The following is a 288,358-nucleotide window of genomic DNA, read 5'->3' as shown; positions in this document are numbered from 1 at the left end:
ACTGAGAAAGGAAGACAAAGGCAGGCTTTTGGAGGGTCTTGACTGCCAGACGAAGGAGATTGGAATTCAAAGAGGAGTCACGGAGATTTCTGAGTGGAACAACTGCATCATAAAAGCAGCGTTTGAGAAATACTAGCTAGTGGTAGTGAGTAGAATGCATTGATTGTGTTGTAAAGGAGCCAGTCCCCGTATATAAGGACGCCCTTGATTTTCTGGGTCAGAATAGTAATACAGTTGAGCATTCTGTTCATGTCTTCCATGAAGAGCACTCACAAGGCAAATAATGTCCCTTTATTCAACAAATGTGTGCAGACTGCCTGCTATCAAGAGGTACTGGGTGTCAAGTGTCCTCAGTGACCAGCCGGACATGGTCCCTGCCCTCTAAACTCTTTCTCACCCACATCTGTATAGACTGCTGGGAGTGATGACATGAGGCTGAGCTCACAGAGAGCAGGAAGGTGGTGCACCCTGGGGAGGGGGTTTACAATTACAAGCAAATCCAAACAGGCTCCAGAAAGTCTGCGGTCAGACTCGAAGCAGTAAGTGGGATTCTGTGTTTGAGGGTACTAGATAGGACAGTGCTGGACCACAGTGGAGGCAGTGGAGCTGACAAAGGTAGAGATGGATTGTGTCCAAGGAATTCTGTCTGAGAGGAGATGAGGAAGACTGGGCAATTGGACCAGCTCCTGGTAATGGGACTGGCTCAAGAGAAGAAAGCAAACTCCAGCCCTCCATTGGATGGCAGGACAATGTGGTGGCACTGGAGACATTGGGGAAGGGGGACATGGTCCCTAGAGACACCAGTGGAAGAGGGGGCAAGTCAAGCACAATGTGTCCTCTGCTCCTGTTCCCCTCTTCACATTCTCAGGGTAGACTGGGGAGCTGGATGTCCCAAGCCACTCATGGGCCCTCCCTACACCTCACCACTATGAATGAAGCAGCTCAAAGTGTTCCCCAAGTTTCCCTCTCCAACAGAAAGAAATTGGCTGGTATTTTGCCTGCCTGAGAAGGGGCAGCCTAAGGATGGCCAGATGAGCATTGTCCTTTCCAGCATCTGGCTTGGTCAGGACCAACCTATCAGGGAAACCCCACCCCCAATATTCATCATGGGTTCTTTTCTATTTTCCTAAGTGTCGGCTGGTCTGAGAAATAAAGGGAAAGAGTACAAAAGAGATCAATTTTAAAACTGGGTGTCCGGGGGAGACATCACATGTCGGCAGGTTCCCTGATGCTCCCTGAGCCGTAAAACCTGCAAGTTTTTATTAGCGATTTTCAAAAGGGGAGGGAGTGTACAAATAGGTGTGGGTCACAGAGATCACATGCTTCACAAGGTAATAAAATATCACAAAGCAAATGGAGGCAGGGCAAGATCACAGGACCACAGAATGGGGCGAAATTAAAATTGCTAATGAAACTTTGGGCACACATTGTCACTGACAACATCTTATCAGCAGACAGGGTTTGAGAGCAGGCAACCTGCCTGACCAAAATTTACTAGGCAGGCATTTCCTTGTCCTAATAAGCCTGGGAGTGCTACAGGAGACTGGGGCTTATTTCATCACTTTGGCGTTGACTGTAAAAGACAGCCTTCTCCAAGGCGGCTGTTCATAGACCTACCCTCAGGGGCGCATTCTCTTTCTCAGGGATGTTCCTTGCTGAGAAAAATAATTCAGCAATGTTTCTCCGATTTGCTTTTGAAAGAAGAGAAATATGGCTCTGTTCCGCCCGGCTCACCGGAAGTCAGAGTTTAAGGTTAGCTCCCTTGTTCCCTGAACATTGCTGTTATCCTGTTCGTTTTTCAAGGTGCCCAGATTTCATATTGTTCAAACATACATGCTCTACAAACAATTTGTGCAGTTAACGCAATCATCACAGGGTCCTGAGGCGACATACATCCTCCTCAGCTTACGAAGATGATGGGATTAAGAGATTAAAGACAGGCATAGGAAATCACAAGGGTATTGACTGGGGAAGTGATAAGTGTCCATGAAATCTTCACAATTTGTGTTCAGAGATGGCAGTAAAGACAGGCATAAGAAATAATAAAAGTATTAATTTGGGGAACTAATAAATGTGCATGAAATATTCACAATTTATGTTCTTCTGCCATGGCTTCAGCCGGTTCCTCCGTTTGGGGTCCCTGACTTCCCGCAACACCAACCAAGAATTGAGTTTTAGGAGGGTGTTTGTGAGGGTGTTGTGCTGCTTCAGCATCACGTCACACTATCAGCATCCTTCCCTTCCCACCTGCAGGCAATGGCGTGAAATCCCTCTAAACCCTTCTTGAGTTTGAATCTTCTTTAGTCACACAAACTTGTGCCATAACCTGTGCCACACTTGCTACCCACATACCCCCTGGCCCCCTCCCAGTGCCCTGTGCTGGTTCTCCCACTAAGAACCCGTCTCTCCCTCTCCTGTGAGCAGCCACACTCCTCAAAGGCCTTGTGCAGACCTCAGTGGGTTCTGTTCCCCACGCCCGCCGGGGTTGTAGTCTGTGTTCTGGAACAAGGTCCACAGCCATGCTCTCAAGGGCAGAGGCTAGGATGATAGCCAAGCTTGACGTGGTGAACAGAAGCAAGAAGTAAAGAAGGAATAAATCATTTTAAACTGGCAGGTGAGGGGTCAAGACCATTTCTATAGCCAAAAAGATCCATTGATTTGTATCGTTAGTGAAACAACCAAGCTGTTCCGTTTTTTAAAAGCTGGTTATTTTATTAAACAGACAAAGCCATTCATATTCTCAGTACCGATACCTGTGAAGACACAGCCTGAACTCCAGCCAGTTGGCAAGGCAGCCCGAAAGGACTCCATCACAGGGACAGACAGGAAGTTTGCAAAACCGCCTGCATCCATCATTGGCAGGGAGGCTGAGCTGCCCTTCATTTCCCCTGGATAGAGGCCAGCTATTTCAGTCCCAGTGCTTTTTATATTTTGTCTTATTTTAGGAAGTGGGGAGGCCATTCGGAAGCTACCTGAAGTGTGCACTTTCTTCACGGTCATGTAACTTCAATCACCTGGAACAGGATAGGGAAATGGAGTTCCATTCATTTCCTTTTTGGAAAGTAGCTATGATGTTTAGCAAGTGAGAAATCTCATTTAGAAACAGCACTCAGGGGTCAAGCAGGTGCCTTCCCTTGGAGTGTTTGCATTTTCTAGCAGTATCTTCATTCAGTGGCACTCACTGAGCCCTTAGGTACACAGAGAGCAAATGTGAGCATAGTCTCTTCTCTCAAGGACCCTGTAATACAAAATGAAACACCATGACAGGGAAATGGATGGAAAACAGCAGCAAGACTCAGGTGCGGGCCAGGTGCTGTGGCTCACGTCTGTAATCCCAGCACTCCAAGAGGCTGAGGCAAGAGGATTCCTTCAGCCCAGACACTCAAAAACAGCCTGGGCAATGCAGTGAGACCCCATCTCTACAAAAACTAAACTATTAGCCAGGCATGGTGGCATATAGCTGTAGCCCCAGCTAGTCCAGGGTAGTTTGAGTGACATGATCACTTGAGCCTGGGAGGTCAAGGTTGCAGTGAGGCAAGATCATACCACTGCACTCCAGCCTGGGAAACAGAGTGAGACCCTGTCTGTTAAAAAAAAAGTTCCAGGTGTGTTGATTTTGACAATCTTGTGTTGTGCTGATGAACCACGTCCATTCATTTTGGCACCTGGATAGCAGATGTACCCTGGGTGATATTGTTGGGCTCTAGGTCCCCACCCAAATCTCATCTCGAACTATACTCCCATCGCCACTGCACTCCAGCCTGGGTGACAGAGAGAGATGCCATCTCAAGAACAAAACAAAACAAAACAAAACAAACAAACAAACAAAAAACAAAACAAAAAAAGAAAAAGAAAAAGAAAAAAAAAAAGAAAAGAATTATACTCCTATAATTCTCACATGCTGTGGGAGGAACCCAGTAAGAAATAATTTAAATCATGGGAATGGTTTCACCCATACTGTTCTCGTGGTAGTGAATGAGTCTCATGAGATCTGATGGGTTTATCAGGGGTTTCTGCTTTTGCATCTTCCTCATTTTCTCTTGTTGTCACCATGTAAGAAGTGTCTTTCACCTCCTGCCATGATTCTGAGTTCCAGCCATGTGGAACTGTAAGTCCAATTAAACCTCTTTTTCTTCCCAGTCTGGGGTATGTCTTTATCAGCAGCATGAAAACGGGGTATATCTGGGTATATCTGTAGTGCTCAGCTCAGGACCCCTGACAGGAGGGGACACCTGCTGAGGACCCCTCAGTCTCTTTTGCCACCTCAGTGGGTCAGACTGCACCACCCTGAAGCCCAAGGTTCCTTCCTTCCCCAGGAGATGGGCCCTCCACCTCAGCTAGTAGTACTGTTGTCAACACCAGACATCTCCTTTTCCCCATGGATGATTGAGAGATGATTGATGTCAGTAGAGGTAAAATTCCCTTTATATGGATGAAAAATAGGACAAAGCAGATGCTAAAGAAACTGGGAACCTACAAGAATTTTCTATCAAAATTCTTAGAATTTTGGCATTATGGAGCTGGAACATATTTTTAAAAATTATTCGATCCAACAGCTTCATTTTACAGATAAGAAAACCAAGCTCAGAGAAATAAAGGCCTTGTCTGTGGTCCCACATCCACAATGTGACAGAGCCAGGCTCCAAAACCGGCTCCTACTCCCAGCTTCATCCTTTTATCTCCATATGAGGCTGGTTTCCCAAAGAAGTAAATACAAGAAAAACTGGAAATTTGCCTCTTTCTCTGAACAAACTCCAATGGGTAGGATAATCCACAGAAGGCTAACCTGAGATTGGAGACCACAAACCCAGCTCCACGGTTGGGTGATTTCCCTCAAAGCACAGCACTGAGAATATGAGCAGAAAATATGAAGATGGACTAATGGGAAAGTCAATAGGTTGCCAGGGTGTGGTGGGGGGCACTGGGAGAAGGATGGACTTGGGGACATCCTTGACCTGGAGAGCTAAGAACATTGGCACAAGAGCATTCGGAGTGACCAACCCCAACCAAGGGCTGGCTGAGCAAGGACATGTAGATAAGAGGAATGTGCTGGTGGGGTGGGCCTTGGGGTCAGGGTAGGAGTCCTCAGGGGCTGAAATGGGCCAGGGCTAGGGACTTCCCATGAAGGGACTCAAGGTTCAGGAGTGACAGAACTGGAACCTGGGATTCTGTGGTCAATTCCATGACCACATGCAGAGGGTGGCAAAGAGTTGGGTGACTGAGGAGGAGTCGAGAACAGAAATGAAAAGCCATGAGTTCCTCCGGCATGACTTTAGGTGGAGGTAAGAACTAGGAGTCACACAGCCCATCATTGGTGAGCAAGAGCATCTTCAGGGGACGCCAGAGGGCCAGGCCAGAGGGTGAGGTCACCAGACGCCTGGCATCCAAAGCCCAGAACAGCCCAGCATCCTGTCTTCCTGGGAGGATGGCTGGGGAAACCATGTTGATATGGTTTGACTGTGTCCCCACCCAAATCTCATCTTGAATTGTAGCTCCCATAATTCCCACTTGTTGTGGGAGGGTTCTGGTGGGAGACAATTGAATCAAGGAGGTGGTTTTTCCCATACTGTTCTCATGGTAGTGAATAAGTCTCATGAGATCTGATGATTTTATAAGGGATTTCCCCTTTCATTTGGCTCTCATTCTTTCTTGTCTGCCATCATATAGGATGTGCCTTTTGCTTTCCACCATGATTGTGAGGCCTCCCCAGTCACGTGGAACTGTGAGCCCATTAAACCTCTTTTTCTTCATAAATTACCCAGTCTCAGGTATGTCTTTATCAGCACTGTGAAAATGGACTAATACACATGTCCTTGGGGAAAGCCAGGGCAAGGCAGCTGTGTGGAGGAAGCTGTCCGTGGCAGAGTGAGGAAGGGGAATTCCGCTTACTGTGACCAGGGCTTGGAGAGGATATGGAGGAACAGTGTGGAGACATTGGGAAATAGAGGATCCAATGATGAAACACTAACCCCATTTTTAAGGACCGATGGTGCATCAGGCCCTGTGTTGGGGGAGCTTTCTATACAACATCTCACCACCATGAGGAAAGTATTATTATCCCGATTCACAGCTTGACAAACTGAGAGACAGAGAAGTTAAATAAAGAGTAAAGGTAATGTGTGTGGAAATGCTTTGCAAACCCATACAGTGGCGTGTATATATTGGGTATTCTTTTTTCTGCTAACTGGTGTTCACAAAACACCCTCTAATACAGCATACTACCCAATTATGGGTACCCCCACATGTACCCAGTGCACACGCTTGAATTGATTGCCCATCAAACAAAGGAAGAAAAATTAGAAAGCTCCTAGCTACTCCATTAAAATCTATTTTAGTTCCCTTTCTGTGTGTGTATGAGGATAAATTAATGACAGTGATTTGACCTAAATAAATGTTTAATAGGCTTTTCTGGGGTTCTCTCCGGATGCTATTATGCAGGATGGAGGCCTGCCCTCCTCATATCCAGCCATCCAGGCATGGAGTGGGTAGTTCCAGTCACAAACTGCCAGATATCTGGTGACAAGCGGTGAGAAGCCTCTCCAAAGGCATGTGAGTGGATTGCAGTGAATTATTTGGTCTCCAGAAGACAACTAGGTTTTTATAGACTAGAGGGGCCCTGCTCCAGCTCCATTTTCTGAGTTGCCTTAAATATTTATTCTTTTTATAAGTACAGTGTAAATTAGATATAGCAGTGCTGAGGTGGGAACAAACAATTTCAGTGGATCCAGTTTAGAATGTCTATCCAAAGGACAGAAATAAGCAAGGAGGGTGCAATTGCTAAGTAAGGAACATGATCTGCACTACCAAGAAACTTGCAATAGGAGGGCATGGAGAGTCCAAGTCCACAGAGCGTGGTTTCTCAGGACGAGGAGCAACAGGAGGTGCTTGTGGAGCAACAAGCGGAACTCAGCCCTTGCCTCTCTACCCCCTGCCTCCATGTAAGGGGAGATGGTGAAGGAAGGCTCCCTGGCTCCTCTATTTCAAAGTTGGCCCTCTGATGAAGAGCAGCTGTGCCAGCCCTCCACAGAGGGTCCCATTTTAGAGTTCCAGCTCAGCTTCCAGGACCCTGGGGATGGTGGTTATTCCTTCCCAAGGCCAGGAGTGCCTTATCTGACCCCAGATTGGACTACATGGCTTAGAAGTGGCAGATGTATTTTTCCGAGAGTGATAGCTAAAGTTCCCCTTCTATACTATGATTATATATTTTGGAGGTTTGCTGATGAGAGGTCATCAATAACCAATAAAACTTTACTTCTAAGTAAAAAGATATCATGAAGATTTCATGGTTTGAATGGAGAGCTTTACATGTGCAAACTGGCTTTTCAATATCTTCTGAGAGTGGGATGTGGCTTGAGAGAAGCCCCGATGACAAATTTCAGTTTTTACTGGCTAGCAGATTGTATCAGAAAGGAGTTCAGCTGCATTCATTTAATGTGCAGTAAAGTATTCCTAAGGCATAAGATATAGCCATGAATGAACAAGTTGATGCCTTTGTGGAATTACATTTTAGAGAAGAGAGATAAATGAACAAATGAATGCATGTATGTAATTGAAGGCCAAATCAGAATGACTTAGACCACATCGGGATTTATTTTTTTAATCAAAATGAAAAGGTCTGCCTTTAGCAGGGGCTGGTGTTGGTTTCCTGGTTTAAGAATGTCAACATGGAATGATACAATGGCCTTTGGAGACTTTGGGGGGAAACGGTGGGAAGAGGGTGAGAGAAAAAAGACTACAGATCGGGTTCAGTATATACTTCTTGGGTGTTAGGTGCACCAACAATCTCACAAATCACCACTAAAGAACTTACTCATGTAACCAAATACCAACTGTTCCACCAAAACTTATGGAAATAAAAAAATTTTTTTTTTTATAAAGAATGTCAACATGGAAGTCTCCGCTATTCTCTTGGCGCTTCCCTCATGGTGGTTGTAAGGCTGCTTCAGCTCTGGTAAACAAGTTCTTTTTCTAGGAAGAAAGAAGGAAGTACCAAGTCAAACCTCCAGCTGACTGGGGAGTGTGAGTCCACCCTTTCTATGAGAAGCTTTTGCCAGAGTCCCACCAGACAACATCCACCTACATCTCATTGGCCAGTCTTTGTCATGTGACCATTCCTATCTGCAAGGGAGCCTAGTTCTGTAGGTAGGTGTCTTGTCACCTGCAATATTATCAGACCATATTGGATATTGTATACGCAACTAACAGCCTCTTTCTCTCAGATACATAATATTACTAGCTGTAGTACATACTTCTGAGCAAATCTTGTTCATTTTCCTTTCGGGTCTTTAGGTGCAAAGCAGTGATTAAAATATTTGATCAATATTGATTGATTTACTGCTGTCAGCCTAGAAAAAAAAAGCCTCAAACATTCTATACCTAAAAAAGCTTTTTCTTGGACTAATCTACCAGTTCTTTGAGTCAATAAAATATCATTGCTCAAAAGAAATGTAGAATTAAGTGAATATGACTACCTTTCCTTGTTTCACTCAACCAATTTTGAAAATAGGAAATGCTTTCCTTTTACAGCTAAATATCATGCTGCCAGAAGAAGCTTAATTATAGAATGATAAAATTAGACTATTAGAATTAGTCCAATGAATTATAATTAGTCTGAGGCAATGGCTATCGAATGTGGAGCAGAAAGCCTGAGAACAGCACTTGGTCCTGGAATAATGGAGCCTCTAAAAACTGGTGAGATTGAATTTCAATCTGTAGCTCAATCATCGTTTCTCCTTTTCAGTGCCCTGTATAATCAAAACTGCTATCACAGTATAATAAAATGGCATTTTATCCTATGAAGAATGACGGGGTAAAAATGAACTTAACTGTAATCACGTGCTCTCCCTGTAGGAAGGACTCTACAGACTGAAAGCTCTCTATGTGTGGTTTACGCAGAATGAAGGTAGGCAATGCTGCCAGGGAATGGAACTCAATTTTTATTAAACAAAGATTGACTCTTGTACTAAACACAGAGCAGGCATTCTGTCTGTCACTACCCAACGTCCTTAGCAGCCTCTCTCTAGGATGAATGGTTTTATTTCAGTCCCAGGATCGTACTGAAGAACATGTTGAACCTGGGAGCCTGGGGAACCTACTGGGGACCCAGAGAACTTTTAGAAACTGGAAACTTCGGCCGGGCGTGGTGGCTCACGCCTGTAATCTCAGCACTTTGTGAGGCCAAGGTGGGCGGATCACAAGGTGAGGAGATCGAGACCACAGTGAAACCCCATCTCTACTAAAAATACAAAAGTTAGCCTTGCGCAGTGGCGGGCGCCTGTAGTCCCAGCTACTCGGGAGGCTGAGGCAGGAGGATGGCGTGAACCCGGGAGGCGGAGCTTGCAGTGAGTGGAGATGGTGCCACTGCACTCCAGCCTGGGTGACAGAGCAAGACTCCGTCTCAAAAAAAAAAAAAAAAAAAAAAAAAACCCGAAACTTCATTGTGGGTTCCCTACACCAGACAGTTCTAGGAGGACAATCAGGAATGTGTTTGGGGAATGAGTTGTGCATTTTGTATGTGTGTTGAAAAGGAGAAGCAGACATTTTTGCTGTCTGTTATTGTGTCTAGAGATTAGGGGTTGGAATTGTGACAAACGTCCACCACTCACTGGTGAGGGTAGTCTAGCCCGAGGAACAATGGGGATTTGAAGCTGGAGGGGTCTCAGAATAGCTAGTTCAGCACCCTCATTCTATACACAAGGAAACAGATGCCCACGGACTCTCCCAGTGCTTGGCATCACACAGAGCAGAGGCTATGGCCTGGGGGAAGGTGAAAGAACCTCTCCAGGCTTGGGTGTTGGGAGAGCCCGTTGCTTGTATCAGGCTCCTAGCCCCCCCAGGACTGCCAAGGAACAAGGAATCAACAGGGAGGTATCATAACCCAGAAAACAAACAAACAACACAATTCCTCTAGCCTATTTTTACAAATGACATTTGACTCAGGATGATCTGAGAGTTTTTCACGGATGAGGTGGCATTTGAAAGGACCCTGGAAGAACCAGGTTTTCAGTCCATGAGTGAAGGGAGGACAGCATTCTAGGCTGGAACTGCCAATCACAGAGAACCACAGAGCATGTGACAGGCAGCCTGTATGTCAGGGGAGGGTGGAGCAGGGTGGGCAGGGACACTGAGGCGACCAGACAAGAGAAGTCAGATCCATCCCTGCTGTGGGCTGTCCTGCAAATGTGCATTATTGGGATTCAGAGAATCTAGATATGTGGGAGAAATTCATTCTTAATGTACTCCATTTTGTTGTTTTATTTTTATTTACTACTTAATGAATCCATTTATTCAACAAATCTTTATTGAGGCCCCAAGGGAACCTCGTAATAACAAATAGTGCTGGTGTCTGTATAGATTCCTATAAACCAAGCACTGTGCTGTGTGCACTGTCCTATGAGGTGGCTACCATTAGCATTACCATGTTGGAAACCAGGAATGAATGAGACCCCACACCATTAGGTGTCTCGCCCAAAGCCACCAGAATACAAACCCAGAAAATATGACTTTCCACTCTTCTTTCGAACTCCTTTCACCCTTCCTCCCACCTCTTATTTCCTTTTAGGAACAAAGAAAGAAAGAATCATTAAATGCAATTCTTTCAAATCATCGTATTAAGAGAAGGGAGCCAAAGTGTCACATATCAAACCCTAGACCTTCAGGAAAACACGCCCCAAATTGCAAGGAGTAGTAACTGAATGGGAAGTCAAAGCACACTGTGGTTATGGAGGCCCTGACCACGTGTCATCTTGATTCATCCTCTTACCACTCTGGGAGGGGATTCTACCCACTGCAGATGGCAGTGCTGAGGCCTGGAGAGATTTCAGTGATTTGTTCAAGTTCACACAAGGGTGAGGCCAAGTCAGATCAGCCCCCAGACCCCAGATTGCACCTGCCCAGGGTGTCCCCATTACCAGATAGGAATCATCTGGGCTGGGTAAAGACTGAGGACAGAACTAATTTCCTGTATGGAAAAGTCAAGAAGATACAATCTTCTGTGGGTGGCGTTTAGTCTTGGAATTCTGTTCATTTTGCCCAAACTGACTCCTTCCCATAATGATCCTTTAAGGAAAACATATTTTTTATTTTCTTCTTGAGTTCTGAGTGAGAAAGTGTAAGAGATACATTTTCTGGATTTTTTACAATTTTAAAACGTAATGGACTTGCTCCACGATTTCCTTGTTCCAAAACGACATCAAATCTCTCAGTGGCTTTACAATAATTTTTACCAGCTCCTCCCCAGAGATTCAAGCCTCACTAATCAGCTGCTGTGAACTGTGACTAACGTGGGGGCTTTTCATCTCTCCTTCTGGATTCCAGAAATCCCTTTCTGCTTCTCCAGGCAGGGTTTGTCAACAGCCCTTTCTTCCCACTAACAATTCCTCATTGCACAAAGATGCTCCCCTGATTGCTCTTGGTGAAAACACAGCATAGTCAAAGCAAAAAGACCAACTATTTTTGGGGCCATGTGTCAGGAGGAATCAAATGAGTGGATGAATTACGGAGGCTGTTCATGGAGTCGAGGGCAGCCTGCCTAAAATAGAAGAGAGAAAATACATCTTTAACAGATTCTATCATTCGGATATAATTTTTTATGTATCAGCTCATTTCATTCCTCCATCTAAAAAAATGAACATAAATGATCTTGTCTATATGCATCACTGCCAGACCAACACAGACTCGGCTGCAAAAACCTGATGACAGCTCAGCACAAGAGCTCCTCTCCACAAATTTTCTCTGAGCAATAAAGATAAATGACAAATGGGCAGGAGGGACTGGTTTATTTCATGAGTTTTTCACTGCTCTGTGGATGGTGTTGTCATAAAGAGGGGAGCAGACTTCAGTTCTGGTCTGTCTCTGAAATCCATAACCCAGCACCGACAGAGACCTGGAATCATAAAGCACAAGATGTTTAAGGGGAATGAGCTGGCAAGAAAAGCAGGGCTGTCCCAGACACCGTAATAAATTATCCATCTGGAGGGAATGAGGAACGACTTGCTTAAAGGAGAAGGCAGGCTGCCTGAAGATAGGATTCTGTTCAAAGTCAGATACCTGTCCTGGAAAAACACAGAACTGCACAAAACAGGGAAAAAACAGTTTTAACATGAAGCCTCTCGTGACCTGCAGCTGGCTGCTTCCTGGTGCAGTTCCTCGGGCCTGCCCTGCCACCATGGGAAAGGCGTGCCGGTGTCATTGATCACCAGAAAGAACATCCATTGTGAAATATCCAGAGAATAATGCAAAAACACCTTTATCTAGTTTTACTGTCAAGTCACCTACGAGTTCACCCAGAGCAAGTCTCAGATAGGCTTCCAGGAACCTCTGGTCTCCTTTCATTCTCTCCTCCATCCCCGCCCCTTACCCCGTAGGCCGCTGAGCTTGGACAGAGCCCTCCTGCAGGGACCTGGCCCCAACCTGGGGGGCTGCAGTAGGTCTCCTCAGTTCTGGTAAAAGCCTATACCCAGTCCTTCCAGACTCTTTAGCACAGAGCATCTCTAAGACAAGCCAGCCTTTCTCTTTAGCTTGTGCATCTTAAAATGCAGTCTTCAGGCCCCAGAGGCGTGATACTGTGGGCTGAGGCGAGAACTACAAGTTGAATCCTACACATCAGAGAAACATGAGCTTGAAGATTGCACTGGGCAGGATGGCATGTTTTTGTTAAGATAGGGTTTATTACGTAGATGAATGCGAAATTAGATAAAAATAGAGACCACAAAGAAAATAATAGTCCTAACCTCCAATCCCTGAGAGGTAGTCCAAGCCAGGCCACACTGGTTCATGTGAAACAGGGGCTGGCAATGGACAAGGGAGACCTTTCCTCAGAAGGGGGCTGCTGACCCATGCAACTTTGCAGCCCACTTGGTACCATCCTGGGCAAATTGTTTCCAGTGGCCCCTGGGACACTCAGCTCTTCATGGGTGCAGCAAGACCACAGCAAAGGCAGGGTCAGGGGCCAGGTAGTGATGTCCTGCAAGGGAGACAGGACACAAAGACACTCCAGGGTGCAGGCAGTGCAGTCCTGGCCACAGGGAAGGATGAATCACAGCTGGAAGTATAAGCAGACAAGGGAGGGTCTCCAGGGACTATAAAAATTTAATCCACTTGAGCAATCAGCCTGTTTGGCAGCCTCTTGCCCTGCAGCCTGTTCTTCCCCAAACCCTGCGGGCACCTTGTTGGTTTAAGCCAGCTCCTGAAAGATGCCCGGAAACTTGCAGATGAACCCAAGTGATCTTCCCTCATTACCGTGCTAAATAAAGTCTTCATCCTGGGAGAAGCTATACCTTCATCATCAAAACATGCAACCTGTGTGTTGGCATGATAACTCACTGCGTCTGCGCAGCTGGCCCCTCCTCTACATACCATGACATATCTTCTCTGCTCTCCATTACCCCAGAAAACCCTCTGTCACTTTCGCTCAGGGAGAAAGCGCTTTGGAGAATACGCCCGGTGTCCTCCTTACTTGAGCTAAGTAATAAAACTCCTATTTTCAAAACCCATGTTCTCATGGAGAGTGGTTCATTACTTGCCAGGAGAATGAACCTATTTTTTTCAGGTAATAGAAGGCATCTGAAGCTCACCCGGAAGGCCTTTGGGATAAGACGCTTCCACAAGGCGGGGCGACGAGGAAAGCCTCCCTGAACTTGCTGCAGTCAGGGCCCCTGGGAAGGGCTGACCAAACTCCAGATTCTGGGGCCCATGGTAGAAGTGTCCAACTAGACTCTCCAAGAGGAGGCCCAGAAATCTGTTTCTGGAAACCTCTCCGGATTGTTGACGAAAAGAGTCAAACTCTGTAAAATATTTTTAGAGATTTATTCTGAGCAAAATATGAGTGATCATGGCCCGTGACACAGCCCTCAGGAAGTCCTGAGAACACGTGCCCAAGGTGGTTGGGGTACTGCTTGGTTTTATATATTTTAGAGAGTCATGAGACATCAATCAAATACATCGAAGTAATACATTAGTTTGGTCCAGAAAGGTGGGATAACTCAAGGAGGGGGCTTTCAGGCTATAGGTAAATTTAAACATTTTCTGGTTGACAACTGGTTGAGTTTATCTGAAGACCTGGAATCAATAGAGAGGAAAGTTCAGGTTAAGACAAAGGATTGTGGAGACCAAGTTTTATTGTGGAGACCAAGTTTTACTGTGCGGAGGAAGCTCTCAGATAGCAGACTTCAGAGAGAGCAGATCGTAAAATGTTTCTTATTGGACTTAAAAAGGTGTCTGACTCTTAGTTGATTATCACCTGGATCTGGAAAGGAAGGAAGTGAAACAAAGGGGAAAGGGAATTCTTTATAGAATGTGGATTTTTCCCACAAGAGACTTTGCAGGGCAATTTCAAGGTATGGCAAGGAAATATATTTTGGGGTTAAATATTGTTATTTTATTTCTTGTTAAGGCAGAGTCAGATTGGAAAGTAAGTTATGATATACAGGGTTAAATAAAACCCATCTGATGGGAATTTGTGATTTGTAGGGCATGACTCCCCAGACTCCTTAGATAGGAATTTGGGCACGATAAAAAAAAAAAATCAGAGCTTAGTCCTCAAGGTGATTCTCAGGTGATGTAGCTCCAGTCCCCAGGCACTGAACTGAGTAGATAATAGAGGGAAACTACATTTGTGCTTTTGTGTAAACTGTTGGTTCTTAAGCTGGAGCACTGAAGTATTCCGCAGTCTCTGAGCTGTGAGTGCTAAAGATTATTTTCTGGGCCAAAAGATCCTAATCAACAAACATGAGAATTTGAATAGGCCAGAGCTCTTGATCTGTAACTGCCTATTCCACCTTTTCAGTTCAAGAAATCCCCTAAGTGGATGCTGTCTGCACAAACTGATTTCAGAAGACGGTGCATCTGCTAACATGGAGCAACCATTTCTGCCACGGTGCCTGGGGGCCTCACGTCCTCACGGCCAGGGGCACTGCTAGATTGTGAGGGAATGAACTTGAGCACATCCAAGGGGAGCAAGTAGATGGGTTTGTGTGCTGGGAGGCCCTTCAGAACCTGTAGCTCCAGTCAAAGAAGATTGGGGACCCCCTCTCAGCCCAGACTCCTCCAATACCCCAAGCTTTGCTTTGGGGATACAGCCACACTCCCATTCACTTTGACAACTTTTCTCCAGCAAATCATTTCCAACTTCAATTTTGTTTCCTTGGCAAGTGTTGGTGGATATTATCGACTTTCCCTTAAACAAGAACATGCCATTTTCCCCAGGGCTGTTAGTGCAAAGGGTTTTTTTAAAAAAACAAAACAAAACAAAAGAGAAAAAAAGAAAGAGAAAGTAATACTTTGAGAAACACAATCATCCCTTACCAGCAACCATGAGAAGGACTCCTCCCTCCTCTAAAAAGCTCAGACCCTACCTTGTTATTAGGTTAGTGGCAATCCACAAGAAAGAACAGGTTCACTGCTGCTCGTTGCTCCAGCGATGCCCTGTTTACTTGGCAATTACTTGACCGATTGTTATTTCTGGAACACCAGCCAACTATGTCCCCGTAGAAGAATCCCAACCAAGAAAAAGCAACAATAAAAAGCAAACAGTTGCATAAAGTAAGATTGACAAGGATTACATGCTGGAGGAAGTCTCCCCATCAACATGAATTTTGTAAATATTTATGATGGATGGAATGTCTCCCTATGTGGACCAATTAAAATTTCCATCTCTGCTTAAAAGAAAAGGCACCACAGTTTCAGGGGTGTATTCTAGAAGAGTTTTTCTGAATGTGCTCCACAGAACACTAGCCTTATGAAATGCTCCACCAAAAAGACTTTTGTGTCCAAATTTGGCAAATGTGGCATACTTGATGCCCTCTCTAGGACTCACATAATGCACTTTAACTTGTGAATTATCTAGCAACTATATTATTTAATTTCAAGATATCAGGAGTTTCCCTAGATATTATATTATTACTGATTTCAAATTTAATCTCATTGTGGTCAGAGAGTAAACTTTGTATGATTTCAGTTTTCTTAAATTTATTGCAACTTGTTTTATGGTAAATAAATTATGTGTATTTGAAAATAATGTTTATTCTGTAGTTATTAGATGCAGCATACTACAAACATTAACAAGATTAAGGTGGTTAATAGTGGCGTTCATATATTCTATGTCAATACCGATTTTCTGGCTGGGCGCGGGTGGCTCAAGCCTGTAATCCCAGCACTTTGGGAGGCCCATGCGGGTGGATCACGAGGTCAGGAGATCGAGACTATCCTGGCTAACATGGTGAAACCCCGTCTCTAGTAAAAACACAAAAAATTAGCTGGGTGTGGTGGCGGGCACCTGTAGTCCCAGCTACTCGGGAGGCTGAGGCAGGAGAATGGGGGGAACCCGGGAGGCGGAGCTTGCAGTGAGCCGAGATCGCGCCACTGCACTCCAGCCTGGGCGACAGAGCAAGACTCCATCTCAAAAAAAAAAACAAAAAACAAAAAAGCAAATTGATTTTTTTGGTTCATTGTTCTATCAATTGCTTAGAAAATTTTGGAATTAGACAATTTCTCACTTTACTTTTCTCCATTTTTGCTTCATGTATTTTAGGGCTCTCTTGTTAGTTGCATACACATTTATAATTATGCATTTCTGATGAAACTCCCCTTTTATTGTTAGGAAATATCTATCTTTCTTTTTGGTAATACTCTTTGTTTTGGAGTCTATTTTACTTGATGCTGAAACAGCTCCTCTTGCTTTTTTATGCCTACTGTTTGGGTGGTACGTATTTTATTTTCAACATATTTGTGTCTTTATACTTAAAGTGTGTCACTTGTAGGCAGTGTTTAGTAAAGTCTTGCCTTTTAATCTACAATGTTAACCTATGTTTTTAATTGAAGTGTTCAGATAATTTAACATTTATTATACTTACTAATATGGTTGGAATTAGGCCTACTATTTCATCATTTGTTTTCATTTTGGACCCTCTGTTTTGTTCCTCTCTTAATGTTTTCCTGCTCTTTTTTGGATGATTTTTTAGTATTCCATTGAAACTTATTGGTTTGATTTTAGAGAAAGATGGAGGAGTGGAAAGCACTGGGAATCTGTTCCCCCACCTAGACCACAATTGCACTGGCAAAATCTGTCTGATGTAACTATTTTGGAATTCTGGAGTCTATTAAATACCTGAAAATTCCAGGAAAGGCTTAGATGGTAAGTTTCAGTTAGTTTTAGTCCATTTTATATCTTAGCACAGTAGCAACTACCCATTTTCCATCCCTATTCCTGTGGCAGTCAGGTGTGCACATGTTCCAGGAACAGCTTGCGGGAGTTAGCATGGGCCAAAAGGACAATGTTCTCCAAATGTCAAGGATCTCCTCTCTGACCTCCAATTGCTGCTTCTGATGGCAGAGCTACAGACAAAGAGGCAGGGACCATTGTTTTTGCGCCTACCGCCATGGTTGCAAGCCCCTCCCCCTCGAGCTGAGGTGACTTCCAGGAGATTTAAAGAGCTGAAATCTTTTGTTCCCTTCTCCACTTCATTTTTCTCTTTTTCTCCTTTTGGGAGATAGATACTAAAGACTAAAATATTCAAAAGCAGCTACATATGTGGGGGAAATTAGACAGTGATCTTGCATGTCCAGGGAAAGGTACAGGCTCAGAAAAGACCTGAGAAGACCTTAAGTTGACACCTCAGATTCATCCTTAGCACAAATACAGCATACATCAGTCAAAAAACAAAACAAAACAAAAGAACAAAACATCAAATAGCAAACTCTGGCAACAGGGAAATTTTTTATTTCCAGAATTACTCTACTTTGTTAGATGCAAATGTTCAGTTTTTTTCAACAAAAAAATCGCAAGGCATGCAACAAAACAGAAAAGTATGGTCTATTCGAAGAAGAAAACAACAGAAACTGTTACTGAGAAAGACCTGATGATGGCTCTACTGGACAAAGACTTTAACACAACTGAATTAAACATGCTCGAAGAACTAAGATGGGGGAAAAGTCAAGAAACTGATGTATGAACAAAATGGAAATATTCACAAAAAGATAGAAAACCTAAAAAGACACCACGAATAAATTTGGGAGAGAAAATAGCTGTAGAATATACACAAAAAGAAATGAGAAAGGAATTTAAATATTTCACTACAAAAAATCAACTAAAAAAAAAAACAAAACAGTGATGCAGACAATGAGGTGCAAAAAGATGTAAGGTATACAGAAGACAAATCATGACTAAGTGTGAATAGATTGAACTATCCAACCAAAGACAGAAATTGACAGAATGAATATAAAAACATGATCCAACTACATGCTGCTTACAAGATACTTATTTTAGCACCAAAGGCACAAACAGGTTGAAAGTGAAATAATGGAAAAAGATATTCCATGTAACAGTAATCAAAAGAGAGCAGAAGCAGCTATACTAATATCAGAAAAATACACTTTAAATTAAAAAAATAAGTTATAAGAGACAAGAACATTATGCTAAATATAATAAGCCAATCATGGCTGGGCACGGTGGCTCACACCTGCAATCCCAGCACTTTGGGAGGCCGAGGTGGGTGGATCATGAGGTCAGGCGATCAAGACCATCCTGGCTAACACGGTGAAACTCTGTCTCTACTAAAAATACAAAAAATTAGCTGGGCATGGTGGCAGGCACCTGTAGTCCCAGCTACTCGGGAGACTGAGGCAGGAGAAAGGCATGAACCTGGGAGGCAGAGCTTGCAGTGAACCTAGAGTGCGCCACTGCACTCCAGCCTGGGTGACAGAGCAAGACTCCATCCCTCCCGTACCGCCCCCCCGCAAAAAAAAACCCAGTCACAAAAGGACAAGTGCTATGTAATTCCACTTATATGAGCTACTCAGCATAGAGACAGAAAGTAGAATGGTGGTTGCCAGGGGTTGGATAAGGAAAGAATGAAGAGTTACTGCTTAATGGATAAAGAGTTTCAGATTTTCAAGAGGAAAATGTTCTGAAGATGGACATACAACAAAATGAATGTATTTAATACCACTGAACTGAGCTGCATGCAGAAGCTCACGCCTACAATCCCAATACTTTGGGAGACTGAAACAGGAGGATTGCTTGAGGCTAGGAGTTCAAGACCAGCCTAGGCAACATAGTGTGAAACCCCATATCTACCCAAAAAAATTAGCCAGGCATTGTGGCACATGCCTGTAGTCTTAGCTACTGGGGAGGCTGACATGGGAGGATCACTTGAGCCCAGGAGTTTGAGGTTACAGTAAGCTATAACTGTGCCACTGCACTCCAGCCTGGGTGACAGAGTGAGACCGTGTTCCAAATAAATAAATAAATAAACAAACAAAATACCACTGAACTCTATGTGTAAAATGGTTAAGATGGTAAATTTTATATTATATATATTTTACTACAATTTAAAAGTTGAAAAAATACATATATCTAATTTTCAAAGTCTGCTTAGAGTTGATATCTAAAACTAAGTTACAAACCTTGCAACCTTTAATTTTCCCACACTAACCTTTTTATTATGTCCTCATATGCATTATATCTGCGTACATTGAAAACTACAAAGATAATGTTGTAATTTTTCCTTTCATCAGTCATACATATTTTGAAGAACTCAAGAGGGGAAAATAGTCTTTTATATTTGCTTAGATAGTCATCATTTTTGTTGTTCTTCATTCATTCCCAAAGATTCAAGCCTCTGTCTCGCATCATGTCTTTGGCCTAAAGAACTTCTGTTAATAATTCTTTTGATGATGGATTATCTTAGTTTTCTTTTCTTTTTTTTTTCATCTGAGAATCTTTTTCTTTCTTTTTTTTTTTCTTTCTTTTTTTTTATTTTTTGGGAGACAGAGTCTCACTCCATCACCCAGGCTGGAGTGCAGTGGCACAACCTCAGCTCACTGCAACCTCTGCCTTTCGGGTTTAAGTAATTCTCCTGCCTTAGCCTCCCAAGTAGCTGGGATTAGAGGTACACACCACCAGACCTGGCTAATTTTTATATTTTTTAGTTGAGATGGGATTTCACCATTTGCCCAGGCTGGTCTCGAACTCCTGACCTCAAGAGATCCGCCTGCCTCGGCCTCCCAAAGTGCTGGGATTACAAGCGTGAGCCACTGTGCCTGGCCCTGAGAATCCTTTTCTTTTGCCTTCATTCCTGAGGGGTATTTTTGCTGGATTTAGAATTCTGAGTTGGCAGTTCTTTTCTTTAACTATTTTGAAGATGGCATCCCATTGGCCTCTATGGTTTTTGAAGAGAGATCAGCAGTTATTTGAATTATTGTTCTCTGTACATAATGTGTCATTTTTATCTGCCTGCTTTCAAGAATTTTTTCTTTATATTTGGTTTTCAGCATTTTGATTATGATGTGTCTAAGCATTTTAAAATAGTTTATCTTATTTAGAGTTTGCTGAGCTTCTGAAATCTGTAAATTTGTCTTTCACCAATTTTGGGACATTTAAGGCCATCATTTTTTCAAGTATATATATATATATATATATATATATATATATATATATATATATATATATATATATATATATATATATTTTGTCTCAGTCATTCTTTTCTCTGTTTCTTAGGCTTCAGTAAAATGTCTGTTAGCCCTTCTGATATTGTCTCATAGAACCCTGGGTCTCTGCTCATTTATTTTCAGTATTTTCTGTCTTTTTCATATTGGAGAAGATTTCCTTGACTCTCTTTCATCATCTCTAGTCCATTATTGAGCCTACATCGTGAATTTTTATTTTATATATTGTATTTTTCAATTATAATATTTTCCCCTTGTTTCTTTTTTTATAATTTCTATTTCTATGATGAGAACACCTGTATTTTCATTCGTTTCAAGTATATTTTTCTTTACCTCATGGGGTATAGTTTTCATAGATGCTTTAACATCTCTGTCTAATCATCAAAACACCTGGTTCATCTTGGGGTTGACATGTTAGCTGTCCTTTCCTTTGAGAATTGCTCACGTTTTCTTGTGTATGTCAGGTAATTTGGGGTTGTATCCTGGGCACTGTGAATGGGTTATGTGGTGCAGACAGTGAGTCCTAGTATAATGCTGTGGAGGATGTTCATGTTGTTGGTTTAGCAGGCAATCAGCTCAGTTAGATTTGGAACCACAAGTTTTGTCTACCTTTTGTGAGTATCACTCAGGGGTAATGCTGAGACTGATGAAAGTTACATGTAGGATCAGAGCAGGGAACACTTTTTTTCTTGTTTTCTTTGTGCTATTTTCCCCTTGTTCTCCAGCCCTCAAAAGATATTGGTTCCTGATTCTTCTGACCAGAAAGATGTCATTTGTATGGGAGTTTTAGCTACCTACATGGCTACCCCCTGCCACATTGCTCAATGACGAGGGGCCACCCTTAAGACAAAGCCCTGAAGAGAGAGAGATAAACTCACCCGTGGGTTGTCCTCTCCAAGTTTTGACTCCCCTCCACAGTCCACCTGCTTTTATTTACATTCCAGAAACAGAGGCCTCGGTATTATTTTTTGTATTTTTTCCATCCGGAGCTTTCTGTTGTGATCAGACAACAGGATGGACTATAGTGGGCTTATGTCACATTAGTGAAATGGGAACCCCGCAGAGCACTTTAGAATACAGTGAAGTGCCAAGTAACAACATTTCGGTCAACAATAAACTGCATATGAGATTATAATGAAGTTGAAAAATTCCTATTGCATAGCTATTGTAGTATTTTTGTGCAATGTATTACTCAAAAAGGGAGTGTGACGACTCTCAGTAGTGTTAGTAGTGTTTGTAGTGATGCCTGTATAAACAAAGTTATAGGGCCGCCAGTCATATAAAAGTGTACAGTAATGTCCTAGGCCTTCACATTCACTCATCACCCACTCACTGATTCGCCCAGAGCAAATTCCATTTCTGGCATGTGCCCTATATAAGTGTACCATGTTTTTAATGTTTTGTGCTGTATTTGTTAATGCACCTTTTCTATATTTAGGTATGTTCAGATACACAAATACTCACCATTGCATTACAATTGCCTACACTATTCAGTACACCCACATGCTGTATACAGGTGTGCAGACTAGGGACAACAGGCTGTACCATATGGCCTAGGTGTGTAGTAGGTTATGGCATCTAAGTTTGTGTGAGTACATTTTACCATGTTTGCACAATGATAACGTCACTTAACAATGCATTTCTCAGAATATATTCCCACTGTTAAGGAATGCAGGACTATATTAAAGGTTTGGGAAGTCTAGTGATGATTACCTCGGCATAACATCATCTTTTCCAGATTTAAATGAAGCTTTGCCACAATGTCTTTCATACAGTAACTATTCAATACGATGAACTCCGCCATGGTATCTTACAGCAAATTAGTATTCAATACAGGTGTGTTGAACTGAATTTTATAAATTCACTGCTTTTGGAACCACATCCTAAAGTAAGTAAAGAGAAAAATATCTCAAGTCAATCAATAGCCAATAAAGGGAACCATTCTCTTTTCCCTCATAGTCCTGCCCTTCTCCATAACATGAAAATGTCCTCATAGTCCTTGTTTCAGAGGGGTGAATTGGGGAATAAACTTTTGTACTTCTGTTTGTTATCCTTTCCACTCCCCATTTTCTCGTTCTCAGGAGAGAACGGTGAGAACCTGACATCCTTTGTTCTGTTTCCGCCATGGTTGCCTGTAGTGTGTTAAATGTATCTGCTCATACTTGGCCCCATGGCTTGGTTCTCTGAATTTTAATTACTCAAGCTCCTTGGGGTATGAGCCAGACAAGTCCGCCATGTCTGGGTGAGTGTATGTGGACCCCACTCTTCAACATGCAGTCCCCCAGGTCTGACTGCAAGGGGAAGAGCAGACAGAAAGGGCACGCCCCATAGCGGCAGGTGCCTATGGCATTCTCCAATATCACCAGAACGGCAATTAAGTGAATATTGTATGTTAATTTCCTCTGGGATCTGTGTCTTGTTCTCAATTAGCTTGAAATCTAGAAGCAATGAGAAGGAGTGGTTAGGCTCACACAGAACCCCCAACAGCCAATGTATTCTTAGTGGAGAAATCTTAGAGGTTGTTAAAAGGACACCAGAATAGAGAGGTATATGACAATCATCAGGAAGATAACAGTGATAGTTGCCATTTACTCATCCCCTAGTGCATGCCAGATACTGCATCTACATCTCAGAAAAATCTATAAGGAAGGCATTATCACCTCCACTTTGGAGGAGTCAGAGGCTCTGAGTGGCTATGTGACTTAGGGAGGCTGAGAGATGGGACCTGAACTCGATCTAGGGACTCAAAATACTGAACTGTGTCTCCATGTTCTCCTGATACCACTTCTATTTAACTTTAGCTGCTCAATGCTGCATACCACGAAATAATACAGCTAAATATTAGAAAAGCAGAAAAAATATTTGTTAGCAATTTCTATATATAATAGCAAACCCAAAATAATTAAGTGAAAAAGGTGAAAACTGGTCATCTTTTGTTCTTCATCATGTTAGGCAAAAAGGCAAGAAGCAATAGATGTTATTATAAGGCTTCCCTTAGTTTGCCCAGACCCGATCAGAGGTATACACAGCTCATCACACTCCTCGCAAATTTAACTGATGTCCCCAGAGAATTCTTTACATTCTGTCTCTTTAAGAGAAGTTTGCAGCCATATATATTGATAGATAGATACAAATAATTTTTTTAAAGTTTCATTTACTCTATTTTTTTTTTTTTTTTTTTTTGAGACGGAGTCTTGCTATGTCACCCAGGCTGGAGTGCAGTGGCGCGATCTCGGCTCACTGCAAGCTCCGCCTCCCGGGTTCACGCCATTTTCCCACCTCAGCCTCCTAGTAGCTGGGACTACAGGCGCCCGCCACCACGCTCGGCTAGTTTTTTGTATTTTTAGTAGAGATGGGGTTTCACCATGTTAGCCAGGATGGTCTTGATCTCCTGACCTCGTGATCCACCCGCCTCGGCCTCCCAAAGTGCTGGGATTACAGGCTTGAGCCACCGCGCCCGGCCTACTCTATATTCTTTATGGGGAAGGAAGAGCATAGCATTTCATCTTGGATATCTATATTCATAGTATAACCTTGTTGTATCTGGTATCATGCTCAGGAAATCTTTGAATAATAAGAGTTGAGTGAATTACATTGCTGGAATCATATTTCACTTAACAAATCTCTGCAAGAAATAAAAGGATCATTTCCAGAACACTTTGGCTCATGTTTTAATGAGAGAGTGGGTCTCTGCACAGGTGCCTGGCTCATTATGATTCTGGCAGAATAAGGAAGGATGCCGCTTTATATTTGCAAATGTTGGTTTTCCATTTCAGTTTTTATTACCTCCTTATGTTTGTGGCTCCAGAAAGCAGGTCCAGGACCTCTGGGTCTGAAAAAAGGCTGATAATAGGAAAGCGGTAGGACAGATTCTTGCTCAGAAGAGTGCTGTAGTGGGAGCTGATCATTCTAGCAAACTCTGTTGTGTTCCCAGGGATTTCACCACCCAGTCTCACTAACTCTCCATAATGTGTCATCTGTGCAGATTTTTTTCCAACTCAGATGCTGAAGAATTGGGATGGGGCTCTTATATTACCTTGATAGAGTCACCTCTTCCTTCATAAAGTTGGAAAAAAACAAGAAAATCTGCATACAAGCTTGCAGGAAGCTCAAGGTTGGATGTGGGTATTTGGACTGTTTGCAGCCACACAACGAGACTGTGAGCTTTTCTGATCTGTGGATTTCAGGGGACAGCTGTAATAATTGTGTTACAAATCATTTAAATCCCTATGTTCCTTATTTTGCCCCTGAAAAAATGAAATTCTAGCCTGGCAGTAGGTTTGAAACACAGGAAGCAGTGATCTGGGTTTTCACTCTAATCAAACTAAAAGAACTCAGAGTTTCTTAGTAAACAGAGCAGAAAAGCAACTCAGCCTTCTCTAAGGCATTTCATTTAGTCACTCACTTATTTATTGATTAATAACTATGTGACCAACACTATGACATGCGCTGGGGACTCAGTGGGATGGCCAGGACACTGCCTGAACCTAGTGGGAGAGAGAGGTGAGTAAATAGGTGACTAAGTGGCAATGTGCCAAGTGTTGGCATGGAACGAGGCACACTGCTGTGGTCACACATTGCCAGGAGAATCAAGCAGGTTCTCAAATGGGAGTCTTCTTCTTCTTCTTGTTTAGACAGAATCTCACTCTATTGCCCAGGCTGGAGTGCAGTGGCACGATCGTAGCTCACCGCAGCCTGAACCTCCCAGGCTCAAGTGATTCTCTTGCCTCAGCCTCCTGAGTAGCTGGGACTACCAGTGCAACCCACTGCACCCAATTAATTATAAAACTTTTCTTTTTTCAAGAGTTGAAGGTCTTGCTATGTTGCCCAAGCTGGTCTCGAACTCCTGGGCTCAAGTAATCCTCCCACCTTGGTTCTACTGCTGGGATTACAGTAGAACTTGGATCACAGGTGTGATCAAAGGGCTGGGATTACAGGCGTGACCCTCTGTGCCTGATGAGTGGGGGCCTTAAAGCAGAGATTTTCCAGCTGGAGCCAAAACATCAAGTCTGTCTTCAAGGCTACTCTTTCAGAAGGTTCTCCACGTGCTAGCCACTTTATTTAAAGGGTCTCTTCTCTTTTCACTAGCCCAGTACCTCCAGTCAGCGCTGGTGATAGGAAACTTCTCCGTCCATTCTTCGCAGGCCAACCTCATCTGTCCTACCCACCCCCATTGCTGCACTGCTATTTTATCGAAGTGATTTGGCTTTGCATCTTTCTCTCTCCCTAAACTGTAAGCTGCTGAGGGCTTTGGGCCCCTAATCGCAGACATACATAATGTTGGCATAATAAGGAATGTAATAAATTTTTGCAGAAATGCTCATTGAAATGATACATTAATAATAGCATAATATTAATGTAGTATTTATTATTTCATTTAATACGTTTTAAACCATATATTATATAATTAATGTATTAGGATATTATTATATTCATATATTTTTATGATTCTTCTTTTTCTTCAGAGATCTGACTTATCAGAGCCCTTACAGACCTTCGGGCATCCACCATACTTGGCTCTCTGAGTAGCATTGGACTCTTCATGACGATCTCCGTCTGGATGGGACAGAGCAAAGTGGATTTGCTTGAGCTAGAGCAGGGCAGGAAACGCCACCAGCTCTCTCTGGGAACACAGCAAGCAGGGAAACTCTGGGGGAGAGTACATGGTGCCACACCAGCAATAGGACCTACACTTCCGCCTGGCAGGGACTGGGAGGGAATCTTCCCATCTTCAGAGGTCTCCTGATCCCCCTGAGGCCTTCGGGGTGGAGAAGGAACATGTTTCATGAGGACAGTCCTTCTCAAGACAGGGTGACTGGTTGCTCCCCTCCCCCCCGAGCATGTCACAGCTGGTCCCTCTGTTTCCCTTGGCTGAGAGGAGAAATAGCCAACATCTGTCATTTGCATAATGTGTGTGCTTTTGCCACTTAGAATTCTCTGTTTCTATAAACAAATGCTTTTACAATAAAACTGAAATGCCAGAAAAAGAGACAACCTACTTTAAGGTCACCACTGCCTCCCAGCAAGGACGTTCAAAAATAACCCCCAATCTGCCATGTGCTCATAACTCTCATTGCGCCAGCTCAATGGCCCGCCCAGTGCCACCAGGACAGCTATGTGGAAGGTTCCGGGTGGGGCAGGGGTGTGCGTTATGGAGGAGGTGAGGGAGGCTGTTCTCACAACAATGCTGGCATCTGGTCTGTGGGTCCACCCTGCTGTCTGCGAAAGGGCATGTGGTTGGCCCCTGTTAGACCAGTTCTGGTGCCAGTTTCCAGCTAAAGTGAAACTGCTCCAGACCTGAGTGGGAAGTGCACTGTGAGAAGGAAAGTTCACCTGGAAGGTATGGACGCCAGGGTGTGGCACTGGGTAGACATCAAGCACATCCCTCAGAGAGTCCTGGGGCTGAGGGAGCTGCTCCAGCAACACTGCCAGACAGAATCATACATTTTTGCAGCTGAATCTTGGAAATGAACTTTTTGAGTAATTGTCAAGCTGTGCCCCACAGATTGCTGGTGATTCTGGGGCAGTGATATGGTTTGGCTCTGTGTCCCCACCCGAATCTCATGTTGAATTGTAATTCCCAATGTTGTGGGCTGGTGTGGGGGTGGGGCCTGGTGGGAGGTCATGGATGGTGCGGACAGATCTCCCCCTTTGCTGTTCTTGTGATAATGAGTGGGTTATCACAAGATCTGATGATTTAAAAGTGTGTAGTGTTTCCCCTTCTGCTCTCTCTCTTTCTCCTGTTGCCATGTGAATACGTGCTTGCTTCCCCTTTGGCTTCCACCATGATTGTAAGTTTTCTGAGACCTCCCAGCCATGCTTCCTGTACAGCCTGTGGAACTGTCAGTCAATGAAACCTCTTTTCTTCATAAATTACCCAGTCTCAGGTAGTTCTTTATAGCAGTGTGAGAACAAATTAATACAGGCAGCTATTCTGTCCTTTACTTACAATAATCATGTCTGTTGCACCAAATGTGGCCCCTCCCAGGGACTGTTGCCTATGACTAGGGATCATATTCTGAAATAGAAGACTGGAGTTCTGCTGAGGGCTCTCTGCAAGCCAGGAGGCAAGGGCAGACTAGCACAGTACTGAGGGACTGCCTTGGGACAAATGTCCCGCATGCTTGTGGGCAAAACTCACCCTGTTGGCAGCACTGTCTGATCTACCAGGCAGAGCCTGTGGGCAACATTAGATATAAATCCATCTCTGCTTCCCAAAATTGTCCGGAAAGGCACCAGGGGTTTATGTCTGAAATCTCCCCAAGCAGAGACGTTTAATTCCTGTTCTCCATCCTTCTGAAGGGCTAGTCCAAGGACCAGAGTGAAGTATCTTTCTTATCTAGCACACCCGCAACCCACCCTTTGCCAGTCACAGCAAAAACAGAACATGAGTCCCACTCCATTCAGGATCATGCCAAGGTACCTCCGTCTACAAGGCAAGGGAGAGGATGGATGCAGCCAGGGATGAAGGAGAGGTCTCTCTCCAGCTTTCGCTCCATTATTGTTCTTTTTTTTGTTTTTTTAGATGGGGTCTTGCTCTGTGGCCCAGGCTGGAGTGCAGTGGCGTGATCTTGGCTCACTGCAAGCTCTGCTTCCTGGGTTCACGCCATTCTCCTGCCTCAGCCTCCCGAGTAGCTGGGACTACAGGCGCCCGCCACCACGCCTGGCTAATTTTTTGTATTTTTAGTAGAGACGGGGTTTCACTGTGTTAGCCAGGATGGTCTCGATCTCCTGACCTCGTGATCCGCCTGCCTCGGCCTCCCAACGTGCTGGGATTCCAGGCATGAGCACCGCGCCCGGCCTGCTCCACTGTTCTTTACTGCCTTTGTCATTTTCCAGGTCTGCCTAGACTAGATCATGGGAGCAGTTAAATCCATAAAAGGTTGAAAGACTTATGATAATTTCCACTTGCTGAGTATGCACGTTGTGCCAGGGAGCATGCTAGTGCTTTGTGTACAACAGCTCACTTACTCTCACAACAATGGGGCAAACATTTCATCTTCATTTTAGAAATAAGAAAGCTAAGGTTCAGAAAGTTTGGGATCTTACCCCCAGTCTGGGCTTTAACACAAGCCTGTGTAACTTCAAAATCTGTCCTCTTAACTCCGAGGACAGGGACCAGAATGAGGAGCAAAATTGCAAAGCAAGTTGTATTTGTCCTCAGCAGTCTTCCCATAGCCCTGTTGTGTCACGTTTCTCTTGACCCTGGTGGTGATTCCTGATCCAACCCCCTGCAGCACACATGTATCCATGTGCACACACCCTCTACTCCCTCCCTCAATGTGTGCATGCCCACACATACAAATACCTCGGTTTCCTCCAATTTCACTTTAAAATCTCCTCATGAGAATGGATTAGTGAAATTCATTCAACCTCAAGTTTTAGTAGATGAAAGCATTTCAGTGGGTACTGTTCCCCCTGATACCTGATTTTGAGCAGTGATCAAAAACTAAACAGTTTTAGAGTTGGAGGTTAAAACAGTAGATCATGTGTTTGCTTGGAAGCAATCAATCCACTTCCAGGAGATTTTCTGTAACATTTTCCATTTGTAAGTACAATTCTACTAAAACCATGTTTGGAGGTGAGGGGATTCAGCACCCTGTGACTGGTGAGATCCCAGAAAACACTTCATATGCTATGGTATGTAACCAGAAGAGAAATTAGAAGGTCGTTTAGAAAAGACTTCCCCAACAATAAAGAAGAACAAGTCAAAACATTCTCCGTCAAGGCATGGTTCCTGTGGTGCAACTGATTGCCAAAGTGGACGCAATTGTTCCTTCCTTGTATCTGTGCTCTTTTCATAGACCTGGTGGCCACCAGAAAGGGGCAGAATTGGTGTGCTAGCACCCAGCCTAGCTCTCAAGAGGTCTTGCTCGTCCTCTTTCTCTTTCTTAGACCCTTGCCTAGCTGCAATAACAAGCCCAGGACAACCTGCTGGGTGAAATACTCAGGACACATTTATATCCCAGTGCCCCAGCCAGCAGCCAAGCAATCACCGTCATGCAAGTGAGCTCATCCTAGACCAAATGGCCTGCCCCATCCCACCTGCCTGCCAACCGAAGAAGCCTGGGGGAGCCCGGCCAAGGTCAGCAAAGTTTGGCTTAGATCAGCAGAACTGCCCAGCTGACTTGCAGACTCATGAATAAGAATAAATGTTTGTGTTTTTTAAGCCACTGAGTTTTGGGGTTGCTTATTACGCAGCAGTAGTGAGCTGTTACAGTTATCTACACAGTAAGTGCCCTCTACCCCAAAGGTATTACATAAAGCTCATTTCCTCTAATATCAGCCCTATTACAAAAAAAAAAAAAAAAAAAAAAAGGATTATCTCAGCATATCAAATCAGGCCAGGCATTAACTAGATTTTTAACTTACCTTTTCACTCTATAATAAAATAATACTTGGATTTTGTAACAGCTAGTGAGCATCATATTTCACATACTTTAGCTCTATTTAACCTGCATTTTATACACTAAAAAGAAGAAGAAACTAAAACCAAGAAACAATCTGATGTGTCTGGCAACACAAATACTCACTAAAAATTGATTTTACTTTAAAAATAACCATTTTACAGTGTCAGAGTCAAATTATAAAAAGCAGTTTCTTGAAAATCTTGGTTGCATTCGAGGAAAGACTGTGCTCCCAATGATTTGGAGAAGGTAATATTCTACATCTCAACTGGCTTTGGCAAATCAGGGCTTGGGCTTTCACTCTGGTGTCTGTGGCTCTTAGTGTGAGTCTTGGAAACGGAATTTTCCTGCAAGGAACCAACAAGATGTGCTGTAAAATGTCACACTTCGTGCCGCTTTTAGCTTCCAATCCCAGTTCTACTGCTGGCTCTACGATGTTATGCACGGAACCACCCTCATTTCCAATTTTAAAACATGGTTCAAACTGTGATGATCCATCACAAAAGATTCAGCACTGTTCAGGGAGCAGTTTCAACTGAGAGTAATTTAGGCGGGCTGCAGGCTGTTTCCAAGGGAAAAGTCATTGTTGAAAGAAAAACCAGCCACTGGTGGGAAGTGAGCATTCTCCACCTAAATATGCTGCCGTATTTCCTCGGGATTATTTAAATAATAACACATTGAAGATATAAACAAAGCCCCCTCTGTACTTGGTCTTAATTGCTTCCCCACTCTTCCTCCCTGAGACAACTAATCACCATCTAGAATTCCCACCACAAACATAAGGACGGTGGCTTGTGGCGTAAGGATGATTTTTGTCAGAACTCTGCTAAAATCCTGATACATCATGGGTATAGCTATAAAACTACCCAAATTGAAATTAAAATTAAATTAGTATAATATTCTAAGGGAAACAAATTGATTCCTACTCATCACACTGTATTATAAATAAAAATCATACAGTTATTGAATATTTACCCTGTGCTAGACACTGTGCAAAGCACTTTTCACATTTTCATCGAATTCTCACAATGACCCCTTGAGATAAATATTTTTATTTCCGGTCTACAGACAATAGGACTGAGCTTGAGTAAGTTGCTCAAGGACTTAGAACTAAAAAGATTTACATACACCCAGGGTCCATCTGACTTTAAAGACTGTATATTCAATCCCAAGGCATCTCTTCAACATTTTCTAGGTTTTTTTTTTTTTTTTGAGACAGGGTCTTGCTTTGTCACCCAGGCTGGGGTGCAGGGGCATAATCACAGCTCACTACCACCTCTACCTCCCAGCCTCAGGTGATCCTCCTGCCTCAGCCTCCCAAGTAGCTGGGACTACAAGCATGCTCCACTATGCCCGGCTATTATTTTTATTTTTTGAAGAGACGGGGTTTTGCTGTGTTGGCCAGAGTGGTCCTGAACTCCTGGGCTCAAGCAATCTGCCTGCCTCAGCCTCCCGAAGTGCTGGGATGACAGGTATGAGCCACCAGGCCCGGCCCATTTTCTAGATTTCTAAAATAAAGCTCAGTATTAGAGCAATGGTATGCAGTTTTGAAACATGTTCTTTTCATCTTTTTAAAATTGGAGTAATAGCCCTTGCTTTTTGGAATTCCTAACTTCTAGGTGTCCTTTCCTTCCTCGTGACTTTAGAGGGTGGTTCTGAGATCCCATCTAGACTCTATAACTAAAACGAAACAAACTAAAAACCTGCTTAATTTTAAAAATTCAGCTTAAATGTCAGCGTGTCTCTGGGAAACCCCCCAGCCCCCACTCCCTGTCTGCCCCGCCTCAGCCCAGCCCTCCCTGGCTGCTGCCCGGCTTCCCAGGCTGACCTCCAGCACAGCCTTTCCCATGTGTCGCCATCTCCTAGTCTCCCCGAGTCTCTCTCCCAGGACGCTGCAGTCCCCTGAACGGTGGCCACTGCCCTCTGTAACCATCAGCTTGCCCGATGCTACCATAGGCATCCCATAGTTCATGTTTTTAAACCTGATGAATTAATGAACAAATGAATCACAATTGGCTCATCTGAAGCAGAGAGGTAAGTTGAAGAGGAATCATTTTGTGGAAAGGCATTTTAAAAATGGCATTAAAGGCTGGGCACGGTGGCTTATGCCTGTAATCCCAGCACTTTGGGAGGCCGAGGCAGGCAGATCACCTGAGGTCGGGAGTTCAAGACCAGCCCGACCAATGTGGAGAAACCCCATCTCTACTAAAAGTTCAAAATTAGGCAAGTGTGGTGGCACATGCCTGTAATCCCAGCTACTCAGGAGGCTGAGGCAGGAGAATTGCTTGAGCCCGCGAGGCGGAGGTTACGGTGAGCCAAGATCGCGCCTTTGCACGCCAGTCTGGGCAACAAGAGCTAAACTCCATTTCAAAAAATAAAATAAAATAAAATAAAATAAAATAAAATAAAATAAAATAAAATAAAATAAAATAAAATAAATGGCATTAAAGGAAACCTGTCCTGCATTTCAGGAAGTAGTTTGGAGTAAGTTCAGCCTCAGTTTCCTCATCTGCAGAGGTGATGAGAAATTTGTAAAGATCCCATGTAGCTCCACTATTCCGATTCTTAGTCAACAGTATACTAATTGAGTTTAGTGGCCAGAGTAGTTTCAGAACCACTTTGAAACAATAGGGCTGCAGTTAGAGTCTCACTTGGTGAAGTGTGTGGAGGAGGCCAGAGGCTGGAGGTGTGGCCCCGTCTGGTGCCGGGCATGTCTGTGGTCCTGCCTAGCTAATAAGAGTGGCTCCGTTTCACTCTCAACGTGCCGTGGCTTGGGCCACAAGCCATGTGCTCACCCTAGTTATGAAGCTCTGAAGAGCAGGGGGTGAGGCACAGGGGCCCTCTAACCACAGGCTCCTTTGCCACCTCTGTGGCATGTCAGCCCTCTCGTGCCCATCTGTGTTCAGAGACGCATAGAAACATCGAGGTCACAGCACATCCTCTTGGGCTGAGCACCGAATCTTCTAAAACCCTTGTCGGAAACCCTTGGGGAATGAAGTTTTTTGCATGTCCAAAAGTCTGCAGTGTGTCTTGGGGAGAAGCACAGAGCTGGGCCTGTGAGTGATGCAAAGATGAACAGAAAGTCTGTAGTCTCAAGGAGGTGCAAGTAGCAGACCGTATAATAGTGAATATTTTGAAAGCATAAAAATAACCAAAATATAAATTAAAAAGTGCCATCCATGAGGTGCCGCGGACAAGCCAGGCATCCTTACAGAGGAGCGGTAAGGTCAGAGAACATGTACAGGTTCTCTGGGAACTCAGGGCAACCTGCCTGGAGGAGGCGGCATCATGCAAACCACACAGTCAGAGTGTGGTGCCCACTTCTACTGTGAGAGGTGGGCAGCAGTCCCTCTGCAGGGGCCAAGGCCAGGCCCCTGATTGTGTCTGGGGGCTACTTTTGTTTCTGCTTGCTCTATGCTTTGGTCCCTTTCCTGCAGCAAAATGCAGGAACACTAGAGACCCTTGGCTGGGAGCCCAGAAACACAGCGCACTTGCTTGGTTAGCGTTAGGAAATGCTCGCAGGCGCCCTTTGTTGAGCACTCACTCTGTGCCAGGTCTTATGTATGCAGCTGGCTCTCAGTTGCCCCTCGTCCTTTAGATCCACAGGCACGAAATTTGATTTTTCTTCTATGGCAACCTGAGCACAGAACTCAGCTTCTCTTCGAGGTCCCCCCAGCAAATTCCATCCACACACAGCAAAGACAGTAGGAAATATTTACAGAAGATTTAGGGAAGTCAGAGGAAGGAGTGGTCTCAGACTCCCCAAAGACATGTCCAGCCCCCAGAGGCCTCTCTTGGTTGTACCAAGGTGAGGGGGAATGGGGAGCATCTTGGGCTCTCTCACTGCCAGATTTTTGTCCCAATGGAAGCAATGCCTTGTGTACTGATGCTCCTCTCACGGGGAAAAAGATTCAAGTCTAAATTGGATGGAGCTCAGGTCTGGCCTCCTGAGTACATCCTAAGGACACAGAAGGCCCTGCAGTGGTCCAGGGCCCCTGGCCTGAGGGGTCCATGGCAAACGCAGGTTTATCCTGTGACCTTCTGAGAGGGATACGAAGGTGATGCACTAATTTCCCATCCACATTGATAGATCATTTGTTGATCTTTATTGAGCATCTAATATGGATCTCGGGAGACCCTCCAAAAGTGTTCCAGAGTTCCCCAGGGCAAATCAGGAGAGTCACATGGATGGATGGAAGTGAGGTTGCTGCACTGAGGCTGTCTGTTGCCAACGTCCCCCAATCACATTCTCTAGCACTAGGGTCAGATGTTGAAGGTGTGTTCTGGCATTGACATTGAGGTATGATCAGGGCTGTGGAAAGGCTCCTGCCCTCTCACCCAAGCAATCAATGGTTCAGGCTTGGAAAAGAAAAAGTCCAGGCCAGAAATTGCCAGGGGAAAAGCAGTGTTGGCCACTTGTTTCCCTGCTTTCTCTTTTACATCTTTCCTCCAGGCCTGCCCACACTCACCCCTCCCGGGAAGCCTTGGCCAGGATCCCTTGATTTCATGGCTCAATCCTGATAATACCTAGGAGGCAATCCCAGACTCCTAGATGTCCCAAGGCTGCCCTCAGTATTATCTTCTTATTGTCAGTGGTAGGAATATTATAGCCTTGATGACCACTATTTATGTTAATGACAGTTGTTATAGCCTTCTTCACCCTGCTGCCTTTTATCTTTGCTTCCCTGCTTCCCAAGGTCTAAAAATGCTTGACTTTAAAAATATGACCCTGTGTTTTAGTATTTTCAAGACTTTTTGGCTGTATCCCCACCACCATAATAAACGTAAGAGAAAATGCTATAAAAGGCAGAAGAAAAATAACACTATTGCCTTCCTTTGGGATTGTTTGTGGGCCAGTTTGCCCCACAACACGGGCTCCTGGGTTTGACTTCTTCATTCATTGATTCATTTGCAGAAGGAGATGACAGAGTCTACTTCCCAGGGAGAAGGAACGGGACACACGGGCTCTGGTCCAGCCTCCATTCAACCGCAAGGCTTATTATTCACCTACCCCTCAGCAAGCTTGCTTATCACCATCTTCCAACTCCTCAACACTGGGCTTGAATGTGATCCTACAGCAGGCCCCCCATCTCCCCCCTAATTCCACATCCCAAGAGGCTGGCATGCCCTGCCATCTCCCCTCCCCAGCCCAACTGTGTGCTGGTGCATTTGCTTTGATGATGGTAATATTCCCTCACTTGGTGACCCCATTCCTGAGGCTGAGCTCCTGAGGGCATCTCAGCCCCAAATCCCCAAGGTCTAGGCCACGTTGAGGGCATCCTAATGTCAGTGCTCCGTGATCCCACCTAATAGATCCTCCTCCAATTCTTATCTAGATCTAAACACACCCTCCACCATCTGCCTGCAGGAAAAACAAAATATCTTGAATTCTGCTATTTGCCCAGAATTTTCATCTGCTGACCTCTCTTGGATGGTTGCACAGTGCAAGGTAGAAACTTTTACCTCTTCCCCTTGAAACGTAAGCCAAGGCTGAACCAAGTCAGCCCCAAAGGTTATTTTCTTCTGAACCCTTCCTGGTCCTGCTTGGTCCCCCAGGGCTGAGAACACCATCCTGTCGGGCAGAAGCTTTCCAACCCAGGTCTCCCTGACCAAGGTAAGAGGAGACAAGACAAGGAGGACTCTCTATCTGGTGAGATCAGGCTTTGAGCCTGTTTGCTCCTCTTACCTGCAGACCCCTTGAAATGCAGAGCAGAGCTCCTCTCTGAGGGCTGATGATTGAAGCGGTGGGGTGATGGGGTGGGGAGGGAGCCTGGGAGGGTTCAGCCTCACTCAGTACACATTCTGAGTTTAGCTAAAATAGTCATGAAGTTTTCACAAGGCTCAGAAACAATGCAATGGAAATTGCCCCCAGCCTCATCCTTGGTGGTCCCAAGTATCCATGGTGATAAGACAGCTTGAACCCTCCTCCTGCTCTCCAGGGTGATCTGATAGTGGATATTCTTAGAACAGGGGTCTGAATATTTTTGACTTTCTGTCTGCATGAGCGTGGGGAGATCAGTGAGTGTCTCTGAGCCTCAGTTTCTTCATATGTTGAATGAGGTTGATGACAGCTGCCTTATCTACCTCCAGGATTGTTATGAAGTTCAAAGGCAATAATATATACAAGAGCACTTTCTAAAATTTGAGGAATAGAGAGAGAGAAAAACAACAACAACAACACTGGGAAATGAACCAGGTTTTGCTTCCTATTGTTCCCCTAAAACCCCCAAAACAAGATTACTAAAGAATATGTAGCCTGGGCTGGGTGCAGTGGTTCACGCCTGTGATCTCAGCACTTTGGGAGGCCAAGGAGGGTAGATCACCTGAGGTAAGGAGTTCAAGACCAGCCTGGCCAACATGGTGAAACCCTGTCTCTATTAAAAATACAAAAATTAGCCAGGCATGGTGGCACACGCCTGTAATCCCAACTATTTGGGAGACTGAGGCAGGAGAATTGTTTGCACCAGGGAGGCAAAGGTTGCAGTGAGCCAAGATCGCGCCACTGCACTCCAGCATGTGTGAGAGAGCAAGCGAGACTCCATTTCAAAAAAAAAAAAAGAATACATACTCTGGAAGCAAGGACCAAAGGATAATTAACAAGTCTTTTTTTTTTTTTTTTAAATTGAGGTGAAATTTATATAAGATGGAATTAACCATTTCAAAGTGTGCGATTCTATGACATTTAGTACAGTCATGATGCTGTGCAACAAACACTTCTATCAAATCCCAAACCATTTCATCACCCCAGAAAGAGAACTCCCTACCTATTAAGCAGTCACTTCCGGTTCCCCGCCCCCTACAGGCTCTGGCAACCACCATTCCACTTTCTGTCTCTATGAATTTGGCTACTATCTCATAAAAATATAATCATATAATGTTTGTCTTTTTGTGACTTGCATATTTAACTTAGTATAATGTCCTCAAAGTTCATCTGGGATGTAGCTGTGCAGGACTTCCCTTTTTTTTTTTGTTTTGAGACGGAATCTCACTCTGTCGCCCAGGCTGGAGCGCAGTGGCGTGATCTCGGCTCACTGCAACCTCCGCCTCCCGGGTTCAAGCGATTCTCCTGCCTCAGCCTCCTGATTAGCTGGGATTATAGGAGCCCACCACCACGCCCAGCTAATTTTTGTATCTTTAGTAGAGATGGGGCTTCACCATGTTGCCCAGGCTGGTCTCGGACTCCTGACCTCAAGTGATACGCCCGCCTCGGCCTCCCAAAGTGCTGGGATTAGAGATGTGAGCCATCTCGCCCAGCCAATCAATTCTCTGTTTAATTTTGTTGCATAATTGCCATATTGTTTTTTGTAGTAGCTGCACCATTTTACATTCCTGACCAGCAATGCACAAGGGTTCCAGTTTCTCTACATTCTTGTCAATACTTATTTTTGTTTTGTTTTGTTTGGTTTTTGAGATGGAGTCTCGCTCTATTGCGAGGCTGGAGTGCAGTGACGTGATCTTGGCTCACTGCAACCTCCGCCTCCCGGGTTCAAGTGATTCCCCGGCCTCAGTCTCCCGAGTAGCTGGGATCACAGGCATGCATCACCATGCCCAGCTAATTTTTGTATTTTTAGTAGAGACAGGGTTTCACCATGTTGGCCAGGATGGTCTTGATCTCTTGACCTCGTGATCCACCTACCTCAGCCTCCCAAAGTGCTGGGATTACAGGCGTGAACCACTGTGCCCGGCCTTGTTTTTGTTTGTTTGTTTGTTTTCATTTTTTGTTTTTAATGATTATAGCCATCCTAATGGTTGTGAAGTGGTATCTTGTGTAGCTTTGATTTGCATTTCTCTGATGACTAATAATGTTTAGCACCTTCGTATGTGCTCTCTGGCCATTTGCATATCTTCTTTGGGGAAATGTCCATTCAAGTCCTTTGCCCATTTTTAAGTTGGGTTGTTTGCCTTTTTGCTGGTGAGTGTAAGAATTGTTTAAATATTCTGGATACTAGATTCTTACAAGATACATGATTTGCAAATGTTTTTCCCATTCCATAATTTGTCTTTCCACTTTCCTGAGACTGTCCTTTGATATACAAATATTTCTAATTTTGATAAAGTCCAATTTATCTGTTTTTTATTTTGTTTCTCAAGCTTTTAGTGTCCTATTTGAGAATCTATTCTCAAATCCAAAGTCCTGAAGATTTACCCCTATGTCTTCTCCTAAGTTTCATAGGCTTAGTCCTTACACTGAAGTCACTGATCCATTTTGAGTTAACTTTTGTTTATGATGTGAGGTAGAGGTCCAACTTCATTCTTTTGCATGTGGATATGGGGCCTTTGTGTTTAAAAGTTTAGCTTTATAATACCCAGGGCTGGGTTACCCCAGAGGAGGGAGGCTCTGTGTGTGGGCAGGGAGGTGCACCCGTCCATGGGGCAGTAGGATTTCCCAAGCTGGGGAAGATGAAGAGCAGCAGGGCCTGCACCCACTTGCAGGAAATGCCTTGGGTGGTGGGACCATGATGCAGTGTAATCATATAATGTTTGTCTTTTTGTGACGTGCATATTTAACTCAGCATAATGTTAAAGGATATGCAGTGTAATGCTGTGGGGAGTGACTGACTGGCACAAAGGCTGCACAACTCTTGACCCCACAAGGATCCTGAGGTCATGAGCTAGGGGAATGGAACAGGGGCAGGGACTTCCCTGAAGGACAGTGGAACCCCCAGAGCCTCTTGTTCAAGGGATAGGTCACTCTCAAAGTGGAGAGGTGATTGACCACCACCCCACTGGTGGTGGGGCCAGGTCAGGTATGAAATGACTGAGAAGAATGAAGGAGTGTAATATTCCCTGCACCTCGTTTGTCTCAGAACAAATTTATGGCCATGATATTACTTACTAAACACAAGACACGATTACCAGAAAGTCATCAGCCTTCTCAATTGAGACTCTGTGCTTTCATTCATGCTTTTAACTTTTTAAAAAGATTGACTTGCTTATTTCTGAATTATCAAGACACAGGCCTGTGCTCTTGTATGTGGCTGTAACAGTGAGCCTTGGGGAAACAGACCAATAAAATAAAAAGGTCTCAAAGTCACTGGACTACTCTAGGAATGTGCAAGATGTTCTCTGAAGGAGGTGACAAGATTTGGCTGTGTCCCCACCCAAATCTCATCTTGAATTGTAGCTCCCGCAATTCCCATGTGTCATGGGAGGAACCCAAATGGGAGGTAATTGAATCATAAAGGCAGGTCTCATGCTGAAAAAGTCTCATGACATCTGATGGTCTTATAAAGAGGAGTTCCCCTGCACAAGTTTTCTCTTCCCTGCTGCCACGCAAGGCATGCCTTTGCTCCTCCTTCGCCTTCTGCCATGATTGTGAGGCCTCCCCAGCCATGTGGAACTGTGAGCCCATTAAACCTCTTTATTTATACATTTTATTTATTTATTTATTTATTTATTTATTTATTTATTTGAGGTGGAGTCTTGCTGTGTCACCCAGGTTGGAGTGCAGTGGCGTGATCTCGGCTCACTGCAATCTACAACCTCCATCTCCTGGGTTCAAGCAATTCTCTTGCCTCAGCATCCCGAGTAGCTGGAACCACAAGCGTATGCCACTGTGCCTGGCTAATTTTTTTTTTTTTTTTTTTTTTTTTTTTGAGAAGGAGTCTCACTCTGTCACCCAGGCTGGAGTGCAGTGGCCAGATCTCAGCTCACTGCAAACTCCGCCTCCCGGGTTTACGCCATTCTCCTGCCTCAGCCTCCCGAGTAGCTGGGACTACAGGCGCCCGCCACCTCGCCCGGCTAGTTTTTTTTTTTTTTTTGTATTTTTTAGTAGAGACGGGGTTTCACCGTGTTAGCCAGGATGGTCTCGATCTCCTGACCTCGTGATCCGCCCGCCTCGGCCTCCCAAAGTGCTGGGATTACAGGCTTGAGCCACCGCGCCCGGCCTAATTTTTTTTTTTTTTTTTAAGTAGAGATGGGGTTTCACTATGTTGGTCAGGCTGGTCTCAAACTCCTGACCTCAGGTGATCCGACCACCTCGCCAATGAAAGTGCTGGGATTACAGGCGTGAGCCAACGCACCCAACCACGTTAAACCTCTTTTCTTTATAAATTACCCAGGTTGGGTATGTTTTTATTAGCAGTGTGAAAACGGACTAATACAGGAGGAATCTAAAAATTTTGCCCAGACAGGTACAAACAACACGCAGGGTCAAGGTCAAAGCCCCAGCTGGCCGAGGAGGTCAAATAGGCAACCGTAGCGGTCTAGCCTGCAGGTGTGTGAACTCCTGAGAAGAGGCCATAGCCATGGTTACTGAAGCGCAGAGCTAGAATTGAGTCTTTGGAACCTGAATACATGATGGATTTCTCAAAACAGAAATTGAATCAAGCAATGGGAAACATAGATAGTAAATCAACTCCATATTCCTGATTATTTTTAAACCAAGTTAATTTTAAATGCTCTATTTCTATAGGAATCAGTGAGACTTCCACTCATCTACAGCTCCAGCTTCTTATTTTTTTCTAATTCTGGGCCCTCTCACAAGCCTGTGTTTTTTCTTTTTTAACACCACCAACTGAATCTGGGGAAACCACATTTACATCCCAGATGCCTCAGGCAGCCAGCTCTCCAACTCCAGCACAAGCTTATTTCTCTGAGGATGAGGACATTCATCACGACTTAAAAAAAAGCCCTGTGCTTCAGTAATGCAGCCTCCCTTCTCTGAATTTCCATTCATTTGAATACTGCCTCTCCCTAATAAGACTCCCAGGTTTTATGGTTTTATCCCACACAAACCCACAGGGGCTGGTTACTTACAAAAGGGAGGAAGAGAAGAAGGCAGACAGGGAGGGACACCGTGATTAGGAGCAGCCAAGGAGAGAACTCTCAAGAAGGCCACAGGTAGGCAGGGAGCAGGGGACCATGGGGCTATTCCTTCTTTCAACCAGTTCTCCCTGAGACATGTGCCTCTGTGATAAGCGATAATGTTTCCTTGCAGGCTGCCCCGAGTGTTTCTTTGAAGCACATCTGCCTTCCCACAGGGTCAGGGTCCCTGCCTCACTCCTAGTTCTTCTTGATGCCTGCCACAATGCTGATACTCAATATATATTTGTTTAAAGAATAGATAACCTATCTCTGCCCTTTGGGAGGCTGAGGCAGGAGGATTGCTTGAGCACAGGTGTTCGAGACCAACCTGAGCAACATAAAGAGACCCCTCTGTCTCTACAAAATATTAAAAAAATAGCCAGGTGTGGTGGCTGTGTGCACCTGTGGTCCCAGCTACTGGGAGGCCAAGGTGGGAGGATCGCTTGAGCCTGGGAGGTCAAGGCTGTGGTGAGCCACAATCATGCCACTGCACTCCAGCCTGACAGTGAGAATTTGTCTAAAACAAAACAAACAAATAAACAAAATCCTCCTGCACAGGGGAGTGCAAACTTGTTGACGATTTTCAATTAAAATCTAAAAGCATTACGAAAGCCTATTTTCTTGCTGTTGCTGTGCTAGAAATGTTGAGATTATGTATGAGGCCTTGTTCTTACCAGAATATGCTATTGGCCAACTGACTCTGCCTCTGCCTGTCTCGAATTGAAATTTTCCAGAAGAAAGGCTCTGATGCAGTGAGTGGTGGCCCTGGGGCCTGGTGGCAGGGGGCCTGGTGGCAGAGTTCCGGGTTCAGAGGATGGGAATCTATGCCCACCGTCCCCAGCAGGGCCGGTTTGCTGATGAGAACCCAGAAAGCCCGGGACTCCCCCAAACACTCCCGGGCCCGAACCAAGCAGAATCAAAGGCCCACTTACATTCTCATTGTTCTGATTAGTAACTAAATCCTCAGACAGTAACACATACGGAGTTTCAGGGGTCTTATTTGGCCTGTTCAAATTGCCGATTTTATTAGGATAGTTTTCTTGCTGATTAGTCATTAAATCTCCATTAAAAAATTGGTTACATCCTGTCTGTAAATTTTAAGTGGGTTATGCTCACCAGACTGTGCTAAATTTCACCCTCTCAAGTGTTTAAAAATGTAAGCAGACTGTCCCCTCGAAGATTTTCTGTTTGCCTTTTTTCACCTTTTTCTCTTTTTTGAGCTCCATTTCTCACATCCTGTCCTGTCACAACCTGAACTGCACCCAAGCCCAATGATTCAGAGAATTGAACACACAGAGAACTGTATTTAAAGTGTACAAAATTTGAAAATATTTTCATCAGAAATGCAAATTAAAATGAGTGTGTGTTTTCAAAAGTTACTTTTGGCTTAAAATATACAAAATCGTCTATGAAAATTTAAAAACTATGAATTGTCTGAAGTATAACTCAAATTTATTTAAATAAAGCTGCAGTGTTTATTTACATTTTTTGAAAAAGTGATTACATCTTATTAAATATTTTTCGTTTGTTTGAGACAGAGTCTCGCTCTGTGTTGCCCAGGCTAGAGTGCAATGGCGCGATCTCGGCTCACCCCAGCCTCTGCTTCCCGAGTTCAAGCGATTCTCCTGCCTCAGCCTCCCGAGTAGCTGGGACTACAGGTGAGCGCCACCACACCCGGCTAATTTTTGTAATTTTGGTAGAGACTGTTGCACTATGTTGGCCAGGCTGGTCTCGAACTCCTGACCTCAGGTGATCCATCTGCCTTGGCCTCCCAAAGTGCTGGGATTACAGGCCTTGAGCCACCACACCCGGCCTTATTAAATATTTTTATAAAATTAAAACTATTTTACAGTTCTGGCATTTGGCACCCATCTAGTTGCCAAGGGTCTAGTGTCGTTATTGTCTTGTACTTGTTAAGTTTCAACCTACACATTTATTTACCAATTTGTGAGTACTAAGAGAGTCTGAGCCCAGCCTCTACCATGAACTGCTGCTAGCCAGCACATGCCCTAGAACCAGGGATTGGAGATGAGAGGGAGGAAAGGGAAAATGAGATTAGCTATGCAAGAATCATTGCATTTATGCCAAGAGGGAGGATTTATCAAGTTAAATAATTAGCATTACCTCAAAGCTTCCACAGCTCATATCCTGCCTGTATCTGAAGGGGTGACCTTCTGTGATGTCACAGATGTTTATATCGGTGAGACACAGCAGCTTTTTATCTGTGGCCATAAGGCAAGAGCGTGGAGAAGGGTCTCCCTGGGCCCCAAATGGTGTTAGTCTTGAGAGCAGATGTTTAGGGTTAGGGCAAGCTCAGCCAGCACAGAACACTGGGGTTAGAGGGGCAGAGATGCTGTGTTCCTTACTGAGTTTATATAGTGTCTGTTTGTGACTTGCAGGACCCACTGAAGCATGGCTCCTCTCACCCGGGCCTAAGAGGATGATTGCACTGGCGTGTCCTGTAGAAATGCAGATAACATGATTCTTGCTCTGAAGAGCTAGACTGTGGGAGGTTTCCAAGTCTGGAAAATCACATCTGCCACACTTGCAGGACTATAAACCTGAGCTGTTTGCATCTATATTGGTAGCAGGCAAGTTCTGCTCAGGCCCTACCCAGCCAACTTCAGCACAGTGATATCTATCAGGGCCAGGTAGAAAGGTTCTCAGAAAGCCCACCATCCTGGACTCAGATGTTCCACAAGACCTCAGAGAGGGCTGCCTACGCGCACCTAGGTTGCAAGCAGCAGTCCTGCGAGGCATGGGATGCTTTCTGAAGGACTTAAGAAACACTTTAGATCTTAGGGAAGGTGGTGGATAAAGGAAATTACATTACCTGTTTGACTTGAGTGTCTGGTGGCCAAGCAGGCTCATTTCATTAAAGCCATCCTTCAGTGGGTGCTTTGTTTATTGATTTGCTTAGCTATTTGTAGTTTTCCTCCTCCCGTCTCTCCAGACACTGCTGGACTCTGGGGGAGAGGCCAGAGTGCAGGCATGATCTGTCCATCCCAGGATCCTCTACCTGCCTATGGAGCCTTCTAGGGAAGTGCCTGGGCTTTGCAACCTTGATACTCACAGCCCTTCAGACATGGTGATGCAGCATAATAAATGTTGCAGAATACGCAACTGATAGCATGAAAACCTTCCCTCTGTGTCAGAAAACACTTGTGGATCTTGGCAAATCTCTCCTATCCCGTTACTGACTCCTGCAGTTAATAACGGCGGTTGCAAGACTCCCTTGCATAGATTGATCTCAGGTCCTCACTAAAACCTTGCGAGGGAGGTACTTTTATTCTCTATTTAGAGAGAAGAAATGGAGGCTCAGGGAAGATGAGCTACTTGCCCTGGTGACAGCTGCTGAGTGGTAGAACTGGGATTGGAGTCGGTCCATGTGACTGCAAAGCCATTTTCTTCACACACAACCCTTTCACTCCTGCCCCACCCTTTCCAGTTTTGTCTGGTGCCAGTTACACCACACCCTGCCGTCAGACATCGGGTCTCCACAGGAAGCTGCAGCACAGCAGAGACACTGTGTACAAGGGCCCCAGGTCCTGCGGGGCACCCCCACTCTGCAGCACTTCCATGGATCCTGACCACAGACACCCACGCCTCAGCTCTTGCATTTGCCTCACCTTAGGTTAGCCAGGCTCTACAGATGTGGGAGACAGAGCTTGCCCTATCGTGACTGTTCTGTGACTGGGGCACCCTCCCTGCCCTGGACTCAGTGGTGTGAGGCCCTGACCTTCCCTCCAGCTCCCCACCCTCTCCCTGCACCAGCTACTGGAAGGGAGCCCGTTCTGCTGCCTGTTAGAGCTCCCAAGATAAGACATGCTTGCTTCTCCTTCCTTCACTTCCCAGCTCTGCTCCCCAAATTTCTTACGCAAAGCTGCTCTTCCACAGGCCATATTTTGAATGAAAAGCCAAAGTCGGAACAGGATACCCAACATTTACGTGATCTGGGCCAATTCCCCTGGGTAGCCACAGCTTCTTAGGGTCCTAGAGTAACAAACCAGAGGCAGAAACTTTCTCGCTCAAATACATTTTACAGTTTCCATCCTAAACATGCCACGTACCCACTGTCTTAGTCCATTTGGGCTGTGCTGCGGTATAAATATGTCCCCAAAGTTTATGTGTTGGAAACTTAATCCCTTGTCAGCAACAGTGTTGAAAGGTGGGACTTGTAAGAGATGATGAGGTCATGTGGGCTTTGCCCTCCTGAGTAAATTAACAACGCTCTTTTAAGATAGCTTGGATAGTAAGGAGTAAGTTTGTTAGGAAAGCAAGTTCGCTTCCCTCTCTCATGCATTCTCCCTCTCTCTCTCTCTCTCTCTCTCTCTCTCTCTCTGTTTCTCTCTCTCTCTCTCTCTCTGTCTCTCTGTCTCTCTCTCTGTCTCTGTCTCTCTCTCTCTGTGTCTCTGTCTCTCTCTCTTTCTCTCTCTCTCTTTCTCTATTTCTCTCTCTCTCTCTCTGTCTCTTTCTCTCTGTCTCTCTCTGTCTCTCTCTCTCTTTCTCTCTCTCTCTGTCTCTCTTTCTCTCTCTCTCTCTTTCTCTTTCTGTCTCTCTCTCTCTCTCTGTCTCTCTCTCTGTCTCGCTCTCTCTCTGTCTCTCTTTCTCTCTCTGTCTCTCTCTCTGTCTCTCTCTCTCTGTCTCTCTCTCTCTCTGTCTCTCTCTCTGTCTGTCTCTCTCTCTCTCTGTCTCTCTCTCTCTGTCTCATGCTCTCTTACTCTTCTGCTTTCCACTATGGGATAGCACAGCAAGAAGCCCCTCACCAGATGCAGCCTCTCAACCTTGGACTCCCCAGCCTCTAAAATTTTAAGAAAGCAATCTCTGTTCTTTATAAATCATCCAGTCCCAGACATTCTGTTATAGTAGCATGAAATGGACTAAGACAGGCTGCTATAACAAGATACTACAGAATGGGTGGTTTGTAAACAATAGAAATGTATTTCTCACAGTTCTGGAGGCTGGAAAGTTCAAGACTAAGGTACCAGTAGATCAAATGTCTGGTGAGGGCTCGATTCCTGGTTTGCAGATGGCACCTTCTTTTTGTGTCCTCATATGGTGAAGAGATCGTCTCTCTTGTGTTTCTTCTTACAGGGTCACTAATTCCATCATAAGACCTCCACCCTCCTGACCTCATTACCCCCAAAGGCCCCACCTCCTAATGCCATCATGGAGATTAAGGCTTCAATATATGAATCTGGAGCAGGGGGACACATACATTCAGTCCACAGGACCCACACACCACATATGTGTTTCCAAGCTAAGGGAGCTGTAATCAGCCAGCCGCAAGCAAAGGTATTTGCAGTTTCCTGAAGTAGGTCCCAAACAAAGCAGACCCACAGTCACACAAATATATGGCTGAATTCCCTAAAGGAGAGAACTTTGAGCTTGGGTGGAGAATAAAGCAGGTGACAGATGCAAAATTCTTCGGTTTTGGCTCTGCTTTTTTCTGTTTGAATATTAGGTTTTCTTTTGATTGAACAAGACCTGGGCAGCATCAGGCTCCTGCAACCTTAACTTGTTAGCACTCTGAGCTAACACACTAGCCCCTAAATACAGACAAAAGCAGATGGTGTTGCAAGCGCTTAGTACACAGAGGGAGCCTCTGCGTGCTGTCTCGCTCCTGCATTGTCCGAGCACACTGGGGCTCAGCAGACAGGAGGCTATTTAGGGATTCACAAGTTAAGAAGTATGTGTCTGTTGGAACAGGAAGAGTCCCAACTCCCTATTGACACCTTCCAAATGGCAGCAGTGTAACCCTCAAAATTGCAAGCTGTCTCTAGGCTCAGCATCCAATTTCCAGGACTCATTGACAGACAGAGGACCCTGTCACATTTATCCCAGTTGAAATGTTCCTGCCTCAGTGAGGGATGCCTCTTGGTACAGATGGAAGGCCCTTGCTCAGACCTCAGCGTATTTGGCAGTGGACAAATTCATCTGCAGACTGAAAGTTGAGTTGTGTTCAAGTTCAGGACAAATCTCAAGGCAGATTTGTAAAGCTTAAATTAACATTTAAAAGCTACAGACAAAACACTGAGTCCAAATCAACTAAGTTTAAAAAGTCTTAATCTTTTCAACTCAGTGATATATATATATATGTATATGTATATACCTGATATTGTGTGCATATATATATATATATATATAAAGACAGAGAGAGAGAGAGGAGACAGAGACAGAGAGAGAGAGAGAGAGAGAGAGAGACAGAATCTCACTCTGCTGCCCAGGCTGGAGTGCAGTGGTACCATCATGGTTCATTGCAGCCTCCACCTCCCAGGCTCAGGTGATCCTCCTGCCTGAGGCTCTTGAGTAGCTGGGACCACAGATGTGTGCCACTATGCCCAGCTAATTTTTGTATTTTTTGTAGAAATGGGTTTTCACCATGTTGCCCAGGCTGGTCTTGAACTCCTGGGCTCAAGCAATTTACCAGCCTCGGCCTCCCAAAATGCTAGAATTACAGGCATGAGCTACTGCACCCAGCTGACAATATATTTTAAAAATCATTTCTATGTCTTTTCTATTCAATCGGCAGGTCAGCAATGTAGAGACATCAACATCAACCAGCAGAATCCAGCCCCTGTACTAGTGTAGGACGGGTGCACTGGATATCCTGTCTTTAAGCCTAGGAGGATGCTATTGGATTGCATCTCTAAGCATCTTTCTTGCTGCAGAAAGGGAAGTGGATGGGTGAAATGCAGGGGAGGCAGGGAGATTAAGTAGGCGGCCCTTAAAGGAGCCCAGATGTTCTGATCTCAGGCAATGGTGGTGGGGTTGAGAGAAGTGGTTGGATTCAAAGGTATTTGGGAAGTAGACACGTCTGCCCATCACAGCCTCCCTGGTTTCTCAGCCTTGCCCTGATTGTGGTTCTGATATTCCCTGGCACTGAGCTGCTCACCTGGAGGGTTCTTATGCCTCTGGTTCCCTGAGTTTGCCCCGTTTGGCAGTTTCTTGCCCTGAGCCCCCAGCCCTGCCTCCCCAATCTGCAAAGTCACAACAGGAACAGATGCATTTGTTTGTGCAAGTCCAAGACACCTTTTTAAAAAGTGCTTGCTTTGCTCCAGGATTGGGATAGCCTCTTGAATGTGTTTTCTTGTCGAATCCTCCCAATAATTGTAGAAAATCTTTATTATTCCCATTTTACCAACTAGAAACAGGAGGCTCAACTTCCTGAATAAGGTCACACGTTACAGAGTGACGTTAGACAGGAGACAGATGTGTCTAACTTGAAAATCCATGCTTTTCCCAACACACGGCCAGGTATTAAATTTAACTCTATTATTAAGAGACTATATTATATCATTGCCTGCCAGTGAATGATTATAAATTTGGGTAACGTTGAGTAGACAGGCAATGTCTTAATTCTCAAGCAAGACTTAAACCTTGCTACAACCTGGCATCAGCAAACCTAATAATGAAGACATTTCTTTAAATGGAAAACAACATGCTGAGAGAGATACTAGGATCTGTCTCTATGTCACCCCCCGCAAGTCCCCACTATTTTTTTTTCCTATTAGCTCATTACTGCTTATTTTGAAACCAACAGAAAGCTGACACAGCACCAATTTTGTTCTGCAATTTTAACATGTGGTTGATTGTTTCACTGCATTTTAACTTTCTGTCTAGCTCAAGAAAAACGTGGTTAAAAAAATACTAGAACTGTTTTTGGACACTATAAAAATGTTGCCGTTTAATCATAAAACTGTGAGCTCCTTGGGGACAGCAATGGATGTTTTCATTCACCATTGTGTACCCAGCTCGTGGCACATGGCTCGGGCTCCAGCCCGCGTGTCAGATGACACTGAACTGAAGGAATTCTTCACGATCACCCAGCACAGCCCAGGCCTACAGCAAGACTGCATTTGATCCTTCACTGCCTTTAAAAAATCTCACTGTGCCCTGCAGCCAGCATCATGGAGAAGCAGCCCCAAGACCTACCTGAAGAGTTAGTTCACCTTTCTCCTGAACCGTTTATCCTGACCCATGTCGCTCACTGACCTGCGATTTGCTGTTGGGTCTCCCACCTTTTGACTGATCCCCAATTAGCCTCCCAAGAAATGGACTTTGTTAAGGTTTGAATTGTGCCCCCCTGCAACTTCATATGATGAAGTCCTGACCCCAGTGCCTCAGCATGGGACCTTATTTGAAAGTAGGGTCATTAGATGTAATTAGTCAAGATGACGTCACACCAGAGTAGGGTGGTCCCCAATCCAGAATGACTGTGTCCTTGTAAAAAGAGCACCAGGTGAAGAACAGACACACAGACAGAATGCTGCTGCATGAAGATTGGGGTTCTGCTGCCACAAACCAAGGAATTCCTGAAAGCCAAGAGAAAAGCCTGGAACGGGTCCTTCGCCAGTGCCTTCAGAGGTTGCATAACCCTGTGGACACCTCGATCGTGGACTTGGCTGCCAGAACAGTGAGACAGGACATTTCTGCTGTTTTAGCTGTTCCATTTGTGGTATTTTGTTACAGCCTCCCCAGTCAACTAGCACAGCCTGCAGACCGGGCCTTGCACTTCGCTCCCATCTTGCTGGCCACCCTGGCTTTTCTCGCAGCCCCTCTGCCTCTGGTTACTCTGAGTGATTGGCTCACCTGGCCAGGCTGCCACACCTGGATGGTGTCCTGTCCCAGCAGCACTGACATATAAACATAACAGAGCTGTTGTCCAGTTGCCACTTCTGTGTTTGATACCCAAGTGACTAGTCCCCTCAGAGGTAACCTAGGGTGAGCAGGGGCGTGGGGTGTGGCTCCTCAGGGGGCATCTAGGGACCCCCTCTCCTGTGCTCCGCCACTTGGAGCCCACGGGCTTTAACAGGGGATCCCAGGGGCTGAAGAACTCAGAGAAAAATGATCAGACCTCAGTAGAAGCCTACAGCTTGTGGCTGTGTTTATGGATCCACCTGGCATCCACACCTTCCCTTCCTTTTCTGACTCAGATTAGACTATACAGCCCTGGACAGGCAGGAGCTGAGAGGAGATGCAGGAAGACCCTTTCTCCTGGGACACTCTGCTGCCCGACAGGTTCACCAGGATGGATTGATGTGCTCTTCCCCAGGCCTGTGATGACGAATTCTGCAGCCAAGAAAAGTAGACATGCTGCAAGCATTCAGAAAATGGAGTGTCTCATTCTCTTCCAGCTCTGTGTTGCTGTTATTGTTGTTTAATCAATTACCACAGGTGTAAATCTGTGCCCCTGCAGCCCTGCAGTGCCCTCTCGGAGAAAGTCTCAAGACCTTGCTCCCAGTGGGAGTGCAAGACACCAACCACATGCTCATGAATTCTTGATGAAAGACCAAAGGTCATGACCTAGTGGTCATCTCCTTAGGAGGCTAAGAAAGAGGAGTAGCTGGTAAAGATGTACCTGTCTTGTTAGCAGATTGTTTTTTGAAAGTGAAGAATTATTAGTTAGATAAGAAAGCACCAGAGCCAGACTCAATGCTGATTTTCATTCTGTGAGTGCTCCCGACACTCCCATCTGCAGGGTTCCACTTGGATGGTGCTGAAGGTACCCCATGTGCCCTGCCCAGCCAGTGGACAGAGGAAAGCATGCATCTGACCCTTCACTAGGACACCTCCACATCATCTCCAGGAAGAGAACACAAAACTCCAGGAAGCAGCCAAAGCGACTTGGAGAATACAAGGATAAGAATGTAAGTAAAGATTGAAATTCACCTGAGAGGTGTGCAGCTGTGCTGAAATCAGTTACAGTGAATGAAAGCACAAGCAGGTGGGTGCCCGTGGGCCTGACCACCAACCACCCAGCATATGCCCAGAGTTCTTGGACACAAAGGGTCTCTGCCTTCAGGAAACTTCAAATGGAGCTGAGAAGATGGGCGTGTACATAGAGAGCAACTGGAGGGCAGGAGAAGACCAAGGGAAAGCGAGAGTCCCAGCTGGATCTTCTGTTTGGGTTGGAATTTTAGGAGGCAATGGGACAGGGAGAAAGGAAACTCCCATGGGGGCAGGGCCCTGGCCTCACGAACCCCAAGAGCAGAGAGAAGCAGCCAGCAGGGTGCCTGGGTGTGGAGGTGAAAAGACGTGCACTTTGGCATCAACTAGACTTGCATGACCCTGGGCAGGTAACTTCACCTCACTATGCCCCACAGTTTTCTGCCGTAAAAAGCAGGATAGTATCTACCTTTGGAAGCCTGATCTAATAACTAAAACAAAATCATACATGAACAAGGCCTAGAACATAATAGGCCCTCAATCAAGAATAGCTATTTATTTTTAGTAGAGACAGCATTTCACCATGATGGCCAGGATAGTCTCGAACTCCTGACCTCAAGTGATCCACCTGCCTCAGCCTCCCAAAGTGCTGCGATAACAGGCATGAGCCACCGCACCTGGCATACTAAAAGTACAAAAATTAGTCAGGTATGGTGGCGTGCGCCTGTAATCCCAGCTACTAGGGAGGCTGAGACACAAGAATCGTTCGAACCTGGGAGGTGGAGGTTGCAGTGAGTCAAGATTGTGCCACTGCACTCTAGCCTGGGCGACAAGAGCAAAACTCTGCTTCAAAAAAAAAAAAAAAAAAAAGCTATTTATAAGAGAAGCTTAAACTCTGCTTATCTGACAAAGACAATATGGGGGTGGTCTGTGTCTAAATGCCCCGCCCCATCCCCCTGAACTTGCACACCACCTGTGCTTTCTAGAAGTGTGACTTCAAGGAAATTCACCAGACAGAGGCCTGAACATCCCCACAAGGATTAGATCACAGATGACACAGAGCAGGGCTTTCTGGGGCCCAATGCCTGCATCACACACTACAGAATAAAAGTTATTGCAGCGAGGGAGAGTGATGAATGGTCAAATCTCCTACCTGATTATTATGTAAAGTGAAATTTAGAGAGGAAAGAGTTTGTAATCAGACGAAGCAGAGAAACTAACAAAGAAAACTGATTATGTCGCAAAATGTTTAACCTTACTGACACAGAGCTGGTTCTCTGCAGAGGCTATAAATCAATACGGACGTGTCCCGGCTGAGCCGGTGTTGGCAACCTGGATTTGCCCAAGTAAGAGGCAGAACTGGCTCTTGTGCAAGAAGAAACCTGCTCTTACTGGAGGAGACAGAAGAATATAATTCTTTTCCTCAACAGAATGCCAAAGCCCTGCACATGTTCTATAAGAAAGAAAATCCACAACTTCAAGTAACTTCTTAATTCTACTTTAAAAAATATATCCTTTATTTGTGAATATAATACAATAAGCAAAAATTCTACAGTTTCTTTGGAAATAAAAACCATTTATTAGCCATGACTTTTCCTGACCTGAAATTGGTGATAGCTCTTTGTTGGAAAGTGACATTTCTTAAGATGCTGAGTGTGAAAGCATAACAGATGGTAAACAGGTTTCCTTCCAGTCCCAAGGCATGACTATTATAAAAGGAATTGTGGAGTTTAATACTGTATTTAAAGCCAATTTCGAAAACTGACTAACAGGTTCTGTTTCTTCCATTATTAGTTAGACTTTTTCCTCTCAAAAATACACTTTTTTGTGGGCTTATTTCTAATCTTGACATTTGTCAAACTTGCAAATATAGATAAGAAAATAGATAGGTAGCATTTCTAGATGAAGAAATACAATACCGTTAGAAATAAAATCTAAACTGGACCAGGTGTGGTGGCTCACACCTTAATCCCAGTACTTTGGGAGGCTGAGGCAGGAGGATCACTTGAGGTCAGGAGTTCAAAACCAGCTTGGGCAACACAGCAAGACTCCCATCTCTACAAAAAATTTTAAAGTAGTAATTAGCTAGGCATGGTGATGTGAACCTGTAATCCCAGCTACTCAGGAGGCTGAGGCGGGAGGAGTGCTTGAGCCCAGGAGTTCAAGGCTGTAGTGAGCCATGATCATACTACTGCAATCTAGCCTGGACAACAGAGTGAGACTCTGTCTCTAATAAATAAGTAAATAAATAAAATAAACAAAAACAAAAAACTGACAGTTACTATAGACAATGAGCACCATGGGCCATTAGCAGGTCTCAGGAATGGGTCCATTTGGCCCCATCATCAAACTTTGGGCCTGTGGATGAGTCACTCAGCTTCATAGGTAAAGCCTCACCTGTAAATGGAGATTGAAACGGTAACACTTACCTAGTATAACATGTGATCTACAACGTATTATAAACTCCCTACATTTGCATTTGTGGTTAGATGTTGTCTAAGAAGACAACTTACCAAGGCCTCACTGACCACAGGGCAAGGTTGGTTTCAGCTTCAGACCAGAAACTGGGTTTTAGTCAGTCTCTTAGGGCCACCTCCCACCAACCACGCTGAGAAGAAACTGGAAGGGAGATCCTTAGAGAAATCGCCTCCATGGGGCCCAAGAACCTGACACCTCCATTTTATTTTTCTTCTCGTAGTATGTCACTCAATCAGGATTTAGTTGCAGAAGACAGATACCACCCTGGCTATTTTCAGCATATAAGGATTTAATACAAGGATTTACATTCTTACAAAACCTTCGGAAGGTCAGAGAGTCACCACAATACCTCACCATGGACTCCTAGTTTCTGTTCTTAGAAGATCAACAGAAAGGACTCAGAATGTCTCTCTTTCTTTGGCACCTGCTCATGCTTGCTAAGACTTGGCTGTAAGTCTCAGGCCACCCCTTGACGGTCCCCTGAATGGTCCTCCCAGTGAACAACCCTTGCTTTGGGACCCAGGACCATGCAGAGATCAAGTACCAGGCATCAAGCAGGAGGAGTGGGGTAATATCTGCACATTATTGCCACTGTATTTGGTCAATATAAGGGTGGGTAAAACCCTTTCTTCATCTTGACTTTATCTATTGGAGGTTTGCAATGTTCACCCACTTGCAACCAAAGAGAAACAAAGTCAGTGTTTGAGAGTGAAGGCAATCTCCACTTAGCAGCCCCTAGAACACCATACAGCAACCAAAATGACAAATTCATGACTTACTATGAGAAGTCTGCCAGCCAAATGGACTGGAGTATGCAGCCTGGGAGGAGGGGCTATGGTATTCTTTCCATCAGAGAGTCAGGCGCCTCCCCTCAGACAGCACTGGAGACACAGCCTCATTCTTGTCTTCCTACTCCCCCCATCAAAAGGTCCCATCGACCATCTGCTCCTAGTCTTTCTTCACTATGGCACCATGCCATCAATTAGAATGAGGTTGGCTTCCTCCATTCACTGGAAATCACTTAAGATAATCATTCTTTTTTGAAACACCTCCCAACCCACCAGCTGCCAAAACCATTTCTTGGGATGTGACATTTCTATAAAAGTCTGGTTCCGTCCCTTTGATATGGATTCTTCCTAATTTGCTCCCAAAGGGAAACCCCATTTGATGTTGGGAGGACGTCTTCTCAGTCCTTCCACCATGCAGCGGACATTCACTGAGAACTGCCTCCAGCTTTCCCAGCATTCTGTGGTCGATACATGAGAAGGGTAAAGGGCTCAAAGCACACACTTCCTCACAGGCAGTCAGAGGCTGCCCTTATGGGCAAAGGTAAAAATGAAGAGTAGAAAATTATGGTAGGAGGAAGGAGTCTCACCAGACTGGGCGAAGGATGCCTGGGGTGTTGGACCAGGGAGAGGAATGGAGGACACCTCTTTTTGGATGCTGAGGAAGTTTGCAGGAAAGTTGGTTTAAAGACAAGCAGGAATTGAGATGGAACTAAAGCTGCATTTGGCTTTCCTCTTTTATTTATGTCTTATCTCTCTTCTTTGCTTACCTTCTTTATTCCAAGGATTCATTGTTTTGCTTTAGATCCTGAAACAGAGCTTATTTTTTGTCTTTGACTTCAGATATTTGTTACCCCAATATTCTACAGGTAAATACTTACTGTACAGGTATTCTACAATACCTGTAGAATATTGGGGTAACAAATGTTAAATGGTTACTTGTCTTTAAATGGTTAAACAGTTCCGAAATTTATTTTCTATTCTACTTATCTGTGGAATATTGGGGTAATAAATTTCTGAACTGTTTTTACTCTTACTCCATTAAAACAATTTTAAATGTACTTCTTTATGTGTGTTTCAACTTTTAAAATTGTCTCAAACTTATTTTGCAAGACAGTAAGACAGCAAGGTGTGAAAGAAAAAAAAAAAAAAAAAAACAAGTTCCAGATGGTTATGTTAGAAGTATCTAGAAGGAGTCAGAGAGGCATGGGAGTTTGACCCCAGCTGTAACCAAAATGTAGGTTGGTTGTTTGCTACCTGCAGAGTCCAGTTTTCAAGAGCGAGGTCTGGTATAAACAAGGTGATTTATTCCAAGGCTAGCTTAGGGGAGGAAATACAGGCGTCCTCCCTTAAGTGTATTGCTTCACTTTTGGAGCTGAAAGCAGGTACTTTTAAAAGGCAGGAAAGGAAGCAATCAAGTGCGGGGTCTTTGTGTTAGCTCTGGTGACTTACCTACCAGGCGGTTGAGCTAGTGACTGCTGGCACCTTTGTGGGCAGGACTAGGCCAAAAACTCCCCAAGTAGGAGGGAGTTCCAAGGCAACCTCCTGGGGGGTGAGAATTCTGCGCTTTAGTCTGTAAATCAACTGCTAACCCTCCAGGAGAGTTCTGCCCTGGTGCACATAATCAGGCGAACTTGTCCTGTAGGGAGTAACTGGGAAAGGGGAGGTAAAAGGCCACATTTGCATTTCTAAAGGGCTAAGTAGGAAGTAGGGGACAGTGGGAAAGAAGAAAGGAGAAGAGAAGAGAACATTTAAAAAATAATAGTAACTCATTCCCTTTTCTTAGAAAAAATGAGAGTACTCAGTTACACAGCCACATACACACCCGGTGAAATCTGACCTGTTAGGCTGGGCCAGATACCATAAAAGCAGCCACATTTGACTTTAACTGCTTATGCTAGGCTTGACCATCAACCTCGTTGGGAGAAAACTACATGAAACTAAACTGATCCACCAAAGACATCCTAAACTGTGAATCAGCCATTATCAATCATGAACTGTGCTAAAACCATCCAGTGTATAAACTCACTCTAGCCCCTTTACCAGCCCTTACAGGATCCTTAACTATTTGCTAGATCTGTGTCTCCCAAACTGCAATTTCTAAGTCGCTGATTAAAATGCGTTTTCTGTTATTTGCTGCTCTGCAGAGTTTTATTTCTTATTATGTGACAAAGGTATAAATGGCAAATAGCTAAATATTTCTTTGATGGCTTTTCACACATATACCCTCTTCTGCAGTATGGCATTGGTAAAGAAGCTGCAGTGATTTCTACAAGGGGTGCTAGCAGGCTATCTTATTTTATATCATTCTATCACATAATGTATCACATTTATGCTTTAATCAATTCATGCATTTATCCATTCACTCTACAGAAATGTGTATTAAGCATCTACTCTGTGCTAGCACCATGCTAGGTGTGAGGGATACAAACATGAACATTAACATCTGTGATGTTGTGATTTATTTTATATATTTCTATATTTGTATTATATATATTTATATATTTATTGTGTATGTGTGTGTTCATATATATATGGTCTCCATCTCTACTTGGCTCCTAGAACACTTGGAATCTCCAAAGGGATACGTATCTCTCTTAACGATTAACCTTTGGCAGGGGGCTCCTGGATGGCCTCAGGATGGGGTTGATTGCCAGGGGAACCAACCATGCTACTAGAGGGTTGGGACTTTCAGTCTTACCCCCAGCCTCTGGGAAGCAAGAAGGGCTGAAGGCTGAGTTGATCACCCATGGGCAATGATGTAATCAATCATGCCTACATAATGAACCTCCATAAAAGCCCAAAAGGACAGGGTTCCAGGAGCTTCTGAATATCTGAACATGGAGGTGACACACCCAGAGAGGAAGAGGAAACCTCTGTGCCTTTCCCACATGCCTTGCCCCATGTATCTCTTTCATCTGGCTGTTCATCCGTATCCTTTGTAATATATTTTGTAATAAACCAGTACATGTAGGTAAAGTATTTCCCTGAGTTCTGTGAACTGCTCTAGCAAATTAATCGAACCTAAGGAGGGGGTCATGCAAACCTGCAATTTATAGTCAGTCCGTCAGAAGCACAGAACACAACCTGGGGCTCGCAAGTGACATCTGAAATGGGGGGTCTTCTGGGACTGAGCCCTCAACCTGCGGAATCCGACGCTGTATCCTAGTAGATAGTGTCAGAATTGAATTGAATTGAATTGAATTGAATTGCATTGAATTGAATTGAACTGAATTAGAGGATGCCCAGCTGCTGTGCACGGACAAATTGACTGCATGGTGCATGGGGAAATGCCCCACATATCTGGGGTCAGCAGTGTTGTGTTGAGAGTAGGAAGAACACTTTAGTTTGGCTTTTACCTATATCTCTTACAACATTTTTCATGTTTTTAAGAATTCACTGTTTTGATTAATGTTTCTTGGAATGTAGTCCCTGGATGCATCAGCATCCCTTGAAAACTTGTTAGAAATGCAAATTCTTGGTCCTTACCTCAGACCCACTGAATCAAAAACTCTGTAGGTAGAAAGGAGATGGCAGGAATGTGTTTTTAACAAACACTCCAGGTGATTCTAATGCATGATGAAGTTTTAGAACTACTGTTCTAGGAGAAAATAAAAAGGGAAAACACAATTATCTGTGATAAATGCCAAACTAGAGCTGTACTCCAGGTGCTATGGGGACCCAGTAGAAATCACCAGGGAAAGGCAGGGAATGCATCACAGAAGAGATGACATATTAACTGGTTTGGGAGATGACAGGGACTTCGTCAGGGAAACAAGATAGGGAAGGGTATTGTAGGCAGAAGAAAGGCAAGAATATGGGAAACAGTCTAAGTGCAGTGGGTGGCTCACACCAGTAATCCCAGCACTTTGGGAGACTGAACTGGGCAGATCACCTATGGTCAGGAGTTCGAGACCAGACTGGCCAACATGGTGAAACCTCATCTCTACTAAAAATGCAAAAATTAGCCAGTCATGGTGGCACACGCCTGTAGTCCCAGCTGCTCAGGAGGCTGAGGCAGGAGAGTCGCTTGAACCTGGGAAGCGGAGGTTGCAGTGAGCCGAGATTGTGCCACTGCATGATCTGGGCGACAGAGCAAGACTCTGCCTAAAAATGAAAAATAATAAAAAAGGAATATGTGAAAGAGGAGCATGTGGATTTCGATAACTATTGGTGGTTTGTGTAGCGAGGGTTTAAAAAACAGGATACTCAACATGGAATTGGGTTGATTGAGATCGAGTTCTCAGTTCAAGGGGAAAAATGGATTCCATATCGTAGACTCATCTCACTGATTTGACCTGAATTTCTCTTCCTCTTTGTTTCCTTGATAGTGTCTTCTGAAGGTTGATATCACTGTTGTCAACAAAAAGAGTCAAACTCGGCTGGGCGCGGTGGCTCAAGCCTGTAATTCCAGCACTTTGGGAGGCCGAGACGGGTGGATCACGAGGTCAGGAGATCGAGACCATCCTGGCTAACATGGTGAAACCCCGTCTCTACTAAAAAAATACAACAAAAAAAAAAAAAAAAAAAAAAAAAACTAGCCAGGCGATGTGGCAGGCGCCTGTAGTCCCAGTTACTTGGGAGGCTGAGGCAGGAGAATGGCGTAAACCCGGGAGGCGGAGCTTGCAGTGAGCTGAGATCCGGCCACTGCACTCCAGCCCGGGCTACAGAGCCAGACTCCGTCTCAAAAAAAAAAAAAAAAAAAAAGAGTCAAACTCTGAAAAATATTTGAAGAGATGTATTCTGAGCCAAATATGAGTGACACTAGCCTGTTACTAATATGAGTGACTCAGCCCTTGGGAGGCCCTGAGAACATGTGCCCAAGTGGTTGGGGCACAGCTTTGTTTTATACATTTTAGGGAAACATAAGACATTAATCAAATATATTTCAGATATACATTGGTTCAGTCCAGACAGGTGGGACAACTCAAGGGGCAAGGTTGGTGGGCTTCCAGGTTGTAGGTAGATTTTAAAATTTTCTGATTGATTGGGAGTTCGTTGAAAGAGTTGTTATCTATAGAAAGGAAACTCTGGGTAACAATAAGAGGTTGTAGAAACCAAAGTTTTATCATGTGGATGAAGCCTCCAGAAAGAATAGATTGTACATGTTTCATATCAGTTTTAAGGTCTGTATTGATGTTAATGCTGGTCGGCTTTTCCTGAATTCCAAAAGGGAGGAAGGCATGATGAGGCATGTCCAACACCTCCCTTCCTGTCATGGCCCAAACCAGTCTTTCATTTTAAATTTGGAGAGCACTGACCTAGAAGAGGAAGTCCATTCAGATGGCTGTGGCAGGGTGGGGGGCTTCAACTTTTATTTTTGGTTTGCCCTCTCTAACAACATACATATCTTTATCTAAGGTTGGTGGTGCCAGTGATATCCTACATTACCTTTTCTCTTAGACTGCCTTGATATGCACCTTAGGAATGCACCTTGTAGGAGTATGTCATGACTAGGCTGGTAGGTACATGGGTCCTTTCTAGCTTCCCCATATTTGCAGTAATTTTGTGTTTGTTTCATTTTGATATATGAATGTTGGGTATTAATTAATGACCCTGAGCATGTCTGTATTCTAATCAATTCATCTCAGTTTATTGGCTAGAACTCTTTGTTTTGTTTCAGTGGCTGCTCTAGGGCTTGCAGTAAATATCTTCCATTTATCACAGTCTGCCTTCAAATAATGTTATACCATTTTTTGTATAGTTGAAGAACCTTACAACAGTATGCTTCCATTTCCCTCTCCTGGCCTTTATGCTATGATTGACATACACTTTAATTCTATGTATGTTATATATCCCTGAATACATAATTATTACTTTGCTTGAAACAGTCAACTATTTTTTAATCAATTAAAAAGATATTTGAAAAAGGGAGGGGAAAATGTATCTTCACATGCCCACACGTTTATCATTTCCACTGCCTGACATTCTTTTGTGCAATACCCAGTTCCCATCCAGTGGCATTTCCTTTCTACCCAAAAAAAAAACACCAAAAACTTCCTTTAACATTCTTCATAATGCTAGTCTTCTGGTAATGAATCTCAACTTCTAGTTATCTGAAAAAGTCTTTATTTTGCCTTCATTTTTTGAAGATTTTTTTGACTACAGATTTTATATTGACAGTTTTCTCTTCCATTATTTTAATAATACAATGGAATGGTCTTCTGATTTGCATGGTTTCTTATGAGAAATTTGCAGTCCTTATTTCCCTTTGTGTTAATATGTCTTTTTTCTGCTGCTTTAAAAACATTCACTCTATCATTTGTTTTGAGCGACTTGACTATGGTGTGCCTTGGCGTAATTTGTAAAATACTTTTTGTGCTTGGGGTGTGTTGAGGTTTTTGTATCTATGGGTTTATAGTTTCCATCAAATCTGGAGTTCTTTTGGCCATTTCTTCAAATATATTTTTCTGTCTCCCTTGCTTTGCTTTTTCCCCCATCAGAGCTCTAATTATACACCTGTTGGATTGCTTGTTTGATATTAGCTCACAGCTCACTGGTGCTTTTTGCAGTTTCTTACAATCTTTTCAATTTCTGTTTCCTTTTAAATGTTTCCTTTGTTGTATCTTCAAGTCAGTTCATTCATCTTTTCTTTTGCAATGTTTAATCTGCTGTTATTCTTTAAGATATAATATTTTTTATCCATCAGAATTTGATTGGGGACTTTCATGTTCCATGTTGTTTATCATGTTTATGCTTTCCTTTATCTTCTTGAAGATAAGGAGTATGTTTATAATAGCTGCTTTAACATCCCTGTGTGCTACTTCTACCATCTGTATCTTTTTAAAAGTCTATTTAGGCCAGGTGCTGTGGCTCACACCTATAATCCCAGCACTTTGGGAGGTCGAGGTGGGTGGATCACCTGAGGTAAGGAGTTCGAGACCAGCCTGACCAACATGGAGAAATCCGGTCTCCACTAAAAATACAAAATTAACTGGGCGTGGTGGCATTTGCCTGTAATCCCAGCTACTCAGGAGGCTGAGGCAGGAGAATCACTTGAACCCGGGAGGCAGAGGTTGCAGTGAGCCAAGATTGCACCATTGCATTCCAGCCTGGGCAACAAGAGTGAAACTCCACCTCAAAAAAAAATAAATCTACTTCGATTATTAATTTTTTTTCTCCTAGTGATAGGTCATATTGCCTGCTTCTTTACATTCCTGGTAATTTTTAACTGGATGCTGAGCAGCGTAAATTTTATGCTTTCGGTTGCTGGATTCTGTTGTATTCCTTTGTATATTGTTAGGTTTTGTTCTGAGCAGCAATTTAATCCTTTCAAGACTTGCTTTTATTTGAGGCAGATCTAGGGCTAATGTGGTCCCATTACTGAGGCTACCACCTCTGAAATCTCTACTCAATACCGCTTGTGTTATGATGTCTTTCCACCCGAGTAGGTGGCAGCACAAATCATTCCCAGCCCTATGTGATCTCCAGGGACTGTTCTGCCTGCTCCTCTCTGGTTGCTCTTTTCCTGGCCTCAGGGAGTTTCCTTTTACACACACACAGATTTGTTCTCATCCTCAATCTCAAGAGGACCCCTCTGCAGATCTCTGGAGCTCTCTCTTTCTCTCTGTGAAGCTCCCTCCTCCCCAGTATTTTACCCTGGAAATTCCAACCACTCTGACATCCCTGGATTCTGAATTCTTTCTCCTCAACTCAGCCAAACTGCCAGCCCTATCTGGACTCCCTGTCCCTGAGCTTCAGTCTGGGAACTATCTCCATGCAGTAAACTGAGGCAATTGTAGAGTTTGCCTCATTTACTTCCCTCCTGTTGTCCGATGAATGAATGAAAGCTCTTTTGTCATACATATTGCCCAGTTTTCTAGTTGTTTAAGGCTGGAGGGAATCCTGTAACTCTGTTGTGGTCAGATGATATGGAAGTTTCCATGCCTTTATTCAGATGTGGCTTCCAAGAACCACAGATCAAGAGGCCGAGGGGAGAAGAATGAGACAACTACACAAGAATCTAGGAACAAACACCGACATGTAATGCCTTCACTTTCTTGTAGAGGGTACTCTCAGTTTATTATTAGGCCTAGGCTGCTGTGGTAATAGAAGGGGGCTGAGCAACAAGGAGACTGTGGACGATTTTGAACTGTGCATTGGGTTTGGTGCCTGCGGCACTCATCAGTGTTTAGCACAATGAGCTGGGCTGGAGAAATCACATCACATTGTATTTTCCCACAGGTATCAGAACGTCCACACAGTCACTTGGGATTCTACCAGATAATTGGGTGTCTGTCTCTAGAGGTTTTTCTTGTGATCCTGAAAAAGCCAGAGCTCCTGGTGTGTTCATCATTTTCAGTGTAGGTAAGGTATCAAGTGCATGGGAGTGACTCTTGAAGAGAATGATGAAAAAGAAGGTGTGGCTTGATCATGAATGGCCTGAATATCAAGCCAGATAATTCTGACTTCTATCATGTGGGTATTGGAAGCCACCAGAGGGGGATGAACATTGAGAGGTATAAGAGCTGCTGTTCATTTTACAGACATGCTTTCAGAATCTACTGGTTCCGGAGATGCAGAAAAATGTATCAAATTAATATATACTTGTATAAAATAAAATATTCAATGGCTTCATTAACTGGAAATTTGAGTAAACTCTTTTATATATACCTAATAAATGAGCTGAGAAAAAAGAATAAAGAGATGACTTTAAGAATGCACTGCCCTTAACTGTAAACTAGTTCAACCATTGTGGTGATTCCTCAAGGATCTAGAACTAGAAGTACCATTTGACCCAGCCATCTCATTACTGGGTATGTACCCAAAGGATTGTAAATCATGCTGCTATAAAGACACATGCACACGTATGTTTATTGTGGCACTATTCACAATAGCAAAGACTTGGAACCAACCCAAATGTCTATCAATGATAGACTGGATTAAAAAAATATGGCACATATACACCATGGAATACTATGCAGCCATAAAAAAAGATGAGTTCATGTCCTTTGTAGGGACATAGATGAAACTGGAAACCATCATTCTGAGCAAACTATCGCAAGGACAGAAAACCAAACACCACACGTTCTCATTCATAGGTGAGGATTGAACAATGAGAACACTTGGACACAGGGTGGAGAACATCACACACCAGGGCCTGTTGTGTGGTGGGAGGAGGGGGGAGAGGGGAGGGATAGCATTAGGAGATATACCTAATGTAAATGGGTATGTAAATGTTAATGGGTGCAGCACACCAACATGGCACATGTATACATATGTAACAAATCTGCACATTGTGCACATGTACTCTACAATGTAAAGTATATATATGTAAAAAAGAATGCACTGCCCTTAAAAGGAGTAAGTTTGTTCCTCAACCAAAAACTGAGTAAAAGGCTATGGACTGGGAAATCTGTAAGCAGGATTAAATGCATAGAAAATAAACCAGAAAGCACTTTCTGGATGACAGGGTAGAAATGCTCCCAGAGCTATATTCCAGGGTGGGCTAGCCAGGCAGCCAGATTCAACGGGACTGTACTAAATGTAATGAGATACACAAATTTTTATTTTCTACAACCTCTCAAGTTAAGTGTGTATTAGATGTGGTTGATAGTAGAATTTTGATAAGTCAATTTGGGGTACTACAACCCCCAAAAAGCATGCCCCAATGTCCTCAGACATTTGAGAAGATTCTTTCTAAGAGGGAGGTCTGGCTGTCAGCAAAGGCCCTGTTCACCCAGTGATGTAGGCGAGTGTGGGGCCAGTTCTCAGCAAGGGGATCTTGCCTCCCCAGGGGGTTTTGGAAGCATGAGATGAAGGGAGCTACTAGCATGTGGTGGGCAGTGGGCAGGGATGCTGGACACCTGCAATGTGCAGGAAAGTCAGCTTGAAGAATAACTGTCCCCTCCAACACCAACAGCTTGGTCTCTCACAGATAGATATTGAACATATGCTTGAAGGATATTGGCTGGAAGGGATGATGAATGACCCTGCCTAAGTATGCTAAATTATTGCCTTATGCAGGGCATCTGCATGTCTTATTCTTACCCTAATTATTGTGGTAGGGGTTGCCAAGGGAGATTTCATAGGCCCCTTGTAGCTCCATGTTGTAGGGTTTCTGCTCCTGCTTGGAGCCAGGGGAGAAAAGAACGAATGTTCCTTCAGCCTGTGGATTTAGACCCAACTCTGGGGTATAACAGAATATCATACCTTGGCTTCTCTCTCCACCCTTCACCCATTATTTTTCTCCTCTCATAGGGAAGGTCCCTGAAGCTGAGACCCCTGATGTCAAACATGCACCAGAAAGCCAACAAAAGCCCCCACTAAGTCACAGAAAACCATCTCCCATCACAGCCCAAACTGCTGCTGCCTACTCTGGCTCTTGTCCATGCCCACCAGGTCAACTCTGTGCTGCCCACTGAGCCCATGAGCCCAAACCCTCTGGCATTGCTATTTCACAGATGAGGAAACTGAGATACCAGAAAATAAAAAACCGGCAATGTGCTAAATGAACACAGCATGTCATACAAGCGCTATAGGAGAAAAAGCCACAGCATTTCTAGATAGTCCCTCGCCTCTCTTAGGAAGTACTTTCTTTTTTGTTTTAGACAGTCTCACTCTGTCACCCAGGCTGGAGTGCAGTGGCGTGATCTCGACTCACTGCAACCTCCACCTCCCGGGTTCAAGCGATTCTCCTGCCTCAGCCTCCCAAGTAGCTGGGACTACAGGTGTGTACCACCACGCCTGGCTAAGTTTCGTATTTTTAGTAGAGATGGGGTTTCACCATATTGGCCAGGCTGGTCTCCAATTCCTGACATCGTGATCCACCTGCCTCAGCCTCCCAAAGTGCTGGGATTACAGGCGTGAGCACTGTGCCCGGCCAAAAAATGCTATCTTAATATATGGCTATATGAGTCAAATGGATATGATATTTTATAGCTAAATGGTTTCTGTCTTTTCTTCATTAACTTTCTTGTTATTTTTATTATGAGTAATGCGAATAAGCACTTAGACAGTCATTAAGGTATACAACAAAATAAAAAAAATTGTTATAAAAGGGGTTTCTAATGACATGATAAACAGGACGTAATCTCAAGAAATGACAAATGTCTGTAATTACCCAGCACTTCGGGAGATCAAGGCTGGTGGATCACCTGAGGTCAGAAGTTCAAGACCAGCCTGACCAACATGATGAAACCCCATCTCTACTAAAAATACAAAAATTAGCCAGGCGTGGTGGTGGGTGTCTGTAATCCCAGCTACTCGGGTGGCTGAGGCAGGAGAATTGTTTGAATCTGGGAGGCGGGGGTTGCAGTGAGCCAACATCGTCCCTTTGCACTCTAGCCTGGGTAACAGAGTGAGACTCCATTTCAAATAAACAAACAAAAATTTTTTTTTTTTAAAAGCTCACTTGTAACCTAACTCACTGTGCACATGCAGGGAGAGCTGGCCCTCAGCCCCAAGTTAGTCCTAAACCTCTGATACGCAGGGAAAAGCCCAGCTCTGTCAGTCCCCCTGTATCTCAGGCAGTCTTATTCCCAGGCACAGTGAAATGAGAGGACTCCTGGACCTGTTCATCTGGCAGCCAACAAATATTTAAGTCTCTACCACGTGCCAGGCATTATTTTAGGTCCTTGGAAATTGGCTAGAGCTAAGACACAGGCTCACTCAGCTTTAGGTGCAATGGGAAATAGAAATAAGTAAATATGGTGTGTTGGAAGCTGTTCCAGGGAACCGCAGGGTGCCGGGAGCTCTGAGGAGCAGTCCCTTGCCCAGGGTTACAGGGGCCAAGGAGGTTTCCAGAGGGAAGTGCAGTCTAAGCTGAGAACTCAAGGATGAGCTGAATTTAGCGAGGCAACGAGGGCCAGAGAGAGGGTGTTCTAAGCAGGAGGAATAGCATGAGCAAAGGCCTGGAGATACAGCTCCTTTAGGGAAGGGAAAGTTAGCAGACAAACCCTGGCAACTGCCCAAGTCCAACCAAATATCCACTCTACGTGTTTGTAATTTCAGACCCCCTGCTTTGGGTCTCAGGGTAACAAGTTGGTTGCATGAGCTCTACTGAAACTCTTTTTAAGAACCATCCAGGAAGTAGTGACAGACATATTTCTGAACAAAATGGGTCAAACTGAATTGAGGTAAACTCTGAGGTTAAATAAATACATTTTTACAGAAACAGAGCTGGTAGCTTCCAAAGCTATGTGTTTCTATCCTACAGTGGTTGCTGCATTCATTACCAAAGACAGGACAGGAGCAGAGATGAGGGAGGGACTAGTGACTAGAACCAGGAGGAGCAGACAGGGCAGGTGGTGCAAGAGATCAACTGCCCAGGGGTGTGCAAACCAGGCTATCTGCCAAAACAGGAGATAGGTTGAGGGCATGCAACTTTCCCAGTCCTGTGATTACAGACCCTTTCAAGCCACCCATTGAGTTACATGAAACAGGCCAGGAGGTGAATACAGTACACAGATTCCCGAACAGCTAATGAAATCACAGTGAAATAATCCAATGACCACAATCAATTATTACTATAAAATCTGATTTAATATTGGAGAATAATGTTATTGTGTTCATACTTTTTTTAAGTGGTATATTGATCTTTCTATTCAGCAAGCATTTGTTGAGTACCTCCTATTTGCTGCTCATTCTGAATTATCAGAACATTCGGCATATACAGAGAAAGAAAACACAGCCCCTGAGTAAGGCAGAAACGAGTGAGCAGAAGTCACTACGTGAGAAGCAACAAATAAGGCAAAATCACTATAAAAGCATAGGAAGGAGAAAAAGTCTTTTAGCCATGTTTTCTGTTTTCTTTCTTTCTATTAGCTCATTTCCAGTCTGTTCCTTTCCATCCATCATTTGCCTAAAAATCCTCTCTCATTGTCATACAACTAGACCATTTTATGACCTAACAGGTCCTTTGAGATCACACAGCCTCGATGCTTTCAGACTGTTTGGATCCTAGAGTTTTCAGACTGCCTAAAGTTCCTTGGCAGTCCTTATGGGCCATCTGTTGATAAATGCTTGATGGTTCTATGGTCATTCATTCACTCATGTGGCAACAGTACGGAAGATCTACTTATGCTGGCCACAGCATGAGGCATTGAAGATATGGCAGTGACCAAATAATTGAGGAGTGAATGCTCACAGAGGATCCTGCCCACGTGGCATCTGCAGACTGTGGGGAAGGGCATTGGTAAAATTCGTATTACAAATGTAAGCCCACAACTGTGACACCTGCATGACAAAGATCTATACTGCAAAGAGCTATATAGCTATATTTATTTAATCATGTCAAATAAATACACGATCTGACCCATCAGAAGGTTCTGGAAAAACTGCCCCGGAGAGTCAGAGCTGACAAGAGGCCTAAGGACGGGTGTGCATTAGATGGAAGGGGAAGGCAGTCCATGGGAAGGAAGGTGCATGCAAATGCTCAAGATGGGAGGGATTTGGATGTTTTTGGAGAAAGAAGGTAGTGGGATAGAGCTCCGAGAGCGAGATGGAGTGTGGAGCAAAATGCAGCTAATGTGTCCTGTGAATCCTATTCTGGATTCCAGTATCTACGCTCAGAGCAATGGCAGCCACAGAAGAGGTTTTGAATAGGAAGGAGCACAGGGCTGGTGAAATTAGCATGTTTGCCTTCACAAGCTCTCCCTGGATGCAGAGTGGAGAATGTTCTGGAGGACACCGCGTGAACACAGGCCCTGAGAGGCAGCTACGGGAAGTGGTTCAGGGAAGACATGAAGTGAATTGGACTCAGGAGCTGGTGGTGGAGGAGCAGCTGGAACAGGCACGAATTGCCGTGTGACTCCCAACACACAGAGCAGGAAGTGCTCCATTTCTTTTTATTCCAAACCAAACCAGATTTGGCTCCAACTGGCTACTCATCATTGGGTGCAAGTGACAACTTGGAGCTGGATTTTATTAGACAGTGTGGCTCCCCAGCCCTCCCCTATTCCTTGGACCACTCCAGTGCTTAACCCAGTCAGGAATAATTGGGGATTGATGTCAGAGAATTTTTCGTCTGCTTTCAGGCTATTTTCATCTAGAGAAGATTTAGTATGAACTGTGTCTTCTCCCTGATTCCAAAATGAATTTGGATCTGCATAACCCAAAATACCAGCCATCTGTTCTGGTCTAAAAGTCAAAGCTATAACATCAGGTGCTGACACCTGGAAACATTTATTTGAACTTTTTTTGACCACAAAAAATAGATTGCTTGTAAATCGCACCTTTCAAAGATTCTAGCTTTTCAGTTGCTATAAAATTTTACAATTGCCACCAAAAGAAGGCATTCTGTTATCTGTTTAAAACAACCCGAAACAACCTACCTACAAATGTGAATGCAGTCTCTTTTCTGTAGCAGGGGCCGCTGGTCAGCAGTTCACTGAGACCTGGGCTTTTTGTCTTGCCCTTCATCGACTATTTGAAAGTGGAAATCTCTACTACTTGGACCAACTTCCTATCACTTCTAGGGCAAGGGAGCCCACAACTCTAGAACCCAAAGGCCTGGTTGTCCATGCCACCAGGAGAAGATGAAAGAATGCCTGTTTCCATTGGTCAGGCAATTCCTGTAGCGACAGTGCCCATAGATCAGTCTGGGAAGCCTCGGGTGTCCACTCCAGCCTCAGCTTTCTTCTGAATGGCTTCTTACCCAGAGGGCATGTTAGTACCCCCCGACCCCACCTCCATGAGTCAATTGCTGGGATCTAGAATTCACACCTGCAGGGCTACGACATGTGCATGCTGTGCCTTGAAGAAGACACTTAGCCCAGAGGGCAGTGAGGTCTAAAATCCAGGCAATGCTCAGCTGCCAAAAAGCATGTACTTGCTTGGGGTGCCACAGCCTGGGGAAAGGGCTCCTCTTTGAATTCGTCCACCCAGAGACGAGCCCTTTTAGAATCATCCCCTCTGGAGGGGAATCTCTTCTCCAATTTGTCTGCAGGTGATAGGGAAATGCTGGGAAGGGAAGAGCTGGTCCCTTTAAATGACACTAAAGTGGGGAAAGGAAGCGCTGGGTAGAGGAGGGCGTGGTCCCTGGCTAGGGCTCCACCACCACTGACCTGGTTGAGGACAGGCATTTCCTGCCCAAATGCCATGCCCCCATCCTGTGCCTATAAAAACCCCTGATACCCTGATAGGCAGACACACAGACAGCTGGACCTCGCGTGCCTGCATGCTGGCAGGCTACCGGCAGAAGCAGAACGATGCAGAGTTTGGCTGAGGCGGTCTGAGGAGAGCCCAGGCTGCTGAGCCGCTGAGTGGCCCGACTCCAGGGAAAAATCTTCCTGCTTCATCCCCTTCTGACTTCCCTCATCTGCTGAGAGCTACCTCAACTCAATGAACCCTTGCACTCATTCTCCAAGCCCAGGTATGATCCGATTCTTCTGGTACTCCAAGGCAAGAACCCGGGATACAGAGAACCCTCTGTCCTTGAGACAAGGTAGAGGGTCTAATGGAGCTAACACAAGCGCCTATAGACAGCAAACTAAGAAAGCACCTGTAACACATGCCCACTGGGCTTCAGGAGCTGTAAACATTCATCTCGACACTGCTGTGGGGTCGCAGCCCACAGCCTACCCGCCTGTAGGCTCTCCTAGAGATCTGAGCAGCAGGGCACTGAAGAAGCAAGTGACTCCCCCATCGCTCGCCCTGCGAGGGGAACAAGGGAACTTCCGCTTTCACAGGCACTGCAGGTGGTAGCACCGGGCCTTGGGCACCCGACCCAGAGGATTGAACAGTTGCTCCAAAGTTCTGTCCGTCCGTTACAAATCATCTATACAAAACAAGGACCAGTCCAGCCAGGTAGAAGATATCAGAGTGAGAACATAAGATATAGGGAGACTGAGGTTGACCAAGGGACAGGGCACAAGGAGTGCTGTAGTGAGTGGGTGTGTGAGGTTGCAGCAGCAGTGGTGTGGCTGAATCACACTGGAGATAGAGCCTGGGCCAGGGGCAGTGGGGACCTCCTGCTTGGGGACTATGACTGGGTTGCCTGCACACCCCTGAGCTGCAGCACCACCAGGCAACTGCCAAATCAAGGCACTGCATAGGGGTTGCCATTTCCTTTGTCATCTCCTGTATCATAATAATAAAAGTTATCATGTGGGGCAACCTAAGTGTTTTCTTGGTCCTGGAACCCGAGAGTACAGTAGCCAGTGGAAAGTCTAGGAGCTAAATGGTGAGAAGCACAGAGTGTTCTGGGAACTTCCATGGTAACATGATAGGAGGCAGGTCCATGACTAGGAGTGGAGTGGGCTTCCTTTTCCTGTCTCGCTTCCTCATCCAGCGCACAGCACCTCAATTGCAGCTTCCTGGCTCTACTGCACTTACCAGCCTGTCCTGCCACCAGATCACCCCTCCTGACTGGGACAGACAGTGGGCATGTGGCACCCACAGAGGAGACACGAATCTTTATCAAGCTCCTGTTCTAACAGAATTTCTCATCTAACAAAAATTGCCTTCACAAAACTTACTGCAATCACCATTGTTGTGTTTGTTGATTTGCTTTTTGTCCGCCTCCCCTACGAGGTGATGAGTTTTCAGGGATGGAGGCCTTTTCATTGTGCTCACTGTTGCATTTCTCATGTCCAGAGTGCTCAGTGTTTACTTACCGAGTCAAGTTAAACATGCCTTGATACACCTCAAAAGGAGTATGGCTTTCTGCAGAATATCACCTTGGTAGACATTTTTCCCTAAACGTTTTGAAACGAGGCTTCTAGAATTGTCTTCAGGAAATTAATTTAGGGTATTCATAAGAAAAAGAAGCCTTGATGCTTTATGCATCCAAGAGTAAATAAAACACAGGGCTATATTAATATTTACTAAATCAGCTGAAATCCAACTGCTTAGAGAAATGCTTTTCAGTGGCTGACTCGTGTTTTTAATTACCATGATCCTACTCTTCTGGCCTCTGCACATCCGAGTTTTTAAAGGCAGAAAGCTGATGCCCTGTTGTAAGAGCTAAGGTTCCGACCTTATTCAAATGGTCATATCCATCTGTCCTGATGTAAGAAAACTATATTTACAAATATGCTCATGTTTTCCTTCTTATGAGAAAAAAAATCACTAGCAATGCATAACATTCATATTATGCTTTTATGCTCACTTTCATCATCAACATTCAGATTTAATTCCATAGCCAAGCTTGCACATATTTGGTGCGGACATGCTTCAGGTAGCAAAGAGAATCCATCAGCCCTAAGGTCTCAAGTCCTGGCTCCTCCCGTAAGGCACCTGTGTGACTCTGACAATGACTTCTGCCCTAGTTCTATGGAAATGTATGTTCCACAGTAAGATTGAGTCACAGCCAACTGAAGACCACTGAGGTCACCTCTCAGCTCAGCCCAGGCTTTGTATGGGCTCCTGTGGGACCCTCACTCAACACACAGCTGTGGGAACCCCAACACTGGAGGGGATCCTTGGCTTCCCCCCAAGGAATTAATTAAATGAATTTCAGGTAAGACTACATTTTACCATTGAACCGAAGGCCTCAGAGCCCTCTGGGGCAACCTGACACTCTTTTCCCAGCACAAATTTTGCTGAGTGTCAGAGGAGCTCCATCTGACATGGCACAGAAGCTCTTCTCAGCTCCACAGCACATTTCACGGGATTGCACACACCTGTGAGGCCAGCGTACTGGGGGCTCCTGGAGTGAGGTTGTGTAGGGCTGGTCCTGGAGAAGCAGTAATCATGCGCCCAGCCTTCCTGCACCTTTGCTGTGGCAGGAGCTGCATCCGCAGAGGTCTGCATGACCCTCCTGGTCATGGTCACAGGGCCAGCCCCACCACAGGACACACATACAGAAGTACAGAGAACATGGGCCTGAAAATCAGATGCTCTGGGATCTCTGCCCTGAGCTTCTGACCTTTGCTCCTGACCATCTTGACTTTTGGCATTTCTGGTTCTTCAAGCCTATCTGACTCCCAAAATGTAACGTATCCCCCTTATGCCAGGGACCTCCCTGTTTCCCATGCTCTGTCTGCTCTTGGTCCTGGCTCCTGACCCTGCCCTGCAAACACCCACTTGCTGGGCAAGGGATCAGGCCAGGGTGGCAGGAAGCTAGGAGGAAGGAGAAGGATTCACTCTCAACAATACCTGATAGCAGCAGTCCTATGGGAGATAAGTCAGAAAAGGGCTGTGAAGGGGAGTCAGGGACTCAAACTGAGCCTAAATTCACAACATGGCCTAAACAAATCTTCAGCTGATGATTGCACTCAGGCTTCTGGCAAAAGTCAAAGCAAATACTCTGCAGGAGAGCTTCTGGAAACCCCAGTTTAGACCCACAATACTCACAGGGATTAAGATCAATGCACTTACAATCCAGGAGAACAAGATACTGTAACTGAGAGAGTTAGCAAAAACAACAGACAACAGATTTAGATGGCCAAATGCTATAGACATTGGAATCATCAGATAGAAGATATAGAATAGCCATGTATTAGGGATAAAAGAAATTAGAAATGCAACCACAAAGGTTATCAAACAGCAACAGCAAGAAATGATTAGAAATAATCAGATGGATTTTTTAAAATCTAAATTCTTGAAGCAACACAAAACTTATCATAATTGAAATAAAAACTCAGTGAATGGGTCAAATGGCAGATTAGATACAGTTGAAGAGACAATTGTGAACTAGGAATTGCAACCAAAGAAATCATCCAGAATATAGCCAAGAATTAAAGATGTAGAAACTATTAAAGAGATGATAACAGATGTGGAATATTGAATGAAACTATCTAAGCCACATCTAATCAGAGTTCTAGGAGGAAAGAATTGAGAGATTGGAGGAGAGGCAGTATATAAAGAGATAATTTTCCAGAATGGATGAACAATGTGAATCCATGGATCTAGGAAGCACAGTGTATCCCAATCAGGAAAGATAATTAAGTTGGTAGCCAACTACTCAACAACAGGAATAATCAGCAACCTCTTCTCTTTCCTGTTCATACCCAACCACAGTTCAGGAGAACAGCAGTTAGGAAAATGAGGCGTATGCTTGGTTTGACTTATAACATTCTTTGATCCACCTTCATCCCCTTCCTATAACTTCTGTCTCCTTCAAAGTTGACATGAGATGGGGGAGGAATACAGAGGTTATAGTGACAAAGGGTCTTCATGCTTAGCCAGTGCTGTTTCTATTCCCCCTTGTCTGCCATTGCCTTCTGCATTGGTAGACTTTCAAACCCGTTTCTTCTTCCTTGCTTTTTCTTTTGGGGCTCTTTTGTGAGTTATATTCTTGGGCTTCTCCATTGTGGCCACTCCTGTAGCACGTACACCTCAGCAATACACCTTTAGCCTCTTTAGGCTAAAATCCTTTGTCCCAGCAGTTAGTGCCCTTGGGTGGGGTCCTCCAAGAGGATGTGAGCCTGATTTCCCTCCATGGGACCCCTAATGTGTGAGACCAGCCTGTCCCACAGTAACTTCTCATTCTGCCATAACTAGCCCCAGCCACATCCCCCATCAGAAAGATGCAGGAGAGAGACAGATACCAGACGCCTTCCTCATGTGTGCCCCCAAACTCCAAAGGATGCATAGCATACCCTTTCCAGCATGGGCCAGGCCTGTGAGTTGTTCTCACAGCTCAGCAAGCTGGTGGTGAAGTGAGGCACTTACAGCAACTCCATGTCTGTGGAGTGCTCTCCTGGGGCTCCTCTGCCCAGCTTGAGGTCAGCGGGGAGATGCATCCTCCCTGCCCTGCCATGGAGCAGAACTGCCACTGCATTCTGTGTCCACAAATCCCTGTCAATGAGTTCTCTAGAGTAAAACTCTAGCCTCCTCATCAAGCCTGAGGGAGAAGTTACTGGGCTGACCTAGCTATATTTTAACAACTTCAGCATGGATGAGTCCAGAATCTTCTTTTAGACTAAAGAGTTCTTGTCACTCAGCTTTGAGACTTTAGCCAAGGTTCTGAGAGAACAGATGCATCCGTTTTGTTGTTGGAGACTGATGTAGACAGCAAAAGGGCTGGTCTTAAAATCCCTGTGTGTGAAGCATATATAGGATTGCTGTCTAGTTTTACTTGGGATGCTGACTCTGTGCTTGCAGGCTGAGCATAAAAAGCAACCAACACACACACATTCTCACACACACGCACTTACACACTCACGCACTCTTACTCCACATTTGCCTTTTATAGACTGGTCTTCATTACTTTGTATCCCACCAAATGTCTGATTCACGTTCCCTGTCTTGCTTCTCCCTGCCACCCTCCAATTCCACACTCCCACTTCCTCTCTCCACCCCAAGGAAAAGACTCTGCTGGTCGTGAGTCGTCAGCACTGTGTGCATGTGTGTGTGCACACACACAGGTGTGTTGTGACTGGTGCGGGGCACATCTTGTCCCTGTTGGTCACACACAGAACTCCAGCCCAACTCAGTTTCCTTCATTATTCACTTCATCCAACACTTTGCTCAGAACTCAGTGCCATAGGAAAATAACACACATTTGAAGCCTTTCATCCAGAAAACAAGAGCAGAAGCGTATCTAATTATCACGATGTTATTTCATTTCCCAGGGAGGGAACCGCACAGATAAAACAGTCTGCTGAAAGCAACCAGACTTCCCCCTGTACTTGCCATTTTTGGAAGCTCTTTTCTCTGCCTCCTGGGTAAGCTTAGCAGATCCACAATTCCTTATCCAAAACCTTCGAGGCCATGTATGTTCCTCATTTCAGAAATTTTCAGATTTCAGGAAGGCAATAAAATACAAACTTCATATTTTATATAACTCCCTTTGGGGCCAGTCTGAGACTAGTACCCCATAATTAAACTCATTAGCATTTCTACAGCAAGGGGTATGAATAGTGTAATGAATTAAGATCTTAATTTACCTCACATGATTTTGGGTCAGGTTTTTCTACAAAATGAGAGAAAAAAAAAGCCTCTCAGGTTTTGAATGTTGAAATTGTAAATAATGGATTGTGGGTATGTATTTCCCATATCTTTAACTCACGTACACGCTACAAATCAGTTATTACATCTTTCTTCCTTCTGCATGTATCTTCCTTCCTTTTTTGATGGTATTGGTCTGACATGGGAGTCTTATCTCTTTTCTTCCCTGATCTTACCATTCTTTTTTTTTTTTTGAGACAGAGACTTGCCCTGTTGCCCAGGCTGGAGTGCAGTGGTGCAATTTGGCTGACTACAGCCTCTGCCTCCCAGGCTCAAGCGATTCGCCTGCCTCAGCCTCCTGAGTTGCTGCGACCACAGGCGTGCACCATCACACCCGGCTAATTTTTGTATTTTCAGTAGAGTTGGGGTTTCACTATGTTGGCCAGGCTGATCTCAAACTCCTGACCTCAAGTGATCCACCTGCCTTGCCCGCCCAAAGTGCTGGAATTGTAGGCATGAGCCCCCTCTCAGGTATAACTGACACACTAGTTTTTACTCTCAGACCTGTAGCTGCAATCCCTTTCCTGCAGAGGAGCATGCAGGCACAGAGAAAAGTTGTCTAGATGAATTTTAGGCTTCTTAAAACAGTTTTGTGTCTTACACAGCTCTGAAGACTCCACAACCTGAGAGATTTACAAAAAGTATAAAGCCTCCAGCATTTGATGGAGGAACACTAAAAAGGACATTCCAGACAGAGAGCAGCTCCCTCTTCCTTTATCCGTTGGTTCAGTGAATGAGGATTATCAAATGGTTCCCAAGCAACCAATCTCACAAGACTTCACAAGAAATGCTTTCTAGTTGCAAATGAGTTTCTGAAGTGGCCCAGGGTTATATATGACTGTTTATGCCAGGAAATAAAATATTCAAAACACAGTCTAGCAGAATGTAATCAGACATTTCAAACAGGGATATGAAGTCATTGTACCCATCCTGCATATGCTGACTTCATGTCTCTCGGGTGGCCTTGGCTGTGGGTCGATGCTCCAGGTCTCATGCAACTCACTCAAGAATTGCCAAGGTTATCTGCATACCTACGCCCATAATGGCATTATTCACAATAGCCAAAAGGTGGAAGCAACCCAAGTGGCCATTGAAGAATGGATAAGCAAAATGCGGTATACACAGGCAATGGAATATTATTCAGCTTTATAAAGGAAAGAAATTCTGACACATGTGACAACATGGATGAACCTTGAGGATATATGCCAAGTGAAGTAAACCAGTCACAAAAAAGCAAATACTGTATGATCTTACTTATACGAGGTGCCTAGAGTACTCAAACCCATAGAGATAGAAAGTAGCATGGTGTTTGCCAGGGACTGGGGCAAGGAGGAAGAGGGAGTTGTTTAATGAGTAGAGTTTTAGTTTTGTAAGATGAAAAGAGTTCTGGAAATGGATAGCAACGATGGTTGCAAAACAACGTGAATGTACTTAACATACAATGTGAATGTACAGACCAAGTAGGGACCCATCATGGTGCACCAAGTTATTTTCCACATGCATCTCTACCGAGTCCAATTCATTCATTTAAATATGGTTAAGGTGGTAAATGTTGTTACATGCATTTCACCACAACTGAAAATAAAAGCTAAAAAACAACTGCCACAAAAAAGGGGAAAAAAGGAAGAAAATTCTGACACATGCTACAGCATGGATGAAGCTTGAGGGCATTATGCTGAGTAAAATAAACCAGTCACACGCAAAAAGACAAATACATTATGATTCCACTCACATGAAGTATTTAGTCAAATTCCTAGAGGCAGAAAGTATTAAATAGAATGGTGGTTGCCAGGGGCTGGTGGGAGGAGGAATGGGGAGTTGTTGTTTAATGGATATAGAGTTTCAGTCTTGCGAGATGAAGAGTTCTGGGGATGGATGGTGGAGATGGTTGTACAACAATATGGGCAGAGTTATGCCACTGAGCTGCACTTTTAACAACTGTTAACATGGCAAATTTTATGTTATATGTATTTTTCCACAATCCAAAAAAAAAAAAAAAAAAACCGCTAATGTTACAAGGATAGCTCTTGTTTTGCAAAAATGCTTTGTGCTTCAAGTACTAACATAAGCCAAAAATAATAGAATAAGTCATTAACATACACCTAAGACTGAAAAGCAAGAGAAAATAATGAAATCAATGACCTCAGCTAAGAAAATCTTCAATTTGGTCTTGTGCAATTTGTTTTCGTCTGTGCACATTTTAAATTTGTAGCAGTAATGACTTTGAAAAAGGGGAACCAAGTGAGTCTCAGCTTGGAGAAAACTAGGGCACTGCATCATTTATAGAAACAGGTGCAACTGGTTTTATTTGGACTTTTTTCTCAACTGTCTGGTTGATAAATAAAAGCAGACACTATGTCAAATGAACCGGGGAACTTTGCTCACAGCTGTTGGCAAATTGCTAAATTCCATGAAGATTAAATTTACCTCAAGTGTCCCGATGGTCTGACTTCTTGGCCCTCTTGGTGGTGCCTGCAACAGCATCTGCGTCTGCTATGCAGGTAAGCCGAGGAATGACACATCACCGTGTGCAAAGTTGTTTTCCAGATGTATCTCTGCTGAGTCTGATTCAGTTGTCATACCCTTCTCACCTTTTACAGAAGTGGTTCTAAACCTTGGCCACACGTGGAGTCACCTGGGAGATTTCTAAAAATCCCAAGGCCCAGTTTGGGCTTCAGCCCCACAAAATCAAAATCTGTGAGGCTGGGACCCATGGTTGGGAATCATCGTTTTAAGGCAACTCTATAATCCCCTTTATGATATCTGCAAGAGTAACAAAAGCTATATAAATGTTGTCCTCAAAAATATATTCTATTATATATTTTGGGTGTTTGTCTCCCCCACATCTCATGCTAACATGTGATCCCCAGTGTTGGAGATGGGGCCTGGTGGGAGGTGTTTGAGTCACGGGGGTAGATCCCTCATGAGTGGCTTGGTGCTGTCCTCGTGAGAGTTAGTGAGTTCTCGCGATATATGGTTGTTTAAAAGTGTGTAGCACCCCCAACCCCACTCGCTTGCTCCCACTCTTGCCATGTGATATGCTGGCTTCCCTCTTTCCCCATGATTGGAAGCTCCCTGAGGCCCTCTCTGAAGGAGATACCAGCACTACGCTTCCTATACAGCCTGCAGAACCATGAGCCAAATAAATTTCCTTTCTTTATAAATTATCCAGTCTCGGATAAAGAAAACGTGGCACATATACACCATGAAGTACTATGCAGTCATAAAAAAGGATGAGTTCATGTCCTTTGCAGGATCATGGAAGAAGCCGGAAACCATCATTCTCAGGAAACTAACACAAGAACAGAAAACCAAACACCGTGTGTTCTTACTCATAAGTGGGAGTTGAAGGATAAGGACACAGGGACACAGGGAGGGAAACATCACACACCATGGCCTGTCGAGGGGTGGGGGGCTAGGGGAGGGATAGCATTAGGAAAAATACCTGATGTAGATGATGAGTTGATGGGGGCAGCAAACCACCATGACACGTGTATACCTATGTAACAAACCTGCACGTTCTGCACTTGTATCCCAGAACTTAGAGTGTAATAAAAAAAAATTACCCAGTCTCAGATATTCCTTTATAGCAATGGAAAAAAATGGCTCAATATACTCTATTTTCTGTTCTCTCCTGTGCTTTTTATTTTAAAAATTCCACCAATAATCCTATGAGAATTCCATGTCCCACTCCCATCCTTCCTCTCTTCTCAAACAATTGGTTGAATCATAACCTAAAAATTGGCTTCCAGTGAACACAAATGTATTAAGCGCCTACTCTTCTAGACACTGGGAATAGATGGCGAACAAGACAGTGTCCCAGCCCTCCTGGAAGCCCACAAGAGGAGGCAGACAGATCCCCTTTGGGGCCTTCATCCTTCCAGCCACTGGAACTGTTGGCTGCCAGTGACTTAATTGCTGAGTCCCTCTTGGGGAGCTGGGGAGTGGGTGCAAAGGCCTGGTCTCTTCATCTTGATTTGGGGGCAATGTAGAGCTGTTCAGACCTCCCCATGGGATTAGCAGAGGCTTCTGTTACAACTAAGCTTCAGTTCTCTTCCTCCCTCTGCTCAGTCCTGCCTCCTTGCACCCTCACATATATTGACCTCAATGAACTTCCTGAGCATGAATCCTCATCTTATACAGTTTTCCCGGGAACTTGCCCTGAGACAGTGACAAACACTAGAGTGCTTTCGATGGGGCAGGTGGACAGATTCAAGACATATGTTGGAGGCAGAGCATATAGGACCCACTGATGGATTACAAATGAGCTGTGAGGGGGGAAAAAAAAAGGTTGTCTTTAAATGCAGAAAGCCTGAGAAAGGGTGGCTGATAAATTCTGAGATTCTGTGGGGAGAACCAAAAGCCACAGAAATTTTGGTCTGTTCCGGGAGAATACCTTGTAACTATAGCTTATAAATTATTAAGTGCCCTCCTAATAATAGCTATTAGTTTTTGTGTTTTTTAAACCCTGTTGGTACATTAGATACCTTAACTCATTTGATTTTCACAATACACCTGTAGGGTAGGTCTTACTATTTTCCCATTCCCGAGATCCTTTGGTCTCCTCATCACTCACCATTCTCTTCCTCTGGCCCTGGTCAAACACGCTGCATTGGCCTTCTCTCCCTTATTTGCAAGCACTAAACACCCTGTGACCTCAGGCCCTTTGCACGTGCCTAAAGGACTCTTTGCACTCTGCCTGAAGGACTCTTCCTCAGCTGCAGCCCCACCTCCACTCTTTCTCTGGCTATCACCTTCTTTATGGATCACCTCCAAAATACCCTCCTCAGAGTGGCTTCTCTTGTTCTCCCAAGGTTAATCAGGTTAGGTTCTCCTGGTCTCACACTCTACAATATTCCTTTATTAAATAACCCTATTATATTTAATATGTATTTGCTTTTTGATTAATCCTATAGCATTTTCTTGTTGGTTTACTAACATTGTAATTAAAGGATTGTGTGACAAATCACTTCCTTGCATATTTTAAGCTCCATGAAAGCAGGTACTACCTTATTCTGCTCATTCTCTAGCACAGTGCCTGGCACACAGTAGGTACTCAAGAAATATTTGTTAAATGAATGATGGAAATATTGGGGCTTAATGAAATTATAGAATTTTCTCCAGATTGCAAGTCCGTTTGTTGTAGAGCTGGGATGTGAACCCAGCTCTGTTTGAATCCAAAAGTCAAAACACGTCATGGTTTGCTGACTGTAGTTGAATGGGCTGCCCCATGCAGGTGGTCAATAATATCTGCACTAAACCAAAATGTGCCAGAGCTCAAGAACATATCCCCAAAACTGGGTTAGAATCCCACAGGTTCCTGTAAGACTCCCCCTTTTCATTGGTTCCCCTCCCATAACAGTGGGAAAATAATTTTTCTCCCACTTAGGCAATTTTAAAATAGATTCAAGTTGCCATGTGTGCCCAGCACAATGGTGGTAGGATGAGGTGAGAAATGAAGGCAGGAGGCTATGAAGATCTATAGTCATCTAAAATTCACAGATTAGGTTACTCAGTGAATTTCTTTAAACTGATGAAGCATTCAATAAAAAACTCCTTTGATTTCAACCCTCACAATAAATTTTTCTAAAATAGTGTCTTAGTCTTAGTCCATTTCATGCCACTATAACATGATACCATAGACTGGGTAATTTGTAAAGAACAGAAATTTATTTCCCACAGTTTGGGAGGCTGGGAGATCCAAGATCAAGGAGTCAGCATCTAGTGAGGACCTTCTTGCTGCATCATCCTGTGGTGGGAGGCAGAAGGACAAGAGGGAGCAAGAAGAAGGCAGCCTATTGCTCCTAGGCTACAAACCTGTCCAGCATGGTACTATACTGAGTACTTCAGGCAATTGTGACACAGTGGTAATTTGCATATCTAAATGTATCTAAACATAGAAAAGGTAATGTATTGGTTACAATGGCTACAGCACCAGGCTGTAGGAATTTGTGAGTTTCATTATAATCTCATGGAACTAGGCTTCTTTTTTTTTGAGACGAAGTCTCGCTCTTGTCCCCCAGACTGGAGTGCAATGGCATGATCTCGGCTCGCTGTACCCTCTGCCTCCTGGGTTCAAGTGATTCTCCTGCCTCAGTCTCTGGAGTAGCTGGGATTACAGGCACCTGCCACCACGCCTGGCTAATTTTTGTATTTTTAGTAGAGATGGGGATTCACCATGTTGGCCAGGCTGGTCTCCAATTCCTGACTTCAGGTGATCTGCCCACCTTGGCCTCCAAAAGTGCTGGGATTACAGGCATGAGCCACTGTGCCCAGCCAGAACTACCTTCTATATGCAGTTCATTGTTGACCAAACATTGTTGTGTGTATGACTGATTTTTGTCTACACCCCGAATTTGAGTGGCCTGCTCCTCAGGGCATTCATACATATAGTTGTATGTTTATGTAGAATTGAAACAAAAGTTTCATGAAAAATGCTTTCTCCTTTGTGATGCATTCTTTCATTTTTAGTTTAATTTTATTTTCTAATAAATTTGCTTACTGATTTTATGATCCATGAATGGGGGTCCCAATAGCAGTTTGAAAACACTCATTAGGTAGCTTCTAAGTACCACCCACACCTCAGATTCATCCTCATGTTAGTGCAGGGTGACCATAAACAGGCTGTGGCTAAGGAACCTGTGGCTGAGCCACTAAAAGACAATACAGAGCCCTGGTCTTCGAGACATCCAAGCTATTCAGTGATATACAAACCTGCCAACTCATTTTGCTTATATACTTGGAGTTTAATCTATATCAAACAAGCTTGAAAATGCTGGGGTTGGAAAACCAAGGAGCTCAGCCTGGCTCACATCACAGTAGGCAGCATGACCACATCAATTCACTCTCAGCCACACATGGTGCTTCTTCCAACCTGGAAAGATATTGCTGCTTCTATGGATCAGAAACTTGAGACCCAGAAAGAAGGTCATAGCCTAGGTCACCGAGACAAAGCTAGAACCTAAATCCAAAGCTGGGTCTCTTGGTTCCCCATCCAGTTCTCTAGTATTTATTCTTGTGCCTGAATAGATTGAGACTTTTAGGAGTGACATGACTAATAATGTCTTGCTATTGTGCACTTGACGGACACCTATTCTGTGCCAGGCTTTGCTCCAAGGGTTTCAAATGCATTGATTAATTCAAACCCTAAGAAAAAGCAAACCCTAAGAAACTAGCACCATTTTTATTATTAAGCAGACTAAAGGTGGGAGACAGGGAGTTTTTACTTCCTCCAGGCCTGGACTACTTTTAAAGTCCACAATAGGGAGTGCAGAGCTGAGTGTGTCTTATTGAATGAAACCAAGATGGCCTTTCACCAGACTCCTCTGAGTAATGGATAAATACATTAGCGAAGGATATGAATTCAATTGAGCTAATTCAAATTTCATGCCACTTAATTTTAATAGGAAGAATATTGGCCTATAAATAACCCTTTAAAATAGTTGGAATATGAATATGTGCAATTCAGTGTTGAACTGAAGATATTATTTCAACATCATTTAATCTGATTCATCTCAGGGGAAATGAAGGAGACATTTTTAGTGTCCACAGAGGTGGTTGACTGAAATACGAACAAATCTGAAAATGGAAAAATAAAACAGCATCCCACGGCCTAGCTTAAGCATCTCTGCAGTATCTGGAGGCTCAACCTACGGTGGGACATGACCCCTTTTGTTTTCCATCATTAATGACCCAGGAGCCAGCAGCAGATCACGTATGACACTGGTCACAGCCTGGGCTACTCTACTGAAATTGCTGCTATTCCTTTTTCTCTCTGACTATCCCAAGAGCCCCAAGAGGGCAGGAATCAAGTCCTTTGAGGCTTTATGTCAGGAGCATCTAGCCCACTGTGTCTGGATGAATGACAAATGCTGGTGCCCAGGATTGCAAAGTGCAGATCCTAGCAGCCCTGGAACCTCTGTTCTTACACACATTCCTCCAACCTAAGAATTCAGCAGCCTCCAGGTTCAGCAGCCTCATCCAGCAATAATTATAAGACAAATCAATTATATGCATTGCTGACTTCCACCAACCCCTATATCAGCATTTCCAAATAAATTCTGGGAGATATTAAAGACTATCCCAAGGGGAGAGTAAGAAAGGTCTCCGTGGCTAAGAAGGTTTGTGAAGGTCTGGGTTAAAGTCAATGAAATACTTCTTTCAGCCAGGCGCGGTGGCTCATGCCTGTAATCCCAGCACTTTGGGAGGCTGAGATGGGTGGATCACAAGGTCAGGAGATCAAGACCATCCTGGCTAACACCGTGAAACCCCATCTCTACTAAAAATACAAAAATTAGCTGGGCGTGGTGGTGGGCGCCTGTAGTCCCAGCTACTCAGGAGGCTGAGGCAGGAGAATCACTTGAACCGGGAAGTGGAGGTTGCAGTGAGCCAAGATCATGCCATTGCACTCCAGCCTGGGTGACAGAGTAAGACGCAATCTCAAACAAAACAAAACAAACTTCTTTCTGGAGGACTTCTTGGAACCTATAGTACGCTAGAATGTGCTACCATTTTTCTAGGAGGACATGCAATATCCAACTTTTCTTCATTTGGGTTCCCAGAGAAGCAGACCCTGAGCAACAAAGATCCAACAGAAGTAATTTACTTTGGAGGTCATCCCAGGAAACATTTGTAGAGGGTGGAGAAGTGAGAGAGGAAACAGAAAGCACCAATTAGCAAGGGTTCGTAAAACAAGTTACCTGTTATAGACTAGACATTTGTATCCCCTTGAAATTCATCTTGAAGCCCTAATCCTCAGTATGGCTGTATTTGGAGATAGGTCCCTTATGGCAGTAATTAAATGAGGTCAAATGAGTGTACTCCTGGTCCCATAGGATTAGTGTTCTTACAAGACAAGACATAGAGAGCTCACTCTCTCTGCACTCAGGCACTGATGTAAGCCCATGTGAGGATTTGGGGAGAAGACAGCCACCTGCAAGCCAGGAAAAGAGTCCTTGCCATAAACTGAACCCTGCAAGGACCTTAACATTGGACTTCCAGCCTCCAGAGCTGTGAGAAGACACATTTCTGTTCTTTAAGCCACCCAGTTCGTGGTGTTTTGTTATGGCGGCCTGAGCTGCCTAGTACATTCCCTCTGTGGGTAACTGGGGCTGAAGCCTGCCAGGAGTCAGAGGAAAGCATGCACCAGGGACTTGGTTAAACCACCAGGAAATAAACTGGAGGCCTTGAGTTTGAAACCTTCAAACAATAATAGGCTATAAATGTAACGTGCTAGGATGCTTGGCTGTAACTGCGTGGGCAGCACAACCATAGCAATTGACATGTCCTCCAGACGGCAGTGATTTCTTCACTCTGAAAAGATGATGGCAACTTGTTAGTCCATGTCACTGAGACCCAGAAAGGAGAGAGGAAGCTGGGGTGTTTATATACCAATTCCACTGCTCCCAGGAGTATAACTTTCCTGGTACTTCCAACCTGCAGTGCAGGTGGCAAAGCAGGCTCTACACCAGAAAGTCCTTGGGCAAAGAGGTGCAGGGGCTGGCTGCTAGGAATCGGCCACGATGTCCTGGGAGGGAAGGGAAATGCTAGGCATAGATGCCAAGCAGGTACACTTTCCCCACAAGTGCTGGCAAACTCTGGAGCAGCAGAGCCTCCTTGAAACACAATTTGGGGAGCCATCTGAGCCCCTCCAAGAAGAACTTGACATCCTGCCACAATTCTATCCGCCACTCACAACAGAATACCCCTGGAAGTCCAGGACCAAGATATCAGCAGGGGTGGTTCCCTCTGAGGCCACTCTCTTCGACTTGTGGGTAACTGTCTTCTCCCTGCATGCTCACCTCATCTTCCCTGTGTGTGTTTGTGACCTGATCTCATCTTACAAGGACACCAGTCATACTGGATTAAGGCCCAGCCCTGATGGCCTCATTTTAACTTAATCATCTCTTTAAAGAAGCTGTCTCCAAATCAAGTCCCATTCTGAGGTACTGGGGATTAGAATTTCAGCATACAAATTTTGAGGGGACACAATGTAGCTCTTAACATGATCTGTGCCTTTGTTGGCACTAAGGCAAGTCACTTAAAAAAGACAAAAGACGCAAGCAGGACTTGCCTCAAACCTGACCCTATAGATGAGCACGTCCAACTCTGACATGACTCCCCCAGGCATGGCGGATGCCCCAACAGAGGCCCATCCAGCTGGTCTAGGGAGAGGCTCTCACGGCCACCAGATGCGCAGCATCCCAAGCCCCGGGAAGGGCATGCCCTGCCACCAGGCTCGTGCTGCCGCTGGCTCAGGCCAACCTCTCAACAGTCGATTCTCCTAGCTCCCTGTTCCAATTTCATTGACCCATTCATCAAAAATAAGGCCCTTCTATCTGCCAGGCAGTGTTCTAGGGCCCTAGAGTTATAGCCACATACCAAATAGACAAACATCGCAGCCTTTGTCAAGCTTGTATCCTGGTGGAGAAGTGGAGAGGAGATAACAAGAGAAGGAAATAAAACAGTGCATACATCAATGGTGATAAGTGCTAAAGAGAAAAATAAAGCTGGAAAGAGAACTCGTGTGTGGGGTATGCAGGTTAGACAAGGTGGCTGAGGCAGGACCCACTGAAAGTGGGATGTTTGAGGAAAGACCCGGGGGAGGCAGGAGCCAGTCGTGAGACACGCAGGGGAAGAGCCTTCCGGGTGGCGCGACAACCAGGGTGCTGAGAGGAAAACGGACAGGAGGGGTGGAGGTGGAGGAGCAGGAGGCCCAGGTGGCCAGGAATGGCCGGGGATTTCAGCTTCACTTTCGGGGAGATGGGATCTCATTGGGAAGTTTTGGCCAGGAAAAACATAATCTGACTTAGGAGCATTAAGCAGCTGGAAGAAGCCAGCAGGAGAGGGGAGTTTTTGGGGTAATCCAGGTGAGCAGTGACACTCATTTGGACCAAGGTGGTTGCAGTGGATGAGGTGGCATTCTGGAGCTATTTTTTTCATTTTAAATATTTTTTATTTGATCACTTTATGGTTGATTCATTATTTGAATTTATTTTCTACAGTGTTCCTCTACTAGTTATTTTAAAAAATGACTTTTTTTTTTTTAGAGCAGTTTTAGGTTCATAGAAAAATCGAGCAGGAAGTACAGAGAGTTCCCATATAATCCCCCACTACACACACACACACACACACACACTCCCCCATTATCCACGTCCTCCACAGAGTGGTGCGTTTGTTACAACTGGTGAACCTACGTTGACACATCGTCATCACCCAAAGTTCATAGTTGACATTAGGGTGTACTCTTGGTTTGGTACATTCTGTGGGTTTGGACTAATGTATGATCACATGGACTTGCCATTGGAATACCATACAGAACAGTGTCACTGCCCTGAAATCCCCTGTGCTCCACCTGTTCTTCCCTCCCTCCACCCTAACCCCAGGCAACCACTGATCTTCACCTTAGAGGAACTGTCTCCTCTGCCTTTGCCAGAATGTTCATAGGGTTGGAATTGTACAGGATGTAGCCTGTTCAGGTTGGTTTATTTTACTCAGCAACGTGCATTTAAGTTTCTTCCATGTCTTTTCATGGCTTGACAGTCTATTTCGTTTTAATGTTGAATAATATTCCACTGTCTGAATGGACCACAGTTCATCCAGTCACCTACTGACGGACATCTTGGTTGCTCCCACGTTTTGCGAATTTGGATTCTGGATGTATTTTGAGGGAAGAGTTGACAGGATTTCCTGACAACTTGGATGTTTTGTGAGCAGTGACTCCAAGGAAAATGCCAAGTACTTGGCCAGGACAACAGAAAGAAAGGGATTCACGTGGGTCTCCACTTGCACAGGGAGACAAGAGATAATGCACTAGAGATAGTGACAGCAACAGTCATCACAATTGTTTACTGAGCCTTAGCTTTGTGCCAGGCTGGGATGAGTATACTGTGTGCCTTAGCCCATATAATGCAATGCTAGCCCTAGGCAGTAAATGCTGTTAATATTCTCATTTTACAAATGAGAAAACTGAAGCGAGTTGTTTACTTGCTCAAGGCCACGTAGATCTGCTCATATCTGGCTCCCAAGACAGTAAATATTTATTATATAATAATTGGGTTAATGTGAATCTTCCCTTCAAACATAAGCCACTCATAATGTGCTGACATAAATGACGTCTTTGAGTGTGTAATGTTGAAGGTGAGGGCCTAAACCAAGAGAAATGAATGTCACCTCCTGAGGCTTCTTGGGAGGCCGTCGGCCAGCCATTTCCCCCAGCACCAACATCCCAACATGCTTTTGGCAGCATGAGTATTTTCTAATTCCCATAAAGGGTTGAGTTTGTTGCACACGGCTCAGCACACATTAGGTGCTCCATAAACACTGGCTATCAATTCAGAGAGGTGAGGAATGCCCATGAGTTCATAAGAAAACAACTGCTTATAATCTGCAATTTTGCCTGTGCATTTTCCCTATTGATTTGACAAAAAGTATTAAATCTTTTCTATGATCCGTTTGAGTGATACAAAAGGTGCATCATCACAGCCATCAGTGGTTCTCAAGAGCCATTCCCCGGACTAATCTGAGCCATGGCAGTTTCCACCCATTTGGGGGTAATGAGAATAATCAGAACAATACAGTGAGTTTTCACAAAACCAGTTGTATTTAACTTAAGCACTCGCCTTTTGTGTGAGATATACCTCTGTGTGTGTGTGTGTGTGTGTGTGTGTGTGTGTGTGTGTACTAAAAAGTTCTTCTTTACTGTGAAATGATAATGAAAGTAGCTAGAAGTATGCTCACCTAAGTGAGTGTGTTTAGCAAAATATAAGTTTGGCAACTCCATGTTGGTCTCTCCTTTTTGTACTTGCTGCTGGTGGTGAAATTTACCAATGCATGAAATCCCAACATCAAGGTACCGCTGGTCATGATCATTGTCAACTCAGTTACGTGCAAGCCTCAAGTGTAGCATGCAGAATCAAATGTAAAATGATGAAGGGTTAGGATAGATGGCCCATCTTCATTACCAACCAAAATATGTGCTAATCACTTAACCACATATGACCCTGGCCTGGGTAGGCAACATCTAGAGACAAAACAGAGAACTAACAATTCTTCGCTGTGGGCAGGACCATGGCAGAGCTCTTCTCGCCACACATTATCACACTCTGGGTACATATCCCGCAGAACTTTGGGTGTAAATGTAGTGCCCCCGACCTCTGAGTGTGGCTAAAGGAGCTGAGTAGAAGTGAAGAGGAAGCGCGTCCTTCACAGGCCAGGGCAGGGCCCTGCACCTGCGCCATGGGACCCTGCTATTCCTTCCACTCCCATTTCATTCAGCAACAATTCAAGCCAGTACTTCAAGAGCTACAGAATGTGGACATGCGGAATCATCATGTTTTGGTTAAAATTTATTGATTATAATTGGCTGCCTAAGTCTCCTAATATAGTAAAAGAAAATTTAGAAGCAAAGTAGCACATCAGCAAAATACTCCACTTCCCTGCTTCTGGCCACCCTCGGACTATCCTTCCGTTTTCTCTTTTCAAGAAAGCATGTCCAGCAGGAGGGCACTAGAATCTAAAAATCCCATCAGAAGAAAAGGCTGTGGCTTTGCTCACAGTACACTTTCCTTCAAACCACACAGCACAGTGCATCAGGTACAATTAAATGTAGGTCACAAGGAAAGAGAGAGATTGCAAACACATGATTCACAGTGCATTAAGTGATAGATCCCCCAGGATTGCTCCTTTGCAGAGAAAGCATGTGTTGTCAAGCTGGCCTGCAGACATTTAACTCTTCAACTCAAATATAAAGCATTTTGGTTGCACAAACAGTGCTCCTAACTCATTAGTGATTCACAAAATCAATACCATGCCTGATCACCGGCTTCTCTCCTCTAGTTCTTGCCCAGACACAGCAAGGGTGTCAAGGCCTGAGAAGATAACTTCCCAGCATCCCTGGCCACGGTGCATTCCAACCCTGAGCTGACAGCGCACTACTGATCTGAGTGACACTGCCCGAATCAGGGTTAATAGTCTTTATTATAAGGCCAGGCAAGAACAATCTCTTCTTTTTACAACCTGATTGAAACTCCAGATGAACACTCCCTTTTTACTCCCAAACTGTAGAGGCCCAGGCTGCTATTGTTGGAAGAAATGTGTACTGTGAGCAAAGCTCCAGCCTTTTCTTTAGATGAGATTTTTAAATTCTGGTGCCCTCCTGCTGATGTGCCTTCTTGAAAAGAGAAAATAGAAGAATAGTCCGAGGGTAGCTAGAAGCAGGGAAGCAAAGTATTTTGCTGATGCCCTTGCTACTTTGCTTCTAAGTTTTCTTTTACTGTATTGGCCAATTATTCATAACTGTCCCAACTTGGAAACAACCAAGGTATCCTTCAGGAAGCAAAAGGATAAAGAAACTCCACAGACTTGATTGGTTAAAATTAGATGCCTTTAAAGTGTCTTCCAGTTCTTTCAAGAAGTCCCCAAACAGTTATCTCCAGACGCCCAGAAACCAGTCTGTGAGTTCAGCCTCTCCTCTCATTGCACCTTTGGAAATGCTGGTCAACACCTCCCTACTGGCCTTGCACTTCAGGGCACTGGGGCCCATCTCCTGGTGCTCTGATGCATCTGATATTCAGGCTAAGAGAGGGTCTCAGAATTCCACCAAAGGCAGAGTCAACAGCTTCTCCCCATGCTGTTGCAAATGCCTGTGTCCAGCCTCACCTGAGCATCCCTGAATGGTCCAGCTGGCTTTCAGCTGTTATCCTATGCCCATGCCCTCGATGAATCTGCCATGACAGCTGTCAGTCAAAGTTGGTGCAAGGAATTAGCCAGGGAACAGTCACCCTCTCCTTTGGATGTAGGGTCCAGGCCTAGAGCAGCCAGCAAAAGGCCTTTGAGAATATTTGCAATGACATCAACAGTAAATAACTCCAGAAGCAGATTCCTGAGGCTTTGCTGAGGCCCTATTAGATTATAAATAGGTTTCAAATTGAAATGAAAGTGGAGTCCTAGGGTAGACTTGTGTAGGACAAACTCCTGTCTTTCTAAAAGAGATGCAAACCTGGGTCTTCAACCTCTTACCTGAGAAGAGACATGGGATGGATGTAGGATTTCCATTAGCCCATTTTAAATTTTGCTGTAAGTGATACTTGCTCTCTAGGTGGTGCAGTGCAGTGGCTCAGGAAGCAGATCCTGGCACCTGACTGTCTGGCTTTGAGGGCAGGTATAGAACCTCACTGTGTGTCACCTCCCTCAACCATACATGGGGTAATAGAGGTACTCTACCTTGTAGGGTTGTTGGGAGGATTAAACTAGAATGTACTTGGAAGGCTCCTAGCACAGTGCCTGGCACACAGTGAGTATTAATAAATACTGGATATCCCGTCATTGGCAACTAGAGGCCTGGCCCTGCAGGGCATGAGTGAGGCGGTTAAAGTTTGCAAGGACCTGTGGGCAGCCCAGGTCTCCTGGGCTCATGACGGAGGCCTGCATTACTTTCCCATTGCTGCCTTCACACATTACCTCAAACTGTGTGGCTTAAAACAGCACAAATTATCCAGCAACAATGCACTTTTGTATTTACCCAAATGAGTTGAAAACTTACATCCACACAAAAACCTGCACACAGATGTGGATAGCACTTTCTTCATAATTGGCCAAATCTGGAAACAACCAAGATGTCCTTCAGTAGGTGAATGGTTAAAGAAATCCAGACATTGGAATATTACTCAGCAATAAAAATATATGAGCTATTGAGCCACGAAAAGACATGGAAGACCCTTAAATGCATGTTTCTATATTCAAGAAGCCAATATGAAAAGGCTACATACTGTATCATTCCAATTCTATGACATTCTGGAAAAGGCAAATCTATGGAGACAGTAAAAAGTTTAGTTGTTGCCGGGGATTAGGGGGAGGGAGGGATGAATAGGCAGAGCACAGAGGATTTTAGGGCAGGGAAACTATTCCATATGACACCATGATGGTGGACACATATCACTGCAGATTTGTCAAAACCCATAGAATAGACAACACCGGGGTGAACTCTTATACAAACTACGGACTTTAGTTAATAATAATGTGTCAGTTTAAAAAACCCAAACATTTGTTCTGGAGGTCAGAAGTCTAAGGTGGGCCCACCGACCAGCATTCCTTCTTGAAGTCCAGGGAGGAGTTCCCTTGATCTTCCCAGTTTCCAGAGGCTGCCAACATCCTGTGGCTCCTGACCCCTGCTCTGTCTTCACAGCAGGCAGTGTAGCATCTTCACATCTCTGTCTTTGTCCCTCTGCTTCTGTCCTCACGTCTCTTACTACTGACGCGAATCCTCCTGCCTCCCTCTTGGAGAGACCTTCGTGATTATACTCAGGGCCCACCCAGATGATCCAGAATGTCCTCCCATCTCAAGACGTCTAATCACTTCTGCAAAGCCCATTCTAACAAAGGTAACAGTCCCAGGTTCCTGGATTTAGGCCCTGGATATCTTCGGGGGTCATTGTCCAGCCCACACAAGGACCAAGAGACAGTTGGAGGAGTTGGAGAAAGGGTTGGGGTGGGGAGAAGAGGCTAGGAGAAGAGAAAGGGTTGGATGAACATCTGAGAGGGAGCAGAACGGTCCCTGTCTCCTGTCCACACCACAAAGCACAGACAGCAGCCTGATGGGTAGCTCAAAATTCAAAGCAAAAGAAAAACTATGGCTCCATGCAATTGTATGAATAAAACATTTCAGAAAGTAACACCTCATTACTCTGCCTCCTCCTCTCAAAAATTTCCCAACTAAATTTATTAAAATATATATTAACAAAAAGTTTACAGTAGCTTTCTCTGTGAGAGGACATGTCATATTACACTTTAATTTTACTTGTAGGCTTCAAAATTTCTGCAATAAGTATGTATTACTTTATAGTCAGACAAAATATATTTCTTAAAGAAACACAATAATATATGTAGAAATGAAGCGATGTGAGTGTTGACAATGGAGCTCTCTTTTCGCACACAGAACCGCAGACTAAATATTATCTTTATGTCGTATGTCCCTTCCTTCTTTCTTTCTTTGATAGTTCCACGAACCATCTTCATCCTCTATTAAAATGGAAGCTTAGAGTGAATTTGAAAAGGGGAAAGGAGAGATGTGTTGTGATTTTTCATGGTCTCCTCCCTCTCCTTAAATAGCAACATGGTATTATTTTAATTGATAACTAATTATTAAAATGTACTTTTGAGCCAGCATGCATCACATGGCATGTACGGGAATGTTTGTCATGGTTTTATTCACAATAGCCAAAACCAGAGAACAATCCAATGTGGATCAATAAGAAATAGATGAAAAAATAGTAGCATATTTGCTGTGGTCTGAATGTTTCCCCCCAAAATTTCTATGTTGAAACTTAATCGCCAGTGTAATAGCATTGAGAACCGGGGTTTGGGGAAGTGATTGGGTCTTGAGAGCTCTGCCCTCTTGAATAGGATGAGTGCCTGTGGGAGCTTGTTTGCCCCTTCTGCCAGCAAGCATACAGGAAGAAGGTGCCACAGTAAGGAATGGACCCACACCAGACACTGAATCTGCTGGCACCGTAATCTTGAACTTCCCAGTCTCCAGAACGGTGAGCAGTAAATTTCTATGGTTTACAAATCACCCAGTCTGATGTATTTTGTTATAGCAGCCTGAACGAACTAAGACAATAGTCCTACAATAGAATTCTATACAGCAATGAAAAAGATTAAACTACTGCTCCTTGCAACAAATGAATATATCTCACTAACATAATGTTAAGCAAAAGAAGCCAGACATAAAAGTGTAGATACTATATGATTCCATTCATATAGAGTTCCAAAACAGATAAACCTAATCTGGGATATTAGAATTCAGAATAGTGGTTTCTTTTCAGAGGATAATTACTGGGAGTGGGCAAGAGGAAGTCTTTGGGGTACTGGTAATGTTCTATTTCTCAAGATGGATACTGGTTACATAGATATATCTATTTAATATATCTTCATGGTACTGTATACTTGTGAAATATACACTTGTCTGTATGTAGGTTATACAATTATAAAATTTATTGTCAGATGAAGAGATCAATAAAATCAAACTTTAATTTGGGATTATATTGTATTCTCAGGTGTGATATAGACCCTTGACTGGACAGACTAAAGCATGGTCAGTCTACGGTTCAGATTACTGCACCAATTAATCAGATCTATGGAAATTGGCTAATAATCATTAACATAAGCAAGAAAGAAGCTGACTAGCAACATTTCAATACACACATCATGTGCTGTGCAGTACTGGCTCAGTTTATGACTTGCTCCAGCCAGTAATCTGGGACAGTCTCATGATTTACAAATTCAGTTACAAGAAGGGGCTAATAAATGTGCCCTCAGGGTTTCAGCTGGCAAAGATGTCATGTGTGATTAAGACAGGCACCGAGCCTTTCTCACGTAAAACAGTCATCATTACTCTAGGTTGTGAAAATGCCAGATCATGCTTGAAGGTTTACAACTTCTTGCTGAAGTTATAAAAAAAAAAAAGTGACAAAAAAGGTAAGTGATGAAAAGGCAATAAATGTCACACTTCTGAGGGCATCTGTGGCAGTGTCCTGTCACGGGTGGTGAACACATCGAGAAGACAGCTTTGCAGACAGCTACTTTATGGCCCTTGTTACTGAGGCTGTGCAAAACCTCCCCACTGGCCCACCCAGTTCCAAGCAGTGGCGAATCCTGACCTCCAGACTGGAGTTGGTGTGCCTGGTGTCCCAACTCACTTCTCCTCTCAGAGATGCCCATTTGGTGAAGTTCAGAGGGGATGCCCATCACAGGACACCCCATGAGACCCAGGCCTGGCTGCTTGACCCACTCTTTCCCTTTAGCTGCCATGGCTGGTTGTGAGCAGGGCGCACAGCCCAGGCTGGGCCAGAGTTCTCCGCGGGAACTCCACTCACAAGTTAAGAAGATAGTCTCAGAATGCAAGCCCAGGGCTGCCTGAGGCCACTTTCCATGACTGCCTGGAAGAAACTTGTCTGGGGTAGGGAAGTTTGAGGTACACAGACACAGAGAAGCAAAGACAAGCAGAAATAAATCAAGGCAGGGCTGACTGCCAGCCACCTGCTTCCTGTAGCTTCTCCTTCTTTTATGTGAACCACTCCAGATCTTTCCTAGTCATGCCAGACAACAAAACGCCTTTTTTTTCTTAAACTAGTTTGAATTGGATTTCTGCTCCCTGGCAACAAAAGTCCTAACAAATAAACCAATAAACGTAGAATCCAGAGTACGGGAAGTTACAAGTAATCATTCCAAGAGAGAGTGGGGACAGAACTGTGAACACACAGTTCATCTTACCATCAGGGAGGCTGAGTGTCCACATCACTGTTAGCTGCTGACTCCTGGGCTCTCCCCAGTGGCGGTATCCGAGCCCCAGGTATAACTTGCCTCAGTTTCCTCCTTTGACTCTTCCCAGGTTTTACAATTTTTTTTTTACAAAAATCCATATACCTCTGCCATTCACCTCAATACTTTTTTCTCTCCTCCAACACTCAGCTCTTTTTTTTTTTAATTTCTCAAACACGTTAATGACTGAATTAAAAAGTCCCACCCCTTTAAGCTCCATGAGGTCAGGGCCATGTCAGTGTTATTGGCTGGAATAGTGTCTGACCCGCCCTATGCATTCGCTTTCCCTAAACTGCATTGCCAACGTGAGATGCCTAAAATTTTGCCACATAGCTTGAGCTATATTATGCCAAAACTACTACATGTTTGTTAAACGACTGTTCATTTTTCATCGCTTCATTCTAAAATTCTTTAATGCTTCACACAGAAATTGAGAAGAAGATTACATCCCTTCATGACAGCATTTGCCGCCTGGCATTATTGATTCGTGAGTGTGTCACTACCAGAGTGCGCACTTGCGTGCAGAGACCATGTCTTACTGAATTTCTGTGTCCAGCCCTTAGCCCTGTTCTTGGGACACACACGTGTCTGACGCCTCCCCACCATGAACAAGCCACTCGGAAAACTCCATAAAACCTTGCTTCTCAAAGTGTGACCTGTGAACCAGCAGCAGCAGCAGCAGCAGCAGCAGCAGCATGGAGAAGGGGCTTACAAATGCAGAAGCTAAACCCACCCCCAGAACTACTGAGCAGAATCTGTCGAGGTAAAAAGTTCAGACTATTCTGGAGGTAGCAGAAGGTCTTGGACATCATGGAATAGATGTGCCAAATCGAGGAGGTTGGGAAAGGGAGAAGCAGGTGGGTACCAGAAATGCAGGTGGGAGGGGATGAGGGCCTCAACCAGGGAGCTGAGGATGATGAGAAGTGGCATGCAGGGAGAGCTGGAGCGACCTTGCAGAGCCAGAAACTGATTGATGGAAGAAGGGGAGGAGAAGCAGGAAGAAAGTCAAGGGTGACTGAGGCTCCGAATCTGTCGGGCTGGGATAGAGAAGACGTGGGCACCAGGGGAGGCAGGCTGGCCGGCTGATGAGGCTCCTATGGGGCCCTTTGCCTGCCGACCATTTCCATTTGGACAAAAGCCCCTGGGGAAGTGGAAGAAAAGTAATGGGAAAACCTTCACCTCTGACAGGGCAAGACAAGACTATAACACTTTTTCCTTCTCCCATCTTTAAACTGGAGGATCATCTTGGAACTTAAGATCTACGAGGTGCTCGGGTTTTTATATTCAGAGGAGGCATGGGCTCATAAAAACAGACAGCTATCAGGTTCTTCATCTTAGAATCCATCGATGTGGCAAAATGAAAAAATAAATTAATAGTGCCACTTCAGTATCTAAATGAATTGGGGTTTGGCCAATGTCTGCAGGAAGCTTCTACAAGAACTCAGTAAATGATTTCCATTTGAAAACACAGCTCAAAGAGCACTTAATAAGTGCAAGTTGGTGATGATAATGATGATCCACAGAGCAGCAGCATCTATTCAGTTAAGCAAATGTTCCTGGGAAACAGTGATAATGAACCAGGTCCAAGACCGTGGGCAATTCTAAAAAAGCGTGCGGGGCATTTTGTTGTTTTACAGATCTGCTTCCCCAACCTGTCCACTCTGCCTCCCTGCTGCTGATCGTGAATATCATCCTAAGCAATCCTTTTGGCCCTGAATGTAGCGGTTTAGGTGAAGGCGTGGAAAAGCCAGGACTGTAGAGACTGGAGCTCCCCAGGAAAACCACAGGAACGAAATAGGTCACAGGGCTCCCAGGCAGCGCTCCCCTGCCCCGCCCGGTGCAAGCCCGGGGCCGCCGGCTGGGGTGGGGCGCGCGGCGCGGCAGGCAGGCAGGGCGACCGTGCAGTTCTCAGCCTCCCGGCTCTTTCGCCCCGCGCTCCGGGGCCGCCCTCGCCTGCCCGCACCCTAGAGCAGCCCTGACCCGTGGAGGCGCGCGCGGCCTCCCGGGGATCCCGCCGGCTGGCGGGCGGCCGGGCGCGCGCGGGGCGGGGGCGGCGCGCGCGCGGGGAGCGTGTGGGCCGGGCGGGCGCGGCGGGGAAAGCTGCGCGCGCGAGCCAAGCCTGCGGCTCACCTGCAGCCGCGTCGCTCACCTGCAGCGGAGCGCGCGCCCCGCGCCCTCCCGGCCCGCTCCGGAGCCCCGCCGCCGCCCTTTGCCACAGCGGGCGCCTGCGCCGACATGCGACACGAGTAGCCCGCGCGCTTCGGAAGCACCGGAGGAGCCCCCTCGGCCTGGGCGCGCCAAGGTGACCCCCTCGATGACTCCCCCCGCCCCCGCGGGCCCCCTGTCCCCGCACCCTGTCTGTCCCTCTCGCGTCCGACTCCGGTCCCCGCTGCCAGGGGAGCGGAGGCAGTGCATGGGCATCTGTCTGTCTGTCTGTCTCGGTACTTCCATTACACACACCTCCCTCTCGTGGCCCTCCCGACTGCCCCGTGCGCACGGCGGGGAATCTGGGAGCCCCTCTTTGTTCCGGTCGGGGGTGCGTTTGAGGGTGTGCACGCGCGTGGGGGATGCGTTTGGAGGGTGGGAGTTCGATGGAAATAGGCGATTTAAATATTCCATCGAGGATGGCGGCCCCTGACTCAAGACCTGCCGCTGCCGCGTGGTTTTCTCGGCAGCAGCCCAGATGTCAAACAGTTGTTCGTTTTCAGCATGCAAGATGTGATTTTCCAATGTGCATTCCCAGCGCTTTTGCAAACAGACCGCCGCGAGTCCGTGTGTGCCTGCCTCGCTCACGCTGGTGTTTTGAAGTCCTACCCTGTGTTTTCCCCAATGCCAAACGGCATTTTTGTTGTGGGGTTTAAACCACAGAGACTTTGGCTTTTGTTTCATTTCCCAACAGTTCCTCATTCCCGAAGCTTGTGGCATTTGGTACTGGTGTCTGAGCAGGGGCTGGCTTTCTGTTTGTGTGTCTTTTGCATGATCTTGGATCGTCACCCTGCTGTATCTAAACATTAAAAAGCCTGTCTTTTCGTTGAAGAGGACAGGGGTTAAAATGAATGAAGACCTGAAGGTCAATTTAAGCGGGCTGCCTCGGGATTATTTAGATGCCGCTGCTGCGGAGAACATCTCGGCTGCTGTCTCCTCCCGGGTTCCTGCCGTAAAGCCAGAGCCTGAGCTCGTAGTCAACCCCTGGGACATTGTCTTGTGTACCTCGGGAACCCTCATCTCCTGTGAAAATGCCATTGTGGTCCTTATCATCTTCCACAACCCCAGCCTGCGAGCGCCCATGTTCCTGCTAATAGGCAGCCTGGCTCTTGCAGACCTGCTGGCCGGCATTGGACTCATCATCAATTTTGTTTTTGCCTACCTGCTTCAGTCAGAAGCCACCAAGCTGGTCACCATCGGCCTCATTGTCGCCTCTTTCTCTGCCTCTGTCTGCAGCTTGCTGGCTATCACTGTTGACCGCTACCTCTCACTGTACTACGCTCTGACGTACCATTCGGAGAGGACGGTCACGTTTACCTATGTCATGCTCGTCATGCTCTGGGGGACCTCCATCTGCCTGGGGCTGCTGCCCGTCCTGGGCTGGAACTGCCTCCGAGACGAGTCCACCTGCAGCGTGGTCAGACCGCTCACCAAGAACAACGCGGCCATCCTCTCGGTGTCCTTCCTCTTCATGTTTGCGCTCATGCTTCAGCTCTACATCCAGATCTGTAAGATTGTGATGAGGCACGCCCATCAGATAGCCCTGCAGCACCACTTCCTGGCCACGTCGCACTATGTGACCACCCGGAAAGGGGTCTCCACCCTGGCTATCATCCTGGGGACCTTTGCTGCTTGCTGGATGCCTTTCACCCTCTATTCCTTGATAGCAGATTACACCTACCCCTCCATCTATACCTACGCCACCCTCCTGCCCGCCACCTACAATTCCATCATCAACCCTGTCATATATGCTTTCAGAAACCAAGAGATCCAGAAAGCGCTCTGTCTCATTTGCTGCGGCTGCATCCCGTCCAGTCTCGCCCAGAGAGCGCGCTCGCCCAGTGATGTGTAGCACCCTTGCACCCAGGAGGACTCTGCATTTACCAAGCACTTCCACTGCCTGGCCAAGGTTTGAGATGCTTGCCTTGAATTCCTTGCATTGGATTCCCTCTCAAGCCACAGGAGCACTTAGCACTCGTGAAGCAATGACATCGTTTAGATGAGTTAAGTAATTGAAGTGAAAATAATGTTACCGGTGTTTTCACCATTAAAAAATATTGTTGAGATCTTCACTCACTATTATTTTGTTTTGCTTGGGGGCAGGGGTTTCCTTTTATATTTTGTTTGGAGGGCTGATTGGGGGTAGGAAAGGAAGGGATATGATATGCCCATGATGTTGTAAGAAGTCAATGAGTTTCAGAGTTTTTACCTGGACTTTAAAATAAATTTGAGTGATTGAGGAAAACTGAGAAAGACTTACTTTTTCCAGACGATTTTTTTTTACATGATGGTAGATTTTTTAACGCTGCATGTATGTAACAGAATATGACCCCTCCCTTTCAATCCAAGGCAAATAGTTTACATAATTGTGTTTGGAAGGGACCTGATTTTGCTAACATGAACTCAGTAATGTCACCGACATTGAAACCCTGAATCCATTCTTATTCATTCTTTCTTTCCTTTCGGCAATCACTGTTCACAAGAATTCCTTCGGTATTTCTATAAATGTTGCAACTCCTTCTGCATGGTTGACTGTGTTAGCTAGGCCACTGGTTTCAAATGTTGCCATGTCAATCTAGATTCCAATGGGTCATTTTTCAATATAGTTTTTCAATATGTACTTTCTAAAATGAATCCTGAAATAGGTTTTGATTTTCATATGAAGTAGGATTGATTAGATCTACCACTGTAGTTTCCTAAGCTATTGTCTCATTGTTTTCAGAAAACAAAAGGAAAAAATATTAATTATAGCAATTGAAAGTAGATTAAATTTATTTTAATATATTCTGGAAAAAACTAATGTGACATTATCATGAAATAAAAAAAATCACCTTTCCTCTCTCTAAGAATATGTTAATAGTTATTCTTGATTGAGACAATTAGAATAAATATTATAGGTCAAGTTTTTTCTGGTTCATACTGTCTGTGGTGTATAATGCATTTGAAACAGGCAGTCCCCTATTTTAATGATTAGGTTTGTTTGTGAGTGCACAGCGTCCATCTACGACTGTGATATATATCACCTATATCCTGTAAGGTCATAAACAGAATGACCATTGGCTGTTGATGAAAAGTTAAGTTTGAAATCTTTTAACTCCTTTTCACCAAAAACCAATTTATACACAATAAAAATCATATTGCCTGTTTTCTGAGAGCAAGAATGTAGTCAGGAAATTGCAAAGAAGAATTCACTTCAAACACATTGTAAAATCAATGTGTCTCTGTTTTCTTTTCTGTTCATGCAGACAAATGTAGACACAGGTATCTTCCCTCCATTTGCAATGGATTTATAGTTATGTCTATATAATCAGTGGAAAAAATTCTTGGCTGCATATCAACTTAGCCCATTCAGATGGCAGCAAAAGCAGTATTTCAGGGTCGCTGGGGAATCATTTGTAAGAAATTAACCTCATTGGTGTGTACCAGATGTGATGCCCAGGGTGGTCTCAGGACCATTCTGGGGGTCCTGCATGCTGATGCCTTCTCTCCAGAGCTTCTCTTAATGTAGCACAAGTGTGAATAAATCCTCTACTTGAATCTGTGTCTCCTCCCTGAGGTTACTTATGGAAGCAGGAGAGGGACTGAAATACTTAAGAAGTGGGAAAGAATTTTCAATACGTATCACTGTATGATCAATCTAATAAAATTGATGCCTTTAAAACATTTCTTTTGAACATTTGATGGAGTTAGTAGGTTGAACATGATGAGTCTGTTTTTAATTAATTAAAATTGAATAGCATCACCACAGGAGACTTGACAAAGGTAAGTTGGTTTTGACAGGGGCTGGGAAATATCCATAATGAGGTTTAAAAGGAATAAATGATGATTTTATAAAAAACAGTGGCTCCATTTGCATATCTCCAATAGTCCGAATTATAATGAGAGTAACATGTACTTGTTGTGACCACATGTGTGCCAGGCCCCATGCGGGGTGTTTTACTATAATCACAAAACTACTACTTTTATAGGTGAGAAAACTAAGACTAAGAGAGGAGCGGATCAAAAATGTGCCTGAGGCCACAAAGCACAAGGATAGAGTCAGAATTTGAAGCCAGGTTTTCCAAAGTCTAAGTCTTGCTCCTTCCCTGTACCTTGCAAGCTTTCATCCCTCAGTGGACACCAGGGCTGAGGAAACTGATTTGTAACATGTTCCTGTTGCAGAGTTTTGGCTCTACATTTAAGACATAAAACTTGGCCTGGCGCAGTGGCTCTCGCCGGTAATCCCAGCACTTTGGGGGGTCAAGGCAGGTGGATCACTTGAGGTCAGGAGTTCGAAACCAGCCTGACCAATATGGTGAAACCCTGTGTCTACTAAAAAATAAAAAAATTAGCCGGGCGTGGTAGCAGGTGCCTGTAATCCCAGCTACTCAGGAGGCTGAGGCAGGAAAACTGCTTGAAGTCACGAGGAGGAGGTAGCAGTGAACCAAGATCGCACCACTGCACTCCAGCCTGGGTGACAGAGCAAGCAAGACTCTGTCTCAAAAAAAAAAAGGCATACAATTTCCTATTTAAAATTACACTAGTTAAGTGGTTGCTTTTGGCCCGTGTTTTTAAAACATCTAGTTTCAGCTAAGAGATTTTTCAATTCAACTAATAACATGCCCCTACTGTTTAAATTGTGAAAAATGTTGGACATTTATGTGGTTTTCTACAAGGTTTCTTTTTTCTTATGGAGCTAACTATTTTTAAATGTGCAGAAATCTCAATGTACATGTGTGTATGTATGTATTTATGCATACGTATACCCAATAATATTTGCAACAGGACCAAAGACCTCATGGAAAACTGTCTTGTTTCCAAGTCCTGAGGTAGCAGGCAATCTTTTACTCCACATAATTAAAATTTCTAGCTACCAAGGAGTTGATATTTTTCCAGTAGAAACAGTTATCCTTGTAACTAGGACAATTCCATTACTTTACCAGAATCCTGAATTAGTCAAAACTAGTCATCCAAGTTATGACTACCTAGGGTGTTGTTTCTTTTTATTCCTTTAACTCTTTATTTATTTCTCTCAATGAAGTTTGTTTTTAAAGGTTAAGGGGATCGCCTCCCTCCTAGTACCTGGGGTGGGGAAGCAGGGTGGAGATAGAGACCCTCCTTGCCTGGGAGCCTACATTAAGGAGCCAGGTTCAGGAGGGGTGGATTCCTTGGTTGACTTGACCATGCAGAAATAGTCTTAGACTCCCCCAGGATTTAAAATAGGATTGAAACAAGAGGTTTAAAAGAGCAGATGAAGAATAGAGATACTTAGTGCCAATAAAAATATCGTGGAGACTTCTTAGGCTTTTTTTTTTTTTAAATGCTTAATCCATTATTAAAATAATGATTGACTTTATTTTATAGTAATATATGATAATATGACGTTAGGATGACTTGCCATTTCAGATTTAAAATACATATTAATTAAGTGACTACTATGTTGTGATTTTGAATACTGTTTAAGTTTCTTTGTTGATTGTATGCCTGGTATAATAAAGGAAAAGACTGCCTTATTGACCCCTTTAAAATTTGTCATAATTATTGAATGTTTCGATATAAGGTTAGGACCTCTATGTCTGTTTAGAATTTTAAGAATCACAAACTAATAGATTTATACATCATGGTTTGAATTCACAGACAAATCTGTCTTCTAAAAAAGTTACAGGCCGGGCGCGGTGGCTCACGCCTGTAATCCCAACACTTTGGGAGGCCAAGGCGGGCGGATCACGAGGTCAGGAGATCGAGACCATCCTGGCGAACACGGTGAAACCCCGTCTTTACTAAAAATACAAAAAAATTAGCCGGTCTGGGTGGTGGGCGCCTGTAGTCCCAGCTACTCGGGAGGCTGAGGCGGGAGAATGGCGTGAACCCGGGAGGCGGAGCTTGCAGTGAGCTGAGATCCGGCCACTGCACTCCAGCCTGGGCGGCAGAGCGAGACTCCGTCAAAAAATAAATAAATAAATAAATAAATATTGGTAATTTTGGCTAGAGCTCCTCAAACTTTAACTATTTGAAGAGTATACAAATCACCTGAGAATGTTGTTAAAATGCAAATTCTGCTTCAGTCAGTCTGGGGCATGGCTGAATTTCCAACAAGCTCCCGTGATGCTGATGCTGACGGTCTATAGACAACACTGATTCACGGTGATAAGTGTCACACTTTTAATATAACATATAAATACATATATATAACCTATAAATACAACATATAAATAGTATATATTTGAATATATATAACATGTAACTATAACATATAAATAATATATATTTGAAGTGTTTATTTTTGTCAGAGGTTAATAACTAGTCTGTATTCAATGGAGATGAACTTTGAACTTTTCCTACAGCTTCTCAGGGTCTAATAAAGACCCATAAATATATTTTTTCCATGTTAATGAACTAACTTTTTAAAATCCTAATGATCATTATCTTAATTTAGTTCTTTCAGAAGCTTTATGTAGATGCGATGCGTTTCTCTAGGTGTGCGTGTGCGTACCTGGCAACAAAGGTTTTCACCTCCATTTCTTCAAGGACAGTTTTCTTTAGGACCTGAGTGGTTTGTGTTTGGGGGCTGCATGTGTCTGCATGAATTTATCTTGAGATGATTGAGATGAAAACCTTTGTTCTCTGAGTTCTAAAATTCAACTGAACTTATTCCAAAGCAACATTTTCTAGACAGGTACATCAGAGAAATTTAAAAATAGCTCACCTTCATTTGACACTTATCTGTAGCCTTTTATTTTTCAGCATCAAAAATACTATTAATGTTAGTAGTTACCCTGGTCACAGGTACTTTGCTTCCTTTCTGCCCAAGGAGATGAGAACATTTTTTTAAATCTAATAGAAGCACATTAAAGTACATAGTTAAAGTGGATTTTAATATAAGGCTTATATATGTCCACTGTATGAGATACTTACAGGAGACATCTAAGAATTTTTTAATCATAAAAAACTCAAATACTAGCATCAGGCGCAAGTGAACACATTTCAATTGAAAATAAGTTTGGGACATAAATAAAATCATTTACCAGGGCACGGTAATTCCCTTGGTAGTTGACTGTTTGAACAAACAGTTACAAATAGAATATTTTAAAAGGCAAAAGAACATCTTATGGAATTCTCTGTATGGCTTGGATTTGCATTCCTCACCAAACAACATATTTTGAATCTACGGGATTCTTATTTGGGTTGATGAAAATACAAACCTTCCACATAAGGAGAAATGAAGGCCTGTCTTTTACAGATATATGTGGTTACTGGGATAAAACCTAAGGGAAAATTTGTTCTGATCCAACTATATCCTTACTCCTTCCTAGATCCTTTTGAAGCATGAACAAATTTACTCTGGGATTCTATAGAATCTAATAATGGGAAGAAAACATATGGAGTAGAATTTTCTATATCAAATCTAAATCACCTAGTCAAGATCTCTTTGAAAACTGAAATTGTACATGTTTTTTCTCAACACCTTGCAGTGTTTTGATATTCCAAATCTTGATCTTTCTTATCATATTGTGATTCTATTTTTGTCTTGGCCAAGTCCCTGGAGGTACAGAGAACCCCCTAATCCCAGTCAACATTGATATACTGAAAACATTCATTCAACAATATTGTTTTCTTCTTCTTCTTCTTCAAATAAAACACTCAATTATTCATGTAATGTGTTTCTGATTTTATTTTATATCCTTTTGATCATTTTCCTAATCCCTTTTTCCGTATCATTTACCATTTCTCTGCACGCCTTTTCAAATCTAGTCATCGGAATGAGGATACAATAATCTACTAAATGGAGCAGAATGATGGATGATTCTCTGCTTCTGGGTACTGGATGGCCGTGGTTCTTTAAGTATGGGCCCCCACCAGCAGCACCAGCATCTCTTGGGAACATGTTAAAAATGCAGTCACCCGAGATTTACTGCTCAAAACTCAGGGTACGAGGCACAGCAATATGAGTTGTAATAAGCCCTCCAAGTGATTCTGATGCACACTAGAGTTTGAGAACCATGCCACGGAGCTTTGACTGAATCCTAAAGTCTTCCTGACATTACTAATGACATTAATATCTCAGCAGTACTAGGACCTCTCAGCTTTTTCTGCTATGTCTATGCAAGGCAGTCCTCATACTGTACTGCAGCAAATTATAGATGATTTTTGTTTGTAGATATGCTGCCTTGCACTGATTTCACTGGAACTTCTTTCTGTTTTCAAGGTTATTTTCTAATTCATCAAGTTCAATTAAACTTCTGCCCCTTCCATTAAAGCCATATCACTGTCATGTGCCTCAGACAGAAAGACAATTCAGTGAGAAGGAAAAAACCCAATCAGACTTCTTTCTTGGCATCGTGAAGATAAGTCTTCCTGTTCCTATTTGTTACTGTCTGTAAATTGACCCAAATATTCCACAGTTGCAGCCTCAACAGTCCAGCAGTGCGTTGACTGTCCATCCATTCCCCCATCTCTGGTCTGTAGTTATGCACAGACACATACACATACACACACACACACACACACACACACACACGTGTGCATGTGCACAATCACACCCTTTACCTTCCTTTCTCATATTTCCACACCCTTCCACTGTCCTTCTACTATCCCAGACCAGAAATCTTCAGTGAGGAGTCCAGAGAACTACGATAGTTGTTCTCACTTCAAACACGGAAGTGATATGGAGGGTCTCACTTTCAGGCTAGTTTTGTGGTGTTGACAGGCACAGCTTTGGCAAGCCTGTGTCAGGATAAAAACACTTCCGTAATTCCAGACCGAGGACAGTTTCTACGATACAGGTTGGTTTACATCTCACCCTACTTCTGCACTAACCTCATGATGCTGTGGTTCATAGTCCAGAAAGTTCAATAAATAAGAGCAATAAACACATTTTACATAGGAGTTTTCTTAATTCTAGGGATTGACTTGAGGTTGGGACTATGAAATAGTTGCATCTACTGACACTTTTCTTTTTTTTTCTTTTTATCTTTTTTAGACAAAGTCTTGCTCTGTTTCCCTGGCTGGAGTGCAGTGGCGCAATCTTGGCTCACTGCAACCTCCTTCTCCCAGGTTCAAACGATTCTCCCGCCTCAGCTTCCCGATTAGCTGGGACTACAGGTGTGTGCCACCACATCCAGCTAGTTTTGATTTTGTTTTTGTTTGTTGTTTGTTTGTTTGTTTGTATTTTTAGTAGAGATGAGGTTTCACCTTGTTGGCCAGCTGGTCTCAAACTCCTGACCTCAAATGATCTGCCCGCCTTGGCCTCCCAAAGTGCTGGAATTACAGGCACGAGCCACCATGCCCAGCCTAGGATGTCATTTTCATGAGTGCTCTTTAACCTTTCAAATTACTAAATCAATTCCATCAATTTTCTTTAGGAATATTTGACGCTAAGAGAACATAGTTTAAGTGCCCAAAAATGTTTGTTATTAAACACACTCTCTTTTTTAAGTTCAAGATCCAGTTTAAGCAGCAGCAAATCCCATAATACAGGCTACAGAGAGGTTTTTCACCTCTGAGTGGACTTTGGGACAGAAGTGGCTACTCTTTCAGTCCAACGACCCAGTGTTTTTCAGATGTAGATGTATTTTCACTTGAGACTTTTGAGATGTCTCAAGTGAAGATCTAGTTGTTTCTGAAACACCTAAATCCAGAGGTGATGATAACTAAAGTAACTAAAAAGACTGAGGTTTTGTTCTCCTAAGCCCTAACCCAGGAGCTAAAAGCCATGAGTCGTGCCCAGTGGGCCTTGTGCCTCCTCCTGTTTGCATTCCTCACAAAGTTTGTCACAGGGATGAAGGTTTCCTCCCCACCCTCACACTCCAGAGAACTGAACACAAAAAACCGTACCCAGAGGGTGAAAAAGCAGAGCTGCCCAGGGCTGTGGGCAGAGCCTATTTCAAGCTGTTCTTACAGAAAAGTCTTCACTCTGCATGAGGTAATTGTTTCAGTCCAGGAACACTTGATAAACCCTGACAGTGCTTCCCACATAGTATGCTTTCACGCTTATCCATTATAACCAGCTTACTGTTCATGTGAAGGCAGTTTCTTCCACTTTTAGACATTTTTCCCCCTCTAGTTACTAGCTGGCTCTCAGGGACTCATTCCAGGAAGTCTGGAGAGGTTGAAGAGGTTTGGAAAAGAAAACCTGATGGCTTCAGGGTGCCTCCCTCAACCTGCGGACCTTGATGGAGTGATATGGCTTGAACAAGCAATGTTGATGACGGATGCCATTGCGATGTAAACTGACAGTTCCATAGTCTTTTTATTTATTTACTTATTTAATGTTTTTAGAGACGGGGTCTTGCTCCGTCACCCAGGCTGGAGTGGAGTAATGTGATCATAGCTGACTGCAGCCTCATGCTCCCAGGCTCAAGCAATTCTCCTGCCTCAGCCTCCCAAGTAGCTAAGACTACAGGTACACACCACCATGCCTGGCTAATTTTTTTTTATTTTTTGTAGAGATGGGGTCTTGCTATGTTGCCCAGTCTGTTCTTGAACTCCTGGCCTCAAGCTGTCCTCCCATCTTGGCCTCCAAAAATGCTGGAATTAGAGGCATGTGCCACCATATCTGATCGACAGTCTTCATTAATAAAAAGATTAAGAACACTCGCTCTAGACTTAGGCTGCCTGGGTTCATTTCCCTTCTCTGTCACTTTCTACTTGACTGGCTTTGGGCAACTTACTTAACTTCTCTGAGCCTCCATGTGTTGGTTCGCTAACATGAGCATGCTGCAAGAACTTTCCTCATGGTGTTGGTTGAGATAAGACATATGGACGGTTTAATATAGCACTTGGCACGTATCTACTTGGATGCTACTTTCCAGTAGTATTATTACCACTACTGTTGCTGCATTGGTATTATTATTACTGCTACTTACCCAAAACCTGTCAATTGCTAATATTGCTTCCACTAGTTAGTGAGGTAGAAACCCAGATAAAAGCTTTACATACAGAATCTCATGTAATATTTTCATCAGTGCTATGAGGTCTGCATTGATATTCTCCATTACATTACAAATAAGGAAATTGATACACAGAGAGGTTGAGTGGCTTGCCTAAAACCACACAGCCTTTATGTAGCTCACCATGAACACTTAGAAACAAGCAATGTCTGCTAAAAAAACCCCAGTCAAACCAGCCTGTGCATAAAAAGGTAAGAGGACGCTTCAAAGATAGCCCCAGCTCAGCTTGAGAGGAGTGGCCCAGAAACACCCAGGCACTTGGGGGGCCTGCCTCGTGGGCTCTGGAAGGCAGACTCCCTGGAGACACACAACTGGGATGCTGATGGATCTCAAAGGGCAGACCTGACCTAGGTAAGTGTAAAGAAGACCAAAGAGTTTTCTGGGAGGAGTAACTGTGATGGGATTCAAAGGAGTGAAGAGGAAGTGACTTTTGCTTATTTGAAATGGGGCACAATTGACATTTTTTTAAATGACATTTTAATTTGAACCAAATCTCAAAAAATCCTGCAAACTATATTTATATGAATTTCAGTGTAATCACTAAAAGCTCACATTTAGGTGCTTTGTAAAATTTATAAGTGTAAGATTTTTAAAAATTTATTCATGTTTATTGAAATCCATCAAAGTGTGTGTTCCAAAAAAGAACTTAGTGATCAAAAGTCTGCAATCGTATAGACATGGATTTACCTAAATAAAAAATATTTATTTAAAAAAATCAGCTATTTTATGTGTACTTTTCAAACATAAAACATAACGTACTCAGATTTTTTCATTTTAAATAAACCTGTTAGATGTACTGGGAGGAAAGGACTTTGCAAGCATTCACTTCACTGACCAGGAAGCCCAGGCCCCAGACAAGCTCTGATCTGGCAAAGTCATTAGCCAGGGAGCAGCAGACCCAGAACATGAACCTGGAGTTGTGATTCCTTGTCCAGAACTTTGTTCTCCGGCAGATTTTCCTTGACAAGGAAAAGCTTGAAAAGTAAAAGGCTTTGTCTAGTGTTTGCTTTCTAGATTTGAATAATTTTTTTCTTTTTTCTTTTCTTTTTTTTTTTTTTTGATGGAGTCTCGCTCTGTCACCCGGGCTGGAGTGCAGTGGCGCAATCTTGGCTCACTGCAACCTCTGCCTCCTGGGTTCAAGCAATTTTCCTGCTTCAGCTTCCTGAGTAGCTGGGACTACAGGTGCCCGTCACCACATCCAGCCTTAAGTTTGAATACTTTGTAATTACTACTGGCTATAAGAAATCCCAGTTATAGTTGAATAGTAACTATCACTATAAGGGCTAACACTCTCTGCACTCACTTTGTTCCAGGGGCCATGCTAACGACTTTACGTGTATTGACTTACTTATTCTTCACATCCACAAAGGTGATATTTGGTAGCATTAATTCTACTTTTTAAAAGGGGAGTGTTCACACATGCAAATTGAGAGTGATTCTTATAACCCTTCTTTTGTGTCTCCTAATCCTGTGTTGTACACATCCCTGGAGCTTAACACACTTTCACTATGTCTGGGCCAAAACCACTTCAACAATTTATTGGCTTAATAATCAAGGTTGCATTTCAGAAGACATTGCATTTCAATACAGATTGTATTCTGTTTTTGTGCCTAACGTATCAGTACAAAATTTGACAGACATAGTAGTCATTGTGATTCTTTGTCATACCTGGCAAGCTATGAAGAGGGGTAGGCAAAATTCCAGAACCCATCTCTATCCTGCCAGAGTATGTATCCCTTGCCAGACCTCACCAGTGTATCTTTCTCGCATTTTTGAGAAGGGGCAGGGAAACCTCACACGTGACAGAGTGATGAGTTTGTGGAAATAATAATGACACAACTAGATTAATGTGTGCCAATATAGCAGTTAGATGGAAGAAATGAAATCTGGTGTTCAGATCAGTAAGATGCCACAGTTAACATTAATCAGTTGTACATTTCAGAATAACTGGAAGAGAATACTTGAAGTGTTCCTAGCATAAAAAAAAAGATAAATGTTTAGGTGATGGATATGTCAGGTACCATGATTTGATTATATGAATGTATAAAATTATCACCTGCACCCCTAAAATATGTACATGTATTTTTATCAATAAATAATTAAAAAATAAAATGAATGACAAAAGCTAATGACACTATTATTAAAAGTCACAGCAAACAGCACAATGTATTGAGTATTTGTTGTTCCAGGCACTGGCGTAGGTGTTTTACATAAGTGAATTCTTTTCATCTTTACAATGACACAGTGACATTTAGGCACTTTTATTATCTCCCTCTTACAGATGAGGAAATTAAGAATTGAAAGACTAAGTAACATGCCAAGATATCCCACCTGTTAAGTGGCAGGTCCATCTAAGCCTACAACGGCCCTCTTTACTGCTAGACACACGTGCTTTCTGTCTGTCCTCGAGGATTGACCTGGTGTTTGTCTCTGAGGCCCCACTACATGATATTCACACCAACTGCAACTGCTGGAACACATGGACCCTCAGAATTTCTTCGTTGTATTGCCTCTAAATAGAAGGCTATTTTCCACCAATATTAGGGCAAGATTCCTTGCTTCTGCTAATAAACACCTGAACACAACTTAAGTCAACTGCATTAAAGGTGGGACAGGCTGGGCGCGGTGGCTCACACCTGTAATCCCAGCACTTAGGGAGGCCAAGGTGGGCGGATCATGAGGTCAGGAGATCGAGACCATCGTGGCTAACACGGTGAAACCCCCGACTCTACTAAAAATACAAAAAATGAGACAGGTGTGGTGGCGGGCGCCTGTAGTCCCAGCTACTTGGGAGGCTAAGGCAGAAGAATGGTGTGAACCCAGGAGGCAGAGCTTACAGTGAGCCAAGATCACACCACTGCACTCCAGCCTGGGCGATAGAGCCAGACTGTCTCAAAAAAAAAAAAAAAAAAAAAAACGTGTGGGCAGAGCATGGCTCCACCTCCACTTCCACGTCACTCCCCCTCCCCTGGGCCAGTGGGGCACTGGTCCTCTTGATGTAAGATTATTTCATGAGTCTCAAACAATATTTTTTTTTCAAAGAAAGTATAGAAGATATCTGAAATTACAAAATTATAGATAATCTGAAGAAATTCTCAAAGTCAGTTATTCAGTAAAAATAGGATTTTTTTTTAACGGAAGGTGGTTCCTTAGCTCTCTTAGTTCCACTGAGTGAGAAAAGACATAGATTGGCTCTTTTCCAGTCTGCCAAGTTTGCAAGATTTTTTAAGAAGATGACCTACACTTTGTATTTGATGACAGATTTCACTGAAAGTGATGGATTTGGAGAGTCCATTTCAATAGAGCAATCAGCTGACTCATTGACCTTGAAGTCCAAGAACAATAATCCTTACAGCAAGCGACATCAGTAATGTGTGTGTGGTTTTGTGTGTGTGTACACACATTAGAGCAGACATCTAATCTATGCGTTCACATTTAGATTTTGGCAGTGAGAAACTATTGAAGATATGTAAAATCAAGCTTGTTTTTTTCTGTAAGAGATATGAAACAAAATAACGAGAATCACGCCAAACAAACACCTACTGAGGCATTCCAAAAGTGTATTTTTATATACTTTTAAAAGTACACAATTCAGTAAGTAGGGGGTTTTAAAAATTTCAATGTTACTATACATATTTTGGAATATATAATGTTAGTTGGCAAATATTTAGTATAGAACTGTCTAGTTTAGATGGTAATTTATTTTAAAACCTCTATCAACTGTATTATTATTTATTATTATTTGATCACTGTGGCAATTGAGCATTTTAACTGTGACTAGTGCAACTGAGGAACTGAATTTTGAGTATTATTTAGTTTTAAGCAACTTCAATTTAAGAAGGCACACATGACTGGTAGACACTGTAGTAGGCAGTAAAGATCTAGATATAAATGAATTTTCTCATGGAGACTAGTATAACTACAGGTCCTATTTTCAGAGCTCAGGTCCCTGCCTCATGGTCCTCCTTACTGGTCTACCAGCTTGAAATTAGTCACCACAACACAACTGAAGAAAATCCAATGTTAGAGATTTCAAACTGATTAAGCTAAAAAAATCAGGAGTGATTATCACTTTGGGCAAGAATTATTACTTCAGAAGATTCACCACTATCCTTTGAAAATAATATGCTTTTCTTCCTTCTGCCTTTAAAATAAAAATTATTTTCAGAAAGTAACAACTCACAGAACCCCATGGAGAGTTCCAGTGACAAACACCAGGCTGTGTGGAACTCCAGGTCTGCGTGTGCCTGTTTTCACCTGGGTCACGGGTCTAGACTGGGATTCCGCGTCTGTGCACTGCTTATCACAGTAGTGTGAGCCGAGGAGACGCTCGTCAAGGTGTGTAAGGTTGGGACCAGGACAGGTCCTGTCTCTCCAACAAACACACACTGAAGGGACTTCCTTCCCATATCAATCTCTCTCCAAAAGACAGTTTTAGTTGGAGCTTTTGATTTTCATTCTTCCTTTTCGAAAATTTTAAAAGGCTCCTGTCAATGTTTGCCACAAAAAGACTCCATCATCATCTCTGTCCACATTCTTGTGTTGATTAAGCCTCTGTCACCTGCAGCCATTGTGCTAGGCAGACTCGCTTCTCATCTACCAAGTAAGTTCCTGGAGACAGCGGTGGCCTCGGGCTCAGATCAGGTGGTGGGTGACCGCTCACGGGGCAGGGCAGGGGGGAGTGGAGGGAGGTTAGAATTAGAAACTGTGCCATCGGTCATGAAGCATCAGTGTCCAGGACTGGGGGGCGAGCTGGCACCAGAGAGGGAGGACTGCAATAAAAGTGGGAACAGTCAGGTTTCTACATCCAGGAGCAGTGGACATGGAAGCAGATGAAAGGGTGATGGTCACTACAAACACAGCTGCCTTCAGGCTCACTCGCCAGGTCACCTGCACTGAGGACATATTTTTGATTCTAATAAAGCACTTTTATCTTGGAAATTGTGCATGTTCTACATTTCCCTCCCTCACCCCCATGGACTTAAAAAAATATAGGTTTTTGTTTTGTTTTGTTTTGTTTTGTTTTTGAGATGGAGTAGGGCTCTATCACCCAGGCTGGAATGCAGTAGCGTGATCTCAGCTTACTGAAACCTCCGCTTCCCAGGTTCAAGTAATTCTCCTGCCTCAGCCTCCCAAGTAGGTGGGATTATAGATGTGCAGCACCATGCCTGGCTAATTTTTGCATGTTTTGTAGAGACGAGGTTTCACCATGTTGGCCAGGCTGGTCTCAAACTCCTGACCTCAGGCAATCTGTCCACCTTAGCCTCTCAAAGTGCCGGGATCACAGGCATGAGCCACCTCACCCAGCTCCCCATGGACTTTTGAGTGAGAGAAGTAGGAAAATGCACACCAATTTACAGTAGTCTTCCTTCTATACAATTTTTCAAAAATCCCTTTTCCCAGTGAATTTAATTTGCTTTCATCTCAGCAGGTGATTTCAGCACGAGATGCTCACAACATGAGCCCCAATGCCTCCAATGAAGGCAGACCGCATTAACTCCACGGTGTGACTGTGTGTGAGCTCTGAGAGGCCACTGCTCACGGTAATGTTAACAACTGAATGATTATGTGAAGATTCTGTAATTAACTTTCATACAGCCTCTTAAAAAATTATTGTGACACTTAGAAATCTGATCTTTAAAAAGTTGAAGACTGAAAATATATTAAATTCTGTCCTCAATGTCAAGATTTCAATTGTGGATTAAAATCAAATTCATGTGATTTGCATGATAATGCACTTTAATTTTTAATTATTTGTCAAATATCATAATTGCACTGTGTTGTAACTCTTGCTGAATTGAAAATACACAGCTTTCTAGCTCACGTAATAACAGCTTAGTTAAAAGCAAAATAGTTGTCTGAGTTTCGTGATATTTCATATGTGGTATATACGACAAATAGTGCTTTGTAAAAAGATTGTGCATTTCTTAATGTTCAATAGATACATTGTCGTTGTTTTCAATTTACCTAAATAGGCCATTTAGAAACGGGATTACCTATGTCTCAAATGCAGAGTGTGAGTCAGTAAGTTTAGATCTGAGAAAAACAAAACATTGTAAATGTAACAAAATTTAATTACATTTCTACAGGATCCCGGTTACACTGATTTTTGCATAAACTAAACAATTTTAGAATGTATAAATGTGCAAAGATGATATGGGTTGAGCCATAGGTTAAGCAGCAAATACATATTTACATATACCCAAAATAATGAATTCTGAATTTGCTTTGAGGACTTACTTTGTTTTAAGAATATTTCTACAGCAGATTTGCATTGCACTCTTCTTCTGGGCTGGAGAGAGCCCGTGAAGTCTGACTCCGGCAGGCGAACCTGTGGCCTGCCCATGGGCTCTGGGAGGGAGGTCACCAGGCCCCCTCCCCATCTCTCTGCCAGGCCACCGCAGCCTGTGCTAGGGACATGTGGTTTTAACCGGAGCATGGCCCAGAAAGGGTGGGTGCGGAGAAAGACCGAACCCAGGGAGCGCACCTCTCCTGTAGGTGGGAATTTGCCGCCCCGCCCCGCCCCTCCCCCAATGTCTGTGCTTTACAGAGCAGTCTGTACCAGGAGCTCCCTTGTGGCCCCGCCGGCTCTCCTGCATGGGACGGGTGTCAAATGAAGAAGGCCAGCACTGGGTTCCAAACAGGCCCGAGGCGAGGATGCCGCCAGCTGCCAGCACACCGCCCCCCCAACACGTCACAGAGGTTTTCCTTGACCTGTGAGTTTTAGAGTCAGATTTAGAGCGGTCAGGCCACACCTCCTTCTTCCAGACAGGGACAGACTGCGAAGGATGGAGGAGGAGCGGGGCTAGGATCCCCTCTCCTGTGTCTGGGCTCAGTAATCGCTCAGCGACAGCGCGTCCTTTTCTCTCTGTGAGTTTAGGGGAGACGCACAGGCGTGGTCTGGACAAAGGCTCTCTCTCCTGTTGGTCAGGACCTACTCGCGAGTGGTGCCCCCTTTCTGAGCAGGGCTCGGGGTGTCGTCTTCCTTGCACGTCTAGGGTGGCCGCTGGGGCTGCTGAGGAGCAGGGAGGGCCCACTCAGCCCCACCTCAAAAAGACACCAACTGTCTCCTACCGAAGGGGTGCCGAGGGGAAAGGAAACAGAGCAGAGACCTGTTTCTCTCTGTTTTGAAAACTTTGGCACAAGCTTAGGGTGGAAGCACTGGGGCTGTCCTAAGCTTGCAATCCAAAGGAAGTCTGCCAGAACTGGTAGCTAGATGGGGCTCCCGTGCTACTGTCCAGCTGGGACACAGCAGTGAGGCCTTTCCCCAAAACGGACCTTGCTCCTGAGCGCAGACTCCCCGCAGCAGGGGCTTCGGCTCCCTTTGTGTATTATGGTCTAGAATTAAGCGAGGTGAGGTGATACCGGTTGGATTTAGAGAATGGTGACCCAGGCAATTTTCTGGGACGAGGCTTTCCGGGGCATGGGTTAGCTTTACCTAGAACACATCTGCATGAACCTGTCCCCTGGGCTTGGCAGCAACTCACAGAGCGCATGGAAAGAACCTAGATGTATACCACACCCTCCCCAGACACTGACTCAGTGCCCTCAGCTTCCCAGCCCCCAGGGTCAAGGGGCTTTCATAAGAATGCTTCCTCACCAAAGGCCAGCAGTGAGGACCTCTCCCTCTGAGGCGGAAATCTCACCCAGGACCAGTCCTCAGCTGCTCCTCTATCCCATGTGAAGGCGCTGAGGTCTGGGGTTGATTGGGGACACTAGATCCACTTGGGGCCTCACTCTCTCAGGCTTCCCATAGCTATAACCCCAAACTCCTACCCTACCCCGTCACACACTTTTCTTTTTAGCCCATCCTGGATAGAAGTCACATGCTTGAGCCAGATTGCAAGAAAAATCCCCCGGGGCCAGGTTCCTATGCTAAGGCAGTCGACTGGTCCTGGGGTTGGATAGACCTGTCCAAGTCCTGGGGTGGTCACCTTCTATCTGTGTCACCTTGGGTAAGTCATTTCATATCTCCACACCTAAGTGTCCTCACCCATCAGATGCTGTGAGGGTGTCGTGGGTATACAGCAGTGTCCACTAGGGCTCATGATGTGGAACTATCTGTGTTATTGTGAGTGAAAATTCTCCTGAATGTCAGCATAAGCAAGTATCCCCTAACCTTAAAAAGTCAGCTATTATCCCCAAAAGGGTACACAAAGCCTAGAGAGCTGAAGGGAAATATCTAAAGTCAGAGATCAGAGGTACAGGGAAGCGGTGGTGCATCTCCCGCTTCCCAGCACAAGGCTTTGTCTAAGACCTTGATGGTGGTAGGGCAAGTTAGCAGCTTTCAGCAAGATTCTTTTGTCACTCTAGAGTAAAAGTACTAGTTCATGACAGACAATTCACAAAATTCGAAAAAGCACAAAGAAGGACACACAAATCCATGATCCTTCTACTCACTGATAACCACTTGAAATTGTCATGTATTCTTTTCTTTCATTAATTATAACTGCTTCTCTCAAACCTGAGATTATGCTTTTAAAAATGATGATAACTAACACTTCCAGAGCCAGGCAGGGTGCTAAGTGCTTTACCAGCATTCCGTTATATAACATAATTTTTCAAACATGCTGTGTTCTCACTTTATGTACAATGAATGCATTTCTATTAGCATGACATGGTCTTCTACCACGTAATTTGAATGATTCCCTAGAACGATACAAAATGAAAATACCATTGCTTATTTAACCAACTCTCTTTTTGTCAGCAATCCAGACCGTTTCCAGTTTTACTACTGGAAACACGATTCAAGGGATAGCCCCACGTATGTTTGCCCATGTGTACGATTTTGCCCTAGAAACATCCCAGAAGAGGAATAATTGCATCAGAATTTGAAACTGCCCTCTACTGACTCTTTACAACTATACCAGCCAAACATGTAAATGTCCTCAGTAGACTTGATTACATTCTGGTGTCCATTGCACAGATAAGGGAAAAGGCAGAACAATTTTGATGACTGTGTTGAGTGAGTAGTTTCACTTGCAGGTCATACCCCAGTGGTGGCTTTTTGGGGGCTTGGTCTGATACTAGAGGGAGAAGAGACACTGCTGAGGTAGAAAGGCTCCAAGCAGACTTGGAAGGAAGGCTGAGAACTACCTTCTCTCTCACTTCCTAGTCCATGTGGGAGCACCGTATTGGAAAACGGTTACAGACATACTTGAATGAGATTTCTGCTTAAGGCCAGGCACGGTGGCTCATGCCTGTAATCCCAGCACTTTGGGAGGTTAAGGCAGGTGGATCACCTAAGGTAGGGAGTTCGAGACCAGCCTGACCAACATGGAGGACCCCATCTCTACTAAAAATACAAAATTAGCCAGGCATGGTGGCTCATGCCTGTAATCTCAGCTACTCAGGAGGCTGAGGCAGGAGAATTGCTTGAACCCGGGAAGCAGAGGTTGCAGTGAGCCAAGATGGCGGCATTGCACTCCAGCCTGGGCAACAAGAGGGAAACTCTGTCTCCAAATAAATAAATAAATAAAATAATAATAAAATTAAAATTGCTCCAGATCCCATGACAAGATTTTGTTCCCCTAACATGAGTTCTTCCCTCCCATTAGTATTAGACCTCACATTTTAGCTGAGTACATAACCACTCAAAATAAACACGATGCTTCTCCACATCCCTTGCAGTTAGTGTGGCCAATGGAGCATAAGCAGAGATGGCTTCTAGAGCTACTTAGAAATGTAGTTTACTTGGAAACACACCCCATTTCCTCTTCTTTATTCTACCTGGCTGGAATGTATATGTGATATGGAGCTACAGCAACCATCTTAGCCGTCAAATCCCCATGCTGAGAACTGTCAGAAATCCCAGATCCTTCTCCCTTGAGTCAAGGATAAGTACAAGAAGCGTGCTTTACAGAGTAGACAACCATGTGAAGTGTTGCTGAGAATGGGCAGAGTGAGGCAAGTGAAAAATCAGAGGCTAACTCCCCTGAGGGAAAGGCCTCACTGACCTCCTCCCCCAGGCTGAACAATCCTGAGAGGTTCCAAACACATCAGCCCTACTACGTCAAGCCACACCCGCCCCAATTTTGAAAGGTGTGAATCACAGTTAAACTTGAACCTGGACTTGGCTCCGTACTCATCCACAACTGTTAAGTGTGGACCTAAACTACAGCCCCAAACAGGGAGGCTGGAATTCAGGGCCAAGATGTAACCAGACTCCAAAACACCACGTCAGTGAAAGACACATGCAACAGACAATGTTGCCCCTTTTGACGACCAATTCCTGAATGTCTCTTCACTATTTGGATGAGTTTCCACCTCTCAGTATAAAACCAAGGATGCCAGAATATCACTCTCCTGCTGTGGTGCTGAGAAGCAAGGATCCTGTTGAACCAGATTTGGCAGAAGTTGTGGGGGCCAGGACAGCCTCACTCAGTTTCCAGCACAGCAGGTGGACCAGCAGGGCTCGTGACACCATGGGGCTCCTGCAGCGTCGTGTGCTCAGGCACAGAGTTCTGCAGAGCAATCAAGGGCATTTTCCTGCTACCCAAACCCTGAGCCTGCCTCTCCGGCTCTTTATCTGCCTGCTCCTAGTTCTTGAAGTCCCAGAATTGGGCTCTGTGATGGTTTTTATGTGTCCGTGCCACAGAATATCCAGACATCTGGTCAAACATTATTCTAGATGTTTCTGTGAGGGTATTTTTTGGTGAGGTTGACATTTAAACCAGTAGGCAGAGTAAGGCAACTTTTTTCACCCATTGTGGGTGGGCCCCTGGGCGGGTCCCATCTAGTCAACTGAAGATCTGAAGAGAACAAAAAGGCTGACCCTCCCACCATCGGTTCGTAGGGAGTTCCTCCTGCCTGATGTTCCTGAAAAAACACGTGTTTCTTTCCTGCCTTTGGACCTGAATTGAAACATCAGCTCTCCTGGGCCTCAAAACTGTTGGCATTGAGACTAGAACTGTACCATTGGCTCTCTTGGGTCTCCAGTGTGCCAACTACACACCTTGGGACTTCTCACCCTCCATAATTTCATGAGTCAATTCCTTAAAATAAATCTCCCCCCTCACCTTGAACTAACACATGACCAACCAGACTGGTTTCTGTTGCTTGTGACTAACTACCTTGCTTAATGGACAGAGATAGGCACCAGGAATGGTTGCTGGTATCAGGCTCTCAGGGAAACCAAAAAAGTCTGGAACTATAAGAAAAAGGCAAGTTATTAAAAAATAGGCAAAAGTCTTTGCATAAAGGATATCCAAATGGACAATAAGCATATTTTGAAAGTGTTCAACCTAGAAAAATGGAAATCAAAGTGAAATGCAAATTAAAGCCATAATGAAAAAGCACCATACACCCAACAAAACTGGTCCACTGGAAAGGATGGAAAATCCTGGTGAGAGTGTGGAGCAACCAGAATGTTCAGGTGCTGCCTGCGAGAGTGTTACAGTTTTGGAAAACTGCTTGGAATACCTACTAAAGGTGGAATACGCACATTCTGTGACCCAGGAATCCCAGCCCAAGTAATACAGCCAATACACACAAGACATGCAACAGAATGTTTATAGCAGCTCTACTCACAGTAGCCCCAAAGGGGAAGCTACCCAGATTCACACCAAGAGTACAGTGGATAAATACACCATATTTGCAGGATGGAATACTCCAGGGATTAGCAAGCTACAGCTCATTGCTTGTTTTTGTACAGCTTGAGAGTTAAGAACCATTTTTGTATCTTCAAAGTGTTGTAACTAATCTCTGAACCTCATAAAAAAGAACAAGAAGAGGAGGAGGAGGAGGAGGAGGAGGAAGAAAATGTGACAAAGATCACATGTGGCTTACAAAACCTAAAGTATTCATCATTTGGCCCTTTATAAAGTTTTCTGACTCCTACAATACTCTACAGCAAGCTTGTCCAGGCCGCATGAGGCCCAGGACGGCTTTGAATGTGGCCCAACACAAATTCGTCAACTTTCTTAAAACATTATGAGAATTTTTTTCCAATTTATTTTTAGCTCATCAGCTATTGTTAGTGTCAGTGTATTTTACATGTGGCCCATGACAATTCTTCTTCTTCCAGTGTGGCCCACTGGAAGCCAAAAGATTGGACACCCTGCTCTATAGCAATAAAAATAAGCAACACACATAATGTTGAGTGAGAAAAGCTAGACAAAAGAATACACACTGTATAATTATATTTATAAAAACTGCAAACCCAGGTAGAACTAGTCTGAACTGTTGGAAATTAGGATCGTGGCTGCCCTGAGGGCAGGAGGCGGTGGCTGGAAGGGAGGTGAAGGGGTTTCAGGCGCCTTGGCACTATGCCTTTCCTTCATGTCAGTGCTAGTTACACAAACGTGTTGTTTGAGAAAAACATGTACTTTCAATTTCTGCAATTTTCTCTATGTTCACTGGGCTTCATTAAAAGGTTCAAAACAAAAAAGCACACCACCTTTTCCTACCACACTCAAAATCACTACACAGGCGTAGCCTCTATGGTGGGAGGAGAAAGGAGGGGCTTCAAAACAATAAACAAACAAGAACAGGGTTAAATATCTACTGAAGTGAGGCTGTCTTAAAGAGCAAAGTGGAATCTAAATTGTCATTTCCCTGCATGTCAGGAAACGGGCGTTCAACATAGCCCAGAAATAGGTCCACACAGACAGAGTCAACTGACATTTGACAAAGGAGCAAAGGCAGTTCCATGGAGCAAAAACAGTCTTTTCAACAAATGGCGCTGGAACAACTAGACACCCACGTGCAAAAGAATGAGTCTAGATACAGAACCTCACAAAAAGTAACTCAAAGAGAATCATAGACCTAAATGTAAAACACAAAACATTCGCGGGATACCAAAGGAGAAAATCTAGGTTATCTTAAACTTGGTGGTAAGCTTTTAGATACACCACCAAAAGCATAATCCATGAAAGAAAAAAATTGTTAAGTTTGGACTTCATAAAATTAAAAATTTCTGGCCAGAAGCAGTGGCTTGCACCTGTAATCTCAGCAATTTGGGAGGCTGGGGAGGCCGGATCACTTGAGGTCAGGAGTTTTGAGACCAGCCTGGCTAACATGGTGAGACCCCATCTCTACTAAAAATACAAAAATTAGTCAGGTGTTGTGGTGCATGCCTGTAGTCCCACCTACTTGGGAGGCTGAGGCAGGAGAATCGCTTGAACCCAGGAGGCAGAGGCTGCAGTGAGCCGAGATCGTGCCACCGCACCCTAGCCTGGCTGATGGAGTGAGACTTCGTCTCAACAACAACAACAACAACAAAAATTAAAAACTTCTGTTCTGCAAGAGACACTATATGTGACTGAGAAGACAAGCCACATGTGTCCAAAATATGCAAGGAACTATCAAAACTTAACAACAGGAAACAAACAACTCAGTTCAAAGATGGGCAAAGGACATGAACAGACATCTCACCAAAGAAGATACACAGATGGCAAATAAGCATATGAAAAGATGTTCAACATCACACCATAAGAGAATTGCAAATTAAAATAAGATACCACTACACATCTATTAGAATGGCCTTAATCCAGAACGCTGACATCGCCAAATGCTAGTGAGGATATGGGGCAACAGGAATTATCACTCACAGCTGGTAAGTATGCAAAATGGGACAACCACTTTAGAAGACAGTTTGGAAGTTTCTCGCAATGTTAAACATAATCTTAACATACGATCCAGCAATTGTGCTTCTAGATATTTACCCAATTCAGTTGAAAACCTATGTCCTTACAGAAACCTGCACACAAATATTTGTAGCAGCTTTATTAATAATTGCACTGGAATAAACTGGAAGCAACCAAGATGTTTTTCAGTAGGTGAATGACAAGCAAATGGTGGCACAATCAGACAATTAAATAGTATTCATCAATTTAAAAAATGAGCGATCAAACCACCAAAAGACACAGTGGCTTTCTCTTTTCCCGAGGAACCTGAAAAGCATATTGCTAAGTGAAAGAAGCCCACCTGAATGATTCCAACTATAACACATTCTAGAAAAGGCAAAACTATGGAGACAGTAAAAAAGTTCAGTGGTGGCCAGGCGCAGTGGCTCACGCCTGTAATCCCAGCACTTTGGGAGGCCGAGGCGGGCAGATCACAAGGTCAGGAGATCAAGACCATCCCGGCTAACACGGTGAAACCCCGACTCTACTAAAAATACAAAAAAATTAGCTGGTCTTGGTGACAGCGCCTGTAGTCCCAGCTACTGGGGAGGCTGAGGCAGGAGAATGGCGTGAACCCGGGAGGCGGAGCTTGCAGTGAGCCGAGATTGCGCCACTGCACTCCAGCCTGGGCGACAGCGCGAGACTCCATCTCAAAAAAAAAAAAAAAAAAAGGTTCAGTGGTTACCAGGGGTTGGTGGGAGGGAGGAATGAATAAGGGGAGAACGGGATTTTTAGGGCAGTGAGACTGTTCTGTATACTGTGATGGTGGCTACTTGTCATTATGTGTTTGCCACAACCCATACAATGTAAAACCCCAAGAGTGAAACCTATGAAAACTCTTAACTCTGGTTAATAATAATTCGTCAATATTGGCTCCTCAATTGTAACAAACGTATCACACTAGATGTTAATCGCAGGGAGACTGTGTGGGTGCAGAGAGTGTATATGGGAATTCTTTGTACTTTCTGTGCAATTTTTCTGAAAACCTAAAATTACTCTTTTCAAAATTCTATTAAGAATTTAAAAAAAGAAGGTTGGTGAAGTGATATGGAATCTGGCCAAGCTGTCGTTTCTTGAAGCAGTAGAAAACGGAGGTTCACAAAGCACAGTTAGAAGGGCAAATAAGGAAAGCAAGACCTTCTTGTTTAGAGCTCAACCAAGATTGTAACTAAAGCAGTTACCTCCATCCATTGCAGACGGGCAAAGTGGATTTCAGAGCCTTCGGTGATGCACCCAAGACCCCACAATCAGGAGGGGGCAGAGGCTGGATTTCAGTGCAGCTCTTCTTACTGCAAAGATCTGTATCATGCACCACTCTGAACCCACCAGCTTCCACTGAGGAGGAGGCGCCCCTGGATGAGGAGATAAAAATCAGGTACTTTGATATGACTTGCACATAGCAGGTGTTCCCATATTATTGTTTTACATGAATTGGAAAGAAAAAAAAGAAAAGAAAAAAAGAAAGTTTCATAGTAGAGTGAGCGTTTGGGAAAGAATCAATATCCCTCACTCACTATGGAGATGAAAATAAAAAGTAGAGGGCTGCAAAAGCAGACCAACTATGACTACGGGTGGTTTAAATACCGTATTTATGGGAAAATGAAGCATAGTCTAAAAATAGTCCCCTCCACGGGTGAGGTGCCTGGCAGCAAGGACCACCCACCCCTCCTGACTGCCAGACCACAGTAGCCCATGAGTGAGGGTCCCATTGTTCAGCACTAATTTTTACTGTTAAGAGCAGACGTGGTTAAAAGGCTCAGTAAGGCTGTTAGGGAATGGTCCGCTGTTTTTCTGAAAACATCCGGTACAAAGAGTTGCGACTTGAGGCTGAATGTGGAGCCGGGGCCAGCAGCTCTGCAGAGTGGCTCCTCCCACCGGCACCAATGCGCCCTGGTCGTCCTGTGCGAGGAGGAGAATCGGCTCTTGGTCGCCACGCTGAGCCCGCAGGGACTGCTTTGAATGTTTGCTTTTTGCTGAACAGCAAGAGGCCGCTGTCCGGGCCTGCACTGCTCTTTGGAGAAACACAGTGCCCCGGTGGCTTCCAGTTCTGCACTCTGCAAGCTGGCACTGCGCGGGGGCCTACTCTCTGACAACCAATTCCGGAAATGTCTGAGGCCACCGCGAAGGAGACTGTGCAGAGGCTCTGTGTTAACACAATCTGGAGGCACGTGACATTAAACTGCGTGAAGGTGGGCAAAAACCCTTGTCACTAGGTTACCAGCCTTATTCTAGGCAGTTTCCCTTGTTCCGTAAACTCTGAGTTTAGATACTGATGTGAAAAGAGTATAAGGACGTATCATGCTCCCAGGTACCCCCGACCCCATCCAGGGAGCGGTGGATGCAGCCACGAGGCCACAGGGAAGAGGCAGATGCCCTCTCCGCCTCTAAGCCTCCAGAGGATCTTGTCAGATGGTGACCACATCCTTCCCCCACTCTGAACTTTGCACTAAGCTTCTCTCTCTCATGCACATCAGTCTGGTGTTTCCAAGACCAAGTTCCAGAGGATAGCAAGGGATGAGCAATACAGGGTCTAATCTGTTTAAGTATCAATCGTAATAAACATTGCAGAACCCCTGCTATGAGTCTAGGACTTTGTCCACTTCCCCTACATTTTCAAACCTTTTAGCATAATTCACTTATCTTTCTAATGATGGTGAAGTCGTTAGCAAAAATTTACTTCATAGTGCCTGACCACTGGTTATTATCTAAGTTTTTTTAGTTCCCTTTTTCCTGTAACAGGCTTGCCAGGGAGTTGCGTTTCATTCACCTCCTAGAAGAACCACTCTTCGGTCCTCTTGATCTGCCTTCATATGTTAATTTTTCTAAGTCATTATTTTTGGCTTGTATCCTTGCGTGTCCTTACTTCTACTTTCTTTGCTTTATTTTCCTGTTCTTCTCCCCCAAGACTTTATGATAGATTGTTAGCACATTGATTTTTAGCCTTCATTCTGTTCTAATATAAACTTTAAGGCTATAATTTTTTGCCAAGCATGGTTTTAACTGTATCCCACGAGTTTTTATATATAATATTTAATAATAATGTATTTTAAACTATTTTCTAATTTCCATTATGATTTCTTCTTTGTCCCATAGGTTCTTTAGAAAGGTACTGTTCAATTTCCAAACACAAAATAATTTTCTGGTTATCTTTTTGTTATTGATTTTTAGCTTAATTGCATTGAAGAGAAAAAAAAACATCTAATTTTTATCCTTTGAAAATTTTCCAGACTTGTTTAACAGCACAACATATGGTCAGCATGTCACAGCGTCCTTAAAAAGATGTGTGTTCTACAGCTCTTAAATGCGGTCTTCTACATATGCTCATTAGTTCAAGTTTGCTGATTACAGAATATTATTCATTCTGTATTCCTCTATATTCTTAATAAATTTTTATCCATTAATCAATATCCGATAAAAGATACTAAAATATCTCACAATGATTGTGAATTTGTCTTTTTATCCTTTTTATTCCAAAACATTTTGCTTTATATATTTTGAAGCTACATTATTCTGTGTACATAAATCATAAGAATGTATCTTTCTGGAAAATTAAACCTTTTATTATTATGAATTGTCTCTCTTTATCTAGGATAATACCAATCATGCTTTTTATCCTAAGGAAAAGATGTCTAATATTAATAGAACAATATGAGTTTTCATTTGGTTAGGGTTTGTATGCTGCATCTTTTTAAATTCCTTTCTTTCAGCCTTTCTGTATCTTCCTTATATTTCAGTTGCTCTCATAAAAAGTATATAATCTGACAAACTTTGTATTAATGAGAGCATTTCATTTATAGTTAATGAAATTGTACATTTTAGATTATTTTTATTATTTCATTTCCATCTCTATTAGCTTAGAAATTGCACATTTTTCATATTCACCTTGTGGTTACCATGGTGATTATAATAACAGTCTAAAGGTGTGAAAGTCTGATATTAATTGGCTCATCTGCTGACTGCTGCTGTGGCCTGTTTCCTGTTCCTTTTTTGTCTAGAGCCCTGGACTGTTGAGTGTGTTTAACCAGATGTCCTGGCTGGGCCAGAGCTGAGGCTCCAATTGTCCAGCAGGTGGAGTGTCTGCTTTCTTGAGGATCTATCTGTACCCACGATTTTCTGTTGGTGAGTCTGCTCAATCTTCATCTGCGACTTGCAACCAGATACCCACAGATCATCACCATGATCTGATACTCATGATGCGGATGGCAGAACAGTCAGATTTCAGGAGAGAGCTCAAGGCTCCTCAGAAAAAAATGCACCACCCAGGGGAAGGGGCTGGACTAGGGTTAGAGACCGTCTCTAGGCCAAGGTTCTAGAGGGTGCTGGACTTGGAGCACCCTCTAGATGTGGGACAATCTCTTGAGCCTTGTCCACGTGTGGACCTGGGTGGGTATGTGACCTGGAAACGTGGATCCACCTACTAGCAAGGACCTCCCAGGGTGGGTGGTTTCTCTTCCCTCTGCAGGGCATCACTGACAAACCCTCTGTGGTCAGAGGAAGACCTGACCCAGCAGGAGGGGCAATGGTAGTCCTCCTAATCCTCCGCAAAGGGCAAGTGGTCACCTGGCACACTGTGCAGAGGTGCCCAGAAATATTTGGGACGGCACCATGAGAACCGCCAGTGCTCCTGTGATTGCTTTTATCTCAGTGAGTAATCCAGACTACATGAGTGTCTGTGCAAGAAAAGGAGGCCATGATCTAAGTTGAAAAGATCCACGTGGGGATATTTTGTGTCACAGATTGTAAGAAAGGGATATGGAAATCCCCAGGCAACAACATGCTCCTCAGCTTGCTGAGACAGACCCAAGGCTATGTCCTAATCAAACCTTCCAGGAATCTCATGGAAATTTCATTTAATGCCTCTCCAGGCGCTTTTCTGAAAGCCCCCGCCTTAGGGATGTCTTGGCTGAGACATCTCTCCTGGTATCCACAGCAACCTTGAAGAAGCTCATTTCTGGAGAAGAAGAATGTCTCTCAATACCTCTGCTAAGTCCTCATTCTCCCATCCTCACCGCAGCAGTTCCTGGAATCTCATGAAGCAAAGCTGAGCCCCACTGCACACCCTCTGCAATACCTCATAGTAACTTGGAAATGCCCACTCAATTCACAGACAGCCATTGTCTGAGAAAAAACTCTAAGCTCAGGTGCGAGGAGGGCAAATCCCATCAGTCACAACCTTTTCCTGAGAAGCGAGCAGCAGACAGGGCCCTGAACAGAGGGTCACGCTCCAGTTGTTGACAGTTGACTGTGGATGGCTTTCAAGCCTCACCCCTCTGCACTATGGCTGGTCAGGAAGCCCAGAGCTCTCACCTTTGGTACCTGGGGGTGACTCAAAGCATGCGAGCCCCTGCCTGCAGGACCCTCACTCACTCTGACCAGCTCCCTAAACAACACAAAAACCCCACGCCAGTCTCCTTTCTCTGCTCTCTCAAGGCATGTGGGGCCTGCTGGGCGCCTGCCCTGCTGTCCCTAGAAATCCTCATTATGTGCGTCATAAACCTACTGGACCCTCTTGGTGTGTGTTTGTGTGTGTGTGTGTGTGTGGTCTCCCCAGTCTCCACGTCTGGGCTCAGCTTTGAGTGGGGGTCCCTCCTGCTTCTCGGGTGCCCAATCAAGGTCACAGGGACTGGCCCACACTGGGTTCTGAGCCAATATGTCAGCAGGAATGTCTGTCACTGACCACTAAACCCAGGGGTGCTTGCTTGTTCATTTCGTGCTGTACTCTGGGGACCGTGGGGCAGTGGGGGCCAAGCAACTGGCAGCTTTCAGTGAGAAAGGGTTACTCAGAGCGTGCAGGGTTACTGGGGCCACCTGTGCTAAATGTCAAAAAACTGAAAAAATGGGCCAGTCGTGGTGAATCACGCCTGTAATCCCAACAGTTTGGGAGGCTGAGGTGGGCGGATCACCTGAGGTCAGGAGTTTGAGACCAGCCTGGCCAACATGGCAAAGCCCCATCTGTACTAAAAATACAAAAATCAACCTGGTGTGGTGGCGGGTGTCTGTAATCCCAGCTACTTGGGAGGCTGAAGCTGGAGAATTGCTTGAATATGGGAGGTGGAGATTGCAGTGAGCCGTGATCGTGCCTTTGTGCTCTAGCCTGGGTGACAGAGTGAGACTCCATCTCAAAAAAAAAGAAAAAAATGGCCCAGGTGCAATGGCTCACACCTGTAATCTCAGCACTTTGGAAAGCCAAGGCATTTGAGCTCAGGAGTTTAAAACCAGCCTGGAAAACATAGGAAGACCCTGTCTCTACAAAAAAAACACAAAAATTAGCCGGGTGTGCTGGTGCACGCCTGTGGTCCCAGCTACTTGGGAGGTTGATGTGGGACAATCTCTTGAGCCTAGGAAGTCAAGGCTGCAGTGAGCCAAGATTATACCACTTACCTCCAGCCTGGGTGACAGAGTGAGACTCTGTCAAAAAAAAAAAAAAAAAAAAAAAAAAAAAAACGAAAAAATGAATATGTGACCACTCCCACTACCAACTAGAACATCCCCCAGAGCAGTTTCCTGGCCCATGGCTAAGATGTAGACTCTCACCACCAGCACTTCCCCATGTTCTCCACTCTGGCACACACAGCCCTGGAGTGGGGACGCCCCCTCCCTGCCCGCTGAGGGCTGAGGGAGGTTGGGCTGAGGTCCCCCGGGATCCTCACCACTAGGAAGCCCTGGCATGGCTTTATCTGGGAAAAGCACAAGAGAGGAGGTGGAAAACAGGCAGCTGAACCCAGCCCTCGCGTTTGCTGGATGTATGATTTACCAACTCCTTCTCCTCTCCAAGTCTATTTCCTCATCTCTAACGAAGACCCAAGAAGGAAACGTGTGTGACAACACCTGAAATTTAGCACATCATACGTTCTCAGTCACTTCCTCCCTATCACCGTCTCAAAAGCCAGATCCAATGCTGTGGGAGACTTTCCCTAATAGTCCCCCACTTCCAGGCAGCCCTCCTGCTTCCCCGGGGCCCCTTCCCTGCCAGGGCAGAAGTACTCATTGCTTTCATCAGGAGGCAGTCTGAGATGGCACAAGTGGATTTTTTGCAACTGGAAAAAGCAACATACGGCTTTCAAAATACTGTGCAAAAATGTTAATGGCCTCTTTAGATCTGGGTTCTTGCTAGCCATGAAAAAGAATTCTGAACAATATCACCCAGTCTCCTTACCTGCTTTCTGGGAAGATGGGGAGGATGTATCTTTTGGCAGGAGGAGGTCCTTGAAAAAACCTGTCTAGGTCAAGGGGCCGATGTAGAAAATGGAACACTGAATTCCAGTGCCAAGCCAGCCCTAGACTATGAAGTCGACTTGAAAGGAAAGTATGTTGATACTGCAGGTTTTCCCCTAAACCACAAATGAACTCAGATCTACAAAACTCTGCACTTACATACAGTATTCACCTAACTGGCGAGGCCAAATGAGCCCTCCAGAAAGGGGTCCCTGGAGTATCTTGGCCTGTGACTGTATTAATAGCCACCGTGAGGAGAAATGCAGCGGGAGACCCTTCTCACCCTGCTCCCCTCACACAACTAGGACGGCGAGGAGGTAGACCAAGGACTCCTCGGATGGGATTTGCATAATACCCTTTAATTAAATCTGCTGGCTAACAAGTTTATTCAACTCAGGCAAGGAATACTGCTCTCCGGCCTTTAGGGAAATCAATCCCAGCCCTCAAAACATTTGAGTCTTGTGTTGATGTATTCATTTGTAAGGGTTGCCATAACCTAAACATGACCACAAACCAGGTAGCTTAAAATATTTGCAGTCCCCTAGCTTTAGAGGCTGGAAGTCCAAGATGAAGGTATCAGCAGGGCCATGCTCTCTCTGAGGGCTCTAGGGAAGACTCCTTCCTTGCCTCTTCCAACTTCTGGTGGCTCCTGGCGTCCCAGCGCTTGTGACAGCTCGTCTCTGCCTTTGTCTTCATAAGGCCTTCTCCTCCATGCCCAGAGCCCAAGGAGAATCCATGCAGGGAGATGGTTTGTCATGGGCCCTAACATGCACATAGCTGAGAAAGGAGTATCAGGCCCTCTCTCCTGCTCCCTTCTTATCTGACCCCCACGATTCTGCAGAATCTTGACCTAAGAGTCAGGCTACCCCAGCTGCCCTGCTGGCCCAGGCCCATCCAGGGGCCTCTTGCTTTGCTACTCTGAGCCCAAGTCCTTGTTTTAGCAACTTCTACTTTCAGTCAGTCAGAGTTCCTATTTACAGAAACAGAAGCCCACTCAGACCTGTTCCAGCAGAAAGGAGATTTTTTTTAAAAAGGTATAAGGAAGCTCCAGGAAGGCCAGAGAACCAGGATGAATGCTACACAATGTCCAATCTTCCCACAGAATTGCTCCAGGAGAGGCACCCACTGGCCCCAGACACAGACCTCATCTGCCGTCACGCGCTCTGGACACTGCTGTTGGACCTCTGTCATTCTGCCTCTGAGAGCGCCCCCTTGCCTGGGCCAGCGGGAGTCTGTGCCATCTGCCTGCCTCCCCATGACTAGCTTCCTGAGTGAAACCCGGTGCAGGCATGTCTGATTGGCAGATGCAATGTCTGTCTCCTGCGAGGGAGTCTGGGAAAGTCTCTGTTGTCTTCTCCCTTGAGGAGGGGACCTCCCCAAAATGAAACACTTAGGTATGATTCTAGCAAAATATGAACAAGATCTAGATGAGGAAAACTACAAAAGGACATGGGGAGGCAGGGCAGTTGGGTTAATACTGGGACTTGAGCAGGGTTCTCGACACTGCTCTACACTGGAGTCACCTGGAGCTTTAAAAAATACTGATGCTGGTGTTCAGCTCCTTCCCCTCAAATGCCGATGTCATTGGTCTGGTGCACAAACTGAGCACTAGGAGTTTTAAAATCTTTCCATATGATCCTTACATGCACCACGGGTGGGGACCACCAGCCCAAGGCACCTGGGCTGTCCATTTGTGATTCACTTCACCAAGTCTTATTACCTGACGACAGGGAAAGAGCCACAGCCAGCTTTACATGATAATTTCTTTCTTTCATTTTTTTTTTTTTTTTTTTTTTGAGACGGAGTCTTGCTCTGTCGCCCAGGCTGGAGTGCAGGGCGCAATCCCAGCTCACTGCAACATCTTCCTTCCAAGTTCAAGCAATAAACCCGCCTCAGCCTCTCAAGTAGCTGGGATTACAGGCACCCTCCACCATGCCCAGTTAATTTTTGTATTTTAGTAGAGACGGGGTTTCAAAATGTTGGCCAGGCTGGTCTCGAACTCCTGACCTTAAGTGATCCACTCGCCTCAGCCTCCCAAAGTCCTGGGGATTACAGGCGAGAGCCACCGCACCCGGCCTAAATGATAATTTCAAGTTTGCATTATGCTGTGAAATTCAGCTATCTTGCTATTTTTCCTATCCTAATCATTAGAAAATTGTACTGTGTGGCATAATTTGGAATCTTAATGAGAACTACTTTCTTAGCCTTAATTGGATTCCAAGTTACATTAATCCTTTATAAAAATCTCTCATATTATGCTTACTATGCCAGAAATATTTTGTTAGCACTGCATTTTAAACAAGAGAAGAGAAAAAAGAACAGAGCAGATAGCTCATTTTAAAAACACTCTCAAAAGGCAAAAAACAGTCCTTCACACATACCACATTGCAGACGTGGATGTAGTCCAAGCTCAATTTGTAAAAACAAGACTTCTGCTTGTAGGAAACAGAAAACGCACACCCAGGAAGCGGCAAGACCCTGCTTAGGCTACCTAATCTTTGTGCCTCAGTTTCCCAGGCAGGGAAGGAGTGGAAACCTACCCAGCTTTTCACTACCTTAAATGGGTCAAGGGCTTTATGTCTGCTGTACCACTTAATCCTCCCAGCAACTTCATGAGATAAACAGTCTAAGACTTGCCTTAGTTCCGGGGAAACTGAGGTCCAAGAGACAGTGAGTAAATTGTCCAAAGTCAAACAACCAGCAAAGGTGGAGACAGGATTCAGATGCATGAGTCCAAAGCCTCTGTTCTGTCTACACCGGTCTGGTATCACAATTCTGACTGAGATCAAAAACTGGTTCAGCCTTGAAGACATCAGGCTAAGTGAAATCTGACAGACCAAAAAAAGGACAAATACTGCATGATTCCACCGAGAGAAGGTACCTACAGCAGTCAAGCCCACAGAGACAGAAAGTGGAATGGTGGCCAGGGGCTGAGCGGAGGGGAGAAGAGTTATCGTTCAATGGGGACAGAGTCTCCGCTTGGGAAGGTGCAAGGCGTTCTGGGGGTGGGGGGTGGTCACGGTGGCACAACGGGGTACTTGATGCCCCTGAACTGTGCACTTAACAATAGTTGATGGTAAATTTTAGGAGTATTTTACCACCATAAACAAATAAAAACTTATGTTTAAAAAATTTAAGAAGTTTAGAGAAACAAGCAAACAAAGGGGTTATGGCCCACTTTACAGCATGGAAACTGGTGGAATTTCGAAGCCTGAGACTGCCAGCCCCGCAGCTGGCTCCTGCCACCCGTGGGCGATAGAGAGAGAGAGAGAGAGAGAGAGATACAGAGGGCGAGAGCAAGCGCCAGCCCAGAGCACCTGCTGTCCTGTGTCAGGTGACCTGTGATGATGCTCAGTACCAGACCCCACCGGGAAGCCCATCGCATCCACTGCCACGAGACCAGGAAGACGGGCCTCTGTGCTGGGCTTGCCCCCCTCACCTCGGAAAGGGACTCCTCCCATCCTTGATGAGCAGAAATACAGTCCCCAAGGGCAGAAATGCTCCCAGCTTCGCCTGGGGACTTGTCAGGAATATACATTCTTGGCCCTACCCCAGACCTTCAGAAACAAAAACTCTGAGGGCGGGGCCCAGCCATCTGCCTTTTAACAAACGCTTCAGGTGACTCTGACGCCCGCTGAAGTTTGAGGCCCACCTGCATATATCACTCCGCATAAGGAAAACACCGTCACCTCTGCACCCCCGGGACCTTTTTGTTCAAAGCAGTAGCGGTGAAGTCCCAACCCCCACTGCATATGGGAATCGCTTTCAGAGCTCTAGAAAATATTGGTGCCCAAGCCCCACCCCCAGAATCCTGACTTAATGGATGTGAAGTGGGAGTTCCAACGGCGACAAGGGGTGTCCAGACCACTTTCTAACTTACCCATGCCTTTTAATCCTGGCCTGGTCTCCTCACTGTTTGGGTGAGGGAGAAGGGACAAAATGGAGGAAGGTGAACAAGATGGAGCAGTACCTGTTGCTTCCGGGTTCTTCATCACCAACTTGCGCGCGCGGGAAAACGCAGCCCACGCCCGGGAAGATGCAGATCAACTGAGCATGCGCCGGGTGACGTCAATCCGAAGAGACCCAGACTTACCTGGCTGCACCTACGGAACGCGCCTATCACGCCCTTATCCCGCCCACCGCCCGCCCCCTTCCAGTACCAATGCATAAAAGTCCGCTGCCGGCAGGAGCCGGCGTGACTTCTTTGGCCCCGGCATTCGTGGACCGGGAACGTCACCCGAGAGCGCCCGCACGACCCGAGAGCGCCCGCACGACTTCCCTGCTCCCCCCACACCTGAGGACCAGGGAACCTCGCCTGAGAGTGTGTGCATATTTGCAATAAAGGGCTGCCGCTTTCTTATGTACTTTGGCCTCATGTTTAATTACTTAGCTCTCCTAAATTAAGTTACATTAAATTAAAGTAAGACGCTCATCAGCCACAGTGCTTCCTGGCCCTTCTTAGAGCAAAGGCAGGCTGAGGTTCCCCGGGAGGGGTGACAGAGGTCCAAGAGACGGTAAGTAAATTGTCATCTTGGTGGTCTCCCTCACTGCTGTCACACAGTTCTGGGCACATGTGGGACATTTGACCGAAGAAAAGCAGACCCCTGAGAGGCAGGGTTCAGAAGCTAATGTATTTATGCAGCCTCGAGGGAATGGTGAACAAGCTTGTAGCATGTGGCTGCGAAGATCACTGTAAGTTCTACAGAGACAGGGAAGTTTTGAAGCAAAATTAGACCGTTGGTTTCCAGGTGGAATGGTCTTCCACAGAGTTGCCTTAGATTTCACTGTACTCTGCAAAGACACAGACATTCCGAGGTGTAAATAAACAGACCGTTCACAACTTGCCGTGAGGAATTAGAGGAAGAACACCTGAAGTCTCCTGGTAAATGTAGACTGAATGCAGACGGTCTTGGTGGCACAGGCCACTCAGAGTCGCCAGGGCAGCCTCGGGTAGAGTCACCCTCAGTGGGCTGACAGTGGTGTGCTGTGAACTGTCCTGCTGCCCAGGATCTTACTCTGGATCCTGTCGGCGAAGGCAGAGCCTTTCCGCTGTCTTCATACAGAATGTAAAACTTGAAGGGCAGGACTTCTGCTGGTGAGAACTGGGTATTTAGGAGTTGTTGGGCCTCATTCCCTTGTGAAGCCTCTAGGCCTGCTCTTCTGTGCACGCCTTTACAGGAGAGGGCCACAGAAGGGCTTCGACACCGAGCCACTGCAGGAGTTCCCGAAGCTGGGCAGAGGGGCATGTGAGGTCAAGGTAAACTGGTCCTATCTTCTATTCCGGAAAACCTAATTTCATGCTGCAATCTATGGTTGCGTCTTTTTGATCTTCCTTGGGCTTAGGTAGAGTCTTCTTTGAAGTCCAGCCTAGTCTTTATTTTTAAATGTATTTGTTATTTCAATAGGTTTCTGGGGAACAGTGGTGTTTGGTTACATGAAGAAGTTATTCAGTGGTGATTTCTGAGGTTTCGGTGCACCCATCACCCAAGCAGCGTACACTGCACCCAGTGTGTAGTCTCATCCCTCACTCACCTCTCACCCTCTCCCGCGAGTTCCCAGAGTCCACTGTATCATTCTTATGCCTTTGTATCCTCACAGCCTAGTCTTTCCACACCCTGGGGAGAGGAAAACGATAGTTGTAAGTCCAGCTTTACTGAAGGAGGAGTAGAAATTCCCAGAAGCTAGTGGAAGCCAGTTTTTTTTTTTTTTTTTTTTTTTGATTGGTACACCAAGAAGGAGACGACTAACCAATAGGACAAGAGGAGGCGATGAGAAGCCCCAGGGATGAGAAGCAGCCGCGAAACCTCGGCTCTCACAGATGCGCTGCGTGTGAACTTTATTATGTCTCTGCGGTGATGTATATATGTTTCTTCCCAACTAATTCTGCTTCTTAAAGTCCCCACCAGGATTATTCAGAGAAAATACAGAAGAACCTATAGGGAGTTGGGAGTTAAACAGAGATTCTGGAAGTCAGACAGGACTTCCACAAAAACCTTCCACCTGCCTGCCACCCTACAATGTCCCTCTCCCAAGCTCCACAGAGAAGACGTTCCTTCGTGTAGGAAGCGTGTACTTTCAAACAGGGTCAGTCTTGGGAAGCCGGAGTTCCAGAATGAGTTACTCTAATTATATACCCTTCATGAGAAGGCCCAGGGGTGGTGCCCACCTGGGGACTGGGCAGCCAGGTAACCTGAGGGCACGGGGGAGGCAGTGGCAGGGGCAGGGGGATGAGGCAGGTGGGAGGGCTCCAGGCACCACTCCTGGACCTGCAGGGGAGCTGAGGGGCCCTGGCGACACCTGGCATCTCCGAACATCTTATCCTAGTCCTTTCAAACATGCTGAGACACAGAGATGCCTCCGAGGCATCCTGAGCACCACTGACACCCAGTGGAAAGCCTTTGCACTTCTCTGTAGGTTGGCTTCCTAGAAGGCCTGGCCCTGTGATCTAAACTCCGACAACATGCACCACCGTGGTAGTAAAACAATACCTGACATTGTTTTATTACTTCCCAGCCCCAGCGAGCTAAGGAAGAGTCCTCACTGTCACCGAATTTAGATTCACTGATGCTTATACCACGCTGTAAGGGGTAGGTGCCATTCTTAACAGGGATCAAGGCTCCCAAAGGTGAGCGACCTACCCAGGGCCGCATAGTGACTGAGGGGCAGATGCATGACTCGCGTGACTCCAAGGTTAGCGCCCCTCACTTTCAAACACACTCCCCCACCGCCCCCACCCCAGCAGGCAGGCTGCACACAACACTGCGTGGACCCTTCCCATCGGGCCTCTGTGCTGAGTGATAGGGCAGGTGGGATACACGCATGCATACACACATGCACACATGCATGCACACAGGCACACACACACACATGCATGCACAAATGCACACACATGCAAACACACGTGCATGCACGCACACACACATGCACACACTCAGGGACACTCAGGGCTTGCCCCTTTGCTGGACTCGGGCCCTACTTTGAGCTCTGTTCTGAGTGGCCCTAGGTCAGCCCACTTTCTCCTCTCTAGCAAACCTGTGGGCTGGAGCAGCAGAGCCACAAGGCAGCACCTTTGTGAGCAACTGTCCAGATGGAAATGGCTGATGACACTGTTAGTATTCCAGTTCAGGGTTATGGATGGCCTGAACATATCCTAGCAGCTCAGGCTGCAGGATGGGAAGCAGCAGCCCTGCTCAGGACACCATCCCATTGCAGGACTCACCCACACACCCACACTCACTCAGACAGGGGCAATGTAGACACACCAGTGAACCTAACATGCACCACTTTGGGGTGCAGGAGGAAACTGGAGAACCATGATAAAACACACGCGACGTGGGGGCAACTGCACACGCCACACAGACGGTGCCCCAGCTGGGAAGCATATTTTTTTCTCATCAAATATAATGAATGACGTTGATCAAAATGACATTATTCAAGGACTTGCTGTACTTCATTCCTTCATTGTCCTCCTTGCACTAGAGGTAGTAGCTGTTCTTTTGCATCTACTAATTCTGGACTCCTGCGGGTCTTCTTTTACCTCTTTTAATAATGAACCACCTTATCCTGTTCTACCTAATAATTCTTTATATTAAAATATTCAAATTTAAATAACCAGTCTAGCTTGTCTTCCACTTGGAAGCTGACTGGCTGAGCCCCCTACTGGCAGGGTTACACAGGGGCTGCTTGCGAAGGCAGGAAGGCAGGGGACAGGGTCCCAGCTTGGTGTCAAGGCAGGGTGTGGAGGAGGACGTTGGGGTTAAGAGACTCCGTACCTGGAACAGAGGTCAAATAAAGATCTTTTCAGCCCGGGCATGGTAGCTCATGCTTGTAATCCCAGCACTTTGGGAGGCCAAGGCGGGTGAATCACCTGAGGTCAGGAGTTCAAGACCAGCCTGGCCAACATGGTGAAATGCTGTCTCTACTAAAAATGCAAAAATTAGCCAGGCGTGGTGGTGGGCACCTGTAATTCCAGCTACTCGGGAGGCTGAGGCAGGAGAATCACTTGAACCTGGGAGGTGGAGGTTGCAGTGAGCTGAGATCACGCCACTCATTGCACACCAGCCTGGACAACAGAGCAATTCCATCTCAAAATAAATAAATGAAGATCTTTTCAGATGAGCATAATAAGAGTTTGCCACCAGCAGATCCTCACTAAAGAAAGTTCTAAAATAACATACTTCAGGAGAAAAGAAAAGGACCTCAAATGGAAGGTCTAAAATATACAAAGAAATTATGAGCAATATAAAGATAAACATTGTGATAAATCTAAAAGGACACTGACTACATGAAACAATTCTATCTTATGAGGTTATGATAAAGAGAAAAAAACACGTAAGTCAGACAAAAAAAGATTGCTAGGGGCTGAACTGCCTCCCAACCCCCATAAATTCAAATGCTGAAGTATTTGGTATTTGGGGACAGGGCCTTTGGGAGGTGAGTAGTTTAGATCAGGTCAGGAGCGTGGATCAGGTCAGGAGGATGGGATTAGTGCCTTTAGAAGAATAGCCTCCCGGGGAGCCATCTCTCTCTCTCTCTCTCTCTCTCTCTCTCTCTCTCTCTCTCTCTCTCTCTCTCTCTCTCCCCCCATGTGAAGACACAGTGAGAAGGCTGCCATCTGCAAGCCAGGAAGAGAGCCCTCACCAGATGCAGAATCATGTGGCACCTCAATCTCAGACTTCTAGACTCCAGAACTGTGAGAAGATTAATCTGGGTTGTTTCAGCTGCCCAGTCTGTGGTATTTTGTGATGTCAGCCTGAGCTAACACAGAGGCAAACGGGGTAAGGCCCGTGTGCCATCCCAGAGGCACTTGAGCACGGAGCTGTGTCCTGGTGGTGAACACCCACGCATTCCCCTGCATGACCTAGCCAGTGTGCAGTTCTGATTGGTCTATGTGTGCGCCACACTGGCTGTTAAAAATCTTTTTTTTTTTTTTTTTGAGACAGAGCCTCATTCTGTCACCCAGTGTGGAGTAGAGTGGCGCAAATTCAGCTCACTGCAACCTCTGCCTCTCAAGTTCAAGTGATTATCCTGCCTCGGCCTCCCGAGTAGCTGGGATTACAGGCACTTGCCACAATGCCTGGCTAATTTTTGTATTTTTATTAGAGACAGGGTTTCACCATGTTGGCCAGGCTGGTCTCGAACTCCTGACCTCAAGTGATCCACCCGCCTTGGCCTCCCAAAGTGCTGGGATTACAGGCATGAACCACTGTGCCCAGCCTACCATTTTTTTATTACCCCTGGGAAAAATTATTGGTTAACTTTAGACTTTGATACATTGTTTCCATATTGTAATTCTTAATGATTTTTAAAAATATAAAAAATAAAGGAAAAATTAGAATGATTAAAAAAAATAAATCCAAAAGAAGGCAAGAAAGGAGGGGAGAAGAATGAAAGAACAAAGAAAAAGTACAACTTCACTTGTTAGCTCTAAACAACGGATATAGGAAGTCATATTAAACTTAAGTTTCTCCAACTAAAATACAAAAGCTGTCAGAACGGAAAGAACAAAAGTATTTGTTGTTAACAAGAGACACATCTAAAACATAAGGATGTGGAATGTTGAAAGTGAAAGGAGAGGAAAAGATAAACCAAGAAAATGTGAATTTTAAAAAGTCAGTGGAGCATTAGTAATAGCAGACAAAATAGATTTAAAACAAAGAAAATTACTAGAATATAGTTCATGTCATAAAGCCAGGAGTTCACTCCAGAAAGATACACACATTTGGTTAAAAGAACAGAGTCCAGAGTCAGCCCATCTATCTCAGCCCGGCTCTGCTCCTTTCTGTGTGTGTGATCTTCCGCACGTTACTTAATCTCTGCTACTTTCACTGTCCTCCTGTGAAAATGGGGATAATACTCATACCTCCCTCTAAGGGTGGTTGTGAGGATATAATGGAGCTAGTATGTAATGAAGGCAGTTAGAACAATGCCTGACGTGGGTGTTCACAGCAGGCACTACATAAATAGGACACGAAATTACAAACCCTAATAATAGGTATCAAAGTATGTGAAGGAAAGGTTGATAGAACTTCAAAAATAAAGAGATACTAGTCCGAATTCTTTTTGAGACAGAGTCTCGGTCTGTCACCCAGGCTGGAGTGAAGTGGCATGATCTTGGCTCACTGCAACCTCCACCTCCGGAGTTCAAGTGATTCTCCTTCCTCAGCCTCCCAAGTAGCTGGGATTACAGGCACGCACCATCACGCCCAGCTAATGTTTGTATTTTTAGTAGAGACGGGGTTTCACCATCATGGCCAGGCTGGTCTCCAACTCCTGACCTCAAGTGATCCACCTGCCTCTGTCTCCCAAAGTGCTGGGATTATCGGCGTAAGCCACACAGCTGGCCTGGACTTTTTTTTTTTTTTTAAACAGACATCCTCTCAGTGATTAATAAAAATTCAGTAAGAATATAGAGGAGTGGACAATGCACAAAAACTTAAATCAATGGACAGATATAAAACACCGCCTCCAATAACCTCAAGTACACTATTTTCTAAAACTGGCTATATCCTGGATCATAAAGTAAATCTCATCAAATTTCATAGACAGCATGTATGCTATCATGCAAAGTGTCTTCTAAAACTACAGTACAATAAAGCGAGAACTAAAATCCAAAAACCTAAGCAGAAAATCCTCATCTGTTTGGAAATTAAGAAACCTGCTTCTGAATCACTCACACATGCAAATTAGAAAATATCTTGAACTGAACGTTAATTAAAAGACTCCATATCCCAACTTATGGAATTTAATTAAGCAGAATGTAGTAAAACTATAGCCATAAAATGTGTGTGATGGAAAAGATGATTGAAAAATAATGAACTAAGAGTCCATCTCACGAAGTTAGAAAAAGAACAGTAAAATAAACCTGCAGAAGTGAGAAAGAAAGAAATCATAAAATTCTGAGCAGAAATAAATAAAATTGAAAACAGACATAATAAAGAGGACCAACAATGCTAAAGGTTGTTTTCTAAAAAAAAAAGGCTAATAAATTTGGCATAGCACCAGTGAGCCGGACTCGGAGGCAAAAGACAGCGCAAACCGCTTTCAATAGAACATCACAATGGTGGTTACTGGCATTAAAAAGATGACAAGAGAATATAACAAATAACTTTTTCCTGAAATTCAGAAGAAATAGTCTAATTCTTAGGTAAAGATAACTTATCAGAACTGACTCAAGAAGAAATGAAAACCTAGAATTGCCCTACAAACAAGAGAAATTGAATCAGCATAAAAAACCAAAAGAAAAGCCCAGCCTCAGATGGCCTTACTCTTGAGTCCAGCCAAACCTTAAATTAAAGACCAAAAGTGCAAAAATGCCAATCTTCTAAAAGCTTTTCTACAGAATAGAAAACAGCAAAAATGCTTGTTTGCTTATTTTATAAAGCCAACACAGCCTTGTTCCCAAAATAAAAATAGTTTTAAAAAGGAAAATTGTAAACTAATCTCACTCATTAAAATAAATATAAAACTTCTAAACAAAACAGTAACAAAATAATGTAATCTGTAGTTAATGGGTTGAGGGAGAAAAGTCACATGAACATCTGAATAAATACAGAAAGTCATTTGTAAAATTCCACACCTACTTGTGGTTTTTTTTAAACAAAATTTTAAACTAGAAGTGGAAAGAAACTTTATTAATCTGATGAAGCTATTTTAAATAAAGATTAGAAAAGAAAGCTATTCATTACATAGACGTATGTATATATGTACAAACGTGTATGTATGTGAAACATATTTAAAATGAAAGGATATGGAAAGTTTCTTTTAAGTTATTAAACATATCCCAGGGAATACAAATGAAAAGAAAGCTGTATATCAATTTTGGTATCAAAACTGTTTTAAGGCCAAAATTTTAAAAATCAGAAAGAAAAGGAAAGAGTATTAAAAATATAACTTAGATATTTTAAAATATTTCTTTGAAGCAAACAGATCAAGCAGACAAATTATAACCAAAGGCACAGAAGCTTCTATTAATATTTCGAATAGTCTTGGTTAATTAGAGATTAAAGAAAGAATGCACATTGCCTCTAAGTGCACACAGAACAGTCATGAACACAAGCAATATGTAGGCCCACGAAGGAGTGCCCAGTGCATACCAAAGAATTAGCAACATTCAGCCCATCTTCTCTAGCCTTATATAAAATTTAAAAAATCAATACCAAAAGTGGGAGGCTGAGGCAGGAGAATTGCTTGAACTGGAAGGTGGAGTTTGTTGTGAGCCCAGATCGCACCATTGCACTCCAGCCTGGTCAACAGAACGAGACTGTCGCAAAAAAAAAAAAAAAAATCAATATCAAAAGGATCAATGTATATAATCCCATATGGATGAAAATCAAAAACAACACATAAATCATCTTTGTAATAAATAAGAAAAATAAGGAAAATTATTAAATATTTCACACTGAATGACAAGAAAATGACCACATGTCAACATTTGTAGGACTAAGAAAGCTATATTTAGAGGTAAAACTCTAATTTCAAATGCATTCATTCAAAAACAACAAACGAGGTGAGCTTCACAAAGAAGAAGAGTAACCCCAAGCAAGCAGACAAAAACCCCAGAGATAAGGGCTGACATGAATGAAAGAGAGAATAATACAAAAAGAGAGAAGAGGAATCAAACCAAATATTCATTTCTTTGAAAAAAGAACACAGACAAGCCAGTAGTAAAACCAATCAAGAAAAAGAGAGAAGCAATTCAAATAAAAAAAAAAATATATATATATATATATATATATATATATATATATATATAAAATAAAAAAGAGAAGGGGAAATGGACACATTCTCTTAAAAACTTGAAACACTGGCCGGGTGCAGTGGCTCACGCCTATAATCCCAGCACTTTGGGAGGCTGAGGCGGGTGGATCACCTGAGGTCAGGAGTTCGAGACCTTGTCGACATGGTGAAAACCCCATCTCTACTAAAAACACAAAAAATTAGCTGGGCAAGGTGGCAGGCACCTGTAATTCCAGCTACTCAGGAGGCTGAGGCAGGAGAATCGCTTGAACCCAGGAGGTGGTGGTTGCAGTGAGCTGAGATTAGACCACCGCACTTCAGCCTGGGCAACAAGAGTGAAACTCTGTCTCAAAAAAAAAAAAAAAGAAATTAATTAATTAATTAAAAAAAAAAAAAAGAATAGCTCAACAGCCAATTACCAAAACCTGAATAACCCTTTGAGGTAAGCACTATTACTGCAGAGATGAGAAAACTGGAGAATTGGTCATTTGAGTACCTTGCCCAAGGTCACAGAACAGAGCCAGGATTTGAACGCAAGCAGTCTGATTCTGTGACTTCTCTCTGCCCTGTGGTGGTGAATTCTATGTGTCAACTTGACTGGGCCACTGGGTACCCAGATTAAACAGTGTTTCTGGGTGTTTGCAGATGAGATGAGCATTTGAATCTGTGGGCTCAGTAGAGTAGACTTCCCTCCCTAACGTACAGGGGCCTCAGCCAATCCCTTGAGGACCTGAGTAGAACAAAAGGAGAAGGAATCCGCCCCTTTTGCTTCCTGCCTGCCTGCATGGGCAGATCTCATCTCATCTTTTCCTGCCCTTCAACTGGGATTTACACCTGGAGGCCCCTTGGTTCCCAGGCCTTTGGACACAGACTGGAATCACACTACCCGCTCTCCTGGGTCTCCAGCTTACAGATGGCACGTCATGGAACGTCTCAGCCTCCATAATAGTGTAAGTCAATTCCTCATAATAAATCTCTTCATATGTATGTCAACTTGACTGGGCCACTGGCTGTTCAGTTAAACATTACATTTTTTTTATACATATGTATATACACATCTCCTACTGATTCTGTTTCTCTGGCAAACCCTGAATAATACAACCCCCGTTGCTTTACTGTTTTGCCTTGATAGTAGAGCAATAAGGTGAATTTTATGATAGTTAGCAGGAGCTCTGCCTTTCATCTCAACATCGCTCCGCCTAGCATATCAAAGAGAATTTTTACATTTAAAAATAATTAGGACTTTTTTTAGATAGGTAAACACTCACGTGATGAAAAGTACTAAAAAGGTCTGCAGTAGAGATCTCCCCGCCACTTTACCCCAAGATACTCCGGGGCTCTGCCCCGAGGTAATGCTATCACTCTCCTGTGGATCGTTTTAGAAATATTGTATGCACATGTAAATGAAGATATATATTGTTTTATCCTTTTTAAATCTAATGGCATATTATATACACATTTTTTTGCTCCTTGCTTTTTTTTTACTGTAACAATCTATCTCGAAGATCATTTTAATTCAGTGAAAACGACCTCATTCTTTTTACAGCTGCAGCATGTTCCAATGTGCATAGACTATAATCAATATTCTGCTGCAAGAACAGTAAGATGTTTTCTAATCTTTTGTTATTTCAAACAGTGCTGAATTGAATATGTCCTTTTGTTCATGTGCAAATAAATCTGAAATGTATATCTGTTGCAGTTATGAAAGCTGTATAATGAATTACCCCAAGTCTAAGTGATCTAAAATGGAGACCATATTTATTTTTGCTCAGAAATCTGCCATTTTGACAGGCAGAGCTCAGTAAGGTTGGGCCCTGTCTGTCTCCCTGCAGTGGCTAAGACCCTAGCTGGGAGCAGACCCTCACGTGTGGCCCCTCTATGCGGCCTGGGCTTCCTCACAACATGGCGGCTAAGTTCCAGAGGTAGCATTCTAAGCAACAGAGCCCAGCAGAAGCCTCCTTACCTTTCAGGGTCTAACCTTGGAAGCCGGGCACTTCCAAAATCCCACCAGCTTCAAGGAAAGGGAAACAGGGCACACCTCTTGATAGGGAGTGGCAAGATTCTGGAAGATAATATAGGTCCAGAAATATTGTCATCAGCATTTTTGGAAAATCCAACCTGCCTCAGATATAATTCTAGAAACGAAATTGCTCGGTCATGGGTATGTACAGTTTTAATTTTGATACAGGGTTGCTAAATTGCCAAATTGCCCTCCAAAGAACTCGTACCAGATCACTCTCAACAGCAATGCACGAAAAATACATACTTGTTTAATGAAGGAATGAAGGATTGAGCAAGTAAGTGAAAGGGAGCTGAACTTGTGAGCCTGGTCTTCAGAGAACGCACTTCATCATCTGGCCACGTGAGGGCGGTGTTTCCCCACAGACGCGCAGAAGGGCGCCCTCAGAAAGGAAGATCTTCTGGGCTCCGCAGCGATCTTAACCAGCTTCCAGGAGGCCGAGGCCAGCGCCTCCCAACATCCCTGACTCGGTGTTAAACCAAACGTGGATGCCCTTGATAGACTGTTAAAGGGAAAGCAGGAATCGCGCTTTTCACTTCACCTGCTTTTTACATTCACTTGCTTTTTACAGCGCAGGGGCCTCTGACATTTGTGTAAAGTCCACCCTCCAGGAACCACAGGCCCGGAGCTCAGAAGCGCCCTGTCCTCTTTGGGACCCCGGGGGCTGACGCCACTCCTTCAAGGGGGCCAAGGCTGAAAAATCAGCTGGCAAAAGGCAGATTAACTGGAGAAAAGGCATAAACGTTTGTGTAACGTATGTACACAGGAGCCTTCAGAATAAAGACCGAAGGTACAGGGGAACTTGCCCATTTTTATGCTTCTGTCCAACAAAGCATGGACGGCCGGGTGGAATATGGTCGGACAAGAAGGGTGTGATCCAGCGCTGAGACCGAGTGAGGACACCCAGCAAGGCCTGTCGGGCTAGATTCTGCCTGGCCTCTCTGAGCACCCATTCCTTCCTTCTGGAATGAGGGGGCCTTATGACCAGGGGTCAAACAAGGTAGGTCAGATCATTTCCTTATGACCAGTTTTTACACAGAAAGGCAGAGAAGGAAAAAAGAGTCACAGGTTTTATGGCTGGCTTTGGAGAGAAGCGGGTCTGGTTTCTATGACCATCTTGGGGAAGAGGGATTCTGGTTTCCGTGGGTAGCCTCGGGGGAGAATGGGACTAAGAGACAAGAGGGTAGGAGAAGGTCGGGGACAACATTTTGCTTCTGAGGCTGCTTCCGAGACTTTCATTTTGGGGTAGCATTTTCTGAGCCCCAACACTTTCAAAGACAGATTTCCACTGGTTTTAGTTTTAAATGTTCAAATACCTAGGCCTGCACCCCAGCCCTGGGAGAAGCGGGCACACAGGTCTGCAGAGGCCAGGGACACGGTGACGCTGCGTCCCCTGCATCTCCTCCAGGGTGGTCACAGAGGCCACCCCTGCCCCACTCCACCGTCATGCAGCTCACTCCTGAGGGGGCCTCTGAGCCACAGTCCTGAGCCTGGCCTGCCTCCCTCCCTGCTCAGGGAGCCCTTGGGGCGGGGGTGTGGCAGCCCAGGGTTTGGGGGATGTCAAGCAAGATTTCCCAACCCACGCCCGCATCGGCAACCCCACCCCGCTCTCTGTCCACATGGTGTGCAGGCTGACCTCCATATCCTCAGCTCCCAGGCCACTCCGAAGTTAGCCTGTTCACACAGCTGCCTATTCCTCATCACTCCCCAGCTACCCTCCAGCAGCCGCTCTCCAAAACAACCACTCCTCTGTCCCTACTCCTCTGCCCAGTGTAGAACCAGTGCCCCGTGCATGCTCCCAGGGTAGAGCCAGTGCCCCGTGCATGCTCCTGGAGGAGGCCTGTGCAGCGCGGGGCTGCTCTCCAGGAACCCCCAACCCTCACCCCTCACCCATGGGGCCAGCCCTGCTTCCCGCCTCCCTAAACACCCTCCTTCAACATTTGCAGGGAAAAAGGCAGGACAGTTCAACAATGCAGCTCTGATGTCAGGATGAGTCCATCGTGGGTAAACTTAAAAATGAAGTGAGTCAGGCAGATGTCCCCTACTCCATCCCAGACATTTACTTCAACCCAGACCCAGGGTGGAGCTGGGGAGGGTGGGAGTCAGGACTGGGAGCAACCTACAGCCCTGGGAGTTTAACCATTGGCTTCTAGGCCAAATCTGGGGGCAGACCACCCTCTGAGGCTAGCCCTGCTGCCTCACATTGAAAGAGGCCACATTGTTCCTTATTCCTTGTTCCTCGCATCAAGCTCATCTGCTTTTGGGTGTCCATTTGGGCCTCCAGCCATCACCCTCCAAGTGGCAATCAGGGCCACAGCTTCCAGGCAGAGCAGCTGAATGGCTGGGAGCTGACCAGCTTCCTCCTGCAAAGGGCCCCTGGGGAGGAGCTCAGCGCCAGGGATTCAGCGTCTGGCATCAGAAGGGCTGGGCATGGAATAGAACATAGCAAGACCCCATCTTTACAAAAAAGAGCCAGGTGTGGTCGTGCGCGCCTGGAGTCCCAGCTACCTGGGAGATCTGAGGCAGGAGGATCGCTCCAGCTTGAGACTGCAGTGAGCTCTGATCGTACCCCTGCACTCCAGCCTGAGCAACAAATGAGACCCCGTCCCAAAAAAAAAAAGATTGCTCAGCCCAAAGCTGCTGCTGCTTCATCTAAGCGGGAAATGCGACGGAGGATGTCACCACACTCCAGCAGAGATGCACCAGGCTGAGGCTCAGACCTGCTTACCCCGCAGGGTCCGGCAGACGCAGCTGTTCCTTCAGCGGACGTGTGGCGGTCCTGGGGATGCAGTGGTTGATTTTCATGTCATCTGCCCCTCTGGGCGGGGTCAGGCACAGAGGGGTCCCCAGTGAGGGGTTCACACACTGAGTCACGCTAAGCTGGAGGACTGGGGACTCCGGGCTCCACTTACCCGCTCCCCACCGCCCGACCCTGCTGTCAGCGGCCCAGGCCACAGAGGGCGGGACTGTCCTCCTTTCCTGCCCCCGACTGCACCTCGCACTGCTCCCTAGTTAACACCTGCTGAGCCGCTGAACTCAGGCGGCCCCACCTCCTCCCTCACCAGGCCTGAATCAGGGAGACACTCATCCTAATCACCTTCCACAATCTCTTCCTTCCAAGGGTCTTAGCACAGACAGCGCTGCTCCCTTTCAGTGCTCAGCTGGGAACAAGTCCAGTTGGGCAACAGGGAGGGACAGGTGCTGACCGACTCCAGTCTCCTGGGCCACCAGGTTCAACACAGATGTGGCCCTTGTCAGAACGAAGTCAGGGGCCCACCAGGTGTAAATCAGTCTCTGGCCCAGGTCTTAGCAGAAGGCAGATAACCAGGATTCCTAGGTATGGGGGTCACCCAAGAATGTTTACTCTGTTTCCCATTTAAAGTCAAGTAATAAGTGGGAAAGTGGATCTGGGGCAGGCCCCATGGGTGGCCCCTGCAGGTGGAATATCTGAGCACCTCCAAGGGAAGCCGGTCAGGAAGAGAAGGGGAAGAAAGCTTCCTTCTCCACCTAAGCGTGGCAGACCACAGACAGCCCCCAGCAAAACATCTTTGTAAAAGGTGTGACCCAAAAAGAAATCAGTGCCGGCCTTTGCTACCTTAAATGCGTCCTCTGATGCTGCCTGTCTCAGCTGAGGCCAAGGGGTGGGGTCCTGCTGCTGTGACACATCACCTCTTAGGTCTCCACTGTCTGCTGGAGGAGGAGGGAGGGCTGGCCGGACTGTGCAGGAGATGCATCACGCAAACAGCCTAGGGCAGAAGTCAGGGGGCAGGACACAGGGGCCATGCAGGGACACGTAAGAGTGCCAGGCTGATGTCCACAGCATCTGGTGGGAGGAAGCTGGGAGAGGCCATGCTGACTTTCTCCGCCTGCATGCAGTGTGCCAGCCCGTGTCTGCCACAAGGACCCAAGCAGTAGAAACAGCAGAGAATATGACCCTCTTCCCACTCCAGCCCAGGAAGGCCATCCAGTGAGTAACATCAGTGCGGACAGCCCACAGGCAAAGCTCAGGCCCCTTCTCCTCCCCAAGCCCTGAATAGGAAGGAGTTCCTGAGTGACCTGCGCCAGGACCGTGAGCTCCCACATGCTTTGTGCGGCCAGCACCATCGACCTGACCAAGCGAGAAGCTCGGGGGTCAGGACAGCAAGACAGCAAGGGGCTGCGAAACAGGGAGAGCTGCTCCGAGAGGAACATGGGCGTTAAGGATGGCAGCTCTGCATCTTTGCATCTGGGGTCCAAAGATGAACACGACTGGGTCATAACGCAGCGCACCTTTGTGGGCAGTGCTTCAGCGGCTGCCAACCAGACACTGGAGGAAGGGACCACCTCTGGAGAGGGCGCTGGGTCCCCCTGGAGTCCATGAGGCACCATTAGTCATCCAATAGCCCAGAGCATCGCAGGTGGCATCTTTGGGCTCCTGTCAATCATTCCAGGTCAGCACGAGGGGCAGGGCCTAACTTTGGTGTGCCTAGTGAGAACCACTCCAGAAGGCTGCCGGGAAAACTGGATTCTGGGTCCTGTGCTCAAGGTTTTGATGCAGTAGGTTTGGGATGGGGCCTGGAAATCTGTATTTGAACACGCATCCCAGGAAGGCATTGTGGGAATGAGCCTGGGATTTCTAATCTCTGTTGAGAGGGCCGGCTCCTTTATTAACTTATGTGGGCTTCTGCACCCCCAAAACCCAGTGTGGCAGGGTCTGACCAGGCTGGCTGTGGAATCATCTGGGGAGGACAGGTAGAGGACAGGTCACCTGTCAGGGGAAGAGGGAAGGACGGCAGGAGCCAAGGCGACGTGGGGGCCACAGGGACCCACGGCCTCTGTGAGGAAGGAGCCTGGCAAGGAAAGTTGTGCTGGTGGAGGGAGGAGGGAGGTTTGCAGTGACAAGGCGAGCCAGAGACAGGGACAGGAGGGACACAGGGCTGCTGGAGCCACAGCAACACTGACCTGTGCAGATGGAAATGTGGCCAGGCGCCCTGGGAGGAGGTGACCTGGGGCCCTTCATGTCAACCATCCAGTGCTGATCACCACGCTGCTTCCTGCCGCGGACCTCAAGGCACGTCGCTGAAATCCCCCAACTGGAAAACCAAATGAAGGCCCAGGTCTTTGATTCTTTGATGTGTGTGCATGGTTTTTGTTGTTGTTGTTTTTGTGTGAGACACAGTCTCGCTCTGTCACCCAGGCTGGAGTGCAGTGGTGTGATCATAGCTCACTGCAGCCTTGACCCCCTGGGCTCAAGCAATCCTCCCATCTCAGCCTCCTGAGCAGCCAAAACAACAGGAGTGAGCTGCTATGCCCAGCGAATTTCCTTTTCTTTTTGTAGCAATGGGGTCTTGCTATGTTGCCTAGGCTGGTCTCAAACTCCTGAGCTCAAGTGATCCTCCCATCTCAGCTTCCCAAATTGCTGGAGTTACAGGCACGAGCCACCACCATGCCTGGCTAGGTCTCCGAAATATCAAAAGATTTTGAAGGAGCTGAAATCTGCTCCCCTAACTTAATTATCAAGATCTTCAAGTGTGGCTCTCAGAAGAGTAGAAGATACACTTCAAACCACCGTCACCTACATACAGGCAAAGAAACGTCTTCTAAATGCGGATGCTAAGTCACGTTCACAGGTTCAAGACATGCCGGCAGCAAAATCAAACTGCTATTTAAACTGGTTTTAGGCCAAAGCAGCTGACGCACATCCTCGAATGTGAAATGCTTTTAAATGTCACTTCACGTTAAGTACCACTTGGTAGGTTTTTGAATTACTCTTAAATGGCTTTTCTTAATTTTTCTTCATGGTAAATCATCGGCCAATTCACCACCTCTAACTAATCACGGTGCTGCATTTCAAGCTAATTACTCACATCACAAGTGCACAGGGTAAATGCAGAGGGGCAATTAAAAGATCACATGTACAGACAGCCACAGGACAGTGCTCATGTGTTTCGACAAATCAATGTCCAGGTGCCAGGCCCGAGAAGAAAGTATACTCAGGAAGTAAATCTCCTTCTCATCTAGTTCCCTGTTGGGATACCTCTACAAGTCACCCACACCTCCAAATTAAATATCCATGTCCTCGAAAGCTTGTGACACAACTCTGTATTGGGACTGTCTTCACAGAACACCAAATCTGAGCGCAGTGCACGGCCCCATACCACAGCCCCACATGAACCCTTACATAGTGGTGATACTAGGCAGTGGTTACAAACTTCTAGGTAGTGGAACCCGTGATTCAAATGAACCCCAGTAATTAAAAGTAAATATTTTATGTGTATAGATTTATTCCTGAAATCTAAGTTTATAAAACTCAGTGAAAATATTAAAGTCATTTGGTGAACATAAAAATGGAGACTGGGGGCAAGGCTGACAATTTGTTAAAAGTAGTCCTAATGCCCATGAGACTCACATACTGTTCTACTTGTACCGTTTAAAGAACATTCTGGGTTTGGTTTTTTATTTTATTTTTGAGACATAGGCTTGCTCTGTCTCCCAGGCTGGAGTACAGTGGCGCAATCCCAGCTCACTGCAACCTCCGCCTCCCGGATTCAAGCAATTCTCCTGCCTCAGCCTCCTGAGTAGCTGGGATTACAGGCGCACACCACCATGCACGGCTAATTTCTGTATTTTTAGTAAAGACAGGGTTTCACCATGTTGGCCAGGCTGGTTTCGAACTCCTGACCTCAAATGACCCGCCCACCTCAGCCTTCCAAAGTGCTGGGATTACAGGCGTGAGCCACAGCACCCGGCCTTAAAGAACATTCTGATTCAGATAAGAAGATGCAGACACGTGTTTCCTATCACATCATGCAATATTGGATAGCACTTTGTAGCACCTGGCCTTAACATTCTGATTCACAGATAAGAAGATGCAGATACGTGTTTCCTATCCCATCATGCAATACTTGGATATCACTTTGTTAAAGAACTGTGTCACCAGTTTTATTGTGGGGTCCTTGCAAACACAAGTTTGCCTGGCAGAAAAATGGAGAGGCTGATCATTTGTTGTAATTAGGTATTAAACATCAGTCTGCATTTTAAAATTTACATTAACATTTTTTAAAATAAATGTTGCATCAAATATTTACAGAATGAGGCTTCTGGGACTGGAGAACTAGCTCATTTCAGACCATATCACTACGACAACAGTTATGAACTGGACAAAATACACCTCACAGCCATCGAAGGCATTGCACAGAAATCAAAACCAGAAACACACGAGGGGGAGCTGATGCTTGGCAGAAGAAAAAGGCTTTGTTTCTGATTATTAAAGGCATTTTGGTGAGGGCAGGCCCTGTTCTGCCAAGCAGGCAGCTAAGCCTGAACAGAAAATCTGCAGTCTTGGCTGGCTGACTTAACCCACAATCTTACTGGCTTAAAAAAATGAGAGGGCTGAGTTCAGAGTGATCAAAGAAGATTGAAAGTGAAGTGTTCCTGCAAACAAGAGCCAGAGAGGGATCCAAAAATTCTGTGTAAAACTGCCTGAGTCTCTGTTTGATCCTGTAACCAAGTGTGAGTCAAAGAAACTCCAAGCAGCCTGGCTAAGGTTAAAAGAACTTAAGAAACTTCTGTTATTATGCATTGTGTGTGCGTTGGGTGATGGGGGCAGTGGGGAATTGAGAGCTTAAATCTAGCCATGTTAACTGTCTTCCTTAAAAAAAAAAAAAATCAGTACTTTTTGGAGGAACATAACAGAATCCAGAGTCTCTAAAATGTATCATCCACCAAGTTTACAATACAATCCAAAACTATTAGGCATGCACTCAGGGGTGAAAACAATCAATAGGGACTGATCCTGAAAAAAAATCCAGATGTTGGAATTAGCAAAGATTTTTAAAGAGCCAGTATAACTATGCTCAAAGATGGAAAATACACTTATAATAAATGAACAACAAAAAAGAACCATCAGGACATTCTAGAGTGAAAAAAATCCAATGTCTGAAATAAAAAATTTACTAGATGGGCTTAAGAGCAAATTATACACCGGATGACTGAATAGAGTCATTGAACCTACTCTAAGTATATTTTACATTATAAATATTAAACTCTGATGATATGTACGCTGAAGAATTCAGGGGTGAAGTATACACATTACTTTGAAATGCATAAAAAATAAGAACTGATGAATAGATGGAGAGAGGTATATGAGTGTTTACTGAACAACTTTACTGAACTCTTGAACTCTTGAATTGAAAATTCAAGAGTTAAAGAGACCAAGCTTTGAGCCCCCATCAATGGAAGCAATGGCCTTTTCCCCATCTTTAAAGCTAGGAGCTAGACTAGAAGAACACTAAGATGCCTCCTAAATACATATAAATAAAACGGACCTAAGATCCTTTCTAATATTAATGCCATCTAAGGCAGGAGGCTATCAAGATCAATAAAAAACCAATAGGCTGTAAATACAAAGATTTTGATAGGTATGCAGCTATGGCAGGTATGTTATCATGGTGGGGTTTGTTGGCTCAGAAAGCTCCCTAAATCCCAAATGCTGGGCATGGGAGGTTTCCAGCGTCTTTGTATCCCATCTCATGACACTTCTTCCTCTAAGTGCTTCCATTCCACTGACACTTTAGTTCCATTCTCACCACATACTGTCTTTCCCACCTTAGGGAAAGCATATGCTGTTCCCTCTACTGAAAAACTCCTTTCCCTCCCTGTGCTAACTTCTATTCCTTCTCAAATCTCAGCTTCCCTTGGCCCACTGCGATTGGGCACTTCTCATTCTGCCCCAAACTACAGCACATGTCAAATGCTCTAAATTACTTAATTGACAATATTTAATGTCCTTTTTTCTCATGAGATGAGCAGTCCCCGTGAGGGCAGAGCCCGGCCTGCCACTCTTTTCCAGCCAGTGGCTTGTAGACGAAAAGGGCGGTCACATCCACTGGGTGTCTGCTTAGCACCAGGCCCTCTTCCAAGTGTTTTACACATATCCCTGTATTTAAAATCTTATTAGGCTCACAAATAGTTGTTGAAGAAGCCTCCCCTTTTTCCCTATGAACCACGATCCCTGAATAACTATGTGACACCTAGAAAGTGCCAGGCGCTGTGCTCAAGACACAGGATACAGCAGCAAAACAGGCCCCTTCCTGCCTCCCAGAGCTCAGTCTGGTGGGGAATACATACCACAAAGAGGGAGCCGCACATCAGATGACAAGTACTAAGGAGGAAATGCAAGGTATTTGGTAGAATTTGCCATGTTTTAAAAAGTTGCTCACACTTTACTTTTTGCTAAAGAAAACCACTCAGAAATCCATCCACTCATCTAATCATGCAAAAAGCAGCTGCTCATTCATTGCCTAGGAGACTGGGTGCTGTGCCAAGGCTCTCAGGATGCAAAGATGACTTAGGCCTACAAGGAACACACAGTCTAGTGGAAAGTTACACACCGAACCAGCCATCATACCACATGACGTGTGCCATGGTAGAGGTACACACCGTGTGCATCAGGAACTTGAAAGCAGCTACTATAGGAAGCCTGACCTCCAGTCTGGCTGTCTCTGATGTATGTGGCCACACTAACCCACCCAATCTCGACTCCCATTACCCCCACATGTGATTCTGCCCCAGAACTGAGTTTTCTATTGACTAAGGTCCCTGACAGAGTAACCTAGCTTCACTCTAGTTTCCCACACATGAAACAGAATGTTAGGGATTATTGTAAGGATGAAACGAAAACATCCCATAAGCAATACATACTACAGCGTGCTATTCACTTTTACCGTTGAGAGTACATGTGGTTAAGACCTCTTGCCCCAGGCTCTATCCTCTCAACAGGTGCTCCCCACCCCCAGCATGGCTTTCCTTCTAACCAGACTAATGCTGCCCCGAGTCATTCAGGAATTCAATCTGAACTCCTGGTGACACAAAAATTATGTAGAAATGGAAACCAAAGCAGTGTCTTCTGTTGTCTAATAAGGAAAATGCTAAACAAAAGCAAAAACAAAAAACCATTTAACACCAAGTTCTCTTCCAAAAGAGCCAAACATACAACACTGTTATTAATAAGCAAAACCTCTTAGGGTTAAAAGTGTAATTTTATTTAGATGTTACTTGTACATAATCTATAGTAAGATATACAAACAGATAAAAATTGTTTAACAGTTTTTTTTAATACCACTTTAAATTCAATTTACAACAGCATTGGTAATACTGCAAGATGACAGATACTATGATTTATAAAACAAAAATTACTTGCTACTCTGGCTGATACATTCCCACTAGTCTTTAATGGATTAAAATGTATCATGTATTTTAATTGCAAATTATTATAAAACTTTTACAGCCTAGCCACTTGGTGCTCAGAAAACATTTTGATGTTCTAAAAATTTACTGAGGTGAAAATGTTAACTTTTGAGTAGTATCCTTAGTAAAGAAAAACATCAGTGTAGCCAAGCTTACGGTCTGGGGTTGACAGTGCAAACTCGCCTTGTGCTCCACCGTCTCCTGTGTGCACAGCCATCAGGGACTGGGCAACCTTCCCATCCCTTCCCTAGGGCTACGCTATGAGAAAAAAGCTTAGGAGACATTAAACTAAAACAAACATGGAGAAATAATACAAGGGACAATTTAAAATTACCTTACAATTTATAACTGTAATTTATAACATAAAGTTTGTAGACATGAAATGTGCTTTTGAATGTTTCTTCTCCATTTGTTTTGGTCAATAGTTTTTGAAAATGAAATTGAAAATTCAAATCTTCTCTTTATTCTTTTCATGGAATACCATATTAGAAAAGATCTGGATTTAAATTTCACAATAAGTTGAATTTGCTGGAAAAATACTCTAAAAATAATCTAAATTGGATTTCAGTCATTTTCCATTCTTTTAAAGGTTATGGTACACAACAGGGCAAACGCTTTTTCACAAGTCATAAGACTGAGTTGAAAATAACTTGTTGATTCAACTACAGGAAGACAACTAATAATTAACAGGCTCATGAATATTTATGAATAAAGTGCCACTAATTTCATTGTAACAAGATATAAATAGAATAAATCCTGACATGGATAGTAGCTTCTGTGTTCTCTCCAGCCTGAGAACAGAGGGGCCATAAAAAACAAAGAAGCATTTACCAAATGGGAGTTCCAGACCCACACGAGGAACTCCTAATACAAAAGGAACAAGAAAGCCAAGTCAGTCAGACTTTGAAAGCCACTGAAGTCCTAAGAATAATGCCAGTGTAGTAGGCCCTTTTTAACACCAACAACAACAACAACAACAAAGAGAACTTAGAAATTGAGAAGTTCATTAATAACTGTTACTTATACTCAAGGAATTTACAGTGACAGCCTAGTGGTGACCAGCTCTGGGAAAAGACGCTGAAGAGACCGCTCCCAGCGCCTGGGACAGAGGAGAGAAGACACGCCAGGGAAGCAGCCTTGGAAAGGGGATGCAGACATGAGGCTTTTCAGGGCTTCAGATGTACATGACTGAACCCAATGGACAGGCTCTGTGCAGTCACTGCCCGCAAGCTCAACAGGTATCCACGCGAGACACACGCCGAGGGGATTTCGGGGCTGGCTGACTTGCTCAGATGCATTAACTAAAACCCCCGTCACCATCCTGGTGACATTCCTACCGTCACCTCAAACAGCTCTGCTTTTAGCTCCAGATTCTTCCCTTCCCATCATAACTAAGTAACTAACCACAATGCATATGAAATGCTGTTAAGAAGGTTAAAGTCCTTAGTAAGTCAAGGGTCTTAGCATCTTTTTGAAGTCGCATCTATAATCAAAGCCTGGAGCACCTGTTTATTCAACACAAACAGCTATCTTTCATCCAGAATTACAAAACACAGAAGCTCTCATTCTTGAGTTTCCCCGTGGGTCCCTGGTATTGCCACGTGGGAACAGCAGGAAGGGCGGAGGCGAGGGCGTGGCGCTGTGTGTGCTACAGCAGCAGGGCTGATCAAGGGAATCTCAGGAGGTGCTTTTTATCATTTAATGTGCCAACAACAGGAGAGAGGAGAACCGTGTGCTTCTAGGACAGGGTGAAGGCCCTCCTCACGGGAGTGATCCCTAATCTGGCTCCAGCACCGTGAAAGGTGAATAGCTGTCAGTATCTACTTTCACCTAAACCTAAGCTTTTAAAATTCCGACCAAGTGGCGAAAGGTGCCATCCAAAGCGCTGTCTGTTGCTCGCTGAGGAGCTCAGAACTCCTGCAGCTCACTAAGGACATAGCTGTCAGGAAATTAAAGGAGCGGGGATCCTTTGCAGCCCAGGCCCTGTGCCGCAGCTCTGCCCAGCTCAGCAGTGTAGCTCCCAGAGTCATGGACTGCTTGCATCTGTTCTGGCCAGCTAGTGCCCACACTGGAGAGGCTGGCAAGTATCTTGAGTGTCATCCCCAATGGCCCCAGGAAGGAAAAAGGACTCTGTTCTTCACTTTCATTACTGCTGAGCTGCTGAACTCTCTTGCAAAACCATCAACAGGCATTTACTAAGCAAATGCCCACAGGGAACCCAGCCTGAAAAGGGCCCTTCCAATTTCATATTTGACAGGCGTGAGCAGAGGCAATGAAATTATTCAGCAGAGCATTCAGATTCACTTAGAGGCTACCAAGCCAAGAAACTGAAAGCAGAAACCTTGGATTCTCCCTATTTGTTGAACCTTTCCCTCTAAAACCAACTTCTTCAGAAACACATCCTTTAAAAAAAGGAAAGGAAACCTCAAAGTGGTGAAACAATATCACTTACTGGTTGGAAGACATCACCCTGACATAGTCATTAGTCTTGCAGAGACCTAACACCAGGCAGCTTTACAAACACACAGCAAGTCTGCAGAGTTATACTGATCAGTAAGAGTAAACCCAAACTGCACGAAATACTCCCATGGTCAAGAGGAAAGCAGATGCTGTTTTCGGGACAATGCGATAGTGACAGCCTGTTTCCCCACGTGTAGCACAATTTGCTATGTTCAGTGGCACTTAAGTATTACACAGTAAATACTGAAAAGACCCAGAATTTTTGGATGTGCAGAAGCAATATCACATTATTTATACAAAAGGTGCTATGCTACGGGATTAGAATACCACTATTTGGGTGTAGAGACCACTTAAACTCTTCAACACGCTCCCACATGCGGCCTCGGCGCCGGCCTCCGCTCAGTCGGACCAGTCATTCTCGTCGAACTCTGAGTCGTCATCAGAGTCGCTGTACTCCACGGCGATGCGCCGAGACAGGATGGTGGCCACGTCGTTCCCCACAGGCTCCCGCTTGGCCTCCTGCTCCCGCTGCTCCTGCACCTTTTTCAGCTGAATTCCTGCAGACACAACCCGTGGTTCAGAATCACATCCTTTTGCCAGCTCCAAATTAAAGATTAACAAACAAATATGTCTATTGGACTTTTTTTTTCCTGCTGACACTAAGGATAGAAGTTTTGGAAATTTGAGGGGAGAAAAGCTCAGGGAATATTAAAAGTTTCATGAGCAAAAACATACACATTCAAAGTAAGAAGACTTTTTGTAACAAACAAACGTGCTAAAATATTAAAAATTCATAATTTCAGTGTACATGAACACCATTAGAGAAAATTCTGGAGCTGCACCATCCCAGACAGCAGCCACTAGCCACATACAGCCTTCTAAGCATGAACTGCCATGTGGCTAGTGGCTATTCTGGGACGCTGCAGGCTGGAACATTTCTATCATCACAGGACATCTACTAGGCAGCACTCTACGCTACTCACTCTCAGCTAACCCGAGAAGTAACTGAGAAACCTTTATTTCAACAATTACTGTGGAAATGAACATAAAATACCATCATCTACTTTCTAGCTTAGTAACGAAGTAAGATATTTGATGATTTAATGTTTACCCCCCCCCCCCTTTTTTTTTTTTTTTTTTGAGACAGGGTCTCACTCTGTGACCCAGGCTGGAGTGCAGTGTTACGATCACGGCTCACTGCAGCCTCGACCTCCTGGGCTCAAGCAATCCTCCCACCTCAGCCTCCTGAGCAGCTGGAACCACAGGCGCACGCCACCATGCACAGCTAAATTTTGTATTTTCTTTTTTGTAGAGATAGAGTCTTGCAATGTTGCCCAAGCTGGTATCCATTCATTTTTTAACTGTTTTGAAATAATTTCAGATTTACAGAACAGCTATGAGACCAGCAGAAAAACATTCCCATATACTTGGATTCCCCAAATGCTAACATCTGACCACATTTATTTCCCAGTCTTCCCCTATCATCTTTACACAGAAAGACACGGACACTTTTCTCTGGACCATTTGAGAGTGAACAGCATATAATGTCCCTTTACCCCTAAAATGTTCATGTGTTACCAACCCTTGCCTGCCCAAAAAATCAAAATCACAAAATTCGTTTGGATACAATACTACCACCTATCTTACAAATATTATTCAAATTTTGCAAAAAGACCCAATCTAATTGCAAATGGAAAAGATTATCCCCTGGTTCAGAATCCAGTGGAAATTACCTGTGACAATGGTGTCAAGTTTTGTTCATGGCCTTTAATCTGGACAGTTCTTCACAGTCTTTGTGTTTTACAACCTTCTCATTTTTGAAGAATATAGGCAGCTAGTCTGCAGAATGTCTCTCCATTTGGGTGTATCAGATGTTTCCTCAAGATCAGATACAGGTTATGTATCCACTCTTGGTAGACAGGGCTTATAAGGTGTTAAAAAAAAAGAGGCAAATCTAACACTGTCCTACAATGACCCCAAATTTGATATTCATGAGCTAATATACCTCTAGAAATTTTTTTATCTTGACAAAATAAAAGTGTGTCAATGATGTCCAGGTATTCAGAGGACCCTGGTGTCTCTAGAGGGGTGCGTGGGCCCCACTGCGGGCCTGGTTCCTGGGCACACAAGAAAAACGCAGAGGCCGCAGCATCACAGCTCCTCTGAAGGACATCCCTGATGCTGAGCTGGCGGACTGCAGCCAGGCTCCTTGCTCAGTCACTTCCAGATGAGATGACTAAACTGTGACCAAGTCTGTGAGGCTCCCCACAGGCGAGAAGCTCTTGGATATTCCCGTAACATGTCAGTGACTCTCGACCAAACTGGGTTGGGACCTGGCTAAGAATCCATGGTGTGGACTAGAGGTTGCCAGGGGCTCTCTGGGCAGCCCAAGACAGGCGAAGGCAGACTCTCCACCCCAGTCCACCTGAGATGCTCTGTCTCCATGTGTTTCGTGGTCAGGGGGTCAGTGCGGAACTCTCATCTGACAAAAGGGTTATGCTGTTCAATATTACAGATGCTGAAAAACCACTGGCTTAGGACATCAGGCAAATACAACCAGTCCAGGACAAACTCTTCTTTTTAAGGAAATCGTTAATATGAGCTCACTTTCTTTCATTTATACTTTTCCCCTTAGAGTAGAATGCAGAGATCCAAGTAATTAATTGATCACTTCAGTTATCGCGTTTCTGGTTTCTAGGTAAGTAAAGACTTCCTAATTTCAATCTTTTTTTTTTTTTTTTTTTTTTTGAGATGGGTCTCGCTCTGTTGCCCAGGCTGGAGTGCAGGGGTGTGACCACGGCTCACTGAAGCCTTGACCTCCCACACTCAAGCAACCCTCCCACCTCAGCCTCCTGAGTAGCTGGGACTACAGGCGCAGGCCAACATGCCCAGCTAATGTTTTTGAATTTCTTGTAGGCCCAGGTTTTTGCCATATTGTCCAGGCTGCTCTCAAACTCCTGAGCTCAACCAATCCGCCTGCCTTGGCCTCCCAAAGTGCTGGGATTACAGGCATGAGCCCACCACACCGGGCCATTTCTCAATTCTTCATCACAATTTGTTTACCTTACAGTGGACAAAAACACATCTACTATTCAAAAACACAAAACAAAAGAAAACAAAAAAATCAAGTAAGACCCCTTTAATTCTATTTTAAAAAACACAGTGAGTAGTCATTTGAAGACAAGGAGGCTGTAGCTGGCTGGAGACACGAGGAAACTTCCTGCTGAAAGGCAGGCTGTGTGTCTGGGGCTCCACTTACCCATTCGAATAGCAGCGAGGAGGTCGCTTCGAGCATCACTGATTGGTGGCTGTGCTGGCTCTTGCCGCTTCGCCTCAGCTACTGGGGGGCCATGCATTGGGGAGGATGAAAGAGAAGACCCGGGGCCAGGAGGGCCTGGCGGGGGAGGTGGCGGGCCCGGGGGTGGCGGGGCTGTGACCAGGAGCCCAGTGGAGGGTGGGTGAGGAGGAGCCGCATGCGTGGAGCCGGCTGATGCGGGGAACGGGGGCTGCATGGGCATCTGGAGAGGGCTGACGAAGGCAGTTTGTGCTGAGGGAATCACAGGAGGAGGTGGTGGAGGAGGTGGTCCTGATGGGTTGTAATACTCAATTATCGGCGCTGGGAGCATCCTGAGAGAGATACGAGGCACACAGTCACCAAGGGAACAAGAGAGGGTCACGTCCTGTGAGCTCTCAGACGCCTAACAGAGCCATCCTCAGACACAACACGTATTGTCACCTGAACTTCAATCATGGCAGGATGCGAACATGCACACCTTGGGTCAGTTATCGTCACAGTTTGACATTATTCATTATGACAGAAGTCAAGACCTGCTACTGAAATGTACCAAAAGGAGTAACACTCAAAAAGTGCAGCACTTCCTGAAGAAAGGTAGAACCAGGCAGCTGACTGCAGAGGCCAGGGCAGCAGCGCAGCGAAGCCTTCACACTGGGGATCTCGAGGCGGTAGCTCACAAACTTGTCTTTGAAGGGTCCTAAGGTCAACCAGATTGGGAGCTTTCTACATTCTCTAGCCCACCCCTGTGGAAATGCCCCACGCCTGCAGTGCCCAGGTATGTATCAAAAGCTTCGGAAAGTCACACAGCCAAGAAATCTGCTGAATTCTATTCAGCCAAGAGTCTTCCAAACTAACTGGACCATGGGCCCTCCCCTGGCCTGACACAGCCCCAAGCCACTCTGGGGACCTGACTTGGCATGCGTGGCCAGGGAGGGCACTTCTGAGAGCAGGACCGTCATTCAGACAGGGGTGCGCAGACACGTGTTCGCAGTGGACGCCGACTCACAGTAACTTTCCTGGGCACCAACTCTGAGGAGCGAAGTCTTTAAGGACTAGGGCAAAGCCAAAAAAAGAGAGGTGGGTGCCTAAATTGATAAAGGCCTGAACATGAAGGTCCCTGAATTCTACTTGTCAGGAAACAGGAGGGCCTGGGGCAGAATGATGTCTGGGTGGTCAGAGGTCATGAAAGGAGATTTTGGTCAAGCCTGAGAAGTGAGGCACAGGAGCTGCGCGGTGTGGTCTTCTCATCTGTGAAAACAGTTCTCTGTGGCCACCCAGGATGCGCCCAGAAACTTGAGGGTTTGGGACAGGTTCACAAAATCAGCACTTAATACCCTTTATCAATACCTTGGCTTAGAGAGTCACTCAAACACCCAGAGTGTGTGTGAGGGAACACGCATACGTGCACAGTGTGGCTTGAGACTCGGCTGTAAGTCTGAGCTTACATTGCACCTGCTTTATTTCACACAGAATGTTAGAGCTGCTAGTATCTACATTCAGTCATCCTTGACTCTATCCTGGCCTCTAAAATAACAGAGTTAAAATTCTCCTACCACATACAGCAAGATTCAAATGCAAGGCCAGTAGGGATTAGGGTGCAAGGCACGCTGAGTTACCCGTAGTCTGCTGGAGCCATCGGTGCAGAGGCCTGGGACCCCTCTGGGGCCTGAGGGGGAGGCGGGGGCGGCGGCTGCTGAGGTCTGTTGAGGGCCATGTGCCTCGCCGAGGCAGATGGGGGCCGGTATTCATGCTCCGCAGCCTGGCTTGCAGGCCCATGTGGTGGCGCGTCACCAGCTGCATAGGAAGGGGTCACCGGCTGGGGGTGCAGAGAATGGTTGGGAGTAGCCGGGTAGGAGTAATCCGTAACATCCGACGCATGTGACCTGGCATTTGAAAACAAGAGGTGGGGGAAATTTAAATTAAGTTAAAAATTGTCGGCTAACAGGCATATGGATATATTTGAATAATAACATTGCTAATACACAAAAATCATCGACATTAATTTGCTTTACTATCAACTAGGTCTAGCCCCGTGGGAGATTCCAAGCAACAACATAATGATTATAAGTCAGCAGCAAGCCCCAGTGTTACATGGATTCAGATTCACAGCTTTGAAGTGAATAAGTCACACAGACTGGCAAGCAGGAAACAGCAGAGCCTCCTTTTCACAGGATTTCAGCACACGTTTTCTCTAAGGAAGAAGGCTACGAGAGAAACCATTCCGTTTAGAAACCGGATATAAGGCAGAAGATTTTGGTGGCAATGAAACTGACAGCATATCATTAGAAAATATAAAATGGCAGGTGAACTGGATAAATATTAACAGTAAGAACAGGAAAAGAAATCGAGAATACAGTATAGTGAATCACATTTTTCTGAAACAGAAGAAGTGTATGTAACGAAAAGGCAAGAAAGCAATGCGGTGCACTATGGAAAGGCCTTCTTTCTGTAATTTTCTTTGCACATACGCTGGGTGTGAAACTCCGAAAGGAATGGGATCTTGGATTAGTGGAGCAGAGCTGAGCGAGGCATGGGGTGCAGGGATGGGACTCTGGCTAAGCCCTCAGGAGGAGAGGAAGGACCCAAGTGTGGCAGCCTAGCAGCGCCGTGGGCGTTAGTAAGACAGTCACATGCTCCTGGCTCAGGTTACGGGACAGGTGGCCGGGAGGGGCTGTACATCCTCTCATGGCGGCGGAAGCAGGGGCAGCCTGAGTCTGGGAACCCAAAGAAAGCAAAACAACAAACCCGCCGGGCACTCTGTCCTCTGTGGTGCTCCCTGCCTGCTCCAGTTTCCTTGCGTCACTCATAAACTCAATGCCCATTTTCCTTCTCTCCCACTCTTCTTTTCTTGTTCTGACTTTTCTCACATTTACTTGCTGGTTTCTGTTAGGATTCAGCTTGTGTTTCTCTCTCTGAAGGAAATACCAAACACACATCGGGGTGCTGAGGGAGCAGGGAAGAAGATGCACGCTGCATTTCCACCTTCGGATTCCAGTCAGTAGCTTTTCTTAACTGGGGCACAGTGTAGCAGAGAAAAACCTTCTAAATGAGAAGAGACAGCTTCTTTTCCCTTTCCCTTCCTTAATTGAAGTGTAACAACTAATAACTACTCATTATTTTCTTCCCTAATTGCAGTATGAATTCTGGATTATGGTTCACTTCTGATTATGTCTTTTGAACTAGGTGAGCTGCCAGTAAATGACTTAAAAATGTATTTAATGGGGGGAGGACCTGACCTGTATTTAGATTTAGCATATTTAAAAAACGTAAATACCTATATCCCTTGGAGACACTGATGATGTGTGCTTGACTCTGCACCTGACTACGAGTCACTGGCTTACAGTGCAACCTTTTAAAGGAAACAGTCCTCCAGCCAAATCTGGACAGCTTCTGATGAGATGAGGGCAGGAAACCATACTGTGGCATAACTGGGAGAGCTATCCCTGTCAAGGAGCCTTGCAACACAGGGTAGAAAGCAAGCAAGGAAAAGGGGCTAACCAGGTGGAGGCAGAGGTGAAGGAAGACACAATAAATATCTGAAGTAGAAACCAGAGATTTCTACAGGGTAGAACCCTGATGAAGGGTGCCCATCAGGAAGACGGGGGCTGGGGGAAGAGAGGACTGGTCAGTTCAAGAGAGAAGGACCATACAAAAGGGATGCACCAGCAAGCAGGAGGAGAACGGAGGAGCAGGCAGCTGCTGGAGATAAGCCCCACTCCCAGTAGGGAGGCAGAAACCAGCTGCAGACGCATGGCCAAGGTGGAGGGAGTGGAGATCCCGAGGCCTCATGATGGTCAGTGATCACCTATTACAGAAAAGAGGACTGGGAGGGCCAGAGGCGACACTGACACGGGAGGAAGAGGACTGGGAGGGCCAGAGACGGTGGGAGGACGGCCAGAAGGGCCGGAGATGACACCGACATGGGAGGAGGAGGAAGAGGCCAGGAGGGCCAGAGACAACACCGACATGGGAGGAGGAGGGCCGGGAAGGCCAGAGACGACACCACACAGGAGGAAGGAGGCACAGCAGTAGAGACTCAGTGTGAAGAGGCCAATACATCCCCCAGGGTTTTTTGGGTAGACAGGCGGGCAGAGTCAGAGATCTGCACCAGGGCCTGAAACTGGATGAGAAAAAATAAGGACAGTGGGGCATGGAGGTGTGCGACTCCCTGAGTGGCAGTGACAGAGAGCTGGTCATGCGGCAGGCAAGCACTTTCCAGCGCTCATCTTAAATTCATGCTCAGGAACAAGTCATTCCTAACGATCTAGAGAGAGAGCAAAAATGTCAGATGGGTTACAGTATATTACTTATATAACGGCATCTACACACCACGAAACCTGGTATTCAAATTGCCCTCAGTATCTTGGATGCACTCCGATGAGCAGATACAACCATTAAAAATCACGTTTCTAAATAACACCTAAAACATGGGATATAATTTTTAAAAGTCAAAAGAAAGAAAATATGGCATGACTCCAATTTTGTAAAAGAAAAAAGAAACACATATATAGAAAAAGACTAAAGACCCCTAAAATGCATACAACGGTTTCTTCGGATGGTGAGACTATAGATCATATTTCATTTTAATTTCTTCCTGTAACTTCCAGATATAATAAGCATGTGTTACTTTATAATAAAAAACTGACATTGTAGTAAAAAAAATTAAAAATTTCTAAATTAAGGGTTATAATCCAAATACAATGATGAGTTATAATCTATTCCTCTGATAGTAAATAAGGTGTGCAAATAGTGAGAAGCCATGGGAAATAGTAGGAGACAACAAAAGGAATTCTGAAGAAATAAAACTGACAACCAGATTTACTGTTTGAAAATTAAGAGAAATGCAGATGTACATAAGCAACATAAATACAAAGGCAGACTATATCTGAATAACCATCCATTTTATACCCAGCATGGAATAATCTTAGATGCTAGAAGGAATATCATTCAACTGAGAGATTTTTAAAAATCCATCATTTTCCCATATGCATCTATTTTTGAAAAGTCTATATAGGATAAAAACAAAGTATACGTTTTGCATGAGTAAACAATCATAGCTAAATTATTTAGAAAAAACAAAAAAGCAGACTGGTCTCATGGGAGCTATTAAGTTCATACGTTCCTCCCCACCCAAAGAACTATGAGCAGAACTATGTTGCAATTCTTACTTTCTATAGAAATAAACTCACACTAAAATTCAAACGAGGCTAAAACTCGGTTAAAGGTCCAATAATTCTCTAACATTTAACAAATAACAGTTTGTACAGAAAAACTACCCAGAACTTGCCTCACATCCTCCCAATGACTTACAGACCTTCTGGGGTGGGAACATTGAAGGCATGTAATATGTTAAGAGTTTGTGCTAAACGCTGAGTTTTACAAAGGTAGAAAAAGAGAAAAAGGACACAGATATAACCCAAAGTCCAGGTTGCTGCTGTTTTGAAACATTCTTGATCACATATTGTAAGAATTCTCTATTCAAATTTTTAAATGCCAGTGAGGGTTTATGCAAATGGAAGACTACAACTTTACAAAAGCAGAAACAGAAAATTGAATCAAACATTAAAATTGACTAGTCATTTCCTGTTGTTCAATGAATGCCTTTGGTGACAAGTGTGACTTAATGACCACATCATTCACGCCTGCAAGAAATATTTTTATTTAATTGCTAATAAATTTTAAAGTAAACGCCAACAGAATTCTTCTCCTGAAATTAGAATATATAAGTTATCTCAAGTAAGAAGTAAATCTCTCTTTTGTTCATTTTTTCAAAGGGTTACTAAAGGGAACAATGAAGGTACTCCTTAGTTACTTTACCACCTACCAATCATTTTTAGATACCAAGTGACAAAGGAAATTCAACACTCCATGCTAAGAGAAAGGATTAAATGATTATTAAAGTAAAAACTTAAGTCATAAGTAGTTACCCCAAATTCAGAATCAGTGTTAAAACACTACATCTAGATGAACTCAACAATACATTTTAAGTCAGAGAGGTTTTCTAAAATCAAAAGAACCCAATGTAAAATAACACTGTCTTCAAGTATTATTTCGAAATCAAAATACAGATAAATAAGTTTTAAGGAAAATCTTAAGGCATCATGGGCCATATAAACCCCGAAGCTACTGGTGCATTTCAAATGAAAATAAAACCAGGTAGTACCCAGTGGCCCAAGCATCGGGGCTGAGGGAGCAGCGACACACACACACCTAGTATCTGGGGACAGGGATCCCTCGGAAGACGCTCCGTGGTACACACTCTGAGACAACCTGTTGTCGGGTCTAAGCTCTTTGTCATATGCCATCATATTCCACTCCTGGCGCCTGTTTCTGGCTTTTCTAACCTTTTTCACCTCACGGGTGGTGCCATCTATACGCTTTTGCTCCTGATGTCCAGGAAAGGAAAGAGAGCATGCCAAGACAGAAGGGAAAGGAAAACAGCTGGTTAAATGCAGTTATAATGCACAAGACCCATGCCTGATGAACAGACAAGACATATTCGCATTTCGATTACCCTAATGTTACAGAAACTCTAAAGCAGCAGGTACTCCTCTTACCCAACAGAACCGACAAAACAGAATCAACAAAAAGCTACCCTGCTACAACCGTAGGAGCTGCTTGCCATTGTTTTCATTAAAGTAAAAAACTTTCACTTGAATAGGCTTGTAACTTGTTTTAAACCTAAACAAGGTCTTTCCGATCTATATTATACAGGTGAACGACCTGGAAACACCACACAGAGAAATTATTTCCCGCCACCACACAATGTTGACTGACTTCTTAACATACAATTATCTTTCAAAGAAAATAATTCAAAACATTCTGTTCCCAATTTCTAAAAGATTACGGAGTAAGTGAATCCTGTACACAGTTTAACACAAAACTAAGGAAGATAAAAACTTACCTGCCCATAAAACAAGTCATTCTTCCTCTAGCCCTACTTGGCCAGAAAATGTTTCATTCAACAAATACTTAGTTTTTACACAGGTGCTTCTTGAAAGGTGAGAAGTTATTTCTATGTGTGCCTGTAAGTTTTTCCTGCCTCCTTCATAAAATTTTATGATCTTTAAGGATGAGAATCATGTGTCTTTACTTCCCACATTTCCCTCTTGTCCTATGGTATCTCAACATACTGTTTTTATACAGAATACACAATGCATGCTGGCTAAATGATCAAATCCACAGCCAGGCAGCAAGCATGAACTTCTAGTGCTATGCCCAAGGTACTGCACCAGGCACTGACAACACAAATGGCAAACACACACACACACACACACACACACACGGCATCTGCCCTTATGGAGCCTGCAGTCCATAAGAGGACACGAATAAATGTATTATGAAAGTAAATGTATTAATTTTTACAAATATATTTTTATGTTTAAGAGTGTGTGTGTGTGTGTGTGTGTGTGTGTGTGTGTGTGTGTGTGTCTAGTCTGGAAGTCAGGGAGGCATCCTGGAATGACTGAGGGTATTCAAAGTGTATTTAAAGTGGCATCAATTCTGCAGAGGAGTATGGGTCAGATGTATGCCAAGCGGAGAGGACAGACTGTGCCAGGACTCTGGGGAGGAGGATGGCACTGCACTCAGAGAAATAAAAGAAGGCAAATGGTACACTGGGGTGAATGGCCCAAGATCTGAAAGGCAGGAAGACCTTGGAGGCCTTTATCCCAACAGCAATGGGAACCCATGAAAGAACGAGAAGGGAAGGCTGACATGCTGAGAAGGCACTGGAGAAGATCTTTCTGTGTTGCGGAAAACAGATTAAAAGAGGGAAGATAGGGACGCAAGTGAGAAAGCTACTAAGTGGGTACAGGGTAAAAGAACGGCAGGTGGTCCAAGGGTGTGGTGAAGACAGAAAACTGGACCATTTTCAGAGGCATCCAGGAGGCTTTAGTCATGGATCCACAGAGGATGTGAACATGAAATTCACAGAAGATACAGAAATGGTTAATAAGCATATGAGAAGACGTAACACAGATTCAATCTTTCATCAAAACGAAAGTAATATCCAGGACTGGAGAAGACCTGGTAAGAACATAAACTAGTTCTTCAGTCTTTTAAAGATTAGGGGCAATATAATTCTATCTTTCAAAATTTAAAATTCACATTCTCTTCAATAAGAGCAATTCAACTTCTAGAAATTTATCCTGAAGAATTATCTGCACCTAAGTACAGGGATAACCACTTCAGTATTGTAAAAGCAACAGTAATGGGTAATTTATGAAGCATTTATATTTCAGAATACTACACAACTATTAAAAAGGATGAAGTACATTTTAAATAATGTCAGTGTGTGTAAGTCATACGTAGTATAACTATGTATACACAAATACTTTGTAAAATGTTTATGCATACATTTATGACTGCTAAAAGGTCTTAAAAGATGCACACCAAGCTGTTAACCGTGGCTAGGTACTCTCAGGGAAGGGAGTACTATTTGAACATTTTACAACCAGCATGTATTGGGTGTGTACTTTGAAAAACCGAAGGAAAAAAGTGAGGGAGGGAGATTTCAATGTGATTCCAATATGCATCCTGATTAAGAACCATTGTATTAAAAATAATGAATAACTATTCCCCTTACTTTTCAAAAGATGTATGCTGACAAATGCAGGGATGAAGTGTTATGATATCTGCAACTTTCTTCACCATGGTTCAGTCTCCAAATCTACCTATCAACATGCACACAGGACCCACAAGCGCATGCGAACCAAACATGAAAGAATATGAACAGTGATGAATCCAGGCTCCAGTTACACTGGCCTACATTAAAATCCTTAGAATCTGCCAAACCAGTTCCTCCCCCAGGATGATCTCAGGCACTGCTACCTAGAAGCCTCCTCAATGTGGAAGCACGCCACCTCATCTGCTCCCCACCGCTCCAGCCTCCCCGTAGCACCCTCCCATTGTTGAGCTAACTTCTGCTCCCCTCCCGTGGATCCCAGCCTGCATGACGCCTCCTGAGAGAGGTCTTCCTCGACCCCTCACTGTGTGTACACAGTCACGCCACAGGTCATCTCCCTCAGAGTGCTCTGTACTTTTCTTTCACCACACTTACCAACAGTGTCATTACATGTTTAAAGCTTCATACTTGTCTAATGAGGTTTTTAATGTTTTTAAAGCATCAAACTAAAGGAAACAAAGTTCAAAAATGTGGGTTTTTTAATCCTCATGTTTTCTAAACTAATTTTTCCTTCAGATTTGTCAACTGCAAACTGAACGTGATTTGGGTTTCTGAAATCCTGGGGAATAAAGAATATCTTGCCTCATTTTCTATTTCCATAGGAAGCGGACCTATATGAACATTTTGAAACTTCTCTCCCTCTTTCCCCATTTCCGAGGCTGCATGATTATTTAAGGCCTGTGTCCCTCATTATACTGTCCTCTCCATGAGGGTGGTAATCCTGTTTTTCTCTGCCACTGTTTATCCAGCATTTAGAAGGCATTCAACATCAAGTCATTATATAAGTGAACGAAAGAAATTCTTACCAGAATTTTATGTGTTTGAGGAAGGTAGAATGAGACAAAACAGCCCAGGATATAATAAGTGATTTTAAAGACACAATATTCATACATAAAAATTGTTTCCCCTTCAAGAAGAGTGACAAAAAATTAAACAGTTTTGCCAAAAGCATCATTGAGAAAGGAAACCTAGAAGGCCTTTTTTAAAAAGCAGGCACATTTTAAAGGCAGGTAAGCCCCAGCATTCTTTCCCTGTAACTATAAAAAAGCATGAGGATTAAGACAAATATGCTTTTTAAATATTTGTTCCTTTTCCACTCAAAAGATTGGTATCTTTCTTTTTTCTTCACTTGAATGCTCTGTAAAACCTAGCAACTTTTCCAAGATATATCCCAATTAAATCTCCCAAAGCCATGAGCACAAGAAGACTGTGTGAATGACCAAGTCCTTTGCATCCCCCTTTCCCGGAACCAGTCATGGTGTCTTACAACAGCAGTCTGCAAACTGTTCTCAGTTAAATGCTGTTTTCAATTTTCAGATTCTCCTCCACACCAAACTGTCACTCCTACTGGGCCAACACCCTCAGTGCCTCAAAACCCTAAGGCTATCAGCTCACAAAATGCTAAGCATTTCTCCTAACTAAAGTGCTCTAATCTGTCAAGCAAACTGGATGGTCATTTTTAAATATAGCTGACGTATAAAAATATTTAAAAAATACTTGTCCTTAGAGAATTATTCCACTCAGTGGCCGAAGTCTAATTTCTGGGTCCTAAAGGAACAATTTTCAAAACACAAATCCCTTTACCTTAGTAGCGTGGACTTCTCCTTTGATGACTGCTTGCAATGCAGGTATTTCTCAACCTTCAGACTTGCAAGTCTCTTCCTACCCCTACCCCTTAAAGGGAAGTTCCTTTTCAGTAAATCCTATCCCCTGAATGTGCAAACCACATATGCCTCTCAATGCCATGTGAACATCTCACCAAGATTTTAATTACAGCTAGAAGGCAACCCAACAATTAAAAATGTTAAAAAGACACAAGCACATCATTGTATCTGATTTGGAATACTGACTGCTTTACAAAAATTTGAGAAAGCAGGAGAGAAGTTACTAAAACATGGTAGCAAAACTAAGTTCAGGAACTACTTTTGTTAAAGCAAAGCAAGTGCTGGGGAACAAATCAGTATTTACTGAAAAATAGTATTACTGCGTTAGACTGAATTGTCAGGATCTTTCATGAGAAATGCAACCTCTAAAAAAACTTCAGCACTATATCCAGTATCTCAACCGCTTAAATAATTTTCTATTTCTAAACAAGAATCTCCTTTTAAACACTGATATGCACATTTCCCATACTGAAAGTATTTACCTTCTGACGCCTTTTCTCTTTCCTTTTGTCTTCTGTGTCCTGTAGCATTTTTTCTTTCCAGAGGTCAAAGAAATAGGAAGGATCAGTATAGAACTTCAGCCCATCCTTCTTGTCATCTCTACAAATCAATGTATTGTAAGTCAGGGAAGAAAAGACTGTTAGAGACTTTTATATGCAGGTTAATGTTGATTTGAACTCATGGGATTATAACGTCTACATGGGGCACTTAAACTATCCTACACATATTAAGTCTTTAAGTTTCCTTATTTGAAAAAATGTGAAAACATAAAACAGCAACCTATTGTAGAATAACCTGTTGTAGGTTAAAAGTACTCTTGCAAATTTAGAATCGAGTATACAAAATTGCTCAGAAAAAAAAAAAATCACAACATGGCTCATATTCAGCAATTTATAACACCTCAATTACTTCAGGAAATTTTTTGCTTATTCCCACATGGGACTACACACAGAGACGGATGGATTCTTAGAAAGCACACATTCACTTCCACACTGGAGCTTCAACATTGTTAGGATTAAAAAGTAGTAAGTACTCTATCCCTTTTTCTCAAGAAAGTTTGCCCAACATCTGTAAGTTCAATTAGGAAAGAAGCAAAATGTTTATGTGCATAAATGTGAGGAAAAACAGGGACGACCTATGTATTTTCAAACTGGAAGTAACCTACACAGAAGCTTTATTCACCTGTAGCCATTTCATTTTAAAGCACTGTCACAGCAATTACTGTGGTCTGAAGAATATTTTAAGTCTTCATATAAGTAGCTCATTTATCATAAAACCAAAGATGCAGCTAGCAGAGGTCCAAAGCTGTCATGTAAATCAACAGTCATGATCAAAACCATCATGATACAAAGTAAACACTGTCTTCTAGTAATGCTTCTGAAGACTACCTTCAAAGGAGGCAGAACATTTTATATTATTTCATATCAGTATTTCAATGAGTCATCCAGGAACACAGGGGAAGCAAAATCAGTTAAATGAGCACAGGAGAGTTGATGCCCAAACAGTCAAAGAAGGCTAATTGTTCAGAAGAAAGCAAAGGTCTGTCATGAAAGCCCCCGCTATGCCATCTCCTGTTAAGTGTCTTACCATCAAATACCAAGGCCTGGGTGCCTATGGGGCTATTCTAGGCGCTATGTCTGAAAATCACTGAAGAGCCAGTGCAACGCACACTACACCTTAACCTTTGACTGTTAATGTCCTTCCTTTCTTTTCCTAGTTTCTTAATTGACAGGCAACCTGCATGATAGAGATTACATTAATAACATCATTGTGAGAAAGATAATTTGTTTCCCTAAGATACCAAGGCCTTGAATATAGGTAGAGGTCTAGAAAAAGCTGCAAAATTTAAGACGTATAAGATGTGCATTTCTTTTTCTAAAAATGGAGCCAGTACCTTAATGAAGGCGGGAACTCACTTAAGTAAGCAAATGTTAACCTTGACAAGAATATAAACAGATATGTTCTTTTTTATTATTACACTTTAAGTTCTGGGATACATGTGTAGAAAATGCAGGTTTGTTACACAGGTATACATGTGCCATGGTGGTTTGCTGCACCCATCAACCCATCATCCACATCAGCTATTTCTCCTAATGCTATCCCTCCCCCTTGCCCCCACCCCTCAACAGGTCCAGTGTGTGATGTTCCCCTCCCTGTGCCCTTATGTTCTCTCTGTTCAACTCCCACTTATGAGTAAGAACATGTGGTGTTTTTCTGTTCCTGTGTTAGTTTGCTGCGAATGATGGTTTCCAGCTTCATCCATGTCCCTACAAAGGACATGACCTCATTCTCTTTTATGGCTGCATAGTATTCCATGGTGTATATGTGCCACATTTGCTTTATCCAGTCTAACGTTGACAGGCATTTGAGTTGGTTGCAAGTATGTCCTATTGTGAATAGTGCTGCAGTAAACATACGTGTGCATGTGTCTTTACAGAAGAATGCTTTATAATATTATGGTTATATACCCAGTAATGGGATCACTGGGTCAAATGGTATTTCTAGTTCTAGATCCTTGAGGAATCACCACACTGTCTTACACAATGGTTGAACTAATTTACACTCCCACCAACAGTGTAAAAGCGTTCCTATGTCTCCACATCCTCTCCAGCATCTGTTGTTTCCTATAGCTTCTAAACACTTAATTTTTCGGTCACTTAGGCTGGGCACAGTGGCTTATTCCTGTGATCCCAGCACTTTGGGGAGGCCGAGGCGGGTGGATCACCTGAGGTCAGTAGTTTGAGACCAGCCTGACCAACATGGTGAAACTCCATTTCTACTAAAAATACAAAAATTAGCCAGGCTTGGTGGCACATGCCTGTAATCCCAGGTACTTGGGAGGCTGAGGCAGAAGAATCGCTTGAAGTTGGGAGGTGGCGGTTGTAGTGAGCTGAGCTCACACCATTGCACTCCTGCCTGGACAACAAAAGTGAAGCAAAACTATGTCCCCAAAAAAATCTTTTTTTTCAGTCGCTTTGTACTTCTTATATTAAGACAATATTGTCACAGTGCCATATTTAAGTTCAAATGTGAAAGTCTGTATGTTATATACCCCAAATATTGCTATATTAATGAAAAAGCAAATGTGTGCTGGCACCGCGATCCTTAAACACACTATTAAAAAGTCAAAGATACTCGGGAGGCTGAGGCAGGAGAATCGCTTAAACCCAGGAGGCAGAGGTTGCAGTGAGCTGAGATCGCGCCACTGCACTCCAGCCTGGGTGACAGAGCGAGACTCCGTCTCAAAAAAGAAAAAAAAGTCAAAGATATGCTTTATTTTCCATAAGACTGAATACACACACACACACACACACACACACACACACGTGAAAGTCAAATCAGTCTTCATGCAATTAAAAACTGTAACTCACTACAAATATTTTATCATGATCTAGATTAATCCATGTAAGTGGTTCACTGGGTTACCCAATCTTTTTTCCGTTGGAACAGAATTTCCGGTGAGGTTTCTCAGTAACAGCGGGCAGGAGCTTTCAGGAGCCTACATGTCATATTGTGTTTGAGGCTTCAGTGCTAAGTAAAAATGCAACTGCCCCAGGAAAACGCCCGCTGAATAAATGCAAAGCCATAAATTAAAACGTTAGGATTATAATGTTACATTCACACATATCCTTCATCTTTTTAAATAAGTGTGCTAAAACCTCCAGAGAAGTCTACTTTTTCCCTAACAAGGCGTGGCATCTTTCTCCTCTGCCATCACCTTCCATGTGGCCTGTTTTTCTGAGAGCCTCCCTTGTCTGTGCAGAAAGAAAGTGATGTAGTTTGAACTGCACTTTCCTAGCACAGCTGCAACAGGGTGGCTCCAAACATCTCCCTGTGGACAGTGAGAAGGGACAGGAATTCGGACCAAGATGTACTCCCTGAGACGGGCCAAAGGGTCCCTATGGGGAGGACTGCTGAGAGGGCAGTAAATGGAAGTGGAGAACTCGCAGGCTCCTGGAAGGCCCTCACAGGAGAATCACCAGAGAGTTGGCCTGAGGCTGTGAGGATCACTGGCCACCACAGTCTGTGCTTGTCAGAGGCCAAAGGTTGAGCTCCACAGGAGGCCACAGAGGTGGGGAGAGGACACGGCATACCACAAGGGACGGAGAGACAGTGTTTGAAAGAGGGATGTGGGACAGGAGGCGACAGCAGGTATGGGAAGAAAGTGCTGAGCTGGGAGAAGGCAGGAGGGGTGTTTAGAGAGAGTATCTTTAGTTAGTCTCTTCATATTATTTTTTTGCGCTATTTATTTTCCATTGTTTTTCTTGGAAGTCTGGTCCTGATAACGTGTCCTACCATTTTCCAGTAACAGAAGGTTAATTTGTTGACTATATTTTCACTCTTCAAAACCCTAACACTACAGAATATGTTTTTTCTGAATTAAATAGCAAATGTCTCTGCAGTGCTGAGACATGTATTTTGCTGCATTATAAATGAATTATGTAGTTCCTTTCAAATTGACATCGAATCTAAAAACATAACCACACACAATACTGTCAGGCAACGTACTCACTTCTACTTAAGGTAGCTACATCTAAAAGCTAAAATCAGAGCTCACGTTTCTACTGTTAAATGTATCACTATGCTGAAATACTATAACTTTAATAATTATGTACCAATGAGTAGTTTCACTGTATAATGCAATTATTATTTTCAAAGTCTGAAGCAATTCTGAATTTTAACCCAGATGAGCCATCAAGGACATTCCCACACAATGCATCAGCTTGCTCCCAGCTCTGCCCAGCTCTCCCCTCGCCTCTAGGAAAGGCTCTGGCGCGCATGAAGCTATACCTGTATGGTGTCAGGATGTTCAGAGGTGGTGGCTTATCACTCTGGTTGTAAATATCAGCAACAGGATTAGGAATGCTGTTCTTTGAAACCACCTGCTGGTCTTGGACTGTGGAACTTTTGAAAGCTTTTTTCATGTTGATATCCTGTAGTGAGACTATTTAGAGAAAACCCCCCAGTTGGGTTACATAGAAATATTTTTAACTGTTTAGAAATAAGTACCACTTGACTCACAATCAAAAACACCTCCTAGAACAACCAAATAATATTTTTATTGTCCATTTAAAACCATGCTTAATGGCATGTGTATTCCTTCCCTTTCACAGATAACAGCTATCACTATGAAATGAGGTCAAATCATGATTTTTTTGGTAGTAATCTAATTATTTCACTGAACCTAATATTAGAGTAACATTCTTTATTTAAATAGCACTTCTCAGAAATCACATAGGAATATAGCTATGAATGTAACAGGCATGTAAATGCACAGATTTCAATACCCTAAGGAAAACACCGTTCAAACAACATTAGTTTAAATATAATGCATGTGGGAAATACTTCTGCAAAAATTACACAAATGGAAATAACACATTAAGGTTTTCTGCAACAAACATTAAGGAAAGATGGCAAGGCTTTTCAACATGCATCTAGTCCCCAAAATTAAGTAGCTTGATCGATGATACAAAATTACACTAAGGATTCAGAAAATCGGGGCTGGGTAAAGTTCTTTCTTGTGCTTGTACAGCACTTTACGTTTCATTTATTAACTCATCTGACTTTCATCAAACTCTTTATGAGGTGGATAGACTAGGCTATTAACCCACCTATTCAACCACTGAAGCTGGGCTTCAGAAATGTTAAGATTCCAAAAACTCTAGCGAAAAAGTGGCAAGACCAAAATAGAATACGGACTTCCTAATTTTCAGTCAAGTATTTCTTCTACTGTAACATCCATGACCAAGAAAAGTAATAAGGTAAAATCTTGTTTGGAAAAGGATTTTAAAGATATGACATGTACTATAAAATCTCATAAAATTTATTCTACAGATTAATCTTTTCCAGGGTAAGGTTATCATAAGCATTCAAATGGCAACAGCCAACAAAAAGCTGAAGAAATATGAATAGCTATTAAAAATCACTTGTGATACTAACTTAAAACGTGAATGATTGGTTTAAGATGTTAAGATTTCCTTACCTGAACAGATCAAGTAATACTTATTGTTGGAAAAGTAACAATGCTTCTATAATGGATATTAAAATCAAAGTTCTACATTTTTGTTATATTTGTAATTCACTAATCAAATTTTGACCTTTGAAAAATACCTGAATATGAGGTAACATATATTTTTTAAATGATATGGGATGACTCCTACAAATAACTACTTCAAAAAAAAAAAAAAAGCATTATATTTTACCAATACTACTCTATAGATAACAGCGCAAAAATCAGACACTAGGATCTTTTCAAAGCAACAAGAGAAACTGTTAACTGCCATTATTTAAAGGTAAAACTAAATTTTAACCTAAATATTTTTCTCAAAATAAATATGAAGTAGTATATTTTGTACTTTTTTTTAGCATATTTTCTCCAGCTCAATCTCAGTCTTTCATTCAAGATACTGAAAGTAAAATTTTTAAAAAGGGATTGTTGATAGTTTCAATTTTGTTGAGACTGACAATTTCAGGGTGCATCATCAAATGACTATCAGTTAACTATACAATGCTTGTCAGTATTAACATTATTTTAAAGCCTGCAGCCTAAAGGCCTTCAGTAAATGCTATTTCTGAGAAGGTTAACACAATTTTTAAATCAGCAGAATCACCAGGATTTTACAGGCATCAATCCTAAGAGCACCAGGTGCTTGTGTCACACAAGGTATGTGTAACACTGTCTCGGGTGGATCATTATCTCTAGAGTGGCTCTGTAATTTTTAGGTAAGAAACTATTTTAAAAATAACTATCAGTAACCTAAATTGAGGCTTCTAATACTGACTATATTCAAAGAAGCCTTTAAAACAAATACTATATTGGTAATTTTCTTACAAAAGTGTATAGAGTATGAAGTAGGCCAGATACGAATCTTTTCATTGTGAATTAACCCAAAGTTGTAGGTTTTTTCCCCCTCACTATTCTTCTAGGAAAAGACACGATGAAATATCAGCATACCACCCCAAGGAAAAAGCAGTAATTACACTGCAATTAATTACTACCATCTTGTCAACATCACTTCTAGCTCACTGCTTTCAAGCAATTACCTACCCTCTTCCACTGTTGAATCCAGCTGGGTGACTTTGACAGCGAGGCGATCAATTCTGTCTTGAAGAGAATTTGCTCTGATGTAGAAGTTGTTAGCCTCATTAAACAACTCACCAAATATGTCCTCAGCATGTTTGCCTGTAGAATAAAATGAATGGAGAAGGCCATCTGTTGCGGAGCTGATGAAGCGACCCTCACACATCCTCACCTGTCAACATGTGGGATTTCGTGCAAACGAGTATGAAAATAAAATGTCACAGTCCACGGCCTTTAGAACTTCTGAAGTTTATTAGAGATACTCTTATAAATCTGAAACTGACTCAAAGTTGTAGAATTTTAAAATATCCCAGATAGTATAGAATCTTTATTGCTATATGAGCTATCGCTCAAGTTGCTTCCCACTAATTGCAACTTAAGTTCTCATTTTTCATGCTTTAAGTGTAAATACAATCTCAGGAACCACACTTTCACTTTATTCCCCAAGATAATTCAATTATCATGTTGGCCTTTAAATCGGGGATTTTATCTCATTCACAATCAGAAACATTAGATATCTTATTTGTGCCTAACACTTTCCAATGGCATTAAATTCTTCCAATTAGTATCTTGAAATCTAGGTATATAGTGCTGACTCAGGTACTCTCTATAAACCAAGATTTTGAATTCTGAGTTAACTTTTTCTGCATGGCTCATTTCTACATTCCTCTGAGTGCTAGATATAACTCCCACTTGTCTTAAAATGTAACATTTCTGAAAATTTAGCAAGCAAGATAAGAATCATTATCTGCTCACACTGAATTTCCAAATCCTAACACCATTACTTTATCCATTCAACAAATATTAAATAGCTGCCTACTCTGACTGGGTAAGACACCTCACCTTAACTCTTCTGAAAGAGATACCTACCACTTCTTTTTATTTTTATTTTCTATCGGTTTATCACTCAAATGAGAAAGAGAACCTGAACCTCCCAGGAAGAAAACTTCATTAGAGTTAAGAATAACCCTAAAGTTCTCGTGGTGCTTTACAGTTTATACGTTGCTTTCACAGCCACTTTCTGTACCCTTTGCTATAATCCATGAGACCGTGAACTCTGCCTGTGTGATGTCTCCTGCATACACCTGTTCAATGAGTAAGTGAGTCCGGGAGGTAAACAGGAAGTTAATGTTTTCATTCTCTGGTTGACTAAACAGAGGATCAGAAGGGTGATCTGTCCAAATCCCATGGCTAGTACATAGCAGAAATGGACGAAACAAAAATATGGTCTTCTAACTTTTAGTTCTCTGCTTTTATCACATAGCTCCCTGGACTCCCTTGGCTGCCATCTTCATGAATTATTTCATGCCATGAAACACTCGATAATTTCTTATCTACTTAATGAAATGGACTAAAATATTTTACTGCTTAAATGGTTACACCTAGACACTGGGGATGAATTCTTACGAGTTTAAAATTAGTATAATTTCATAGATTCTGTGTAACTGTTTTAACAAGAAGAATTTCTCTTAGAAAATAAGAATAAATCAATAAACATGTACCCCATACCCCACCAAAAAAGGAGAGAAAAATCCAGATTTCAGCCTTCAGCTAAGCAATAAATTGCTTCTCTTAAAGCTCAATATCCACAGCATGGTCTTCCGTGTTCACTCAATATTCTGTCGAAAAGTTTCCATTCCCATAATATGCAAAATGGTTCCACAAAGACAAAAAAAATAAAGCCTTTACACAAACTATATACATTTTAACATACTATAACTAGCTGTGGCGTCCAGAATTAATGCTCATTTACTGTTTTATGAACTCTTTCCTGAGCTACAGACTTGTTATCTAACTAGCTACTGAGCATCTCCATGTTGATGTCTGTTAAGATTCTCAAATCCTGTATAAGCTGAAATATAATTCCTTTTCACCTTACCTCAAACTTGCATCCCCATGTTGAAAAGCACCTACCATCCAAAATGAAGCCCAAGCCAGAAACTGGTGTCACTGTGACAGCTCCCTCTCTCTATGGCTAACTCAACACCAAGTATTGTCCCTTCTACACCCACTGCCATCTTGCCCCAGACCCTCGTTTCTCTCCTGAATTACCTCAATAGCTTTTAGATTCACCTCCCACCCCCGAACCCATGCATCGCACTGCTGCCAAATGATCTAACAGGAAAAACTGACTACGTCATTTCTATTTAATTTAATCTATTTAAATTCTTTACTGTTCCCTGTCATTTCAAGATAAAATCTAATAAGCCCCTCAGTATGACACAGAAGGCCCTGTACACCGCACTTCATTTCTTTTCCCAGTTTTTAAAAAATAATTTCAACTTTTACCTTAGATTCAGAGGGTACATGTACAGGTTTGTTACATGGGTATACTGAGTGACCCTGCAGTTTGGGGAATGAATGATCCCATACCCAGGTAGTGAACATAGTATCCAAGAGACAGTTTGTCGGCCCTTGCCCCACTCTCTCTCTCCCCATCCTGTAGTCCCCAGTGTCTACTGTTCTCGTTTTTATGTCTATGTGTACCCAATACTTAGCTCCCACTTATAAGTGAGAACACGCAGTATTTGGTTTTCCGTTCCCGTGTTAATTCTCTTACAATAATGGCCTCCAGCTGCATCCATGTTGATGCAAAAGACATGACCTCATTCTTTATTATGGCTGTGTAGTATACCATGATGTACCACATTTTCTTTATCCAGTCCACCATTGAGAGGTACTCAGGTGGATTCCACGTCTTTCTTACTGCAAATAGCACTGTGATGAACATACGAGTGCATGTGTCTTCTTGGTAAAATGATCCATTTTCCTTTGGGTCTATGCCCAGTAATGGAATTGCCGGATGGAATGGTACTTCTATTTTACGTTCTCCTTTCCACAGTGGCTGAACTAATTTACATTCCCACCATGTTTACAGTAAGTAAGCATTCCCTTTTTTCTGCAGCATTGCCAACATCTGTTATTTTTGACTTTTTAACAGTAGCCTTTCTAACTGGCTGCACCTCGTTTCTGCCCTCGCCTGGTGCTCCAGCCAGAATGCACTACTTGCAGTCCCACACTTCTCCCACTTCCTCACACTTTGTCTGTGCTTCTGCACAGCTGCTCTGCTCCCTCTGCCTCATGCATGGGCACCCCCTTCCTCACAGTAATAGCTGACGCTCCTGAGCACTCACAGGGGCGGACCAAAGCCTAAGTGTTTTACCTACCATTGCTCTTCTTACAAATCTGCTATGATTTCAATCATTTTAACAGTTTTAAGAATGACTGAAATCCATTTCACCACCACCTCTCATACCCATTAGAATGCCACTATTTAAAAAACAAAAACAAAAATGCAGAAAACTGTTGGTAAGAATGTGGAGAAATTAAAACCCTGTGCACTGTTGGTGAGAATGTAAAATGGTACAACTGCTGTGGAAAACTGTGTGGTGGTCCCCCCAAAATTAAACATACAACCCAGCAACTCTACTTGAGTATATACCCATAAAGAAGTGCAAGCAAGGACTGAAGAGACGTTTGCATACCTATGTGCACAGAAGCATTATTCATAGCAGCAGAGGTGGAAGAACCTGAGTGTCCATGAATATATGAACGGACAAACAAAATGTAGTACACACATACAATGGAATATTATTCAGCCTTTAAAGGAAGGAAATTCTGACACATACTACAACATGGAGGAACCTTGAGGATGACATTAGGCTAAGCAAAATAAACCAGTCACAAAAAGACAAATACTGCATGATTCCACTTATAGGAGGCATCTAAAGTAGTCCATTTCATAGAGACAGTAGAATGGTGGTTGCCAGAGGTCAGAGGAGGAGGGAAATGGGGAGTTCTTTAATGAGTGCAGAGTTTTACTTCTGCAAGATGACAACATTCTGGAGATCCGCTGCACAACCATGTATACACAGTGGTTAACACTACTTGCTACAGTTTGGATGCTGGTTGCCTCCAAATCTCATACTGAAATGTGATCCCCAATGTTGGAGGTGGGACGTAATAGAATTTGTTTGGATCACGGCGGTGGATCCCTCATGAATAGACTAATGCCCTCCCTGAGTGAGCGAGTTTTACTCTAGCAGTTCCTGTGAGAGCTAGCTGTTAGAAAGAACCTGGCAGCACCTCCGCTCCTTGTTTCCTCTCTCTATGTGACCTCTGCACACACAGCTCGCCTTCACCTTCCTTCATCAGTGGAAACCTTCTGAGGCCTCACCAGAAGCAGATGCTGGTGCTATGCTTCCTGTACAGCCTGCGGAATCATCACCTAAATAAACTTTTCTTTATAAGTTACCCAGCCTCAGGTATTCCTTTATAGCAACACACAAAGACGCTACTGGACTGTACACTTAAAAACGGTTCAGGTAAATTTAATGTTATATAAATTGTATCACAATTTTTTTTAAAAAACCCGGAGAAGAAAATCATAAAAATCTAGAATTCTGCACTGAAAACGCCCTCCCTCTTCCCCTGCTCCTCACCCTATACTCTTTCTCTTCCCTTCACAGCAAAGCTTCCCCGGAGTACTCCATGCTGCTCTGTCCTTGCCCCTTTCCCCATTCTGCCCAACCCCACGCCAGTCCTGTTTTTGCCCTATCACTCTATGAAAGGGCTGACCCAACTCGGCAGACCATCTCTCCCTGCTAAGTCAAGGGCCAGTTTCCAGGTCTCATCCATCCGGCCTCTCGTGGCACGGCCCAGTGCTGACCATGATGCCCAGGCCAGGCCTGCCTGCCAAGAGCCTGCAGGTGGCCTCCCACCTCACGGGCCCTCCACTCCCTCTGCTGCTTCCTCACTCCCCAGACTCAAAACTCTGCAGGAGCCCAGAGCTCAAGGTCTTGGCTTTTTCTTTTTCTTTAACAAAAGTTCTTTTTGCTACAAAACAAAACAAAACACTAATTACTTCTGCTTCTAAACCTAGTGTTTTAACATTTCCAAAAACTCCACTTTTAAAAACTACTGATACAGAAAAAAAAGATCTGTGTTAAATATTCCAACCTCTTCTCTTTTCCATCAACATTCATTTAGGCATCTCATCCAGCCTAATGGCTGTAAACACTTCCTCTATGCTGACGATTCCTAAATTTCTACCTCCAGATGGACCTCTTCCTGAGATCCTGACGCATGTATCAAGCTCCTTACTGACAGCACCACTGGGTGTCTAATAACTGAACATATAACTTGGCCGGAATGGAGTCCACATACCCCCTCATAAGCCTGCTCCTCTCCTGTCTTCCCCTGTTGGAAGAGCCAGCTCCATTCTTCCTGTTGCTCCAGTCCCAGACTTTAGGATCATCCTTGCCATCTCTCATTCACTCACACTCCACACTGGCTCTCCAGCAAACTGTCATACACACCCATTTTCAGAATACATCCAGGGTCTGACTGCTCTGCACCACCTGCCCTGATCCTACCCTGCCCCAAGGCATAATCACCACTCGCCTCAACCTCCCTAACTGCCAAGGGATTGGTCTTCCAGCAACCTTGTCTCCATCCACGCCCCTGCTCAGAACACTCTAAACCAAGCAGCCCCAGCCATCTTGTCCAAACCAGCCTCAGATCCTGTTGCTCCTCTGAGTGTTCAAATCCATTCCATGCCTTACCAATTCACTCAGAATAAAAGTTAAAGGCCAGATGACCACTTATAAGCTCCTACACAACCTAGCTCCGTTCACCTTTGGGCCTCATCTCCTATTAACCTCTCCCTTGTATGTCCCACTGCAACTACCCTGGCTTCCTCACTGTTTCTCAGACATGCCAAGCATACCCCCTTCTCCCGAGTTCTTTGCATTTCCAGTTCCTTCTGTGTAGACCACTTCTGCTCTAGAGACTACATGGTTTGCTCCCTCACTTCATCCAGCTCTACACCCAAATGTCACCTTCTAAGTGAGGATTTCCTAGCAGCCCTGGCTAAATGCCATCACCTCATCACACATGTGATCACACACCCCTCTTATCCCTGCTCTGCTGTATTTTCCTGCTTAGCACTAATCACCAAGTAATAAATTAGGCACTTGTATGTATTCATCTTGTTTCTTGTCTGTCTCCCATCACTAGAACATATGATCCACAAAGACAAGGATTCCCCTTAGCTCTGTGTACTGCTTTATCAGTCTCCAATGTCTACAGCATGCTGGCTTACAGTAGGTACTCATAAAAGATTTCAGAATAAGTGAATAAGAACACAAGAACTGAGTCCTGGCTAACTCAGGATGTAGACTGGACTCTGTAAGAGCATTTGCCCCCCTCTGTGCTCCACAATGCCCTGAGCTGACCTGGATCACTGGACTCGTCAGAGAACTCTAATCTTGCCTTCATTCATCTAAGCTCTAGGAGAGCTGGAGCTCTGCCTTTCACCTCTGCACTGCTTGTGCTCAGCCAGTGCTCAACAACTATCAGCTGAATGAAAAACACATGATCTATGCCAGTGTTTCTTGCTAACAAGCACAAAGCCAACAAATGCTTCCTGCTCAAGGAAGGCTGGGCAATGAAGAGCTAAAGGATTAAACATGTTTCTATGCCTTGGGGTGTCTCAAAGTCATTAATAAGCTAATGTGCACTGGCAATCTGCAAGAGAAGCATCTCACATATCATGTTCTTATAGTGACTGGGCCTGGAAACACCTAATAACATCTTTCAAAACTACTGTTTTATAGAATCCATTTGGTGAAATGCTGGGTGATTTGTAGATGAACACCATGTTCCAAATGCTTCATATTCAAGTCTATCAGTTCTTTATTTCTCAATGTCTGACATAGTCACAAAATGAAATCAATTTTTGTGTTTCTGCTTGACCATTCACAGTTTAAAATAAATTGATATATACACACATACTCCAGTGCAACTTAAAAGCTCCCATCCCATCCCCTTCGGCTGTACAGAAAACTAATTAATAGGGACAGCATATGCACCAAGAGTATGGGAGTGTACACCATAGCCTCTTGCAAAAGTGACAGCAATATTCTCAAAGCACAGCAACTACTGTTGAGAACACCACCATGTACTCTCAGCTCAATGCTGTACAAGCAGAAAAGGACAGGCAACATTTGCCTCTATGTCCGATGCCTAACCTATTTGAAAAACACGCAACTGATACTACATTTCCACTCAGAAGTTCTCAATTTATAAAGGGACATAAAATTTAAAGACTTGCATAATTAATATTTTGCCAGCTGCTGAAAGCTGACAAGTGTCTGAAGAGAAAAAAATGGAAGGAGCTATATTTTCTGATGAATAAGAATAAAGTGTTATAATTACAGCCTTCAGTTTTGCAAACAGCAAATGATTTGAAAAGCTGGATTCTACTCACTCTTTCAACGGCAAGTCCATTAATAGCTGAACTAATTCTGAATTATGGGCCACCTTGAGGTAAACGCAATTTATTGTTGACAAAGGTTCCACTTCTGGACTTATTAGTACCACATGAACTCATGTCCAAGTACATCAGGTTGAGATAAATGCCTCTGTCAACTAAAGAAAAATCAGGCTTTTGAAGAATTAAAGTTAGCTTTATTTGTAAGTCTTACTGAGGAATGTAACCCGGGAGAGGCTTCTCAGGAGTTGTTAGACTATTTTAAAGTAGTATTTTGGCCCACAGTTTATAGATAAGTGATGGTGGCCCTGCCTGTGTCTAGCAGGTACATCAAATGTGTTTAGAAGTTATATTAAATACTTTTGCACCAACCTAACAGAAGTTACAATAGAGTAAAATGTGAGGATACATCTGGCTACAGATGATAAAAGCAAAATCATTAGACATTATCTTCTGCAGAGGAAAAGATAAGGGCTAGGATTATTGATTCACCTTTTCTGGAAAATGCAGTGATTTAGGCAGGGGATGCGGGAACCTGCGCTCTACCCCGTGTATCATCCTTAGGGCATTCTTCCAGAGGGCTGCTCTCGGTCCTTGAGTCAGGCACTTTGTGAAGTTTTGTTGACAAGGGATTTTGTGAAATTCTGCTGGCAAGCCGAGAGAATGAGCAAAGGGCTCACAAGTTCCCCCTTCTGGTCATAATTCCACCCTCTGGTTGTATCTACAAGAGCAGCAGTGATTGTATTATGTAGTCAGGAAGGCTCTTGTCTAGGAAAGTCCACAGTCTTTAGTCACAGTTGTCACAGTCGTAAGGAATGAGTATCGGGTTTGGTGTGTATACTTGTCTATTTATTAGAAAACACGTTTTGAACTGTATTTTTTTTTATTCATTTGATCTCGTTTTTAGCTTGATGTCATCTTTTTCTGTACCTAACATTTTAATGGGACTATTACAAGGAACTATAGATTATATATGGTAGTATTTATTTAAAATAAATTAAATACTTTAAATAGTATAAAAGTGAGTTATAGATCGGAGAAAACATAACTAACAAAACTGGGATATATTTGTATACTAACTGCACTTTTAAATTAAAAATTGTTATGGAAGTACTGATGATTAATTTTTGTTTGGGTTAGAATACGAGTTTTTTTTTATGTCTTGGTCTTGGGAAGGTTTATTACCAGGAAGTCATGTTTCTTGGGGAAAAATAACTTTGTTATTTATTGTAGGCTGGCCAGATTGTCAGTAATATAGGGTCGGTCATGACATGAAATTATATGTTATTTTTTGAATAATGAATTATTTTTAGTAACTGGGTGACAATTATTTTGGCCTTAGCCACTGATAAATAGTTTCTAAATTCTGGAGAGTTTTAGGTAAAGAGAATTTAGGTACAGAGAGTTTTAGGTAAAGAGAGTTTAGGTAAAGAGAAAGGTAAATGTTTTAATTTGTTTACGAAACTATACTCAGTTGTTTAAAGACACGAATAGCTTAAAAGAAACTTTTCTTACTTTGGAAAACGAAGTATAAAGAAAATCACTAATATTTTGACTTTGTCTCACACCTCTAAATTGCCAAAGCATAAAAACTGTACATGGATTTTTCCGCTGTATTTAAAAGTGAAGATTTACTGGAAACAACCAAGTTATCTTGTATGAGTCCTTCCTGGGGAACAAAAGAGCAGTCATAACTAGAGCTTTCATAAATTTCAGCACACACACTAGCACCTAGATCTCGGTTTGTCTAGATTTCGGCTTTTTGTTCTCCACTAAAAGGAATCAGGTTTCTTGGGAAAATGACTCCAGGCCGGAGGGTAGAAAACCACATGAGCCTAGAATGCACTGCTGTGCTAGAAAGAGTCAAGTGCTCAAAGAACTTGACTTCCGAGATTGGTGGGGAGATGTCAAAAGGACACAGAAGCCTGTCTGAAAGGGCTCCCACCAGCCAAATGTAGAAAAATGTAAGGATCAAAATAAGTCAATGGATTATAAACCACAGAATAAAATAATCCATCAGTCCATACTGATATAAATGAGCAAGTAAATAAATAGGCAAATAAGTGAAAGCATTTGCAGCAGAATGCTAACTAACTAATGTTGAAGAAATTATGGCATGACAAAAAAAATCATCATTCTGCAACCACCACAGCAACTGTTTCCGTCAAGGATCATCAGTGGATGCTGAGACTAGTGGGTTCAACGAAGGATGGGAAACAGAACATTTATACAGTCTTAAAGTGTCTCCCCATATGATACTTTTTAATTACAAAGGGAAAAAAATCTTTGCACTACAGAAACTTCGGGTAATCAATCCACTGATGAAAGTCAGTATCACCAGTTATGGCACAAGCAGACACACGAGCTTCCTAATGAAATGCACAGGGGAGGACACATTATCACCGTGTGGTATTTCTGTCAATATCCTAAATCCAGTCACGAGGAAATATCAGAAAATCCAGACCAAGGGACATTCCATAACATAAATGCTGGTTCCCTTCTAAAGCGTCAAGGTCATAAAAGTCACAGAAAGACGGAGGAACTATTTCAGATTAAAGGAAACAAAAAAAGAGATCATTTTTAATATATATGCATACATGCATATGTATGGGGGGAAGTGGAAGAGAGGTCTGAGAAAAAGAAGAAATGTAAAACAAAATCTGGGAAATCTGGGTGAAAGCTTATGGAAATTATTTGTACTGTTTTTGATCTTTTTAAAGTCTAAAATCATTTCAAAATGAAAAGTTAAGAAAGAAACTTCATTATGGTATCTGTAATGTCAGTTCCTATTGAATTCCATAAAATAACAAGTCATAATATTGGGCTTAAAGTTTTTTTCCCTCTTTTTTAAACCTATTTTTTCTCCTATAAAAGCAATACATGCTTATTGTAAGAAATACAGAAAATACAGGAAAGTAAACAGTAGGAAAAATGACCCAAAGTCCAATTAAAGACTCGACTGCTACCATTCTGATTATAAAACACACGCTCATGACAGAAAATCTGAAAAATTCAGAAAAATAAAAAGAAACATCAACCATAATTAACTACAATTAACTTTTAAAATACTTCTTTACAATATTCTTTCTAAGCATTTTAAGACCTAACAGACATTGATTATTCAGCGTATTCATTTTTTCAGCAAATATTCAAGCATCCGCCGTGTATCAGGCCTTGTCCTTGTTGCTTGAAGAAATACACTTGTGGACACAGCCCCTGTTCTCATGAAGGGTGTATTATGGTTGAGGAAAACAGACAAACAGACAATAAACAAGCAATGTGACTGGTGAAAATAAGCACTACGCGGAAAATAAAGCCGTATTTTTTTATAGAGAACAGAGTGGAAGGAAGTGGGTGGTGGTATTTCAGTGGTCACAAAAGTCCTCTTTGATAAGATGGTATCAACTGACTGAAGAGGGGGAAGATGAATATCTAGGGCAAGAACCTTCCAGGCAGAAGACAAATATGTGCTTGGTGTATATGAGCAACATCAAGGAGGCCAGTGTGGCTAAAGCCCAGTGAGTGATGGGGAAAAGGGCAGAAGAAGAGGACAGAGAAACAGATGCCCTTCCCTTTGTGTTGGGGCGGGGGTCGAGGGGAGTGACTGGAAATCCGGCAGAAGGCGAGAGGCATACTGACTTGGATCGGAATAGTGACATCGGGGCAGCTAACAGGCATACAGATTTGCTATACATTTTGAAGATGACTGACCTTATCCATTATTGGACTGGATGTCTCTGATATGAGAGAAAGAAGATAATCAAAAGCACTGTAAGAGGACAGCTTCCACTTGCTAAAACAGATGAGGGATGGCTGGAGAAGAGAGAAAGAAATCGCAGGTGCAGTTCTAGACATGTGGGATTAGAGATACCTATTAGAAATCCAAGTGAAGATATTGAGTGGACAGTTGTATAGTTGTATGTAAGTCTGAAACTAGGAGACAGGTCAGAACTGAAGACATACATTTGAACATGATCAGCATAAAGATTTTGAGCCATGGGACCTGATGAGGTCACTTAGTAAATGAGAACAGGCAGAGAAGAGCCAAGTAGGTAAGATCACGGAGGAGGCAAAGAACAGCTTGTGAGGTAGGAAAAACAGCAGGGTGGGGCGGCAGACCACTGCACAGGTGAAGAGAGTTCCTCCAGAGGAGGCAGCTACCTGTGAGTCGCATGCCAGCAACAGATGAAGTAACAAAGGCAGCCTGGCCACTGGATCTCAGCCGTATGCAAGTCAGAGGTCATGCCAATGAGCAGTTTCAAAAGCATGAGCGTGACGAAATCTCAATGGGGACAACAGACAACGTGGGATATAGAGTATGAATACATCCTTCAAGGAATCTTGCTGTGGGAGCAAGAAATGGATGACAGAGAGAGGATGATTTGAAATGTACTCAAATTGGGAGACTTCTTTACATATTTATACTTGATGAGAATGACACAGAAAGAAGGGGAAAAGAAAATACAGAGAAGACAGAAGGTGCATGTAGCCTGGAAGGAGCCTCAGGGTATGGAATCCAGTGCTTGGCTGGAGGAGACCGCTTGGATAGGGGAAGGAACAGCCTGTCCATTTAAGGGAGGGTGAGCAGGACACAGGGGTACAGGGCCTATCAGTGTGCAGTGTGTCAGAGGGAGACCTTTACTTCTCCTCTGATTGCTTTTCTTTTACCAGTGAAATAAGCACAGTCATCAGCAGAGTGGGGAGGTACGAGGTGGAAAGACATGAAATAGGCAACTAAGAGCACAAAAACTAATTAACACAGAGATGACAACAGGAGTGCAGAGCAACAGCAAGGGCCCACCTGAGGCATGGGCTCATGATTTTACACCTTTCTTCTTTTCTAACATAACCATTTAAAGCTACAAATTTTTCTCTACACACTTATCCCACAAATACACTGATATTTTGTGTTCATTACCACATGCTTAGAAATCGTTTCTAATTTCCCTTTTGAGTTTTTCTTTGACCCGAGGATTATTTTTTAAATACTGTTTGATTTTCCAATATTTGAGAATTATCTAAAAAGATTATAATTATCCCATTATCATCACCCTCCGTATATTAATCTTTTTAAACTTACTATTTTACGGCCTACCAGATGTCCCGTTTTGGTATACGTTTCATGGGAAATTAGAAGAATGTGTATTTTACAACTTGGGAGTTTGGTATACAAAGATGAATTAAGTCAGATTGGCTGGTATATTGTTCAAACCCCCTATATCCTTACAGATTTTTTTGTCCACTTGTTCTTTCAGTTACTGAGGGGTACTTGTTAAAATCTCCGATTATGATTTTGAGTTTGCCTACCTCGCCCCTCAGTTCTATTTTTATTCCATGTAGTTTGCAGCCCTCTTATTAGGTACATATACATTTACAGCTCTGTGTTCTTGACTCTTTTATTACCATTAAAGGTCCTGGCTTGTCTGTTTTATAGTCTACTTTATCTAACATTCACAAAACCATATCTTATATCTTGTATTTGCAGGGCACATTTTTTCTTATATCTTGCATTTGCAGGGCATATTTTTTCATTAACTTTCTTTAAATCAGTGTCTTCATCCTCAAAATGCAAGTATTTTAGTCTCACTTTTTAATTTAGCCTGATAATCTCTGCCTTTTAAGAGAAAGTTTAAAATGTTTTTTATTTAAAGAAACTATTGATGTAGTTAGGATTAAATCTATCATCTGTTTTCCATTTAGCCCTTCTGTTCCTTCTTCCTTTGTTCTTTCTTTCTTGTCTTCTGGGATAATCAAATCATTATTTTAGGATTTCGCTTGATATCTATATGTTATTCCTGATGGTTACTAGAAATTATACTATGTGCCCTTAACTCATCTCTACTTTCAAATGACATAATATTTCATAAACAATGTAAAACACAACAGTGTAAGTCTATCACTTTCACACTCAGCATTTACTGCCACATATTTTACTGTCACATAGATTATAAATGCCATAAATTTTAAACAGTTACTAGTCTTTTAAGCAGACATAGACCTAATTATTGATGACCTTTTCTATTTAATCCCCTATTTACTTTTTCTGGTAATCTGGACTCCCTGCAGATCCAGGTTTCCAAATGGTATCATTTCCCTGCAGCCTAAGAATTTTTTGTAGTACAGGTTGCTGGAAGACTAATTCTCTGAGATTTTTGTCTGAACAAAATGTCTTTCATTTTTAAAAGATATTTTCACCGACTGTAGAATTATAGAATGACGATTTTCTTTCTTTTAGCACTTATCCGCTGTTTTCTGGTCCAATGTTTCTGATGACAAGTCAGCTGTCATCCTTAACATTGTTCCCTTCTTTTACATAATGTATACTTTTCCTCTTGCTTCTTTTATGATTTTCTCTTTATCTTTGCTCCTTTAGTAAATTTTTTTTGGGTTTTTTGTTGTAGTTTGTTTTTACAGTCTCGCTCTGTTGCCTATGATGGAGTGCAGTGGTACGATCTCAGCTCACTGAAACTTCTGCCTCCCAGGATCAAGCCATTCTCATGCCTCAGCCTCCCAAGTAGCTGGGACTACAGGCGTGCACCACGGTACCAGCCTACTTTTGTATTTTTAGTAGAGATGGGGTTTCATCATGTTGGCCAGGCAGATCTCGAACTCCTGGCCTCAAGTCATCCACCCACCTTGGCCTCCTTAATTTTATTATGATGTGGTTTTTTTATACTTTCTGTATACTTTATCCCTTCCGTATACTTTATACTTTGCTGAGCTTCTTGTGTCTGTCAGTTGATATCTATCATCAATATTCAAAACTTATCTTCCATTACTTCTTCTGTTCTATTCCTTCTCTTTTTCTCCTTTTGTTCTGGAATTCCAATTACGTATGTGTCAGACCATTTGATATGGTCCCGTACTCTAGATGCTCTAAACTTTTGTTGTTGCTTTCTTTCTAAATTCATTTTCTCTTGTGAATCAGTTTAGATAATTTCTATTAACTTGTCTCCAAGTTCACCAATCACTTCTGCTGTGTCCTGTCTGCTATTAGGTCCCCACAAGTGATTTCTTTCTTTCTGATACTGTATTTTTCAAGTTCTAGCATTAACAAAAAAAGATGATTTCCATTTCTCTGCTGAAACTGCTATTTCCTCACACGTTGTTCGACTTTTGCACTACATTCAATATCTTTTTCTTGATTCTTGTAATTTCCATCTCTGACATTACCTATCTGTCCTTGCATGTTGTCTACTTTTCCACTAGATCCCTCAGCATATTAATCATAGTTCTTTTCAACTCCTGGTCTGACAATGCCAATATTCCCCCCATATCTGAATCTGGTTCTGATGCTAGCTCTGTCCCATCAAACTGTGTTTTTTGCCTTTTAGTACGCTTTGTAATTTTCTGATGAAAACCAGACAAGACACACAAAGTGCAAGGAATCCCAGTACACAGGCCCTTAGTGCTGGGCTGGTAAGGGGTCGGGGGTGGGGGGCTGGGTGTGAAAAGGGAGTGTTCCACAGTCCTATGACTGGGGTCTCAGTCTTCTAATGAGCCTGGGACCCTGGGTCTCACTCCCACTTCCCCTCAGGTTAGGCAGGAAGACCAGAAGGGACTGGAGTTGTGTATTTCCCTCCAACCAGGTCTGTTAAGCTCTGGTAAAATCTTAGTCTGTTAGACTCTGCTGAAATAATTTCTTCGGAGGGTGGGCAGGTTAAAAAGCCTCAAATGTTTTGGGCATTTTTGTTGTTGCTGTTGTTTTTTTGTTTTGTTTTGTTTTGTTTTTTGAGACAGAGTCTCACTCTGTTGCCCAGGCTGGAATGTGGTGGTGCAATCTCTGCTCCCTGCAACCTCCGCCTGCTGGGTTCAAGCAATTCTCTGCCTCTGCCCCCCGAGTAGCTGGGATTATAGGCGCCCACCACCACGCCTGGCTAATTTTTGTATTTTTTTTAGGAAGGATGGGTTCTCACCATCTTGGGCAGGCTGGTCTTGAACTCCTGACCTCATAATTCACCTGCCTCGACCTCCCAAAGTGCTGGGATTACAGGTGTCAGCCACTACGCCCAGATGTTTTGGGCTTTAAGTCCATTCCCCTCTCCCCTGAATGGACGAACAGAGATTTTTCTCCAGTCTTCAGTGTAAGAACCTGGTAAGGTTGCTCGCAGTAAAATACACAAGTGTGGAAGCCCCTCTGACTGGGCCCCTCTGGAGCTTCTAACTCTCAAACTTGTCCTCACTGAGCCTCCAGCAACTCACCAAGTTTTTGCAACCCTGAAATGGTTCCCACAAGGCTTTCTGCTCATGGGTTTCTGTGTTTCCAAATCTGGGGGCATCAGTTTGTCCTGTAACTTCATTTCTTTGATGGATCTTTCAAAAGGTTGGTTTTCAGATTACTGAGCTTCCACTTACTGTGTAGATACGAGTGACTTCCAAGTTCTATAAAGCCAGACCAGAAACTGGATGCCCCTTCAATAAATTCTTCATAACTACTCTAAAGTACTTACCAGTTATTTCCCAAATTGCGGTCATCTGTGGGTCTTGCTTCTACTGACTGACTTCTGTTTCTCTTGATTACAGGTCACGTATTTTTCTTTTCCACCTATTTCATATTTATATTTGTATTTATTTTTGCCAGACAATGTGTGTAAAAGAATAGTAGATTAAAGCAGAGAATGTTTACTCCCTTTTTAAAAGGGTGTCTTTTAAGGAAGACTACTACTTTAGGCTGCTGATTATCACAATCATGTACCTGATATGAGAAATAATTATATGAAATACAATGAGAGAGATGATAAAACCAGATAAATTTAGTGATAGCCAGAACTGCTCTAACTTGTGCTCTTAAGAATTATGATGCATTAAATCTTGCTGTATTAAAATCCATATGGAGGAAGGGGAAATAAAAAACAACCTAACTAATAATTACTTCTACAGTATCCTTAAGAAAGTATTTCTGACATTCCGGGTCACATGGTGGGTCAGCAGAGTCTGTGAACCCCTAAAATCCTGCCTTTGTCGGTGTGGTGGGGCTCTTATACTTGCCTTCAATTCTCCTGCTGACAGAATTCTATCTTCTAGTTTCCTGAGTATACATTACTTTTTACTTACCTGCACTGGCTTTCTTTGTTCATGAGAGATGCAAAAACGAAGTTTGCAGCATGAAATATTCTTAAATTCTTGCTGTGTTCCTTCCAGTCAACTTCTGTCCAGATACCTCAATATATTTTATCTTAACTTACCCACAACCCTAGCCTCAAACTGTATAGAAATGTACTTATAATCTAGTTCCTTCATAAACTGTGTTTTATCCTCCTCTTCTCCCCCAAAATCTTGTTTGGCTAAATCATCCAAGAAATTTATTCAGCGCATGCCTTTAAAATACTAAAATCTCTATCCTAAGTAGAACTGCACTTATGTCACTTAACACACCTCCAAATTTCAGATCCACTTATATATTTGGTTTACTGGGAAACACAACGTGTATCTTAAGGAGCATTAATAAAAACAATCACTTAAAAAGCTTTCAGAAGAACACAGACTTCCTTTCTCATTTGTACAATTACTCCACACATGAAAATTAAATAAAAATAGATTTTATAATGATTTGTAAAGAGAGAAGCATATTTAAAATTAATGGAGTCACAGAATTGTGGGCTATTTGTGATGACTATCTTTGCTTTTATGAGGAAGTCTGATGACTCCTCAGACATAAGAAATCTTTTTTTAAAAAATCAAAAATAACCAGAGATGTATGTAATTATTTTGAATAAGAATTTCTAATAAAGTTCCCCTACAAATAAACAACTATATGTCCAACATTAGTAAAATGGTTAAATAATTATGGTGTATCAATATAATAATCTCTAGCTATTCAAAAATGTGTCTTATAAGAATCAATACATACGTTTACTATACAGTAAGTACAGGCTATAAAACCATATGTACAATAAGATACCATCTGTATAAAGATATGTTCAAAGTATTACAAATAATTTTTTCTGATTAATGGAATTTTGTAAAGTTAACTCTGTTGTGTGTTTCTGTGCTAAATTTGCTATGTTATCTTAATAGTACCATTAACGTACCCAAACTTTTTTTTTTTTGGCAGGGCTCACTAAAGTTCTAACTCCTTTCTTTGTGACATCCTGAGAAGAATTTTAAGGGGTAGGAGGGAGAAACAGCTATTATCATAAGAACAAAGAAAAAAAAAGTAGCCAAATCAAACTTATGAAGTATTAAAAAGAAGTTTTGTCATCTTGGCAAAAATGTCATCTCCTTTTTAAGCAAATTATATTGAAACTACATCATAATATCAGTAGGAATTTGATTACAAGATACTGTGATTTTAATTGACCAACTAGCTGACAGGAACAAGAGCATTCAGACTAATCAAGGAAAATGATGAAAAAGCACTCCTAGTTTAATGTTAACTGCTACACTAAACTGTTATTATTTGAAGAAAAAGATAATGAAATTCCCTAGCTGGAAAACCAAGTAACACACCTAAAACTGTTTGGCAAGCGGCTTTCTTCCCCTGGCCACTCTGACTGCTCACACCGTAACACTCAAAGAAAAAAATCTGAAAATTAAGAAAGACTTAAAGAAATTTATTGGACAAACCTTTGAAACTGGTGATCTTTTTAAACTAAATGGTCATTCATGTTACAAATTTCCTCTTTCATTTCTATGACTGGTACTAAATTCAATATAGTCTCACTGGAAAGATTTCAATTCCCTAAAAAGCCTGTTAAAAATTTAACGCTGACAAATTTCTGGCCCTTGAAGTCAAGTGTCTGATCTGGATGTAGTAAGAGCATATCCAGAGCTAAAAACCTACAGATTTCCCAAAAGTTATGTAAAGTTGCAGGACCTTCAGAATTCCATTTGCTATCTAAGACCAGATACTTTTCTTGCTTTATGCAAAGTCATTTAAATCCTCATAACCCTGAACCGTCTCCATAAATGTGACAAGAATCAGAATGATCAGGTAATTCTCTTCCTATTTAGAAAACACCAGAGAAACTCCCTGTGGAGTCCTGGTCTGTTTTTCCTTCCCTAGAACAATTAGGTGCCCTGGGTTTTCACAGTAGGTCTCCCAGGGCAAGTCCCCGCTGCTCAAGCAGGGATGACCAGTGTAGGCTCAAGGCAAATCCCTAAGTTGTGCTGGCGTTTCCCTTAAGATACATATGTAGAGAAAGTCTAGTCCCCCTCTGTATCACTTATAGGAAGCAGGTAATTATACATCATCTATCCCAATCTGTACCTGAAAATGAATTTCTACTGTGGGGAGTGGAGATAAGGGTGGGAGGGGAGTGACGCAGGTGTGGGGGTGAGCAGGGAAGTAGGGAGGATCCAGATGATCCATTCTCATTTGAACCCACTGAATAATGGCCAGGTAGGTACTCAAAGGAATTTAAAAAATGATTATGTTTTGACTTTATCGTAGGAATGAATATACTGTAAAAGAAGACTTTATTTAATATCATAGGTTCATACATTCCTAAATTTTTTTAAATACCTGATGAATGATTACAAAATTTAAAAATAACATAAAAACATTCCTTTAAATTCTCTTATTCTTCCTAACAACTTTGGCTCATATACATTTGCATATAACTTTCCTCATCCCCTGTAACATATTAATACCCAGTAGGAAACCACAAACAACTAAAGATTCATGCAAAACACTGTCACTTACTACGTGCTAGTGCTGTCTTACAGCAGGTTGTAATAACTGCATATCTGTTTCCTACTTTATAATCATGTTGATGTGACTTATCAATTATTTTTTAAATTATAAATGTGGTTAACTTCTAAGTAGAGCCCAATTCAAAGTTATCTGCCGTCTCCTGTACTCAGAGGGCGCTGAGTGAATAAACACTAATAAACTACAGACAATTTACTTTGATACTCTATCGCCCATCAGTAATTCAGGGTCACAGGCAATCTGACCTGCGATGATAGCAGAAGACCACAGAGTAGGTGGCTTACAAACAATAGCAATTGACTTCTCACAATTCGGGAGGCTGGGAATTCCAAAGTCAAGGTGCCAACAGACTTGATGTCTAGTGAGGGTTGCTCTCTCTTCTTCAAGACAGTGCCTCATTGCTATGGCATCACTAGGCAGAAGGGGCAAGGTGTCTCTCTCAGGCCTTTTTAATAAGGGCACTAATCCTATGCATGAGGACCCCACCTCATGACCTCTTACTTACCCAAAATCCTAGCTCTAAAGACCATCACAATCAGGATTAGGATTTCAATGCGGAATTGCTGGGAGACACATTCGGTTCACTGCACTCAGTTATCTTCATTTTCCAAAATTACATCCCTGGCAATATATATCACTGTGCCCCTCCTTCTGTAAGGCTCTCTGGGTTGTAAGCCCCAGATGCACTCAAGGAACCTGAAGTGAGGAAGGGTCACTGTGAGGACACGCAAGCCCTGTACCGTAAATGGGAGGGGAAAGCCATCCTGGGTAGGTCTAGAAACAGCTGCCGCCTCCACCTTGTGGGCCTCGCGGTCTCGCTCACGCTCTTGCTTCTCTTTGTACATCCTTCTTTTGCCTTTCCTCACCAACTGGCTTCCTTCGGTTTCCTCCTGGGTTTTGCCCCCTCCCACAACTTTGCCTAACAGGTGGTCATTATGGCTTTTTCACCCCCAGATGACATTTTAGCTGTAGGTCCCATAAAAGACCAGCAAATTCACTGCATTTCTTAGTTCGAACTTCCTGAAAGGATCTGACTGACCCAGCTCATCGTTTCAATCCAGACACATGTGTATCTAATTTTGTGGGTCATCTCTGGTGCTTACCAGAAGCACAATCTCTGGGGTGATTCCTAGCATCCTGTTTCAAAGCTCCCCAAGTGATTCTGATAGAGAAGCCAGGTTGAGATGCACTGCAGTAGCCTAACTCAGAACTGACTATCCACTAGGCAGGTTCCCACCCGTGGTCCAATCACGAGGCTACAGTGGATAGGGTGGTACAAAACACAACCAAAGCTAGAGTGGTTTCCTACTGCTGTTGTATCAAATTACCACAAATGTAACAGCTTAAAATAACACAAATTATTATCCTACAGTTCTGGATGTCAGAAGTCAGAAATGAATTTCACTGGGCTAAAACTAAGGTACTGGCAGATCTGTGTTCTTTCTGGGGACTTCAGGCTAGAATCAATTTCCTTGCCTTCTCCAGCTTCTCGAGTCTGCCTGCATTCCTTGGCTCATGGCCCCTTCTTCCATCTTCAAAGTCAGCAATGGCAGCTGGGTCTTTCCCACATCACGTCACCCTGGTGCTGATTCTTCTACCTCCCTCCTTTCCCATTTAAAGGACCCTTGTGGATTATACTGAACCCAACCAGGTAAACCAGGATGAATAGCAACCTTAATACCCTCTTACACATAACATACCACATCCACGGGTTCCAAGGATAAGGACATGGACATATCTGGAGGGGCTATTACTATTCTATTTACCAGAAGGGCCATGTAGAACAGTGGAGCTGTGTGGGCAGATTCACTTACAAGAGACTGTGGCCAAGCAAACACCATAAACACATCTGATACAACACTCCACTGAATATTACAGCATGAGATACAGATTGATTATTAAAACTCTGACAGTTTATGTTGGCTTTCATCACTTACACTTTGTGCCAACAGGCATTTCAGCCATCAAAACAAAAGACTAACAGCATTCCTACAAAAATAAATACAAACAAAAACAATTTTACCCTTCAATAATTTACAAGGAGTCTTCATGTAATTATGTGAATTTGTATATTTTTATCAATAACCACTACCAAAAATCAATTATAATAGAGCTTAGATTCCAGAAAAATTTTATTTTAAAAAACATTTTATGTAATTTCCTTACATACTTTTGCCTTAGCTAATGATTACAGATATTATTAAAAATATATTGGTAACAATATAGTACAATTCTATTAAAGAAACCAATACTTACCTGCAGCATTTCTTCAAAATAAATAAAAGTAATTGAGTTAAAAAAATTTTGCCCTTTGCTTGAGGCTACCAATATGGGACATTTCATGGGAGATTTTCTAGTTATTAACAGTTTCTACAAAATTTAACTGTGAAAACCTGTCACCAAAAATGCCACATAAACCATCTAAACTGAAAAGGAGTAGGATGAAGTGAGAAAACGAGATCACGAAATAAATGTAAAAGTTAGGGGAAAAGTAGTGCAACTTCAAAAAGCTTTGAAGGAAAAAGCATTTTCATGCATATTTGAGTCTTATAAAATATTCTTCGGATATTTAATGTTAATATTCAAAATTAGAATAAGCAGCAGCCTTTTCTTCCTATGCTTGTATTTGCCATACATCTACACATGCAAATCAGCTGATCTGTTCACCTCAATTTGGAAGTCAGTATCTGCATTTTAACTTTTAGTTGGTTAAAATCGGCAAATCTATTGTTTGGCTTTATACTATGGTTCATTTGGGATGTTATTCAATCAACAAATATTTGTTGAGTAGGTACCATGTACCAGGCATATCACAGGTGTTAACTAGTTTTCAATCTACTACACTTAAAAAACAAAACAATTGGTCCTACTCAAGTTTAACAAAATAATTCATAATAATCGGTAGTTTTAAAAAAAACTACTAATTATCTTCATTTTCAAAAGCTTTTAAAAATTAACACTATTTTAAATCTGCACATTTGATCTTATCTAATAATTTTTGAGTTGGTAACAGCATCACATCTTCACTGCCTGAGGTTAAGCATCCCAAGCCCAGTATGAGTGCAGTGGTCAATTTCACACTGGGACATACAGAAGGAGAAAGGATCTTTTCCTTAAAGCTGCAGTCTCTTCTTTGGACAATACTTAACTATTAAAATCAATTTGCTAACAAAAAGGTAATGTCACTGGTAATCAGAAAAAAGATGACTTACTCAGACTGCTCAGCTGGCGTATGATAGCGGCAAGAGTACTATTGGTCACACATTCAAGTTCACTGGTAATTCCTTCAGGCAGAGCTCCCCGGCACAAGTGCCGGGGCTCAATGTTCCTCTTCACCAAAGGCATGGCTCACAATCTGAAAATTGAAAAGACATTCTTTATAAGCTCATACTCACATTTTAACAAATCTGGAATTTTAATTCCCTTGAAAATTGATAATTTTCCAGGAATTTTCGTTATCCTAAAATTTCTATGTGACAGAATCAGCTAAAATGCAACAAACAGTGAATTACTGTAGTGAGTTTTATAGATCCTGAAGGTCTATGTTTTCTGACTTCTTTCTTCACTGAAATGAGGAGAGAGAGGAAAGGCAGAAAGTCCACATGTACCAAGAGCAAGAGAGGAGACAAAAGCCACAAACCTGAGGCCACTTAACCAGATTAAGAGACAGGAAAGGCCATCACTGTGACATCACCCCAGTTGTCCTACAGAACTGGTGTTTATGGTTTCTTTGAATAAACATAGAAATTGACCCTCTGAGTCTTGAAACCTGAGCAAGTTACATTTGTCTTATCTGAATTGCTTTCTCAGGCAACCATCCATCAGGCCTTCCAGGTAGTATTAAAAAACTAAAACTTACTAGGTCATCTCATCTGGACCATGAGAAGTCAGACTCCTCACCCATCATGACTGCCTAAGACCACCTGTTTCCTGTTGACCAACTCCCCTTCCTTATCTCTCCCTAATTCCTGTTTTTTTAATGTATGGTTACATTTCTTCCTGCTATATAAACCCCTAATTTTAGTAGGTCAGGAGGATGGATTTGTCCTCAGCTATGGCACCCAATCAAAGCTTTCTTCCCTGGCAACACTCATTGTCTCAGTGATTGCCTTTCTGTGTGGCAGGCAACTGGACCTAGACAAACCTCTGGCATTTGGGTACACCTAGACTGCTAACTGGGGGCAGCAGGTGAATTTCCCCATTTACTATCCCAAGCAAGTAAACCCACCTGAGCCACAGAACCTCCCCCTCCCTACAAAAGGGCTCAGGAGTAGGAAGCACCAGGTAAGTGCAAACCGGGAATTGAGGGGAGATAAAACAGGAGGGGTGGCTTTTAAAACTCCATTTAAGAATGCCTTCTCCCTTCCTGGGCTGCCCCTCCTCCACCCAACCCAGGATGTTTTCCTCTCTGGAAAAGAAAGGTAAATTGAAGAATTTGAACTTGGGACTCCAGCCATAGCTAAAGGTAGGGGGAGCAAATGTACTGGAAACAGGAAATTAAATCAAAGTCTACAATGACTGGTAAGACAGCTCCCCTGACCCCTTGTTCCACTTGGCTCCTAGAACACAGGCAGCCTGGCTTTTACTCCCATCCAAAAAGACTGGAACATTCCTTCCTGGGGAATATTTGAAGAGAAAAGATCTACAGATATGAACACTGGGGAGGGAGGCTTTCCCCTGTTGAAACTGCCAGCCAGGCAGTTAACACCTGTCAAAATCACCCCAAGCGCCAGTGCCTCAGACTTAAATAAGAGTCAAGGATCACCGGACACTTCAGGAAAGCCTTCTCCAACATCCTAGGCATCCCTTTCACCCGTCTCACCCCTCTCTTCAAAAAGGAGATGATAGGCTGGGCTCAGTGGGTCACGCCTGTAATCCCAGCACTTTGGAAGGCTGAGGTGGGTGGATCACTTGAGGTCAGGAGTTCGAAACCAGCCTGACTAACAAGTGAAACCTCATCTCTACTAAAAACAAAAACAAAAACAAATTAGCCAGGCATGGTGGCGGGTGCCTGTAATCCCAGCTACTCAGGAGGCTTAAGCAGGAGAATCACTTGAACCTAGGAGGCAGAGGTTGCAGTGAGAAAAAAAAAAAAAGAGATGATAAATAAAATCTCAACTTTCTATTAAGGAGTTTGTAGAGAGAGTTTCAAACCTCCTAATCATACAACCAGCCTCATCTTCATACAATACTGGAAAATTCAATGACTGGAATATATTTTCATTTTGACAAGATTATTGATACAGTTTATCCCCTCCAAATCTCATGTTGAAATGTGATCTCAGGTGTTGAAAGTGCGGCCCAGTGGGAAGCTTTTGGATCATGGGGGTGGATAGCTTGGTGCCAGCCTCCCAGGGTTACTAATTCCAATAGATGGAAAACAACTCACCTAAGAGGGCCCTCTTCAAATGCAAACCAACCAACCCAGAGCCCACATACCTATCACCTCCTCCATGGGGCTCTAACACTCCCAGCCACCACCCACTGCAAATCACCCCATGGCCAAACTACTAGACAACTAGAAACAGCCCCCAAGCTGATAGCCCACCAAAACTATTCAAACCCGCCAATCCTGAGTCTGCTTCCCCTGCTTTGTACACTGCTTCCCACAGAAACCACAAAAAAGGCTCCGGCCCACAGTTCCCCCTCCTGCTCTGCCTCCTGAGGGACCCTGGGCTTTCTATGTGGCCCTGCGTGGTGTGGTGTGACCCCTCCTCTTGGGAACTGTGGGAACAAGCTATCTTTTCTACGGCAATTGTCTCCTAATCTGTTGGCTTCACTATACCTCACATTTTCGATAAATACACTCTATTTTAGAACAACAGGGAGCTCTGAGAGGGATTCGGAAGGGAAAACATGTCGGCACTTCATTCATTTCCCCATTTACCATCCCAAGCAAACTGTAGGAGTCTCTATGCCTGGCAGAGGCAGGACTGACAGTTGTCTTCTTTCCAGATGAACTATAAGCTGCCTGAATTTGGGACTGAGTCCATGAATTCTGTGTTCCCCACGATGCCCTGAACAGTCCTCGACACAACCTGATTATTCTAAAAATATTTGCTGATTGTACAGCCAGAGACGTTTACATACGTATTTCTCTTTGGCCTTCCCTTGGGGTACTTCACATATTGTTGTTCCAGGATTGCAGCTTTGACTAATTAATCCCCAGCCTTCATTTCTCACGTTCATTAAACCTCTATTTGGAGCTCCTATGCCTGTATAAATACAAAAGACAACAGACAGAGGCCATGCTACCTGTCTACAACTTCAGAAAAGAGGGCTTTGCAGCTCTTCTTTAAAGTTCTAATCATGTAGCAATGATTTTTGTGGCTTTAAAATTCAGTCCCAATTACTCGTCTTAGTTTAGTGGTGCCATAACAGAGTACCTGAGACTGGGTCGTTCATAAAGAAAAGAGGTTTATTTGGCTTATGATTCTGGGCAGCTGCGCCTGGGAAGGGCCTCGGGCTGCTTCCACTCATGGTAGAAAATAGGAGGACAGTGGGTGTACGCAAAGAGATCACATGGTGAGAGAAGAAACAGAAACCAAGGAAGCCAGATTCTTTTTAACAACCCACTCTCACAGGAAGTAATCCATTCTCACAAGAGAGAGAACTTACCACACAGGGAAAGCACTAATCTATTCATAAGGGTTTCCACTAGGCCACACCTCCCAACATCGCCACACTGGGGGATCAAATTTCAGTGTCAGTTTTGATGGAGACAAACCACATCCAAAGCACAGCAGTACTCTAACAAATGCATTCTTCTCCCAGACAGCTTTTATCTTCTCTAACACTAATTCAGTTTTGAATAAATTGAAGAGCAAGGAAGAGTCAAAAGGAAAAAATGCTGTCAGTGATTACCCTTGAAAATACTTTGCAATTACAAAAACAAACATTTAATGAACTAATCCAGTTAGTCACCAACAGAATACTTAAGTTATGTCTCTTGATTCCTTTATTGGAAGAACTATGACCCATCCAAATCATTCTTCAAAGTCTGTCTGTGAAGAATAAAACAATGATTGCTAATGAAATGTTTAGGACTATTAGAGGTTATATAAAGTGTTTATTAGTGTTAGGTCTGTAGTTTGTCCAGCTTTTCTGGCAAATGTCTCAATTTAGAGAGAGACAACCCGGTTCACGTAACTGTGAACTAGATCCCAGACATGGCTGAAACTGGGCCAGGGTCCTTCCCTAGGAATTTGGAGGTAGGACTATGCTATCCAGCTTGGTCTGACTGCTCTCTTCAACTATGGAAATGGATAACTCCCACCACATGAAATGGGGAATGACAAAACTAGTCTGCAGCAAGGAAGCAGGATGAAATAACTGAGAAAAGTTGACAAAGATGAATTAAAGACAAGAATTCCCCGACGGCTCTGCTGAATCTCCCTTAGACCTCATGGCAGACCAGGAGAGCTCGCTCACACCCAGTCCCCTCTCCTCCCCACTGCAAGGGTCAGGTTTGCACTGTGGTTTGATGCCTCTCTCAGCCTCCCCAGTTTCTACCCCCTTTTCTTTCACATAGGTGGGTGGTATCCTTAATCAAATCCTGTAACTGTGATCCCACCTTGGTGTCTGTTGCTCAGACCCAGACTAACCCAAGTGGCCCTGAGAATGATCTGAGAAAGCAGGTGCTGAGATGGGGGGTCTGGGACATGCTCACAGACAACTCTGCAGTGGAGGATGCTATCCTAACTGATAGGAGGGTAGTCCCTGGCACAGGTCATGGCTCAATTGCTAAAGATTACACTGACAGTGACCTGGAAAATGTCCAAATGAAGGGATATGCTTCATGTCCAAGGCAATAATGCAGATTCAGCAGAAAAACGCCAGAAAAGCAGCGGAGTTGGCTAGTCACTGCTAAAGTCATACTAATGTCCTGCATAAGGATAATGGGAGACTGAACTGCAGTTAACAAGCAGTTACCAGCTAAGTGTGAGAGCAACAGGGCCTTCCTAGTGGGTACAAAGCAGTCTCCGCCACCACCTGAACTGGATGGGTAGACACAATGGAAAGCTGTGGGTTTCCAATTTCCAAGGTCCAATTGTGAAAGTTAAGAGCTGGAAATGTTTAAATCTCAGCCAAGGCAGGTAAAGTATGCAGGTCTGGGCCCTGAGAGAGAAAACCTGACATTCTGAAAACTGGGATGGGGAATTCTAGATGAATGCCTATGATATTGTTAAGTCCAAACAACCTACCTGCAAGTCCTCCAGTTGGGACCCTCTGGGCTTGCACTTGGCTGACCTGGAAGATGCCACAGAGGCCTCTCCCCTACAGGGCAGCAGGCACCCTCCCCCTACAGGCATTACATGCAACTCTTCTTTCTGGATGCTAAGTCGATAACAAAATACGAATCCCAGCAACAACCTAGCTGTGAAAGTGTCGGGCCTAAGAGAGGAAAGAGAGCAACACTGCCATGCTGACTGGACAGAACAAGCACAGGGTGGCTGGCACACAGGAGTCTTTGGTAAGACACATATGCTCCAGAGGGTGGCAGATAAGCCCTCTGAAGATTCCGGGTCTGGCAGCTGCAGTGAAGTTTGGAGGGACCCAGTGGTCAGGGGCATGCTGGGATATCTCCTCCTAAGGAAAAGACAATTTGCTATATCTTGCATCCCCCAATCCAGTGCCGATTAGGTTGGGTTCTGGGGACAACATACCTGGGATATGGCTCTGGTCCACAGACTGCATGACACAGCAGCTGCCAGCTTTGAGTGGGGCTCAGAGAAAGAAAGGACCCTTCAGCAGGTGCAGGTGGTGGTGCAAGCAGCCTGGCTGCCAAGACTGTATGATCCAGCAGACCCCAGATGGTGCAGAGATATTGGTGGTAAAAAATAAAAACAAGTTCTGTTCCAAGATGGCCAAATAGGAACAGCTCTGGTCTACAGCTTCCAGTGTGATCGACGCAGAAGACAGGTGATTTCTGCATTTCCAACTGAGGTACCTGGTTCCTCTCATTGAGACTGGTTGGACAGTGAGTGCAGCCCACAGAGGGCAAGTCAAAGCAGGGCAGTGCATCACCTCACCCAGGAAATGCAAGGGGTTGGGGGATTTCTTTTTCCTAGCCAAGGGAAGCCATGACAGACTGTACCTGGAAAAACGGGACACTCCCACCCGGGACACTCCCACCCAGGACACTCCCATCCAAATACTGTACTTTTCCCATGGTCTTAGCAACCGGCAGACCAGGAGATTCTCTCCCTGGCTCAGCGGGTCCCACACCCACGGAGCCTTGCTCACTGCTAGTGCAGCAGCCTGAGATCAACCTGCAAGGCAGCAGCCTGGCAGGGGGAGGGGCATCCGCCATTGCTAAGGCTTGAGTAGGTAAACAAAGCGGCCAGAAGCTCAAACTAGGCAAAGCCCATTGCAGCTCAGCAAGGCCTACTGCCTCTCTAGACTCCACCTCTGTGGGCAGGGCATAACTGAACAAAAGGCAGCAGAACTTCTGCAGACTTAAACATCCCTGTCTAACAGCTCTGAAGAGAGCAGTGGTTCTCCCAGCATGGCATTTGAGCTCTGAGAATGGACAGACTGCCTCCTCAAGTAGGCCCCTGACCACCGTGTACCCTAACTGGGAGACACCTCCAAGTAGGGGCCGACAGACAACTCATACAGGCAAGTGCCCCTCTGAGACAAAGCTTCCAGAGGAAGGATCAGGCAGCAATATTTGCCGTTCTGCAATATTTGCTGTTCTGCAGCCTCCACTGGTGATATCCAGGCAAACAGGGTGTGGAGTGGACCTCCAGCAAACTCCAACACACCTGCAGTGAGGGACCTGTTAGAAGGAAAACTAACAAACAGAAAGGAATAGCATCAACATCAACAAAAAGATCATCCACACAAAACCCCATCTGTAGGTCACCAACATCAAAGACCAAAGGTAGATAAAACCACTAAGACAGGGAGAAACCAGAGCAGAAAAGCCGAAAATTCTAAAAACCAGAGCATGTCTTCTGCTCCAAAGGATCGCAGCTCCTCGCCAGCAACGGAACAAAGCTAGATGGAGAATGACTTTGATGAGTTGACAGTAGTAGGCTTCAGAAGGTCAGTAATAACAAAATTCTCTGACCAAAGGTGCATGTTCTAACCCATCACAAGGAAGCTAAAAACCTTGAAAAAAGGTTAGATGAATGGCTAACTAGAATAAACAGTGTAGAGAAGACCTTAAATGACCTGATGGAGCTGAAAACTGTGGCACAAGAACTTCATGATGCATGCACAAGCTTCAATAGCCGATTCGATTAAGTGAAAGAAAGGATATCAGTGATTGAAGATCAAATTAATGAAATAAAGTGAGAAGACAAGTTTAGAGAAAAAAGAGTAAAAAGACACGAACAAAGCCTCCAAGAAATATGAGACTATGTGAAAAGACCAAACCTACATTTGATTGGTGTACCTGAAAGTAACGGGGAGAATGGAATCAAGTTGGAAAACACTCTTCAGGATATTATCCAGGAGAACTTCCCCAACCTAGCAAGGCAGGTCAACATTCAAATTCAGGAAATACAGAGAATATCACAAAGACATTCCTCGAGATGAGCAACTCCAAGACATACAATTGTCAGATTAACCAAGGGTGAAATGAAGGAAAAAATGTTAAAGGCAGCCAGAGAGAAAGGTTGGGTGACCCACAAAGGGAAGCCCATCAGACTAACAGTGGATCTTTTTGGCAGAAACCTTACAGGCCAGAAGAGAGTGGGGGCCAATATTCAACATTCTTAAAGAAAAGAATTTTCAACCCAGAATTTCATATCCAGCCAAGCTAAGTTTCATAAGTGAAGGAGAAATAAAATCCTTTACAGACAAGCAAATTGCTGAAAGATTTTGTCACCACCAGGCCTGCTTTACAAGAGCTCCTGAAGGAAGCACTAAACATGAAAAGGAACAACTGGTACCAGCCACTGCAGAAATATAACAAATTGTAAAGACCCTCGATACTATGAAGAAACTGCATCAATTAACAGGTAAAGTAACCATCTAACATCATAATGACAGGATTAAACTCACACATAACAATATTAACCTTAAATGTAAATGGGCTATATGCTCCAATTAAAAGACACAGACTGGCAAATTGGATAAAGAGTCAACACCCATCAGTGTGCTGTATTCAGGAGACCCATCTCATGTGCAGAGACACACATAAGCTCAAAATAAAAGGATGGAGAAAGATCTACCAAGCATAAGGAAAGAAACAAAACAAAACAAAGCAGGGGTTGCAATCCTAGTCTCCTATAAAATAGACTTTAAACCAACAAAGAACAAAAGAGAGAAAGAAGGCCATTACATAATGGTAAAGGGATCAATTCAACAAGAAGAGCTACCTATCCTAAATATATATGCACCCAATACAGGAGCACCCAGATTCATAAAGAGATTCATAAAGCAAGTCCTTAGAGACCTACAAAGAGATTTAGACTCCCACACAATAATAATGGGAGACTTTAACACCCCACTGTCAATATTAGACAGATCAATGAGACAGAAAGTTAACAAGGATATCCAGGACTTGAACTCAGTTCTGCACCAGGCAGACCTGATAGACATCTACAGAACTCTCCACCCCAAATCAACAGAATATACATTATTCTCAGCACCACACCACACTTATTCTAAAATTGACCACATAGTTGGAAGTAAAGCACTCCTCAGCAAATGTAAAAGAACAGAAATCACAACAAATTGTCTGTGAGACCACAGTGCAATCAAACTAGAACTCAGGATTAAGAAACTCACTCAAAACCACACAACTACCTGGAAACTGAACAACCTGCTCCTGAATGAGCACTGGGTAAATAACGAAATGAAGGCAGAAATAAAGATGTTCTTTGAAACCAATGAGAACAAAGACACAACATATCAGAATCTCTGGGACATATTTAAAGCAGTGTGTAGAGGGAAATTTATAGCACTAAATGCCCACAAGAGAAAGCAGGAAGGATCTAAAATCGACACCCTAAAAAGAACTAGAGAAGCAAGAGCAAATAAATTCAAAAGCTAGCAGAAGGCAAGAAATAACTAAGATCAGAGCAGAATTGAAGGAGATAGAGACACAAAAGAGCCTACAGAAAATGAATCCAGGAGCTGGTTTTCTGAAAAGATCAACAAAATTGATAGACCACTAGCAAGACTAATAAAGACAAGAGAAGAATCATATAGATGCAATAAAAAATGATAAAGTGGATATCACCACCAATCCTACCTAAGTACAAACTACCATCAGAGAATACTATAAACACCTCTACGCAAATAAACAGAAAATCTAGAAGAAATGGATAAATTCCGGGACACATACACCCTCCTAAGACTAAACGAGAAAGAAGTTCAATCCCCAAATAGACCAATAACAGGCTCTGAAATTGAGGCAATAATTAATAGCCTACCAACCAAAAGAGGTCCAGGACCAGACAGATTCAAGGCTGAATTCTACCAGAGGTACAAGGAGGAGATGGTACCATTCCTTCTGAAACTATTCCAATCAATAGAAAAAGAGGGAATCCTCCCTAACTCATTTTATGAGGCCAGCATCATCCTGATACCAAAGCCTGGCAGAGATACAACAAAAAAAAGAGAATTTTCTACCAATATCCCTGATGAACACCAATGCGAAAATCCTCAATAAAATACTGGCAAACCAAATCCAGCAGCACATCAAAAAGCTTATAGACCATGATCAAGAGGGCTTCATTCCTGGGATGCAAGGCTGGTTCAACATACACAAATCAATAAACGTAATCCATCACATAAACAGAACCAATGACAAAAACCCCATGATTACCTCAATAGATGCAGAAAAGGCCCCTGACACAATTCGATAGCCCTTCATGCTAAAATCTCTCAATAAGCTAGGTACTGATGGAACGTACCACAAAAAAAATAAGAGCTATTTATGACAAACCCACAGTCAGTATGATACTGAATGGGCAAAAACTGAAGCATTCCCTCTAAAAACCCGCACAAGACAAGAATTCCCTCTCTCACCACTCCTATTCAACACAGTGTTGCAAGTTCTGGCCACAGCAATCAGGCAAGAGAAACAAATAAAGGGTATCCAGTTAGGAAAAGAGGAAGTCAAATTGTCCCTGTTTGCAGATGACATGATTGTATATTTAGAAAACCCCATCGTCTCAGCCCAAAATCTCCTTAAGTTGATAAGCAACTTCAGCAAAGTCTCAGGATACAAAATCAATATGCAAAAATCACAAGCATTCGTATACACCAATAACAGACAAACAGAGAGCCAAATCGTGAGTGAACTCCCATTCACAACTGCTACAAAGAGAATAAAATACCTAGGAATCCAACTTACAAGGGATGTGAAGGACCTCTTCACCAAGAACTACAAACCACTGCTCATCGAAATGAAAGAGGACACAAACAAATGTAAGAACATTCCATGCTCATGGATAGAAAGAATCAATATTGTGAAAATGACCATACTGCCCAAGGTAATTTACAGATTCAGTGCCATCACCATCAAGCTACCACTGACTTTCTTCACAGAATTGGAAAAAACTAAAGTTCATATGGAACCAAAAAAGAGCCCACATTGCCAAGACAATCCTAAGCAAAAAGAACAAAGCTGGTGGTATCACGCTACCTGACTTCAAACTAGACTACAAGGCTACAGTAACCAAAACAGCATGGTACTGGTACCAAACCAGAGAAACCAATGGAACAGAACAGAAGCCTCAAAAATAATACCACACATCTACAACCATCTGATCTTTGACAAACCTGACAAAAACAAGAAATGGGGAAAGGATTCCCTATTTAATAAATGGTGCTGGGAAAACTCGCTAGCCATATGTAGAAAGCTGAAACTGGATCCCTTCCTTACTCCTTATACAAAAATCAAGATGGATTAAAGATGTATATGTTAGACCCAAAACCATAAAAACCCTAGAAGAAAACCTAAGCAAACCATTCAGGACATAGGCATGGGCAAGGACTTCATGACTAAAACACCAAAAGCAATGGCAACAACAGCCAAAATCAACAAATGAGATCTAACTAAACTAAAGAGCTTCTGCATGGCAAAAGAAACTACCATCAGAGTGAACAGGCAACCTCCAGAATGGGAGAAAATGTTTGCAATCTACTCATCTGACAAAGGGCTAGTATCCAGAATCTACAAAGAACTTAAACAAATTTACAAGAAAAAAACAAACAACACCATCAAAAAGTAGGCAAAGTATATGAACAGACACTCTCGAAAGAAGACATTTATGCAGCCAACAGACACATGAAAAAATGCTCATCATCACTGGTCATCAGAGATGCAAATCAAAACCACAATGAGATACCATCTCACACCAGTTAGAATGGCAATCATTAAAAAGTCAGGAAACAACAGATGCTGGGGAGGATGTGGAGAAATAGGAATGCTTTTACGCTTTTGGTGGGAGTGTAAATTAGTTCAACCATTATGGAAGACAGTGTGGTGATTCCTCAAGGATCTAGAACTAGAAATACCATTTGACCCAGCGATCCCATTACTAGGTATATACCCAAATGATTAAAAATCATGCTACTATAAAGACACATGCACACGTATGTTTATTGTGGCACTCTTCACAATAGCAAAGACTTGGAACCAATCCAAATGTCCATCAACGAATAGACTGGATTAAGAAAATGTGGTGGCCAGGCGTGGTGGCTCACACCTGTAATCCCAGCACTTTGGGAGGCTGAGGCAGGCAGATCACAAGGTCAGGAGATCGAGACCATCCTGGCTAACATGCTGAAACCCCATGTTTACTAAAAATACAAAAATTAGCCGGGTGTGGTGGTGGACACCTGTAGTCCCAACTACTCAGGAGGCTGAGACAGGAGAATGGCGTGAACCCAGGAGGCAGAGCTTGCAGTGATCAGAGACTGTGCCACCGCACTCCAGCCTGGGTGACAGAGCGAGTCTCCGTCTTAAAAAAAAAAAGAAAGAAAAAGAAAATGTGGCACATACAAACCATGGAATACTATGTAGCCATAAAAAAGGATGAGTTCATGTCCTTTGCAGGGATATGGATGAAGCTGAAAACCATCCTCAGCAAACTATCAAAAGGACAGAAAACCAAACACTGCATGTTCTCACTCACAGGTGGGAAGTGAACAATGAGAACACTTGGACACAGGGCGGGGAACATCACACACCAGGGCCTGTCAGGGGATGGGGGACTGGGGGAGGGATAGCATTAGGAGAAATACCTAATGTAAATGACAAGTTGACAGGTGCAGCACACCAACATGGCACATGTATACCTATGTAACAAACCTGCACGTTGTGCACATGTACCCTAGAACTTAAAGTATATTGGAAAAAAAAAAAAACTTAACAGTAAAACTCACCATGCCTGAGATGCCATAATTACTAGCTATGTAAACATTATTGCTGAGTTAAAAACATTTACAGGATAACTAAAATGCCCCTTTTCAAACATGTTCCTTACAAAATAAATGCCCTGAGACTCAAAAAAATAAAAAAAAATAAAAGAAAAATTTAAAAAGTAAGGAAAACAGGACAATATGGAGTTTGTGGCAAGCTCCGGCAGGAGAACCAAATGCCAGGCCCTCACATCCGAGTATTAAATGCACTGTATTACCAAGCCTGGTAGAGACCAGAGAGAACCAGAGGCCCAGGCACGCAAAGCTCCCCAGAGCGAGCTAAGTGCTGTCAGTCAAGTTATTAATTCAAACTAGTAGCAGTCGACCATAACACAGAAATGGGACACTCAACATTGAGCCAGAGTAGAACCGCAGGACACAAGTGAGTCCCGTGAGCAGGAAGCCCAGACCTCCAAGTCACACCCCTGACCACACACTGAGGGCTTCAGTGCCCCTCCCCTGTGTGCCTAGGTTACCCAGGCAGCAGACTCATACATCCAGGGGAAGGAGGAAGGGAAGCCTGAGCTTGGTTTTTCCGATGGATCAGCTCAGCACATGGGTGTTAGTCAAAAATGGACTGTATGTGCTGCAGCAGTATTCGGGATGGGCCTCAAAGACGGTGGAAAGGAAAATCTTCCCAGCAGGTGGAGCTGTGGGCAGGACACCAGTTCATGACACTGGGTAGCTTGATCTGAAATGCGTGCAGATGTGTGGGCAGTGGCCAACAGCCTGGTTGTATGGTCAAGGTACTGAAATGGAAAGAACTGGAAGATGAGGAACAAGATCTGGATTAAGGCCATGTGGGTAGAAATTCGGAATTGGGCACAGAGTGAAGATTCCTGTATCACTTGTTAACCCCCACTGGAAAGTTTCTCACCAAAAGAGACACTGAACACAAAGCAGACAAAATCCGCCAGCCTGCATCACCGAGAAGTCCACCCAGAATTATCAGCCTGATGGACCCCATACATCATTGCATCTGACCAGGGGACGCACTTGACAGTGAAGGACGTCGAGCGTGGGCCCATCGATGGGATTCAATGGTCACATCACATATCACACCAGCCAATGGAGGTCCATCCCACTGAACGCAGGGGCCAGCCTTTTCACGGCACACTGAAGCACAAGCTTGCCAGACACTGAAAGGATGGCCATACTCCACAACACAGTACACTTATAAATCAGAGGCCTCTAGATGGCAGTGGGATCCTGAGGAGGAGGACATATGGGCTCAGGCGCCTAGGGCTGGAGGCAAGAAAAGCCCTACTTAATGATCACCACCAGCAGCCCAAGGGAACTTTGTGCTTCCCATTCTGCACCAGTGGACACTGCAGGGCTGGGGGTCTGAAATGGGACACACACTAGGAACAAGGCAAAGGTCCCACCGAACTGCAAGTTCTGGATGCCACCACGGTACTTTGGACTCACGTTACCATGGAACAGAAAATGAAAAGAGGAATCTCCATACTGGCAGAGGAAACTGACCCCAGCCAGCAGGAAGAGGAAAGACTGTGTTCATGCAAAAGGAACCCAGATGATCCATTCAGGATCCTTGCACTTGTAATCCTACCTTGGCGCCTCCTCCTGGGAGGAGCCAGGTAGCTTAATTACCTACCTTAATTCATACTTGCTGTGCTAATTCTCTGTGTGCGTGTGCCCTCACACACGTGCAGCACCTGCTGACACTTCCTAGTGTGTCTAACCTCTTACTGCAAACTCTTTCTCATGGTGGGCGTAGGGGGTTGTTCTCTGCACCTTGTTTTAGAAAAGTTCCCTTGTAGAACAATTTTATGTTTTCTTTTGCTGTGCCCCTGGCCAAGACTGGGGTTCTAATTTCTCCCTAACACATTTGTTTGTTTTGTTTTCTTACTATTTGGAGCCCCAAGCACATGGCAAGCTATTTCTTAGGACTGGCGAGTACAGGTTTTCTACCCAACTTTTACGGGATTTGACAATCCTTTGAACATCCCAGCATTTATTCTGAGGGCTCAGTTCTAGCTCATTGCATCAGGTTGGCCTGAAACACACTTCCATGTATGGGCAGCATTAAACCCTAGCCTCTAGCTCTATGCATCCTCCCTCTGACTCTCTCAGCTCCTAACACCTAGGGAAGATTGCTGATTCGTTCCAGCATGGCAATGTTTTAAAATACATATATATTTTAAATATAAATATATACATACATATACATGCATACACACATACTTGGTTATACTCTATCCAACATTTGTATGTGTTTATAGCATGCTGGGTAGCTAATTTTACTTCCTACTGTCATTTGCAAGGATTCTCTTAAGAATTCTTAGCCTTCATTTTAATTGTTGCTTCATTACTACAACACCTACCACATTTCACATCCCCCCAGCCCACCCCAATGTATCCTCAAATGTATTCCGAATGAATAAACAGTGACACATATAAACTTTGACTAGGTATAGGTGAAAAACCAAAAAGAAGAACCAGACAGATACTGAGGATATTAGTTACAGGAAATGGGGAAGACAATGTTGCATGCAAAGAATGTACACTCCAGTCGATTTATATATTACCCTATCAAAATAACTCCATGAGTCCCTGTGCAGTAATGCTAGTTACACCTTCCCTGCCTGCCTTACAGGTTGTTGAGAGGCTCACATGAAAATTAAAAAAACAAAAAAAAAATGATAGTGTAAGATGTTGATAGTAATATAATTTTAATGAATTTTGTATCATTACCAAAATAAGATACTAACATTTGCCCTCTAATTTTATTTCTCATGCAATTAATCTAAACCTAAATTTCTCCTCTAATTTTACATACTGTGCAATTAAATGCCTGAATCCTGGCACTGAACTTCTCCAATTGGTACTCTTCCAATTAAAGCCAAATTATTAAAGAAATTTCAAAATCATATCAATGTGCTTTCTACTTTCTACTTTCTTGGTTATACTCTATCCAACATCTGTATGTGTTTATAGCAAATTGGGTAGCTAATTTTACTTCCTACTCTCCTCAGAGAGGAGTTGTTGAAGATGTCAGCAATAACTGTATATTTGTCAACTTCTCCCCTGAGTTCTATCAGTTTTTGTTTCTGTATTTTAAAGATCTGCTGTTGACTGTAGCCACATATTTAAGATTATTAAGCCTTCTTGGGGAAATGATCCCAATATCATTATGTGATGTCCCATTTACCCTTAATAATAATCCTTGTTCCGAAGTCTACTTTTATGTAACAGTCATTCCTTATTTTGATTCGTTTACAAGTTTTTCCTTCTAATTTTAACCTTTCAGGTCTATGTATTTAAAGAGAATTTATTTTGGACAGCATATGGTTGTCTTGCTTTTTTATCCAGTTTTACAATCTCTGACTTTTAACTAGGGTGTTTAGATCATTTACATTCAATGCAATTGTTGATGTGGCTGAATTTAAACCTTCCATCTGACAAAGATTCTTTGCTTGGCCAAACTTTAGTCAGGCTTCTGAACCTTCTGCTCGGCCCATCTGTGCACCTTCTTTGTAAAATTCATTTTCTAGCAAAGACCCCTGCTAAATGTGTTTAACAAGAACATTCCTTGCCATCCTCAACATTTGTCTATCCTCAATATCTCATCAGGTTCCTAACTGTCCACCACCCCCTACATGACATCAGATCACCCTGGCTATCTTCAGCAAGAATCCTCTTAGGCGTCAGCCAGAATTCTCCTAACCCCTGAGGTCCTCCTCTTAGTACTTTTCCATCCACTGACCCTCTCACTGATCCTTGGCTGTAAGTCCCCACTTGCCCATGCTGTATTCAGAGTTGAACCCAATCTCTTCCCGCTACTGCAAGATGCTGTTACAGTGGCTCCTCCACCTTCTGCAATGGTCCTGAATAAAAGTCTTTACCATGTTTTAACAAGTCTTATTAAACGATTTTTTCTTTAACACATCCTGTTAGTGGTTTTCTATTTGTCCCATTGGTTCTTTGGTCCAAAAGCTCTTTTTCTGCTTTCTTTCAGTTATTTGTTATAATGTCATTTCATCTCCATAACTGGTTTTTATTCTTTTTACATTTTTCATAGTAGTTGCTCTAGAGCTTACTGTGTGTGTGTGTGTGTGTGTGTGTGTGTGTGTGTATATATATATATATATATATATATATATATATATATATACATCTTTAGCTTATCACATCTACCTTCGAATAATAGTAAACAACTTCATGCATAGTGTGAGAACACTGTAACTTGAGAATAATGTGATGGTTCATTTTATGTATCAACCTGACTGGGCTAGGAGATGCCCAGAGCTGCTGAAACATTATCTCTAGGTGAGTCTTTGAGAGGGTGCTTCTGAAAGACATCAGCACTAGAACCAGTGGACTGAGTAAATAAAGATCCACCCTCACCAATATGGGTGGGCATCATCCAATCCATTGAGAACCTGAACAGAATAAAAACGTGGAGGAAGGATGAATCTTCTCTCTCTCTCTTCTTAAGTTGGAACATCCATCTTCTCCTGCCCTCAGACATTAGAGGTCCTGGTTCTCAGGCTTTCAGACTCCAAGGCTTACACCTGCACCACCTTCCCAATCCCAGGTCCTCGGGTCTTTGGCAATGGACTGGGAGTTACACCATCAGCTAGGCACAATGAGTTATACCACTGGCTTGCCTGCGTCCCCAGTGTGTAGACAGCAGATCGTGGGACTTCTCAGCCTCCATAATTGTGTGAGCCAAATTCCACAATAAATTTCCTCATATATCTACATATCCTGTATGTTCTATTTCTCTGGAGATCCCCTAATATAAACAGTATATTTCCATTTTCTTCTTCCATGCTTTGTCCAATGTTGTCATATATTTTACCTCTTATAAACCCAATATTACTATTATTTTTGCTCTGGACAATTATCATTTAATGTAATTAAAAATAAGAAAAATATAACATATTTATTCTCTTTTACCATTTCAGGGTTTCTTCATTTCTTTGTTTAGATCCCAACTGCCATCTGACGCCCCTTCTGCCTAAGAACTTCCCTTCATTTCTTACAGTGCACATCTGTGGCAATAAATTCCCTCAGCTTTTGTTTGTCTGAAACATTATTTATTTGGCCTTTAACTTAAAAAGATATTTTTGCTGGGTATAGAATTACGCATCCACAGGGTTTGCGCTTTCTTTTTGATACTTTAAAAATGTTATTTCACTGTCTTAATGACTTTCATAGTCTCTGACAAGAAGTCTGCTGTTATCCTTACTCTTGTTCCTCTGTTTGTAATGTTTCATTTTCTTTAAACTATGGCTGCCTACAAGACTTTCCCCTTTACCTTGGGTATTTCAGCAACTTGAGTCCAGTGTTTCTAGAACTTGGAGGGTTCTTAAAAAAGTCCTGCTTGGGGTTCTCTGAGATTCTTGGATCTGTTTGTCTTATTAGTTGTTTCCTGTCTTTCATTAATTTTGGATAATTCTCAGCAACTGTGCCTTCTAGTATTTTTTTCTGGACAGTATCTTCTCTTCTCCTTCTGGGTTTCCAATTACATGTGTGTTAGACTACTGATACTGTTCCATAGTTCTTAGACGCTCAGTTTTGCCATCCCTCCCCTTCCCCCTCCGCCCCCCCTTCCCCCTCCCCCCCCCCCCCCCCCCCCCCCCGCTTTTCTCTTTCCTTGTCTCTTCTTTTGTTTCATTGTTCCTTTTTATAGTCTGTTGGTTTAGCTCTCATTATTTTCTCAGCTACATCCAGTTTGCTAATAAACCCAATTTGTTTTTACATTTCCAACAGTTTCCATTTAACTCTTAAAAACTTGTTTCCTTATTTCTGTTGATATTTTCCGTAAGTCCATGTATGTGGTCCACTTTTCTCAATATATTTTTCAATATATTAATCACAGTTATTTTTAAGTTCCTATATCTAAGTTATCTGAGTCTGTTTCCATTGACTGCTGATTGCTTTATCTCTTGATTTACCACAGGTCACTCTTTCTTGCCTTTTTTGTCTCATAATTTTGTGCTGAATGCTGGATATCATTTGCAAAGCAGTAGAGACTAAGTAAACCGTATTTCTTGTCCAGAAATGAATTTGCATGTTCTTCTAGCAAGCCATTACTAAGGTGGATTGAGTCAACCTAGTTAGGGTTTGAGGGAGATGGCTGCTATTGTTATCTGATACACCAAGCATCAAAATCCCCTAGCCATGGGCTGCTGTGTTGTGCCTAGTGTGCTAGATTTTTTTCAGTGTTCCTGGCCTACCCTGTAGTTCCTTGACATTTATACCACAAAAGTGACACAAATTCCTCTTTACATTCTTGCTCTCTGGAGATGACTGCTATTGCTATGTTACTAGGTGCTAAGCTCCTTGCTCTCCCTGGCCCAGCCTAAATTTTAGGAATTATCCATATACCTGGACCTCAGAGTGGGGCCTTCTCAGGATCTGTGCCTCTCTTCTCCAAGGCAACTAAACTCTGCCTGACATTTGTCCCTGTCTTGGGCATGAAAGAGTTCCTATCCCTCATGCAGCAGAAACAGAACTTTGCTTTGCATCAGTGAAAGATCATGAGCCTAAGAGGCTGTCCTGCTTTTGCTATTACGCTTTGTCCCAGAAGCAGAGGATCTTGCTGGTTATAGGGCAGGAAAGAGGGCTTCCTAGACCTCTGCCAGAAGTAGATCTTTGCTGAGTCCCATGGGCTAGAGGTTTTGTTGTCCTCCTGGGAACTCTGTCATAGGAGAGAAGGCTGTGGGGAAGCAGGTGTTACATCATGCCTGTCTCCCAGTGGCAGCTGAGATTACCTCCCGTGGGACAGCACAATCAGAAGAGGTTCTGTCTAGTCTCCAGGCTTGCTCGTAAGCTGTCTTAAGAGTACCCAGTGGAGGGCTATCGAAAACAGCTTATGAGTAAGTGTAACCTTCCCCTTGTATCTGGGGTACCTGGTTATTCTGAACTGATGCATGATCCCATATTCAACCTTAAGAATGCATTACAATTTTTGCTGAATTCTTCTTCTGCACTTCTATGGTGGTTACCTGTTCCCCCTGTGCTCCGCTAAATGTGAAACAGTTCAAGTGTCCTGTCTACTCTCAGACGGGCTTGTCACTCTTTGCGATTTAAGAAAAGTGATTGCTTTGTAGATCATCTGGCCTTTTTTCTTTCTTAAAATAGAAGCAATGTTCTCTTATATCCTAATTGGAAAAGAAACTCCACCTCCACAGTAAGAACAAGGATAATGTATCAGCTTCTTCTTTTGTTAAGACATTGAGCTGGTAACTATTTTCACAAAAAAAGAAAGTAACAGTAAACAGAATTTTTTTTTTTTTTTTGAGACGGAGTCTCGCTTTGTCTCCCAGGCTGCAGTGCAGTGGTGCGATCTTGGCTCACTGTAACCTCCGTCTTCTGGGTTCAAGTGATTCTTCTGCCTCAGCTTCCCGAGTAGCTGGGATTACAGGTACCCACCACCACACGTGCCTAAGTAAACTGATATTCTTGATGAGTGAACATATGAGTACATGCTTAAGAATTTCGGTGTGCAGACCCCAAAGTGAGCAGACTATTTTGGAAAAAAAAGACCACCACCACTGTATCAACATGGCTAACAGCCTTCATGCATAGAATATACTGTAATGGGGCATATAAATTCAACTGAACCCCACAACTGTGATCATTCCCCACTGCAGTAAGGGTTCATGGGATGTAGAGTAACATGTTAACTGCATTAAGTCTTTATTACATATTTTAAAACTATATTACTGGTAGTTAGAGGTAGTTAACTACAAAATTAACTGAATAGATTTTGTGGATTTCTTTTTCCACTATGCAGCCACTAAAGGCTGACCTTTGAGCTTTCAGAACAACCACAGTTTGCAGAACCTGACAGTGTTTAATGATTCTCTCTTCTAGTCCTTATGTGCTGCTAACCTTTGCTCTGACTGCTGTATGCCAGGTAATTAGAGCACAGTGCATGATAACACTAAAACATGTGGCACAGACTATATTATACACACAAAACTAAACGTGTGTATACTGCAGATGTTTGGCTTTTTAACCATGTTTTACTTGTATGTATGAGTTTTGCCCTCAGAATGAAAGTGACCCAAGCAAAAGTAGCCAGGGCCCATAGAGTAGAGTGACACAATGCTGGCCCAAGCCCTGCCTCTGACCTTTCCCCTCAGTGTGCCCTTTTCATTCTGAAGGACAAGGGCTACGTCTGCCTGCCTCCACTTTACAGCACTCTGCTTGGAGTCAAGTGCCTACTGACAACTCCCAAAAGACACTCACGAACATAACATTCCCACCGCCAAAGGAAGGGCCCCGGCTTCCTAAACTCCTCACTTGGCACACTGCCTTCCGGAGCCACACTGTTTCTTTTTAAAGCTTTATTAAAAGTTGTGATTTGCAGGGAGGGAAGGAAGAAAGACCACAGAAAATTCAATCAACCGCATTTCACTGGGACAAATGTTCACACTTCGCTCTTTGCAACGTGGTCTGTATGTTTCCATAGGCTGGGAGACAGAGAGGTACAGGGAAGCAGCAGTGGACTAGGACTTGGGGAACAGGGGTTCTAGTCCAAGTTCTGCCACTAACACTACACGACTCTGCGCAAGTTTCTTCATCAGGGTGGGCCTCAGTTTCTTCTCCTGCAGAACAGATTTGCTCTCCTGGGTTCCCTCCAGCTCTGGTATGCTTTCCCTTTCAGTGAGACACTCAGATGGCTTTCAGAAACTACCATATCGGGTTCACCTACTCTCCAAACATGCAGTGTGTTTTCATGATGCTTTAGCTAGTGGAAATGCAAAAACTGAACAAACAAAAATAAAACAAACTCCCTTCCTCAAGATGCTAATGGCTTAGTGGCAGAGACAGGCATACAAATAAAGTTGCAACACAGTGTGACAAGCACTACATTAAAGGTATGTGTCATTCCTAGAAATTAAAACACAACTAGAAAGACCCCATTCTCAGTGGGGAATGGGGAGATGACACGGCATCACGGACCCCCAGCATCCTGCTCGGCACAGGGAAGCTATTCAACAGGCGTCTGAGGATGGAAGAGGGAAGCTCTCACACAAGGCTTAGAAGCAGCATTCCACCATTTTAAAACATCACTTGGCTTTTGCTATACAGCCTCAACAACTAAAGAATAAGTCTCCCAGAGAAAGGCAACTTTGTGTCTATGGAATAATGTAATGAAACACCTTTGTCAAGCACCTATTTTTAGAGGACATTCTGGGACACAGTTTGTCTTTCGAGGGCCACAAAATGGCACCTAAAGACCCTCCAGGTGGAAGCTAATATGGCTCTAACTGAAAAGGCAAGGATTCGAAGTCTAGGTCGAGATTTCTCTCCACCGGGGTTTTCACCATTAGCTCCTGTCTTGCAGTTTCTCTGCTGTGGGAAGAAACCTCGGAGTAAAAGTGAGGAACAACGTATCATGGGTGGGGATACCGAAGTGGTGTGAGAGCCTGTGAAGATCAAGACTTTGGTCTCCCCTGTTCTTCTCTTCTAGCCATGGACAGGGTAAAGGCGGCTCTGAAAAAAGCTGCTGTTCTACAACTTACTGCCTTCTACATATCTATACTTCAATTAATTTTTATGCTCTGTGTTACGTTCATTTCAGTTCAGACTTTTTAAAGTTAAGTAAGTTACTATATTCCTATTAGATATACAATATTTTTAAAATATACCCATATTTTATTTCTAAGTCCCTTTAGGCCATGGTGTCCATTTAACTAGATACTCAGAACATGTGGTACTGAAGAATACATTTAATATTTGAACCTACATCTGTTTTATAGTCCTTTATTATGCATAAAAACTTATTCTCATGCACATTACTAACCCAGGAACCTCCGAGACGCTTTGACCAGGAGCTATTTTCCTTCCCTGTTTTGACCAGCCAGATAAAATCAGCTACTTAATAAAAAACTTTTTAAGATAAATGGAACCTTGTAGATCTAGCATAACTTTATTTTACAATCAAAGATCAAGACAAAGAGACCCAAAATCTCCTGCATCCTGGAGTAGACACTAGAATCTCGGTCTCTTAATTCCATTGGTGCTCTGCCCACCACACCCCACTTGTAAACACTTCCTGCAGGTCCCATTTATAAATACGCCAATAAGCCAAGGCTACTTCATTTCTGTGTCTTACTAGGATAAAAAGGCAGCCAAGGAGGGGAAAGTTGTCTGTTTTGGTATCCAAGGAATCTTTGACTTCTAATACTATGCTTCTATTCATTCTTTTTCCCTCTATCCCAGCAGGTCCCTCCCCATTCTTAACCCTCTAAGCACCTGATTATTTGTGATGCAGAGTCAGCTCTGACCAAAAAGGAAGGAAGTGGTTTACATTTCCAAGGTTCCTTTTATATCGGATTTTATTATCTTATTAAACAGATGGTTTTGTCTGGTCCTTCAACTCCTGACACTACCTTGTTGCTGACTGCATGCGTAAACTTCAGACCCCCTATCTTATTCGGTTTTGTATTTTTGATATACATGACTTTTTAATAACATGACTGACCTTTGGTTAACCACTGAATTGACCCAGATACTTGTATCCATCCCACTTTCCTGGCCAAGGATGCGATCCATCCACATCTCTGCAGACCATGATTCAGTACGACATCTGGTAAGTCAAATTCCATCTGATGTCTGACAGGAAGCTGTGTGCATAAGACTAGAATATATACCCAGCCTCCAAGGAGACTTACAGAAATGCTGCTGCGGGTAAACTAAGGAAAACAGCAGTTTAAGGTGATATTTCAGACAAGGAAGAACAACAATCTCCATTTCCTTGATTTGGGATTAAATGTAATCTACTTTCCATTTAAGGCTGCAGCATATGCTAAGCATATTTCTCCATTAAAATCAGACAAGCAGGTTGTGTATGGCATGTGTGTATGTGCATAACCTTAAGCTCATTTATAGGAAATCCTTTCAAAAGTTATATAATTTGCAAATGGAAGATTAAAGAAATAGAATCCAATAAACAGAGTACCTAGACTAGGCCTCTCCTTTGTTTCAAATCCACAGAAATGATGAAAAAGATGTACATTCAAAATATGTGCAACAATACTACAGGATTACAAATGATAGATAACCTCCAAAGTTGAAAGGCAACAGGATGAGATTAAAGGAGGAAACCACAAGCCAAAAATATGACAGGAAGGACTGTGGCCATGAGATGTGTGGTTGGAGAACCATAATGAAAAGATCTAGGCAATTTACATCAGAGAAATATAAATGGCAGCCAATCATCAAATTGTCCTTCGAAAGAACTGTATCTAATAAAACCAGGAATATGCATACTATTGACCATACTATTGACTTCCATCTCTTATTCTGAGAAACATTCTCACTTGTGCACAAGAATTCATGTACAAGAATGTTCACAGCAGCAGTATGACATAGAGACAAATTGAAAATGACTACCAATAGGGGAAAGGCAGCTGTTAAAAGAAACAAAATAAATATATATATGGAGTGACCTCCAAAACACAGCAATGAATGAAAAATACAAAGTGCAGAATTACAGCATGCCATTTAGTAAAAAGTACCATGTAGTCCTACATATATATGAGAGAGATGGGGCGGGGGTGGGGGGTGGGAGATAGAAGGAGAGGGAGAAGGAAGAAGGAGAGGAGAGAGAGAGAGAAGGGAAGAAAAAGAGAGGAGAGAGATAAAGAGTGTGAGAAAGAGAGAACGAAAGAGAGACAGAAAAGGAAACATCTCTAATTCAAATAATGGATTGGGTGGAGGAATAGAGCTGAGACTCAAAAGGTACTTTAATTGCAAATGTGTTGCAAGTTTTAAAAAGACATATATATTCAGGTGTTATTTGCATAATCAATATTTTGATTTCGTGCAAACAACTAGAAGATACTGGATATAACAATAGCAAACCATCACAGGAAAAAACCATAATAAAGTCAGCAATGGACAAGAAAGGATTACTTTTTTTAACAAAAAGAAGGCACTAATAGTGATTATGGCCTTCCAAATAATCACAGTAAGTGTTAATGGGTGAACTCACTATTATTGGCTAAGACTTTGCATTAGTCTGTTTTCACACTGCTGTAAAGATACTACCGAGACTGGGTAATTTAGAAAGGAAAGAGGTTTAATTGACTCACAGTTTCACATGACTGGGGAGGCCTCAGGAACTTACAAACATGGCGGAAGGCAAAGGGGAAGCAAGGCACCTTCTTCACAAGGCAGCAGGAGGGAGAATGAATGCAGGAGGAACTACTAAACACTTAAAAATTCATCAGATGTCTTAAGAACTCACTGTCACAAGAACATCCTGGGGGAGACTGCCCCCATGATTCAATCACCTCCACCTGGTCTCTCCCTTGACATGTGGGGATTATGGGGATTACGACTCAAGCTGAGATTTTGGGTGGGGACACAGCCAAACCACTTATAGAATGTGCCAAGCACTGTTAAGAATTTTACATATATTAACTCATTTAATTCTTATAACATGAGATAGAAACCATTCATATTTCCATTGTATAGGGAAGAAACAGGATAATAGCTAAGTAAACTGGACAGACACCACACAGCCAGTTTATGCAGTGCCTGAATTCAACCCCAGGCAGGCTGGACTCAATCCATGTCCTTACCACTCCACAAACAGCCGCCACTGAACAAAGCAACACACAAACTGAGTTGTTTGGGTTTTGTAAGATAAATATTCAAGAATACATCTAAAATGAAATAACTAGGAGTGATAAAAATGAAGAGATTAAAAATATACACCAGGCAAATGCTAACAACAAAAGGGAGTCAGGGTCTAAGACACAAGAGAAACTCAAGGTGAAGGCAACAAAAACAGATGGAGGTGAAGACACATACCATATTCAATTGGTAAAAAAAAAAACCATTAAAAATGATAATTATGAACTTTTATTATCCTTTTGTAGAAGACCCAACACACTTTTCTCAGAAACCAACACAGACCAAGATTTGAATAATACAATTAACAACTGTTAATTGTTAGTTTTTTTAAACATTATACATAAATGTGAGAATGCACATTAAAAAAAAAAAAAGGAAAAGTTGTAAGAAAAAAGCTATGAATTAGGTCACACAGAAAAGTTAACTGCAATCACACAGAAAATTACAATCACACAGTAAGCACAATACAATTCAATTAGAAATGAACACGTAAAAATCAAGGGATATTGGTAAATTGTCTTCAGCATTTTCATCATTGAATCAATATGGCCCTGTTCTGGCTTCTGACCTTGGAGTATGTCAGGTGAGTCCTTTGACTGCACCCCATGGACGCTGAGTCAATACTCATGACAATTGGAATGGCAGATCTCCAGCCTCCAGAAATAAAGAGCTGACCATTCCAGCCATGCAAACATATTCACTAATTAGGGGTCTTCTGTCCTGAAGGGCGGGGGAAACCACCTCACAGGTATTGACTCATGTACAGCCCCGAAAAAAGAGAATACAAACTGAGTGCCCTGCCAGAACACGGAAGAAAAGGAAGAGGATAACAAAGAGTAACTACTTTTGTGGGGGTTGGGGAAAGTGCGAAAAATACAAACAAAAAATAATCCCATATGGCTCCCAAAAATTTCACTCTGGGGTAAAAAGGAAAAAAATGCTATTAAAATGAAAAAAAGTACAAATCATATGTCTGATAAAGATCTGATACAGAATATATAAGGAACTCTTGAAACTCCATAATAAAGTATCCAATTTCTTAAAATGGGCACAAGATTTGAAAAGACCCTTCACTAAAGAAGTTATGCAGATGGCAAGCAAGCACATGAAAAATGCTCAACAGCATTAGTCATTAAGGAGAGGCAAATTAAAACCGCAGGAGATGTGACTGCACACTGATGAGAATGGCTAAACCTAAACAAGACTGCCGTACAGAGCGCTGATGAGAACATGGATAAACTGGAACTATCAGCCACTGCTCAAGAGAAATAAAATCATCTTTGGAAAATGGTTTGCAAGTTTCTTAAAAAGTTAAACATACACTTATCACATGATCCAGCCATTCTACTCCTAGGTATTTACCCAAAAGAAATAAAAGCATATGCCCACATAAAGACTTGTATACGAATGTTCATGCAGCTTTATTTGTAACAGCCAAAAACTAGAAGCAACCCGGCCGGGCGCGGTGGCTCAAGCCTGTAATCCCAGCACTTTGGGAGGCCGAGACGGGCGGATCACGAGGTCAGGAGATCGAGACCATCCTGGCTAACATGGTGAAACCCCGTCTCTACTAAAAAAATACAAAAATCTAGCCGGGCGAGGTGGCGGGCGCCTGTAGTCCCAGCTACTCGGGAGGCTGAGGCAGGAGAATGGCGTAAACCCGGGAGGCGGAGCTTGCAGTGAGCTGAGATCCGGCCACTGCACTCCAGCCCGGGGGGCCGAGCGAGACTCCGTCTCAAAAAAAAAAAAAAAAAAAAAAAAAAACTAGAAGCAACCCAAGTGTCCATTAGCAGGTGAATGGATAAACAAATTGCATTACATCCCTACAGTGAGGTACTATTCAATGGTAACACGGAATGAACTACTGATACATGCAACAACAGAGATGAATCTCTATTTATGCTGAATGAAAGCCAGACAAAAAGACTACATACTGTCTTATTCCATTTACATAACATTCTAGGAAACATAAACTAATCTATAGGGACAGGAGCAGACCAGCGGTTATGTGAGGGTAGGGGAGAAACAAAAGGGAAAGATGACCAAGGCCGCGAGGAAACACCGGTCACCAGTTCAACTACATTGATGGTTTCATGGGTGTAGACATATTTCAAATTACACATTTTAAACAGGCATAGTTTACTGTATGTCCACCATTCCTCAATAAAGCAGTTTCAAAATGAATCTGTGGGCCAGGCAAGGTGGCTCACACCTGTAATTCCAGCACTTTGGGAGGCAGAGGTAGGTGGATCATGAGGTCAGGAGATCGAGACCATCCTGGCTAACATGGTGAAACCCTGTCTCTATTAAAAATACAAAAATTAGCTGGGCGCGGTGGCACGTGCCTGTAATCCCAGCTACTTGGGAGGCCGAGGCAGGAGAATAGCTTGAACCAGGGAGTCAGAGGTTGCAATGAGCCGAGATCACGGCACTGCACACCAGCCTGGCAACACAGGGAGACTCTGTCTCAAAAACCAAACAAACAAACAAACAAAAAAAACAAATCTGTGGAGACAGATAATCTGAGTATGAAAAAGTAGATCACCGAATGTTTATTTAATATATACATTCTAACATGAAGGTCAAGTAAAAATAAGTCGACTGTTAGCCACCACACAGGACTAAATATCAAGATAAAAGAAATGAGAGAGGAAAGACATATTTAGCAACCAGAGCTGGGCATAGCTCCAAAACAGTACTTAATAACAGGCCACCTCTGATGGGCATAATACAAACACCAACGGAAATGCCTAAGAAAAGTACTCCTCCTAGAGAATTCCCTCATCAAAGAGAATCTGCTTCACCAAGCTAATCCGAGTGTGCCACCTTCAACAGTCTGAACACAGACAGCGCTTCTTCAAAAGGCCTGGAAATGTAGCGCGGCAGTCAAACAAGCAGATGGCGTGGCAAGCAGAAGCCCCAAGTTCTTCAAGAGCTGAGACCTCCATAAGCCTCCAGTCCTTATTTTAAATATGAAAGCAGTAATATCTTCCTGGTTATCTCAAAAGGCTGTGGTGAGATGACACACCTGAAAGCCCCCAAAAAACTATACAGCGGAACACAAATACTAAAACAAATGCTTGCCTGACAAGAAAATGTAACTATCTCCCCTCTTCACATTAATTGGATAGGAAGCAAAAGAAGCCATTTATCAGAACTACAATCAGCCTGTAACCCACCATGACATACAGGAAAAGCCTAAAAGCTATTTAACTTTTATTTTCTAATATAAGCATTTAACACTATAAATTTCCCCTTAAAGTAGTGCTTTACGTGCATCACATACATTCTGATACATTATGCTTTCATTTTCATTCAATTCAAAGTATTTTGCCTTGTAAGCTCCTCTTTAACCATGGGTTTTCAGGATGTGATCATTAATTTCAAAATATTTTGGAATTTCTTGGGTATCTGATACTGATTTCTAGCTTAATTAAACGTGGTCAGAGAACACAGATATAGTCCTGAAAAATAACCTGTAAAGTGAAAGTATGGAAATCAAGTTCAATTTTCCTGTGGTAAATTAATACGTAATGATATACCCAAGGTCAAGGCACGCTAGGATTAGAGATCAATCTTCCAGCTTCTAATTCTGGTATAACAGCTTTTCTTCTACCTTTCAATACCATCTTAAAGCCAAAAGACGTGTTATTCTCTCCCTATCCTTCCAAAAGAAAAAAGAAAGAGAAGGAAAATTCCATATACATCCTCTCATTTGATTTTTACAATTCCATAAATCAGGCAAGATAGATGATAGTATTCTGCACATGAGGAAAGTGAAGCTCAAAGAAATAACTTGCCCTAGTAGTCTGCCATGTCTCATTACTCCTCAATTACCCCTTAAAATTAGAGCAAGACAGCTCACTGAAATCCATAAATAATTCAAAAACCTCATTTTAGCCACTATCATGATCACCACCACCTCAGTTCAGAATAAATTATAGTAAAACTGACTAGGTTTGTTTTTGGGTTTTTGGGTTTTCTTGAGACGGAGTCATGCTCAGTCGCCCAGGCTGGAGTGCAGTGGCATGATCTCAGCTCACTGCAAGCTCCGCCTTCTGGGTTCACACCATTCTCTTGCCTCAGCCTCCCAAGTAGCTGGGACTACAGGCACGTGCCACCACGCCCAGCTAACTTTTTTGTATTTTTAGTAGAGACCGGGTTTCACTGTGTTAGCCAGGATTGTCACGATCTCCTGACCTCATGATCCACCCGCCTGGGCCTACCAAAATGCTGGAATTACAGGCATGAGCCACCGGCCATCTGACTAGGTTTAACTTTTTAAATCTTGACTTCTCATACCCATTCATTATTAGCAAGATTCAGATAACAAAGAACTGGTTAACTTCCAGGAAAGAAAAAGTAAATGGGCAAAAATAGAGGGAGGAAAATTGAGATCTCAGCTTAATAAGTCATAAACTACATAATCATGTTTTTCACACAAAAAAATTAATATGGAAATGAATATATCAAGTTTTTTTCTCTTTCAATGTCCTAAACTATTGATTAGGATCTAAAACTCTGAAATATTACCTGTGGTTAATATTTATATATTAAAGCATATTAATATTAAATATTTAATATTCAAAAATATTAAAATATTTTATGCTATTTCTATTTCTAATTAAATTTCTAAACTATGTTACAGGAATTAAATGGCTTTAAGGGTAAAAGGCACACACTCTTACCATATAATCATTGACGATGGGTTGCAGAAATTCCCCTCAAGTAGCATCACCACTTTGGCTCAGTTATCAGTAAGAGTAACAGCAATCAAAACTAAAACTATAAAGAAGAGGAAAAAAGAATTAATTACCAGTAGGCAAAATGCATTCAAGTCTTCAAGAAAGTCTTAAATTCAAATTTCACATTTCAACAATTTCAAGGGAGCTCTAATCCCTGAACTAGTTCTTTTTTAATTATTTTAAGTAAGAAGCTAATAAGGTGTGTGAAATCCTGTATAATTCCAACCCCCTATTCTGGAAAAACCTCTGAAATTAACTTCAAGGACTCACAGTAAATAATAGCCAAAAGGCAGAAAAACAAAAAGTCAAGTTTAAGTGTATTCAACTAAACTACTCAATTCATTTACTCAACAACATATATATTTTAGGCTTTGTTACTGCCTACAGATTGAATCAAATAATAGTAATCATTCACATAAGAACTGTATCTAATAAGAGCATTTGTATCAATTGCCCCTAACAATATTCAAATTCAATAAAAGTCTTGGTGATCATTTCATAAATATTCTAATAGTAGGTGCAAGGATAAAATAGTAACAGATTTAATAACTGCCAAATAGACCTTAGAAAGTGTTTCCAGGACACTGGACATTAACAGCAAGGCTACAGAGCAAACTGATGAATGTTGTATACCAATGTGCTAGAGCTATGAGGTAACCAGAAGCATGATATAGTTTCCCACTCAGAATTACGGTCTACTTGGGAAGAACACATACAAAAAGATTTTAGTGAACAGGCATCCATTCACTCAGCAAGAGTGTACCACGCATCCTGTAGAAGTCAGCCCCTCTTTCAACACTGAACACATAAAAATGAGTAAGAAAGTGCCGGTTTGTGAAGGTACTCAGTCTTGTGAGGGTAACAAATAAATGCAGATAATTTTAATACAACAAAGTAGATGCAAGAAAGCAAGAGAACAGTGCCCCAGAAGTGGGGTGGCGTGCAGCTTCAGGAAAGTCAAACAAGGGTGGGAAGTGTCAATCTTGGGAAAGGAGGTCCAGGCATGAGAAAGCAGAAACTGTGCCATTTCATTATGGAAGAAAAGCAACTTTGAGTCTACTAAAAGGAATTATCTGGACCTGCATGAATTCTATGTAGGCCAGTAGATTCTAAGAACTCACATAGTTAAGACCGCAACCATCCTTTTAACAGTACAAAAAAAAAAAAACCAGAATGATCATTCAACGATACTCTATTTTATACATCCTAGTTTACTGATTTAAAACTCAAGCAGCACACAATTTTCTTCTCTTCCTTCGGAGCAGCTGTACAGCATGCGCTTGATGCTGAGTAAAAGAGAAAAGTGAGCTTTTTCCTAAGTACTTTGCATAAGTGATCACCTTATTTCCAAATACAGAAAATTATCCCTGGGTTTAGATTATCCAGGCCTAATTTTACCTCTACTAGATCAGCTGATTCGACTTGATGATTTTTGAGGGTAACCAGCACTATACATTTCACTTAAGAGATGGTTATATCCAGCTAACTGTGCCTAAGGACAAGGAAGATGTCCAACATCATACTTATTTCCCGGATGACCACTTCTGTTTAAGAATCACATGTTAACTCTTCCTTTGTGAAACACAATTATGAATTTTTCCATTTGTGTGAAAGGCTTATCATTTTTGTTATTAGCTATTATTTGGTAAATGCTTTACTCAGGTCTAAGCATAGAGCTAACACCTCATATACATTTAACTTAGTCCTCACAGGCAGGTAATATCTCCATTTAAAAATGAAGAAATTAGGATCAAAAAGTGAGTTGTTGAGGATCACACAGGTAGGAAAAAAAGGAGTCAGGATGAGTCTGACTAGAAAGTAACTGTTCTTGCCAGGCACAGTGTGGCTCACACCTGTAATCCCAGCACTTTGGAAGGCTGAAGCGGGTGGATCATGAGCCCAGGAGTTTGAGACCAGCTTAGGCAACATGGCGAAACCCTGTCTCTACTAAACAAACAAACAAACAAACAAACAAACAAATAAATAAATAAATAAATAAATAAATAAATAAGTGAGTAAGTGAGTAAGTGAGTAAGTAAGTAATATCTACATTGGATTGTCTCCTTCTGGACACGGACACATGCATTTTTCCTTGCTGCTGAGCTGCTAACATTTCTAACATAAGTCAGGAACCATAAAAGTCTTGAAGAATTCACTAGACTTTGTTAATACGTAGTCTCATTTGACAGTGGAGAGCATATCAGTTAACTCCTTTGAAGTCACAGGTTAAGGCTGCTAAGTGGAAACACAGCACCTTTAGTAAGAGGTACAATACTGGCCAGAACAGGGAAGCATGCTTCTATACAACACCATCACTCCAATTCTGTTTCTGTCCACGGCTACACTCTGAATGGTGCTGACAGTGCTCTCCTGTGGCTACTGTCCAGAAATAGAATTGCCCTGTAACTTCCTACCTCTGGCCCTGCATCCGTTATGCTCCCCCTGACACAAATGCCCTCCTGTCATCTAGTTTCCAGGTATCCAAAGGTCTCTTGCCTTCAAACTGCAACCTGCTATGGCCTCCATCCATCCATGCCTTTATCTGCTCAATAAACACATATATATGTAGTTATGTGTCAGTCACTATGCCTGCCCCTCCCCCTGGAAAAACCAAAGCCCAATCCTGGACTCCCAAGAACCTCTCAGTCCACCAGAAGAAAAGTCTGTAAACAAGCAGGTAGCAATCCGTGGGGCCAGCACACTGACAGGTGTATGTGGGGGATGCACAGAGCACAAGGGAGAAGGTGGCTACAGCTGGAGGGGCAGCGGCAGGGACAGCTTCACAAGGCTAGTCACTGAATTTAAGCCAGTAATTCAGAAGACAGGTGATGAAGACCTAAACTAAGACAAGGGAGGATTCTTTAAACGGAACACATCTGACAGACATAGGTCTCGGGAGATGAAGTGGATGGGGATGCTGACTCCCCTGGAGTCAAGGAGTACTCTGAGGTAGGGCTGTCCAAATGAATGTTCTGCAGCGATGGAAATGTTCTATACAGTGACAGTGTCCCACAGGGCAGCCTCCAGCCACATGGAGTGCTGGATCCAGCTTGAAATGTGCTAATGTGAGTAAGGAACTCAATATTTTACTTCATTTTAACGAATGTTCATTTAAATAGTAACATGCGGCTAGTGGCTACTATGTTGGACAGTACTCTAAGATTTTTGGCTTGAGATAGTTGTACTGAAGGTGTTATTACCAACATCTGGGAAAAGAAATACTGCAAAGAAAAGCATATAGACACTCAAATATTTGAATAAATAAGCAAATCACTGACTACAGGAACAAACTGGGTAATCTTTAAGGACCTCTCGCTGCTAAAATCCCATCACAGATGTACTTATCCTTGTTCACTCAGGTTCCAAATAATGACCTCAATATGGCAGCAACAAAATATAATCCTGCTGTCTCTAGGCTTAAGTATTAAAATACTACTACTAAATAAAAATTCTTTATACCATTCAGGGAAAAAAGAAAAATGACATCATGAAACCACTGGAAGTCACAATTTAGAGAATAATCACAGACCGAAGTCAAGCCAGGAAAAATAACTGCCTAGTAAAAAAAAAATGTCTTTTTTCAAAAAGAAGAGGGAAAGGGGAGGAGGGGACCACGCAGCATTATGACAGCCAACACGAGCGCAGGTAATTTCCAATACATTTAGACCATTCACCTCGTCAGCAGCTCACTTCACATTCGGGTTTTTCTCTGTAGTCTGATGAGAGAAATGACAGAGTTTATCTCATGAAATACCTAATTTTGTACTACAGGGCATTTTACAAGGTCAATGATAATAAAATTTTCCCTAGTAATACGCCCTTTAATCTTACTTATCCACGACATCCAAAATCAATATGAAATAAAGAATTCTGCTACATGAAAACACTTAACCTGAGAACAGGTTGTATCTAAATGACTCACTGTTAATCTACCAATATTATCCTAATCTGATTGTATTTGGATTTACTATTTTAGTCCCTGACATGTCTTATACGCCTCCAAATTCTAGTTTTCCAGAAATGAGAAGCTAGCTCGAGATATAGCTCTATTTCACCACTTCTTTTTCCAGCCCTACCTCCTAAGCCAGGCTGAAATTCTATGTTCTTTTCACTTCTATCGACGAGATCACATCACCAATGTTTTTAACTATTCACATATAACATTCTATTTATGAGATTGCAAGACACTATAGAAATGTAACCACTTCTAGCTTCAGAGAAATATATCTCATAAGAATGTCAAGTATGAATTTTTTAGCAAAAAGCCTACGTCTAGCATAACAAGACAGCAATCTTGGTGTTTCTCCTCTTTCTTGTTCTCTGGTTGACTATCTGAGCTTCGATACCCCACTGCTACAACAGTTCCACATCTTTTGAAGTCAGAGCCAGCATGAACATATTTTAGCTGGCCCCACCATACAATTCAACACATAACTGACCTGTTACAGAAAGTGAGGCAAAAACAATGTCAAGTAGTAAGGTCTTTGCCCCCAAAAAGTTTACCTGGTGGGGAAGAGTAAACAAACACAAATAAATACAAAACAAGTAGCAGAAGAGATACTGCTGTAAGTTAAAACAAAAATAACATTAGCTGACATTCACTGAACACCTATGTGTATCACATTCTCAGCTAGGTACATTTCAATAAAACTATATTAATTATACTAAAAGAGAACAAATGAAGAGAAATTCTCCCAGTTTTGAGTACTTTATTCACTCAAAAATTACTTATCACAAACGTAAATACAAGAATCATAAGATAATAGTTTATTTCCCTTCCATTTAATGAACAATAACTGCCTAGTAAAACACAAAGAAAAAGGAACCAATTCCTGATATGACATTGTAAAGATCCATGAGTGGCCCACACCTCTGGGCTAATAGTCCCTGGCCAGAGAATCTGATAGCCCGCCAAAGATCTGGGCCACATCAACCGCGCATCCGTTCATTCAAGCATTTACTACTGTTCAACACAGTTTAATGGGGACAAGAGGCAGGGAACATTACTTTGGACTGAGTCCCTGTACTAGGGCCTAGTAGACTAGACCAAACCAGAATGGAGTCACTTGTGGTAACTGCCACTTAAACTGAACTCAGCTGGGTACGGTGGCTCATGCCTGTAATCCCAGCATTTTGGCAGGCCTAGCTAGGATTATCTCTTAAGCCTAGGAGTTTGAGACCAGCTTGGGCAATGCATGGAGACCTCATCTCTACAAATAATTTAAAAATCAGCTAGGCATGGTGGCACACTCCTGTGGTCCCATCTACTCAGGAGGCTGAAGCAGGAGGATCACCTCAGCCCAGGAGGCTGACGCTGCAGTGAGTGAGCTGAGATCACTCCACAGCACTCCAGTCTGGGCGACAGAGCAAGACCCTGTTTCCAAAAAACAAAACAAACAAACAAAACAAACAAAAAAAACTGCTCTGAAACAAGCCAGTTTTCTATTTAAAAAAAAAAAAAATAAGAGATTCATGGCAAGCAATCAGAAGTGGCCCAGTTTACTTGAGCTGAGATAATAAGAAAGTTTCCTCCATTTTAACCCTATAAGGAAAGTAATTCTGAAATAACAAATCTGCTGTTCATTCTTTATTTCTGCTTTCTTCAGCCTTTTTCTGCCTATAAGGCCACGCTCCTCTCCTCAGCTCACTGGAACACCCATCCTGTTTCATAGAATGAGGTACAATTTAATGCTAGAATCACAAATAAAAGCTAATTCGATCTTTATTTTTAATTAGATTTTTAATTTGCCTTTTGACACTAGCCCACTATTATGCATTAGAAATATAACTATGAATCACACAAACGTAAAGCTATGTGTTATACCAAAAAATACCACACCACAAGCTATAAAGTGTTAAGTGAAAAGAGAGACATAGGAACCCTCCCTACCATCTGCAAGGTATACAGCCCAAGACACTCAGCAGATGCCTGAAACTGTGGATAGTACCAAACCCTGTATACTAAGTTTTCTCCTATACATACATACCTATGATAACTTACTTTATAAATTAGGCACATTTAATTTATAAATTAGGCACAGTAAGACTAACAATAACTCAAAATAGAACAATTATACCAATATACTGTAATAAAAGTCACATGAATGTGGTCTCTCTCTCATGTGTATGCACAAAATATCTTAATATTTTCAGACCACAGGTGACTGCCAGTAACTGAAACTGTGGTAAGTGAAACCTCGGATACGGGGGGACTACTGAGCATGCAAAGTGCTATGACAGAAGACTGGTTCCAGCTGCAGTAAACAAGAGAGAACAGTGACACCAAGAGACTCATTTCTGTCCTTTGAGATGCAAAGAGTATACAAAGTCAATGTGAAGACAAACTCTTTTTTTTTTTTTTTTTTAAGATAAACTCTTAACACCATCTAAATATTGCACTATGAGAGGTAGTCAAAGGGCAGGGCAGTAGCTCACACCTGTAATCCTAGCCTTTTGGGAAGCTGAGGGAGGAGGATTGCTTGAGCCCAGGAGTTTGGCACCAGCCCAGGCAACAGGGCAAAACCAGTCTCTAAAAAAAAAAATTAGCTGGGCATGGTGACGCACACCTGTAGTCCCAGCTGCTCAGGAGGCTGAGGTGGAGGATCGCTTGAGCTTGGGAGGTCAAGCCTGCAGTGAGCTACAATCACACCACTGCATTCCAGCCTGGGTAACAGAGTGAGATCCTGTCCCCGCCACACACACACACACACACACACACACACACACACACACACACAGAAAGGAAAAAAGAGACCTAGTCAAACAGCTCCAGATACAGAACTTGCTCCTGAGATAAAGTGTGTGTGTATCCACCTGTCCGTCTCCTGTGAGGCTACAGAAAACTCTGAGCAGTTTATTTAAACCTAAGTTTCCCTAACTACACAAATCAGACTGTGAGAATTCAATGAGCTAACCCATGGGAAGAGCTGTCTGCCTCATTTAACAAGCAATAAAGAGCACCCATCACTGTTACTGCAGGTGCCGCCCTAGCAGCCTGGACAACCCACCAGAGCTGGGAGCATGTCCACGGCATCTCAGTACCAAGCCCGGGGTTTCACACAGAAAGGAGTTCATGGCAACCTCTCAATCAATGTGGATTCAGAACAAAACAAATAATGAAACAAATGAGTAAACAAAAACCTAAAACCAGAATGATTTAAGTTCAAATTCAGTCCTACTCTTAAATTTGCCTAGTTATTCATTACCACAACAAAAAGTACAGAACTACTAGAAATCAAAAAATTTAAGAAGTTGAAAATGGTTAGAAATCCATAGTAAATATAATTGGTTTTCAAAGGAAAACTCGATTATCTAATCCTATGATGTTTCTGCCTACATGTGACAGTTAAGCTTCGTTTTTAATGTACACAGTAGACAGGTCTGGCCCCGGGCAACCACCTGTGGATCCTAATACTTTGATCCCTAACTCCATTCTTCACTGTGACAAATCCTTTTAATTCCAGCACTTGGCACAATACTTGGCACATAGACAACACTGAAAAACATTTGTCAAAGAAGTGATTTTTTTCCCAAATGCAGAGATTTAAAAGAAAAACAATGCATCTTCCTAACCTACTTCAACTAGAAAAGCTGGACTTGCCCCATATTTAGTGACCCTGAGTTGGCTCTGTGATCACCACGTTTAAGTGCCACACAAGCATAAAGCATGAGAATTTGAATCAACAGTTGTTTCAATTCCACCAAACAGTTAATGAGCTTCTTTGTGATGGGCATAAAAGATAAAATAATAACTTTCTCATGATAAAATAAGGCTTCCAGTTTGAGGAAAGATTGTTGACTAGAACCAAGAAGCTGTTCAGCAACATTCTGAATAATCTACCATCATTAAATACAAATGTGGACTGGTACCAAGGGCATCATTAAGCATTTTTCTTTAGCAATACTCAGAAGCAGTCTGAGAACTGGAGGAAAACCAGGGGTCAGCAGGATAGCTGGACAGAGGGGCAGAGGTCCTGAGGGTGGAAGCACTGACCAGAAGGAACGGCCTGAGGACAGGAAAGACAGGGAGAGGCCAAAGGACCCTGGCGCCTCTGTCCAGGCCTGTGCAGGGAACACAAATGCAACAAGGTCACCAGTTAGGAAATAACAGGATTCCAGAATTTTTAAAACTCCCCTGTTCTTAAAAAAGTGGGACACTGTGTCCTTGGCTGATCTTTTGGCACTTTCTATTGCTCTTGACCCCATAAAGATTACAAAAACAGTGGCTTCCAGGGAGGCCCTTGAGATGACAGTTTAAACCTTGAAACAAACCAACCCAAGTAAAAAGATTTTCTTGCCCAAACTACTTTGTATTTTTCTCAGCTTTAATTACTGAACCCTATAACTAGAATTCATCCCTGATTCAAAGAGATGCTAAAAATAGCCTGTTTCGGAATGTAGAATGAGAAGCATCGTGTAATTTTGCTACTAAATGGACTCCTTTTTTTTTTTTATAGCTCAGTAACTTACTCTTCAAATACATTTCTTTTTATCAACCAAAAAAATGCAAACACTTCGGATGCACATTAAACAGTAATTTTCAATACTAATTATGTATTTGTAAGTTTATAAGTGAAATCTCAGGCATACACCAACCTTACTTAAAAACAGCCTCCTGACTCTTTCCCTCTAATCATGACCTTCATTAAACAGCTTTGATTGCAAAGAGTACCACCTCATTTACATATGATGAATGAGTTAAAACAAAGCTCTTATCCAACAGGCTTCCCACTGCAACTGGCAATTTATTAATAACAACTTACATCTGAATCCACAGTGCCATTTACAAAGGGCCTTCACATAAATCATCTCATGTATGATTTCCTACAACCTTGACACCTGCAAGTTAGGAATTAGTTTAACTATCTTGCAAATCAGGAAATAGTCTTATAGAATGACTCATCCAAAAAAAATCACACAGTAAATACAGGTGAAAGACACACTCACCTACATCGATCTCACCTAAGTTTCAAGGTTGATTCCAAACTCCACTCCTTCTATGACTGACTCTATCTTCTTCACTACGGTTTCAGGACCACCCCAACCCAGCTAGTTCACCGCATCCTCCCAACTCCAACAGAACTCACTAGGAGTATAACCAATGTGAAACCCAACACATGCTACTTTCCACTGGGATTTACCTTCAGAGACCTATGTTCTGTTTTCTCAACTCAATCAGAAGCCCTCGTATTTACATATACATTAAACTACTGTTTATGATGCCACCTAAGAATCATCTAGTAAACAAATGTCTTTCTTTCCCTAACTTCAGCAACCAAACCAGGGCATTACCCTTAGCTTTGGCCCCACCATCCTGTCTCCAACCAGAAAATCCTTAAAGCTGTTCATAGGCCATCATAAATAAGTATAAAAGAGGTTTCCCTTTTTTAAAGTTTTTTACAAACATTTTTAGTAGAGAGACACAGGGTCTCACTGTGCTGCCCAGGCTGGTTTCAAACTCTGGCCTCAAGTGATCCTCCTGCCTCAGCCTCCCAAATGCCAAGATTATAGGTGTGAACCACCATGCACAGCCCAAAAGAGGTTTTCTTAACTGTGCTTAAAGTTGCCTTACATCCTTTACTGGTTTGAGACGCTGCCTTTCTCCCATGCCTATATCCCATCCCTGGTCTCTGACTTCGTATTGCCTCCTGAGCACCTGCTCAACTGACCAACTAGTTATTTGTGTTTTTACTTCCTTGATTTGATCTACCTTGATTCCTGAATATTCACCTGGTTCCTGTTCAGGTGCTGGAACACCTTTAACTCCCAGCCTCACCTTGTTCTCTGAATCCAGATTTTCTAATCTGTCCTCATATTAACTATAGTCCAACCCTACAAAAGGTACCACCCAGGCCCCAACACAAGATGCTGTTGAGCCTTCTACAACTGGCCAGAAGGATAGTGCTGTCTTTTTTACCTTCAGCTTATTCCTGGAGCGCTGCACTTCCACAGCTGTTTCAGGAGAAAGACAAATTTAACAGATGTACCAACAGCAATTACTCTTACCTCCCCATGGGCCCTTATCTCCTTCCTCTTCAAGCTCAAGACTTAAAAATCAGGTGACAAATATCCTGGGCTAAAATACCACACAGTCAGCAATCTGTTGGATACCAATGGGTTAGATCATAACCAAATCAGGATTTCCACTTAGTTTCATTGAATGTGTTGAGTCTTACATTTGGACAAAGAAAATAATGAAAATCATTACATAAGTGCATAAAATACACAGCAAATCTGTATATTATCAAATAGAAATAGCAAGATGTAAATACTGCATTGCAGAGGTTTTTTTTTTTTTCATTATTACCATGACAATTTTTAAATACTCGAAAATCAAACTATATTTCAAAATTACCTCTATAACACCAAACCTGACATAAAGATTTCATGTGTAATTCAGCAAATAACTTCAGTTTTTCTTTTTCTCTCTCTGAGGATGAAGCATAATAGTGGCCACTATAACAAAGAGATTCATAAACCTGTACCCACAGGGGATCCTGTGTGTTCAAACAAGACTGACAAACACAGCAATCACATTTTACAACATGTCTACATTCAAAGCCCCTGAGCCTCTAGTCAAAACCTAACTCACACTATATCTACAGTAATCAGGGCACTAAATGGCCCCCCTTCGTGCCACAAGAATACTACAATTTATGAGAGAAGATATAAACAAACAAAAACAAGGAAAAAGTGACCTCCTAGAAATAAATGTAAAATCCAGTCACCTAAGTAACTCATTATTGCCAAAAACATTTCTAGCACCAAATTCTATCTCCAATTAATTAAGTAGCAGTAATCATTTAATCAGTGGCATCCAATATAAACCTGTAGGAAACATTTTCTGAAGCCCAGAGGCTGCATGGTAAAGGGGAAAGATCAGAGGTATGGGGTCAGAGATCTGAGTTCCACCCTGGAACTACCATCGAAAAGCTCTGGACCTTGGAAGAGTTATTACTGTTTGAGTCTCAAGCTCTCCTTTTATAAAAATAAAGCTAATCATACCTCCCCTTAAAATGTGACGGGGAGGATGAAGTCTTATGGGCAAAGAACATAGCAAGGTAGCAGAGGCATTTAATAAATGGGAGTTATTATTTCTAGACAACTAAAAGCAAAACATGCTCCCTGTGGGCAGACAAGCACAATCATCACAATCTGGCAGCTTTACTCAGCCCACTCTTGGCAAAAAGGAAGTGTGGATATCTTTGCGTTTGTGTATACAGATGACAGGCCACATCCTCACTCTTTAAGGTTATGGTGGCAGCACTGACCCGTCTCCAAATGACAAAATTCATGCTTGAGGCCAGTGACCAATGCATCAAATATCCCTGAACCAGCACCTCTTTGTTTCCTACAAAGATAATAATGGCCAATGTACTCACTGAAAGGGTACAGGAATGTAGATATTCCAAACAGTAGATATTCTGATATTTGAAATCCTCATGTTTATTTAACTAAAGCTTCATTAGATTTCATAGAGTTTTCTGTTAATAACTTGAATTCTGCATAAAATGCCAGCTGAATCTGTCAACCCTGAAGGTAGGAGGGTACCAAGATCCAGATTCTGCCCCTATTCTCGCCATCATCCACTATCATCCATATTCCAGGGACAGGACGCTTCTTTCAAAGTCTAGAAGAGACCTAAGGAAGGCCTCATCTTTGTAGAACCTTTGAGCCCAGGAATAATGATTCAGTGACTGTAAAACTCCACATACAAAGTAAACTGAAGAAGTTAAAGTGGTAATAAATCTATCCACAGCAACAGTCAACAGAATTAAAATTAAAGCACTCCAGCAAATTACATCTACAGTATTATCTTCTCCCCTCCAAACTGCTGAGATAAATGGAATTCCATGGAAATCTCCTAAAATAAATGCTACGTAATTCACATACCAAATACACAGAGATTAAGTACCATTTTTATCAATCTGCTTAAAATTAATGACCTCAAATCTTAATACAAAAGTAATCAGTAATTTTTAAAATACATCTGAAAGCAAGTGAATGTTATTGCACCTAAAAGTGTTGAAAATACATTACATAAACCCACAAAACCATGAGATTTCAACACAGCATGGCTCTATCTACTATATAACCTATAAATCTAAGCATTTTCAACCTAAGAGAACCAAATTGCTAATCATCTCTACCCTGCCACAAAGAAAGCAATGACCCCCACTATATACCACATTCCTACAACTACTAAGGAAAGGAGGAAAGACAGAAGTGGAGAGGTGGAGAGAGGATGTGCAGGGAACAGACATTAACATTCTACAGTGCTATGACAGTGTTTCTTCTTGGAGGTAATAAGTAATGCAGAGCGGATGCTCCCGTTGGTCTTTTGGAGATGAATCCAACACAAGGAGATTAAGTCATGAAAGAGGAGCTAAAACATCTGGCCTCCAATACTAACCAACCAGCAGCAGAACAGACAGACATCCCAGCTCCCGTGAGCATTGTGAAACATCTTACTAAATACACCTTTTTACTCAGGATTTGTATCTGAATTCTCTGCTGGGATGAAAAGCCAACCAGGATTGTCTCCGCCCTGACATGAGAGCATCTAGAAAGGAAAAAATGAGAAGCAATGTACTTCACTGCTACTGAGCCTGCCAGGTTGAGCCAGAACTCTGCTTTACGTTCTTAGCTTCTCACTTAGTCCTCACAGCAACCCTAGCAAGTAGGAACTATTAATATCCCCATTTTACAAACAAGGGAACTAAGAAACAGAGAAGTGAAGTGGCTTGCGCCAGGTCACACAGTACATAATAGAGTTGAGAGTCAAACCTAGAAAACCTGTTTTCAGAGACAATGCTTTTAAACACTAGCCTTCTCTTCTTTTATTTGAAATGAAATACAATCTTGTGTAAAGACTACTCAGGAAATGTAAAGTCATCATGTATCCATCCCACTCACCTTACTGCCCACTCTACCATTAAAGGTAAATCTCAAAATCTTTCCTACAGTAATCCCAGACAAACCATTCAAGCCCTGGAAAGTTTACTGTGTACTTCTGCATCATTTCATCTTCGGAGCCCAAAGAGGATGACAGAAGTGGGTGTTACAACCTCCAATTAACAAAGGAATACTTTCAGAGAGTAATTGAACACGACTACAAAGCTCTAAGTGGCAAAGCCAAGGTTTGAACTCCCCAGTCCACTTAGAAATGATGCCTTTTGGCAATATTTTATCCACTGTCTCAATGAATCAAATCCCATGGGACGACTGTAACCTCCATTCTAGAACATTACACAGAGACAATTCGCCCCAGGATTTACAAAGTGTGGAGAGAACACAAAGAAACCTATGGGAAGTAAATACCAGATATCAAGAAGGCCTTTGCAGGCGAAGTAGTCATCCATAGCTGTTTTCATCTGTGGCAAAGTGGTGGAAAGACAAAGAATCTGCCAATAGATAGGGGTAAGAAGATACTAGCTGAACTGTTAACAAACTTTTAATGTCTCCATGTGAGCTGAAATGAAGATCAGAATCTCCAGGAGCCCCAAAACACAGCAAATCTGCATTCACTTGCCAACTCCTTCCTGTGGGCCTTAATCAAACACACACGGCTGGTGCACAAGGCGCTAGGGCAGGAGAGCTGAGACAGCCCCTATGTCAGGCACTTGTGAAGTCCCTAGATGCAGCGTAACAGCCTGACACCAGGAGGAAGGCAAGTAAGGGGACAGAAATCAGCTTTTACCGTCTCTACTAAAAATACAATAAATTAGCCGGGGGTGGTGGCGGACACCTGTAATCCCAGCTTCACCAGAGGCTGAGGCAGGAGAATTGCTTGAATCCAGGAGGAAGAGGTTGCTGTGAGTCAAGATCAGCCACTGCGCTCCAGCCCGGGTGACAGAGCAAGACTCTGTCTCAGAAAAAAAAGAAAAGAAAAGAAGAGCAGGGCAGGCCAGGCACGGCGGCGCACACCTATAATCCCAGCACTTTGGGAGATCGAGACGGGTGATCACCCGAGGTCAGGAGTTCAAGACCAACATGGAGAAGTCCCATCTCTACTAAAAATACAAAAATGAGCCAGGCACGGTGGCATGCACCTGTAATCCCAGCTACCCACGAGGCTGAGGCAGGAGAAGCGTTTGAACCCTGCAGACGGAGGATGCAGTGAGCCAAGATCGTGCCAGTGCACTCCAGTCCGGGTGACAGAGTGAGACTCTGTCTCAAAATATAAATAATAATAAATAAAATAAAAAAGAGCAGGGCAAAGAGATACCTTCTAAGGAGCCGAAAGCCACGGAGAGTATAACTAACTCTCCAGCGTCCAGAAAGGCTAGCAGCCAAGCTATAGAACAAAGAGAAATCTCCCACCGTTCAGAAAAGTTGGCAGCTTGACTCTGAGGCATAAAGAGATCTCTAAGATCTTACTGGGGTTCGGAGTGAAAACTGCCAAAAACAAATTCGTGATCCCACTCTCAAACTATGTGAATCCAACGGTAAACTGACTCTAATGCTACTTCCAAGCCCAGGTCCAGCTCAGTCCCCACATTAACAGTGTGACAAAAGGAAGAGCAAGTCCTTTGCCGGGACAGATATTCCTCAGTCTACATTGTTCCTAATGTCCAGCACACAATAAAAAATCATGGGGCCAGGCACAGTGGCTCATGCCTGTAACCCCAGCACTTTGGGAGGCCCAGGCAGGCGGATCACTTGAAGCCAGGGGTTCGAGACCAGCCTGGCCAACATGGCAAAGCCCCACCTCTAATAAAAATATAAAACATTAGCCGGGTGTGCTGGCACACACCTGTAATTCCGACTACTCAGGAGGCTGAGGCACGAGAATGGCTTAAAGCCAGGAGGCAGAGGTTGCAGTGGGATGAGATCGCGCCACTGCACTCCAGCCTGGGTGACAAAGTGAGACGTCTCAAAAAGAAAAAAAAGATAATAATAATAAATAGAAATAATGGGACACAAGGAGGAGACAAACATGGTCCACTTTCAAAAAGTCAGCAGAGGGTACATCCATATATGATCCTGATGTTGCAACCAGTAGACATAACCATGAATAAATGTACTAAAAGACTTAGTGAGGAAGATGAGCAGGTGAAGGATTTCATCAGAGTAAAACAACTAAATAGGTAAACAGAAAAGCCAGAAATGGAAATTACAATTTCAGAAAGAAAGAACTCATTTGATGAGCTTAACAGAAAACTGGACATAGCAGAAGGTGGTTCTACGAGTTGCAGAGAGAGAAAAATGGAAAACAAACAAGAAAACTGCCCAAGGGCTAAGAAATAATAAATGGCTTGAATATACTGGAGTCCCAGAAGACAAGGAGAGAACTGGATAAAAGAAATATCTTAAGAAAATAATAATCTGGTAATTTCCCAAATGTAATGAAGGACATCAACCCACAGATCGAAAAGCTCATTAAATCCAAAGATAGTAAATACAAAGAAAAATCACACCTAGGCACATCATAGCCAAAGTGCTAAAAACCAAAGATGAAGAGGAAATACTCAAAGCAACCAGAGGAAAATGAGACATGACTTGTAGAAAACTGCAATAAGGGCAACATTTAAGAAGGCTCAATTTTATCAAAAATAATTAAAGTCAGAATATGATGAACTAACATGTTTAGAATGCTGAGGTGTGGGGAAAATGACTGTCATACAAGATTGTCTAATAAAAAAAACTAAAGAAAGAACTCTCAAAACTAGCTTTAAAAAAAAAGGAAACAATCCAATTATGAAATGAGTGAAAAAAAATAAATATTTCACCAAAGAGGATACATAGATGGCAAATAAGCAGATGAAAAGATGGTCAACATTATTAGGCATTAGAGGAATGCAAATTAAAATTACAATGAGGTATCATTACATTCAGGTTAGAACAGTTACAATAAACAGGGATAATACCAAAGTCTGGTGAGGATGCAAAGAAAATGGATCACTTATACACTGCTGGTGAAAATGTAAAATAGTACAGCTACTCTGGAAAATAGTTTGGCAGGTTTTTACAAAACTAAAGATTAACTTGCCAATAATCACATTCATGGGTATTCATCCCAGAGAAAATACATTCATACAAAACCTGTACACAAATGTTCATAGCAGCTTTACTCATAATAGCAAAATAGTACAAACAATGCAAATGTTGTTTGTGTGGATTGTTGAACCAACTCTGGTATATCCATACAACTGTAAACTGCCCAGCAATACAAAGGAATGAACAATTGATACATAAAACAACCTGGACAGACCTCAAGGACATTTTGCTTAGTGAAAAAAGTACATCGCAAAGGGTTAAACATGGTATGATTTCATGTATATAACATTCTGAAAATGACACAACTAATACAGATGAAGAACAGGGGCCAGGGACAAGGAACAGGATGGCTGAGAGTACAAAGAAATTGCACAAGGGAGATTTTGTGGTGATGGAACAGTACTGTATCTTGATGGTGGCAGTGATTCAAGTCAGAATACACATATGATGTATCTACACATATGATGAAACTGCAGAGAACTTTACCCACTCGCACACACACACCTGCAGTTTAAAATACAGTGAACAGTGAATAAGGTCATTGGTACGTACCAGTATCAATTTCTTGGTTTATGTATTATATACTACAAGCTATAAAAGATGTCACCTTTGGGGAAGCTGGGAAAGGGTACATGGGACTGTGAATTTTTTTATGCCATGTTCTCTGAGATTATTACTATATAAAAATAAAAGGTTTAATATTTAAAAAGGAAGACAAAATAAAGACATTTTCTGACAAGCCAAAGCTGAGCAGATCCACATTTAAAAAGATGCTGAAGTTCTTCAGACTGAATGGAAACAGTATCAGACAGAAACAGGAAGAAAGAACACCAAAAGACATTAAGTGTGTTTCTCCTGAGATATTCCTTTGTTCAACTAACATTTGTTAAATATCTTTTCTGCAAGTCTTTATGGTAAGTGCCAGGGGATCAAAGACAAATAACACTCATACTATCTATGATACAAACCTACACATAAATATTAGCAACAAATGACACTGAAGACTATGTTATCAAGGTACTTATACACTGCTGGTGGTTACACAGAAAAGGAAGTTGTTGTTGGGAAATGGTAGGTAAAGAAAGACTTTCCAGAGCTGAATCTGAAGATGAATGTTAAATGAACAAGTGAGGGACAGTATTCTAGGCAAAGAGTCTACTGGAGAGAGAGTAGCCACAGAGGAGTGAATGAGGAAGACATACATGTGGAGCTCCAAGAGCTCAAGAGACCCAAGGAGGAGGAGGAAGAAAAATCCCCAGGAAATGACAGAATACAGACTGGGGATGGACAGGCAGAGCCCAAAAAGCCCCTGTCAAATAAGGAGGATCTACAAGTAACCGGGAGAGTTGGAAGGAACTGAATTTACTTAGGAAAGGAATAGAAGACAGGCATTCCAGGGAGGTAACTCTGGCAGTATGAATGACGTACTTGGGGAAAGCGACATAGGAGCTAGAACAGGGCAGTAATACAACAGTCCAGAAAGGAGATGGTAGTAAGCTGAGGCCAAGGCAGCAGCCAGGAGCACAGGAGTCAAAGGGCATATACAAGCTGGCTGAGGATCAAGAGGAAAGGGAGGAACTGACGACCACTCCCACAATTCCAACTTGAAAGATTTTGCTGAAAAGATTTTACCTTCATTTATCTCAAAAGGGAATAGAACAGTAAGGAGCAGGTTTTGATGGGAAAAATAATAATTACACTTTTGGAGATGGTGATCTTGAGGTACAGGTGGAACCTCCAGGTACCTAACAAATGCAGAGACACAGCCTGGAGCAGGGGCCATAAATTAGCCCTCGCTGGAACTGAAGGACTAGAAGAGCATTTGATGGGATTGCCAAGGGGAGTAAATACAAAATGAGAAGAAAATAGCATTAAGAATCAAATTCCAGGAGAAAAAGGCCCTTTGAAAATTTATACTTTAGAAAGTATAAATTGGAATACTTTTGTTGTCATTATATGTTAAGAGCCTTTAATTACTTAAATCAATGTAACTAATTCTTCTTCTAGTAATACAGTAATATATGAATAAAATGTGGACAAAGATTTGTACACAAAGATGTTCCCCTCAGTGTTATTTATGTAACAAAACACAGAAGCAACTAAATCAGCCAAATGAAGGAACTGATTTAAAGCAAACTATGCTAGATCTAAAAATTATTATGCAATGACCTATGCAGTATTTTAGAAGACTTCTTAATTATGTGATAACATTTTTCTGACATGACACTAAATGGAAAAGCATACAAAGTAGTGTCTATAGGATTTATTTATGCAAGAATATTTATTGGATACCTACTATATGCTAGTACCTAAGTGCTGAATATAAAATGCAGTAAAAGGCAGACAATTCCTTGTTTTTATGGACCCTGGATTCCACTGGAATGTGACTTAAAAAGAGCAAATAAATAAATCTGCAAGAAAATACGACATGAAATAAATGCTAAGGCACACAAAACAGTGACATAATAAAATATTATCAATTATATAAAAATACCTGAAGTTAAATTTAAAGACATAGAGCACAAGATTAACAGTAAACAATAATAATAATAATAATAATTTAAAACAAAGCAATTTCAGGTGGCTTGGTAAATGGCCTAGAAAAATAAAGGTGAAATTATAAAGAGTGTTTGGGCACTTTATGATTTGATCTTCAGCATATTCACAAGACAGAACTTTCACAACCTTTCATCTTTCTCACCCTCAAACCAAAACACTCAGGAGGCGCCAGCAAGCAGTATGCTGAGGGGAGCCCATGCTTCTGCCAAGTCCGTCTGGACCAAAATGAATTCCTCAGTAATGCTAAAGGTAGAAAATTTTGCAAGATAAATGACCCTTCCATAAACAAGCTAAGATGATATTTTTTATATTTCCACTTTCATTACAGGACAATGCCACCACTCCCCACCCACATTCACCTAAATTCATTCACCCATTCACTGAACCAATATTGCATGGCAGACACTCCCCTTAAAATCGTAACATCCCCTAGAAACAGTACTCAAATGCTACAGAAACTCAAAAACCAATTCCTAAAATAAAAATATTAGACTGCTTAAACATTTATGCAAAGTCTAAACTGAAGAAAATCACTGTAAATATTGCCACAAGTTGTGTAACATTACAGAAATGTCCTTAGAAAATAACCCATGTATGCTTAACACACAGAGACAGGCACATGCATACACAGCTCAATGACATTTATCCTGAAAACCTTACCCTGGAACAGACAACTGACAAGACACTGATAAGAATGTATTCCTATCAGAGGTAGAGAAATTGAGAAAACATTGTATTGTACACTGAATTGTGTATAATCCACCAAAATCACATGGAAGCTCCCATCCCTGACGTGATGCATTTGGAGACAGGGCCTTTATAGAGGTAATTAAGGTTACATGAGGTCACAGGGTGGGACCCAGATCCTATGGGACCTACGGCCTTAGAATAAGAGATACCAAACTCACACTCTGCACCCACTCAGAAGATAGGCCATCTGAGGACAAAGAACTCGCAGGTAAACCGGAAAGATGGCCCTCACCGGGAAGTGAACCCTGCTGCAACTGTGTTCTTGGACTTCAGAGCCTCCAGAACTGTGAGAAAATCTCTGCTGTTTAAGCTAGACAGGCTGTGGTATTTTGTTATGCAGCCTGAGCTAAGACACACTGTAAGGTAAAATTACCGTAAAATTCATGAGTAAAACTGAGATTCACTCCCCTAAAAAAACACAAAAATATTTCTAATATTCTAGAATCTTTCCTGAAAATTCAGTATTACTCAAACTAACATTAATCATAGGCTTCTTAAAAAGTCAGCTGTCAGGGTGAAATATTTTATTATTAGAGATTAGTCAGTTAAATAAATCACTCTGTAGAGGTTGGTGATATCATGAACTTCATTAAAACTGTGGTTCAGCAAAGCTTACTGGTCCAGAAATCAAGCAAAGCCCAAAATAATCTAGAATCACTGTGGAAGAAAGCAAAAAAAAAACAAAACTCGCCTGCTCCTTTGAGGTCCTTTTGAATGACTACCTAGTATCTTCTCCAGAGCCAGACATCCATTCTGAAGCAACAGCTGAGTGCATGGGATTAACACACCACACTGAGCCTGGCAGGGACGCAAGTACCTTAAGGGGTGACCAAGTAACAGTCACCAGTGCCCGCATCTCCAACCTCAAGCACCTACAACTCAGTCCTCAGACCTTTTCTCCTCTATCCCCACTCCCTCCTTTCCTGATCTCACAGTTTTAAATGCCACATATATCCTGATAGCTCCCAAATTCTCAGCTCCATGCCAGACCACTTTCCGTGATACCCAACAGCTAACTCAGCATCTTCATGTGGATGTCTAATACACAACCCTAATATGAAATCCAACATGCCCAAAACAGAACTCCTGACGTCCCCCAGCAATCTGGAGCTCATGGTCTCCCCCTCTCAGTTCATGGCAACCACATATATCTCAGCTGCTCAAGTCAAAAATCCTGGGCATCCTTAATTTCCCTCCCTCACTGTCAGATCCACCAGCAAATCCTACTAGTGGTTCCACCTTCTAAATACATCAAAATCCTACCGCTTCCCCCACCTCAACTGCTTCCATCCTCATCCAAGCCTCCCGGCTGGTCTCCACTTTACTCTCTGTTCCCCAACAGACTGTTCTCCTAAGAAGCTAGAGAATTTCTGTCAAAGAAGTTGGATCACATCTCTCTTCCATTTCAAACCCTCTGGTGGCCGGCCACTCAGCACACATGGTGTGATGAAAATCTAAAACCTTTACGGTGACCTAAGAGAGTCACACGACCTGCTTCCTTCCCTCCCCAAACCACTCTGTCCTCATCTCTTACTCTCTCCCTCTCCCTCCCTCATTCTACTGCAGGTCTTCTCCCTGAACACACACACTAGAGAGCAGCCCACCAACACCTTTGCACTTGCTACCATCTCTCCTCCCCACCCACCCACACTTCCATGGCTCAGTCCCTCATACCTCCTTCAAATCTCTGCCCAAATATTACCTCTGCCTCACCCCAATTAAAACTGCAAGTCCTGAACTTCCTTACCCCTTTTAAATGATTTCGTTCTCTCCATTACTATCTATTATCTTCTAATGTGCTATGTGTGAGTAATTTATTAATTTGTCTCCTTTACTGCCTAATTCTCCCATTAGAATGCCAGCTTTGTGAGGGCAGGGATTTTTTTGAGGTTTTGTTCACTGATGTGTCCCAGTGCCCAAATCAGTGCATGGAACACAGTAGGTGTGCAGTAACTCACTGTCCCAGTGCCCAGATCAGTGCATGCAACACAGTAGGTGTGCAATAACTCACTGTCCCAGTGCCCAGATCAGTGCATGGAACACAGTAGGTGTGCAATAACTCACTGTCCCAGTGCCCAGATCAGTGCATGGAACACAGTAGGTGTGCAATAACTCACTGCTGACAGGACGAAAAGTGTATGTGGCATTTCATTCCCACATTTTACATAGAAGAACCCAGAGAAATATTAGCTTAGCAGACTTTTGACATATTGATTTGGACCCTTTCTCTGTGTGCCCTCCCTTGGTGATCTCACCTAACAATCTCATCGAGATCTGCCTGTGCTTAAATTCCATCCAGATTACTTTTGTGAGTAGATTTACAGGGCATACTTCCGGCTTAAGACTCACATTTAAAGGTGACATCTGTAGGAGGAAAGACATTTAAAGAGAAAAAGAAATTTAAACTGAATAATCTATTTTCCATCTTCTTTTGGGTTTCTTTTTTCTCAAACAAAAAAAGGTCAAAATTCAAAACTATTACTGGAGTTAAAGTAAATACCATGTTACATTTTTACAGAGAGTAAGAGGTGGCAATCTTATTAATACAGAAATAACTAAAAATACCACAAATTTTACTTTTTTTCTCTGTGATTTAACAGGTGTTGGGGGAGCTTCTCAGCAGAGGGTCACGAATAAAAAATTAACAGGATGGAAATTAACGCGACGGGAAATCAAAGCATCCAGGCTTCAAACCAAGAACATTCTGACAATGTCTTACAAACTGAGGACTGACAAAGCATATTAATGAGAAATACTGTTAGAATGCTATTCAGATATGGGTCTTCAGTTGCAGCTTTCCAAAAGAATTGGTTTCAAAGGGGAAGGGGAAGTTACACATAGAAAAGCAAAAGCATGTTCGTGTTTTCCATTCCCTCCTGTACACTGAGCTCATGAGGTGAACCTTCATCTGCCCTGGCCTAAGTCCAGCAATGGGGGATGGCCATTCAAGAAAGTAACACAAGAATCAGGACAGCACTGATCACTTAACATGTGTGAACATGTTTACCTCTGTTCAAAACAATCCAAAGCATGAGGTCTAACATTTCCTCAGAGGCAGAAGGTATCCTACACCCCAACCTACACTAACTGTATTATCTTTCATTTTATTTTAAGTGCACATATATATATCTGCCAAACTCTGTTGTGCTTTGGAGAAATAACTAAAGAAAAGCTTTAAATACTAGATATAGTCAAAAATCATTCTAAAAGTATTATCACGGTACCTAATTTATTCTTAACATTCAACTAAAGCCAAAACAGCAAGACCCCTCATACAAATGCATCGATTGACGATGCCACAACAGGCTGCCATCACTAAGCCTCAGTAAGACTTTACCATTTGCCTACATAAGTCACTTTCTAAGCCATATGGTTGTCCATCCCTGCTGGGCTCAATTTGCAGTTAAGTTTTGATATCTAGCAATCACAGCAATTCCCACCATGACACCCTGTTCAGTGGCCACTTCTTCCTTCAATGCTCTCCAGGCACTGCCTCCTCCACTCCACATTACTCAGTTCTGAGAGGAACCATTTTTAGTGCTCAACTTCATATCTGATAGAACAAGCTGAAACTTCTTCCAAACTAATACTTTCACAAAACAGAAAACAACCTATAGTGCACCTATTTGGTTGAAAAAAAACAGAAAGGAACCAAGTTAACTATCCATCGACTGAGTATTTGAAAAGCAGACATAGATGAATGCTCAACCTCATGCAATATAAAGAAATACAGGACCAAGCACAGTAGCTCATGCCTATAATCCCAGCACTTTGAGAGACTGAGGCAAGAGGATCATTTGAGCCCAAGCGTTCGAGACTAGCCTGGGCAACATGGTGAAACCCCATCTCTACAAAAAAAAAAAAAAAAAAAAAAACCACCACCACCCAGGTGTGGTGGTGTGTGCCTGTGGCCCCAGCTACTTGGGAGGCTGAGGTGGGAGAATCACTTGAGCCCTGGAGGTCAAGGCTGCAGTGAGCCATAATCATGCCACTGCACTCCAGCCTGGGTGACAGAGTGAGACTCTGTCTTAAAAAATAAATAAATAAGTTATAGAAGAAATACAAATTAGAGCTGCAATGCCATGCCATTTTAACTTGTTAGACGAGCAAAGATTAAACACATGAAAAATCCCAGGACTGGCCAGGATGGGGAGGGACACGGGTGCTCTCTGACACTTGACTGGCGGAAGTAAACTGCTACGCACTTTCCAACTACAAAAGGGTTGACAAGATCAAATTAGAATCCAGAGGAAAAATATATACATACTTCCTAAAATGTAACCTGTGACGGTAACTGAAACAGAAGCGGATTTGGGGATACTATTTGACTTTGGTAAAAACACAAGTAGGGTTTAATCTCTTCCCCCAACTTCCTGGCCACAGCTGACTGAATGGGGACAGACATTACCTAAAAGGGGCCAGGTTTCCCTCCCAGGAATCTGGAATTGGGATTGTGTGGTTCTGATTTGGTCTGGTTATGTGTGTTTTTCAACAGTGAAAACATAAACCTCACATCGCATTAAGTCATCCTGCCTCTATTTCTATTTAGCATACAAACAGCATTTGAGGATTCGATAAACCAACTTCCACTTTGAATTTTTCAAACTTACACTCTAGGGTTATTTTCTGCTTCAATTCTTGCTTTTCCTAACCTTCCCTCTCATCTTTCTTATTTGAAGAACAGTAATTTCTATCAGCTTATCTGATTATCATATTTACTTCTGCTTAAGAGCATTATTTACAGTTTTTTTAATAGACTGACTCTTGTGTAACTAGAGTCAACAAATTCCAAACCTCGCCCTCTACCTCACAATATTATTCTTGATGGGATTATGGAGTTGCTGGTAAACTTTTCTTTAGGGTTTGGTTTTGAATTTTTTTGTTTTTTTTCTTTTTAAGTCCCATAGCAATCATAAATCAAGGAATCCTCAATGTGACTTTCCAAAAGAGACAAAAAAACTTTTGGTCTCTTCATTTTAAAAACTCATTTTAATTTAATAGTGACTGACATTCACCAACAGATGAAGATCAATTTTTCCTTTTCATTTGTTCCATTATTTTCCAGTTTGTTACAGAATTATACAAGCTACGGATCTGATGTGCTCTTCAAAATGTCAAGTTTGAGTTTAGAGAATTAGCACCCCCTTGATTGTCTTCTCCCATGAACCCATCATTCTGTCCAGCAGCTCTCAATCTAACAACACCCAAAAAGCAAAGAAGATATACACACTTATTTCAATCATAATAGTCAATTATGACAACGCAAATAATTTAAGCTTTCAAAGCACTTAATTCTGCTGAAGATATAATCATGTTACATACTTCAAAAATGATACTCCCCCATCCTGTTTTTGGAGAACTCTGAAAATCTAGACAATATGCTTCCTTTCAAAACACCAACTGGTTACAGAGGAAAAGAAACAGACAAATGATCTTGCCAAGAGCCATTTCTGTAGTTTTCCTCCACTGAGTAGCCCTTTCAGTGGCTACAAAGATTTAAATTCAATCCTTGATTGGACTGATGATACACCACCTTTTATTTATTTAGAATTGAATTTTCAAAAAAAAAAAAAAAGAATTTCGGGAACTCTAATTCAGTTGTTTCCAATTTTTCCAAGTATGAGGACCCCTCTGCAATACTAAAACAAAACAAAACAAAACAAAAAAGCTGATGATTCTTTTTAAAAAGAAAACTGAGGATTTTTCTTTTTTCTTTTTTTTTTTTTTGAGGCAGGGTCTCACTCTGTCACCCAGGCTGGAGTGCAATGGCACAATCCTGGCTCACTGCAACCTCCACCTCCCAGGCTCAAGTGATCCGCCCGTCTCAGCCTCCCAAGTAGCCAGGACTACAGGGGTGTGCCACCACACCAGGCTAATTTTTTATATTTTCGGTAAAGACGGGTTCGCCATGCTGACTAGACTAAAATTGAGGATTTTTTAAATCGCTCTATCTAGTGATGAGAATATAGAAACCTAAAAAACTGTCAGTACAAAATAACTCTTAAAAGCACCTGCAAACATCTACAAAATACTAAAACAAGAATTTAATCTTTTTATTACAGAGCCAGTTAATGTCAGAATGAGGTCTAAAACCCAGTATCCAGATTTATAATACAGATGGGGCTCTTAGAATTGATCATGCAGGGCAGGTGTTTCTCAAATAGCCCTGACAATTCTCTTAGGAACTAGACAAGCTGACTTGAAAGTTCTTATAGAAAAACAAACAAAGACAGACAAGACAATTCTGAAAAAGAAGAATAAGGGTAGAGAACATCCCCTATCAGATATTAAAACATTATAAAGCTTCAATAATTAAAATAGTGTGAATAAATAAACCTATAATGGAATAGACTAGAAAATGCAAAAACTGACAAAGTATACATAGGAACTCAGTATAAGATGGATGTGACATTTTAAATCCCTGGGGTAAGAGTTACTGGTTAAATGCTATTGTAACAACTGGATACTCATTAGGAGAAAAAAATCAAATTGAGTCCTCACTCTCCTCCTTATACCGCAAGAAGTTTCAGGTGTATGAATAGCAAAAATGTACAAAATAAAACCAATAAAGAGCAAAAAGAAACACAAAACAATTTTTTAACAATCTTGAAGAAGAAAACGTCTTTCAAAACATTATTGAAAAACAATAAAGGCCAAATATTAAACTACTTGAAAAAAATCAAATATTACTTCTTTACAGAAAATTCTATAAACAAAATCAAGATTATATATCAAATGAGGTCTTTCTGGGGCATCATAATTCTATCCACAAACCTGGGGCTCTGTGACACCCAAGTACAGCACTCTATTCCGCGCAATTCCAAACCACTTGAAAGGAAACTTTTAATACAGTTAAAATCAAGTCATCTAACAGAATTCTTTCTTTCCTAGGCCTAAAGTTTTCTACAGCACCATCCTCAGCTATTACCTCCACTCACATTAGAAACTGTCAGCCACACAGTAAGGCAAAGGCTTTTATTATGCATTTGGGGGGTTTACAGTTTAATTTTAGCAGAAGATAGACAAAGCAAAGCAATACAAGTCAAAAGGATTTTCTAGGCTTGCTCTGGGATTATATGGTCTTACCGCCAACATGCAGGTTCGGCAGTGAACACTTACCAAATTTATAACATCAACAGAGACTTCTGAGCCCCTACTATATGGAATCAAACCTGAGATGAAGAACAGTCTACTGCCTTCCAGAAGCTTACAATCTAACTTAGTCAAAGAGACCATGAGGTAAGGACATCTGCTTACCAACTAGCGGTAACACAGAATTATGCTTCAGTCTTCAAATCTCTCCATATGACTGAGTACAATAAAATTATAGTTATTTAACTTGTCACTATAAGGAAAGCACAGCTAACCCTATGATTTTTCTCAAACCTAGTGTGTAGGCATACCTAAGTGATTCAACCCAAAACCTGAAAACACTAATGTAACAGCATATCAGCTCAGTGAGGGACTCCACTCACAAGGTAATTAATGTAATCAGCTGCTGTTTACATTTGGCTCTTTAGCTCTATACCATCTGGATTTTCATCATTTTTATTTCCCTTTATCCATAGCTGGTATTTCTCCAAGTTCTTGTCAATTTGTTCTTCCTTTTTGACACAAAATATTATTTATTACAGCTATAAATTATTACAGCTATAAATTGGCTTTCTTCATCTCAGTCCACCTTTTTTTTTTTTTTTTTTTACGTTTTTTCTTTCTTTTTGCATTCCAGGGTATTGCTTGGGAAAATGCTATTATTTATGCCACGGTGACAGCTGAGTCAGAGGGGATCGGTCATCTCACTACTTTCCTTCCAGATGATGGAATGCCAGCTGTATTCCTCCACTCCCTTGACTATGTAGTTAGCATGAGTTATCAGAACTATCAGCAGAGTAACAACAGTTGTCATATTTTAATTTACAAAGAAGACTTTGAAACACACACAGTAAGGACTTTCTGTAAGGTCGACCTACAGGGCAATACTGACTTTGCAAGAAATTCCAAAACTGCTTGTCTCGTATATGCCTTCAACACACAACCACTAGCAACTAAAATTTCTGAATAATTATCTCACATCTTTCTTCACTGCCTGTGAATGTTTCCTAGATAACTGAACATAAAACTGAGGAATGCTTTACAAATTCCCTATTTTAACTTACAGAAATAATTAAACTCAAAACAAATTATATTTTACCTGGTAATTACAAAGAAATGACGGAAATTACAAGTCAACTCCAATAAGCCATCCTTAATAAATTTCTATAATACTAGTAATTCCATTGGTTAACGACCAGAACTCTCAATAAAGTTCAGTGTGTTTATCAATACAGATTAACAGTGACCATACAGTCTTCATTTCAAATCCTAGGACTAGTTTCCACAAAAATTGTGTTCACTGCATAGCACTGGAAATTAACGTCACCTTTTTACTCTACAAATAAGCAACTTAGAGAAGAAGTCTTAGTGAGTATTTCCCGGGAATAAAAAAGACACTCTTTCATATTTGCCACAGTCAGGAATTTTCATAACCTTGAGATGGTTCATCTGTGTTCCAGCAGAAACCACTAGTCACCCAGCAAAAGCAGTAGGAAAAGGAAAAGGTTCACCATTCTGTTAATTTACTGGTCCCTTGCAACTAAGTGATTAATCTATGATAAGAGGGAAGAAAGAGGTACCTGGAAGGAAGTATCTTTGTTAGATGCTTGTTTGATCTCCTTAATCCTGCAAAACCAAGTGTGTATCTTTTCCCCTCCAGGGAGGTGGGGGAGGTACCACTTAGAAGTTAGGGGGTTAAGTACACATTACAGGAAGTCACAGACAGGTTCAATGCACTGAGCCCAAACACACTTCACGGAATTGAATTTTCAGAACCTTTTTAAGTGATCACATCTCTGGTAAGCCATTTCGGCTTCTGCACTGCAAACTTTTTGGGTGACTTGAGTGGCAACCACACTTCTGACTCCTGTTACTATCTGCTGCTGCTGTGGCTATTTGAAGAGACTGAAATAGGCTTTAGGTAGCCTCCTGATCACAAAAGCACACTCCAACAAAGCTAGAGTGGCTTTCAAGACTTAAAGAAGTGGGAAAAGGATGTTCTAGAAATGAAATACTGAGGGTAAAGTACAAACACCACAGTGGAGTGTGCTCAGGGTCATTCTTCTGAAAAATGGGTCAAAGTAATATAATCAAATTCAAAATAAAAAAAAATTTTCAATGAAATAAGGAATTTTCAATGAAAGATACTACCTAGCAGAAAATAACTCCTATTTGGGCTTAAGGAGCCTTCGACTCTTAGCTTCACCCCCACTTCTGTCTACTCTAATTATGAACTACTCTGCATCTTTAAGTACTTCCACTTTGAGTAAAAATAAAATAATAAACACTACAGGAGAAGGAGCCCTAGACTAGAATCTGGATTTCTTGAACCAGCTTTACTGTTCACTTGCCATTTGTAACCATAAGAACCTTTCTGTTTCTTACCCATTACTGAAAATAATTGTTTTTTCTGTCCTTGCTTGCTCCCTTTGGAACTTGTCCCCATGTGACCAGTGTCATCTGAATAATAAGCCACCTTATGGTATTGTACACATCAAATGAGATCACATAACTAAAGACACTTAACCCATAAATCATTACTCCAACATGTACTCTTATCAAAACTGATAAATGCTATCCACAGTAACTCTGTCCAAACTGCTTTACCATGGCTGTTGCTATCTTTCCACTAAGACCCTAGGCTTCAAATGACCACTTTAGCATTCATTTCTTTCTGCCCCCATTTTAAGCATCTGTAGAGGTGCTTGTCATTATCTTTCTTATTGACTAATTATGCTCTCAAGGTATCTATCCTATTAGAATACATGTTAATAGCTGAAAAGAGAGACCTACATTATTTTTGCCCTCTCTTCCAAGGTATGGTCTCGAAACACACACTCAGATCTGAAGGTTTCTTAGGGATTTTCTCTCTATTGCTGCTTTCTTTACTCTGACAGTTACTGGGAAATTTTCTATTATCAGCACAGTACTAAGCACTTTATTTATTATTTACATTATCTTACTTAAGTATACTCTTTAAGTACAACACTGTGGGGTAGGCTTTTTTTTTCTTTTTTTTTTTTTTTTTTTTGAGACAGAGTCTCACTCTGTCGCCCAGTCTAGAGTGCAGTGGTGTGATCTCGGCTCACTGCAACCTCCACCTCCTGGGTTCAAGCAATTCTCCTGCCTCAGCCTCCTGAGCAACTGGGTACTACAGGTGCACACCGCTATGCCCGGTTAATTTTTTGTATTTTAGTAGAGACGGGGTTTTCACTGTGTTGCCCAGGCTGGTCTCGAACTCCTGAGCTCGGGCAATCTGCCCACCTTGGCCTCCCAAAGTGCTGGGATTACAGGTGTGAGCCACTTCAGAAATTCTGTTAACTTAAATTTAAATGAAATTTGCAAAATCTTCTGAGAATAGCCAGAGTAATCAAATTCTATTCAACTTAGGAAAAGAAACCACATTCCATCCATTCACATACGGTTTCCTTATTTTATCACAACCAATACTTTCAAAACAATCTTTAAAAAAAGAAATTTGACCAGGTATAGTGGCTCACACCTGTAATCCCAGCACTTTGGGAGGCCAAGACAGGCAGATCACTTGAGCTCAGGAGTTCAAGACCAGCCTGGGCAACATGGCGAAACCCCATCTCTTCTAAAAATACAAAAAATTAGCCAGGCATGGTGGTACATGCCCGTAATCCCAGCTACTCGGGAGGCTGAGGTGGAGGGATCAACTGAGCCCAGAAGTCAAGCTTGCAGTGAGCCAAGATTGTACCACTGCATTCCAGCCTGGGTGACAGGAGTGTGACCTTGCCTAAAAAAAAAAAAAAAAGAAAGAAAGAAATTTATGCCAGGTGCGGTGGCTCATGCCGGTAATCCCAACACTTTGGGAGGCTGAAGCAGGTGGATCACCTGAGGTCAGGAGTTCGAGACCAACCTGACCAACATGGAGAAATACCATCTCTTCTAAAAATACAAAATTAGCCGGGTATGGTAACACATGCTTGTAATCCCAGCTACTTGGGAGGTTGAGGCAGGAGGACTGCTTGAACCCGGGAGGTGGAGGTTGCAGTGAGCCAAGATCGTGCCACTGCACTCCAGTCTGGGCAACAAGAGCAAAAACTCTTTTGCCCAGAAAAAAAAAAAAAGAAAAGAAAAGAAAAGAAAAAAGAAATTTCAAAATACCAGAAATAATTTGACCTGAGAATTAGGCAGCCCCCAAAATAAAACAAAAATATCAACAAGCAACAAAAAGATAACATATGAAAACCAATACTTCAGGAATAATATTTGAATGCTAATTGGACCTACAAAAAGAAATACTAATCTAATGCTTGTCGAGCTTTAGACAAAGCCCATGGAAAGTTTAGCACCATTCACTCAGATTCAGGTGTTTCTGAAAGAGAACTGAATATCTTGAGAGAAGCAGAGAACTGCATGTATTTTAAGTTATATTATTCTACAGCACTTCTGACAAAAGAAAACCACAAAAGCCAACTTTTGGACGTATTCAAAAGATTCTATCCTAATACTCTAAAAGGTAAAAGTTGCAGATTTTTTAAATGAAAGATAATGGAAAGCAAAAAATGCACAGTAAGAATTGTCTTAATTACTGGAAATGCAGGCACCTCTAATTTTCAATATCTAAGGCGGGGATGTCCAATCTTTTGGCTTCCCTGGGCCACACTGGAAGAAGAATTGGCTTGGGCCACACATAAAATACACTAACGATAGCTGATGAGCTAAAAATAAGTAAATAATAAATAAATCTCAAAAAAAAAATCTCGTAATGTTCTAAGAAAATTTACAAATTTGTGTTGGGCTGCATTCAAAGCCATTCTGGGCCACATGCAGCCCATGGGCCACGGGTTGGACAAGCTTGATTTAAGGTTTCAGAAATACCATCATCCTAGAAAGCATCTTCAGCATGATTCAGTTTTGCTTTTTCTGGGCTCATTTATTCATTTCCCTTGCCAGTTCATTCATTTCTGATGACCAAGTATATTCAGTGCTCACACTAAACACCAGGAGCGCCATCTTCTGATTTTAAAAAAAGGGTAAACACAAGGGTCTATACCAACACTGGATGAGGGGGTCCAGGGGGCTGTTACACAGAGAATCATGTTGTTTCTTTTTTCTCTTTCAGGAATCCACTGAAACAAACCAGAAACGAAATAGTAAACTAGGCAAAGTGACACAATCTAGGTGAGATACCATTATATCTGCAAAACAACCCAAAAAGTAAACGTCTCTTCAGTAAAAGAATGCCACTACTTTCAACCTTACTCCCTACCCTTGGCATTTCAATTAACATGTGTCTAGAACCAGACTACCCACCTATATATTTCACAGACTATTAAAATATTTGAACGTATTTGTCTGCTATCCAAAATTAACTATGATAAGCAAAAACTAATTACTATAATTAATTTGTTAATAATAGTCATCACTATCTTTCCCCTTCTCAAGGCTTAGATATTTTATTTACTTCCGTATTTTAATCTAGTTTCTCTCTCTCTCCTTAAGGCAAGAGGATCACTTGAAGCCAGGATTCAAGACCAGCCTTAGCAGCACAGTGAGACCCTACCTCTAAAAAAAACTTTAAAAATTAGCCGGTCCTAGTGGCACACACCAGTAGTCCAAGCTACTCAGGAGGCTGAGGTGGGAGGCTTACCTGAGCCCAGTGTTTGGGGTTACAGTGAGCTATGATTGCACCATGGCACTCCAGCCTGGGCGACAGAACAAGACCCTGTCTCAAAAAAAGAAAAAAGAAAAAAAAAGGAAACGTATCCCAAGAATATAAGGTTGGCTTAATCTCCAAAAATCAGTATAATAACTACTATCATAAAGGACAAAATCATATGATCATCTCAATAGAAAAAGCATTTCCCAAAATCCAATATCCATTCATGATTATCGATTTGTTAAAGAAAAGATGTTAAATGATATCAAGAACAATACAGTATATACGTGTCAACGGAGACACAATGAGGAAGCTAAAGCAAAATACATGAAACAAAAGAAGTTTATTACTCATAGGTCCCAGAGAGGTTAGAGTGCCAAACAGAGACAGACAGGAGGTCCTGAGACAGGAGAGGGAAGGAGCAGGAAGGAGAGGGAGAAAGAACTGTGGAACTACATCTTTGTTAAGGGACATTATTCCCTATGCTTTCCCTCAAGGGTTGTGAATCAGTTAAAGAAAACTAATGTGAATGGGAACTTATTCACATGACTCTGAGGATGACCATTAGGTTTTACTAATGGTTGGCAGCTCATGGTGTGTTGCATTTTGGGTCAGTGAGATGAGGCACAATTTGGCCATACTGCAAACAACCACAGGGAGGGTAGGTTCTAACTAGGCCAAAGATGACAGGACATGACTGAGTTACAAACAATTTATGTTAGGCCTAAAATGGATGCTAAGGCAGCAACTATATTAAACTTATCACAGTGATTAAAAACTCCTAGACTTAGAATAAAACTTCCTCAACCTGGTAAGTCGTCTACAAGAAAACAACATCACGCTTAATGCTGAAGGACTGAATGCTTTCCCCCTGAAATCAGGAACAAGGGAGGAATATCTAATCTTATAATTTCTATGCAATATTGTAAAGGAAATTCTATCCAGTGCAATAAGACAGGAGGAAAGAAAAGAAGGGGGGAAAGGAGGAGAAAGTATCTAGATTGGAAAAGAGGTAAAATTGTCTTGCTAGTCAATTTCATGATTACACATTTTATGATCCTATACATACAAAAGTCTAAGGAATCCACAATAAAACTACTAGAATTAAAAGACAAATTCAACAAAGTCACATGACACAAATTAATATAAAGAAATCAACTGCAGTGACTATAAAGAGGAAACCTAAGAGAGTTCCTCTGTACTGATGGAACAGTTCTGTAACTTGATGTGGTAGTGATTACATGAACCTATACACATGATTAAATTGCACAGAACACACAACTGAGTGCATGTATAAACTAGTGAAATCTGAATAAGGTCTACAGATTGTGCCAATGTCAATTTCCCGTTTTTGATTTTTTTTTTTTCACAACTAGGACTCTTTACTTCCCATTACTATAAGTCTGAACTTTAAACAGATTATTGGACTGGTGGTCCATATCCATCAGCTCATTCAACTTTAGCACCTGTCTTGCTCCCAGTGGCTTTTCCAGAACTCCTGCCTTCACCGTGAAGCTCCTTGAGTTTTCCCAATTCAAACTTGGGCTTCTTCAGTATTTTTACTTTTCCAACGAAGACATCATGGAGAGGATAGATTGGCAAGCCTTTTCTACGTCTTTTCCAATGCTGTCTGGAATCAACTTATTGACCACTTCTTTCAAGTCCTTTTTCTGCACCTCCCAGGTCTTGACTTCCATCATTTTCTTCCGGATTTGGCAGACCTGTTGGTGCTGAGCATAAGAGGTCTTCCATATCTGATTGTTACATTTTTTAGGAAAACCAACATAGAACGGACAAAGCAAGTAACCATTGGTAGTCCTGACATCAACACGAGCTTCAGTCATTGTCTGCCATTTTTTGACCATGGAACACATTTTGTCATGGGTAAGATCCATGCCATGGAAGTTAGGAAGTTTCTGCCCTGAACATCTTCAGTAATCAGCTTGAATTTTCTAAATGCAATCTCATCATTCTGCAAATCAGGAAAACTCACTTCAAACACACAACCCTTGAGGCCATCAGATGCAATTTTGGTTCCTTGGGTCCTGCTGACTAGCGTCTTCCCAATATTCCTTATATTGAACATAGCAGGTGCTTTCACATCATACCAATCTTTCTTAGAAAATGCATCAACCACTTTCTTCTTGGCTCCCTTTCTGCCTCCTTTCATAAGGCGCTTGTTCTTGCCAACCACCATGGTGCTGCTCAGAGAGCCAAAAGGGCGGTTTTGATATTATACTTTAGTTAGTTATGTAGGATGTTACCACTGGAGGAAGCTGGGTAAAGAATACATAGAATCTCTGTGCACTATTTTTGCGTTTCCGATAAGTCTATTATTGTTCCACAATAAAGTTATTTTTAAAGTTAACTGTATTTCTACATACTAGCAACAAACTATGAAAAACGAATATGATCTTCAGATGACACTTTTCTGAAAACTTGGGAACCACTGACTTAGACCTCTTTCGAGATAGTAAGTACATAAGTTACATAAGCACATGATGTACCACAATCCAAACTATTATCTCAGTGAAGTTTCCAAACATTACAGTCTCCTGGTTATCATTTAAAATTTTCAAAGCCCATGTGCCACTTCAGACCATCGCAATTTCTGAGACTAGGTCAAAGGCATCAGCACTTCTGAAATTCCCCACGTAAACCACTACTGTATGGGGCAACAATTCTCAAATTTATGTTTCAGGACCTCTTACAGTTCAAGACCCCAAGAGTAAAAATAGAAAAGGAAAAAAAGAAAAGAAAGTAATGAAACAGGAGTGACTTGAACCCAGGAGAGAAACAAAAGAAAAAGTCATAGTACAGAGGGAATTAAGATGTCCAAGGGAGAATAATAGATTCAGATGAAAATTTTTAAAAGGGCATTGAGGAAAAGTAGTAAAACAACCATAAGAAAGTGAAATTTAAAAAGAAGTATGAAGGGTCAAAGTTGAAGTGAATAAAACAGAAATTAGGCAAAGAAGGTCAAATATTCATATAATTAGAAATACACACACCTCCGAGATACATATACATCAAACTCTGGAAGAAGATATTCAAAACACTAAAACAGAATATTTAAAATAATACTCCAAGAAAACTTCCTGAAAATAAAAGACCTGAATCTACACATTTTAAGAGCCAACTGGTGAAAAGTGACCAAGAACAAACTACCCCAAAAATGTAACCTAGTAAACTATTAGACTTTAAGCATATGAAAGATATCTTTGAGGCCTCCATGATAAAAGATATCAGAGAATGATATCAGAGAATGAATCAGCCTGGCATCAGACTTAGCAAAGCAACATACAAAGCAAGACTAGCAGAAAATCATTCTCGAGAAGCCTAAGGGTGAGAACCTGTCTCAAATAAATAAATACTAAAAATAAGAAAAGAAGCTAAATAAAAAGGATTGTATATCAAGCCAATCTGTCCTTCAACTAATGAGGCTAATAAAAAAAAACTCTGAACAAGCAAGAACTCACAAAATACTTACACATGTATCTTTCCTGAGGGTTCTAATCCCTTTCTCAACCCAGATTCATTATCCGGACCACAGGCGCAGAAAATGATCTGACTATGTTCTCAATTCCGCCAAGAACGGTATACAATTAATACAATTCTAGATGCAAAGGAGAGACACTGATCCATTACATTCAATGGAACATCCAGGCTTGAGCTCCATCTAAACAAGGGATGACTAAAGAAACGTTAAGCAAAAGGACTGGTCACAAAGTGAGCATTTTATGTATTTAATTGTAGAACAAATAATAAAAACAAGGCAGAAAAACGATAAACTGTGTATGTCCTGAAAAAATTTGAAAATGCAACTGAAATAATGGGAGGAAAGGGAAGAGGAAAAAGGAAAGAAAAAAAGTCATAAAATCATAGGTGATCGTATGGGAACAGATGTGAAGCAAAAGATGCCTTTTAAAAGTAGCATACAAGATGGTAAAAAGATAGGTTAAAAATAAGGGGTTAAGGTACTACAAAAGGTACTAATTCAATGGTACTATTAGAAGAAAAACTTAGTCCCACCTTCCTGATACCAAAAGAATTTTTAAAATTAAGAAAAACACATCAAATAATAAATGAATATACCAAAATATAGACAGTAATTTAACACAATGACAGAACTGAGAACAAACGTAACAGTTACAACAATTAACATGAATGAGTTTAACTTGCTTATTAAAAGAAAGATATTTTCAAATTTGCTTAGAAAGCAAAGACTATGCTGTATATAAGAGATACTTAAAATACAGTGATTCAAAAAGGCTAAAAATAAACGAACAAAAATTACCAGGTAAATAAAAATAATCAGACAAAAAAAAAAAAAAACAGACAAAAGTTATCTGAACAGACCTAACTACTTTTAAATACTAAAAGTTAATTTCACAATGCAGAATACATTATTCATCTCTATAAACTAAATAACAAATTATGGCTGATCCGAGAGTAAATAAATAAAAACACACCATAAATAAAACACAGTACTTGATAAAAGGAGAGCATAGGAAAAAAAAGATATAAATGATTTCAACAATATAACCAACAAAGTAGTTTTTCCGTATATATAGAGAGACAGCACTACACTCTGGTAACAAAGAACATAGCTTCTTGAACATTCACAGAAAGTTATACATTAAGGCACAAAGAAATCACTACTATATTCATAAAACGGAAATATCACAAAACGTATCCTCTGATCACAGTGCAAAAACAAAACTAGAGGACCTTTTCAAGATGGCCGAATAGGAACAGCTCCAGCCTCCAGCTCCCAGTAGGAACGACACAGAAGACGGGTGATCTCTGCATTTCCAACTGAGGTACTGGATTCATCTCACTGGGGTGTTTCAGACAGTGGGTGCAGGACAGTGCGTGCAGCCCACGCATGAAAGCCGAAGGGGGGCGAGGCATCACCTCACCCAGGAAGCGCAAGGGGGAAGGGAATTCCCTTTCCTAGCCAAGGGAAACCGTGACACACAACACCTGGAAAATCGGGTCACTCCCACCCAAATACTGCACTTTACCAAGGGTCTTAGTAAATGGCACACCAGGAGATTATATCCCATGCCTGGCTCACAGGGTCCCACGCCCATGGAGCCTCCCTCATTGCTAGTACAGCAGTTTGAGATGGAACTGTAAGGCTGCAGCAAGGCTGGGGGAGGGGTGCCCGCCATTGCTGAGGCTTGAGTAGGTAAACAAAGCAGCGGGAAGCTGGAACTGAGTGGAGCCCACCACAGCTCAAGGAAGCCTGCCTGCCTCTGTAGACTCCACCTCTGAGGACAGGGCATAGCCAAACAAAAGGCAACAGAAACCTCTGCAGATTTAAATGTCCCTGTCTAACAGCTTTGAAGAGAGCAGTGGTTCTCCCAGCACAGAATTTGAGATCTGAGAACGGACAGACTGCCTGCTCAAGTGAGTCCCTGACCCTCGAGTAGCCTAACTGGGAGACACCCCTCACTAGGGGCAGACTCACACCTCACACCTCACACCTCTGAGACGAAGCTTCCAGAGGAACGATAAGGCAGCAACATTTGCTGTTCAGTAATATTCACTCTTCTGCAGCTTCCGCTGCTGATACCCAGGCAAACAGGGTCTGGAGTGGACCTCGAGCAAACTCCAACAGACCTGCAGCGGAGGGTCCTGACTGTTAGGAGGAAAACTAACAAACAGAAAGGACATCCACACCAAAACCCCATCTGTACATCACCATGATCAAAGACCAAAGGTAGATAAAACTACAAAGATGGGGGAAAAGCAGTGCAGAAAAGCTGAAAAATCTAAAAATCAGAGCACCTCTCCCCCTCCAAAGAACGCAGCTCTTCACCAGCAACAGAACAAAGCTGGACGGAGAATGATGAGTTGAGACAAGAAGGTTTCAGACGATCAAACTTCTCCGAGCTGAAGGAGGAAGTTCGAACCCACTGCAAAGAAGCTAAAAACCTTGAAAAAAGATTTGACGAATGGCTAACTAGAATAACCAATGTAGAGAAGTCCTTAAATGACCTGACAGAGCTGAAAACCATGACACGCAAACTACATGACAAATGCACAAGCTTCAGTAACCAATTCGATCAACTGGAAGAAAGGGTATCAGTGATTGAAGATCAAATGAATGAAATGAAGCGAGAAGTTTAGAGAAAAAAAAAAGAGTAAAAAGAAATGAACAAAGCCTCCAAGAAATATGGGACTATGTGAAAAGACCCATATACATCTGACTGGTGTACCGGAAAGTGATGGGGAGAATGGAATCAAGTTGGAAAATACTCTGCAGGATATTATCCAGGAGAATTTCCCCAACCTAGCAAGGCAGGCCAGCATCCAAATTCAGGAAATATAGAGAATGCCACAAAGATACTCCTCGAGAAGAGCAACTCCAAGACACATAACTGTCAGATTCACCAAAGTTGAAATGAAGGAAAAAATGTTAAGGGCAGCCAGAGAGAAAGGTCGAGTTACCCACAAAGGGAAGCCCATCAGACTAACAGCGGATCTCTCAACAGAAACTCTACAGGCCAGAAGAGAGTGGGGGCCAATATTCAACATTCTTAAAGAAAAGAATTTTCAACCCAGAATTTCATATCCAGCTAAACTAAGTTTCATAAGTGAAGGAGAAATAAAATCCTTTACAGACAAGCAAATGCTGAGAGATTTTGTCATCACCAGGCCTGCCCTACAAGAGCTCCTGAAGGAAACACTAAGCATGGAAAGGAACAACCGGTACTAGCCACTGCAGAAACATGCCAAAATGTAAAGACCATCAAAACTGAGAAGAAACTGCATCAACTAACAAGCAAAATAACCAGCTAACATCATAATGACAGGATCAAGTTCACACATAACAATATTAACCTTAAATGTAAATGAGCTAAATGCTCCAATTAAAAGACACAGACTAGCAAATTGGATAAAGAGTCAAGACCCATCAGTTTGCTGTATTCAGGAGACCCATCTCATGTGCAGAGACACACATAGGCTCAAAATAAAGGGATGGAGGAAGATTTACCAAGCAAATGGAGAACAAAAAAAGGCAGGGGTTGCAATCCTAGTCTCTGATAAAATAGACTTTAAACCAACAAAGATCAAAAGAGACAAAGAAGGCCATTACATAAGTAAAGGGATCAATTCAACAAGAAGAGCTAACTATCCTGAATATATATGCACCTAATACAGGAGCACCCAGATTCATAAAGCAAGTCCTCAGAGACTTACAAAGAGTCTTAGACTCCCACACATTAATATTGGGAGACTTCAACACCCCACTGTCAACATTAGACAGATCAACAAGACAGAAAGTTAACAAGGATATCCAGGAATGGAACTCAACTCTGCACCAAGAGGACCTAACAGACATCTACAGAACTCTCCACCCCAAATCAACAGAATATACATTCTTTTCAGCACCACATCACACTTATTCCAAAACTGACCACATAGTTGGAAGTAAAGCACTCCTCAGCGAATGTAAAAGAACAGAAATTAAAACAAACTGTCTCTCAGACCACAGTGCAATAAAACTAGAACTCAGGATTAAGAAACTCAAACAAAACCACTCAACTACATGGAAACTGAACAACCTGCTCCTGAATAACTACTGGGTACGTAACGAAATGAAGGCAGAAATAAAGATGTTCTTTGAAACCAGTGAGAACAAAGATACAACGTACCAGAACCTCTGGGACACATTTAAAGCAGTGTGTAGAGGGAAATTTAAATGCCCACAAGAGAAAGCAGGAAGGATCTAAAATTGACACCCTAACATCAAAATTTAAAAAACTAGAGAAGCAAGAGCAAACACATGCAAAAGCTAGCAGGAGGTAAGAGAAAACTAAAATCAGAGCAGAATTGAAGGAGATACCCTTCAAAAAATAAATGAATCCAGGAGCTGGTTTTTTTGAAAAGATCAACAAAATTGATAGACCGCTAGCAAGACTAATAAAGAAGAAAAGAGAGAAGAATCAAATAGATGCAATAAAATACGATAAAGGGGATATCACCACCGATCCCACAGAAATACAAACTACCATCAGAGAATACTATACAACACCTCTACGCAAATAAACTAGAAAGCTTCGAAGAAATGAATAAATTCCTAGACACATACACTCTCCCAAGACTAAACCAGGCAGAAGTTGAATCCCTGAATAGAAAAATAATAGGCTCTGAAATTCAGGCAATAATTAATAGCCTACCAAACAAAAAAAGTCCAGGACCAGATAGATTCGCAGCCAAATTCTACCAGAGGTACAAGGAGGAGATGGTACCATTCCTTCTGAAACTATTCCAGTCAATAGAAAAAGAGGGAATCCTCCCTAACTCATTTTATGATGCCAGCATCATCCTGATACCAAAGCCTGGCAGAGACACAACAAAAAAAGAATTTTAGACCAATATCCCTGATGAACATCGATGCAAAAATCCTCAATAAAATACTGGCAAACTGGATCCAGCAGCACATCAAAAAGCTTATCCACCACGATCAAGTCGGCTTCATCCCTGGGATGCAAGGCTGGTTCAACATACGCAAATCAATAAACATAATCCAGCATATAAACAGAATCAAAGACAAAAACCACATGATTATCTTAATAGACGCAAAAAAGGCCTTTGACAAAATTCAACAGCCCTTCATGCTAAAAACTCTCAATAAATTTGGTATTGATGGGACATATCTCAAAATAATAAGAGCTATTTATGACAAATCCACAGCCAACATCATACTGAATGGGCAAAAACTGGAAGCATTCCCCTTGAAAACTGGCACAAGACAGGGATGCCCTCTCTCACCACTCCTATTCAACATAGTGTTGGAAGTTCTGGCCACAGCAATCAGGCAAGAGAAACAAATAAAGGGTATCCAGTTAGGAAAAGAGGAAGTCAAATTGTCCCTGTTTCCAGATGACATGATATATATTTAGAAAACCCCATTGTCTCAGCCCAAAATCTCCTTAAGTTGATAAGCAACTTCAGCAAAGTTTCAGGATACAAAAATCAATGTGCAAAAATCACAAGCATTCATATACACCAATAACAGACAGAGAGTCAAATCATGAACGAACTCCTATTCACAACTGCTTCAAAGAGAATAAAATACCTAGGAATCCAACTTACAAGGGATGTAAAGGACCTCTTCAAGGAGAACTACAAACCACTGCTCAATGAAATAAAAGAGGACACAAACAAATTGAAGAACATTCCATGCTCATGGATAGAAAGAATCAGTATCGTGAAAATGGCCATACTGCCCAAAGTAATTTATAGATTTAATGCCATCCCCATTAAGCTACCAATGACTTTCTTCACAAAATTGGAAAAAACTACTTTAAAGTTCATATGGAACCAAAAAAGAGCCCGCATTGCCAGGACAATCCTAAGCTAAAAGAACAAAGCTGGGAGGCACCATGCTACTTGACTTCAAACTATACTACAAGGCTACAGTAACCAAAACAGCATGATACTTTTACCAAAATAGAGATATAGACCAATGGAACAGAATAGAGCCCTCAGAAATAATACCACACATCTACAACCATCTGATCTTTGACAAACCTGACAAAAACAAGAAATGGGGAAAGGATTCCCTATTTAATAAATGGTGCTGGGAAAACTGGCTAGCTGTATGTAGAAAGCTGAAACTGGATCCTTCCTTACACCTTATACAAAAATTAATTCAAGATGGATTAGAGACTTAAATGTTAGACCTAAAACCATAAAAACCCTGGAAGAAAACCCAGGCAATACTATTCAGGACACAGGCATGGGCAAGGACTTCATGTCTAAAACACCAAAAGCAATGGCAACAAAAGTCAAAATTGACAAATGGGATCTAATTAAACTAAAGAGCTTCTGCACAGCAAAAGAAACTACCATCAGAGTGAACAGGCAACCTACAGAATGGGAGAAAATTTTTGCAATCTACTCATCTGACAAAGGGCTAATATCCAGAACCTACAAAGAACTCAAACAAATTTACAAGAAAAAAACAACCCCATCAAAAAGTGGGCAAAGGATATGAACAGACACTTCTCAAAAGAAGACATTTATGCAGCCAACAGACACATGAAAAAATGCTCATCATCACTAGCCATCAGAGAAATGCAAACCAAAACCACAATGAGATACCATCTCACACCAGTTAGAATGGTGATCATTAAAAAGTCAGGAAACAGACAGGTGTTGGAGAGGATGTGGAGAAATAGGAACACTTTTACACTGTTGGTGGGACCGTAAACTAGTTCAACCACTGTGGAAGAGAGTGTGGCGATTCCTCAAGGATCTAGAACTAGAAATACCATTTGACCCAGCGATCCCATTACTGGGTATATGCCCAAAGGATTATAAATCATGCTGCTATAAAGACACATGCACACATATGTGCATTGCGGCACTATTCACAATAGCAAAGACTTGGAACCAACCCAAATGTCCATCAAGTGATAGACTGGATTAAGAAAATGTGGCACATATATACCATGGGACACTGTGCAGCCATAAAACAGGATGAGTTCATGTCCTTTGTAGGGACATGGATGCAGCTGGAAACCATCATTCTCAGCAAACTATCGCAAGAACAGAAAACCAAACACCGCATGTTCTCACTCATAGGTGGGAATTGAACAATGAGATCACTTGGACACAGGAAGGGGAACATCACACACCGGGGCCTGTTGTTGGGTGGGAGGAGGGGGAAGGGACAGCATTAGGAGATATACCTAATGTAAATGACTAGTTAATGGGTGCAGCACACCAACATGGCACATGTATACATATGTAACAAACCTGCATATTGTGCACATGTACCCTAGAACGTAACATATAATTAAAAAAAAAAAAACTAGAAACACAAAACACTGAAAAGGATACAAATACTATAAGGAGAGGTGGACAAATGAACAGTGGTACAGTTATACAATGGAAAATTATACAGGAAAAATAACACAGATGAATTTAACAAAACTTGTTGAATCAAAGATTTAAAAACAAAACTACATAATAATGATTGTATTTTTGCAAAGTTCAAAAGCAGACAAAACTCAGTATTAGAAGTCAACTTAGTGGTTACCTTTGGAGAGGAGTGGGCATGAGATGAAGGGAACGTGAGGGCCTTCTGCAGTTCTGGGAATGGTCTGAGTGCTGGTTTCACAGATGAATTCATTTTGTGAAAATTCACCTATACCTCTGACGTAGATTTTTCTGTATCCATATCAGTAAAATATACAAAAACAATAGTAGTAATTAAACCAAGAAAAATAAAACCAGAAATTAAGAGCAAAAAAAGTCTTTCCACCTAAAAATTTATACAACTCTTGGGTGAAAAGAGATATACAAATGATTGGATTTCTGAGAGATAATGAGAATCTACACATCAGAGTCCATAGAACACATTTGAAGTAGCAATCAAGGAAACAAAAGCAAAAATAAACAAACGGGATTGCATCAAATTAAAAAGCTTCTGCACAGCAAAGGGTAAAGTGAACTGTGCACTTAAAAATGGTTAAAACCATAAACTTAATGTTATGTGTATTTTACCACAATAAAAAAAAAATGAAATGAACAAAGCACAAACTAAGTTTATCAAGGAAAAATGAGCAAATGCACAAATACAAAAAAGATAAAATATATTAATCACGGAAAAGTACTCTGTACACCTCTACGGAAACAAATCTAAAAACCTAGATGAAATGGACAATTTCATAGGAAAACAGAGTTTACCCAAATGGACACTCATAGAGATAGAAAGCTTAGGCCAACTAAATTCCATAGAAGAACTGAAAAAAAGTTATCGCACTACCCTCCCCCAAAAAACCCAGATGATATCAAAAGGCAAGTCTATCAAACCTATACAAACCAGATAATCCCAATATTACATCAATTTTTTAAAACATGAAAAAATATTCCCAAATCCTTTTTTATAAATCAAGTGTAATATTAATAACTGAACCTGACTGTGATCACACAAACTAGGAACATTACAAACCAATATCACATATGAATATTAATGCCAAATTCTGAAATAAAATATTAACAGACTCCAACACCACATTAAGAGTTTGTACCAGGCCAGGAGTGGTGGCTCACACCTGTAATCTCAGCACTTTGGGAGGCTGAGGCAGGTGGATCACTTGAGGTCAGGAGTTCATGATCAGCCTGGCCAACATGGTGAAACCCCATCTCTACTAAAAATACAATAATTAGCCAGGCATGGTGGTGCATGCCTGTAGTCTCAGCTATTCAGGAGACTGAGGCAGAAGAATCGCTCGAACCTGGGAGGCCGAGGTTGCAGCAAGCCAAGATCATGCCACTGTACGCCAGCCTGGGCGACAGAGCGAAACTCCATCTCAAAGAGTTTATACCAGGAATGCAAGAATGATTCTGATTGGGAAATCTAGTAATATAATTCACCATATTCATAAGTCTAACAAGAAAGTCATATAATTGCCTCCACAGGAGGCTGAAAAAGCCCTTGACAAAATTCAGTATTCATTCCTAATAAATATATAGAATAAACAGGAGTAGATGTATACTTTCTTAACACAACTTAAGACAGAACAAGAATGAATTAGGGTAAGAGCATGTGCACGCATGCACACACACGTGGTAAGAGCAAGTGCCAACATTAGGGCAGATTCGACACACAGTCCCATTAAGGTCAGGAACGAATGCCCACTACCTTTTCCATTACTTAACATTTTCCTGAAGGTATTCACCAAGGCAATTAGACAACAGAAAACAATTAAAGGCACAAACAATGGCAAAAAAAGGACAACTCTCTATTGGTTGATGACATGTTAGTAAACCTGAAAAATTCCAGGAATCAATGACAAAATTAACTCAAACAATTAAAGAATTCAGCAAGGTAGCAAGATATAAACAAACAAGTCTTCACATACACAAAGAATAACCAGTTAGAATGCAAAATAGAACAGAAAATCCCATTTATAACAGCAACAAAACACTTAGGAATAAACAGTAAGAAATGTTCAAAACCTATACAAAGAAATCTATAAATTTATACACACCTGAAAGGCACATGAAAGTAGACTTGAACATTCGACTGTTCTTGGCTAAGACATCACAACTTCACCAGGTTGTCAGAGTTTATTTATAAATATAAAGCAATTCCAATAAAAATTACACAGCTTTTTAATGGAGCTAAACAAATTGATGCTGAAGTTCATGTGGAAAAGCAAACACAAAAGAACAGCTCAGTAAATGTTGCAAGGGAGGAGCTAAGAGGGAGAAATGCCCATTCCAAATATTAAAACAAAGCCTCATGATTAAAATTGTGCAAACAGCATATGAACAGACAGACCAACAGAATGAAATGGAACGCCCAAAAATAGACCCAACTACATACAGAAATCTAATATACAGCAATGGTGGCATTACTAATAACTGGGTAAAGATGAGCTTCATAAATGGTGTTGGTACAACTCAATCACTAGTTGGAAGAAGACAAAATCAGATTTATTCCTCACACCATACATATCAGAATAAACTTGCAGTGTATCATAAATCTAAATGCAAAAAATGAAAACTACTCAAGTACTAGAATAAAATATTGGTGAATCCCTCTACAAATAATATGACCTTGACTCAAAACCCATGTCCAATTCAATTAAAGAAAAGCTTGATAAATCTGACTACATGAAAATAAAATATTTTGCATGGGGAAAAAAATCAGAAAAGTCAAAACTAGGAGAAATACTGTAACATATATCAAAGGAAAACTATTCCTAAGGCCAAAAAAAAAAAATATATATTTTTTAACGAATAGAAAAGGTGCAAAACTTCTATAGAAAAAAAAAGGGCAATAGACAATTCTCAAAATAATATAAAAATTTCCCTTGAACATAAAGGATGCTCAACTTTAGTCATAATAAAGGAAATAAATATAACTAAACTACACAAAGATTTTTTACCCATTAGATTGGCAAAAATTTGAAGGCTTCATAATATACTCTAACTAGCAGGCTATAAAGAAACGGGCACTCACACACTGCTCAGAGTAATGCAAAATGGTACAATCTCTATGGAGGGGAATTCAGCAGTGCCTAATAAGATTACACATACATTTATCCTTCAACCCAGATATCCAACTTTGAGGACTTTATCCCCAAATTAAACCTCCTGCAATATAAAAATATATACACAAGGTTATTCATAGCCACATTATTTGTACCATAATTGCAAAATATTGGAAGCTACTTAAATGTCCAAACACATGAAGACTGGTGACCAAACTGCATCATATTCACACTATGTGAACAGCACTATACAGCTATAAAATTATGAGGAAGAGCTCTGGAATCTGATAGAGTAATTTCTAGAGCATATTTTAAGTGAAAAAAAGCGAAGTGCAACAGAATTTATACAGTATGCCACCTGTTTTTGAAAACAAGGTAAATAAGAAAACATACATGTACTGTCTTAAAAGAAACTAGAAAAGTGAGGTTGATTATTTACAAGAGGGAGAAAGGACATGGTCAAAGGGATGTGAGAGGGAGTGACACTTCTCTGAAACTATACGGTTTCTGTAGTTTTGTATTAGATTATGTTAAAAAGAAAATCAAATCAACAAGGATCCTAAAACAAATGATCAAGGTATAATTTTTTGTTTTTTTTTTTGAGACAGAGTTTTGCTCTTGTCGCCCAGGTTGGCGTGCAATGGCACGATCTCGGCTCACTGCAACCTCCGCCTTCTGGGTTCCAGCGATTCTACTGCCTCAGCCTCCCAAGTAGCGGGGATTACAGGCGCCTGCCACCACACCCGGCTAATTTTTTTGTAATTTTAGTACAGATAGGGTTTCACCACATTGGCCAGGCTGGTCTCAAACTCCTGACCTCAAGTGATCCGCCCCTGCCTTGGCGTCCCAAAGTGCTGGGATTAAAAGCGTGAGCCACCGTGCCCGGGGCCAATCAAGGTCTAATTTAAATGAATAACAAAATCACATTTAAAGAAAAACTTGTCCATTTAACCTAAAGTTAAAATGTATAAAATGTATAAAGCATAAATGTGAATAACATCTTGTTAAAAATCTCTACCACCTGTAGGATCTTTTAGTATGTTCTCTTTTTAATGGCTGACATTGGTAATTCGTGCCTTCCATCTTTTATTAATCTCACCAAATTGATTGATATCATCAATCTTTTCAGTAGAACTAGTACTGCAGATGTTCTTTACTGTATATTTATTTTCTATTCTATCAATTTCTCTTTGTTTAATGTCTACTTCCTCTAGGTTTAGTATGCTGTTCCTTTCTAACTTCTTAAAATTGATGTTCAGATCACTGAATATTTTTCAGGCTTTCTTCTTTCCTAACACATGCATGTAAGGCTATAAACTTTCCTCTGAGTATGACTTTAGCTGCACCCCACAAATTTTTATATACCGTATTTTCATATTAATTCTAATCAACATATTTTGTAACATTTTCTAATTCTCACTGTAGTGTCTTCTTTGATCATGGGATACTTAGAAAAGGTTTTCTAGTTACCTTTTGCTATTGATTTTAGCTTAATTTATAGAACACTCTGTTTGAATTCAATCTTCTAAAATATACTCAAACTTGCTTTTGCCAACAAGCTGATAGATACTGTCCAGTCTATTTACAAAGAATGTGTATTCTGCAGTTAGATACAACATTTAGACACACTGAGGCAATTTTATTAATTGTGTTGTTCAAATCATCTATATCCTTTGTTCTATTAGTTACAGAGAAAGTGCAAAAAAAAAAAAAAAACCCAACACTTCCCTCTATATTTGTGATTTTATTTTCTCTCCCTACTTCTTTTTAAACCAATATTATAATAACTAAAATTCTCTCTAAATGATCTAGACACCCCATTATAGAAAACAGAAAGGTGAATGTCCTCTTCTACACTAATTTAAAACAGCAGCAATTTGTTCAACTAATTATCCAAAATAGCTTAATATCACCTATCCCAAAAATAAAATCATTTTTACAGACATCCTCCAAAGTTTAATTGGGTCACATCCAATAACTCCAGATAGCAGACCAACTTGCTTAATTACTGAGACGAACATTGTGCAACTAATTCATACTGCCAAGCATACAGGGAAAGTAGCAATACTCTACAATATATTCCACGGACTTTTCTACAGTCCTACGGTACTAACTTTCCCAAACCAAAATTACTTTGGTTCTGCTCTCTGGCAAAGATGGCAAATATTTCACCCTTCAGTTCCTGTGGTGGTGTATCCCGCTGAGCTGAGATACCACCTTAACATCACTGTAACACAATGCTCCAGACCACCTTAACATCACTCTAACACAATGCTCCAGACTGCAATTGTTGGCACTGTCATGCGACCTAAAACCCACCAACCACTCACCTCTGATGAGTACTTGTTCACGTGGTTAACAGGTGGGGAAAATTCCTGCATGCAAGTAGTCCTTCCAAGAATCTCAGCGCTCTGATATACAATCAGAGTCTTGATCAGCGCCCTCCAAGTTCTCAGGTCAAGGTGTCACCTTTGGTTTGGATCAGGTATCCCTCCCATGCCATCCCAGGGCACCTTTTGTTTCTCTGTCAGCAGCAGTGCATTACAGTGATCTCTTTCTTCTGCTATTCTACTAACACCTCCTCGAGGCAGGAACCACTGATTCATCCAACAGCCATGGCACTTAGCAATGCCTATCTAGCACACAGACACCCACCTCTACCTTTGTCCCCTATCCTCTACACAAGAGTCCTAGTGATCCTCTTACAATCTCACTCAAATGATATCATTTCCCTGCTCAAAACTTTGCAATGGTCTTTCATCTCACTCAGAATAAATTCCAAAGTGCACCACAGTCTATCTGGCCCTTTAACACCTCTGTCACTATGCATCCTCCTGCCAACCCCCTATTCATATGCCCTCCCTGCTGCCACTCAGGTACCTCAAGGGGGCATTTTCTGTTTCTCCTCAAATAAGGCTCATTCCCAAAATAATTGCCCGGCTGGTTCACTCCTTCACTTTCGTTTGTATCTCTGTTCAAATGTTATCTCACATAGGCTTCCCTGACCACCTTATCAAAAATGGCAGTCTCTGATACTCTCTCTCTTTACATGCTTTGTTTTCTTACTATATATATACACACACACACATATATATGTATATATGCATACGTATATATACACACACACACACATATACACACTAGGCTATATACTAAAGAAAGCAAAGAAAGCATAGTAAAGAAAGCAAAGCAAGTGAGGGGAGAGATATATATATTTATTTTTAGCATGTTTATTAGCTTTCTCCCCTACTACAATGTGAGCCCCATCAGAAAAGAGAGAAAATACGTTCTCCAAAACAAGGGTCAGGAATTTTTAGTGTAAAGGGACAGACAGTAATTATGTCGTACTGTGTTTAAGTTAGCCTCTGTTGCCACCACTCACCCCCATCAGCTCTGTCTTGCAGCACTAAAGCAGCCCCAGACAAGAAAAAGAAGAACAGACATGTCTGTATTCCAATACCATTTTCCTTACAAAATCAGGCAAAGAGCCAGTTGTGGCCCACAGGCTGTAGTTCACCAACCCCTGATCTAGAACAAGCTTGCCATGCAGGATATTGATTCTGAACTAACCAACCATCTCTCTCTTGGTCTCTAAAGCTACCTTTAATTGACAAAATACTGGCACTCCAAGCGCATCAGTGACAGTAACTTCAAACTGTCTTCTATACATCTTTCACCAAAAAATCCACCTGAGATCATTTATTTTCCTGAATGACTGTTTGAGGGATATGAAGTGTGCTTATTCTCACAACTAGAAAATATGTAATAAACCATGTCAGTTTGATCCTCCACAGAATTGGTTTTGATTGTTGTACTTTCACTTTATTTAAGGACATGATAAACAGCCAAACAAGAACCACTCTTCAATGTACCACATGAATGCCACTGAGCACACCACCTACTACACCTTTCAATGTAACCAATTCAAAGCCCCAAGTGTGAAATGGGGGACATACAAAGGAAAAGAAACTGGTATGTTCTTTATCCATGGTGAAATTGACAGCATACAGCTGAGGATGATTTCCTTTCACTATGGCCACCAGGATGCTCACCCAAGTTTCCAGTCAGACTGGGGCAGAGACTAGCTATGCTACCAATCCCCATGACCTCTCTTCTCCTGGGGCATATAGCTCTGCTATGTGTCCAGCCTAAAGTAAGCTAAGAGAGGCCATGTCTGAGTACGGCTAGTAGGATGAGAAGCAATGTGTGCTGGTCTATAAAAACCTCCCACAGGACTGTCCTCATTCTCCACCCACTGGCTGAACCGAGCAGGTTCCCTGTTTGTATAGGAGGCTAAGTCACAAGGTAGAAAAAGGCTGACTACCTGAACAGCCATGTGGACACCTAACCCATGACGACCCCAACATAAGCTTCCACATGGGTGAGAAACAGATGCTTCTTGCTCTGAGTCACTGAAATCTTGCAGTTATTAAAGCAGTCCTCATGTCTTAAACACTGACCACGGAGACTAGAACTTTACTGAAAATACAGGTTTTGTTGTATTCATTTTTCGTCCTTATATATTCTTGATTCTTATTCTTTATATTTAGCTTTATTATTATGAGCATTTCCTATAAGCGAATCCAGATCTTCATTTAATGACAGACGAGAGAAAAGCCTCCATTGTTTATGTTCGATAAATCATCTCAAATAACAAAAATCTGAATAAAGTACATGTTCCACTTAAAACTCTATTTGTAACTTTCATTTACACACAGTTTATCTAAGTTATATAACTGTTCAAAAAGAGAATGCTAAGTAAGTATTAAAATGCAGGGCAATATTGTCCCAAATGAAAGTTGACGATCATCAGAAACAAAATAGCCTAAGAAATAAAACCACAAATTTCTAAACTCCTGTGTGGCAAGAAAAAGTAACCATCATCATAGCCTAAGGTAAAGTAGCTGTTCTAAACTCTTCCGTGCCTAATCCCTACACAATTCTTTCAAATGATGTTCTGAAGTTTTGTAGTTTTCGTAATTTTTTTTTTTTTTTTGAGGGGTGGGAACTGGACATGTCAGAAATGGAAGAAGTTTTCAATGAATGTTCTGTAACACAACGGACAAACAGCAGAGAAGCTATAGAGATTTCAGTTACAGCTCAGGCATCAAGTTCATTTTCATAAACTTTGTAACCATTCTAAATTGCAATGTCAACTTTTGAAAAGGAGTAACTTTTTAATCATCTTCCTCCCTGGGATATCTCAAAGAAGAATTCACATTCTAGGGAAGCCTTGGGAAACAAATGCTGTTTGCAGTACGTAATTAAAATCTGAAGACAGGTGTTTGGGGAATTAGGGGGTTTCTGTATGTTTCTGGGTTTCTGATCAAAATCCAGGATAATTAACTCCAAAAGATATATGACAAATACTACAGAAAACCAAGAATGGAGATATGTTTTAAAATCTACAGGGCTGGTTATTTTTTTTAACGTGTTTTTACATTTATATTGAAAACAGACATGTGTTCTATATTGAAAAATTGCAATATTTCTGCCAAAGTTAAGATCTTACTTTTGAAGAGATGTAAAGTCAGTCTCTTCCTTCTCATTCTAAGCCTGTGCAACAGCCACAACCTCTCTCAGAACAATATAAACATACTCATAAGTTGCTCCCTCTCTTTTTACCATCTTTCTGGTGAACGGCACCCCTCAACTTGTACTGGAGTTTCTCCCATGTACCACAGGAAGCAAGTGAAATTCATGAGCCCCTCCACAAACATTAAGTCTTTTTTTTTTTTTTTCTCCTGAGACAGAGTCTCACTCTTTTGCCCAGGCTGGTGTGATCTCAGCTCACTGCAGCCTCCACCTCCTTCCGGGTTCAAGCTGAGATAGCACCATGGCCTACAGTCTGGGCAACAGAGTGAGACCCTGTTTCAACCAAACATTAACTCTAATATCAGGATAGACGATGCCCCAGCAAAGTGCTGCAAAGCCAATTCAGAGCTGAAACCTGCCTAGGTAATACCCTAACACAGGATTATGTAACAAAACAGGCAAAAAAAAAAAAAAACCCACAACCTTGTCTTGTACATATTTTGAGAAGTTAGAAAATAAGTGATGTTAGTAGAGCGAAATGGCTGAGATCATACTGTGTAAACTACCCAGCAGTGATCAAGTCCTGCTTATCATATAATCATGAATCAAAACACGTAACATTTTCAGTCAATGTAAAAATATCTGTTGAGTATCTACTACGTGCAAAGAATGAACCACTTCATCCATTTAGCTGATAAAATAACGGCCACATTGATTCCAGTTCACAGTCAATCACACCCATACTTTGGTACTGCAATATAATTTCACGGAGCTTCTCGAGAGCACAAAATGGATAACAGCTCTCAATGAGAGGATGCTATGAGATGAACTAAAATGCAACTGCCGCAGCATGCTAATAAAACCTTCGGCACGCACCAGAGCAACTTTTAAAAATCCAATTCAGCTTTCAACTGCTAGAGAACAAGTATTCCAAGATCAAAGACCACAAAGGCTGTGCGAGGACAGCCAGTGGGAGAAGGCACCAAGTGTTACCATAGTGAACTAAGAGCAAGACCTAAATGAAGGTCTCTATATGACTACGACATTCAAGAGGTTATCTGACAAGCTGGAACACACTACGCACAGACTATATACAAGGCACCACCCTATGTGGTTCCTGCCAACAAGGAGTTTGTGAACTAGTTAGCAAGATACTCTATCCTGTTTTTACCTCACTTGAATATAAGCTTTCTGAGGGCAGCAGCTTGGTCATATTAAACATTCTTATCACTGCTAACTAGAACAGTGCCTCAGACATAGCTGGTATACAAACATGTGTGGGCTGACTTGAGTACCTAAGCAAAAACTAAAAGAAAAAAAATTAAAATACTTAAAAGGTTCAAGAACATACAACACAACAGAAGACATCTTTAGATCAACTTCAAGACCACTGCTCCGAGGTCAGAGGGCACCCTAAGAAAAGATCCCAGGGAAACTTCAGAAAGTACAAAGTTGAGAAATCATTCCAGATGCTGAGCTCAGAGCCAAGGCCTAGAAGCCCCAGGAGACCTAAAAGATGAGAAATACCCTAGAATGTCGTGATGTTTAAAATGTTTTAAAATTTTAAAAAGAAAAAAAAAGTCAGAAGAAAAGAGCTAATCTCCCAGAGAAGAGGCACATGTGCAGGCAGAGAGAAGAAACAGAAGCATCTTTGGCTCCAAAGCTGAAATCTAAGTGTGGAAAAACCATTCGTTGCTTTTTTTTTTTTTTTTTTTTTTGAGATGGAGTCAGAGTCTCACTCTGTCGCAAGTAAAACAGTGGCACGATCTCAGCTCACTGCAAGCTCTGCCTCCCGGGTTCAAGCAATTCTCCTGCCTCACCCTCTCGAGTAGCTGGGATTACAGGTGTGTGCTGCCACGACTGGCTAATTTTGTTTTTTAGTAGAGACAGGGTTTCACCATGTTGGCCAGGCTGTTCTCAAACTCCTGACCTCAGGTGATCAGCCTCCCAAAGTGCTGGGATTACGGGTGTGACCACCACACCAGGCATTAGTGTGGAAAAATTATTCTAATCCATAAACATCTATGAAGTCAGGGGCGCTGCAACACTTTGGGAGGCCAAGGTGGGAGGACTGCTTGAGCCCAGGAGTTCAAGACCAGCTTGGGCAACATAGCAAAACACCGTCTCTACAAAAAATAAAAACAAAAACATATATGAAAATAGGCGGATAGGCTCTGACGCAAAACTGGCACTGAGGTAAGTAGCAGAAAAAAACGCTGGCAGGAGAGAGTATTCTGTCAGAACAGGACAGCAAAGAAGGACAATCAGTCACAAAGACATCATGACCTGGAGCCACACCAGCACCTAGGAAAGTCCAGGCTGGGAAGAGGCTGCCCTGCAAAGGAACAACCAGTCCTGGGAAAAGCATGTCTTGAGAAAGGAAGACAAAAGGTGTTCCTAAGACAACAACAAGAAAAGAAAAAATAAAGTCACTGCTAGAAAGAAAAGAGAAGGGGAAGGGAAGGGAGGGGAGGGGAGGGGAAGGGGAGGGGAGGGGAGGGGAGGGGAAGGGGAGGGGAGGGGAGGGGAGGGGAGGGGAAGGGGAGGGGAGGGGAAGGGGAGGGGAAGGGGAAGGGGAGGGGAAGGGGAGGGGAAGGGGAAGGGGAGGGGAAGGGGAAGGGGAGGGGAAGGGGAAGGGGAGGGGAAGGGGAGGGGATGGAAGGGGAGGGGAAGGGGAGGGGAGGGAAGGGGAGGGGGAGGGGATGGGAAGGGGAGGGAGGGAGGGGATGGAAGGGGAGGGGAAGGGGAGGGGATGGAAGGGGAGGGGAAGGGGAGGGGAAGGGGAGGGGATGGAAGGGGAGGGGAAGGGGAGGGGATGGAAGGGGAGGGGGAGGGGATGGGAAGGGGAGGGAAGGGAAGGGAAAGGAAAAGAAAAGAAAGAGGGAGGGGAAGGGAGGAAGGAAGAAGGGAGGGGAGGGGAGGGGAGGGGAGGGGAAAGGAGGGGAAGGGAAGGGAGGGAAGGGGAGGAGAAGGGAGGGGAGGGGAAGGGAGGAAAGAAGAGGGGAGGGGAAGGGAGGGGAAGGGAGAAAGGAAGAAGGGAGGGGAGGGGAAGGGAGGAAGGAAGAAGGGAGGGGAGGGGAGGGGAGGGGAGGGGAGGGGAGGGGAGGAAATCAGCCTACACCAGATGCCCCTCTCCAGTTAATGTCATTTTCTCCTCTTCATAATCAAGTTTGGGAAAGAACCAGATTCCCTCCCTCAACACCCTTCACTCTGCAATCCACAGCAATGAGGTTCCAGACTCCCCACCAAGATTATTCATCATGTCCTCAGGCTAACTCCAAAGGAAACTCTGAAACCACTATCTAGTGAGCTAATCCAGTGGAAACTCTGAAACTACATGCTCAAATCCCCCTAGTTAAAAGACAAAAACCAAAGGGTTCTCCCTTTACCTGCCCTCCCTATAACAACCCCTAACCACCAGCATCAAATTTCTTGAGTATTGCTGCCTACACATGCTGGGCTTCACTCCCTCCCTCTCACTCACTATTAAATTCTGAGACAAACTGGCCTCCCCCTCCCATCCCTGTCATGTCTCTGTTGCCTCTACTGTCCCCTGTATTACTAACAGCTCCCAGCAGCTGAGCACGGCCTGCCTGCTGAGGTTTCCTTGGACACCATGACCCCCATCCTTCTTAGTCACAGTGTGGGACCCTATTATCTGCTTCTCTTTCAAACACAAGAGTGCCTCAGATCTCACTCCACACCACTCCTTTTCTTACTCTATATACACTCCTCAAATGACCTCATCTACTCCAACAACTTCCATTAACAAACACTGCACAGGCAAAGGCAGGAGTTTCAAAACTTTTTCTGTTCACCGCACCCTTGGAGTCTCAGGCCAAAACAAATGCTTATTAAGTGAAGAAAATGTTAACAACGCAAGTACTTATGTCCTAACAACTTGGTACCAACTTGAAAAAAGTACACTTTAATAGAGAGAAAAAATGGTATTTTCATTTCATTCTTAAATAATCACATTTACTAATACAGCATGTGTACACCTGTTGAGCACTGCACAATTTCTCTCAAACCTTGGAGTCAGACTGGACAATGGCCTCCCTCATTTCCTTTTCCACACAGATCTTCACATGGTACAGCAACCACCAAAAACCCCTCTTTACAAACATGAGGTCATCGAATAGAATGGAGTGCAATCTAGTCTAGAAATTTTTAACTATCTTGAGCTAGCAGTTTCCACAGGCTTGAACAGATGGAATTATGACTGTGTTTTCCTCAACCATGTGAAACATCCCCCAGTCTCCCTGTTTGCTGTGGCACCTTAGCTGATAGTTTGGGGAAATCTCAAACTGTCTGGGACAGTTTGGGACAGCTAATAGCTCTCAGATGCGTCTCTCTAATCCAGACAACTCCTGATATCTGGATCCCTAGTGCAGCCAACTGAACACGATGTCCCCTCGGCACCTGAAACTAAACCCAGTCAAGTGTGACCCATCATCTTTTCCCCAAAAAGGATGCTGCTGTTCCCACCTAAGGACAGCGCCATCACCCAACCCCCCAGCCAGAGCTGGGCACTGCCCTGAACTCCTCTCTCCCCCAACTCCCCCGCCACATACACACACGACCAATGACCAGATCCCAGCAATTCGACCTCAAATTTCCCTGCTTCCAGCCTTCCCTCTTCTAATCCATTCTCCAAAGGGCATATCTGACTGTGTCCCTCTTTTGCTTACAATTCTTCAACCATTTCCTATTGCCCACAGAGGACTCCGAACTCCACACAACAGGAATCACAAGACCCCACACGGCACAGTCCCTCATTACTTCTCCTCCTTCAATTCCTGCCACTTCCCTGCCCTTGCCGGCAACCGCCCCCACTGGACTGAACTCCTGGTGTTTGTGGCTGCTCCAGTGCATCACCCCCCGACCATCTCTCTGGACACTCTCTCCTCAACCCAGACTTTGACCAATTCCTTCTCAGCGTGCTTCCTCTGAGAGGCTTTCCTGTCTCTCTGAATATCCCTAAGGTTGGGTTTATGGTCCTCCTCTGAGGTCTTGTTGCTGGGCCCTTTCAGATCCCATATCATACAGCACATTGTAACCAATGGTTAAAACCCTTTGAGACTGAACTGCACAGCAAGCTCATCAGGGGCTGGCAGAGGTATCTGTCCTGTTTATCTCTGTATCCCCAGCACATATTAAAACTCTGAAGTGTACTGAATGAATAAAGCAAGTGAATGAATGGATTAGGTCATGAATGAGGCTCCCGCATCCCTCACTGATTACTGACTCTATCATGGTACTTATCACACTGCACTGTAATTGCCTGTCCTGGTAGACTATGAACATCTTGAAAGTGCCTGTCTCTTATTTTTGCAACTCTAGTGATTAAAATAGTGTCTGGTACTTAGTAGGCATTCATGAAAAGGTTTTTTAATATACAGGGTTATATATTTCATCTACAGTGTTAAATGGAAAAAAATCCAGAAGGCTACACCCTGTACTATGGTTACCTCTGAAGAAAGAAATAGGAAGAGGACGATAAGAAGGGAAAAAGAAACCTTGAGATTTTTTACCTCTATAAATCTCTATGTTGATTTGTTTATTTTATAATGTACATTATTTATGTATTACTGGTATAAAATATTTCTGTATTACCAGCATAAAGTCAAGCCACAGGTAAAGAACCAGCCCTGAAGAAGAATGTGTGGGGCTGTCAGAAGCATTTGGTTCCACATGCCCAAGAGCAAAGCTAAAAAAAGCCTGACTTGAAAGAAACAGGGCCCTTAAAAAAACGGACTGAGAAGAAAAGTTGAGAGATTCGGCCGGGAGCGGTGGCTCACGCCCATAATCCCAGCACTTTGGGAGGCCGAGGTGGGAGGATCACCTGAGGTCAGGAGTTCGAGACCAGCCTGGCCAACATGGCGAAACCCCATCTCTACTAAAAGTACAAAAATAAGCCAGGCTTGATGGCGGGCGCCTGTAATCCCAGCTACTCAGGAGTCTGAAGCAGGAGAATCGCTTGAACCCGGGAGGCGGAGGTTGCAGTGAGCCGAGATCACACCACTGCATGCCAGCCTGGAAGACAAGAGTGAGACTCTGTCTCAAAAAAAAAAAGAAAAAAAGAAAAGAAAAGAAAAAGAGATTCAAGGTCTACAGCAATGGAGAGCCACCCCAAGTGAAAAACATGTGTGAGTACTCTTCAAAGGAAGTCCTTGGAACTCCAAAGACTATCACTAGCACTAGCCCATGAGTAGGGACAATCCATTTAATACTTGCGTTATAACGCAATTGTTTTAATCAAAACATCCCAATAACCAAAAGGTTATCTGCCATACACATGTTTCTATGGGAACTGTAACATGTGATTACAAAGATACAAAGACACACTGACAAGAGATAGGAGGCTACAATGTTGGCATGACCACTTAGCAAATTGTGTTCCACCTTTATTTTCATAATTGTTGAAGACAGTGAAGCACATCATTAACTATCACGTTGTAAATTTTAAAGCAAACAGATTTTAAAAAAACAAATGCTATTAGGCAACTTCATGTCAGCAACTGGAAATGCAAGAACAATTTCTACGTGTAGATAGTTCTAGAATAAGCACAGGTTGGAAGGTAAATACATAGTTGACCAAACTTTCCAATCTTTAAACATGCTAAAAGACACAGCTTTTGTGAATATCAACTAAGAAAATATTTCAAGATGAAGAAAAATGAGTACTACACTGAAGTCATTAGAACCCTGGGAGAAGGGAGCGGGAGAGGACACAATGAGAATGCCTTTGGGAAAGGTCAAACCCAGCTTTCTTTTGTTTAACCTCTCAAGCAGATAAAAGAACTAGCTTTAAAGAACCACTGCATTGTTTAAGTGCTAGAAAAGGAGAGTTGGGTAAAGCACATATAAAAAGAAGCAATAGAATTTGCTCCAGAGGCAATAGAAAGATTAGTCAATTACAATACTTTGAACTTAGTTTCGATAGAGTCGCATTTTAAGTTTTAGGTAAACCTTATTTTTAAGATGCAAAATATTTCAAATAGCTATCCTCTCTCCCTAATAAAAAGTAGACTCTGAATCTTAAAATACCATGCTGTTATGCATTTAATTCGAAGAGCTGCGAAAAGTAGTCTTCAAAAAGAATTCAGACTGTTTCTGGAAGTAAACCGCCTATTTAAAAATTAACCTTAAAATGAGAAAGCATTCCTATGATGCTCCCATTCATCCCTAAACCCATCACATAGTTTCTGAATAATTAAGAACTCTCGTCTCCACCAGGGAACTCTCCCTTGCAGAGGGGCCAAATCAAGAAGCAATCGCCATTGCCCGTCAGCAGCACAAACCGAGAGGAAGATTCTGCCCTCGCTAAAGCCCCGGCGCGCGGGTAAAGTCTCCCGGGAATGATTCCCTCGGCGCCGTGGCTCCGGGCGCGCGGTCCCCTGCACTCGCGGGCCGCCCCACCTTCTCCCCTGCACTCCAAGAGTCCAGCCTGGCCTCTGAGGCCGGGAGCCACGCGGCCCCGCAGCCTCGAGGGAGAGGGCGCCCGCAACCGACACGCACGCGGGCACCAAGAAGGCGCAGGCCAGGGCGGGGAGGGCCGGATCCTGGGGGCGGGGAGCACGCGGGGCTGGACCAGACCCAGCGAGGGCGCGCAGACACTGAAGGGATGCGAAGGTCCCGGACGCCGGGCGGCGCGGGACGGCCCGGGGCGTCGTGCGTGGGGCGCGAGCGGAGGCCCGGGCGCCACTTGCGGCGGGGAGGGCGGGCTGTTGCCCCGCGTCCAGGGAGCGCGCACCGGACGGCTAGGGGCCGGAGGCCCGGAGGCGCGGGAGAGAAGGGCCGCCCGGCTGCGCCGTGACGGCGAGAAGCCCCTGCCGCGGCGGGAGCCAGCCAGGAGGATGCGGCCGGACTGCAGGCATAGGCGCGAGGCGGCGCCGCAGCCCGCAGTGGGCCCCGCCGCCCGGCCGGAGCGCGCGACGATGCAGCAACTTCAGTTGGCCGTGGGGCCGCCCCTCCCCCGGCAGCCGCCCGGCCCGGAGCGGAAAGGGCCAGAGCAGCCTACAGCGGAGAGCCGGGCCGGCCGCAGCCCTCACTCACCGGTGCGCGGTCCCGCCGCCGGCGCCAGGGCTGCGATCCGAGCTCCATGGTCCTGCCGCGCCGCGGCCGCCCGGCACACCCGCCTCGCACCACACCGCACGCAGCGGCGCGAGCGACGCCGCCTCCGGCCAGTCCACGGCCGCGGCCACGCCCCCTCCCTGCGGGGGGGCTCGGCCGGAGCAGGAGGGGGGCTCAGTGCCGGCTCCACCAACCAGGGCCCACTCACGGGGCCGCTTCACCAGGATTGGCGAGCGCCTCGGCCAATAGGGAGCCGGCGAGCGCGCGGAGCGACGGTGCCGAGGGGCGGGGGATTGCGGAGGCGGTGGCTCTCACCCTTCATCCTCCGCCCCCCGCTCCGGATGAGGCTTAGGCAGCGTCCTTTCCAGCGAAGCAAGGTGGGGATACTTCGGGCCAAGAGACTCTTATATCACCTCTGGTTGCTAGATGCCCATTACAGTACCTTTGAGTTTGCGCTTACATCCTAATCCTCCCTGGGTGTTGAGGGCTCCTGCACAGAGGTCCTCTACCTGTAAGGTGTCAGACGTCCTACAAGACTGAGGCTTCAGGCAGCCCTGAGGGGACTGTAGCCCTGTCATGGGTTGGTTTTATGCCCTGCTCAAATTCGTTAGCATTCTGCCTTTAAAATCTTCCCATCTCCTTCTACACAGATACTTCTGTTTTTATCACCCTATCTCCAATCTCTCTCCACCCTAGATGTGAGGAAATCCACAATACTTATTAAAAATAAGATATCCCTGAAACTGCCAGCATAAGCCCTGCCACAGTGGAACACAGCCACGTGCGACCAGATGACTGAGACATAAACAAACTTAAGAAAAAGAAAAGAGGAGGAAAGGAAAGGAAGAGAAGTTAAAAAAGCCAAGTATGTTCTAGATCACAAAGGAAAGGGGTTTAAAAACATCAAATAGAAATGTTTTCTTTATTTTAATTTGCATGCCTTTATTCTTTTTATTTACCAATAGGATCACTAAATTGAAAAACTTTTAGAAAAAAATTTAAATTCCAATAAATAGTTCAAGAAACACTAATTCAAGTTGATTTGCTCTTGTCTTTACAGATGTGTAATAACGATCAACATCTGTTCTAGCTAGAGACAACTAAAAGTTGGAAAAAATGA

The 288,358-nt window shown here is 42.8% G+C and overlaps 2 protein-coding genes and 1 pseudogene across 6 annotated transcripts; 1 reads left to right on the top strand and 2 right to left on the bottom strand.

The window, feature by feature from the left end:
• The first annotated feature begins 95,823 nt into the window (after nt 1-95,823).
• On the top strand, nt 95,824-101,454 carry GPR12 (G protein-coupled receptor 12). Its single transcript, XM_010375086.2, has 2 exons — nt 95,824-96,044; nt 96,780-101,454. The coding sequence occupies exon 2, from the start codon at nt 96,795-96,797 to the stop codon at nt 97,797-97,799; it is 1,005 nt and encodes a 334-aa protein (XP_010373388.2). The 5' UTR covers nt 95,824-96,044; nt 96,780-96,794; the 3' UTR covers nt 97,800-101,454.
• Nucleotides 101,455-152,473: 51,019 nt separating this feature from the next.
• WASF3 (WASP family member 3) lies at nt 152,474-287,340 on the bottom strand. Of its 5 annotated transcripts, none has more exons than XM_010375090.2 (10): nt 287,221-287,340; nt 227,515-227,611; nt 198,025-198,167; nt 175,854-175,988; nt 173,597-173,750; nt 169,288-169,405; nt 164,666-164,841; nt 160,072-160,338; nt 158,420-158,787; nt 152,474-155,717 (listed from the first exon to the last, which is right to left on the bottom strand). In XM_010375090.2, the coding sequence occupies exons 3-10, from the start codon at nt 198,155-198,157 to the stop codon at nt 155,560-155,562; spliced, it is 1,509 nt and encodes a 502-aa protein (XP_010373392.1). In that variant the 5' UTR covers nt 198,158-198,167; nt 227,515-227,611; nt 287,221-287,340; the 3' UTR covers nt 152,474-155,559. The 5 variants fall into 5 exon arrangements, with proteins under 5 accessions (XP_010373392.1, XP_010373390.1, XP_030778186.1 ...); XM_010375088.2 differs by lacking the exon at nt 164,666-164,841 and adding an exon at nt 161,201-161,367; XM_030922326.1 differs by lacking the exon at nt 287,221-287,340 and adding an exon at nt 249,135-249,153.
• LOC104671578 lies at nt 261,020-261,797 on the bottom strand (annotated as a pseudogene).
• Nucleotides 287,341-288,358: the final 1,018 nt, after the last annotated feature.

The sequence above is a fragment of the Rhinopithecus roxellana genome, chromosome 18, assembly GCF_007565055.1.
Source record: "Rhinopithecus roxellana isolate Shanxi Qingling chromosome 18, ASM756505v1, whole genome shotgun sequence".
In the NCBI taxonomy this organism is placed as follows: Eukaryota; Metazoa; Chordata; class Mammalia; order Primates; family Cercopithecidae; genus Rhinopithecus; species Rhinopithecus roxellana.
The sequence above is the reverse complement of the archived record's forward strand: the minus strand, read 5'-3'. Positions and strand labels throughout refer to the sequence as shown.

Coding starts and splice junctions, on each gene's coding strand:
- GPR12 (XM_010375086.2), top strand. CDS start 96,795: ATGAATGAAGACCTGAAGGTCAATTTAAGCGGGCTGCCTCGGGATTAT.
- WASF3 (XM_010375090.2), bottom strand. CDS start 198,157: ATGCCTTTGGTGAAGAGGAACATTGAGCCCCGGCACTTGTGCCGGGGA. Junction 173,751..175,853: donor GGATTCAACAGTGGAAGAGG/GTAGGTAATTGC, acceptor TTCTCTAAATAG/TCTCACTACAGGATATCAAC. Junction 158,788..160,071: donor ATGGCTCCAGCAGACTACGG/GTAACTCAGCGT, acceptor TATCTCTCTCAG/GATGCTCCCAGCGCCGATAA.